Raw genomic sequence first — 252277 nt, 5'->3', positions numbered from 1 at the left:
CACTCTGAGGTAATACGTTTCCAGACACAGGTACAAGGGACATCGTGCGTTCTCTGTAACATGACTAGCTACTTTACCCCAAAAATTTAATGAAAAAAGAAAGACTGGTGGACAAATACCTGTTTCTAGCTGCCTAAATCTAAGCGATGACAAGAAAGCACTTGTTTTATGGATAAGATTTATTGTAACCATAAAAAGATAAAAAACGTACAGGGCGCTGTTCCAAAGAAAAAGGAACCTCTGGAAAGCTGCTGTGGGAACGGAACAATTCAGAGCTGTTGAAAATAATCAACATGTTGTATGATATATCAGCATTTCCCTTACATGCTTTATTCCTTAATTATTACATGGCATTATATTCATCTAAAAGCATGCATTCGTGTGCAAATAGTAAACCCTAATACACGATTTAGACACAAATCTATACACAATTCTAAAGCAAACAAGTCAATATATTCTACTTCTAAATATTTTGATGATCCCTAGTAACCAGTAACCTATAATCTGCTGTCTGATGGGAAGAGAACGGGGGAAATGGACAAAGCCTGGAAGTTGAGGGCAACACTAACTTATGTGTCAGAGCGCTGACTGGAATATACTCAAAAAGTACCCCCCCCCTTCCCCCCTTATATTTAAAAGGCTGATTCGATAAATATTTCGTCCTCCTACTTCCTTCCTTCTAAAAGTACATCTAAGACGAAATGAATATTGATTTAGGATTCTCACAGTAATGCATTCAAGACTGAAGATCGCAGGCTGAGGAATGAAAACTTAATGTATACTTTCTCTGGACATCTCCATTATCGATCGATCTAAAAGATGAAATCGATAAAATATGCATAATTGTTCGAAGTCCATACGAGAGAAAAGAAAACTTTATTATTTTTTTTTTTTATGTAATTTTAATCTCTGTATTAAATTAAGCAAATTATTCCGCATTCAAACAATGATAGATATATATTTACTTATATTTAATGGTGGAAAAAGAAGCTAGGTCCTCTTCTCACTCCAGTTATTAGCCTAGGATCAGATAGAGTGCATCTTTTTAAGTTAATAAGAGAAAAAGCAGCTTGATAAACCATAAGAAGAAAAAATAAAAATCGATTGAACTGTGCCAGGAGACATCTGACCATGTCAAGTGTTACACAATATTTATAATCTGCTTATGTGGAGCTTCTGCCATGTATGTCACTGAATAAGTCACTATAGAAATGAAAATGTATTAGAATGATTCCAATCACAGAATTATGTCTTAGATGGTAGACTTGTCGGAGTCACGGTTTTATAAAATCTAAATCAACAGAAGTGTGGAACAATGATAAGTAGCAGATCATGGTCCGCACGCAGTAAAGCACTCAGACTCGTTTTATTATTATTAGTAGTAGTAGTAGTAGGAGTAGAAGAAGAAGTAGAAGTAGTAGTAGAAGAAGAAGTAGTAGAAAAAGTAGTAGTAGTAGTTGTAGTAGTAGCAGTAGTAGTAGTAGAAGAAGAAGTAGTAGTAGAAAAAGTAGCAGTAGTAGTAGTAGAAGAGGAGTAGAAAAGCTGCAGTGCTTGGGCTGGTAGTTGTAGGTGGTTTGGCAAGAAAAAGCTGAGCTAGTAGTAGTGAAGAGTAGCCTAGTGAACTAGTTCGTAGTAGTAGTAGTAATAGTAGAGAATGTAGTAGGTGTAATTAGTAGTAGTAGTAGCCGAAAGTAGCAGTAGTAGGTAGTAGTTGTAGTAGTTAGAAAAAGCAGTAGTAGTAGTAAAGTAGTAGTAAGTAGTAGCGCTGCCAGCTGAAGTTCACCGCTTAGTAGCAGTTCGTAGTGGCCAATAAAACAAAATTGCCGCTGGGTAGAAACGTTGTTGCTGGTTGTTCAAACGTTTCAGCTGTTAGTAACCAGTAGTAAGCTTAATGGTTACCCGTTGTCAACCCAAGGTTGGTTAAGCAAACAGTTGCTGCTGGTTAGTTGTTTCGTTGTTGCTGTATTGTTGCTGGTTGGTTACTGTTCGCTAGTAGTGGTAGTGTTAGTTGTTGTTAAAAATTGTTGTTAGTTAAAAACGTCTGTTAATGAACCAAGTTATGTTAAGAACCAAATTACTGCTGTTGCTGGCAAATCGCTTCTGCGGTTATGTAAAATTAAGCTGCTGTTGTTGTTCGTTGTTGTTGGGTTAGTTATTGCTGTTGCTGTAGTTGTTGTTGCTACAAACTGTTGCTACTGTTGCTAAGAACCACGCTGTTGGTTGTTGTTGCTGGCTGTCCGAACGGTTGGGAGCTGGTTGGTTACAAACTGTTGTTGCTGCTGTTAGCTGTCTAGTTGCGTCTGCTACAAACGTTCAGTTAGCTTGCTGAGTTCTGCTGGTTGCAGTGGTGCTGTTGCTGAGTTCAGCTGGTGCTGTTACAAAATTGTCTGGTTATGTTAAGAAATCCAGTTCGTTGCTTAGCAGTCTGGTTAGTTGCTGGTGTTCGAAGAGCTGGTGCTGCTGTTCTGCTTGCCGCTTGTCGTTACAAACACCAAACCAGCTGCTGCTGTTGCTGCTGCTGCTGTCTGCTGCTGCGGTTCGTTGCTGCTACAAACGTTCATGGTTGCGTTCTGCTGCTGTTCCGTTGCAGGTTGCTGTTGCTGCTATGACAAACAAACAGCCTGCAGTTGCTGTTCCAGCACAGCTCAAACAGTTTCTGCCTGCTGTTACAGCCAGGTTCCTGGTACCCAGCTGCTTTGCTGCTGCTGGCTGTAGCTAGTAGTAGTAACATAGTAGAAATAGTAGCTGCTGTTTAAGCAAGAAACGAGCAGTAGAAGCTGAAGCATTAGCCTGTACTGTGTTGTCGTAGTAGTAGAACCAGTGAGCAGAAGCAGCAGCAACAATTAGTAGCAGCTGGTAAATCGTAGTGAAGAAGGCTTCTGCCGCAGTGCTAGTATATGCGTAGTAGTAGTTGTAGTAGTTTAAGAAAAAGTAGTAGTAGTAGTAGAAGAAGTAGCAGTAGAAGTAGTAGTAGTAGTAGTTTAAGAAAAAGTAGTAATAGTAGTAGAAGTAGAAGCAGTAGTACTGTAGTAGTAGAAGAAGTAGTAGAATAAGTAGTAGTAGTAGTAGTAGTAGTTTAAGAAAAAGTAGTAGTAGTAGTAGTAGTAGTAGAAGTAGTAGTAGTAGTAGTAGTAGTAGTAGTAGTAGAAGAAGAAGTACTTGTAGTACTACTTGTATGTGCTTTATTCCAAACCATAAAGAATGTGCCACAATATGGAATAGTACACGATTCATTTCTACACCACCAACAGTTGATTCATCTTACTTCTTATGTGATTCATTTGATTCAGCACTCGTGTATGTGCAGGCCTTACTGCTTTCTGAAAGCGCACACTCCGTCTCACTCTGCAGATGTTTTTCACTAAACGTAGACGAAGTGTGTGGACACAAAGCTGGTTTGTCCTTCGGAGAGTGTGTTACTGTCCCCGTGCTACTGTCCTACTGTTTACTCAAGACCAAGGCAGAACACCTGTCCAAACACACACTGCCCCTGGGACTCCAGCAGCCTGTGGACCTGTTTATCTGGGTGTATTTACCATCAACCAAACACCATTAATACGCTCGCGTGTCCAAAAAACCCAGAGTTACAAATAATGACGGAAAAACTGACTTTTTCTCTCTCTCTTTTTTTTTTTTTGGAGGAAATCAGCCTGAAAGAAATAATGTCACGTTGTAAGGATTTGCTTAAATAAAACTGTACTTTTCCTTGTCTTTTGGATGAAGTGTATCTTTAATATCTATGTATCATCTTTCAGAGTAAAGCTTCATACATGTCAATGGTCCTTAAGGTCAAACATAGCTTTAATTCCTTTTAAGTAACGGATACACACTGGAGCTACAAAAGATGTTTTTCTTAAAGGAAATGTATTTACGTGTAAAAGCTACGAAACACATCCATGTTCTATTATTTCTAACTCAATGATAAGTGACCCATTTATCTTCCACTTGTATCGTGATACAACTTTTAGCAGTATGAATATGGGGACATGGTTGCTTAGTGATTAAGGTGCTGGATCGGAAGGTTGTGAGTTCAATCCCAGGTCCACCACTGCTGGGCCCCTGAGTAAGGCCCTTAACCCCCAATTGCTCAGTTATATAGAAAGGGGCGTCTGCTAAACACGAGAACTGTAAATATATTGATATTCACGATATATCGACTCACCTTTACACAAACTCTCATATGCATATTTAGCGTAACCTATATATCTTACACGCATATTTACTACACTAAACGAGCTTCACACATGCATTATTTCTGGGAATAAATAAACAAAATAACATCCGCCATTGCTCGCGCTACCGATACAATATTCATATACACGGTTAACAACTTAACACCGATAGAGTCCCGGCTTCTGATCGCATAACAGCACCCAACAGCGCTAATACGAAACCCGCACTCAGGAAAGGAAACAGCCAGCCCGTAAACAGCAGAAGCCGAGCGCCGGCTCTATCCCCGCGCACTGTGCGTTAGCTTACCTCCGGGAAGTCATGGCGGCCGCTTGGCTGCTGAAGGCCGGTGTGAAGGAAAGGGAGCGCGAGCTGCTGCAGCGAGTCTTCCCGCGCGCGTCTCTCTCTCTGTGTGTGTGTGTGTGTGTGTGTGTGCGCTGAGCCGAGAGCGAGCGCAAGCGCGTGACAACCGGCACTCTCCGCCTCTGGCGCGCGATGCGCTGTGACACAGAGGCTGCGTCCCAATCCACACACTACCTAACTACATAGACTAGTAAGTCACATTCGTGCACTACTTCAGGTCACGAACATGTAATGCACCTAATGTAGATATCTGAAGTGCATACTACCGTACTAAATATTAGGGTTAGAGTTAGATAAGGGTCATGATTAGGGTTATACAGTAGGGTTAAGGTCAAGACATGGTTGGGGTTAGGGTTAGTTTCGGATTAAGGTAGGCTAAATTCATGGTCGTAGTTGGGGTTAGGGTTTGCTTAGAGGTTAATTAGGGTTTGGGATATATGAGGGGTAGGTTAGGTCAGGGGTGAGGTTATTTTAGGGTGTTGGTTTAATGTTAATTGAGGGTGAAATTATGATCAAGTTAGGGTAATTAGCATTAGGGGTTAGATTAGGGTAAAGTCATTTCAGGGTTAGTTTGGGGGTAGTTTATGGTTAGGTCAGGGTCAGTGTCAGGGTTACTTTAGTGGGCAATTAGTTTAAAGCTTTTTTAGATTGGGGTCAGATTTAGGGTTAGGTTTGGGTGGGCAGGTCTGTCATATATATTTTTTTAAAGTAAGGGGTTTAAACACAGAATATCAATGAAAATGTGTGAGAATAGATAGATAGATAGATAGATAGATAGATAGATAGATAGATAGATAGATAGATAGATAGATAGATAGATAGATGGATAGATGGATGGATGGATGGATGGATAGATAGATAGATAGATAGATAGATAGATAGATAGATAGATAGATAGATAGATAGATAGATAGACTTTATTGATCCTATTAGGGAACTTTTTGTGGTGCAGCAGCTTAGAGAGTTACCAGACCCAACACACACAAAAATATAAAATGTAAAATTGAGTCATTTACTCACAGAACATTAAAGAGGATACAAATTTTGCGACTTATATGTATGCATATGTATGCCAATTTTGTAACCTATATGGTCTATCGTATTTTTGATATGATCAGAGAGAGATTTTTACCTTTTGGGTTTTACTTATTTTACTTACTTGACAGGGAAACGTAAAATGTCCTGTTCTAGCAGCACATATTCGATCACCGCTATGAGTCATGCACAAATTGGTGTCAAAGGCACAGTGCTGAAATTATATACTTCTTTTGAAATGGCTCTCCGCTTACACAAGGCACGACACACTCATTCGACCATATTCCATATAATTACTGCCATCCATATAGACCTGTAATGCTAATAGTCCTGCTGGATGTTAATAAAAGCCTACAGCTATGCTGCTCAGCACAGTATGTCAGTTAGTGAAAAAGAATAGGATATGCAGCTCAGATCCATCATCAGCGCAATTTGGAGGTGGCAGCTGTGGGCACAGACTGCATTCTGTGAGCTTTGCACTGATGCCACGGCTGTGCTGACGTCACCAAACATTAATCTGCCCAGGGGACGGCATTATGCAATTGTCTTGGACACCAGGCGCTCATCTACAGATTGTTCTCTCTCCGTCTGTGTGTAACTGATAGGATCTGACCTGCTGCTCCCTGCACTGGGTGAGAGTGCCAATGCACATATATTATCAGTTACTATTCCACAGTTGTGTCTACATCACGTCTTATGCAACACACGACAAACCCACAGCCTTCGACGGAGTACGATTTAGAAATCACGTGTAGGCTAAAAATGTCAGCGAGATCCATGTCACAGGAAAATCTACGAGGAATTTTTATTTTTGCGTTTGGATGGTGCGGTAGACGATAAAAGATGAGTATGAACAAATGTGTCTTAGTGAATAAATCAGCGTCACTGTGTACAAATGCGGAATGTTTTAATCTCCATTACGTTAGCCTCGCATTCTTCAATTAGACCATGCGGCTGTTGAATTATTTGGAGATTAAATATAATCCTCCATTCAGTTCAACTGGAAGAGAGTTGAATTATTTGGTTTACCAGACACTGTTGCTTTCAGCCTCCTTCATGCTATAGCCCATTTCTCAACAGCTAAGGACTTTTTATGTAGTTTGCATTCAGATTTTGCGTTTCAGAAAAAAATGACACAGTGACTTGACTTCATAATAAAGGAGGCAAGATTATTCCTCCATTTTGTCAGCTTATTGAAACTTATGCTCCGTCCCAATTCTCCTATACTAGGCACTAAAAATATGTACTTAAATAAAGAGTACTGGGAAATACTAACATGTCATGTCACAGAGGAGACTTTAAAGTCGCTATACAGAAGTCGATATAAAATCTTTGTTGTGTTTTAGCTTTTCTTTACTCATGATTCCTCATAGAATTTATTTGATATCATTTCATTTATCAGTCTCTCCAGGATTTGTGATTCTTCTCTTAAACTCATACCAGTGAAGTCACATATGTAATTACTTTCTGTGATAGCTGTACCCATGTTTCACAAACGTGATTACAAGAGGCATTATCTGAATGCGTGTTGAAGTGTGATGATGTCACACAACACGTCTCGACCCAAATCTGTGGTCATTTTGAAAAATTGCATGTTGATTTCACGTTACATTTACACCTCTCTAAAAGGCATCAGAAATTCACAGCAAAGCAAACCATCATCACAATTCTTTCTCCCTCAAACAAGGATTTCTGAGCACCGACCAGGCATAACATTATGACCACCTGCCTAATATTGTGCTGGTCCCCCGACGCGTTATGCACTGTGTATTCTGACACCTTTCTATCAGAACCAGCATTAACGTCTTTAACAGTAGCTCGTCTGTCAGATCGGATCATCACGGGCCAGCCTTCACTTCCCTTGTGCATCATTGAGCCTTGACTGCCCATGACCCTGTCGCTGGTTCACCACTGTTCCTTCCTTGGATCATTTTTGATAGATACTGACCACTGCAGACCGGGAACACGCCACAAGAGCCGCAGTTTTGGAGATGTTCTGATAGCCATCACAATTTGGCCCTTGTCAAACTCGCTCAAATCCTTACGCTCGCCCATTTTTCCTGCTTCTAACACATCAACTTTGAGGACAAAGTGTTCACTTGCTGCCTAATATATCCCACCCACTAACAGGTGCCATGATGAGGAGATAATCAGTGTTATTCACGGCACCTCTCAGTAGTCATAATGTTATGCCTGATCGGTGTGTTATTATATAAGGATTTCTAGCTGAAACAGTGTGCACACACCCACTGAGACAGTAGACTGTCCAGGAATTTTTAAGGTTATCATTTCAATGATTTGGGACACATTTATTCTTATCTCGCATAATATGTAGTATGGATCGTAAGTGAATTGGAACACAACATTAGATTTTTACTGACCTCCTAACTGAAGTCATATCATTATTTTTTGTCAAGTATCTTCTAAAAAAAATGTCCCAGTGAACTGAATTCATTTTAAAGAACAGATAAATAGAGATCCTACCTTTAATATACTGTCTATTTTCTGACTGAAATCTACAGAAGAGAACCTTTTGCATATCATGTTGTACAAAAAGTACAGCAAATAATGAGAAAGTGTGTATTTAAACTATTCTATTGTCTATGTTTCAAGTGAAACTTTAAGGTTGCATCTTTTTCACCACAAGCACCAGGAGTTTAGAGTAAAATGTTTCAGAAGCAGACAGAAAAAACTCCACAAAGCTTCTGAAACTAGTAAAGTCCAGTCCTCAGTGTCCTCATAGCTAGTTACAACCATGTGTACAAAACTGCTTTGCAAGTTGCATTGTATTTAGGTAAAACACTGTAATAACTGTATCCTGAACACACTATGTTTAATGTCCAGAATCCCTTCATCAGTGAGCTTTATGGAGACAGTGAGGAATGCTTTGGCATGGCAGAAGAGAGGCCAGACCCCATCCAGGATGTGTCTGTGACTTCACCGCCTAAGGAGTCTAAACTAAAAAAAAACCCGCTCTTGGACAGAAACAATGGGAGCCACAGAGGCGTTGACATGCCCAGACAGCTGTAGCCTTGTTATGAGGGCTAAAAGGCCCCTTTATTACACCAGTGGGAGCCCAAAAAACACACAGAGGGTCTCTACTCATCCAGGGATGGATCATTTCATCCCTATTTCCCATCCAGCAGAATCAAATGGATTTTTCCATCAGCTGTCACATGACTCGGCTCTTTGATAGGATTTGGTGGTTGAGCGTGTTCAGGCAACCCCGAGCTAGCCATGTTGGATTACATTTTGTTTAGAGGGATGGAAGGATGGTGCATTATTCAGAAACGGATTTAGGATTTTACAGTAGGGAATGAAAAACTGAAGAACCAGAGCTTACAGAAAGCATGCAGAGGTCATTTGTTTTCAAAAATATACACTTTGTAAAATCTGTAGCTTGTTCAAAAAAAAGAGAAAGAAAAATAAGTTAGATAAATAAGATAATAATAAATAAGATACGGATTCTTTTAGCATTAGAAGCTATAGATCCTTAAAGGAAAAATCCAGCATGAATCATTTTTCAAGAGAATTAATCGTCTGTTATTTTCAACTGTGTAAAAAAGTATATATACTGTATATATTTTTTTTATTTATAGACAATTTTCACTAGGATACCTACACGTTTCCTACATTACCCATAACACCACTTGACTGCCCACTGATAGTGGCACCAATGGGAATTCATTTTTACATTAAAATCAATGCAGCAGCACTTTAGTCCTTCATCCTGTCCGGCTCTCTTATCTCCTCATCCGAACTCTCTGCTTCCACTTCCATGTTAATTACGCTAACATCACTGTCATGCTAGTCATCTCGTAGATTATTATCATAGAACTTAGACTGCGTCATGCAGTCCAGACTTTGCTTTCTCCATCCTTTCTACCGTACGCTGGACTTCTTGCTTCATTTTGACACGAACGTGGATGGAAATGTCGGAAATGTTTTGCTCTTCAGAGCTAACGGTAAACCCTGACTGTTTGATATAATTATGTTATCTCCATTAAACATCATTTCACTGCAACACAAATGCTATCTCCTAGCAGAATAAGGAAAATACACCACTAACCAGCAAATCTGCACCATCAACTCTACAGTTTATGTGTTTTGTTTAGTAAATGTTCAGTATTGGAAAAAAAGCAGTTCACTTAAGGCAGATGGGTTTGTTTTACACTTTATTTCATGGTGGTGGGAACACAAGACACAAGTAATAAAGTTAGTAATGGGAATGTCATGCCACTCTCATTCTGAGCACTGCCCTTCAGGAATATCTGAATCAAAACAGTAGTTTACAAAGGCCAGTAATGGAATCCACTCAAAGACATAAATAGATATTGAAAATAGCATTTAAACAGTAAATATTCTATCTGTAGAGTCCAGAACATCTATTAATTTTTTTTTTTTTGAGGCATTCTGGGATATTCTCATAAACAGTATTAATACAAATATTAATATCTATGAATTTCATTTACACCATGTGGCGATGTGGCTAATATAGTGGCTAAAACAGAGAGCATGGAGTAGATTATTAATGACGTCGACTCTGTCACCGGTGAGTGAAGATGGGTTTAAGGCAATTCTCAGACAGTTCCCATCCAGACAGTGGATGTTCATGCGTGCGCCCCATCTTCATGAGCCCAGCACTCTGTCCTTTCAGCGTCCTCCAAGCATGCAGGAGATCCCTTCTGTTACACAGCTTATTTTTATTTTTTATTTATTTTTTATTTTTTTACAAAAAAAAAGAAAGAACTGACGATGGAGGAAAAGATAAACGATAAACCAATGTGGACACTATGTAACAGAGGATAGATGTTCAGCTAATGCAGAAATACTGGGCTGTTGGGTTTTGGTTCATTTAACACTAGAAAACCCCTCACTGTAAATCAATATACATAACAATATATGATTGTTTTTCTCCCCCGAACACGCAGGAACAGAATATGTGAAATTGACAGACAAGTTAGAATTGCTTCCAGTGTATAATACTAAAAAAAAATAAAATAAAATAAAATAAAATAAATCCACAGATGCACATTATTCATTTACACAGAGATAGGGCTATATAAAACGATTTCAGCTGTCTCACTGCATTAAAAAAAAAAAAAAAAAAAAGGAAAGGAAAAAAAACAAAAGAGAGAAAGAAATATAGTTTTTTTTTCTCCACAAAATAACAACAGGATACTTTACTGTGAACAGGCATATATTTTTTTGTTTTGTAGTTTTGGACTTGTATTGAAACTAAAATATTTCTTACAATGTTCAGGTCAGCAGTACAAACAATTGCATCACATTTGTTTTCAAACATGTTACAAAAATCATTTTCATATAACAAACCCCATGCATTATTATAATTCTTCTTCTTATTAATAATAATAATATTATTATTATTACTATTATTATTTTATTTGTTATTGTTTTCGATACGTTTGCTTATTCTAACGGCTGATCCAGGACCACAGTCAGAAAATGCAAGCATCTAGACGTCAAACGCCAGGGTCTAGGGTCTAGACATCCCTTTTTTTTTTAATGCAAGTGCGGAAGGTAATCGTATAATAGTGGCTCTTGAAGGAAAATCCTGATGAGTTCAGGAACGACTGAAAATTCCATGGATATATCGGCGGTCTTGCAGCCGCCCTGCTGTCATCTGTTTTCTGCCGCTCCCCCTTTCGTCTCCTTGTGCTACGGTGCCTCCTCATGGCAGAGACTAGTGTAGCAACCGTTTCTTACTTTTAGAGTGTGACAGACTGACGCATGGAAAACAAGGTCCATCGTTTCATTCACCCAAACTCAAAAGAAAAAAGTCAAAAGAAACGAAGAAAGAAAGAAAGAAAGAAAGAAAGAAAAAGTCTGGAAAAAACAACCAACCAACCAACCAACCAACCAAGCAAACAGCTCAAACCAGAAGATACATAGACATTGCAATGCAACATGACCGCCCTGAAAGGAATAAGAAAGCCAAGATAAACCAAGACAAACTGAACTTGACGTGTAAAAAGTTGCATGCAGCAAGTGGTCATTCTTAAGGGTTAGATACGGCGCACGACACACGAGACGGATGCTTGTGACGGAAAAGACTTATTTTTTTTCTCACTGTTCACAGTCTCATGTATTATTGTTCTATCTATTACTAACATCTCGCGTGTCAGTCGCTGAGAGTTGATATTTCAGACATTTCTGAAGAGCTATGCAAATATTTTTGTTGACAAGCTCTGAAGCTCTGCGTTAACAAGGAGCTTAAAAACATGAATGGAAATGGGGGCTGGACCCCCGGTTACTGGTCTAATGGGACTGGTACACTCGTTCAGCTAAGTTAACAGTGACAGTCCGTTAGTAAAGCTAAAAGTCACACATGCTTTGTTTGGAAAACGCTGCTGGAAGCGATACCCACAGCAGCGGCTCAGTGGAATGTACATGGTGTACTACAACATAGGAAATTATGGCACCAGGAGAAGGCAGTCGAGAGTAGACCAACAGCACCTACCTTATTCACCATTTCAAGTAATGAGCAAGATAACAATTTTTGTTTTCTGGTGTTCTAAAAACAACACCACGAATATAATACATATTTTCTTGTCTTGTGACACCATGTAACTGCAATTGGGGGATAAATGAAAATATGGAGATGAATGGAGGCGCCGATCCGATTAAACTATATATATATATATATATATATATATATATATATATATATATATATATATATATATATATATATATATATATAATTGAAACAAACCAAAATTAAAACAATGCCATGTTTTTTCCAATATAAAAAGCAATGAAAAGTATACAAAAATAGAAAATAATTACAGCAGTAGACATGGTGTTGGGAGGGAGGTGGTGGCAGGCTATTTGGCTGAACAGTGTAATATTTTGGGGCTGTTTAAGGCGTCCTCCACTAGATGCAAATCCACGCCGTCTACGATCACGTCTTTCACGCAGCCCACAAAGCCTGTGCTGTAGGCCTTGGGAAGGCGACGGGCCACAGCCAAATCTTCAAGCCCACCTATTGGAGGAGAGCGACAGAGAGAGAGAGAGAGAGAGTGAGAGACATAGAGATTATGCATAGAGAAGAAAATCAAGGAAATTGACAGGAAATGCACACAATAAATATGTGATTTTAAAGGTTATAGGCTCAAGATATGATGTATTAATACATCAGTTATAGTTAAAGCCAGCTAGGCCCAATTTAGGAGTCATCAAGTAGTTATTTTAAAGCTGCTGGGATTTCTGGGAGAAAAATACAATTGCAAGCTACTTAAGGGAAAAGAAACAGATTGTGCTGTGCCTCAGCACAGAGGACATACTGTTCGACACGTTATATAGGCTAGCTAAACAGTACTGACAAAAGGCTCTGAGCTACTAAGCAAAAGGTTATGGGCATTTATACAAGACATATGGTATTTATAAAAATCCTGTACAATTCTGAAAACTTCTCATGTAGGAAGACTAAGGTTAACCTTGATCAACTTGATCGAGTTTAATTTCTATCATTTGCATGTGTTGCTGACATTTTAGATATGAAATATACTGCTGAGGTTAAGATGCTTATTTTCCTTGACAGCTGAGACAGCTTGAGAGAATATGCACACAGAGGGTGAGCAGATGCTGCAAACCATTTACTCTTGCGTGATAGAACTAAATCTGGTATTACAGAGATTCACACCAGTCACCATCAGTCACTAGCAGGTTAGCATGAGACCAGCTGGTTATTTACATCTGGGTAATGATACAAATGACACAACAAGGACTGTGTTTCACTGCCTAGCTAGCACTTAAGGTGACAAATAAATATTTGTTCGGCAAACCAAAAGCTATCCGCCCATCCCTCCTGACCCTATATTGGACACTTCCTGTTTTTTTTTTTTTTTTTTTTTACCCACCTTGAAAGGATCACTAACATGTGCATTACCAAAGCTACCAGGCAGTAAGGTTGGCCAAAACATTGTGTAATATATATAAAAGAAACAACAAATGCTGAGGGTGTGCTTTTGTGGGAAAGCTGGTATGAAGTGTCGGAAAGAGGGATGATAAAAATAGAGTGTAACTCTCAAACAGGTGAGCAGATCAAAAAGCGTCGGGCTCGGCTGTGGGGATGCACTCGAGAGTGAGAGCCCTATTCTTCTTGCCTCAATACATTGCACAAAACTCTTGACTCACATTCTAGCAGTGGCAGCATGCCTAAAGATGAGCTGCTTCACTCTGTGCATCCTGCAGTTCATCTCCTCTGCCTATTTTTCCTCACTGCCTTCCTCTTTAATCTGTTGTGAGCTGTGGGATAGGAGGATCTACCGGGCTAATTTCATGCGACGTACAACTGAATAATACAGTAAATAAATAATCAGGAATGAAAGAGGGGATTTAAAGAGGAGGCTCTTGATGTGCAGGTTGCTGGGGGATAATGTATTCTAGCTGCGGGGTGACTGTGGCACCTGCTCCATTGCTCTGGAACAGAGGGTTTTTTGGGGGGGGGCCTTTGCTACTCAATGCACAAACACCCGAACTTCTGAAAACAAGCGACTTCAATTTTTCAGTTCTATCAATCTTTTCAACTTTTCTGTGCTCGCTGCCAGTTCTGTCAGTTTTTTGACTCTCCGTTTAAATGGGTCACACAGCCCGCAGGGGAGACTTTAACCCATGCGGGTCAGTGTCTCTGAGTTTGAGTACCGACTATAGGATAAACCTGCATTATATTACAGTGCAGTTAAATTCTCACATGCAACTTCAAGAGAAAAAAGAGAGAGGATTGGATGTTTAGAATAGCTATAAGATTAGTGATAAGTTGTTTTCCAAAGGTTCTACAACATTAAATGGAACTACAGTATAAATGGATAAAAATGATAGTGGCATATTTTTATTTTTTTTGCTGTGATATATGAGGCACAAACCACTTGGGGATGTGCGGTTATTCTAAAATACTCAACTGCCTGGTAACAGACTGCATAACACCACCCTTTCATTGATTATCTTCTTTTATAATGGCACACCCGAATTTGTGTTTTATTCCTTACATCTGCAATAGTCATTTCTTCCGTGCACCCAGAGTCATTCATTTAATATTTCATAAATCCTCCCAATGATAGCGTTCTTCCCAGATTAAATGCAAACACAGAGGCAGTAGTGAAACTCTGAGATAACACACTCATAGTCCTCTTCTATAAATGACCAGTGAACGATATTTCAAAACAAACAGTACCTAGACTCACTGTATAAATATTAAAAATTTCTCTAAGGCTGATTTTTAGATGGGTTTCTCTCATAAACCTGTAGTCTTATGATACCAGAGTCTTATGGTATTTTTCTTGAACTTGGTTTCTGACCCGAGGCTCTTTTGCACTGAGAATTCTCTTTGGTTCATTCCAGAAAAAATAGCCCACAGACAGGGATTCACTTCAAGATTTCTTTCTCACCCATTAATCTGTTTGTTGAAGACAAATCAGAGCTAAATAGATAGATCTGGATTGTTTGACATATTTTATGAAACCGTAAGGGAAAAAAAAAAAAATAAAACATTTGTTTTGAGGTGTGTGGGAAGAGGCGAGAGTAAGGCAGCTGTGAACAGAGTAACACTCGAGGGCGATTCCTGCCTCGACGAATAGCATTAAGGAAAATGGCCTGCGTGAACTCGGTTGCGGTCTCCTTCATGCGTGAAGATCTGTTTATCTGTGTGTTTGGGTGTCACTTCCTGTATTGAGAAACAATTTTTTTTTAAGATGTACCGTATTTTTAAATATAGAAGGTACAGTATTTTTAAAGACTGAAAGCGTTAGTTCATCTGCAAAAAAACTAAACCAGTAATACTTAAATAAACATCAATAAAATCATGGTAAGATAAATCAGTTGTATTCTGTTTTGAAAACACACACACACACTAGTAATGTATTAAATTATGAATCATTTCTCAATTCATCCGTGATGAAATCTCTCTGTACAATACTCAGTGCTGAAAAGCTCTAAATGCTAAATGATTGTGGTGTATTCAGGGTGAGTGTGATTACTAACGATTGCATTACATAAGGTGCACACAAGACTAAGGATGTAGAGGCGTCTTACCCAGCCAAAGGGCACCATCTGTATCCAGCTGAGTGGCAGCCAGTGGTGAGGAGCCTGTCACTGCTGCCTCATTGCCGACTTGCAGAGATCCGTCCCTCAGAGCCCTAGTCAGAGAGCGAGAGAGAGAGTCACATACTGTACAATATCAGCTTAACTTATCCCTATTGCTTTAGTAACAACATACCTGCTGGCTTTAATGCGGATCCAGTGATTGGTATTGACCCGCACAGATGATCGCAAGACTACTGGTTTGGAACCGAGGTCGTAGGTCATCTGGACACGTCCATCCACGATGGCCAGCGCGATGTAGTCAGAACGCTCCACGCCTTTCCCGCTCCACAAGAGAAGGCCATGAGTGGCCTCAGTTTTGATGCTCAGCTCAAACTTGTTCACCAGCAAGGCCTTCTCACTACACCAGGGAGAAAAGAAAGGAGATGAGTGTGTGTATCTGATGTGCCATGTTCATAAGATCTTGCTTCGGTGCTGCAGTCATCCTTCTGAGGATGTCTGTAAGGCCCTTAACATGAAACAGTATATGATATTTTTTTTTTTTTAGCTTGTGTGCGCATGGTGATATAATGAAAATAATGAAAAGATGTTTAGAGATAGTTGATGAGTTTGATGGAGAATAACACAAAAACTCAAAATTGGGCTTTTACCTGACTGATACTGATGAATATGTACACAATTTGATCAGGAACAAGAATTAACAAGGTAAAGAAGGGTCGATTTTAGTTCAGGTTTATGTACAATTAAAAAATATTGTGTAAAGAGTAGCAGACTGGAATGCGTTCACTTGCTGTTTCTTTAGTGCTGCCTTGTCTATCCATGTCAATAAACCTTTAATGGTTTTTATAATCAGGTTTTAGATTTCGTTTGCAGTGATAGTGCCATCTATTGTTAAAGCTATTAGGAAAACATGGGGGGCGGTGGTAGCTCAAGTGGTTTAGGCTCTGGGTCGTTGACGGGAAGATCAGGGTTCAAGCCCTGCCACATCCGAGCTGCCACCGTTGAGCCCTTGAGCAAGGCCCCCAACTCACCCTGCATCATGGCTGACCCTATGCTCTGGCCCCAACCCCCAAGGATGGGATATGTGAAGAAAGAATTTCACTGTGCAGTAATGTACATGTGACGAATAAAGACGACTTAACATTAAAAACTTTTTATTGTTATTATTGCATCAGTCCATTTCAGAAATGAAGGCAGGTCACTGTTGGAGGTCTCTGCTCTAAGGCTGCGTTGTTAATTTAGCAACAAACTGCATCAATTGAACTAACCTAAGGAAAGTCAGGTAATAATTATGTGAATGATGATTTGTGGATACATCTCCTTATGAAACGTTTAAATTATGACTCATGGCCAATTGATAAGGTCCCCATAAGGTCTACAAGACAGCAAGGTAAAACCTGATAAGGTCTACCTGCTGTTTCCATGTGGGAAGGCAAGCTAATGAAGTAATGTAGTCAAATCCCGTGGGGTCTTCATGGTTCATCAGTAAACTAGGGCACAGTGCGGGAGGGGGACCTTGGAGCGTGAACACCGGAATGAGAGATAGAGCTGGTGACACACTTTAGGTTAGCGACAACTTAAGATGTTTTACTTCATCCTGTGCTGTTCCCCAGAGTGATTCCTTTCCTGCAGAGCGGGGAGGAAGGATGCTCATATTAGCTGCTCTCTGATCTGTGGTTTTGATCTGTTCAGTCGTTGCAGACTTCAGTAGGAAGGTGGAAGGGATGAGCCACCTCCTCCTGTCACCCACTGGGGCAAACGCTTGAACCTCATAGACGTAGGTGGGAGGTGCAGAGGACTGTTGCTCTGGTCAGCAGGGACATGTTCATCACAACGCCACATGAATACGCCTCACACTCCCACTTCACACTCGCTCTGTATCGCACACACACCTCTCACTCCCTCAGCTCACATACACTGATTTTTTATTTATTTTTAAATAACAGCTCTTTTGTTTAGTACTAAGATAATCGTTATTGTGGCATAAGTGTGCATCTTAGTGCAAGGATGTGTGGGTTTGATTAAATGGGCAACATCAAAAGAAGATATCAGAGGAGAAACACTGAAAAAGCAACATAATTAACAAGGCACGAGACAAAACGTGACACGACACGAGACAACACAAATGTAGCAAAACAAAACAGTGGACACAAAGACAAGTGAGGAAGACAAACAAAAGCAGATAGAGCAGGTGGCGAGAGGACATGAATCTTCACACCACACAGGGGGAGCAGAGCACACTGGCACGTTCTAGCAAACTGTGGGATCACTGCTTGTTTGCTGATGCGTCATGGCTACTGTTCCTCACAGATGGAGGTTTACGCTCAAGTTTTTAGATTAATGATCTGAGGTAACAATACAGCTTATAGTCTTAGCCGTCTTTAACCTGGCGCAGGTGAACAGAGTCCAGAGTCAACCAATGTATGTAGTCTCCAATGTAGGGAGCTACTGTATGTGTGTGTGTGTGTGTGTGTGTGTGTGTGCGCGCGTTACTGCTTACGGCAAGCTTAAATTAATCAAACTCATGAAGCAGAGGAGTGGGGAAAAAAAAAAAACCAGGCTGTGCTGCTATTTTTTTCTTCTCACCCCAACACATCTATAGTTCCTCATCTATTGCACCATTGCCTATGTGTATCACTATGTGAAAGTTCCCATCTTGAGGAGCGCTCCTACAATTGGAAATAATGACAAAGCTGCATTTCGTTAATTAAAAGACAAAATTTCATTATGCAAATCGTGTTCGACGAGGCCATGATGGAGGAAAGATGCATAATTATTTGGTGTAATTGAATTCCTCCCTAATGAGACACATATAATGTGCTGACTTGACTCTTTCCACCAAATTTACCCACCACAGGGCTGCCAGCCAAAGCTTTCCATCCCTTGGACCTCTCCAAACTGTTCCTTATATAGTCAAAGTATCATTAGGAATCAATCTCGAGCTTCTAGACAGTGCTCCGGTGATGAAATCAAAACCTGAACCCACCATGTACAAACACTGCACTAAATAGGCTCAGAGGATTTCGTAAACATTTTAGAGATGCTCTGTGCAATGGAGTGGTGCTTCACGTTCATTACACTATATATTGTAGGCTGAATCAGCTTAATGGTCAGAAGGTGGTTATGTTATTTGGGTTGTGTGTCTGTAGGGGGGGCAGGTCCTCAGTCAGGCCATTAAACCGTACTGATTAGAAATCTCCAGAAGAAAATCTGAGGCATGTCATTTCTCAATAAAAGGTTCAAGCTGTGGCAATTAGCCCATATGGAGGAAAGAGGGAAGAGGGCAGCATGCCAGGACATGCAGTTCGGTCAGGGGGACTCACCTCTGATCTGATGGGGTCTCCAGAGACTCGGGGCTTAGAGGAGCAGGGGAGAAAATAAAGGGCATGCAATAAGCTTAAGAGGGTGATGGGGACAACCTTTGATCGTGCCCTCACTGGGGTAAAGAAGCACAAAGAACGAAGGGGGCCTGTGTCATAGAGCTAGAAGTTCTTCAGTTTAATATAGTGGAGGTGTTATTAAGCCTTTATAAAAAAAAGAGTGTCAACACTGGGTTGTTACTGCAGGAAGACTGGAATAGCAACAAGGACACAAGTGTCCCTGTGCCACATCAATGATGTTTTCATACTCATCCACCCAATTCAAGTGGATGAGATGTCAGGGTGCCAGAAACTGAGTGACAGTTGGACACTTGACAAAGAAAGTGGAAGAGATGCAATCCGGAAAAGGATAAAAATACACACCTTGGAAATGAACTGGGAGTCCAAATAAACTGCAGAGAGTGAATGTGTAAGTGAGCGAGTGAGTAAGTGAGTGAGTGAGTGAGCAGGGGAGCTCATTGAAAGTGAGTGAATGATTTATATAACCAATATCAAGCTTTCTCAAGCAGAGCCAATCAAAAACAAGGCACTCCATCAAGAAAGCAATGGGGTCAAACATCTAATTATGAAAAGGCAGCGGTAGAAAACTGGTCACTGAAATCATAGGGAATTGGGAAATTGATCCAGGGTTGCAGAGAAAACAAGTGAGAATGAAGACAGATAGGGCTTCCAGTAAACAGTAAAAGCAATATTACGATATTCCAGCCAGCAACAGTCCCAGTGTATTAAAGTCCTCTGAAGAGATCATTAATGTTTTGGCATTTATACAGGAAGTGATGCGAATTAAACATTAGGCTAGTGGAAAAGCCACTTTAGAGGGCCTTGCCCTTAAATTGTATTGATGTTCGAGGCAGCCCACTCACATTATGGGACTTTTAGCACGTCTCTGTTAAGGGCATTGGATTGCTCTTAAAAAAAATACAAAATAAAAGACAAATCTTTGATTAATATGTTACTTCCTCTCTCGGCTGGGGACAAATTTGCCAGATATCACGGTTAATGACTTGACAAAGAAAACTGACATGGCTTAAATGTTAGAGGATTTCTCCACAAGAGCTATTTAGCATAATTTAAAATAAATTAAAAAGACGCCAAAGTTAAGACCAGAGATCAGTTTAGCCATTACCCAGTTAATTACATTCTGAACAAAAACCCCAAACAAATAATATAAAGTAAGTGCTACTAAAAGGGAGACCGTTACAGATCGGACATTTCACTAATGGAGCAGTTAAAAGGCCATTCGACACTAGCCCGAAAAAAATGCCAGTTCAAAAATGATATAAACTTGTTCGAAGGGTTCACACAGGGTGAAAAACACAAAGCAATCCTCAAAGTAGCAGTTAAATGGGGCCTCATTCAGATTCACATAACAGTTAATCACATTCACTGCAGGTATACGGATATATTTGCTCTAATTGAGTTCTGCATGCTTTCCACGGGGGTACACTGCAGTGTCGTTGCCGAACACAATGCTCATCATGCATGCCGAGCATGCGGTCCTATAACTAATGCACCTGATGAGAAAGTAAACACCTGATTAACAGAATTTTCCAGCGTATAAAAAAAGAACACAAAGCATGGCTTTCAAACAGATAAGCCCTGCTATTTCATGAATATTCATTTACGTGATGCTTGATGGAGAAAAAAAAAAAAGAGTAAATGTTTACGTTTATTCTGGGTAAAAATATCAGGTTAATTACTGAAATGTGTACACAACAGGGTTAGTTGGGCTTATATCTAACTCAGAATACACCGTGGTTACTTACTCAGGGATCTCATTGGTCAGTTGGCTTGGGTGCAGAGAGAAGACAACAAGGAACATTCATATAAGACACAGACGAGACAGACAGACAGACAGACAGACAAACAGACAAGAAGACAGGCAGGAGGGCAGACGAAAGAGCGTACAGACAGACAAACTCTGAATATGAATCATTTGAGGGGTTTCAGAAATCACTGATCCATATTGGCTGATGTTCATAAAATGTTGTAGTGCAATGTGTGTGTAAGTACAGGGTGTAGACATGTGACGAGTCTAGGCAAGCGTGTCTGGTGATCAATACTTTATACCTTTGTTGCCTCATGGATGTTAGTTTAGAAAGCAGCCATATATATATATATATATATATATATATGCAGCAGATGATGTGTGTTGTACCACCAAAAAATACTTGAAATGACTTTTTTTCCGTGTTTTTTTAATTAAAAAATATAAACAAATATTATATATATATAATATTAAATATTATAATATTTGTTTATATTTTTTAATTAAAAAAAACACGGAAAAAAGTCATTTCAAGTATTTTTTGGTGGTACAACACACATCATCTGCTGCATTTGAGACCATGGTATGTGAGACAGAAATGCTCAAAAAACGTAGTGATACTAAATCACTTGAAAAAGTCATCGCTCAGTGGTTAAGATGTTGAGCTGTGGATAGTGAGGTCAAATCCCAGGATTACCAAGGCGCCACTGCTGGGCTTTGAGCAAGGCCCTTAACCTTCAACTACTCAGTTGTACACAGGAGATAAGGCGTCTGCCAAATGCCATAAATGCCATAAAATACAGCACGGTTTGCTTGATTTGAATATCGCCATCCGTGTTTATTGATACTATGGAACGATACTGCAGATTAGCTTCCTAGGAAAAACAGCAGCAACATTATCAGGAGAGGATAAGAAATCAAGCAACACCAAAAGGGTGAAATTCACTTCCTTATAGATCCCTAGTCTGTATTATCTTGCTAACTAGGTTGGCACACGTTCAGCAAAATGACATTATACCACATGTTTCAAGTCAGCGAGTGTTGAATTTCCTATAGTAATGCTAGCTGCAAAGCAAATCACAAGTTTGCAGTCGTTGAAATGCCGATGCTATTTCTGCAAGGAGGAGGTTTAATATTGATGGAAGGAGACTCCAGGGTGAACACTTTATAAAAGTCTGTGGTAAAACTGTTCTCTTAAGTTAAGCAGGGAACGTCTTCAGAGGGGTGAACTTTGCACTTTGCGTTTTATCAGTAACAAGAAGAACAGCATTTAAAAGAGAATGGGGAAGAAAGGAAGAGGCTAGTGAGGGAAAGCCTTTGTGCTGGGCGGCATCACATCACCCTTTCACTAATTACTTTCCTATAACAGTATGACCACGTTTAGCCTAAAATAAATTTACAAACACAAATACACTGAAGCTTGTGCAGTGGGCTTGTGCATTTATTTGCTACACTGAACTTCTGTTTACTAGAGTAGAATATAACGACCACTGGCTGTTCAGATGCTAATAGGATGCTTCACTATACACTTAGCTTTAGCACTTATTATAAGGAAATTAATAACATTTTGACATGCCTATTGACCCAACCTCTGAAGGCATATAAGGCTAACCCAGGATTCCTGGAACACGGAATTGATGCTCATGATTGAGGCTCATGATTGAAGAAGAAGGCAATTAGACAGAGAGAGAGAGAGAGAGAGAGAGTGAGAGAGAGAGTGAGGTCCTTTTTCGATATGCACTCTAATAGAGATGTGAGGTTTTAGTAATGGCGAAGGGGTTTCAGTGCAATACATCAGCACTCCACAGGACAGTACTGAGAGGATGTCGCTCCAGGCAGTATGGTAATTGGAAGCAGCCAACTAATTAGCAAGACTCCCTGAAAACCAGAGACAGGGTGCTAAAGAACGGGCCATTAGCTCAAACCAGGAGGGGCCTAAACGATTTAACTTATAATCAGGCTCATACAGAGAGAGGGTGCCATAACTTATTCAGAGTGCACAGGAGAACATTTCAACGCTGACGAGAACACCTCCTTACCTCTTGGTGACTCCGTTGTGATATTCGATGAACGTTCGGCCGTCAAAAGCAATGGCCTCGGACTCCCCGGCTGCCTTCTCGTAGGTAGCTAGAAAAGATAAAAAAAGGATGGTAAGGAATTTATCGCTCCCTAAAAATGAAAAGCGGAAGTGTGATGTATTGTAATGTACGTGCCTGTGTGGTTTAATTAATGTTACAGAAACAGCAAGGAGGCAGCAAGGTTAATGAGGTTAGTTTTAAAGTTTTTTGAGGTTGTTTTAATGCAGCTTGTGTGCATGTGTTGAGAATACAAATGAAACTGGATGGTGTGAAGTCTCTCGAAAGTATAGCGCTGAAAAAATAAACACACACCCAGTGCCTTGGGTGATTATAATATGTGATAAACACTTAACAGTGCACATTGCCAGGAGAATACCACTTTAGCAACTTGGTGTGTGTGTGTGTGTGTGGTGTAGATATACTGTATATCTTCATCCAGATGTTTCCTAATGGTCATGGGTGTAGTTGTAGTTAAGGTAGTAATTTATGTGAACTAGGCTCACGTCATGATGTTCGTGAAACTGAAAACATACACATGCACAGTCACATAAAATAAGTCCGACATCAGCTTTAACAAGTTTGTCATGGGTCTTGATTAATTTCCTATAACAGCATAGCTTCCTGTGAGATGTTTATTTACCATGTAATGGAAGGAGTCTCCAGTGTCAGCGTTTTTAAGGTTTTCCTCAAGCAAAGCGTTGTGGTTTCTCAGTAACAAACTGCATTTTTATAACCACTACAGCTTAAGTAATAGCAGTAACTGGCTTCCACAACATAATAGTTATTATTAATGGGTAGGAAGCATGATGTGTCATTTTTAAATAAAAAAATATATCGATCTTTACCATACATCTGCGGGTTAAGAGATGGCAAGAAACGTCTGGTTAAAGGGAAGAGAATCAAATTTGGGGTGGTGTGATGTGTTACCACCCTGAAGTTAGGAAAACAGCATGCCCTGTCATGTTTTATTCTTTATGTAATCAAGCAAAAAAAAGATGAGAGGACTCGAGAAGAAAGAACCACAGATTTCAAAGGCCACCAGTGTGACTCATGTCTAGCTCAAGCCTCTCGAATCAGATAAAAATGTTCACAGTAATTCCAGTCTTAAGATTAGCATCATGATTTACAGATATAACCCAAAGTCCCTAATGGATTTTCCATGGTTAATTTACAATTCAGTTTAATTGAAAGTTGACATTGAGCTGTTGGGAGGCAGGTGAGCAATTTTCTGGCATCACTCAAAAAAAATAAATCTATTCAGTCATCAATTAGCTATCTGTGCATTTCACACTAGTAATAACAAATTGTACCACTTATAGGGATTCACACCTTTTATATTTATTATTATTGACTTTATCTCAGAGCTACGATATTTTAATTTGGGCTTCAACACTCCACGCTCTCCAGCTCTAACTGCTCAGAAAGCTAATTGACAGCCCTGCTTAAGCAAAGCTTATCTCTAGAAAAGCGGCGTGGATTCTGTATTAGAAAGCGGATTTGCAGAGTCGGAGGATTAGGAGCAAGGTTAAAGTAGAGAATTGTACTTACTGTGCTGGCACTGAGGTCCCGTGAAGCCGAACGGACAGACACACTCGTAGCTATCGAGCAGCGGGTTGCACTCGCCGCCATTCTCACACACATCCCGGGAACAAGGGTGGTGTGTGTACATGGACACGTCGCTGGAGTGAAGAGCGTTATCGGCCTTTAGGATTGACGTGCCCATCAAAGTAATCTGAAGCCAAACAACACAGGTCGATGAACCAGAGCACGGTTACAAAAAGCAGTCTTACAGCACCAAAGCTGGATACACTGAAATCAATAATAGTAATAGTGATAATATTCATATACAGGAAGTAAGACTTAACAGAATGGCCCATTACCTTCTGGATGGCTCCCTTAAATCCAGCTTTAATTGATGCTGCTCTGGCCAGTGTACTAAAATCTGGTGCTCCACCCACATAAAGTGATTCCTTCAGGTTGAGATCTGTGTGCTGGTTCTGTAGATGGAACGCAGCATGATGAAAACATACAGCACTGACGCTATTGCTAAAGCACCTCTCATCTAAGTGTATCTATTTCTACTACAGTATTTGACCAGATGTTATTTTACATTCACGCTAACTATCACACCGTCAACAGAACCTGATGGATTACTGTAAACAATTGATTTTATTCAGCTCATAGCTGATCCTTAGCCACATCTATGAGAAGCATAACTGATTTTAGTACAGCGAATTATTCAGACTCTACATACAAGAAGAAGGAGAGGGAAAAAAAAAGAGAAGAAGAAGAGACACAAAGAGAATCGTAGTGACTGAAATGGAAACGGCAGATATGGATGGTGTTTTAATGAGTAGAATGGATGCATGATTATTTCTTTGAAATTGAATACTGTCAACCTTAATGAGGGCCCCGTTCACGCCATGAATAACCATGAAATCATTCTTCAGCTAGCATGAACATTGCTCCAGTTACAGTGAGATTTTTTTTTTTTTTTGTTCCAAGAGACTACATATGTACAGTATTAAAGGTTTTTTAAATTTTATGTAGGGCAATTATTGCTTCAGGATAAAACCCAAGTTAATTGCTGTGAAAAAAAAATTGAAGGCAGGTCCAAATGAACTGCCAGTTTGCTGTGCCCGGTCCAGCATTTATCCGAGCATAAGAATGAAAAGGCTTGGCAGCGGACCCGAAGACCCGGCCAAACCGGAGAATGGACCAGTTAGCATAGCCAGTGCTGTTGGAGTGCAGCTGAGTTCGATGTGGACTAAGCTGCGTTTTACTGAGAAACCCTGGCACAAATTCTGCCATGCACTCGTGCCTAGAGCAAGAGTATTCAACTAAAACTGGTACCAATCCAGTTACATTAAATTCCTTGCAGGTTATCAAGAATGAAGAACACAGTTCCCATTAGTTATCATTAACAGCACAAGTAACTAATGAGTGATCAGTTCATGGCTATAAATAAGAAAATTCAAAGATTGTTGTTGATTTGTTCTGGAGTGCTATATGTGCTATGAATGTTAACGCTATCAGCTTTGAAGAGATGAGACATTTGATGCAAGGCATACTTCTTATTTCAATCATCTTGAAATATTCTTTTGTAGTGTCCTTTTCCTGTCATGTTGTCAGTTCACTAATCAGACCAGAGAAGGTATAAACAAATCAAATAAAATATTTGTGAAAACTCTCTCCAAATAATGTACCTAGCTTTTCTGAAATAATGTCCTCAGCCTGGTATTAATGTCCATTCTGGACTAATGAGATGCCTTCAGCTAATAAATGCATGCGATTGGTCCTGTTTATGAATCTAGATGAACTAAGGATGCTTTTTTCTTTATTTTATTTTATTTATTTATTTATTTATTTTATTATTTATTAGCCAAAAAAAGGTTGAATTGCTGAATTACAAGGTGTCCCAAAAGTCTCCAAACAGAGAAAATTAACACTATTTTTCTATTGAAATATCTCCCCAACATTTTTCATACTTAGTTTATATTATATTTATATTTTTCAAGATAGTTTTTAAGAATGCCTTTGGCAAAAGAAGAATGCGCTGAAATCATTCTCATGGCTGGATGGGGAAGCTGATGCAAGGTTGCAATAAGACTTTAAGAGGAAAAACAGCAAGCACATCACAGCACACATGACACAGCGAGTGAAAACTGGGCGAGACGACTCTGTGTGTGTGTTCAAAGAAATGGTAATCATGTGGAGGACATTTTATAAATAAAGTTACATTTTGCTTAAAAAACATTGTTAATTCTCCCTAGGCATGGAGACTTTCGGAACACCGTGTACTTCGCCCCTACAGGACCACATCAAGAGGATGGTCCAGCAGTTGACAACCCCTGATCTAGAGACTGGAGAAGATGCATTCACTTTCTCCATGAATCCCTCTCTCTTTCTGTCTCTCTGTGTGTCTCTCTTTGCTGGAATGTGTTGACTGCCTGACTGAGGCTGTTACAGGGAATTTTCTCTGAGGGGGGAAAAAAAAAACACAGAACAAAGAACAAACTTTGTCTTTCAACTACACAGCCTCTCTCTCTCTCTCTCAGTCTCTCTTCCTAGCTTCCCCTCTCATCCTTCTTCCCCCCTTCCTCCTCCTCCTCTGCTATTTAACTGTCTCCCTGCACTGTGCGACTGTTTAATGGCCCTCCCACGCAAAACTAATGAAGACGTTTCATTGTTGTAGGAAGGCTTGAAATAATGGTGGTCAAATGATAACTCTCTTTCTCACCGCCCCCATACCAGCTGGCTTGAGCCGAGAGCCAAATCAAGTTTTCAACTGCCCTCTCTCTCTCTCTTTCTCTCTCTCTCTCTTGTTCTCCTTCTCTCTAGCATATGGAATGGTGTGAAAGCAGAGCTCTCTCATCACTTAGCTCCTCAGTCTGCTATTGTCGAATGGAGAATGGACCTGAGATGAGCAACGAGCTACTTGATGGGGCTGCCGGAGAGCATGAGGATGTTCGAGTGGGTGACTAGGCTTTAGTCATTACCTTGCGTGATTTCTGATATCCAGACAGCGCACGAAAACAACAACACAAGGGGAGGGAAGGAAGAAAACATAATGTTACCAGAGAAGAAGAAACAGAATGTCAGTACTAATAGAACTCCATGCAAACATCAGACATCAGGCACGGGAAGCAAACGAAAGGGCTTCAAAAAGAGCATTAAGTTAAAAAAAAAAAAAAAATCTGGGAGAATATAAAAAATTCAGAGTGTTTTGCACCAGTGCACCCACACACTGTTTATATTTGCTTCGTGACACGATGGTGTAGTTAGAGCTCTTTCAGCCGAGCTGGCGAAGCAAAATATTTCTCCTGGGGTCTGCCTTTCATAACAAGCCCCTTCTGCTCTCTTTGCCCCATTTTTTTCCCCATCATCCTCTTCCTTTAATAAGATTTTCTGCCTCGGCTGCAGTAAGCGAGCACCATTACAGAAATGTAGGACACGCAATAAAAAAGACACATATCGCTCTAAACATGAGGATATGGATCTAATCACAAGTTGTCCAGTTCTCCAGATGTTATTTAATTGGAGAAATGGACACATTCTCAAAAAATGATGTTGTGTATATTTTTTTTACAAAGCTGTCTGATTTTTGAAACCCCTAAAACAGAAAGAACAGCAAACCCTACAAGAACTCAGGATGTGGTTTGTGTGGACGAACGTGAGTGGGTGCACAATTGCGTGCAGAAGGTGCAACAAAGCAGTCAAAATATCTGTACGATTTATACACGTACACGAAAACACAACGGCCGCATCAGGAACACTTGTAATGCTTCACACACATGCGCCGCAAACAACATGCACACAAATTTTCTGTTAGTAATAATAGAGCCAGGAGAGCAAACTGGCCCCAGATTTACCCACATCAATGTTAAAGTTTGGGAAGGTGTGCTGGATAAGTGCAGCCCGGTGGTAATTTGGGGCCAAGGCTGCCCTCGTTTGGCTCAGCTGCATCAAACCAGGCAAAGCCTAGCATAGGGTTAGCATGGTGTCATTTATATGGTCTTACCGGAGCCTCTCCTCTGACTGGGTCTTTGCCGTTGATAGTGATTTCTCCCTTACGGTTTGCTCGCTCCAGGTTCACTGTGTTCCACACGTTCAGCTTGAGCTTCTCTTTGCTCCTGTTGTCACACACATATTCATAAATACATCAGTTAGTGCACTAATTGCACTCACACCACAGCGCTGCTCAATTCTCAAATCAGGTCGGTCAGAAGATTGGTCATTTTCTATAAAAGCTGCACTGACAGGAATTCCGGCTTGTAATTCAGATCATGGGTTTATATCAACACATTCATTCTAATACATTATTGTTGCTATAGTAACGACTCATTCAGAGGACTGTATGATGGACATTCTACAAAATCGGAGGCTAATTATAAATGGATTAACAAATGTGTTGTTATTTAACAAATAAAAATCGCAGATATGGTGAAGCTTTCCGGAAGAAGATTTTGAGGTCTTTGTAAGACGAGGATTATTTAACATTTCATTGTCAGCGCTTTGCAGTTGTTACTTTTCCATAACAGGAAGCTCTGAAGGACAGAGGACATGACAAAAACCTATAGTTTGTCCTGTAGGATCGTATTTGTTTGTCTTGTGGGCTCTTATATGTTTAGAATGTTATTGAAAATAATGTTTTGCTCTTGGGCAGTTTTAGGAAATTGCAGAGAGTGCTTTGGGAGTTTTAAATAAAACAAACAAATAAATAAATAAACAAAATTAGATTTTTTTTTTTTTAAGTTGGTGTACTATATCCTATTACTAATATATTATTATATTATATCCTATCCTCATACTAATAATTATTGACCGTTCACTCAACAATACAGTCCAATACAGTCTTATATATACTGCACTGACAATTAAATATAAGCAAAAGATGTTTTTGTTTGTCCAGGTGATTACAATAAACTATTGCAAACCTATTTATACAACTTCACACTATTTCACACTATTTATACTACGTACTATTATACACTGATCAAGCATAACATTATGAGCAGTGAGAGGTGAAGTGAATAACACTGATGATCTCCTCATCATGGCTCCTGTTAGTGGGTGGGATATATTAGGCAGCAAGTCAACATTTTGTCCTCAAAGCTGATGTGTTAGAAACAGGAAAAATGGGCAAGCGTAAGGATTTGAGCAAGTTTGATGAAGGGCCAGATTGTGATGGCTAGACGACTGGATCAGAGCATCTCCAAAACTGCAGCTCTTGTGGGGTGTTCCCGGTCTGCAGTGGTCAGTATCTATCAAAAGTGGTCCATTAAGGAACAGTGATGAACCGGCGACAGGGTCATGGACGGGAGTGAAGGCTGGCCCGTGTGATCCGATCCAACAGACGAGCTACTGTTTCCCAAACTGCTGAAGAAGGTAATGCTGGTTCTGACAGAAAGGTGTCAGAATACACAGTGCAGGACGGGTCAGTGCTGTTTAGGCATCAAAGGGGGACCAACACAATATTAGGTAGGTGGTCATAATGATATGCCTGATCGGTGTATTTATACAACACACTGTTTATACTAAGTACTATTTGTTTAGTGGAAATGACTGTGGAAAACTGCACCTTTACGGTTCTTAAAAAAATCGGCATATAGACTTTGAGAGAAACCCAAATGGATGCCATAAAAAATATTTATGGCTATATTTATGGATACCTCATCAAATAAGACAATTCATACAGGAATTTTATAAGATTGGTAGACATTCCTACAGGGATCTTGCATACCTTTTTTTTTTTTGCTGAGAGGAAGCTGGGTTTTTTTTTGGTCTTATTAGAAACATATTATGAGAAAAAAAAAAGACTTCAGTAAAGTAATGATGGTTAATAGCTCCTAATGTATGTGATAAGAAGAATTTAATCAGTCTAATAGTCCATTCACAACATGAAAAGTAACTCTAAATGCATTAACAGCATAATGTGTCATTCATTAATACATTCAGAATTGTATTCTTTGGCAGATACTTATGGTATCATGGAATTCAGACGCTATAAGATAAATATCACCTTCTAGCTGGAGGAACGCAAGAATTTGCTGCTGGTAATGTTATGTCACAAATACAAGAAGAGGAATCACTCACTGCATATAAAACTCAGATGATACGCACTGAAAGCTCCTGAGTGAGAAAGCTGGCTCTGCTTACCTAATGACAGCTGGCCCTTTGCCCAGATCGTATCGAAACTCTAGGATGCCATCATTCAGTGCAAGAGAGATGAAATCACCCTTTCTATCTGTCTTCTGGCCATTGTAGAAGATCATGCCGTTTGAGTCATTAGCCAGCAGGACCACAGTCATGCTGACCTTTTGCCTGTCAATAAATCATACAATTATCCCATTAGAGATTCCATTAGGCTAATGTACATCATGACTAATCGTATTGCTGTAATCCTGAAGTGACAGACGGCTGTTAGTCGAAAGCGTGTGTAAATATGCAGTGACGGTACACAACAATTACCTTAGATCGTGACCGTATAAATGGAGACCCTTCAGCTCGAGGTAGGAGTCGCCGCTGAAGTAGGGAATGTAGGCCCCCTTTTTGTCTGATACTGTAAAGTAAGAAACATTTACAATACAGTGCTTTAGCGGCAGGTAGTACATCATGTTAACACACACACACACACACACACAGGCATGAGCTTAGTGTTCCAAATTAGAGCAGACTCGATGTGCATTCAGCACATTAAAGCCTTTCACTGCTAATTGTATTGGATTACAACAAGAATTGTTTTAGGTGGGAGGACAGAATGCAAAGATTAAAAACGCCAATTAGGTATTGTTTAAAACAGTTGCTGACTCTTGTACATGGAAGCACAAAAGCCCCACGGAACTTACAAGCAAGGGGAAAGTTAAAGCGTTTTATACAGGAATCAGCAACAGGAGTTCAGGGAAAGGTGAACGAGGATCGAGCCGATCGCACTGAGGTGCCCTCTGCTGGGCCGAGCCCCATACAGCTTACATGCTTATCTGTTGTCTGAGATCTAGGTTTAAAAGTCATTAACATTGGGCACGTTTGCTGTGGTCCGAATCTGAGAGTGAATGTACCCAAAGGCCTCGTGCATTTGCGTTCATCTTACCTAATCACATGGAAAACTCAACACAACTATAATGATCAAAAAGGTGTCTCGCGTCTTCGGTGCCCCAAAACATTCCCCAGCCACTCGTGCTACACATGTTTTCTATAAACTAACGATCGTCATCGTCTGAAACACACGTTATAAACAAGTGCAGACGAGATCAGGGGATTCAGGGGAATCATGTGACTGGGTTCGATACCGCTGAACACTTCCCAGTCCACATTACTGTATGCACACAGTATGTGTTCTTTTATATTGTTGTTTGCAACACACACACATTGAACACACACAAACCCATTGCTGAATGTCCAGACTTCTAGGAGTTTCTAGAAGAAAAAAACTCTGCAAGCGCTGGTTCATAAAACAAACAAACAAAACAGTGAAGCTATGAATGGATCTGCAAACTTGATTTTTTCCCCATTAAGCCATGTATCTTATGAAAGCTCATTTCTGCCACATTGGAGATGGAAATACTCCAGGGAGATTATAGTTCTTCCTTACACACTGCTTGGGCTTGTTGTAGTTGGAATTTCATGCCTCACAGGCACTATCACAGACTTTTAAGGGTTAAGGTAAACAACCCCAGGCACCATAGTTAACTAATGCATGTGTAAAAAGCTTCAAAAAGGCACGCCGGACTGGTGTTTACAGCAAACTACCGTAAACTCAGAATACTGGCTTAGGTTGCATCAAATCTCATCATCATCATCATCATTCTGCAGCATGCGTTCACACAGGAGATACATGCTTGCTTACTATAGACAGTCTACAGAGACTGTCACACACGCCCCAAACATTCGGTCTCTCCGTCTGTCCAACCTATAGTATTCACTCACTCCTGCACTCAACAGTCCCTTATGCTACTGTGCCTTTTTCTCCCCAGACACTTTGCCTGACTGAGTCGCCATTAATCACGATGCACGTCTGACTGATACAATTACTCATCTTATTGATTTAAGTGATAAAAATGAGTGCACTTTATGTGATGGGTGCGCTCAACTCATTGATTTTGGTTCACCTCAATTTATTTTAATCACTTGCTAATGAAGACTTGCCTGGTCAAAGGGATACTCTGTGTTAAATGACTAGTGTGTGTGTGTGTGTGTGTGTGTGTGTGTCTGTGTGTGTGGAGGGGGAGGGTGTATACATGCAGACACCCTCCATTTACCTCAGAAATTGCATTTGAGCACCCTGATCAGGACAAACTACTAAAACTATCGTCTCGGAAATGCATGGCATGAGTGTGTGTGTGTACGTGTGTGTGTTTATGTGTGTGTGTGTACGTGGCCCTACACAGCGACTACATAAAGCCTTGCTTTCACTCAGGCATCCATCAGAGAGGCAGCTTTAAACTGTAGCCGCATTTTCCCCCAAACAAACGGTGGTGTGCACCTGAAGTTTTGTCAATAATGAAATCAATGTGAAGGTTTCGTGAAGAAAAAAAGCTCCGTACGTTTTCTGCAGTGCTTGCCCTCACGGCCCATGGGGCACTCGCATTTGTAGCCTCCCTCTGGAAGCACGTGGCACTGAGCAGAAGGGTGGCATGGATTCGGCTCACACGGGTTGTGCGAATCAGCACAAGTTGGACCTGTAGAGAAAAATCCATAAAAGAAAAAAAAATAGAGAAAGAGAGAGAGAGAGGGAGAGAGAGAAAGATGGTTACTTTCTCATCTAGCCTTGTGCTCCTGACAAAATCCTATTGCTGGCTTTTTGGAGCGGGGACGAGGATTTACACTGTAATAGAGGTCATTTTCTAATAGGATTTAGAAATATTACAATTCCAGATTAAGCTCTGCATCACCAAAACCCACTCGTTCACTTTTCTTGGCTGGAGAAATGAAAATGGCTCATGGTTGGTGGATCTGGCCCGTGTCGGCGACTCATCAGCCTATTTCTACCAGCAAATTTTTTATTTTTTTTTGGAGGTGGGAGAAGAGCACGCTGTGGGCAGCAGTCATGCTGGAATGAAAACTCCTTCTGGCAGCAAGCTCCATCATGAGCAAAAATCCCTTCATCTCACGCCCCTGCTCTTTAAAACATGAAAGTTTAGCCCCCGTATTTATCCCCCTGGCCACTTTCTTTTCTATATCCCCTTACTTCAAAAGGGCTTTTATTTCTCTTCACCTCAGCCTTACCTCCGCATCGTACGCCACAGAAACCGAGTGTACGATATTGATCTGAATTACTGACGTTCGTTCAATAAATTTGGTGAGCAGAACAACAGAACAATTTACTGCAGCCAATATGTCTTGGGACTAGAGAAGCTGTGAGGTGAAGGGGGGGGGGGTAAAAACCCCTCCCGATGTTAACAAAGAGAATAATGTAGCGCGTGCTTGGTGGCTGTTATCACGGTTAAGGCCTCTGTTTTATCTCTCAGGTCGTAGATCATGGAGGTGTATGTGTGTGTGTGTGCTTTGCTATCTGCTATTTTTCTCTGCTGCATTTTCTTCATGGCTCTTATTAGCGGTGAACTAGTGGACCGTAACCATTCTGAGAGAGCACACTAGGGCAAAGGCCAGGGAATAGCAGTAACAGTTCTGTAAGCTTTCAAACGCCAAAGAAGCAATGCTCACCAACAGCCCAATTACCTACTCTGGGTAACTGTAAAGAAAAGGCAAAGAGAAACCCAAAAAGCAAACACACATTAAACACTCTAATAATCACAATGGAATTGCTTCAGGGACATATAATTGAGATGTCATTTTACCCTCGGATTTAGCTTACTGATGCTAATGTTTGGACTATAAACTCATCGGAGACTATAAGGAATAAAGTACGCCTGCTTATGCAGACCATTGTGAGCAACCTGTCATCTTTTCCCTTAGGGTTCTTCTTCCTACGTGTGCCCTTTAAAGAAGAAAAGTAAACAAACATCAGTTTTAAAGCACCCTGGCTGATTCCACACATGCCTCCATGCTTCATCCTTCATCCGTGTGAATCGGCGCTTCTGGATTCACGATTCAAGATCGCAATCCAGACGTAAACCCAAAACGGACTATTCAATTCAATTTATTTTGTACAGCGCCTTTTACAATGACCATTGTCTCAAAGCAGTTATTCATCTCAGAGACCTTATCCTGAAGGGTGGCTGAGTCAGAGCTATGCGCTGATGGAAAACAGGATAACAATGAGAAATAGTAGGTCAGCGATGCGAAACTCACCTGAGAAGCCATTAACACACTTGCAGTGGAACATCTCAGCCCCTTTGACCTGACATGAGGCTCCGTTTTTGCAGGGGTTGGGCAGACACGGGTTGTTACCGCATTCGCCAACAGCGGTGCCGTACAGAACATTGCCCCCGTTCTCCTGAAGGTTGTACACCATGTTGTTGACATCTAGAAGGCGGACACAGCCGATCAAACCAGTAGAGACCGAGGTCCTCTCTTTCACGCTAAAAGAAAAAGAATAGGAATAAAAAAACCTTATACTTAGCACATTATTAACCTTTAGCTCATAAATTATTTGGCATGAACATACTTCTATACACACAGAAAAGACTACAGAGCACTACAGTGTAATTAAACACTGATGATAACTTGAAGGTGGGTGAACATTCTCGAAAAAACATTTTTTTTTATCTGTCGGTGACAGCTGCAAAGCCTGAGACTCATTTCTTTTTACTATTTTTCTTTTTTTAGTTAAAGGCAGGTGAGTCTTGACCAGTCAACACATTACTCTGCACTTCAGCTCCTTCATTTTTTTCCCATTCGTTCATTTCCCAGTCGATTCCGACGGCAGTGTTGCATTTTAATATGTGGAAAATAAATAAAACAAAACGTCTTACTCTAGGATTATCTCTTCAGGAACCCCGCCAATGAAAAGATGAGTGTCCAGGTTGAGTCCGTCAGTGCCTGCTGGGCTCTGGCCCTCGACCGGCGTCTCATTATCCACACTGAGTGAACCATTACGTCTGTTACGGATTACCACTAAGTGATGCCAGTGACCAGGTTTCACTGTGACACTGCTGACCACCGAGCAAGTTCCAGAGCCTGTGTTGAACCTGAGAGAGGAGATTTGTTTTTGAGAGAATCTCAATATTTACATGGCCTGTTACATACAGTCCAAAATGTCAGAGTAACGACTGTACAGATTCAGAGGACCTCATTAATAATATACTGTAACAACCAGAAGTCAGAATATAATGCATTACATTCGGATTTCTGTCCGATTTTTGCAATTGTCACCAAATCGAGCAAATTCGGCAATATTCAGAGGAACTTGGGTCAAGATGATATGCGTTATGTAATGTCAAAGCCTCTTCTATTCACATGCACAAGACAAGTGCAACTATCACAGATAGAAACTACTTTATGTGTCTTTACTGTATTGAGTTTAAAAGTTAAAGCATGAGCTTGCATGCAATTTCTTTCAGAAAAAATAAAGCTGCAGCTAAAGCAAGTCTTTGTATCGTCATTAGTATTCTCATTAGTTTGCCCAGGGATGAAAACAGGAGTACCTGGAGGAACTGACCCACCCCCCCTTCTCCCCCATTCCACATAAAGACATTATTGACTTGTCTCAATGTGAGATGACTAGCATTAGTGTTAGAGTTTTTTTTTTTTGTAGTGCAGCACTACGCTGTACTCAGATTAGTCAGAATTTCATTCATCCAATTCCAATGTCTGTCATCTGATCAAGCTAATTAATACAACTAGTAAAAGTAGTTCCTCCCAAGAGCCAGACAGCATCCATGGTGCGTGTGTGTAGTGCAGCATCAGCGTCAGGATTCGAAGAAGAATATTACGTGCGATGCAGCGCTGAGATGCTGTGCTCCACTGAGAAATATATGAAGCAATTGGAGTGTGTGGGTTTAAACAAACATATCAAACGAAACAGTTTCTTCTGCGAAAGTCAATACAGTGTAGACTTTATTTTTCTCACTTTGTTCGATGAACTGCCTACTGAACCTGCTTGTCCGCCAGGCTACTGGGAATGAGAAGGTAATACATAATATGCTTCTGGTAGGCGCCGTTTCTCCGCCCTGATAGCGATTATTTGCCCATTTAGAACCTTAAGCTTATGAATAGGACTGTTCATATTCCTTATACGCATTCAGACCTCAATTGCTCTGCTCTATTTTAATGCAGGTTTTTATATTTTCATTCAGACTGATCCTTTTTGTACCTGAGCGTCACCTTTCCTTCCACCAAAGCCAAAGAGAGGAAGTCCTTCTTGCCTTCCTGGCCGTTGTAGAGGAGTATACCTGTCGTGTCGGAGGCTCTGAACTCCATGGCAATACGCACAGTGTGGTAGGCTTTCATGGTCGGGAAGGCCAGGTACGATTTGCCACTGAAGGATGGGATGTAATATTTTATCACTGAGGAAGAGAGAGAGTAGAGGTTAGATAAACCAGGTTATCAGTGTCTCCAGCAGGACTCCTGGACTTCACTGGCCTGTTCGCTGCTGATAAAGTAAGAGAAAAAAAAATTTCTTGGTCACCTTTTGATATACAACTCCTAAGTGCTGCTTCTCTTTAGCTACCATGATTGGCAATATGCATATGTGAAGAAAGAGATGCTAAGACAGTAATTATTTCAATGACAGTTGCTCTGTAATCTCTTGGGAGGACTCAGAGTTTACCCTTGAGCATTCGAGACTGAGTTTCTCTGTGATCTGGCATTTATCATCAGCACCTTTGTCTTGAGAGAATGGCTTGCTGATGAAGTCTTCTTTCTTCATCACTCATTAATGGACTGACTGATCACTGGGAGATATCAGCACCGCATACAAACCGTCAATTTTTTTTTCCAGCGCACAGCAATTTTTTCACAAGCTAATGCTCATTACAGCAATTAGTGTCAATTATAATCTGTTGCAGCTGCGAGGGATAGATTCTTACTCTAAGAGAGAGAAAAATGAAATGAGTTCCGAATCCTTAAGTGCCACAGCAGGACTGTAATTTTTTTGTGCCATGATTGTACTATTTTCTTCATGCAGAGGATTCATTAAGCACTCCTGTGATGTACTGCATGTTGCAATTCTGAGATATTTTTTTATTTTTTATAGAAATGTACTGATGGTGCATCTTACCTTTCTCACACACAGCTCCACCTCTTCCAGCGGGACAGGTGCAGGTGAAATCGTCGCCGTCCTCCTCACAGGTACCTCCGTGGCCACAGGGTTGTGAGTCGCACGGCCTCGGGGTTTTGCTGGGAGAAGTGGTGGTGGGGGCTGTTGGGGGGATGCTGATGATCGGGGCAGCTGTGGTGGTTCTGCGGGTGGTGAAGGGCCGTCTAGTGGTGATTGGCTGGCGTGTTGTTATGGAGGTGGTAGTAGGGGGCATGGTGCTTCCGGTAGTAGTGGTGATAATGGTAGCGATAGTGGGTGTAGCGGTGGCAACAGTAGTAGCAGAAGTGGTGAAGAATGGGACAGAGAGACCTGAGCGAGAGAGAAAGAGATTGAGAGAGTATTATTATTATCATATTACCATTTCCAACCTGAATCTATAACTTGAAAAAATCAAACGCTTACCATAATTGGTGAAACGGATGTAGTCCTCTTCGGGCTGTTTCACTACAATGCCAGGTTCTTTAGCTGTCTTTAGCTGTTTTAGCAGTGCGTCCCCAACATCCTCTACTGTAAATCTAGTGTCTGCAGCACAAGGCCATGACCCGAGGGAAACAGGACAAAATAGATAGACTTTAAATATTATACATGACATGCAATAGTACTTGTATGTAATAGGCCCGAGGGAGAGGACGTCCTCCAAGAGGCGTACGTTTCAGGGACAGTTGGATGAAGGGCTGTCATAACACTTCCACAGATGGCCCTGTTACCCACGACTGTAGACTTTATGACAGGCTCTTGTGTGGGAATAAAACACACTGAATGAGGCCAATAAAAGGTGAATGCAGGAGGACTTTTTTTTTTTCTCTCACCCAGTATTGAAAGGGACACAAAGGACTTGACACAATGACACAAGGAGACATAAGTGAATTGATCATCCCCAGGAAAACGATCACAAAAATTCACCTTACAGACAGATTATTGCTGGACACTAAAGACTCCAGCTGAATTGAAACAATGTGTACATTAAAACACCATACTCTATATCCTTTAATGCATATGAGAGTTTTTATGTGCCAAAGGCACACTTTTCACTGAGCGCTGACTGATTTTTGATGTGTTCTGAGTAGAAGAGATGCCTACACCGCTGACGGTGATAAGAGGCACTTCACAAATAACACACAAGTAGCTTAAAAAAAAAAAAAAAAGCTAAGGGACGGAGAAAGAAAAACGAGTCACTATAGAAACAGATGGATTTAATTTTATTTTTTAATTAAAACCACAAAGTGCACACTGGGTAAACATTGTGGCGCTGCTCAGCTCCACCCTCTTCAAAGAACAGATACGTGCGCACCAAGTTAACTGGAGCTGCACACCCTATTTCAATATCAAAAGCTAAATGTTAATGTTTCATATAAACACGTAGCTGTGATTGAGCTGCATCGTCTCCTGCTTATCTAATTAGAGAAGATGCTGCAAATCATCGCTGGATGCTGAAAATGCTTGAGCATAATAATATATAATGTCTGTGTTGCAAATGAGTAACGCTAAAATGTCCTTCTACTACTTCTGCTGCAGCTCATCTCGTTCTGCGCTTCTGCATGATTTATCTCGATGCTCTAATTCTGCTTGGAGTTTCTCCACTCGTCCTGACTCACTTTCTGCTGCTGAAGATGGTCCCACATGGATACCCTAAAGATACTTTCTAAAAAAAAAAAAAGTTTATGGCCAAGTCTGGCCCTGTATTTTTCATGTAAATGATCTGCATTTGACAACTGCAAACAAACAAACAAGGATTTCTTTCATCAGTCCTTATTTTCTATCCCTGATTTTTGTTGTGCACAAGGTGCACAAGCACAAGGTGGTGTGGAGTCTGTCTTGAAAATTCCTACTCAAATAAATAAATAATTAAATGAATTAATTATTTGGCATCCTGAGAGACTGGAACAACACACATTTAATTAGCATATTCTAAATGGCAAGCCCAGAAAATCAACTCAAACAGCTGCGTAACTGGATTCTGAATACGACTAACCGCATAAATGTAAACACTAAAGTTGCCAATTCACGTTCCAGTATGTTCACGATAAACATCCTTCTAACTAATCATCCAAATTATAATCCCACTATCAGGTGTCATGCAGAAGATGTCAGGCTCCAGTGTTTTCTCTCAATGTTTCAGTGCAGGCTTCCGTAATGCTACTCTGCTCTGCTTATTCTTAAGCACTATACAAATAAAACTGAACTGAATTTAAAACGTATCACGGGATACTGTGATATTCAATCTCATAACATAAAAGGACTACGGATGTAATAATAGCTATAGTTTCGATAGTTTGAATTAGGCTATATTCTACATTACCTGGGTCAAAGTGAGCCTCTATTACAGCCATGATGGAGTTGCTGGGAGCCAGATTTTTCACCCGGACACTCTGGAAGTCCTTCTGTACTTCAGACTTGCGGAACAACTCATTAAGCTACGGAGAAGTAAAAATAACAACAAAAAGAAAATGAGACATGCCCACAATCAATAAAAGGTGTCTATTTCTTATCATGAGCACATTTCTCTTCCAGGATGAGAAAACGTGTCACTGGGTAATAGTAAAAGAAAAAAGAAAAAAAAAAACACACTGGGTACTACTAGGTGCACAAACTGACATTTAAAGGCAGCACAAAAGTAATTACATGAACACATTTCGGGAGCAGCAGTAAATGTCATGTTACTAACATCTCCCGTCCAGATTGGTTCAGCTTCTGTCGCATAACGTTGTAGGTGCATCTTGTTTCCATCTCCATGAATCACAAGCTTGAGTCAGTAAACATTTGACTCTCTGGTGTTTTGGGCGCTGAAACGCATAGTTCAAGCATTCTGACTACACGGACCTGATCATGACAGTGCTTACTACTACAAACCTGTAGACCTTTATCTAAGAGCTGCTGCTGGAATCCTAATGATTTTTCCTGAAACATTGTCATATTGAAAGTTCTTTTAACACTACTTATCTTTCTTTCATCTAAACTGAACGGGAATCGAGGTCGTCCTTACCAGCGGCAATTCATCACTGTGTCAGGACATCATTGTACACCAGATCACTAACTGTAACATTTGACATATGTTACATTTTTGTACTGGGTTGCATTCTGCTTATTGCAGTGATGCTAATCATCATATAATTGTACTGTTCGACTGTACGACTGTAGCTGCTCCGCTGATCGCAGATACTCTGCGGCACATCCGTGGTTCTGGTCCTGCTGTTTTGCATCATTTGCACTTTACATTAGAGTAATCATTCATCTTCCCTGGGGTTAATACTCTAGTATCACACTGACACACTCACATGACTGAGAGAACTTGCGCATATCTAGGATGTTTCGAAGGTTACACTCATTCTTTGTGTGATGATATATTCAATGATTCTGATCATCGATAATTTTGTGTTTAAAAATGTGTTTTTGTTTATTATTATTATTATTATTATTATTATTCTCGATTGTTTGGATTGTTATACTATGTTATAGTATACTAGAAAAGCACAGTATACTGTGGTAGCTAAACAGTTAAGGTGTTGGACTAGGTCCACCAAGCTGCCACTGCTGAGCCCTTGAGCAAGACCCTTAACCCTCAATAGGTCAGTTGAATAAAATGAGCTAAAAAATGTAAGTTGCTCTGGATAAGGGCATCTGCCAAAATGCCAGGAATGTAAATGTATAGTGCTAGAAGTAGTACAGTGTAGTCCCAGCAGAATAACGATTTATAATCTCACTATCCGTGGATGGATCTCGAGGATGAGTTTTCTTTTGAATCAGGTTCCTATCAAGATTTCTTCCTCATATCATCTTGGGGAATTTCTCCTCACAGCTGTCACCACCTCTGGCTTGCACATTCCAGATCTGAATCTAAATCTATTATCACATTTCTATAAAACTCCACTTGCGACAATGTAAATTCTTAAAGGTGCTACACAACAAAAAACTGAACAGACAGACATATTTATTTAAAAACACCATTCGAATAAACTAAATGTTGTTAGTACGTGTTTCGATAAATTTCTTCACACAAACACTGTGCAAATGAAGCCCTAAATTTGTATATTTTATCATTGCATTTCAAGAGATGGTAATACCTTTCTCAGAAACGAACAAAATTTGTAGTAGCATGTAACAATGTTGGCATTTTCACACACATAAACAAAGAAAAATAAAGAATAGCTTCGGTTTGAAATTCTTAAATATTTAACTCATGCTCCAATAGCAGAATGCATCTTATAATTGTATTTCTGAATTTGTCTTTTATGGTTACATTAGAAATATTTATTGACTGTGCAACAAACTGCCTCTAGGCTTCTATTATTGTTTAATGACTGCCCAACAACTGCCCCTAGGCTTCTGGTATAAGTAAACAGCTTGTCAGCTTTACTCACTACAAAGGGACATGTCAAAATTCTACTATGTGGTTCATTCTATAAATATGGATAGCCATTATTTTGAAAGGCACTGGAGGTAATCCTTGAATCAATGCAGTGGTACTCACAGCGTTCTCGATGCTGCGAGCTGTCTCACCAAACAGCTCTGACTTGGGATCATCCAACTCTGATGTGTAAAAGATCTCCTGACCATCTACCTGATCCAGGTGCAGGACGCCACTAAAGCGCATGGTGGCTGTGTAGGAAAGCAGACAGACATATATTTATAAGCTTGGGTTTAAACACAGCTTCACCCTAGTGCTGAATTAAACAATGGTGGTTGGTACAGTGCCAGTCTGGAGGTTAGTAATGAGGCTGCTGTAGTTAGTCAGGGGTGTGTGTTGGATCCGAGACTCTTGCTGCAGTGAGAGAGGTTTAAGGAGTGGACAGTATGGACAGGGAGGTGGACAAGATGGGCTGATTTCTTTCTTTTTTTTTTTTTTTTACCAAACCGAGTCTTGTCCCAGAACTTGGCAGAGGCATGGAGGACTGCATAGAAAACAATTAGTTAGACAGCAACGCTGACATACACATACAACATGCACAACACTGAGTTTAGATTTGAAATGAAAGAGATTTAATAACGCCCTAGCGCTTTTGTTGAAGGAGCCTTTTAATGGAGGTCATTGCTAAGGTTATTGAAACTATACTTCAGCGCAGAGCTGACAGCGGTAAGTGAAAAGGGCGGTCCAGTCATTGTACACTATTGAGGGAAATAAATAATAAATAAACTGAGCGTTGCTTTTGAAGGAGAAGGGGCGCATGGAGAGATTCAGTGTTCTGTATACTGCGTAATCAGCTGAACAAATTGGCCAAATCAATCATGCTTGCTGGGCTTCAGCTTGGCTCAGACTGGGAAGAGCACTACTATGATTATCGTGAAAGATAGCTGTAATTGTCTCTCAATCCCAGGGATGTGTGAGTGACAGAAGCTGGTTCAAACTGCATGATAAGAGCCTTTTCAACCTCTTTAAATCTGATGGGAATTTTGTGAGGGGTTGTGGGGATGCAGTGGGGGTGGGGGTATGGCAGTTTGGGGAGAACAAATTGGTTTTGCAAATGAATTGATCTGATTATGAATCTGTAACATTTGAGAACAGGGGTTTCTAACAGACTTGGCAGTGACTGAAATTGTGCTGTGGGCTTGAATTAAAAAGCTAAATTCCCTGCCACATCCCATTTCAGGTCATCATTTTTAATTTCCTGAGTACTGCATATTAACACTGACAGTCCTGTTTTATTACAAGTGCAGGGGTGTGGTAAATTTAATTCCATGCAGAGTTAAACTTCATTTACCCAGCCTCTGTACACTAATACCTAACTCAATATCTATTTTGACACTACCACAGGAGTGGGATCTCATTATTTAAACATCACTGCATCTATCATAACCAAGTTACATCGCTGATCAGCCTGGCAGGCCTCTCCGTTCATACAGGAGCACAGGCTGGACAGGACTGGCATTAATAACATAGCTATCAAACGGCAGGGGATAGCATGCACTCGTTTTGCTCTGATATGCCAAGGAGAGCCATTATCCAGTCCTGTTTCACTAATGCTTTCAGAGGCATGTAGTTGATACATGGTATGCAGTTAAAAGACCTCAATGTTGATAGATATGAGGGGAAATGCTAACCCTTGACCTGCTGCTTCCAAATACACAAACACACAGCCTCCTTCTACCTACTAAGTATTGATTCTGTGGGTAATTCCACGAGCATATCCATAAAACAGATGGGGCTGAAGTTGAAAGTGGAGTGCGCTGTGTTTGCGGTGTTTGAATGTGATCTATAGTCTGTTGTGTGGAAATAGTTTGTTTTCTTTCCTGTTCACACACCAGAGGAGACGGTGTTTATTTCTCGGCTTATGACCTCCAACTAGATTTTTTTTTTTTCATCCAATAAGCAGAGCACAGTATGGCTTTGGTAACAAATATGAACCCTTGACATTCTATATCCCGGGTGATAGCGTGTTGGTTTCCTAACCCTGTGAAAGTCTTCGTGCCTTCTAAGCCTGCCTGATTCATCCTAATGCTCTACTACTGCTTGGAACTAACCTCCACTGTATGCTGCAGATTTGTTGCTAAGATCTGCTCCTGTAATCATAAAAAAATGAGAATCAGATGCATTCTGGTTCCTCGCTGTCGCCTCTGAGGTTTTTCTCGCCTCTCGTCATTCTTGTTAGGAATCTAACACTGCATCCAGATTTGAGTGAAAGGAGTTTATCTGGTGGTCATCAGGTGGTGACAATGATGAGATATGCAGAGAAGGTGTGATTATCTGCATCAGATGTACTTACATGGGCAGTTGGTTCCCTCTGGGGTGTTAGCAGTGGTCTTGCCATCGGGGCAGCAACCAAAAGGTGTGTTATCGCAGGAGGAACGTTCTTCAACTGTAGGAACAGTGGTGGCTGCTACAGTGGTACCTGCAGGAAGACATGATGTGTCCATCCATAACAGCACTTTCGTAACAGTCTTCTCATGAGCAGTTTATGGCTAGGAACCTGTTTCCCTGTGTCCTTCATAAATACTGACTTCATGAGCAACTTGCTAAAACTGCTGCATAAAGGTCATTTTGAAAGAGTGAAGATGCATTACTGCAGAACTGTGCACGGTTATCTCTGCAGCGCCTTGGCTAGGCTGTCAGAGATCCGATTTGACGGCATGATTAGAATCTGACGGATAGGACGTGAAAAATCAGCTGAGGCGGATGCCGTAGTTTACTGTGCTAGATATTAAAATTCGGAAAGAGTAGTCAGCCCGATATCTGCGTTAAACCATCTGAGGAAGTATGAAGGCTAGTAGGAATTAGATAGAGGTCAAAGTATAAATTATTTATATATTTTCCCCCTCTTCAGCTTACGTAGCTCACTATGGTAGAAGGCTAATAATTACTTGTCTGTCTCAAGCCTGGTAGCTACAGCTGCCGGTTCTACAGTATGTGGCACAGATTACTCCTGATGGGTTGAGGAAAAACAACTCCCTCTCACCCGAACAAGCCATAAAGCTGTCAGCAGGGAGATGTTCAAGGACTCTGTGAGCATGAGTGAGGCAGTGAGAGACAGCGAGAAACAGCGCAAGAGCGAGTGGTGGAAAATGACATTTGGCGCGAAGCAGGAGAACGGCCCTGGGCTTATATTCACCACCGTTTCCTATAGATTTATGAGCCTCTGCTCCTGGAACATGGGGAAGAACATCAACCCTCACAATGGTTGGGCTATTGGACTTCTGGGAGGCAAGAAGGCGTCATTAAGTGACCCCGGCATATGTTCTCTAGTCAACAGGCTGCATGTTGAAGATCGCTCCAATCCAATGGGCCATCCAAAACTTTTTGTTTGAGATGTTGAAAATTTCCATTTACTATTTCCGTTTGCATGTTACATGTAGGGAGAACCTTTAATTTTCTGCATTAACATAAAAAGTAGCTTGTAAGCTCTGTCATTGTAGCTACCACTGAATTGAGGTGTCTTTACATTGGTAACTGAACTGATATTGAAGTATCTATTCCTGCTGAGATTATGATCAGATGATTAGACTAACAAATTGCCAAATTATTCGATAAACAAACATGGAGAAGAGGATGTCTGGAGCTTGTCACTCTCGATTTCATCAGTGCAGGTAGTCAGAAACACACAATTAGCTGACTTGGGTTCAAAAAGCTATTGATGGCTTTAAAAGAAAAAAAGCTGAAAATCTTCACAGGCACAGAGGACTGGAATAACAGCAAATGGATTACGGGCTTTGTTGGTGAGAGCCGACACGCAGTCCCCCAGATACAGGCTGTAATTTTCATGCATTCAAATGTTTAGCCATGGCTCCTGGATGCTGCTCTCTGTCAACATTTCTGAGTGCAGCACAAAAGTCCACAGTCATGTACAGACAGCTAATGACTGGGCTGCATCTTAAACACAGGTTCATTGATTTTTTTTATTTTTTAACAGGTAGGCTGAAGGTTTTAAATAATTCAAGCAGGGGCATCACAACTAACAATACGTCATATTTACATAAGACTAAATTACAACATATATTTACATATAGAATTCCATTCCATTAGTTGTTCACTGTAACCCTGACATAATAACCACCCCATTGATTCTGCTGCAGGATTATGGAAAATGTAGTGAGATGTCAATATTACCGACAGGCTCGTCTCCGCTCGCTTCCACTGTGCTACCCTCCGTGTCGTCATCCCCACTGGGCTCCCCACTGCCTGAATCCTCAAAGCCGGAGGAGGGTGATGGGGAGCGGGGTGGATGGTGAGGAGTGGTTGGGGGGCTGTGGGTGGGGTAAGGCTTGGATGACTCCAGGGTTGGAGGAGTACCTTCCACCAAATTGTTTGTGGCGTCCTCCTCGTCGTAGTCGGATGGGGTGGTGGTGAGGCCATGGTGTGTCGGGGTGACCTTGACGGGTGCAGTGGGAGTGGCGGGTGGAGTGATGGCCAAGGGAGTGGGCTTGTGCCCCTGCTCAGGGGGTAATTCTGGGAGAAAGCAGGAATGGATTGATGGGTAAGCAAAGATGGAAATGCTTCTATAGGTCCCTTATGATCTCCTACACTCATTTTGTGTCTAATCTTATTTTTCCCCTTGCTCAGAATGGCTCCCTGCAGAGTCATCCTAATCCTGAGCTTCATCATGAATGCCTCAAAGATTGCTATTCAAATCAGCTGGGCAGTAAATATGAAAAAAAAAAAAAAACATGAATAAATCCAGCACCACCTGCGAAAAGCATCCTGTTTCAATTAGGTTATTTAGGCTTTATTGAGTCCAAACACCTGAACTCTCTGCAGTATAGCTTTGAAACTCATCCAGGCAGCATGAGTGCCAGAAGCTAGCCGTATTCAGCCAATGACAGGACAATACCACACTGGCTGCTGTTTCCAGGTTATTAACTAAGAATTATGGAAATGTTTCCTACATCGCTAAATCAATTACTACATCTCGTCAAAATCGGTAGGTTCGCTGGCACAATCGAGACAGAAGGTGATTCTGGGGAAAATATGGTTGATTCTAAGCAAATGAGGATCAGATGTTGTTATGCAATGTGAGTATTGACAGCCAAATGTGGTTCAAATGTTAGCATTTAGCATCTTCATGTTATGTGGAAGCTGGGATATGTGGAAACCAGCCATTAAGCAGACACCCAACATCTCAATTTTGAGGCACAGCTGTAAATTCTGGCTGGAAAACTTTTTCATCTCTAAAAATGGCTTGGACTTTGGACAACTCCGGGTGCTTTTACATATACAGCATTTAGTCCATTTGAATCAAACCCTGCTGTGTCTTCCTCTTTGGCACAGCTCGCTTGGACAGGTGAGAACACAGTGGTCTTACGTGTTTGCAGTCAACCCACTCAACAGCACTCCTTCTGGCACTGTGGAATACTGCAGTTTAATTAAAGCATTCAGTCTATTATGCATACTCTGGAAAGAGTGGTTAGAAGCAGACACGGTGTTGCGAAAAACAAATAAAAGAAAATAACATATTGAAATGCTTTCACAAACAAAAAGATTCAGCAAGTGCAAATATCTTTATGATGAGTGCTCTTGAACAGAACATAATGAAGGGCTTGCTCACTATTGGCTTTTACTTGACTGCACAGTGTGCCTGACTTAGGATATGTGTGTGTGTGTGTGAGTGTGAGTGTGTGTGTGTATCTCAGTATATGAATTATATATAGTGAAGAGTTGCGCTCGCGTAGGTTTGCTTTAATCAGACACAGCTCGAGAGCCTAGCGATAAATGATTGATATAAATGGGGCAGAAATTTGAGGTTTAGTTCTGGCTTCAAAGCCAACACACACTCCGTTAGCAGAGGAGTCTGGCGTGCAGCCTGTCACTCAGAAAAAGGGAAAGAAAGAGCGCCGGGGCTGCTGAGATGATGCCATTAAATGACACGAGAGCCTTCTGTAAAGTACAAGTACTCTCCAATGGAAGCGATAAACAGAATAAGTGCAGCACAAGGGAATTATGGTAGACTAAGGAGAGCACGGGATCAGGGGAGCCATGCAGCCGTGACAACAGAGCATCCTGCATGCTGCCTTCTCCGGTCCCTCGTGAGCAATAAAACCGCACTTAATGTAGATTGTGATACCATGCATGTACTTAAACTGCATGCTAATCATCACTATTTTTAGTAATTAGCTGGCGAGGTGTGAAACGCCACAGCTTACAGGAATAGCATTTATCTGACAGCTGCTGTCAGCTTGTCTGGAGAGTGGAACAAGTCAGTGTGTGTGTGTGTGTGTGTGTATGTGTGTTGTGGCATACTACAGTTTTCTCCTCATTGACACATGCCATTCAGAAGGCCAGCCTACACTTCTTGTTCACTCACAGACAGAGGAGATGTGTGGATTTCATTACACACACACACACACACACACAATATTCACCAGCTGAAAAGGGGCCTGAAACTGGCAGTTCAGTGGAAGCGTAGCTTAATCATGTTTAACGCTCCATTTGATTTTCCGCCAGGAACGTAACAATATTAGAAGAGGGGAAAAAATCATCGACATCTTTAGCTGCCTCAGATGTGACGTTATCTTTGAAAGGCGGTTATTAAGATGGCATTTTGTCCCCCCCCCCCACACACACACACTGAAGGGTGTGCTGAGAGAGAGAGAGACAGAATTAGATGGAGATTAACAAAATAAGAGAGCAGTAGAAGCATGGAGAGCAAAAAAAATAAAATAAAGAAATAAATAAAATAAAGAAATAATAGAGATTGGGCCGGGAGTAGAAAATCAAAGCTACTATTGAGGTAGAGAGATGCCCATGCCATATGCTGGCGAATAGGCTGCCAGTTTGCCACAAAACATACAGGTGAAGACACCATATGCAAGCTGAAAAAACGCTGCCAAGACTTGGACGCTCACTGTGCCAAAAGTTTCTCAAGCATTCAAGCGAGCTGATAGGGCACCTAAGAGCACTCCTTCATTCTGTTAGCAGCATGACTTACTCACATACTCACATAGCAGGCCGTACACACACACGGTGCATCAGTGATGAGAAAACCGGTGTACGCCACAACACACACACACACAATGAGCTTGCAGGGAGGCTTATGAGCTCTGTTAATGACATCGATGTCATTTGTTCAGGGTGGCATAAGTTCAGTGGGATGTGAGAGACCTGGGCAAAGAGAGGAGGAAAAAAAAAAAAACAAGAATAGAAAGAAAGAAAGAGGGAAAGAGAGTCTGCGCTAATTCCCACTCAGTCACACGTGAAATGAGCTCGTGATTTAGCCCTCCACCTCAGGGCTGAGGAGCAGTCGGAGGTCTGTATGCTATGGCTGAAATTAATAACAGCCACTGCTGGTGCTCTGTCCTCCGGCTGAGAGAGGACAGCAGCCTTCTTTTTCGTCCAAGAGCTCGGAAAAAAAAGGGATGCTGGCTTTACAAGCCTGGCGGTAGATCTAGTAGATTAGCATTTCCTGATGGATATACAAAGAACTGATTAAAGGGACTGAAAAAGACAGGAAGCTATTAGAAAAGCTAATTTATAGAATGGGGGGAAAAAAATGAAGGATTAAAAGACAAAAAGAACAAAGGTAAGATAAAGGAGAGACGGATGGATAGAAGAAGGGTTCTGCAGTGTGCACCTGTACCTTTGTCGATACTTGGGGAAAATTAAAATATAGAGGGAATATATTTTAAAAATGAATTTGAACTTAAACTAAGGCTGTATGTTAAAAAAGTGGTAGGATAAATAAATAAAGACGAATGTGTATCTAATATAGCCGTGAACCATGAACAATATCACAGCTATGTGAGACCAGCTGGAGCCTAGCTGAAGAAGAGCGTGCAAAGCCGAAATGGCAGCAATGCGGAGCTCCTGCAGGTGGGCAATTCAGGTGATGAGTGTGTGCGACTGTGTGTGATTTTGGGCACAGGAGCCTGGGCATGCTATAGAAGCCAGCAGCTGGCACTACCCGTCACACATGCTGCCTGCTTCAGTGCCTGTCTCTGAGCAGGTCCCTGTAGAGGGGCTTCTGACGCAAGCTGCCATTCTGCTCTTCACAAGCTGCCAGCAGCACGAGACGCGCCGACCTCGGCCCGCTTCCAGAAATCTCTCTCTTCGTAGTCAGAGAAAGAGAGATAAGGAACAAGAGAGAGGAAGAGCCGTGAAGAGGAGCAGCAGCACAGTTGTTCCTCACACACGCTGTGCTTGGGACCTCCTCCCTGAATCCACACATGAGTGGCGTAAACCAAGCATCCAAAATGTCGCCCACTATCAGGGGATTCAAAGACTCTGGTTTGGAACCATGCAGCATCTCTCTATCTACAGGGAAGCATCTGGTGAGTAGTCTCCTGATCCTCCCATTACACACACACACACACACACACATATGAGGCTCTAGTTACCATTTGCTATGGGGTGCACCACAGTTGAAAGCCTGAGCAGGAACACTAGATAGGTTATTAGTGTTGGTGTGTTCAAAAATGTGTGTGAAATATAAAGAGAGAGCGAGAGAGAGAGAGAGATGTAAGGGTGAGAGCATAAAATAAACCTATAATAAAACCATGGCTCCCATTTATTCAATTAAAACTTTCCAAATCCAATACCTCTTTTCAGACTGCTGACACATATAATTAGTATATGCCACAAAAAAAAATAGATAAATAGATAACTAAGAGAAATGAATAGAATAAATTCATCCCTATTATCAATTTTATTTAGTGTGTTCACTCTCAAATCAGCACTTAAGTATGTGTTTGTGCTGCGCTATGAACCCTCTGATTTTGTCTGTGACTCTACATTTCTTTTATTTTTTTCACTTGACCTAATAAATGGTTAAATCACTGGTTAAACATATACAAAAGACAGGTATAAGCAGGCCGAGGATTGCAGCACACTACATTTTGTCCACTGCATTTCATTTTTAAACACATTTTACTTGTGAGATGTTCTGAATTCACCTCTGCTTTCTTACGCTCAGGAGTGTTTTATAAATCAGAAAACCTGTGCACTCTGGGCATTTTTCTTACATGAACGGTCAACACTTCACCAAGCAAACGTCATGTCAAGGTGAGAGAAGAAAAAAAAGAGAGAAATCTTGCGTAACATTGTGGATGGTACTGTTAACTGCTACCTAGCTAACAAGCAACGTTTTAATGTTTAAAACAAAAAGCGCTTCTTCTGTATGAATGTCTATTAAAATGTCTATTGATATCGTCTCTTCCACGACTGTGTGCTCTGAAACCTTATCCTGTATAAGTACTTTAATTCTAGATGACTACTGTTAATAGTACTTGGATAATAACACATATGGTGAGGGGTGAATGATGTGTGTTTGTGTGTGTGTGTGCTTGTAGATGTTTATGAAAATGAGCTGACTGTGTAACCTATAGAGCAGTCCCACCTTTGCACTGGCCTAAGTGCTTCACAGTAATTTCCTTGTCTTGTCGACAGGCAATAGTCCTTAACTGGCAATAGTCAGCGTAGGTCACACCGTCTGTGCCACAGACCTGTACACAAACACATACACATACACACACAGTTAATATGCTGAAGCAAACATGATCTGTAAGTAATCTGTATAGTTAACACTGGACACCTTGGTCTTGTTCATCTGGTCGCAGTCAGGATACGGACACGAGCAGTGAGCCTGTCCATTCGACTCCACGCATGAAGATCCATGTGGGCACTGCAGCTCGGCACAGGACAATAACAACTCGGAAGCTGCAACAAACCAAAGGCATCCGTTTCGAAAGGGAACAAATGATTAATGAATTCACTCTCAAGTCTGATCCATTAGTGCAGGTTTGTTTACACACAGATTATCTTCAAACCATAAATCAACTGCATTTTTTTATGTTACTTGTGTGACAAAAAAAGGATTTGCCCCAAATTGGTATTTTCTACCTATTACACACTTTATGAATCGTAAGAAACAAAGAGATTTCTCCAAAATGACCAACCATGGAAATTGTATTAAGATTTGAATCATATATAGATCATATTGGGCAAACAGTCAGTTTAGTAAAAATGTCTAAAACCTTGCTAGCTAAGTGTGATTTCCTGACACAGTGAACATCAGGCATTGATCAATGTGTCCACAATGTTCTCGTTGTAATGACATTTTAATTGCAGTTTTCTCATTTTTTAACATTTGGGAGTTAAAAAATGCTCAGAATTGAACATGCTATAATTTGTACACGAATATACTGAATTTGTTTATAAAGCTATATATGCATATACAGCGATTAGCCATAACTTTATGACCACTGCTCATTGATGCATGTGTGGTCCGATCTAACAGACGAGCTACTGTTTCTCAAAATGCTGAAGAGGTTAATGATGGTTCTGATAGAAATTTGTCAGAATACACAGTGCATGATGGGTCAGGGCTGTTTTTGGCAACAAAAGGGGGACCGACACAATATTAGGCAGGTGATCATAATGATATGCCTGGTCGGTGTATATAATTTTATATATATATTTATATATACAGTATGTGTGTGTATACATACATATATAAAATGAGTGTGTGTATAAAATGGGTGTGTATCAAGTTATTAGATCTCTCTCTCTCTCTGTCTGTCTCTCTACTCATATATATACCACACACACATTATTTAGCATCTAATCATTTCAATGTTTACTTCACTACATATACAGTACTGTACGTAGCACCAGCACTTTAGGTGAAAAGGTTTTTTTTTTTTATTTGAAAATATAAAAAAGTAAAAAATAAAAAACAAAATGCTCAACAACTAGACACTAACAGCCTCAGATCCTGAAAAAAAAAGCCTACAAATGTGCAGTCTGGTTTCTGATGAATCCATTATTCTAAATGGATCACTCCACCCCTGCTGTTAATGCCCTCGGTTTCTTGGCCTTTGCAGCTTATTATTCATAATGCTGTATGCACGACTGTAGTTTCATCTAATAAAGGAAGTTGTTCAAGCTAAACCACAAACCGCCAAACTAATAATTTCACCTTTCACTAGCAGGTTTGCCTGAGCACATTTTAGGGACAATTAAGGACGTGCACTTTGCTCCGGCGTCACAGCTTCAGACTGCAGCGAGAGGTTTCACGAAGGATCTCAATCTCTCTCTCTCCTCTCAGCTTTCATGTGAGTGCTTTCATCTGGCTGCATCCCAACTCACAGCACAGGCTTCATTAAGCACCTGACTTCTTCAGCCCTGTCAATATCTGACAGTGGGACTCTAATTACACACAGAAACGAGCTGATGCGGTGGGCGCACATCAGGGTGCAACGAATTTGCCTCACTCGTATCTGATTTCTAATTTGAAAGACACCTTGTTAAACGAGGGGTTGGATTTGGAGAAGGCAATGCGATACCTATGTAGTAGTGTTCGACAATCAAATGAGTGATTTTCTGCAATTAATAGCGGCAATGGTGCAAGCGTGTTTAGCGTTACAGCTAGACAAATGACATTTAGTCTCATTAAAAGCCCACAAGGAAATACAATCCCAGAACCTGTCAGGTACAGCTGAGAGATGAGAGATGGTGTGTGTATGCGTGTGTATGTATGTGTGTGTGTGTGTTTGTGTCTGGCTGTCCCTGCAGGATTGTGTCTGTTGACAGTGTGTGCAGCAGCAGCTGGTGTAGGGAGAGCTTTATTTTACCTTTGTCACAGCCATTGGTGGCCATCTTGCTGCCGTCGGGGCAAACGTCACACTTCATGCCCTTCACACCGGTCTTACAGGAGCAGAGGCCTGTCATCTGCTCACAGTCATCCCTCACGGAGCCCACTGAATGACAGTTACATGCTGGAGAAAGGGAGGGTGAGAGAGAGAGAGAGAGAGAGAGAGAGACAGACAGACAGACAGATAGACAGAGTGTGAGTAAAAGAGAGACAGGCAGGGAGAAAGATAGAAATGGAAAGTGAAAAAGAGAGAGGATTTGACAGAGAGAGAGAGAGAGAGAGAGAGATAGAGATAGACAGAGATGGAGACAGAGGAGGACATGGAGAGAGAGAGAGAGAGAGAGAGAGAGAGAGAGACAGAGAGAGAGAAGAACAAGTTGAAACAATAAAACAGGCTGAGCAGTTTTTATTAGATTTCTTGTGCCACTCAATTGAATTGCACTAAACACACACACACACCAAAAACGTCAGGTCTGGTCCATGACCTCTGGACTGCACCAAAAGCCACGGCTGAAGGCAATGCAAGTTCATTGGACGGTCATGTACCTCTAGGGTGAATGTGAGGAGCAACACACACACACACACACATGCACATGACTAACCCCCTGACCACCTGTGGGACAATACAAACCACCTCACGCTGCACAAAATCAATGCTTGTTTTCCACCTCTACTGAGCCGCACTGATGCACTAATATTCTCGCCGCTCTAAAGGCAGACTTCACAGGTCAACCGTGCATAAGCACAGACTTCCTTCAAGCTTCCACTCCTCAAACGCCTCAGTCAATAAAAATCACTGTCAAGGCTGGAGAGATACGCTTGGGCGTCTGGATTTGCACAGCGACAGAGCTAAAGTGATTTAAGCAGAACGTTTCTCAGTCAATACCAATCCACGCCGAGACCAACAAGTGTGAACAGGGGCGAGGATACTCCACTGACGAATAGAAATCTAAATCTCTACAAAGAAATTGAGAGTGACACTGAGCCAGAGCGCTGAAAGAAGAAAGGAGAGCTAGCTTACGTGTACAGCCACTCGCTTTCTCTGTCACGATGCCACGGAAGTTCCAGAAGCCAGGCTCACAGCGGTCACACTTCAGACCTCCGACTCCGGGCTTGCAGGAGCACTGGCCTGTGCTGGGGTCACACGTGCCTCCGTACGAGCCGTACTGGTTACAGTGACACTTACCTGCACACAAATACACACTGTCATTACTGAGGCACACAATGTTAGCTAACAAGAAACAAACAAACAAAAAAAAACAACGAACAAACATAATGATTAGAATTTGAATCGGAATAATCACTAATCACAATCAATCACAATACTCACATAAATACCTATCAGCCTGGCGCATGTGCCCTACTTATACGTTATTATAAATTATCACAACAAATCATAATGTTGCACATGACAGAACATTCAATTGAAATAAACAAGCAAACAAACAAACAAATAAATTATCAATCCGTAAGATATGAAGAAGATCAGAATTTATTGATTTTTAAATTTTTTTTAAAATAATTGTTGTGATTGTTTTTATATTTATACTATATTTATACTTTATAATTTATTTTATATTTTCCACATAAATAAATAACAATAAATTAATGGATTTTATCTCTGTATTTTTTCCTGCATGCTTCGAATCACTCTCTCTCTCTCTCTCTCTCTCTCTCTCTATATATATATATATATATATATAAAACAATAACAAAATGCTTTTTTTAATACATATATATATATATATATATATATATATATATATATATGTGTGTGTGTGAGTGTATTTAAAAAAGCATTTTATTATTATTATTATTATTTTGAATATCAATGATATTCAAGTTTTCAGCATCATACTGTTACTGGAAAAGAAAATATGGCATTGTGCCTTCTGCAATGATTAACAGTTGCAATGATTAAAATGTCTAGGCTTAATCTTACTGAGGTCTTGTCATGGGAAATATGAAATAAATTCACTTGTGGGACGTACTGGGACATCCTGCCATTTCAACACCCAGTGCAGCAGTCTTGTTGTCTTTACAACATCCGTACACAGTCTCGCTGCAGGGTGTTACCACGCTGATCATACCAGGCAGAGTCTCCGTAGCTGGGGGAAGGAAAAAAATAACAACCGAACAAAAAAAACAAAACAAAAAGAAGAGGAGTGGTGAAAATACAGGCGATGGAAACATGTCGAATGATTCACAGCATTCTTTTTAAAGACAAATTAGACTGAGCAATCAAGAGAGAAATGCAATTTAAAGCCACACAATAAGAATTGCTGGAGGAGCAGAAGCAGGAGAGTCTGCGTCTGGTCACAAGATAACAGTTCTATTTACAGCTGCAGACTGCAATTCAAAATCACTGAGAAAAAGAATTATGCTATTATCGAGTGCGGAAACATGCACCGGGCGTCTCCTTGAATGCGTGGTGCCTGACATTTGACACATCCACTGGGACCTGTTGTTTTCATTTATTCGTCACTAAGATAGTGGCATACACGCATATCCAACAATGCTGAGCTATCATTTACAGCGGAGCGACTTCACACGCAGTCTCCAACACTTTTTCAGCTCCAAAAGTGAACAGGGATAACCCAGTTCACAGTGAGAACAGTGCTGCCATGCTGATGTACTCAAAAGTAAAATGTCTTTTTATTGGAACTGTAATAACTATTACTATAGCAATTATCCCCACAGTGAGCATTATATTACACGGAATCGTAAATGTCACTGGTGGTTTGGTACCTAAATAGAAACTCCATGCAAAAGTGCAATCATGAATATATTGAGAATATATATATATATATATACACATTCATTTTTCTTCACTTTATCCTGATTAGGGATGCAGTGGCTCACCCAGCCCATCACAGGGCATCATATACAAACAGCTGAACACTCACACAGAGTTTTCATTGTGCAAACAGAGAGATATGTAGAAAAATAGACAGACAGATGAAAGCGTTTTCCTTTCCTTTCACACAACCCATTGCAACAACACTGTACATTCGTTCATCTTAAGTAACTCCTCTATCATGGTCAGGATCAGGATAGATCCAGAGCCTATTCTGGGAATACTGGACTTAAGTGGACTAAAGACATTCCTGTCCAACGTAGGATACCATATACAAATTCATAGCCATACGTATTTTAATATTTTAAAATTTCAAAGTTTTTTGTACTCTTTGCTGCCTTCAAGAGCAAATCAGGTAGCTGGGAGTTGAACGCATATGAGTTCAACATGCATCCTGTCTATTTAAAGCACGGTGTGTTGGAGATGCAGATTTTTAGGGTTCGATTCAATCACCTGACCTGAATCCAATTGAATACTTGCCGAAAGTGAAACTGAAGGCAAATTACCCCCAAGAACGAGCAGAAACAGAAAGCAGCTGCAGGAAAGGCCTAGCTAAGCATCACCAGGGAAGAAACCCAGTGTCTGCTGATAATTATGGGTTCCAGATATCAGGCAGTCATTGACAAGAAAAGGCTTGGCAATTTATTTATTTATTTATTTTTCACAAAATTTATATACAATTATTTTAATGTGTCCAATTACATTTGGTCCCTTAAAAGGGGGCGCTACATCTCCTACACCGTTCTTCACATCACGCCGTCTCACATCCAGTTTCAGCTCAGAATCATCATTTAATGATAAAAATCGTTTAATTTCCAGATATTCATTCACCTGACTGTATATCTGCACTGCATTTTCCTCGATGAAACTAAAGGCAACACTCTTACTAGCGAAAGTCAATTTGTCTGTGTGGACCGTTCCTTTTACTCAACAACCTGACACATAAATTTCGATAAAAAACTGGTGGCTGCTGCTTGGTGCACTGCACACACTGCTGCTTGATGCTGTATATAAATCAGGGTTCTGGCTACCATCTTTGCTGGTGAAAGACTTCGCTAAGTGAAAGTGATTTCGCTAAGTTGACTTCTGTTTAACAAATGATGCAGAGCTATATAAGGCTTAACGTGTCATAGAGAGAAATCCAGGACTTTGTGAAAAATCCAGCATGTGATGACTCCCTATAGCCCTTTAGACACCATGTATGTGTGAAGCAGACTAGCCTTAAAAGATCTAATACCCAGCTGAAAGGGGGAAAAAAAAAAACATCAAAGGGTAGTACTGAAGATCTGACTACAGTTTAGTGGAAACCAGATGGTCTTTTTTATTTTTTCGTTCCTCTACCTCTGTCTTTCCCTTTCTCTCTAGGCCATTGAGCTGAATAGGTTTGGGCAATGGAGAGAAGAAGCAGATCTTTAGTTTTCAGTGTGTTTGCGGCTTGCCGTTCGGTTGAACAACCACCGGGTTATAAATTACGCTGTTCTAATGGTGACGAGTCGCCATGCCTTTTCCCAGCACCAGAGATGGGCTTCGGACACACTTCATTAAACCTTTCCCTGCTGCACTGGCCCTATTATCACATGCAACCTTTTAATTTCATACTTTCTTCCTCCTGACGTTATTTTCTTGGAGGGAGTTTTGTCATTTTTATTTTTTCGCTATCTTCTACATTCACCAAGCCTGTTATAATAATGCAATTCTTGTTGCTATAACAAAATCTGCAAGGATTTCTCTCTCCATGTATGTGATGACAGGTTCGACCATCCCGGAGCTTAAAAAGTAAACATTTAATACTGTTGTAAGTTTTTTTTAATCAACACTGAAATGGACAATCACAGAATGGAGCAATGTTCTGATGAAATTACTTTTAGTGCCTTTTGAATTAGTGAAACATTAATAAGAGGCGATAATTATTGAATACGCATCAGAAACTCGGCGCGTCACTATCCCGGTTAGTATATGAATGGACTTTTTTTTTTATATCAGATACTCATTAGCCATTGTGCCAAGACACAAGATCAAATCTGAACAATCTGAACGATGGAGTAAATTCCTAAATCAGAATTAGCACCTTGTCCTAGCAGCTCAACAAGGGCGATTTGACTATTGCTGGCTTGGGGTCACCAAGAGCTAATTTCTAATTAGCCAAATTAGCCATGTTGCCTCAAGGGCTTCTCGTGCTCTCAGAGCTCTTGCGGTCGGCATGTGGGCAAAGTCAAGTGACTCGGTGCATATCAACTGCAGAAGCCCAATGAGATTTCCATTGATCTGTGCTTGGCCACCGAGAGGAAGAGGAGGAGGATGAGGAGTCTGAGGAGGAGGGGGAGGCAGCAGAAAGGTCTTTGCACTGGTGGAAAGTTCTCCAAAAAGGATTGATTTTTCACGGCCGCCACAGAAGCATGACTGAGCCTGGCTGGAAGGCCTGAGCGGCTTTAGAGCAAAAAAAGTTAAGGGGAGCAAAGATAAGAAGAGGAAGGGGGAACAGGAGTAAGGAGAGAGACAGCAGGGAGGAAGGGAATGAAAAAAGAGACCGAAATGCAGAGAAATATAGAGCGTATGCACAAGAATGTATGTGCAGTGCGGTGAGTTTAGAATGAATGTCTACTGAAGGCCTGGGGGAATCACTCTGCTCTGATCACGCTCTCTCTCTCTCTCTCTCTCTATCTCGCTCTCTCTCTCTGACTGTGTTCAGCTCTGGAGTACACAAGCCTCTTCAAGCTCAAAGAGGCACAATGCTTGCATTCAGCTTTAGTGGTAGAGTAACAGCCTGCCATTTCACCACCAGTTAGCGAGGAGCTGTCGTACTAATCTCCAGAGAAAGTAAACACCGGGAAAAGAAAAGAAAAAAATGCAGGTTACATACCAATACATGGGCCTTGGTTATGAAGCCTCAGATCAACCTGCTTCTCACACCTAGCTTTCTTTAGCTCACACTCATTGCTGTAGTTTTTCCCATCTGTCCCACAGACCTGTAAAGAATAAAGACAGAATGATGCAACCGGATAATTTGATTCAAGAACTGCTGGAATTTCTCTTTCCGCAAATTGAAAAACAGCACACCTCACTGCGAGGCACGTTCTGGCAAGTGAAGTCACACACACATCCGTCATCCTCCCTGTCTTCATCCCACGAGCCGCCGAATTTCCGACAACGTTCCTGTTCGCACGCCTCCACCCCGGAGCCTGAGCCTCCAGACCCGCAGTCTGCAGAAACAGGGTTACATGCTTCCATCATACTTCCATCATACAGCTTTAGTGTGTTTTAAAAACACACACAAAAAAAAAACCTCCACAACAATAGCCTGGATTAACTAGGAAGTGACAAAAACAAAGCAGGAAGACATAAAGACACACACAGACACAGGGGACCCAACAAACACAGACACGCATTTGCATATCTTAATGCAGCACATTGCCTACTAATAAAGAACAAAAAAAAAAAATCCTTGATGCTTTCAAACAACTTTTTTTTAATCATCTACAGTATTTGCTGCAAAGAATTAACAGGCGCTGGCTGATGAAGTATTTCTACATGCCGAGTAGCATCCATTGAAATGTTCTTCGTGTTAGTGGAGATCGAACTCAAGGCACTGCTGAAAACATGAGATAATGACCATCCATGAAATAAGAGACGAAATAAATTAACACTTTTAATACTTTTATTACATTACAATTAAAGATTTTTTTACCCTCTAGAAAAATGCACTGTTCTAGAGACACCGAGTCACACGGATACTGCAAGCTTAATGTGTTTAAAGCATGGAAATGCTACCTCACAGATAAAAACACGTATTTTGTGAATCACATGGGGACAGGGACCTAATAGTAGCCCTGGACTTCCTGAATTCTCGTGATAGTTTAGACCCATTTATAACACCACCACTTGCTATCATAAAATTATAACACGATACAGAAACATCAATGCTATTCAACACTTCAAATAAACAGATATCAAGTCAATCAGAAATAAAAGAACAGTGTGACAAAGAACATTTATTAATATAAAACAATCAAGACAGCATGTGAGTGAGTCAGTGGCAACATCTGGCAGCTCAGCTGTACAAATCCTGAATCAGGACTGAACCTTTATTTTCAAACCAAACATGGATCCACATCTGAAGGGCATTCTGTCATCACGTGACACTAAACTCAGTTACGATCACATCTGCAAAACATTTTTAGTGGAGCTTTTCATCTATTCTTCCATGGAAATTTGTCTCACTGTGTGAATTAGATGTGAAAAGGAGGGCGTATTCCAAGATATGCAATGGAGCAGAGCTAACTAATTTTTGAAAGGGGTGGGGCAATTAGATTAGAAAGATTTTTGAAGGAGATGAACAACAAAACCCTGCCTTTCCCCTGGCAACCCACCTACACTTAAGCATTATTATTATTACCATCATCTTTTTAAGTATTTATTTCCATAGCAGCAGGTCAGCCCATTTGCCCAGCTGCCCAGCGGGAAAACTCCCGGTGCTCCAGATGGCCAATCTGCCCATGGTGTGAATATACTTAAGATCTCATGCCTGGAACATCGTTTGTGCTCCACTATAGGTTATAAAAAATTTATATTGTAGTTAAGCATTCACTCAACCCTGTTACCTGATCATATTCTTCACAGTCAAAGGCACCGGAAGAATCATTATCTGAATTTCCTGAAGATCATGGGAAGAAGAAAAGTAAACGTTCTGTCATTGTCATTACATATATAGCTTTTTCTTTCTTTTCAATGAGGTCACTTTGAAAGGGAAGTTACCCCAAATCAACATCTGTATATAACTGTCAATGTGAGTCATGTTTGTACTCAAACCCCACCCACAAACCATGACTGGCTCTTGTGTTATTGCTATAGCCTGCAGCTAGATCCAGACTACACACAATAAGTCATTTATGGTTTAAATTTATTTATATTTTGCCTCTTTATCGAGAACAATAAAAAATTCCAAGAGGACGTCCACTATACTGAAAATGTCCCAGAGCTATACCAGTTCAAACTGGAATATAGAAATAAAGAGGTGCCACTGATGATGAAGAGAAAGGAAAGAACCATAAGGCAAGGAGAGACTAAAGCATCCGGTGCAGCACAACAGCCCAGGGCAGACGGAAATTACTCGGTACAGCAAATGCCCTCCTGTGTGATCTGAAATTGAATGTCTGTGTTGGCATGACTGAATTCACAATGACATGTATTCAAGGACTCGCTGTGTCTGGTAACGAAACAGTGACTGAGAGATAAATATGCCGTGTGACAGACTTGGATTTGCGTCACAGCCTGTATTGTTGAACATAATTTCTAGTCTAGGGTCTTTTTAAACAATCCACATCTTCGTGGAGGGTAAATAAAATGCATAACTACTGAAACCTGCCCCTTTCTGAGCTGATGTTTCTACCTTTATACTGCTAGGGACCATTAGCTATAAGTGGTCAGCTAAATCATTAACAAAAATGCATTTATGCTACAAGACTTCTCTGCACTTCTAGTGGCTAGCTCTCCTGTGCTCTCACCACCATGGATCCAATCCAGGCTCTGGTGGTTTTACAAGCCTGTGCACTCTCAGTGCAGGTCCCAAGCCCGGTTAAAATGGGAGGGTTGTATCAAGAAGGACACGTGAAGTAAAATCAAATCAACACCTAAAGGGAGCAGCCAAAAGAAGAAGAACACCATTCATATACGGCTAATTTATGCTCTGATATTGTACTTTGTTTTGTTTTTTTTGCATCTGCAACCACGTTACCTGAATTGAAATGAAACATATGTTATAAACAGAAATGTGAAGCTTTAGCTTTACTAATGGTGACATTGCTGTGACCGAATGTTCCTGTAAAAAGTTGGCAAAATCTACCCATAATGGACTGTTTTTCTTTTTTTTTCTTCAAGAAGCTACATGACTATTTCTGGAATTATAAATAGTGTAAAATACAAAGCATTATAAATTCCCATTCAAAGCAGGCTCCCCCTTCAAATACAGAGACTAATTGGGAAATATGAGCACTCTCTCTGACTCTACAGGAAATCATTGGCAAGGTCTGATTCAGTGGCTTAATATCCCGATGAAAGGATTGTATTAGCTGTAATTAGCATCAGCTTGAGCTCAGAGAGCCTGAAAGCTTGAAGGGCAAATCTACATACTGTACATGCTCTCCATCAAAATGGAAGATTACCATACGGAAAAGTAAGATGTCCCAAGAGCGCCCTCCGAACGAGGCTGATTTGAGGTGTCTCGTAAAAGCACATTTTCCAGCGGTATTTAATGGAAACGACTGCTCGTTAGCCAACTACGTAAGCTCAGAGGGGGTATTGCACCCTTGACTCTATCATCACGCATTAATGTTACGGCCAGTGGACAGCTGTTGGGGGAAATCCTGGAAAAGCGGTGTCTTTTTTTGAAATCCTAAACAGCTGCTATTTCAGGTTAAACACACGCTATATCCCTGCCATTCGATTAACACAGAACTTGAGTGAGGCGCTTAGATATGGAGTGTAAAAGGTTGTAGGAGGCTGTGGTTAGTTTATAACACTCATAACACTCATTCGTGTGTTAGAAGAGGCGAGCTCGCTCAGAGTGAAGGGAATCAATACAGTGCTGGTGGAACTGCCACTTAACATAAAGCATTTGAAATAGATTACAGAGCAGATCGCGGTGAGGCTGCTTTAGGGAAAAAAAAAAAAAAAGTCAGATGGAAGAGCATTGAGTTTATTATACCAGATGTAAAAACAACGAAAGCACTCAGCCCTAGCAATCTGCTCACCCAGATACACCAAGCAAATAAGTCTCTCGTCACATGCATCACGCTTCAGCTACAGAGCGTGATCGTTATTAGCATGTGCCTTATCTAATTAGGCAGATTTGTAGATTTAAGAAGTATTTTGTTAGATAAAGGCAAACAGGCGAAAAAAGGTGGAAAGGCACTGATAAATCAAAGCATTCTGAAAAAAAAATAAAAATAAAAATCAACAATGATTTGAATGGTCCCAGCACACTGACAGCAGTTCATGCTGTGAATACTTTGGCTCTGATTAAAGAGTGCATGTGTTGTACAGCAGGGCTGGACCACAGGAGCCGTCATGGCTTCTTATCACACACTGCTACAGGAAATTTGTTTAGGCTTTCTAGCTTAGAACACTGACCACTACACAAATACATCAACCTTTCTGGATGGGAGGCTGTTTAGAGGGCAATCTAAAAACCAAGCCGTTTAGTTTGGATTTCCCAATTTTATTGAAAGAGCTGATGGAGCACTTTTTATAGACATAGATAAAAACAAAAAGGGGCATAACCATAACAGTACTATTACCGCTATGACTAGCTGGCTAACAGGTATGAAAAGTATATCTAGTACACACAGTTTTTACTATGTAACACAAAATGTAAGGTATATGTATGGTGTAAAGTATGTAAGGTATGTTCTAGCTGAGATGTCATTAATCCAATTACATCTTTAAATATTTTGCTTGAGTTCACGTTGATGTCATTTAGCCACAAAGAATATAGAGTTTATCCTAAATATGCTGAGAGGAAGACCTTGCTTTCTCAGTTCAACAACACCTCTTTGTTGGTCGTAAATGTTCCTATATGTCTGGGAAAACCTGACCTAAAAAAACAAAACAAAAAACTGTGAAAAACTGTGAAAAAACTGTGATGGTTCCCTTTCGAAAGCAACTGAAAAGTGAAAGGTGAGAAAATCACATTGACACATTGCAGAATTACACATTGCTGCGTTTGTTAAACTGGCTCCTTGCCTGGCAGACAGCCAAGGTGAGGTTAGAAAGTAGACTAAATAAAAATATTTCCAAGTCGTTTGGGTAAAATATATTTATAGTGTCTATAAAGAAGAGATGTCAAAGGATGTTACAGGAAGAAAAAACTTTGTTTGGGAACCAGATTTCTGGCTGCTTTCCAGAACCAAGTTCAACATGCTTTTCCGGACCACCTCACATATTCGCTGGAGGAACTAATGTCCTCCAAGTTGTTGTTTGTTTGTTTTTTGTTTTTTTTTCTAGCCTGCACCCTAATCTGCAACCTGATTGGTCTTGCATGGAAAAAAAAAAGCTTGATGTCATTTGGCACTTTTCGGAAAAGTTGTGCTTTCGAGCATTCCACCCACATTACATGTTAACCATCCTCTGGCGGCCGAGTTAAAAAAAAAAAAACGATTAAAGCAGCCTCAGAGGAAGGGCGCTTGTGCAGGCGTATTCTGCTCATGCATTAGGATGGAAAAAAAAAAAAAAACACATATAAAATGCATAAATAAAAAGTGTGGCAGGCTAGTGGTAAGCAGGGCACTAATTAGTTTTTCTACTTTGATGAGACTGCAGACAAACCTTTCTATTAGCGAATCCAAAATCCAGAGTTGTCTGCCTCAGCTATTCTCAAAAGGCTCTCCTCTTCCCGTTCACTCCATCACGTCCTAACGAGGGTCCATTTAGCCGAGTTATTTCCATTAAGAGGAACAAGTAAACAAATAAAAAGCTGGCAAGAAAAAAAACGAAGCAGGTGGTGGTAGTGGTGTAGTGACCTTCATGTTTACGCGTCCACTTGGTGCTAGTAAGGAATCCTCCTTGATAGAACCTTGTGGTTCTCTCTGGTAGGAAGTCAAGATCCACATCCATCACACGTGTGGAGCTAACACACAGCCTGGCCTTCATGACGTATGCTCCAGGAGGTTGTTTACCTATTGTTTGCTGGTCATTTGTCACCCACAGCGCAATAAGGGGTTGGACAGGATGTTAGAGCAAATAAAACTCAACCGACATAAAGACTGATTGACATTCGTGCACCATCCAGCACAGCAACTGTGCAGTGTCTAAAGACAAGATACTTGCAGAGGATGAATGATCACATGCCAGCGCTTTCTTCTCCATCTCTCCTCCTCTCTTATGCAACCTTATCTTCAACTCTAGCCCTGTGAGTTTCTTACTGATGCTCTACCCTATTCAGGTGTATCCCCTTGATATTTGCAAACACATAATCCTATTTAGCAAATGTGTATTCTATTAAAAAGGGGAGGGAGCTCCGAGGTGATGCACTGCTCTCACCCGCCACTTTGTCAGTGTCTACAAAGAGGCTAAGCTTAAGCTTAGTGGAGTGTGAAATTAAACAGGTGATAAATTTCCCAGTGCGGCCAAATGGCGGGAACACCGTCATTTTTCATTACCACAAAGTAAAAGAGTGAAGGAGCCCTCCCAATTCTTTTCTGTAACTAATGAACATAAATAAATGGGGTGGGGGGGCGGGGGGATCACCTCCGCACTTCTGATGCCTTTTGCTCTAATATGAAAATATTTTCTACTGTTGACATCCAGGAAGAATCCATTACCTTCGATTCAGAGGTGCCTTCAAATAAAAGCCTGGTTCCACAATTGCAGTGTGATTTGTCCTTTTAAAAAAAAATATTTCTTAGCACACAAAATATTTTTAGTAGCTATTCAAATCGTATGAGGGCATTAAGAGTGCTAATGAATTACTTACAAAAATTATTATTATTATAATTATTATTTAAAAAAAGGTTAAATTACTTCAAACTAATTCTTTTCAGATAATTACTTTTATGATCACAATAAAAAGAGAAAAGAAATGAGAGAAAACTTAATTTTCTTTTTTATATGATCTTCAGGAAATTTTGTTGTTCATGTGACGTTCACAATATTTCATAGAATTGAATATGTTCAAGAAACTGGCTTGGGTCTGGATGAATCATGGAAAAATATGTATGTTTCAGGCATGAGATGCTGAATGGATTTACACATGCAAAATGCCAAATTTATATTAGACTGGATTTAAACCTGGTCATTCAGTATATTCAGGTAGTCAGCTGACCTCATTTATTGGGCCCATAACATTGCGAACCTACCCCTGACCAACTGAAGCATACCCAGATGATAACACTGCCCCCACAGGCTTGTACAGTAGGCACTAGGCATGATGGGTACATCACATCATCTCCCTCTCTTCTTACCCAGATGCACCCATCATTCAGGAACAGGGTAAATCTGGACTCATCAGACCACATGACCTTTTTCCATTGCTCCAGAGTCCATTCTTTATGCTCTCCAGCAAACTGAAGTCTTTTTTTTATGAGCCTCACTGATAAGTGGTTTTCTTAAGGCTACACAGCTGTTTAATCTCAATCCCTTCTCACTGTGCATGAGGAAATGTTCTTACTGCCACTATTATACATAACCAGAAGTTTTTTTTTATTATTTGTATTTATTTTATTTCACCAAAAGTCATTAAAAATCATTCAAGATTTTTTGTCCACATTTCTTACTCGAAGATGATGGTTCACCACTATCCTTCTAGGTTTTGATAATGCACTGGACAGTTCTTTAGTAGTTTCAACTACTCCTTACTTGTTTTTTTTGCTTGATGCAGGCCAATAATCTGAAACAAACTCTTCAGAGACAGAGTAACATCTTTTTCCACGACCCAGATATGCCTTCCGACCTGGCTGTTTAAGAAATTAGACGCTACTCACTGCATCAATTAGGGTTAAATACCTCGTTGCCAACTGAAACATATTAATCACTGCAGTAATCAGCCAATGGAAGGCTCTTAAATCCAGGTGGTGACTTTTTTTTATGGGCAGGCAGTTTATACTGTTGGGAAGAACTCCTTACCTATGTTTAAAATGTTTAAAAAACTTTACATACATATCTGTAAACATAATATCAGAGGAACACAATCGCCAAACACAGGAGAATTTGAGAAAGCTATAGGTCAACACTAAATATGGCCCTCCTAGATAAAGTAACTCCTTTCTTCCTCCTCTCATCCCAGTAGTCCATCACTTTTGTTCCTGCACAAAGGCGGACAGCCTGGAGCCAGAACAGTTTCTTAGCTGTAGCTCGGTCATATGACGAGAGCAAAAACAGAAAGCTGAAAGCATCTAAACCATGGCCTTTGGGAAAAGCCTATTATACAGGCCTGACTTCTCCAAATGCAACGTCTCCACAGCCTTCAGGGAGACAACACAATGGAGTGACGAGACAGCAGGAAAGCAAAGAGGAGGAAACATGTGATGGTTGCCCGTCTGTGGGTTGTTAAGGATGACAGCAAGAGAGACAGATAGAAAACATCTAGGCATCGCATATGAAAGGTCAATCTGTGCTGATGAAGTGATGCCTAAATGACTGCAACAAGCTTGGTGTTAAGGATGAGCTCATCCAGACATGCCTTAGGTAACACACCACCAGCTGTGAAAAGACTCAACAATAATAGGGATTTTCGCCTTAGTGTTTGTCTGCGCCTGTCTGCCCTCTTTCTACACATATTAGTTTCACTGGAGGCTACTGCCCCAATTCCAATTCCTGTTGGAGCACCGATGCACTCCAGCGAACACTGACACACAGGGACACAGTGATAGTATATAAATAAGCTGAGTACCTTCGTCACAGCTGCCAGGCCTTGCCACTTCTATGTTCTTCTTCTCCTGACAGGACGTCTGGCGCAGTTCACACTCGTTGGTGTAGGTTTTGCCGTCAGTTCCACAGACCTGCGCATCGGGCTGACCCTCACACTGAGGGCACTCGCACTTATTCTGGACACAGCGGGCACCCCAACTGCACACAGTGCTGCCACAGTTCTCTGTTAACATAGACACATACACACACAAGCATACAAACACAATATATAAACAACCACTCATTCCCATTCATGACTCATTCCACAGGAGACGTCCATGTGTTTACATCCATACGTAACCACACAGAACTGATATATGCATTCACAAATGAAAGTATATGATGGTATGGATAGCAGGGCTCTATTTTCTTGATTGTAATGCAAGTGTAAAAACAAATGTAGCTTCAAATCATGGTGTTGGAGTGTGTGGGTGTGGTAGATTCATTATTGCAGTTCATATATCACATAAATAAATAAATAAATAAATTCTGGCATAATAAAAAACCCTACAACAGAACAATACGGAAAACCAGAAATCACAATTTTCAAGAACGCACGATTCTAATCAAGAAGACTTTGTGGTCAGACAGAGAACCAGCAGCGTAGGAACCAAAAAGAATAATGAAAGGGTAACACAGAATTTCTGAGTAATTGACCAGTAATATGATAAAGGTGGATACAGGACCAAAGCCAAGTCACACATCAAAATAGAAACAATAGCACATTAAGAACTAAACAAGTGAGCTGTGTGCCATGCACTAAGAGGGAAAATGTGTGTGACAGTAATCAATTTACTTCTGTTCTTTCACATATCTGAATTCGGAGCCTGTATCTGAATTTGTTTCATTAAAACTTTTATTGATTCATTTTTTTTATGTTGTTCCATGCATAATGACACTACCAGCATCTGATTCACATTCAGTAGCCACAACTGAATTGTTCGTATTTACGATAATCCATTTGTATTTAATTAGGACGCATGAAATATTGTATTTCAAGACAAAACAGTGTCAGATTTTAAACGGCAGACTCCTTGCCTTGTTGCACCGGCATCAGTAGAGATGTGTTCACTCCTGATGTTGTCAGAACTAAGCAAGAGTCAATGTTAGAACTCTAATTTACACTTGCACCTGCATAAATATAGAGCCATTAGTGTTATATACTGATCTTCATGCATTCTGCATGGTTATGAAGGTCAGTTTTTTGGGGGGGTAAGTGAGTGTGTGATGACATGAAGAGCGGCGGAGCGGTTTTGTTGTAAGTACTCACTGCATTCTCCCTGCACCACCACACGGAGGTCTATCTGCTTAATACAGGCGTGTACGTGCAACTCGCACTCGTTCATGTAAGTGTTGCCGTCGCTGCCACACACAGGTTGCTTGGAAACCACACACTCCTTCGGGCACACGCACTGGTGGGTCTGCTCGTCACAGATAGCACCGAACGAGCAGTTTTTGCAGGCCTTATCTGTGGAAGAGAAGAGGGATGTAAGTTGGGAGAAGATCAGTGAGAAGATCCATCTTGGTTCAGACTCGGCAGTCGGACTGCTTTATTGACTCTGCTTAGGCTGAGCGCCGTCGATTTGCTTCTTCCCGCTTCACTGCCTCTTCCACACTGACAGGAAGCTATCAAACTGTTTCCAGCCTGGTCATATGGAAAGGCGTATTATAAGGGATCTGCCCGTTTCAATTAATCAGCTCAGCTGCTTGACTTTCTCAAACCACTGAGTGGCGACACATTGGATCTTGAGCTATGGTGTCCTAGAGCTCAATTAATCAGCAAAATAAAATGTGATTGCGACCGGGAGGCAATAAGCGTGGGCCAATGACAGTTACAACCTGGAGGATTCAATTAGCCCATTCAACAGCTGCTGATTTAGTGCTAATTGAGAGAGGCACTCATGCATAAATCTTGCCCAACGCTTACATCAACCTGTTTATGAGACATTAATACAGAGAGCCACATGGATCACCAGAGCTTTTCCACAGATAGCCTTTTTACTAGCCTGTGTAGGATGGCACGCTACAGTAATAAATCCATGACATATTGTCCATTTCCAAGTAACCCATGCTGTAACCTGTGGTAAATTTAATATTGTATATATTTACACCTGAAGCACAGTTCTCCACAACTTAGAAAGTACAGATCTGAGCCATTTAGGATTACTGTCTTGCTCAGGGACTTATTACAGAGATTTGAACTCATGTCCTTCCAATCAGTAACCACCACTGCCACTTTAGCTTAACACTAGGGACGTGTTCTCTATCTCATACGACTGTACTGACACAGACTGACACAGTATTTCTATAAAATCCCAACAAAAGGTCAGTTTAGTCAGTTTTATGTCTTTTCTCACAGCAAAAAGGCTGAGTAAAATGGCACCCTAATGGGAAATAATGTCAAGAGAAGCACTGTCATGTTGGTACTTGGATTTGGATTTTTAGTCACACCATCTGGTGGGAAGACAAGACAATCCCAGGACATGTGATCTAGCAACATTATTAGACTCTATGTGCTCATTCATTAATTGGATCATGGTCCTTGAGCTGCAAATAAACCACAGCATACTCCTGTATCAGCCCCATGTCCTGGTCAAGGCTACACCTGCTACTTAGCCATAAAGAGCAACAGCATCAGGAATCCAGTTTCAAGCCTGCCATATGGAGGGAAGGGAACCTCCAACCTCTGCTGCCCTGCTCTTAAGAGACCAGCTGCTAAGTAGCCTTAGCGGTCAGGGAAGACACAGTAAGGACATTTTTTAACAACAGCACTTGGTTGTGACTGGCTAGAAAAATCCCATGACGCTCAGCCCTTGCTCTATTAGTGTGCTCCATCACTCTCTTCCTTTTTTATTTACCTCTAGTCTCCATCTCACTCGCTCCTTCTCTCCATCACTCGGTGATTATTCTCCCTGCCTTATTTTTTTTTTGTTGTGTACTCCATTTCTCTATGTACACATATTCAAACTAAAATGGAGCCACATGAAAAAAAAATTATTTTATAATACAGCAGACCCGACAAGCCCTGCAGAAGAGTAATGCCCAGTCTCGCATTACTTTTATTATTACCGTTGCGGTAATTGTTTGGACATGTCTGTGAGCTGACCAGCTCAAAACCTTTTTTAAACCATTTTTGGCTGAAGTTTTCATTGAATTTTCCATGTACCTTGACAGAAAGCGAGGGTGCCACATAAGTGTATTATTCATTCACCGCAAGCACAGGATAAAACACTGAGAAGGTGAGCTAGGAGAAAGGGGCGGGGCTTCCAAAGAGTGTCACAGCACCTATGCAAATTTCAACTGGCTTATCTTCCATTTTATTATAATATTTCATTTTATTTTTGCTTACTCCAGTGTTAAAATGAGAAGCTACTATCAAATCTGATAGCCTTTTTTGTTTTGTTTTAAATCCCAACCCTCATATGCATCACCTCCACCCCTCTTTACAGTTCTACCTCTGCTGGTCTAATTTGCATAATCTGCTGAATCACTGTCATATATCTATACATATCCTCTCTCATCAAGCTTTTTTATAAATAAATATGACACAGCTTTCTGCTTCTCTCTGTGTACTTCTTCAAGCTTGCTACGCAAGGTCAGCTTCTGCTCACAAGACATTACGCGGCATATAAAAATGTTCCTCGTATCGCTATTAGACGGCTCCTGAGCTGTAAAGATAAGAACATTTATAGCGCCGGTTTATCCAGGTAAACAAAATAACATGGAATTACGATGATATGCATATACACACACACTCAAACAGGCAATAACAAATCCATAAAAATGGTCAAGGGAACACAGCTAAGAATATGCACAGCTGGGGCCTGGTGTGTTTGTGTGTGCGTGTGTGTGTGTGTGTGTGTGCGTGAGGCTGAAGCTGTGGTCTGAATGTGGAGGGATAATTAATGGAGATAATAACAGAGTGCACTTGCTCTGAAGAGCTCGGCTCTGTAAACAGGCCAGAAAAAGCATGCGAGCCAGGGCTGGATTAGTTGTTTGGGGCCAGTCTTTATTGCCCTGTTTCGCTGACGCCTGCTTTAGTGGCGAGTCAATGCCATCTATAGTGCTGCTTACTGACGTTACCAATATATGTGTTTGTGTGTGTGTGTTTTTTTCTTCCTTAATAAAGACTATTTATTACTCCCTCGAATGCTACATGGGAACCTGCCTCCCACAGGTTTGTATTCCAAATTGTATTTGCAGAGCTCAAATATTTCTCTTTTCTCCTACTCTATTTTTCAGCCTGTGGTTTCTTCTATGCATGCAGCCTTTTCTTGTTTCACATCAAAGCAAATGAACATACAAGCCACACTAATCTGTGCATCATCCAGTCAATCAGTTTGGAATTGGAATATTTAGTGGCATTGTACCATTCTCTTTCTTAATTTAGCCATTTACTGCACTGAATTTCAATTTACAAAGACAGCATTTTTTTTTCATAGTATATGATTTTTTTTTACACTACTGGAATATACACAGATCAGGCATAACATCTGCCTAATATAGTATGGTTCTCCTTTTGCTGCCAAAACAGCAATGAGCCGTCATGCACTGTGTATTCTGACTCCTTTCTATCAGAACCAGCATTAACATCTTCAGCAATTTGGTCAACAGTAGCTCGTCTGTTGGATCGGATCACACGGGCCAGCCTTCGCTCCCCACGTGCATCGACGAGCCTTGGCCGCCCATGACCCTGTCGCCAGTTCACCACTGTTCTTTCCTTGGACCACTTTTTGATAGATACTGACCACTGCAGACCGGGAACACCCCACAAGAGCTGCAGTTTTGGAGATGCTCTGATCCAGTGGTCTAGGCATCACAATTTGGTCCTTGTCAAACTCGCTCAAATCCTTACGCTTGTCCATTTTTCCTGCTTCTAACATCAACTTTGAGGACAAAATGTTCACTTGCTGCCTAATATATCCCACCCACTAACAGGTGCCATGATGAGGAGATCATCAGTGTTACATATTTGAATTTCATGTTTGAAACTGTTTCATATATTGATTTTCATTTGAGATACTAGCCTTGGATTTATATTACAGTAGACTGATATTGGACTGTTGTAGATTACTAGCTTGTTGAAGTCCATATCAGTTTACAAATATTATTTGTTCACAAATGTTCCTCTAACTACAATTGATTGGTGTACGGTTGTTGCCTCGATCGAAAACATCTAATTGTTCACTATCTTAGTTCTTCGGTACAAGTTTATATTTTGACAGTTCGTCTGTTTCGACCCCCCAATTGAAAGAACAAGAGGATGACACCCTGATAGAAATGGCAACGTGTGTAAATGATGTAAACAGAGCACCACTGGCAGACATATCACTGTGTGTCATTCCAGCTTTGAATAATTCGATGATGACATCCGTAAACAGCTTCAACGACGCCGTCTTTCCGAATGTCTTGTAGCTATTTTCCCCACATCTTCCCTGCGGCTTCCCTTATGACTACGATTGTCAGGTGGCGTCGGTCAAAACTGCTCCTCTCAACACTGCTCAGTACGTCATACATTCAAGATTCAATATTATTCGCATGTGTACAGGAAATTCTTACTCTGTGACACCTCCAGCAATGTCTGACATCATTTAGTCAGGACATATGGAAGACATATATTACAAGTAGTAACTATTCTTTCGCAAATTGTGATAAAGTAAACAATAGACAGGCTTTTGAAACCATAATATGACTTATTTTTTCATTTCTTTTACCGACATGAAAAATAAAATGTCTGAAATATAAATAGCCCGACATGGACCGTAGCTTCTTTTTGTCATTCTTTTTCAAGTCAGTAAAAGAATTTTTAAAAACAAATGAATTTATACAGAACCACAAAATGGTTTTTTGTGCTTTACTGTTTAGAATAGAAAATAAGCTGAGAATTCAGGATGTGACTGCTTGTTTTACAGGAAATAATCCATATTTGTTTTGTGGAAATAAACTGGGAAAATTCTGAATTCAGAATGGATATGGATTGAAGGGGTGATACAAAGATTCACAATGAGAGGGAATCAGAAAAGCCTCCCTTGTTTTCTCTTTCTGTGTGTCTTTGTCTCAGACACAGCCTCCTCATCCAAACCTATTTGTGTGCGTTAATCCCAACTGCAGGCCCTGAAGCTGAGCTTGTCTCCGGCACTAAGGAGAGAAATCTCTCGATCTATGTGTCATTTATGTGCTGATGGCATATGTATAGCAGTGGAGCGGTGCTTCGATAAAGAGCAGCAGTGCCCTGTAGGTAGAACACACTCAGATAAACTCCGCTGCTGCCAAATGACCCCGGGCACACACACACACACACACACACAGACACACACACACACACACACACACACACACAACTGCCATTTACTAGAGGGGCAAATTAATATACGCAATGTGTGACAACATCACTCACTGACACACACACACACACTCACTCTCTCTCTCTCACTCTCTATCTCACACACACACACACAAACACACACACACTCTCTGTAGGCCAAAACCACTCAAATGTGAAAGAAAAAAAAAAAAAAACAATGAAAAAACACGCCATGAGATGTTTAAAGAGCAGTGATCGTTCTCTAAGGTTTAACATGACTAGCCTGGCTTAGTGGCCTGAAAAAGACGACAGGAAAGAAGAGATCACACATTCTGGCACGTGTTTATCGTTCAAAAAATGTGCTGCTGATTTACAAAAAGCCTTCTACACAAAAGGAACTTGCAGAACAAATGCTTTGAAAGGACGTGCAGCCCATTCTGCTTTGTGCTACAAAGGGGGAAAAAAATGACATGACTCATGCGAACACTAGCTCAGAAGGATGTTGCATCATAATTTTCACTTAAGTGCATCTTTTCAATAAAGGTCATAAGTAAGAAAAATTATAGCCCTCTCTCAGATTATGTGTGCAGCCCGGAAAAAAAGATTGAAAAGGGGGAACAGGCCTGACAGATGGAGTGTAAGGTCCTGTCCCAACTGGCACATGTGTGGCCCTTGTTTGAATACTGCTTGGTCCACAAGGCTTCCTGTTTTCACTTTAAGCTCCACTTAAGCTGCTCTCTATGTGCTTTCTGTACACATTTGCAGCATTTGGCAGGCAGACTTATACAGAGTGACTTACATGCATATTATTTTTATACAACAGAGCACTTGAGAGTTATAGACCTTGCTCAGGGGTCCAGGGATTTTGACTCAGTGATGGTGGGATTTGAGCGTGTGACTTTACAATCTGTAGTACAATGTCCTACCTACTGAGCTACCACTTCCTCCCCTCCATACCACCTTCTCTATGTACTCTCAATGTGCTCTCTCTGTACTCTCTATGTGCTCTCTCTGTACTCTCTATGTGCTCTCTCTATACTCTCTATACTCTCTATGTGCTCTCTCTATACTCTCTATATACTCTCTATGTGCTCTCTCTATACTCTCTATATACTCTCTATGTGCTCTCTCTATACTCTCTATATACTCTCTATGTGCTCTCTCTATACTCTCTATATACTCTATGTACTCTCTCTATACTCTCTATATACTCTCTATGTGCTCTCTCTATACTCTCTATATACTCTCTATGTGCTCTCTCTATATTCTCTATGTGCTCTCTCTATACTCTCTATATACTCTCTATGTGCTCTCTCTATATTCTCTATGTGCTCTCTCTATACTCTCTATATACTCTCTATGTGCTCTCTCTATTCTCTCTATGTGCTCTCTATGTGCTCTCTCTATACTCTCTATATACTCTCTATGTGCTCTCTCTATACTCTCTATGTGCTCTCTATGTGCTCTCTCTATACTCTCTATATACTCTCTATGTGCTCTCTCTATACTCTCTCTGTGCTCTCTCTATACTCTCTCTGTGCTCTCTCTATACTCTCTATGTGCTCTCTCTATACTCTCTATGTGCTCTCTCTATACTCTCTATATACTCTCTATGTGCTCTCTCTATACTCTCTATATACTCTCTATGTGCTCTCTCTATACTCTCTATGTGCTCTCTCTATACTCTCTATGTGCTCTCTCTATACTCTCTATGTGCTCTCTCTATACTCTCTATGTGCTCTCTCTATACTCTCTATGTGCTCTCTATATACTCTCTATGTGCTCTCTCTATACTCTCTATGTGCTCTCTCTATACTCTCTATGTGCTCTCTCTATACTCTCTATATACTCTCTATGTGCTCTCTCTATACTCTCTATGTGCTCTCTCTATACTCTCTATATACTCTCTATGTGCTCTCTCTATACTCTCTATATACTCTCTATGTGCTCTCTCTATACTCTCTATATACTCTCTATGTGCTCTCTCTATACTCTCTATGTGCTCTCTCTATACTCTCTATGTGCTCTCTCTATACTCTCTATGTGCTCTCTCTATACTCTCTATGTGCTCTCTCTATACTCTCTATATACTCTCTATGTGCTCTCTCTATACTCTCTATGTGCTCTCTATATACTCTCTATGTGCTCTCTCTATACTCTCTATGTGCTCTCTCTATACTCTCTATGTGCTCTCTCTATACTCTCTATATACTCTCTATGTGCTCTCTCTATACTCTCTATATACTCTCTATGTGCTCTCTCTATACTCTCTCTATACTCTCTCTGTGCTCTCTCTATACTCTCTCTGTGCTCTCTCTATACTCTCTATGTGCTCTCTCTATACTCTCTATGTGCTCTCTCTATACTCTCTATATACTCTCTATGTGCTCTCTCTATACTCTCTATATACTCTCTATGTGCTCTCTCTATACTCTCTATGTGCTCTCTCTATACTCTCTATGTGCTCTCTCTATACTCTCTATGTGCTCTCTCTATACTCTCTATGTGCTCTCTCTATACTCTCTATGTGCTCTCTATATACTCTCTATGTGCTCTCTCTATACTCTCTATGTGCTCTCTCTATACTCTCTATGTGCTCTCTCTATACTCTCTATATACTCTCTATGTGCTCTCTCTATACTCTCTATGTGCTCTCTCTATACTCTCTATATACTCTCTATGTGCTCTCTCTATACTCTCTATATACTCTCTATGTGCTCTCTCTATACTCTCTATATACTCTCTATGTGCTCTCTCTATACTCTCTATGTGCTCTCTCTATACTCTCTATATACTCTCTATGTGCTCTCTCTATACTCTCTATGTGCTCTCTCTATACTCTCTATATACTCTCTATGTGCTCTCTCTATACTCTCTATGTGCTCTCTATATACTCTCTATGTGCTCTCTCTATACTCTCTATATACTCTCTATGTGCTCTCTCTATACTCTCTATATACTCTCTATGTGCTCTCTCTATACTCTCTATATACTCTCTATGTGCTCTCTCTATACTCTCTATATACTCTCTATGTGCTCTCTCTATACTCTCTATGTGCTCTCTCTATACTCTCTATGTGCTCTCTCTATACTCTCTATGTGCTCTCTCTATACTCTCTATATACTCTCTATGTGCGCTCTCTATACTCTCTATGTGCTCTCTCTATATACTCTCTCTATGTGCTCTCTCTATACTCTCTATATACTCTCTATGTGCTCTCTCTATACTCTCTATGTGCTCTCTCTATACTCTCTCTCTCTCTATACTCTCTATACTCTCTATGTGCTCTCTCTATGTGCTCTCTCTATACTCTCTATATACTCTCTATGTGCTCTCTCGTGCTCTCTATTTACTCTCTATGTGCTCTCTCTATACTCTCTATGTGCTCTCTCTATACTCTCTATGTGCTCTCTCTATACTCTCTATGTGCTCTCTCTATACTCTCTATGTGCTCTCTCTATACTCTCTATGTGCTCTCTCTATACTCTCTATGTGCTCTCTCTATACTCTCTATGTGCTCTCTCTATACTCTCTATATACTCTCTATGTGCTCTCCCTATACTCTCTATATACTCTCTATGTGCTCTCTATATACTCTCTATGTGCTCTCTCTATACTCTCTATGTGCTCTCTCTATACTCTCTATATACTCTCTATGTGCTCTCTCTATACTCTCTATATACTCTCTATGTGCTCTCTCTATACTCTCTATGTGCTCTCTCTATACTCTCTATGTGCTCTCTCTATACTCTCTATGTGCTCTCTCTATACTCTCTATGTGCTCTCTCTATACTCTCTATGTGCTCTCTCTATACTCTCTTTCTGGCTTTTCTGTACTCTCTCTGTGCTCTCTCTATACTCTCTCTGTGCTCTCTCTATACTCTCTCTGTGCTCTCTCTATACTCTCTCTGTGCTCTCTCTATACTCTCTTTCTGGCTTTTCTGTACTCTCTCTGTGCTCTCTCTATACTCTCTCTGTGCTCTCTCTATACTCTCTCTGTGCTCTCTCTATACTCTCTCTGTGCTCTCTCTATACTCTCTATGTGCTCTCTCTATACTCTCTCTGTGCTCTCTCTATACTCTCTTTCTGGCTTTTCTGTACTCTCTCTGTGCTCTCTCTATACTCTCTCTGTGCTCTCTCTATACTCTCTCTGTGCTCTCTCTCTCTATACTCTCTCTGTGCTCTCTCTATACTCTCTTTCTGGCTTTTCTGTACTCTCTCTGTGCTCTCTCTATACTCTCTCTGTGCTCTCTCTATACTCTCTCTGTGCTCTCTCTATACTCTCTATGTGCTCTCTCTATACTCTCTCTGTGCTCTCTCTATACTCTCTATGTGCTCTCTCTATACTCTCTCTGTGCTCTCTCTCTCTATACTCTCTCTGTGCTCTCTCTATACTCTCTATGTGCTCTCTCTATACTCTCTTTCTGGCTTTTCTGTACTCTCTCTGTGCTCTCTCTATACTCTATGTGCTCTCTCTATACTCTCTCTGTGCTCTCTCTATACTCTCTATGTGCTCTCTCTATACTCTCTATGTGCTCTCTCTATACTCTCTATATACTCTCTATGTGCTCTCTCTATACTCTCTATGTGCTCTCTCTATACTCTCTATGTGCTCTCTCTATACTCTCTATATACTCTCTATGTGCTCTCTCTATACTCTCTATATACTCTCTATGTGCTCTCTCTATACTCTCTATATACTCTCTATGTGCTCTCTCTATACTCTCTATGTGCTCTCTCTATATTCTCTATGTGCTCTCTCTATACTCTCTATGTGCTCTCTCTATACTCTCTATGTGCTCTCTCTATACTCTCTCTATACTCTCTATGTGCTCTCTCTATACTCTCTCTGTGCTCTCTCTATACTCTCTACGTGCTCTCTCTATACTCTCTACGTGCTCTCTCTATACTCTCTACGTGCTCTCTCTATACTCTCTACGTGCTCTCTCTATACTCTCTATGTGCTCTCTCTATACTCTCTATGTGCTCTCTCTATACTCTCTTTCTGGCTTTTCTGTACTCTCTCTGTGCTCTCTCTATACTCTCTCTGTGCTCTCTCTATACTCTCTCTGTGCTCTCTCTATACTCTCTCTGTGCTCTCTCTATACTCTCTATGTGCTCTCTCTATACTCTCTATGTGCTCTCTCTATACTCTCTATGTGCTCTCTCTATACTCTCTATGTGCTCTCTCTATACTCTCTTTCTGGCTTTTCTGTACTCTCTCTGTGCTCTCTCTATACTCTCTCTGTGCTCTCTCTATACTCTCTATGTGCTCTCTCTATACTCTCTATGTGCTCTCTCTATACTCTCTCTGTGCTCTCTCTATACTCTCTATGTGCTCTCTCTATACTCTCTATGTGCTCTCTCTATACTCTCTTTCTGGCTTTTCTATACTCTCTCTGTGCTCTCTCTATACTCTCTCTGTGCTCTCTCTATACTCTCTATGTGCTCTCTCTATACTCTCTTTCTGGCTTTTCTATACTCTCTCTGTGCTCTCTCTATACTCTCTCTGTGCTCTCTATATACTCTCTCTGTGCTCTCTCTATACTCTCTATGTGCTCTCTCTATACTCTCTCTGTGCTCTCTCTATACTCTCTATGTGCTCTCTCTATACTCTCTATGTGCTCTCTCTATACTCTCTATGTGCTCTCTCTATACTCTCTTTCTGGCTTTTCTGTACTCTCTCTGTGCTCTCTCTATACTCTCTCTGTGCTCTCTCTATACTCTCTATGTGCTCTCTCTATACTCTCTATGTGCTCTCTCTATACTCTCTTTCTGGCTTTTCTATACTCTCTCTGTGCTCTCTCTATACTCTCTATGTGCTCTCTCTATACTCTCTTTCTGGCTTTTCTATACTCTCTATGTGCTCTCTCTATACTCTCTATGTGCTCTCTCTATACTCTCTTTCTGGCTTTTCTATACTCTCTATGTGCTCTCTCTATACTCTCTATGTGCTCTCTCTATACTCTCTTTCTGGCTTTTCTATACTCTCTATGTGCTCTCTCTATACTCTCTTTCTGGCTTTTCTATACTCTCTATGTGCTCTCTCTATACTCTCTTTCTGGCTTTTCTATACTCTATGTGCTCTCTCTATATTCTCTTTCTGGCTTTTCTATACTCTCTATGTGCTCTCTCTATACTCTCTCTGTGCTCTCTCTATACTCTCTCTGTGCTCTCTCTATACTCTCTTTCTGGCTTTTCTATACTCTCTCTGTGCTCTCTCTATACTCTCTATGTGCTCTCTCTATACTCTCTTTCTGGCTTTTCTATACTCTCTATGTGCTCTCTCTATACTCTCTCTGTGCTCTCTCTATACTCTCTTTCTGGCTTTTCTATACTCTCTATGTGCTCTCTCTATACTCTCTATGTGCTCTCTCTATACTCTCTTTCTGGCTTTTCTATACTCTCTATGTGCTCTCTCTATACTCTCTTTCTGGCTTTTCTATACTCTCTATGTGCTCTCTCTATACTCTCTTTCTGGCTTTTCTATACTCTCTATGTGCTCTCTCTATACTCTCTCTATACTCTCTCTGTGCTCTCTCTATACTCTCTATGTGCTCTCTCTATACTCTCTTTCTGGCTTTTCTATACTCTCTCTGTGCTCTCTCTATACTCTCTATGTGCTCTCTCTATACTCTCTCTGTGCTCTCTCTATACTCTCTATGTGCTCTCTCTATACTCTCTATGTGCTCTCTCTATACTCTCTATGTGCTCTCTCTATACTCTCTCTGTGCTCTCTCTATACTCTCTCTGTGCTCTCTCTATACTCTCTATGTGCTCTCTCTATACTCTCTTTCTGGCTTTTCTATACTCTCTCTGTGCTCTCTCTATACTCTCTCTGTGCTCTCTCTATACTCTCTATGTGCTCTCTCTATACTCTCTCTGTGCTCTCTCTATACTCTCTCTGTGCTCTCTCTATACTCTCTCTGTGCTCTCTCTATACTCTCTATGTGCTCTCTCTATACTCTCTCTGTGCTCTCTCTATACTCTCTCTGTGCTCTCTCTATACTCTCTCTGTGCTCTCTCTATACTCTCTATGTGCTCTCTCTATACTCTCTTTCTGGCTTTTCTATACTCTCTCTGTGCTCTCTCTATACTCTCTCTGTGCTCTCTCTATACTCTCTATGTGCTCTCTCTATACTCTCTCTGTGCTCTCTCTATACTCTCTATGTGCTCTCTCTATACTCTCTTTCTGGCTTTTCTATACTCTCTCTGTGCTCTCTCTATACTCTCTCTGTGCTCTCTCTATACTCTCTATGTGCTCTCTCTATACTCTCTCTGTGCTCTCTCTATACTCTCTATGTGCTCTCTCTATACTCTCTATGTGCTCTCTTTATACTCTCTATGTGCTCTCTCTATACTCTCTATGTGCTCTCTCTGTACTCTCTTTCTGGCTTTTCTATACTCTCTCTGTGCTCTCTCTATACTCTCTCTGTGCTCTCTCTATACTGTCTATGTGCTCTCTCTATACTCTCTATGTGCTCTCTCTATACTCTCTCTGTGCTCTCTCTATACTGTCTATGTGCTCTCTCTATACTCTCTCTGTGCTCTCTCTATACTCTCTATGTGCTCTCTCTATACTCTCTTTCTGGCTTTTCTATACTCTCTCTGTGCTCTCTCTATACTCTCTATGTGCTCTCTCTATACTCTCTATGTGCTCTCTCTATACTCTCTATGTGCTCTCTCTATACTCTCTATGTGCTCTCTCTATACTCTCTATGTGCTCTCTCTATACTCTCTTTCTGGCTTTTCTATACTCTCTCTGTGCTCTCTCTATACTCTCTATGTGCTCTCTCTATACTCTCTATGTGCTCTCTCTATACTCTCTCTGTGCTCTCTCTATACTCTCTATGTGCTCTCTCTATACTCTCTATGTGCTCTCTCTATACTCTCTCTGTGCTCTCTCTATACTCTCTATGTGCTCTCTCTATACTCTCTTTCTGGCTTTTCTATACTCTCTCTGTGCTCTCTCTATACTCTCTATGTGCTCTCTCTATACTCTCTTTCTGGCTTTTCTATACTCTCTCTGTGCTCTCTCTATACTCTCTCTGTGCTCTCTCTATACTGTCTATGTTCTCTCTCTATACTCTCTATGTGCTCTCTCTATACTCTCTCTGTGCTCTCTCTATACTGTCTATGTGCTCTCTCTGTACTCACTATATACTCTCTATGTGCTCTCTCTGTACTCACTATGTACTCTCTAAGTGCTCTCTCTCTCTATACTCTCTTTCTGGCTTTTCTATACTCTCTATGTGCTCTCTCTATACTTTCTATCTGGCTTCTCTATACTGTCTATGTGCTCTCTCTGTACTCACTATGTACTCTCTAAGTGCTCTCTCTTTCTCTCTCTCTCTCTCTCTCTCTCTCTCTCTCTGTCTCTCCCTCTATACTCTCTATCTGGCTTCTCTATACTCTCTATATGCTCTCTCTATCCTCTCTCTGTGGCTTCTCTGTAATCTCTATGTGCTTATTATTAATATGAACTTTTTGGAAGCTGATCTGTTTGAGTGGTCTGGTGACTAGAGATGAGGTGACCGAGCTGGGCAGACTAAAGTGCTGCTGCACTGCTCTGATTAGGTAGAGATAAATCCCCACTATCACCAACGATCGGGAATGTAGGAAACAGTGTGAAAAATATGCTAACATTTCCACTCACACATCGATTATAATGTTAATATTCAAGTGATGATTTTCTTCTCAATGATGGAGAATCCTAAAGTGTCTTTTATTAATAAAGAATCTTTCATAGCCTGTACATGTTCGTATAGAGAGCTGATAAGTGTAAACTGCTGAGTGGTATCTTTGGAATCTTTGGCAATGATTATAATCTTCATTTGTCTTCAAATTTGACTTTATCTGAAAATGATCTTTTTTCACTGGTCATCACGCTGCAACCAATTAATTCTAATTCCCGCCCGCTCCGAGCTTGTTTGAGTGATTAATGAGCTTGAAATCAACCGAATAGTGAGTTCACTAGATTAAAGAACTACGAGATATCTTTAAGATTGTCCCAAATGCTTATTTTTTAACCCCCAATACCTTGATCACTTGATGATGTCACTAAAGAGCAGATTTGGGAAGAGAGCTGAATGATTAGAGGGCCATTTAGGCCCATTTGTGTGAGTATGTATGCGTGTGTGTGTGTGTGTGTGTACGTCACTCACCACAAGGTCCTTTGTGCTTTATCTGGATGTGTTTTTGCAGGGTGCAACTGATTGCATTCATCTGGCACTGGCTGGTGTAGGTTTGCCCATCGCTGCCACACACGGGGTCAGAGGCTTGGAGGCAAGTATCCAAGCATTCACACACTCCCTCACCGTTCTTCACCACACACGAGCTCCCGAACTCGCACGTCTTCTTCAGACATGGGCTCGGTGCATTCAGATCTGGGTGCAGAAAGACAGGAGTTAGCATGATGGATGCAGAAATGAAGAGGAAGGGGGTTGGGGAGGAGGGGGTGGGGTATGAAAAAGTAAGAAAGAAAGGGGGATGAGGGTGCAAGAGGTCATAAGCCACTTCCTGGTTTTAGAGTCTCACTTTTGTTCTATTTCTATTACTCGCTTAATTTACTTAACTAACTTAACACCACAACTACTGTGGACAAACACACAGCCCAAAAATTCAAGCCAACATCCGCATCCTTGCCAGGAGGCCTTCCTCATCGATGGAGGGATAAAACAGGACAGAGGGAGGGAGCACTGGGTAAGCGAGACAGAACATCCCAGAACAGGAAGTGCTCGGTTAATAATTCAGAGGCAGATATGAAATAAGAACATCAGAGCTTGTAGTTCTGCAACACTGTAAGTTCATTAGGAGCTGCAGTTAGCAGGACATGGACCTACCAGCAGAGAACAAGGGAGAGAGGAGGACAGAGAGAGAGAGAGATAGAGAGAGAGAGAGAGAGAGAGAGAGAGAACAATTGAACCATAAGCCAGCAGCACGACACGCTGCCTTCCTGAGCGGAGCTGAAAAACCCTTTCATCACTGGCTCGTTATTTCCCAATCAATTCTTCTTTTTTTTTAGTGGGGATTGAAAAAGCAAAGGAACAGCAGTCCATGTGGATGTGTGAAGTTCTCCAGGGGAGACAAGACCATATTAGAGCAACAAAGTGGCTCATTTGTATGTTAGGGGCACGAGCTCGAAAAAACAATGCTCCTTACTTACACAGGATGATGAAAGAGCTAGCTAGAAGAAACGCATTGATACAGGGTTAAAACCTTGCTCGTTGACAGAGGTTATGGGATTCTGTGAATGCGTTTGTGCCTTTGTTTCGTGCTTTATAGTTCCGTTTGCATTCAAGTAGGTGCCTTGTCTGCTTGTACACGTTTGGTTCGTTTCCATAATTGCCTGTGCTGCATCATCCTGTAGGACGTGTATGTGCATTTATTGGCCTATATGTGTGTGCAAGCTGTGTCCCACATTCACTGTGTGTGTGTGTGTGTGTGCGTGTATGTGTGTGCTTTTCCCCCCAGACTGCCTGCGGTGCTGACATTACTGTAATTATTCCAGGATTAGATTCCGTCTCCCTATCTGCTCCCTGCAAGAGTCCCGATTCATTACGGATGCATCAACACATTCAATATTATACATACAAGAAGCCCGTCCTGATAAATCAGCCACAAAGCAGCCTTCTATCCTTCTGTCTTCGCAAGAAAATAAAAGCCAAAACAGTCCATAAAGATGCCAGTTTAAAGAGCCCTGGCTCTCATGCCATCTTTACAATTCTTTGTCTCGTATATGAACTACAGCAGCTTATTATTCTCTTCTCAGGTTAGTGAGTGCCCGCCAGTCTGTGACCCCCACGTACCCCTGCGTCTTCAGCATTTCAAAAAGCCGTAGCACACAAAATGGGGCTAACCACTTTTAAAGCCTCTGGTACAGTGCTGCAGTCAGATTAGAGCTGAGGGGAAAAGAAGTGCATGAGGCTGCAAAAGACTCTTTAATACCAAACCACGCAGAGCAAGGGCTCTCTGTATGAGGAATAAAACACGAGCCGTGCTGTTATTTCCCCCTAACAGCATGTCCTGGAGCGTTTAATGACCCTGACACCGGAGACTCTTTCGGCAAAACTTCATCACATCAACGGGTACACCTCTTTAAAAATCTTTAAATCCACCGTACGATGTCTCGGTGTAAGCTGTTACTCAGAATGATTACCGACTAAGTGTACTAATGATTACTGAGTAATTAAATATATTAATTATTTAGTGATCTCGTAGAAAAGCTGCAAATTATGGAGCTCCTTGGACCAATTATTAAATTCAAATTTTATTGGTTAAATACACAACCGTATTTAGTACGACATGTAGTGACTGTTCAGGACATAAAATAGAATAAAAAAAGACTTACTATAAAAATAAAATTGCACTATACAGGTATAAAAGGGGAAAATAGATAGGAAATATAAAAATATAGTACAGAGACTGTAGGCAGAACTGAATGACTGTTGTGAATCAAGTGCAGCCGTGTGTGATTGTAGTGCAATTTGTGCAGCACAGTATATACTGTGCAAAAATCCAGTTCCTGTAACTACCTGTCACCATGGTTGTGTTGTTTTGGCTTTCCAAAGGTGTCCTATTAGTATTATTAATATTAGTAGTAGGTGTTTCTGCACACGATTTCCGACTCGGACTCCCGACAGCACGACGTGACATTTTAGAAAACAAATTCGGGCTTGTGCCGAAAAATCATTATAGTCTCCTGCTATGTTCCCGCAACCAGGAGGTGTGACTGACGTCACAGTGATGTGTCTCACTCGGGGGTCTATCGCTCTTGGGAATAAATACCGAGAATAAACCTGTTTACTGTGAGGCTGTGAGCAGCATAAGAGCAACCTGTGTTAAAAACAGGTCACGCTTCCAGTCCTTACATTACTGTGAAGATATGCAAACGCTACTCGGAGAGAAGAAAGGTGCCTATTTTCAGTACGGTCACATTTAGCTATCAGTCAGATGCTTTTATATGAAGGTGACTTACAAATACGCTGCAATCACGTGTCGAAGCTGGCTCAGAACCTAAGCCACGGCTTCCACTTCCATACAGGGGAATGTTCCATGGTGCCAGAACACAAATAATAATCCACTCTTTGAAGAGAACGTGAAATTCTTTTAACTGGCACATAAAATATGTAAACAGTAGAACAGAAGCTCTTCAAAGCACCAGTACTGGAACAATGACAATGTGCCTGAGCTTTGAAGCCCAGAAATAAGCAAATTTAAAAGCAAACTAAATTTCATTCTGCTGCTTAAAATAAATAAATAAATAAAAACATTATTTATTTTTATTAAAACAAAGTAAGCATTACAATAAAGACTGGCTGCTCTCTGAACCATTAAAACTCGTATTTAATACTTTTAAAACATCTTTATTATTATCAATCCGGCCATTTTCAATAGCACGTAATCCTGCACAGGGTTCCTGGGAGTATCCCAGGGGACTTGGGGCTTCAAGTAGGGGGACACCCTGAGTGCAAACTCATCACAGCCTAATCACACACTATGTACAACTTAAAGAACACATGGGATATTGAACCCCTAACCCTGGTGGTGCAAGGCGAAGGTACTAACTACTAAATCACCCACTTTTCTTCTCCTTCTCCTTCTTCTTCTTCTTCTTAGTAGCAGCAGTATAGCATCATTTACTTGTCCATGTACTCATTAAAGTTGACCTGATTCCGATAAATGCTACCAATTCACACCAGACAAATCTCATTCTTAGGCATTGTTCGCTATTGTATAGCAAAAAAAAAAAAAAAAACCATAGTGTTCATACGGAAAATTCCAAGATGCAAAAAATGAAGTGAAGAGAAAAAATATTCAAGATGACACACTGGTGGACAAGACAACGATATATATTTATAAATGACTATAAATATATATATATTAGGAATTATTCTCTATGCCAAAGGAGAAACTATTTATATCTTTCTTGTGGAGATGTCCAAAATTAAAAGTAAAAATAAATCAATAAATAAAAACGTTGTAGCCTTAATGTCACAGTGCTTGTGCATCAAAGCAAGCTTCTGTTCCTGATCTACAGACTTTAAAGACAAGCACAACATCAGTAAACAGTCATGACCTTCTGAAACATTCAAATAATGTTTTATCCCAAGGCACGGCTTCTGAAACACAACAGCGGCTCATGTCTGTTTGTTATATTTTAAAAAACAACACGTTCTTTCTTCCTTTCTGTCTATTTTCTATTTTGCACTCCTGTGGAGTGGAGAAATTCTTTCAGATTTATTAAGCCGAGGACAGAAAAGGGAAAGTGAGCGAGGCGGAAAAAGAAGAAAGAAAAAAAAAGAGAAATACTTTCTCTGGAAAATAATCTTACACACAGTTGCGATTACAGAGTGTAGAAAGTTCCAGTAGTTGAAGCAGACTTTGGTAATTGAGATGGGTTGCATATTCTCTCAGTAAAAAAAAAGACCTTTTCAGAAGCAACAGAAGCCTCTTTGAAATATTGGGCCGTCGTCTCCGAGGCCTGTGCCGCAGAGCTACTGCTCAAGGACTCCAGCTGTAACAGTTTGACAGCCATATGCTACTGTGGGACAGCCACTGGGAATGCACACACATGCAAACACACACACACACACACAAACACACACAAACACACACATATATAGTGCAGCCACATCTAAAGTTTCTGGGTTTTGCTTATGGGAATGTGGCACTGTGAAAACGGACAGGAGGAAAGATTTAAAACAGTAATAAATGCACATAAACAGGACGTCTACACTTGTTTTGAGTGCAAACGCGTGCGCACAAGTATAGAAGCAACCCCGATAATGAGAAGGTGTGAGAGAGCAGCAGGGACTTCGGGAACTCGGTAATTGCTATGATCAGCTGTCGTGGGCTGAGGGTATTAGAGAGATGTGTCTCAGAAAGCATAAGTATAGCTTCTGTCATTCCTGCATTCACACACACAAACACACACACACACCCCTACAGATCCGTACACACCCAACACACAACCTTCATGCCACTGGCATAGCACTGATGCCTCAAAACATCATCCACTTTCTCTGTCTCGGTGGAAGCTTAATTAGTCCCAAACATCATTACAGACCCAAAACGTGAGACAATTAGCAATGCCAGGCATGGTGTTTATAGAAAACAACAACAACAACAACTGTCAGGTCTTCCTCCATCCCCCAACATGTACCACAGCCTGTAAATATGGCCGCACCAGACATCACTTCCCAGAACACACACACACACACCCCAACCTGCTCATTACACACACCTGTTCACAATCACAGGCACACTTTAAAAGGATGTGCTGCACAGTCACCAGCTGCAAGTATCTGTTTACATGCCATTTATCCAGAGCAACTTACATTTATCTCATTTAATACAACTGAGCAATTGGCCTTGTTCAAAGGTCCAGAGGTGGCGGTGCCGGGATCTGAACCTTCCAGTAGGCCATCGTCTTAACCACTGAGCTGCCACTGACACCTACACTGAGCTCCACTCTGACCAAGCCTGATCCACTGTGTTTATCTCCTGGTTTTTGACTTTTCCTGGTGTTTACTGATTTATCTTTTGCCCTCTTGATAAACTTTACTGATCGCCTGATCTGTGCCTGTTTTCGACTTTGATATTGCCTGACATTTTGGATCTGTTTGCCTTATCTTCATTAATCTGCCTTTGCATCCTGTCAGACTCTCATTACCGGACAACACGAGCTGTTGTGATGTCAGTACAACTAGGATGTTGTGTTACATCATCAAGACTCCCAAATTATCCTTTTTTTTAGTGGGAGTAAGTAAGTAACCCAAGCCTGAGATGCTGGAAGAGAAAATAATCAGGCGTGACATCATTAACATCCCTAATTTGATTATTGTGCCAAAGTGCCATAGTCACCATATAGAACAGAATTTTTAACCATATTAACCTGCATACACCGAAAACGCAGCATTTACACCACTATGAGGCCTGGCATAGCGTCAAAGCTGTGCACCTGACGTCATTCGCTTCCTCCATGGATGTTTAATTAGTCCCAGCTTTCACCACAGAGCCAAAGCTTGAAGATATTAGCACCGCTGACAGCTCCTATGGCTGCTCCTCATCACCAGCACTCTCAAGCTGAAGGACCTGTGAACTGTCAAACCCCATCGCGGCTTCTCGGAGGACTCGATCTCTCTCTCTCCACCAGGCTATTTAAGGGTTTTAGTATTGCGTCTGTTACAGTAGGGAGTCTCTAAGCCTCCTGTCATGGAGTGCCATCCACATCATCGTGCATGGACACATTCTAGTGTGTTCTCATGCATGAAAAGACATCTCTTGAGCCATTGCTTCACGTTAGGTCACATCACTGCATGACACCGAAGAGGGGTGTGTCTTTGCGGGATAGAGATGACTCTAGTGTCGATATTTTCCTTTACCTCTATTTCTTTCTCCATCCCACTCAGAGGAAGTTGTTTATTAGCATGTAGGCAAGACGGCGGGAAGTGAGGGAGGGAAATATTAATACGGCAAAGGCAGAATTCCCCCTAGAGGTGCTGTTTGCTTTTTGGCGGAGCACTTATCACCAAGCAATGGCTGCAAGGGCATACAAACTTTTCTCTCCACGCTTCATGAATTTAAACAAGGAACTCGTTTGGGATCCATCCTCTAACCGCAAGCGAGGCATCTGAGGGAGGTGAAAGCCTGAGGAAGCAGACTGAGGTGGCTGACGAGTGATTGGGCGAGCGATCACAAAGTAAAGAGGAGTGAGGAGGGGAAAAGAGAGGTATGGTGACAACTTGTGATGGACATACATTAAGAGCTAAGCGCAGAAAGAGGACGGGCTCCAGCTGACAAGCTTCAGCCAGACTGACGTTAAGTAGTGGAGGAGAAAGGAAGAAGGAGACGTAGAGGGAGCGGAAAAAAGTAGAAAAAGGTCGGATTGGAAAATTGTGCACTCTATAAAGCATTTTCTAGCATGGTGCAGCTGGATTCTCAAATCTGAGGTGTTTTAACTCTGACAGTAGTTTCTTCTGTAAAGGCTACGCACAGGTCTATATTAAAGCACGTGTTCTGATATGTTACTGTTTCCATAGTAACAATTCACATAAACACATTACATAGTTATGCGAAGCTTGATATTGTACGGCTTTCTGCAAGGAGTCTTCTAAGCTTATTTTGAAAGGAGTCTCCAGTGTCGCTGTTTTTGTATCAGTAAAGCTTTTTCTTTATGTATTTTGACATCGTTCAACATGGCTGGCTTTAAAAAATTACAAACGCTGTACTTTCTTTTCTGATTAACGTCAAGAAAGAGAGAGAGAGAGAGAGAGAGAGAGAGAGAGAGAGGAAAAAAAAAACAAGGCTGGTTGGTGAACAACTGTTTACGGACATTACTACATAAGCGATAACTTTAAGCAACGCTAAACCTAGCTATAAATTCCTGAGAGCATTCGGTAATAAATGACAAAACTCTTTGCATTGAATAAAACACTTTGTGACAGGCGGTGAGTGGAAAGCAATCAGGAGTAAGAACAGAAGCAGCACTTCATCCTGGCCCACATCCCACCACCCCGTCGCTGATTCCTTTCCTATAGCCATGTTTTATTACTTACTTACTTGCATAACACACAATAACGAAGACTTCCTCAGTTACCACGGTGACCCAGATTCCCATCTCTCTGTCTTTCTCTCTCTCTCTCTCTCTCTCTCTCTCTCACACACATTGAAGGTCGAGGCTATATATAATCTGACTACCCCTACGCTCCGATCCGCACCTCTAATTGGATTCATTACCCACAGCTCACCAAATCCTCCACCACTCAATGACCGCTTAACTTATTAACTTCTTGATTATTGATTCATCTCCCTCATACATGTATATATAGAGTGAGTGATTCATACAAACAAAGCAGAGTTATTTTTAGTTGGTAGACGCTGTGTAATAAACATGCAAATGTTCATATTAATCAGAGTGTCTTGTCACCTAGGGCTCGGTATTCGTCGAGATGGACGTTACAGTGCAGGAGATTGTTAGTCTTTATAAGCCACTACTCTGATGCTAGAGAGAGAGAGAGAGATAGTAGCAGGAATACAGGGTCGTTGCTGTCACCAGGCCTGAGACGTGCATCCTGCTATCGTGTTGTGTGTATTTGGGTCAGCAGTGTGCACACTATCGGTGTCACACTCCCAATGCCACATCTGAACACAGAGATAGCGAGTGCCTGGGCTTCATACTGTATAATTAGCTTCACATTACCAGCTGCACTCTCTCAGAGCTCCAGTCCACAAAAGCGCCCATGTGTGGGACCAGCGCTGGCACACTCTCACACTCCGATGAGCTCATCTTGTAGGCAGAAATGTGTTGCTTAGGCATTTGTGTTAACCGTGCCCAGACTTGTGTGTGTGTGTGTGTCAGAAAAAGTTACACTGTCAAGATAAATAATGCAATAAAGAGATCGGTGAGTGTGTGTGTGTGTGTGAGAGAGAGAGAAGATTGTCTTAGGGGCCTGAAAACTCGACACAAAATCAATTCTGACGTTCGGAGTTGATGTGTTTTTGTCGTTTATTTAAACCACACGGCCGGTCAATTTGCAATTCTGATTGGTCAAAAGGTATTGACTGATTTTCTATAGCAGCAGCTCTGGCAGTCGTTACAGCTGTAACTCAAATCGCAGGTTATTATTAACGAGCATGTTCTAATACCTTCCCGTTTCTATAGTAACAGCTCATTCACAGGGACTATGACAGATGCTCTGTATAATCTAATGCTAATAATAATCTGATTAAAAAGAAAACACGTGTGCAATCATTGCTGTGGGGTTTTCTGAGATGTTTATGCTGAAGGATTCTTCAGTGTCAAAGCTGTATAAAGATGTAACCTTCAATTTCTGGAATGGGAAAGTCATCGGGATTTGAGGACGTTTTGGATTTGAGGTAGGAAGCTGCATTTTATTAGGTATTGACTCAAAAAATGAGAAAAATGAGGGAAAAACCATTCATAACTGCTAAAACGTAAATGATAAAAAATTAAATTATTTTAATAAACCTTCTACATCAATAAACATGAATAAAAAGTAAATAATGGAAAGAAACTCATTTAATTGTTTTTATAAATAGAAAATAAGTAATAAGAGGAATAAAACATGATATTTTAGGCGTTATTGTAAAAAAAAAAAAAATTAACAAGTGGGTCGTGTAATATTTTTTTTATCTATTTAATTATTTATTTAGATATTATTTAATATACTAATTATTTAGATAATTATTTATTCAATTATCTAAATTATTTTATTTATTTTATTTTAAACATTCCATACATGACTTCATGTCTAAATCACTTAAATTACTATTAAAGTTTATTTTTATTTTATGTTAATTTTATTTATATTTTTTTATGTTGATTTAATAGATGATTTATTTATTTATTTAAACAAAGAAAATCAATATTTTTTATCATTTCTGCTGTGCAATTATTTTTGTGTAAAATACTACACAGATATGCGATCTGTACATCATATGCTTGCACAATATTAATACTTCTTTGATAAAGGGAAAATTCCTTTTGTTTGTGTGTCTTCATTGCATTTTTTATTTAAAATGGACTCCAGACCACAATTTTCCCCAGAGATCAACTCCCTAAAGCTCAACTATGTTTGAAAACAGCTTTCACGCTCCAGCAAACGTACTGAACTTTCAGTCCAAATGGCCTCATGTGTGAAGAAAGGAAGAAAGAAAGAAAGAAAGAAAGAAAGAAAGTTAAAGTATAAAAACAGTATAAGTGTGGTTGTGTGCAGACAAAAGGAGCACAAGCTATGTATCACTGTGAGAATATTGTCAGAGTTTAAAAGCACTGGGAGCACAAAAGGCTCGGCGTGTTCTTTCTCCATACAGTATCTCTCTTTTCTTTTTCTTTCTCACTCTGATGGAGACAGAGGCCTGACCTGCCCTGGTATTACGCTGGAACAGAATGAGACTGTGTTCTGGTCCGCTGACAGTTCTGACACCACATCATCTTGCATTTTCTCTCTTTCCTTTGTGCCCGTGTCTTTTAGCAAACACTCTTGACATGACACGTTCCTAAGTTCATCTAGAAATAACTTTTAGGTGTCCTGAGTGGAAAAAGCTTTCTAATATTACCTTTCTGCCAAACCACGCATCGGTTAGCCAGCGTAGGATTTAATACACCTGGCTGTTGTACAGCCAGGGTTTTGCCTCTCTTTCCTGACCTTGCCTGCTTTTATGGATCACCACTCCTCAAAATTCCCCAAGCCCACTTTCTCTTTCACAGGTCACGCTGATTTTGTTGTAAATCAGAGCCGTGTTTTCCCTTGCTGCTCTCAGATACTCAGATACAGCGTCTACAACGGGTCTCTCAGGACTACAGCAAGCAGCGAGACAATGCCAGGAACTTAGATCAACGCTGACATGCTTTTAAACTGAGTGGCTACCACTACACCTACACACACACACACACACACACGCACACCATTTAGCTGTGTCTGTGTTATTGATCAGAGTGTGATGAGGGGTCCACTGAGATGCTCCCCAATGTGAGAGAAAGAGTTTTGTCATTCTTGTTAAAGGAACTCTTAGATGTGGGCAGCACACACACACACACACACACACACTTATCCATTGACATGATGCCAGGACTGGTACAGGGTGCTGTTTTCAAAATTGGCCTGTTTTTTTTCGACTGGTTTAAGACCTGAACTGTTACATAAATTAGATGTAGGAGTTTATTTGTGAGCAGCTTAAAAAAAATAAATAAAACTGAAAAGGATTTTATTAGTTGTACTTTGATAAACCTATCTCAGCCTTCAAAGTTGTATCCTCCAGCATCTACACAAAGCACAAACCCACTGCATTTATTAAATATATTTATTTACCACGTAGCAGTGGAACTCGTATATATGAAAAGATGTAATAGAGATCAATTGGCGATTGGAGAAGCTGCAGCAAACCCACGTAATCTATGATTACTTGATCCGGGGATCAAACCTGGATGAAATGCTTTATCAAATCTCAAATGTTTGCAAGAATATTAGAAAAAATTCGCATTAATTATTTAATATTTTAAGAAAACTGGCCCCCTGACCGGTCCTTAGTTCCTGACCATCTGCGTTTCACTGAACCACTCTTGGTAGCTGAGGCAGTTATAGTGGGTTAAAAACTGCAGAATTGTCACTGGCACCTTGTCAGTGGAACAGAGCTACCATTCTCATATACTCTCGCTCGGAAACAGACCTAACGAGACAGAGAGGAAAAAGGCGGGCCAGGAAATCCACACAACGAGGTGCTCTCTAATTAAACATCAAACTGGCTGGAGGTGTCCAGATCGCAAGCCATCCCTCCTCTCAGTGCCTACCATCTTCCCCAGCACTAACACTGAACACTGAACAGCCTGCCTCAGCTGCACAGCTCCACTTTTGATGTTTAATTAAATCCAAGAGGTGTTTGTCGAGCCGTATGCAAAGTACCAACATTTAAATAATTTTTTTTTTTTTGTTAGGAAGGAAGGAAAAAAATAAAAAAGACATACTGTAACTGGCTGCTGGCAAAACCGTGAGAAGACTGAACCACTTACTTCGTCAGAAAGAATAAACTAAGGGAAAATAACATAAGTGCTCGAACAGTTGACGCAATAATTTATGCAGCTTTCCAAGAAGACGAGAAAACAATGCTAATGAGTCATACTGGGTTTATATCAGGGAGAGAGGGAAAGAAAAAAAGAGAAAGAAAAAGAAAGACAAACAGAAAGGAGGTTTCAAAGTAGCTGTCACCACAGCTCATAGAGCTCAGGGTGTGTTTGTGTGTTAGGAGAGGATAAAGCTGTATGCGTAGTTAGCGTATGCACAATAGGAATAGCATATACCAAGCTCAGGAGAATGAAAGAAGGGCCACAATGATGAGGGGGCAGTAACGCCTGCATGCTTTTTTGTTTTTTTTTTGCCATGCAGGAGTCATAGAATCAAGACTTCAGGAAAAAGGAAGGGATAAAGGGATTGAAAGAATGAGGGATGGCTAGCATTGAGTTACATCACCCAACCAGCCCTTTAAAGGCCACAGGACGGAGACCTACAGGTCAGAGTCCACATAAGAGAGGTCAAAGGTTGAGCTTGCAATGAGCGGCGAGTCCTGCAGCAGCCCTGACATCACGCGGACAAAGACAGAGAGAGAAAGAGAGAGAGAGAGAGAGCGAAAGAGAGAGAGACACTGGAACAGAAAGAAGACACTTTAAACAAGGACAGGCAACAAGGACATCTGAAGCACGAACGGACAGAGAGGAATGTAAGGGTGGAGTGGGGTGATCGACTGGCACTGGCGGCGTGATGTGCGGCCGTGATGTACACATGAAGTCTGGGTTTCATGTCTCAGATGATGTAAAATGAGTACCTTTATGTCTGCACAGTGACATTTAATATGAAGACAGAAAATCTACACTCACCGATCAGGAAAAAACACACACACACACACAAACCTACGCAAGAGTTTTCATAAAACAAACTTCCATTAACATCAGAGGCCGTATTTATTCCCACTTACCACAGGGCCCTTGCTGTTTGACGCGGATGCTGGTTTGACTCAGGCACTCGGCACGTCTCCTCTCGCAGTCGTTAGGGTATGTGTGGCCATCGTTTCCGCACACGGGCGTGTAGGTGCCGTCACATCTGATTGGCTCACAGGAGCAGTGTGCCCTTCCATGCTCCAACAAGCACACAGCACTGAACTTACACTCTTCCTGGCATTCCTCTGAGAAACACACACAGATAACCATTACCAAAAGTCCAAGTTAGGCTAAAATGTCCCATGCCAATCAACACTCACTGATAGTCTCTAACTCTCTCCCAATCAGACAGCAGATACTGACTTACTCAGGGGTTTCGAATTAATTACCACGCCTGATTATTTTAATCAATTATCTAATTTCATTCAGATTGATTTGAATCTTTCTATTTTCTATTCAGAGTTGCGGTAAGCAGTCACAGTCATGCTGTACAGCGTGATAATTGCAGCAGCCTTTGATCGGCTGAGGGAAGAAAAAAAAAGAAAAAAAAAGAGGGGACTTATTATGTTATTGTACAAGCCAGAGCTTGATTTACGTTTGATTGCATTAGCCAACCTGATTTTAAGGCTGCGACGATCTGTACATACTAATGAGGTCTCTTCAGCGAGTTCTTCTAAACTTGCTCAGATAAGCTTTCAGACAGAATGCTGGCGAGTTAATGGGATCCAAAGATTTAGTACATGGGATGCACAAATACTCACGCAAATAAATATTCATATAAACCCACGCAAGCGCATACTCCTTTACACTTGCCAGTTGGACGGCAGAAGCTCAGTCACAACGCCTCCATCACACAAGCCTGGGACTAACTTTTGCACACAAATAATAATCTACTGTACACAGAATCCGGCACGCTCGTTTTATGTGCACGGCTGCGGGGTGTCGTGGCGAGGCTCCGAGGATCTTTTCATCAAAGTCTCAGATCCAGTGCTGCCACAATACACCTGCCAGCACCCGACAGGCAAATTGGATTTGTGGAGATTGGTATCGTGCTGGCATGACAGTGCTGCTAACCCAACTTAATTTGTCCAAAGCCTGCCCCTCGTCTCAGCTGTGAGAAAGTAAATCCGATGCTGCCGCGGGGTGTGCGCTCAAAAACGTCACGGACATAGAAGCCAGTGCTTTGCGACTCACCTTGCTTCTTGCAGAGCCCTGAGTGAACCTTCCTTAGCAGCCGTTCCTTCTGCAGAGCTGTGCGCTGCATCTGACAATCGCTGTTGTAGCTCCTTCCATCGCTGGCACACAGCAGCTCGGGATCTGGTAGACACACCGAGGGCGGGGTCAGCGTCTCGACCTTTTGGGCCTGGGCGTCATACACGCATATTACGTTGAGGCTGTTCTGGTGTACGCGGCATGGATCTGCATGAGACAGACAGATTTGTTTGAACTAACCTGGCAAAAAGTGAGAGCTTCATCCAAAACACATTGCTGCTTGTGAAACTTTATAGCGCAGCTGAACATGCTCCTGATGAAGAACGCAGAGTCTGTAATAGTCTCTTCAGCATTTTTTTCAGATTTTGTACTTTGGAACATGTACAGTCATGTCTAAAATACGTACCCTTGCTCACCGCATCTTGCTGTGAATGAATGATGGAAATGCTGCCACTGTTTTTTTTTGAATGCTGCTGTCTCTTTTTTGAACACAGAGTACTGAGTATCTATAATTACCTAAAGGTTATTGTGCGTTATACTGCTGAGAAATGAACACTGTGTTCTCATGTCCTGTTCTGATCACAGAAAAACAACAACAAAAAAAACACTGACCGTAACCTGATGACATGAACCTTTTTTAAATTGCCATATACATGTACTAGTGTTGAGAAAAATCTTGACTCTTAGATTTTGTGAATTAAAAAGAATAAAAAGGGGGAAAAAAAAAGAAGTAGAAGACGCATGCTGCGTGCAAGCTCTGGCATACCAACATAAAGTATTTAGGAATATAACAAAAACGTGAAATCACACCCATCATTTCCGTCCAGAATTAGGAATAAACAGTGTTTCTGCTGTTCCTGTTCAAATCTTCAGCATAATTCAGGCAGGACCAAGCAGTTTAACCAGCTCAATTACACGGTTCAGTGCTAAAGATCTGGCACTCCACCTGAGATTTTGCTCAATGTCGTACAAGCTAGAGCCAAAAGCAGCATTTTACCTAATGCAAAACAAACAGGAACACCTCTATCATCGAGATGCATGAAGTGGAATCAAGTATCATTTTCTAATCACACCACTGTATCCAAATCTCACCCATCATCACAGGCCTAAAATTTCCCACTGCTGTTTTTGAATGGAATCACAGTGAATGCCTCTTGAAATGTGTTCTCCGCCTAGGTTATAGCAGAGAAGGAGGGCAGAACAAAAGAAGGATCAAATTATAATGCACTGATGCACAATATCTTCTATTCACTATCTCTAATCACAAAACTGGGTTATGTGTGTCTTGTGTTTGTAGTCTCACATGTTCTCAGTGGGTTTTCTCCGTTTTCCCATTGCAAGTGGACTGGCTGAACGAAATTGCCCGTGAGTGTGTGTGTGTGCCTCATGGACCAGTGACTCAGGATGCACTGCAACTCTGACCAGAATAAAGCTTTTACTGATGATGAATAAAAGAACTATCTGATGCCGTGACTAGTTCAAACCCTAAAATGATCCTTCTTCCAACACGATAAGCTGATCATATAGGCACAACTCTCGTGTGCATGTGTGGGTGTGAAATCGCTGCAATTAAAATCCCAAGCTGAAAGTCTTAATTGTTGTCTGTGAAGTGTCATTTTGTTCAGAAGAATGTGCGAGTGACAGGTGACGAGCCATCGCTGATGGGTGAGAGGGAGTTAATGGCGGCGCACTGGCCGTGGGCCCGAACCGCGCCCTGGCAGCATCACATTTAATAGTAATGGAAATGCCATGTTGCTTATTGTAATAAGCATGACAGTCTCGCCTGCCTCCACACTTTTCGACACAGAGAAGAGACAAAGGACATCACAGTGGCTGTCGCACATTAGAACAATGCCAAGCTGTGAGCAAGTCATACACATCAGGAGAAAGAAAGAGCGGCGAAGGAAAGCAACACAGAGAGACGGGGAGATCGAGAAAATGGGCTGAGAACTGGAGGAATAAAGATTAAACCAAACAAGAACAAAGAGATAGAGAAAAGAAGAGACAATGAGCATAGACAAGAAGGAAAAGCATAAGTATAAAAAAAGAGAGCAAATCAAAGACAAAGAAGTAGGCAGATTCCAAAGCTGTGGATTAAAGATGACAATCTTGCATACAGGAGCGCACAGCTTGGCTTGGGAATGAGACGGAGAAAAAAAGAGCATAAAGGGACATGCAAAGCCAGTGTCAGGTCAGAGATCCGTAAATGAACACATTGGAGTGGACCATGTGGGAGGAAAACATTTACTCTGACCAATGAGCTTCTCATAATGTAAACTCCAGGCACACCAAGCTATGTGTGCAAGCCATAATTGCTGCAAAAACCATTACCTCTTATTAACAGAACATGTGCAAGCCAATGGCCCTGCATCCAAGCTCCAAGCTGCTCCAGCTGCTCGATTAGCACAACCCCACTGTAATGAACCGGGCGTAGCTGAGACCTAGTGGTGTCCTGGATAAACAATAGCTATAACTACTGTTTATCTAGCCGGCTAGCAATCTAAATCTAAAATCTCTACTGTAAGAGTAACTTTCAGGGAGGTTTTAAATTAACTTTACTAGTAGTTTTTAAACCTAAATTCCATTTCCATTTACTTGTTTGGCTGATACTTTTATACAAAGCCAATTAGAGCTGAGGCAGGATACAACCGAGCAGCTGATGGTTATCATTACTCAAAGACCAGGGGTGATAAGTAACAGTGCAGTTAATCATCTTAAGGAATAAAGAGGGCAGTGGTGGCTCAATTTTTAAAGCTCTGGATTACTGATCAGAAGGTTGGAGGTTCAAGCCGCCACTGTTGGACCCTTAAGGAAGGCCCTGACCTCTCTCTGCTCCAGAGGTGCTGTATCATGACCGACCCTGTGCTCTGACCCCAGCTTCCTGGGAAAAAAAGTATTTAACAGTGCTGTAATATATACGTGACAAATAAAGGCTTCTTCTTCAAAGACTCTGGGAAATCTCAAAGTGCAGCTTTAAATTCATGACTCTACTTAAATTCAAGTAGAAAGAGTTACTTAAATTATGAAGGCAAAATTTGTCTGCCTCAGGTCTCGCACTGATTTAAGTTAATGATGCTACCTTAGTGCTCCTTTAACTGTACAGGTTTCACCAACTCTGCAGATGAATATCACACAGAAAGAATTCCCTGTGCGTGATGTAGAGATTGGTGTAATTAGAAGGCTTAATATCTGATTTATTGCCACTGCGGCCGAAGTCAGCTGAAATTTTGGCAGGGTCAATCATTTTAAATTAAAATCTCGCCACTGCTACGACACTCGACTAACAGCAGGACCACATAGGGTCACGTAAAACTCACAAGAGCAGCTACAAGCAGAACAGTAGCGATGATGCTATTTAATATGCTTTTGTCTTTACGACCACTTTGTTTCTGTTTCTGCACAATCCTGATCTGTAGTCATTTTTGTTAATTGCAGCTTTATTGTTCATCCCACTATATCCTATGACATGGACAATACCTGGTATTACACAATCTGTTTTAGATAGAATTTAACCACAACTTTTCTGGGATCACGTCATAAAGTGTGACAAGTAGTAATCTTAAATGACTGCCGAAATCACACCATCTACACCCAGATTCAGGGGAATGATAAAATTAAATACAGATACTTAACACGCAAGACTTACAGGTACTTTTTTTAGAATGCACCTCTGTCAAGGACCAAACACTGGCAGCCATGACTGGCCATTAATATGTATTGGCTAAAGCCAGATTATAGGAATCTCTTCTCACTTACACAAAATGCTCCTAACCAAACCAGAAGCCTTGGATTAACACAGATATCTGAGACTGGTACAAAGCACTGGCTCACTTACATGACAAAAATCGCTACAAAGAGACTTGGTATGATTTGCGAAAAGCCATCAGGATGGCCAAAAGGCTGTTCTGCGATAATCAAATAATAATTCCTGTGACTGCTAACATATGTAGCAAGAACTGCAAATCATAGCGGATTATAAAGAAAATCCTGGCAGTTTTAATAACACCACTGTCTCGCATCTAGATGATCTTAACAGGTTCTACGTGTGTGCTGAGTGTGACTCACAGCGTCGCCACTGAACCCTGTGAAAAATGTGCTCAAGCACTCCCTTCAGGTAAGACAGCTGATGTGAGGGGGTTTTTAAAGCTGTTAATGCATGCTAAGAGAGTAGATCATGCTGTGTTCTTATAACGTGGCTCTTAGTTATTTTTAAATTGTCACAGTCATTACATAAGGTTCTGTTGGTAATAAGAAAATCCTCAATTATACCGTATATCTCTGATTATAGACCTGTTGCTCATCTATACGTCGTAATTATTTGTATCCGTAATACTCCCAGGTTCGAACTCACAGCCCTAACCACAGAACCACTAACTGTATTTTACCATCGTGCTGAAGCAAAGGAACCTTAAATCTTTTAGCTAGTTTTTTAAATAGCTGTTAGACTTTCCTGAGAGTGTGTGACAAATAAAAGTGCAATAGATCTCCTTTAATATAGGAGCATCACAAGAGTGCCTCAAATCAAATCTCATAACACCACATCAGGAAAAATGGTTCTAACATATGTGACTAGAAGTTTGTTATAATGGAGATGTGTGAAGGATATAGGTGAGGGATCTGTTCGTTTGGGCAGTCAGAATAACGAATAGATACAAACGTGGACACATACACACACGAGCTCTAACATACATACATGCACCATGCGGCAGTTTACGTGATGTGGTGTTTAGCACTGACTCATGCATGTATATAATCTTTATGGACATGTCCGTTGTGTGAATGTGAGTGCTTGCATATGTGAAACCGGGGCTTAGAAATGTCCGTGATACAAGGCAGATTAATGACTGTTAGTTTGAGGGACATTGTCCATCTCAGGGGCCATGATGTGGAGCGTTCTCCATGGACTCACTAAGACATCGATTATATTCGCCCTTGAGGGGCTTGAGCAATCATTGGGACCTGTCTGCCAGGGGGCCATTATTTAAGGCGATGACTGCTCTCTGCTTACTCTGATGCCACAGAGACCTCTCTCTGTCTCCAATGTCAGTCTCAAAGTCAACCATCTCAGTGTCAGCCACCTCTGAGTTAGGAGCTTCTAGAAAAATGATACAAATGCATGACTAGGATTTCTATTTAAACTACAAAGAAATTACACTTATTTACTCGTTTATTTCTGGGGTTTATGACTGTGACAAATATAAATGACTTGATAAAGGTAAAGACAAATCTGTTCTAGTTCTTTCTAGTGAATCAAATAGCAGACAAAGAAACGACTAATGCAGGCTTCAATAAATTCATCAGATCCTTCATAAATGCTAGGGGGCATTTTAACAAGTGTATTCATACGACATGACTGTCACTGGGCTAGACAAAAATCAGCTCCAGCCTCCATCATCTGCTTTGGTTTTAGTTACATCCATCTGTTGTTTTATGGTTCTACTATAAGGCATTAGCTGACAGTAAATAAAGCTATACAGACACCAAAACCTTTTTTCGATGTATTTTGTTGCTTGAAAGAGAGACAGAGAGAGACAGATCTAAGCCCTGAAAGCCCATGTGTACCAAAATAATTGGAAGTATAACGATCAGCACACAAGAGCTAAGAGCGAATAAATCAATTAAGAAATGTGCACTGATGTGCTTGATCTACTCTCCTCTATGAGATCTGTACCTCTAAAACCAAAGAAATGACTGCTGTTTCTTTTTTACCAGACGATGGGCTGTTCAATAAGAGAACAGGTCTTGACCTACAGAAACTGCTGCTGCTTTGACCCGCTGCCACAGCAGTCTGCTCAGCTGAATTATCTCAAATGAAGACATGCTGAACCATAAAAGTTGGCAAGGAAAGATGCATTAAATATAATAAATCCAATACGTCTGGGAGGAGAAGGAAAAGCGAGTACACTGACAATTTTGAGAGCTCAGGGAAATGTCTGGGAGATGTCATTAGATGGTCCAAAGTGGCTGAGGGCTCTTTCACGTACAGAAAGAGAAAGTCATTCTATACTCATGACTCAAAAGCTTCAACTCAACATGAAGCACTTTAACGAAAGAAGGAATAATGTAGAAATTCAGACAGCCATTGAGGTGAGGTAGGAGGGAGCTGTCACTCAGGACAGAATGATTTATTTGAAATCTTCGGTGTAGTTTTTGTTAAAGCACTCCTACGCTCCAATTTCAACAATCATATGTGCGGAATCTCAGGTCACACACAACCAACGTCTTTTGATACTTCGGTTTGTCTTAAAATAATGGCACACATTTAGCTTAAAAAGCTTTTTGTTTAAGATATAGTATGTAAAACTTCTCAGTGAAGCTGAAATTCATTCATCTTTAGTAACCACTTTATTCTGGTGAAAGCTTCAGGAGATCCTTAGGCTATATCGCTGGGAGCACTGGTTGTGAGGACGGAATACACTTCGGGTGAGATGCCAGTCTATCCTAGGCACCATGAACATACTTATTCAAATTGTGGGGAAATGTAGAGTATCCAGTCCACCTAGCGGAATGTTTCTAGGAGGTTGGTGGAAACCAGAAAACCCAGAGGATCCCCAAATGGATATTCTGCACAAGCTCAGAATCAGAATCAGGAAACATGGAACTTGATGTGTAGAAACAAATATTCTCCATTAAGATACAACAAACCTACCGATGAACTGATTTTCGTTTTTTATTTCCTCTTGAACAGCTTCTACAATTCCCACTACAAGTGCCTCATACGCACAATAAGAAAATAGTCAGATGCCAAGAGTGATCAGAGATAATTCGTGAAGATGATGACTCACCACAGGAGCCGATGTGCTGGAGGCGGATGTTCTTGTTGGTGGAGCAGGCCTTCATGTTGAGCGCACACTCGCTTGGGTAGTCCAAGCCATCGCTGCCACACACTGTAACCTTAGGCACATGATCACAGCTCAGAGGACACATGCACTTAGCGCTTAGGCCATCAGAAGACTGGATGCAGGTGCTGCCGTAGCTACACGTCACCTCACTGCATGGGTCCTTCAGAGCTGAGAACACAGACAAAGACAAAAGCATGATTTATTCTTAAAGTGCACTGTAAAATCTTATATTATTAAGTTGCCCAAAATGTTCCCCAATCGGAGAGTTTGGTTGCTTTGAAACCTAAACAGCTAAAGTAATTTGACATATGATGAAGCTAGTTAATTAGTGAAGAGCATAATCTTGACTGAAGGAAGCGAACAAATATATGATCATGTAGCACACTGTCTTTGAGGCAAAATTAGCAACATTTCCTCTTCGGATCACATTTCTGAGTCAAGCTATCATTTGTATATTCTCTAGACATATTTCACCACAGCATGATTCTGTAAACTATGTAGGAGAGTAATATAACTGCTTTTATGCTGGACTTTTTCCACACATCTGCATGTTCCAGAGCCTGAAAAAAAGGATTCTGTTAACCAGATTATGCCTCGAACGATGTGTGTAGCACAGGAAGCAGTGGGATTTGTAAAGCGTAGCACTCTCTATTGTCTTAGCATCAAGGTCTGTCAAAGCGCTGAGTTTAAACATGAATTTCTTTTTCTGCAAAAGTCAAGAAAGGAATAAATGAACTTACTTGTCTTTCATGCATCTATGGAAAAAAGAAATCCCCCGAATACTAAATCTGTTTGCCTCAGATGCTAGTGATTTGTCTACACTTTGCTTAGTGTCTTATTAAACAATCCAGTAGCACTTGCATTAAATGAAAAAGATACAGAAACTGAAATATGATCAATCACTGTTCAAAAAGCAGCTGAATTTGCTGATCTGAGAACTACCTATTCATCAATTGGAATATTGTGTACTAGACCTCCCAGAACACCTGCAAGATTCTGGATATGAAGAACTTTCCCCGAGTAAATCTGCCTATCTGTATATCTTTAAAAGTTAAGCCGCCAACTTAAGTTGCCAATTCTGAATATCCCCCTGAGAGAATATGCTTGTGTTTGTGAGAAATGAGCCAGACTGCTGCTCATCTAATGCCTGTTTTGTGTGGAAATAAAGCTGGGAGGTCTGGCCAAGCCTCGTCCATCAACACGGGCTTTAAAAAGCGGGTTAAAGCGAGGCATGGTGCTGAAGCACTTCCTCCAGCTCTTCTGCATGTATGAGGTATACCAGATGGCACAGAGCTCCACTTTCCCGATTCAGTCACAGCTGGATGACTGTAGAAACAAGTCCCTCTAATTTACCCGATTCAAGCAGGCTTTGCATCCACAATGCATTCTCAATTGCTATGCTTCAGCATTTCTTCGCTGCAGCAGAGAGGACCTAATCAGTCTATTTTTTTTAGCTCTGAAAATGAGAACGCCATGTTTTCCTCTAGACGACTTTGTCTCTATCTTATTAAACACCTCGCCACTCAGGAATGACTTTAATTCTACGTGGATGAAAAAGAAACATTTTTTTCCCCCCCGAGCCGGGCTAAAAGGTGATCAGACTGAAATAAATATTTATTTGGATTTGATGCGCTACCTTCAGAAGAGGCAATGCGATCATTATCGTTATTATATTTTGCGATAAATATTCATGCGAGGCATTGAGGAAAGCACAGACAGGAAGCGGGCAGGGAGTGGCACTTCAGAGCGGCTCTGTTTCATTTCCTACAGTCCAGTGGCCCTTGCGTCCCCAGGCGCACTCTGCTATATTGCCTATTATCACTCCCTTTGTCCATGCCTGGCGTTTTTCATCAGAGCTGCATATCAGCTCACAATCCCATGATGCATCATTTGCTGCCTTTATTCTGTGCGAATCCGAATCAACTCCAGTCCACTCATCTGGATGAAGATGAATTTTTTCTCTTCTCACATCTCCCTATAGACCACGGCATGCTTTTTTTCCCTCTATCATTCCACATGCAGTATATACGGAACGTATTAATGAAAGGATGCGCTTGGTGGAAGCTTCGTCTGGCGAAAGATTAAAGCGAGTTCTCTGTAGAAATCTTCTGTCTTAGAAAAAGATGCCTTCTTCCCTTTTTCCTCTCTCACAACACTCGCAACACGCAACACTTCCGGCTCATTCCGGCAAGCTCACTAAATCAAGCACTGTCAGGTGTTAAAAAAAAAGCAAGAAAAGAAACAACTTTTTGCTCGCCAAGAAGTGGGAGCTATCTGAAAAATGACAACGAGTGAGCTCATTCAGCATGGGCTCAGGGGACCGCCATGGATCAGAGGTGTTGGTCTTTACACCTTTTCGGAGCTACTGCTATTGATAAAAATGCCTCTGACTCATGTTTTCTCATCTCGTCATCTCGGTTTAATAGCGAGCGGGAGGAGAAATGAGCTATTTCAAGTCACCTGTCTAATATTTCGCAGCATCTTAGCTATAAATTAATATAAAAATGGTTATCCTTTTTAGGACAACAGACGCCACTAAATCAGACTGATCAGACTGTCTGAGTGTCGGTCCCAAGGTCAACTGTAAGTCATCACACTCTCACTTCCAACTAAAGTCCCTCAGCTGCTAGTCTTTAATGAGTTGCTTGGAGGGATGCTGCCAGTACAAATTGCATCATTTATCACTGGGACAAAAAGTATTTATTGTCATTGTTAAAGAAAATGATTCCCATTGAGTCACATCAGAGCATGAAAGATTTGGTATATTTTTCTGATTTCAATTTAAACTCCTCTCAAGATATGGGTAAGCAGAAGAGGAAATGAACTGTACTCTTTTTACAGTACTTGAGATCATGCTGTTTGGGTTTTTTTTTTTTGTATAATTAAATCATAATATTTTTACTTTCACTTGAGTTTCCCAGCAATATTCAACTTTGCTACAATTATTTTTGATTACAAAGTTCTGGAGCCAAGTATTATCCATTTTGAAATCATTCAATTTAAGGCGCAATCAAAATAAATCAGTTTCCTCATGAAAGCACACTTCAGAAACATGTGCAGTAAGCTCGCTAATTCTCCCTTTCTCTGTGGCTAGCCTGACAATCAACGTCAACTTATAAGCTGTTACGATTGTTACGGTTTTACCTTTCTGAGAAGCTGATAGCGCTGTCTTTATTTCAGCAAATCTCATTCTCTCCTTTTTCTTTCTAATGTTTCATGGGCTTCCAACGTGGTTTCGGGGCACAATTAGCACCAGTATATGAAAATTAAGGTTAGCTGGCTAGCTAAATTTGCCAAATCCTAATCTAAGTACTGCTACAACCTTCGTCTGACTCCCAAAGGCTACGTAGCTAGAAATATGTCCAAATGAACATAATGAATCTAGTTTTGTAACAGTTTATGAAACACTGAGAGGATTTGGCTAACCTTACTTTTCCTCATGTATATACGGTTAATAATTTTGCTCTGCAGTCTCGACTGACTCCTTAAGTATGCACTTAAATAAAGAATGCTGATAGAATAAAAAATGCCACTGGTTGAAAGTATGTACAGTACCAGCTTCTTAGATTTGGACAAGTCAACAAATTGGCTGTAAAAATGTAAGAAACATAAGAGGCAGTATGATGCTGATTTGCCAGGCTAGCCACAGAGAAAGAGAGAGGGAAAGCCTAAGAGAGAAGGCGCCACAGTGAGAGTGGGAAGAAATGCATCCGGAGCTGGAGCTCTGTTTATTCTCAAGCTTCTCTGAACTCGGGCTGAGCTCCTCTCAGCTAATTAACTCCGCAGTGAAATTCCAAAGTTCTGGCAGGTTAAAGTTTTGATAATGAGCGAAGAGGAGGAGGAATAATGCAATGTAGGCACATTCGCTCCTGCTATGGCCCTTCAGCCCTGCACTGCAAAAACTAATAAGTAGATGTGAAGGCACAAACAGGAGGAAGGAAACAGTGAGGCAGAAAGAGGGCGGGTGAGAGAGGAGAGAGAGAGAGAGAGAGAGAGAGAGAGAGAGAGAGAGATGCAAATATTCCTCCACCCTTCCGCCTCTCTGTCAGTGTTAGATTGTGTTTGTGTTGGTCTGTATTAAAGTATAATTTAAGCTGGGATCTGTCACTGAGTGCTCTCTCTCTTCATATGTGTGTGTGTGTGTGTGATTGCTTTGCTTAGTGATGCCAGGTGAGAAAGTCTGTGTGTACCTTATTAACTATATACACATTAAGTACATACCTGCATATGAATACATTATTCAGAACACATAGATAACATTTTCTAATTACAGACAGGAATAGGAAGTGTGATATTTGTAATTATTTTTCGAGAGCTTGCCAGAAAGGTTCACAGGTCATCTGATTACCTGAGTGCTCAGGATCGCTTGTGTTTTAAATTAGGTTATACTGTACGATGGGAAATCATACAGTACCGACTAAATGTATTAAAACCCAGTGGAACCTCAGCATACAAATGCGCTCCCTTACGAATTTCCGCCTTAAGAATTGCAAGGAATTTGCATCGTCATACGAAGCATTTCCGGCATACGAATGAACCGAACTGAAAGCAGTTTGGAAAGAGTCAACCCACGATACCAACATTGCCTTCAGCATGCGTGATTTTTCATGCGTTTTTTTTTGTTGACAAAATGGATGGTCTGTTCTATTTGTAACCCAAACTTGGTGGCACGACTTCCTGTGAGGACCCTTGACATGCAATGCTTAGCTTGGGTCAGTTCTTTGTAAGCAGCCATACAGTTCACATACACTTCATATTGCTAATATTTTTTGTGTGGCTGGAACACGATTATCCGCAGTATTTCTTATGGGAAATTCATTTCGTAATACAAATTTTCACCTTTTCACCTCCAGAATGAATTAAATTCATATACCGAGGTTCCACTGTATATCATGGATGAACACAAACAAAAATAACATTTTTCAGGCTTAGTATACACCCACTTCAAGTTTAAATCAGAATACTAATACGTATTTGGAACACTAAACAGGTACACATGCACTGTGATTGTAGCATGGTGTTAGATGTCTAATTCATACAGTGCACTATTTTTAGGGTCTGTCATTGTGTAGACCTGTTCAAAGTGCACTCTGTTAATCCTACAGTGCATGCTAATAGATATTGCACAAACAATGTGTTCTATTGTCCACTGAATACTCATAATGCACTGCGTCGTGTTCACTCATAATGCACTGTGTTGTGTTCACTCATAATGCACTGTGTTGTTAGATAGGTATATCTTCAGCAGGTCCCATTTCCCTTCAATCTAAATCAGTTCAATCCAGTCGTTAATACAGTATGTACCCTAAGCACTGCAATCAGATTCATATACATCCCACGTGCATTACATATATTCTTCAGCAATGACCAGTTCTTTCCATAAGTTTAAGATATAAATGAACCAGATCATTCCACCTCTTTATTGAGGTGTTTACATGAGGGCTTTTCAATCTCTTTGCTAACAGATTATTTGGCTGCATGTGACTGAGAAAGACCGTGAGCCAATAGCAGACTTCTCACGTATGTGAGATTATCTGACAATCCAGCTTCCCTTGCACACGCATGTTATTATGTGCCCTAATGCTCTTTTATGTGCCTTTATGTGCTTGTGTATGTAATTCTGAATATAATGACTACATTATGTCTGCTTGTAACAGCTCTGTGTGATATCTTCCCCTCTCCACTTGTATACTGTCCACACTTAACCGTGCAATATTTATTTTCCATGTTCATAATGTGCTCAAACGCATCTCCTCCCTCTCTGTACGGCCTCATAGACAGAGGGGGGTAAAAAAAAATTTCTAATGAATAAAGGCATCCTGAACGTTAACTCTAATGAGGAGAAAGGCATGGGTGCATCCAGCTTTTTCTCCTTCCAGAACTTTCCTACTACTAACTCTTTCTGTCACACTTCCACACAAACCCGCTCCCAACCCACGCCTTCTCCACATACACTGTTTTGCACTCGCGCTGAGGCATAAAGCCAGAAATAGAGGCGACGCTGAGACAAAGAAGGAAGACCCTTTCCACACCTTCATTCGCACGTACTCACACAGACACACATGCTCCAATCCCCAAATTCTGCTCTGTTCTCCCACCCGTGACTTGTGTCATACTCGGCTCTGCTCGGTGATTCATTCTTTTGATGTATTTCTTCAAAGGGCTTATTTGACTGCAGCTGTCTTTCTCTCATATGCATTACCGTTAGCTGTGAATGCAAAAAAAATAAAAAAATCAGGCACAGAAACTGATAAAACATGGCACTGCTGCTGAAGCTCAAAGGCCAAGAGGATATTCTGGCAATACTTGCGTACGCATTTGCGCTCGCTTAAACTTATGGCACGTGGAGCTGAACAGTAAGAGCACACTTCTGCTCTCATTCTACCTTCCCAAGCACAATCTACTAAAACATACTGTGTGCTTTATCTTTGTTTAAACAGGATGCTAAGCGTGATCAATTTCTCTGCAGCTGTCTGACAGTTGTCTCAGGCCGGATTTGATATGTATTTGTGTGTGTGTGTGTGTGTGTGTAGTTAATAGGCTCAGAGAAGCTGCACTTATTCAAGAACAATTAACAGCAAGGCTCACAAAAGCACTGCCCTGTGCTACACGCTAATCAACCGAAGCATCGCATGCCTGTTTGAAGGTCATGGGTCAATGATGTCTGCCAGGAAGCAAACAGAAACGCTGGACCTCATGAAGGCCACCGACGGCTTTCACGGTAATCATTCTGACAAGAAAAGAGAAAGAATGCGGACTGCACAAATTTTTCTTTCATATTCACAGTGATGCAAATGAAACAGGGAACCGCGGCTGAAAGCATCAGCCGTTGGAAATGGTTGCTTTCCTAACGAAATACGTTTTGAGACAAATCAGCAGCCTTCCAACAGCTCACGCTCTGCCAAAACACACAACAGCAGACAAACAAGCATGTGCCTGTATGCTCACCCATATCTATATTTGTATAAATATTTATATCATCTTTACTGTGGACTGATTTCACTGCTTATAGAAATAGTCATTTTGGCCAGTAAAGCCCTTTAAATTAAATTAAATATTTCAATTAATTTTCCCAGGTAAAATTCAGTGATTAATAATAACGAACTATGAGCTTTAGCATTAATGAAGTATAAGCCAAGTAACACTCTCATAAGCGCCTTCGTTGGGAGACCAAACTAAATAATGAACATCTGCTTTAACTAATATCTTTTAATCCATGGTGAAAACTACACCAACGATAACTAATATGTATTCACTCCAAAGCTTGCTCTCTGTTAATTTGCAAAATCAGGTAGATTCCAACAATTTACCTCATCACGTTCAAATAATGATCATCTTTCAGTAACGTAATGTATACTACAGCACTGTTAAATTCTCCAGTCTGATTAGTCAGAAGGTGTCGATTCACTTTCCGTAACCACATGGCTTTATCACAGGTTTATATTAACACTCTCACTCTAATACGTTATTGTTTCTATAGCAACAGCTAATTCACAGGCACTTGTATAGCGGATATGCCACATGATCCAAGATTGGTGATAAATGGATTCAAAATGATTGTTATCTAACAAAGTCGCTTGTTTTGTAAGCATTCCTCAGAGGTAACTTAATGTTGTGTTGTTCTTTAATTGTCAAAAAATATCTTGTTGGCAAATTGTTGTATAAATGCAAATAAAAAACACTCGAGGATATTCTGTTAATGAAAATGATCAACGTTAGGGTGGTTACAAAGATGTTAGCAGCAGATCCTTTAAGTTGCGAGGTGAGGGCCTCCATGGATCGGACTTGTTTGTCCAGCACATCCCACAGATGCTCGACTGGATTGAGATCTGGGGAATTTTAAAGCCCCATATGAAACAAACTGCAATGCACTGTGTATTCTGACACCTTTCTATCAGAACCAGTATTAACTTCTTCAGCAATTTGAGCAACAGTAGCTCATCTGTTGGGGACGGATCACACGGGCCAGCCTTCACTCCCTATGTGCATCAGTGAGCCTTGGCCACCAATGACCCTGTCGTCAGTTCACCACTTCCTTGCACCACTTTTGATAGATACTGACCACTGCAGACCGGGAACACCCCACAAAAGCTACAGTTCTGGAGATGCTCTGATCCTGTCATCTAGCCATCACAATTTGGCCCTTGTCAAACTCGCTCAAATCCTTACGCTTGCCCATTTTTCCTGCTTCTAACACATCAACATTTAGGACAAAATGTTCACTTGCTGCCTAATATATCCCACCCACTAACAGGTGCCATGATGAGGAGATAATTAGTGTTATTCACTTCACCTGTCACTGCTCATAATGTTATGCCTGATCGATATATATAGTGAGGGAAAAAATAATTTGATCCCCTGCTGATTTTGTACGTTTGCCCACTGACAAAGAAATGATCAATCTGTAATTTTAATGGTAGGTGTACTTGAACAATGAGAGGCAGAATAACAACAAAAAAAATCCAGAAAAACGCATTTCAGAAAAGTTATACATTGATTTGCATTTTAATGAGTGAAATAAGTATTTGATTGATCCCCTATCAATCAGAAAGATTTCTGGCTCCCAGGTGTCTTTTATACAGGTAAGGAGCTGAGATTACAGTAGGAGCACTCTCAGGGAGTGATCTTAATCTCAGCTTGTTAACTGTATGAAAGACACCTGTCCACAGAAGGAAGCAATCAATCAGATTCCAAACTCTCCATCATGGCCAAGACCAAAGAGCTGTCCATGGATGTCAGGGACAAGATTGTAGACCTACACAAGGCTGGAATGAGCTACAAGACCATCGCCAAGCAGCTTGGTGAGAAGGTGACAACAGTTGGTGCGATTATTCCCAAATGGAAGAAACACAAAAGGACTGTCAATCTTCCTCGGTCTGGGGCTCCATGCAAGATCTCACCTCATGGAGTTTCAATGATCATAAGAACGGCAAGGAATCAGCCCAGAATTACACTGGAGGATTTTGTCAATGATCTCAAGGCAGCTGGGACCATAGTCACCAAGAAAACAATTGGTAACACACTACGCCATGAAAGACTGAAATCCAGTAGCGCCCGCAAGGTCCCCCTGCTAAAGAAAGCACATGTACAGTCTCATCTGAAGTTTGCTAGTTGAACATCTGAATGATTCAGAGGAGAATTGGGTGAAAGTGTTGTGGTCAAATGAGACCAAAATCCAGCTCTTTGGCATCAACTCAACTCGCCGTGTTTGGAGGAGGAGGAATGCTGCCTATGACTCCAAGAAGACCATCGCCACCGTCAAACATGGAGGTGGAAACATTATGCTTTGGGGGTGTTTTTCTGCTAAGGGGACAGGACAACTGCACCGCATCAAAGGGACGATGGACGGAGCCATGTACTGTCAAATTTGGAGTGAGAACCTCCTTCCCTCAGCCAGGGCATTGAAAATGGGTCGTGGATGGATATTCCAGCCTGAAAATGACCCAAAACACACGGCCAAGGCAACAAAGGAGTGGTTCAAAAAGAAGCACATTAAGGTCCTGTAGTGGCCTAGCCAGTCTCCAGACCTTAATCCCATAGAAAATCTGTGGAGGGAGCTGAAGGGTCAGCCACAAAACCTTAATGACTTGGAGAGGATCTGCAAAGAGGAGTGGGCCCAAATTCCTTGAGATGTGAGATGTGTGCAAACCTGGTGGCCAACTACAAGAAATGTCTGACGTCTGTGATTGCCAACAAGGGTTTGCCACCAAGTACTAAGTCATGTTTTGAAAAGGGGTCAAATACTTTTTTGACTCAATAAAATGCAAATCAATGTAGAACTTTTATGAAATGTGTTTTTCTGGATTTTTTTGTTGTTATTCTGTCTCTCACTGTTCAGATAAACCTACCATTAAAATTACAGACTGATCATTTCTTTGTCAGTGGGCAAACGTACAAAATCAGCAGGGGATCAAATAATTTTTTTCCCTCACTGTATATATATATATATATATATATATATATATATATATATATATATATATACACTATATTGCCGAAAGTATTCGCTCACCTGCCTTGACTCGCATATGAACTTAAGTGACATCCCATTCCTAATCCATAGGGTTCAATATGATGTCGGTCCACCCTTTGCAGCTATAACAGCTTCAACTCTTCTGGGAAGGCTGTCCACAAGGTTTAGGAGTGTGTTTATGGGAATTTTTGACCATTCTTCCAGAAACGCATTTGTGAGGTCACTGACTAGTCTCCGCTCTTATTCATCCCAAAGGTGTTCTATCGGGTTGAGGTCAGGACTCTGTGCAGGCCAGTCAAGTTCCTCCACACCAGACTCTGTCATCCATGTCTTTATGGACCTTGCTTTGTGCACTGGTGCACAGTCATGTTGGAAGAGGAAGGGGCCAGCTCCAAACTGTTCCCACAAAGTTGGGAGCATGGAATTGTCCAAAATGTCTTGGTATGCTGAAGCATTCAGAGTTCCTTTCACTGGAACTAAGGGGCCAAGCCCAGCTCCTGAAAAACAACCCCACACCATAATCCCCCCTCCACCAAACTTTACACTTGGCACAATGCAGTCAGACAAGTACCGTTCTCCTGGCAACCGCCAAACCCAGACTCGTCCATCAGATTGCCAGATGGAGAAGCGCGATTCGTCACTCCAGAGAACGCGTCTCCACTGCTCTAGAGTCCAGTGGCGGCGTGCTTTACACCACTGCATCCGAAGCTTTGCATTGCACTTGGTGATGTATGGCTTGGATGCAGCTGCTCGGCCATGGAAGCCCATTCCATGAAGCTCTCTGCGCACTGTTCTTGAGCTAATCTGAAGGCCACATGAAGTTTGGAGGTCTGTAGCGATTGACTCTGCAGAAAGTTGGCGACCTCTTCGCACTATGCGCCTCAGCATCCGCTGACCCCGCTCTGTCAGTTTACGTGGCCTACCACTTCGTGGCTGAGTTGCTGTCGTTCCCAAACACTTCCACGTTCTTATAATACAGCTGACAGTTGACTGTGGAATATTTAGGAGCGAGGAAATTTCACGACTGGATTTGTTGCACAGGTGGCATCCTATCACAGTTCCACGCTGGAATTCACTGAGCTCCTGAGAGCGACCCATTCTTTCACAAATGTTTGTAAAAACAGTCTGCATGCCTAGGTGCTTGATTTTATACACCTGTGGCCATGGAAGTGATTGGAACACCTGATTCTGATTATTTGGATGGGTGAGCGAATACTTTTGGCAATATAGTGTATATATATATATATATATATATATATATATATATATCTGTAATTGACATTGACATACACAGTGTACATGATACTGCTGATACCATGCTGTCTTGTCTATTGTGAGCACGTAAATGCAGCGCAGCAGAAACAATTCTATCAGAGTCCTGGTTTTGTCCTTGACCTGCCTCTCTCAGAGTGGCCGAGTGCCTCAGAGAGAGCTTGCGCCCCACTGCCTGATGGGAAAACCATTTCTCTCCTTGCATTAACCTGAGAGAGAAAGGGCAGGAGCCCAGCGGCCATGCTGCTCTGTGATTATGACTTCTTCATCCAAAGGGGTTGGTGTGTGTGTGTCTGTGCTTGCGCGATAGATGAGAGTAAGAGAGACTGAAGGAGTGTGATAGCTATTAGCTTTTCACACAGTGTTTGACTGAATTAAAAATTGTGCATGTACAGTAAGCACAGGTAACGTTTGAAAAATCTTACAGTACTGTATCTGAGCGAAACACCAGACTGGGAAAAGACAAAGAGCCAGTAGTGTTAATATTCATAAGGAAACAGGAGAGAAGATGGCATACAAGGATCGGTTATATAACTGTGGGCCAGGGAAGATATGAAAATGAATGTACCACTCAATATCTATTATGTCCCACAGCTAGGAGAAGGCTCAAAGAGCATTATTTTTTGTTAAAGAGAGCTTCATAACATGAAAATCTTTTCATCAATTCCATTTAAAAGCCCTGAAAATTTATTTTAAAATGCACCCTGGCACACACAGTACACAGAGACTTAAGTAAAGTAAGTGAAGTAAGAAGTACGGTAACGTGTAATAAATCTTCGTATTCCACCTACGAAATATCAGAGAGAGATATCTTAATTGCGTTACTGTTCTAATTATAGATTATTCTATTGCACTAGTCTTTTCTTCTTATTTCGAGCTCTCGCTATCATTGAACTGTCAGCCTTGCATCTGAGAGGAATAAGGGAAAAATAATAATGCATTATTCAGGCGAACCCAATGCATAAATACATGAGTAAAAGTTGTGTAAAAAAAAAAAAAAAAAAAGGCTGCTCTTGTGTGCTATTCAAGAAGAGTGTGTGGGAAATGTGGCTTTTTAATGCGTCTAGCCTGCTGTAATCTTCCTTATCGCTCTCCAACACCGCGCCTGGGCCTTGTGAGGTGATTAGAAGAGGGAGGGGATAGAGAGAAAGACAGCAAGGGCAAGAAAGATAGAGAGAACCAAGAAGAGAAAGACAGGATTTGTTTAACAAGTATCACTGCTTGCCAGAGGATGAGCTGCACAGTGAGTCTGGCAGATAGTGTTCAGAAACTGCATTATCATTGGAGCGGATTCGGCAGTCTGCGTGCGTACGTGGATCTAGGACACGGCCCTATAGGGGGCTTATGGGGCATGGAGGCTGTGCAAGCAGGAAACAGCCCGTTATTTATTGATGAATGCCCCCTCCAGCTGACCTTCCAGCAATGCCCAGGACTTCCATCTCACACATTCAGAAAACAGTAGCTCAACTATAGACAAGCTGGTTAACAATGCGGAGAAGCTGCAGGAGATGTCGAACAGGAACACTGAAAAACTGTGATCCCTCAGAAACACAGTATGCCATGATACACTACACGGTCAAAGGTTTGTGAGCACCTGACCATCATATCCTCCTCAAACTGTTACCACAAAGATGGAAGCACATTTTGCATAGGATGTGTCTAGTATTACAATTCCCTTCAGTGGAACTAAGGGGCAAGAGCCATAAAGACATGAGGGATCGTTTCACATGTGGGGTAAGCGCCGCTTTTTACCTGGGGTTATGGAACCCTACTGTAAGTTTTTGTAATGTTGCCCTGCACTGCAGTGCCAAACGTGTACAGTATGAAACGACGAGGTGCTCGAATGATGCTTAGCAACAAGACAAAGGACAAGTCGTTATTTAAATCAGTCGCATGCTGTATTTATCCAGTCATGGTTTTTCACACCAGAAATATGTAACTAATAACAATAACCCAGAGTAAAGGTATAAACAGTGTGAAATGTAATACGCAGGATTAATTGTTAACCCCGAGCAGTGTGAAACATGAAACAAGATTTTAGAAAGGGTTTAGAAAGACTTTCAAGTGTTAAAATCCCTATGGTTTGCCAAAGTTTGGTGTGAATTGCTGAATCTGCACTATGCCTCCAAGCCTGACATCAGTGCCTTACCTCGCTAATGCTCTTGTGGCTGAATGAGCAAATCTCCATAGCCACACTCCAAAATCTTTCCCAGAAGAGTGGAGGATACTATAACCTCAAAGAGGGATTGAATCTGGAATGGGAGTTTCAAAAAAAAACATGAGTGTAATGGTCAGGTGTCCATAGAGTGCATAAAGGTCATGGATGTAGTGACACCTGCATCAGTTTCTAGCGTAGGGAGGCATGGCGGAGGTAGGAGAGTATGACACCTAGAGTGCAGGGATTGATCCTGATCTTGGTTTAATGTCTTTATGGTCTTTCAGTAGGTGGATTAATGTCTCTAAAATACAGACTAGTATCCCCTCCAGGGTGTATCCCGACTCACAGCCAGTGTTCCTAGGATAGTTTCCAGATCCACAACAAGCCTGACTAGGCTAAAGCATTTCCTGAAGACTGCGAAAAAGAAAACAACTCATGTATTTGTCCTCAAGCATTACCTTTGTTTTGCATGCTTTTTGCAGAGAATAGGCATACTGACCAATTTAAAGGCAGGTTTATTAAAGTGTATTATTAAATGTTGTGCAATCATCAAATGAATGGCAGCGCTAGGTCACTCTGTCCATTATTATGCTCCTGAACTGCACAGCAAGCGTGCAGTTAAACAGAGCGGCTATGTGCCTCACAAATGTAAGTGGCTAAGAAAATGAAGATAAAGAGCTGTCCTCGGTCGTGTGGAATTGGTTAGGAGTGATTTATATAGACATTTTAATAGGATATTAAGAACATTAGCTATTTTTGCACTGCTGGCAGACTTGTGTGAGGCTCAGCACCACATGATTTGTCAGGGTTTTTTGTGGTATATTTCTTGTTCACTTTGTTTAACTGAGGAAAGAACAAATTCTTCATTTGTGAGGCGTTATGTTTGTAAGATTTCTGCAAAAATGTGCCTACTCAATTACCGAAAAAACATTGAATATGTACTCATTATGTACTCGTGTGTTTTTATATGATTAGATGACTGGCTGAAACATAACATGTCTATAACATGTGACATAAGAGTCTAAAACATGTGTGAAGCTCACGTGACCTTTTTGTGCTATATACTGGCTGGAAATTTAATAATATAAATGTGCTTCTTTATAAGATATAGCTATGCCTTATAGACATTTACAGATTCAGGATAAATCATACACCTGATCACCTGGTCAGTGATAAATGCCTACTTTACTTAATTTGGTTTGTCAGATAGCTCGGTATAAATGATATCATCTTAAGACTCAGGATATGACATCACCACACCACATTTAACAGGCTGACGTCAGCCGGACTAAATATACTCGGTGATGTGTGAGGCTGAGGAGCCGTGTGGAGATCCTCCAGCAGATGGAGTGGGGAAGCCGAGGAGGAGCAGACGAGAGGTGTGAATAAAATCCCATGTCACATAGACAGGTGAAAATGTATGTGTGCGTGCCTGTGTGTGTGTGAGAGAGAGAGAAAGAGAGAAAGAGAGAGAGAGAAGAAGCACACTCTCTCATACACCCACACACATGCCCACACTTACACCCCCCACTCCACACAAACATACTCACACATTTATATGACATCACACTTTAACACACACACACACACTTCCCCACAACACACATTTCTCCTTCTCTCATTCACACTCACAGAAGACGGGGGCGAGAGAGCAAAAGCTCATTTACACGAGACGGAGACAACGGTGCTGATGTCACCCGGAGACTGGCTGTGTCAGAACCTAGGGCTGTATAGAACAACTATGATCATGAATGCCCTAAAAAATGTTTTACTTTTTAAAAAAGGGCTACAAGACTTAAAAGTGATACTGTAATGTATTCTTAATGCTTAGGCCATTAGTAGTGAATAAAAGGGAATGTTTAATAGAGATGCAGAGTGAATGAAGTCAAATCCTGACAAGTATTCTCCATTAATAGCTCTTAACTGTGGGGGCTGCTGCCATTTTTTAGGTCATGTTTGTTTTATAATGCAGAGTTTTGAGTTTGCAGGAAATCATTATTACCATAATTCTAGCATGTTCAAATTGAAAATGTTGACTGATCACGTGATACTGTTGTGATTTTGGTTCATCAACCATATATCAGCGAGTGTTGATTGCAGGTGTGATAGTCAAGCAACAGCAGCAAGGTAAAAGTTAGGTGCGACTGCTAATTAGCAGCTTTGACATTTCTTCCCCCTCTAAACACAGAATCCATAATCCTGCTTTCTTGCTCACAAGTATAATGTGTGCAAATTCACAGGTCAAAGTGAACAGACAGATGATCTTAGACATTAAAACAAAAGTAACCGCTAGTACTTCTGTGTCCTGTGTCCTTTCCACTTCAGTAAAGTGGCTTTCCAGCTGGGTGGATTTTATCTAAATTCTAAAGACTCTCATATTATCATACTGCTGTAGGAAATGGTCAGAACCTGCATGTGCTACGGCTAAACAACGGATGCTGGCACCTCTACTAATCATTCCCTGTAACCAGCTCCGTCTCCATCGTACTCCTGTTCATTTTGCAACCGTCTTAATGCGTGGGCTTTATCCACATCTAGAAGAAGAGATTCATGCTTAGTGCATCCAAAACAACTGAAGGGAATTTTACAGCATCTCCACAGCAGGGATCATTTTAAGTATTTAGCCTGAGGCCAAACATGACTGAACTGAGAAATCAGATGCTTCTATCGGCAGGGATATCTCACCTCCCATAGCTTCACTACAGGGAAGAGTTGCACCAGTACTATTACTACGGCAGACATCAGCAGCTGTTGCTCCTCACCTCACAATGCGACAAGTGTGTAATGACGGGAAGCGAGGGAGACGTGGGCAAGAGAGTGGTTTGTGTTGAGTGTGTGTGACTAGGTCTTCAAATCCAGTTTGCAGGTAAAGGATTATGGAAATAAATTGCGCCTCCTCAGTTAAGAAACTGCCAAGAGAAGGACAGAACATTGATTTCTCCATTAGAGGCTTACTACACCATGCAGTCCAATATCCTCGTTTGGATGAGAAGAAGTCAACAGTTTCGCAATGAGGCAGAACTGATGCCATTTCTCTGTGAGACGTCTGAGAGTTTAAGACGCTGAAAAGGAAACCCAAATGAGCTTTAAAAAAAAATAAATAAATACACAAGCCTCACATATTTTCTTTTGTTTCCTCGCATGGTAATTAAAACCAACAGAGATCTCCTTTTTCCCAAATGTAACTACTAAAACCAAAACTGTCATATAAACTAAACACGGTGCTCAAAATCAGGTGATGCCAACAGGACCTTGGAAAATGTAACACAATAGTTTACTGAAGAGCAGCATTGATACAGCAAAAGGACCTTGGACATGAGAGAGTCACAACATGCGATTCGACAGACTCACTAAGTCGGTCAAAGAGTGGGCTAAAATTTACAGGAATTACCTGAAGGCTGGGCTGGCATCCTTACCTGACAGCATTATCACCGTTATTAACATGAGAGGAGGCGTAAGCTAGTATTAGCAAACTAATTTTCTTGTACAAGGAGCTTATTTGCTTTTCATTACTATTGCTGTAGCATTAGGGTTGTGTTTTGTCGTACTGTTACCTTGTTGTTTAATTAACTTGGTTAATCCTGTGAGAAGAAAATTCTTTCAAGACTTTTACAGGAGTTGTACCTCATGTTTAGTCATTTGACATTCTAAAAAAAAATGAAAGTCAATTAGACAAACCTGTAATAAGCATTTAATAACTGAATAACATAACTAAATATTACAGGCTTTCTCAGTCTTAGAGACAGCAAGAGTCTTAGAGACAGCGTCAAATCCTCAGTCTCCACCAGAGAATATAGCAGTAAACCAGGCATGGTTTGAAAGAACCAAAACCCAGATCTTTGCTAGCCTCAGGGCCAGGTATCCTACTATGGGATTTTACTGATATAAGTAAATGTAATTAGACTGAATTGCCTTGTTACTCTGCAGGGGAAAGGATCTACATAACCTGATATACTCAGAAATATCTCAACTCTGATAGACTAGCTTGGCTATCTTGGCCTTGCATGTAACTATTTAGAGTTCTTCTTCTTCGCCTTCTTCTTCTTCTTCTTTCGGCTTTTCCCTTCAGGGGTGGCCACTGAATCATCTCTCTCCACCTATCCCTATCTTCTGCATCCTCAACACTTGCACCCACTAGCTTCATATCCTCATTTATTACATCCATATACCTTCTCTTTGGCCTTCCTCTTTGCCTCCTGCCTGGCAGCTCCATGTCCAACATTCTCCTACCAATATACTCACTCTCCCTCCTCTGAACATGTCCAAACCATCTTAATCTGTCCTCCCTAACTTTGTCCCCCAAACGTCCAACACGAGCTGTCCCTGTGATGTACTCGTTCCTAATCCTGTCCAACCTTGTCACTCCCAAAGAGAACCTCAGCTCTGCTACCTCCAGCTCTGACTCAGTGCCTCAGTGACACTCTCTTGTACACCTTCCCCTTGATTTTAATATTTAGAGTTATATTATTTAACTATTATTAAAACGTTCCATTCCATTTTATTCATTGTCCATGTGTCTTCCATGTCACATAAACCGAAACAGAACCATTTATTACTATGAAGTGTCACGAAAGATTATTGTATAAAAGTATGATTTGAGTTTTTTTTTTTTTTTAAATGGGACACAGATGAAGTATATCTGAGGTTTTCTGGTAAACTGTCCCAGAGCTTTGGTGCAGCGACCAGAAAAGATGATTTACAGAAAGCGAGAGAAAATAAGGGAGAGGAAATTGATATGTTTAGAGAAACGAGTGTGTGAGGGTATGGTGCAGAAGGCAGTGACAGTGAGAGTTTTGGATGTACTGTGGATGCACAACAGAGCAGACATGGCATGAACTAACCATTGATCTGCCCCTGCCCTGCTGCCCTGCTGCTCTTTTGACCATCCAACACTGGCTTGCAACATACTGCGATGAACCCCACTGATACACACACACACACACAATAAGCCTCATTTATCAAACTAAATACGAACAAATTTATTACACAAGAAACGTGTTATTAATGAAGATCTATACAGAAGAAAAATGTCTCACTAAGCAAAGCTCAACTGACTTCAAATTGTATAACTGCGATTTGTTACCGTAATTTTGTATATGAATTACGCTGTCAAGGTTAAATTGCTTATTTTCTTCAATTATTGTTCTTCTTTTGGCTGCTCTCATTAGGGGTCACCACAACGCATCATCTGAGACACATATTTGATTTGGCACAGGTTTTATGCCCTTCCTGATGCAACCCTCCCATTTTTACCCAGAGTGTACTGGCTTGTGCAGCCCCCAGTGGCTGGATTGGTTCCCTGCCCGGGAAAGAAACCTGGGCCATGGCAGAGAGAGCACGATATTCAGTTGCTTTATATTAATGACTATGAAAATCCAAAAGAAATCCATAAATGAAGACAAATAAGACTGGATGTTTAATTAAGACCACAGAAATGGCAGCATATAGCAGGAGGAAGAGTTATTGTGTGTCTATGATAGCTGATGTGCAGCAGTGGCTAAGCTACTTTATTGGAAGGTTTAGCACAAGACCTTTTGTTGTAGTGTTGAGTCACTAAACGCAAATGAACGGTTCTGTGAATAGTGAACGTATTTTTTAAATAATAATAAAAAAAACCATTTACACACTACATTAATAAAAGGTTGATAAAGGAGCCGCACCGGGACAAAACTCACACCTACAGTGCACCTTGTCATTCTCTCAGACAGCCAAAGTGTATTTGCTCACCTACAAGGTTAATATTTTTTTAGATCGCTCTAACTGATTTAAACTGTGCACACCCTCTCTTCATCTCCTCCCTCACTCTTTGCCATGCCAGCCCCCTGTCTGAGCTGGTTCATTGCTTCATAAGAAGCAGCTTCTCTTCATGTGTGCTAGTTACGTGAAGGTGGAGACAAACTGCTGTGACGAACACGCTGCCCGTTTCATTAAGAAAATGACCTGGAGGCTGCTGACCATTAGCAACCTTCTGGTCGTCCAGAGTGAATGCACATCAAGAGCTGTGATAATCAAGTGCTAGCTCAGTGAGAACAGTCTTTTATGCGTATGTAAGTGTCAAGGGGAGATAACAGGTAAAGACCCTTCACTTGCGTCATGCTCTTTTTCTGCTTGGCATAAGAGGCAGTTAATTAGAGCTGCAGGAAGGATATGGACGTTATGTTCCACCAGACTTGGTAATTGCTACTTGTGCTGGTCAGGCACATGGACACAGAGCGTTCTTTAATAACAGGGTCAGACTTGAACAAGCATCATGTATGATGACTTTTTTTTCCTGAGGAACTCCCAGTGGAGCTAACACATATTGTGATTAAGATCACACAGTCTTGCTAGGGTATTTTATAACGTGGCAATGCTATCATGCTGATATCAAAATGAAAAGAAGATAGGCAGTGAAGTTGTTGGATAGTACAATCATGGTATTAGGTCACTAAGGAATGTATGTTACTGTTACTTTTACAAGCCTTACATGTCAGGAATTTACCAACATTTTTTTTGTCATACTCAACCATTTATATTTATATTTGATTCACTGTAATGCTGTTAAAGTTTTAGGTTTTTACATATTTACACATCTCCCTTTTGAAAATACTCAGTTTTCAATTAGATTTAAATATATCAAAATCTAAAGTGAAGTTAAAAGAGAAGTTCACTTCCAGAACAAAAATCTAAAAATAATTTACTCTCCTCCTTGTCATCCAAGATGTCTTACTTTCTTTCTTTCTTCATTCGTATTTCTTTCTTTCTTCAGTCGTTTTCATTGTTCCCCCTGAGTCAGTGACGCTACGTACTACGTAATCACGTCGAAAGGTCACGAGTGATGTAGGTGGAGCTACAGACCCAATGTTTACAAAGTGAACATGCAAAGACCAAGGAAGTGCAGATAAATCAAACGCTCTTTACTAACAAAAAGCTGCAAAGCGTCATTCTACACGCAACAGCATTGGAGCCTCCTTCTCCACAATAGTAAACACTGGGTCTTTAGCTCCACCTACATCAAACGTGACCTTCTGACGTGATTATGTATTATGTAGTTTCGTGGACACGCATCCCAGAGCTAGTGCTAGACGAGCTTTTGTAGTTAAAAAGTATACAATCTTTTATTTTTCTAAGAAAATGGCCGATCGTTTCGCTAGATAAGACCCTTCTTCCTCGCCTGGGATCGTTAGAGCCCTTTGAAGCTGCATTTAAACTCGTGGGCACCATTGAAGTCCACTATATGCAGAAAAATCCTGAAAAGCTTTCCTCAAAAAACATCATTTCTTTATGACTGAAGAAAGAAAGACATGAACATCTTGGATGACAAGGGAGTGAGTAAATTATTTGTAAGTTTTTGTACCGGAAGTGAACTTCTCCTTTAATGTAACTGAACTGCCTTTGTTTACAACTGAAACACCTCTATACATGTTTTCCATCTCTGCTTTTCAGTGCCATTTCCTCCTAACTTCCTTTTTTTCCTCATACATGTCCAGCATCTTTTTCTCCGGGATACACGTCAAGCTTACAGAAGAAGTCGCCGGTTTCAATGGCAGGTTTATTCCTGGTTTTTTTTTTTTGAGCTGTTCTCACAATGTGCTTGTTGTGGAAACTCACACTGTCACAATGCTAAAAATAAGATTAATAGACCTCTGCTGTGGCTTGTGTAAGTTTTCGTGTGTGTATGCATGAGGATAGACAGAAGGAACTTACCACAAGGACCCTTGCGCATCACCTTGATGCGTCTCTGAGTGTTGCACTGAGCCTTCTCCAGTTCACACTCGTTGGAGTAGGTGGAGGAGTCCGAGCCACACACCGGCGCCACGACAGATGGACACTGAGTCTTCTTGCACACACACTCTCCTTTCGAGGGGTCGGTAGGGTCTCTTTCACACGTTGCACCGAAGCCACAGAGCTTTCCCCGGCAGCCTGGAGATGAACACACACAAGGGCAGAATGTGAACATTTACAAAGTCAGGGAAGTACATCAACTTCAGACGAAAAAGTTTGTAATCCAAATGAAATTTACAAGACAGTAGCACTGCTAGTGAAAAGTGCTAATCTCCATAAGCAGTCCACTTCATTATGGTATAAAAACACAGAGACAGAATGCTAATGAAGTGCTTTGTGACTAGGGTTGTCCCGGTGTTAGAGTTTCACAGTTTGTCATAGTGTATGTTTAATTCACCGCTGACCTTTTCAAAATATCGATTTAACATGCATTTCTGTCTTTTTCTTAAACATAACCAAGTTCCACTTGGTTCATTGCTTCAAATCTTTTGCTTCAAATTCCCTGTCTGGACTACATCAACCTCCATTTTTGATGCAACTGCACTGAAAACTGTTATAAACATGTTACATTGCTACCTCATTTCATAGCAGGTTTGTAGCTTTGTCACGCACAGGTTTAAGAACACGGCATTGCTGACAAGAACTAGACAAAACAATAACTATTTTTGTTTTGGTTCAGTATGGTTCCAGTCCTTACAGACGGCCAGCTTCCCTTGAAAAATGAACAATACTGACAGTTTCAGAGATCTCACTGGAAAGTCAGTATTTTCCGACTACTGATATTTTCCGACTACTGAGAACAAATTGTAGCAAACCTACTTCTGATTCTTGTGAGAAGTCTTGTGAGGTATGACTGGAGAATCAATCAATACAACAGAAGTAACTTCCGCCATTCAAGTAGATTCACCTTTTCATACATCCCTCACATACACCTCATCTTTAACCGATAATGAGAGCATCATGAATCGTGATCGGTGTATTCCGGGTGTTGTGTGTGTGTGTGCCTCAAAAATGACTCATCTCTTTAAAGCTGTGCAAAGTTTTCAATATTGTCACATTGTGTAGCCTCAAACAGGCAAAAATCTGCGTAAGGCTCAAACAAATAACCATACCAGATTTCTCTCTCTCTCTCTCTCTCTCTCATAAAATTCAGCAGACTTGCTTTTAAGCTAATTTAAAATAAATACATTAAAATAATGTTTTAAAATGACAAAAAGTGTTTGATGCTTTCTCTCTCTCTCTCTCTCTCTCTCTCTCTCTCTCTCTCTCTCACTTATCAACAGCTCTCAGGACAGGTAGTAGCTAGAAGGGCATGAGCACAGGCTGTTCCTGATCACTGACTTCCAAACATTTCAACCACACACACACACACACACACACACACATACACACAGCTCAGTGTCCACTCCTCTTCTACCGCTTCTGTCACGTCCAGTACTGACAGGTGAGTGTTCACGTCTGTGTTATCTCTTCACCTTTTTTTTTTACAGGGAGAAGTCACACGGATGCTTGACTGACACCTATCCCATACACCCAGAATGCAATGTTATAGAGAGAACAGCATGGTACCCTACACAACGTCAAGATGAGTGGACACATTTGGTTGTGTGTGTGTGTGTTTAAGGCAGCTTGTGCTGTCAGAACTTGGTGCTGTCAATCTGACATGCATAGGTGCCCACTGTTGTTTTGAACACAGCGCCTGTCACCCAGAATGGCTGCTTGAAATTCACCGGTGTAACACAGGCTGAAATCAACACATAGGAGACACACTGATACACACTCAAGTACTTGAGTACACACTGCACATCTCTTCTGATTTAGGCTAAAAGAGCCCTGTGCTTGCAAAGGTGCTTCCCAATTAAAAATATCTATTAATTAATTAATTATTTAAAAAAAAAATTCTCTCAGAGGAATGAACACACTTCTTTTATCCCCGAAATGTCCTGACTCCAAACCATTAGTACTTCTTTATAGACAGAACAGGAACATCCACTCATTCCACAAAGTTCCTGCTTGTTCTTCTCTCTCTCTCGCTCTCGCTCTCTCTCTCTCTCTCTCTCTCTCGCTCACTCGCTCTCTCTCTCTCTCTCTCTCATCAGTCTGAGGTATGCACGTGAGGAGACAGAGCGAGCAATTGGAACGGGTCACAATTGAAAGCAACTTGAATATAAGATGCCAGTTCTGCTGCAGGCACATCCTGTGAAAGGTTTCAAGACTACTTCTAGAGCTATGCTTGCATGATCAGAAGAGAGAGAGAGAGAGAGAGAGAGAGAGGAGATGAGAACAAGATGGAGGGCAGACAGAGGACGAGAATAACTACTCCGCATTTGTGCATATTCAAGATCAAGCAATGCAGAACGCATAATGCCACTGGATGGCACCGCTGCATGTTAAGTGGGGTGATGGCAGATGATGGAGGGTTCACACACACACACACACACACAATACACAATCTTTCAAAAAGATGAATAAATGAAAATCTAGTGCCTGCATATGTGAGGAAAGCTTAGAATATTTGAATGTGGAGTGTGAAAGATGATGCATTTCTTAGTGCAATCCATCATTTAAGTGCCATATACTAAATCTGTTGTATCATTCAAACACAAGGCTGTTCTGATGTCTTTTATATAAATAAGCTCTGCTATTGGTTGTCTGTCACAGGCTTGTAAAGGACTTCATCGTAATTGTTTATCTATTCTGCCGGGAATGTGTGGGGCCAGGTTTCACAATGCACAATGTGTTCCTGTGGGATAAATTCATAGATATATTTCCTCGGAAAAAATAAATAAAAAAATAAAATAAAAATCTGGAGGAGAATATGCCTGTTGCTGATCCATCTCAGCAATGATCTCACCCCTATATGTTTCTGTGTTCATTTCCCAAGCATGTGGTGCCACAGGATTGGTTATGGGGAAGGTGTTGCTATGACAACAGCCTAAGAGTCGACGAGGGGGTTGGCCGAAATGGTTGCAGGTTTGACAACCGGCACCATCCGCACTTGTTATTGGGAAAGTGGACTGTTGTGTTAAAACAAGCGTATAAAAGACTGGGTTTGAAAAGGTTTTTCAAACTTCAGCTATATAAATAAGGGATAAAACACGACAGGGTGTGCTGTTTCAGAAAAATAATCCATGATGGGTTAGTGTGATGAAGCCCAGCAGGAAGCAGTGTTGCTATTACCACCCTTTTTCATTAATTGATGAATTTGCTGAAGTGGAATTATCAAAGAAACCAGTGAATTCTTGTTATCACTTATGATAGCATCAATATACTTTTTCTATCTCTCTTTAAGTTAATAAGGTAAAAAAAGAAGAAGCACAGCTTGTTATGTTAGTGAGAAACTTGAAAAGTGCTGGAAACTTACTGAAAAACATACTTATTACAAAGCTCTTAAAATGGAGACCCAATGGAGCTCTAGAGAAACCAAAAGTTCACCATACTGACAGGTCTATGTTTTTATATATATATGTTATATACTCCATTTATAATCAGCCTTAAATTAGGCTCATGTAGATAATCCAGTAATCTTTACAAGTCCCTGTGAATGAGCTGTAACTATAGAATTGATAACATATTAGAACAAGTGTACCAATATAAAGATATAACTTTAATGACAGTCAGAACTACAGCCAGAGCTGCCTTTCTAGACAATTAATCAACAGCAATCTGATACAGACGCTCATCCTCGCTATGGTATACTGCCTGCTGATTGAGAGCTAGCTTGAGTCTCCCGAGATCAGAAGACTGGAAATCTAATTTAGGAGTTATGGCTAACGTCTCTGCTTCATACAGACGTAGTGAAAGACCCTGGAGGGCACAGCCACGCACTCCCAGCAAGCGAGAAACTCAAACACAAACAGCTGAAAAAGATGTGGCAGCTGATACACGGAACAGAGATTTCTTACATGTCTCTCCTTCCCTGCTCCGTTCAGCCATTACTGACTAGGCCACAGCTATACACTAAGACTCCGGCTCAATCATATCCACCTGAGCACTGAGGCACATCTGCATGCACGCTGGAGTTCACTGCAATCCAATCTAGAGGACTCAGCTTTATCACTCATCTTTCCTGCACTTCACGCTCACTTCTTTGTTTTTTATCCCCCTTTTCATTTCTGTTCTATTTCATTGCTTGTTATGAAAAAGTAAAATGAATAGACAAAAAAAAAGGGGGGGGCGGTTATTTAATTCGGCTGGAGTTATAGATAGTGCACCGGCGTCTGTGGGAACCTTCTATTTTCTGATTTCCACATATATAATGGTTCAGATGATTCTCTCTCTCTCTCTCTCTTTACCGCTCCTCCATGTCTGCTTCAGGCCTTGACCCGGCTTAGATACACCCCGACTTATTTAGAGCTGAACTTCAGCAACCAAAAAAAAAACAGAAATAAAAAGAAAAAGAAAAGAGAAAAACCCAACTCCTACACAGGACAGGCCAGGCCAGTTTCTAATGAAAAGAAGCTCCAGAAAGGAGAGGTGGGTGAATTGGAGGAGAATCAGCCATGCCTTATCCTCGGATGTACACTGAGAAGATGTACGTGACCCAGCAGTGTAGGAAGACATAGTGATTGCTTGGTTTAAAGACACAACTGTTAGTCTAATAAAGGCTAAGGGCAAATGTGAGAGTGTTCAGCGTGAACGCTGTAAAGCCCATGGTTGCACAGAGGTGATGTTTTTCTAACGGACAGCTAAAGAGCATGGGAGGCTGCACTAACAGAATATTTTCCGAAAATCTACTATCAGGCCGTATTCTGTCACCTTGTATCTGAGGCACAAAGCAAGCAGCTGAGAAATGAAAAGATACTACTGGAATATGCACGAATGAAGCACCGTGGAACTGTCGCCATGCAAGATTCAATTATTCAAGCCTTCCAAACAGAGAGAAAAAGAGAGAGGGAGAGAGAGGAAGGACAGCTTGAGCTTGCTCACTCACTGCATCTCTTCCACTCTGAACATTCTTTCATGTTCTCCCTCGATTCCTCCGCATCACATTCGCCACCCCCCACCCCGCGCTGAGCTCACTTCCCCCTCCTCTGTGCCCTGTGGTCCATCCTCTTCATCACAGAGTGTAGTTCATCTTTTTATTCCATTTTTTTCACACTCACTTTCTCCTTCTCCTTCCTACCACCGTCTCACTCTCTTTCATCAGTCCTCAGCATCTCGTTTCCTTCTCTCTTTTTTTTCTGAATGGCTTAAAGAAGAACAGGAATGAATACAGTGAACCAATAAGGAGAAAAATCAAAAAAGAACAACAAAAACGATTTTATTTGCTTATTTGCTTCCAATGCTGATGCTCCTAATAATAGCAGCTTATGGTGAAAGGGGGAAGGGAGCAAGCCTACACAGTATTGGAACTCGCCCGGTCTAGGATGTCTCTTGGAGAGGAACCAAGCAATGGCCAGATGGTGCTCTGTTATATGCTTAGGAATACTGTAAGAGCTCCCAATCCACAAATATGCTAAATATTCTAGATATGTCTCATTAGAGCAAATGTTCATCCTTTTTTTTACCAGCATTAATATCATTATCTCTATACCATCATTCATTTATCATCATTCTGTCCTCATTAAGCTCAAATGGAGGTGTGATCTTTTTTAAAGACTTCATTTGTGTCCTTCTGCTTTTATAGCCCTGATACCTGAACTCTAAAGCGTTTACATACATGGACTAAATCCTTGGATCTCCATCCAGGATAGATTCAGGGATTGTTTGGGTTTGATTTCACATAAAAGTGGTTGATGTGTAAATCCATACATCTCTTTTGTGTAAGTGGATTTGGAAACCAAATAGAGTACTACTGTAGTATCACAACACTAAACTGGTGAACAAGAAGACTTTCTCAGAAGACTTTAGACTTTCAGGCCATGTATTTACTGTGATCCGTACAAATGTGGGCCACTTACAGCACTCCAAAGCTATGAAAATATGGTTTTATACATCAGGAAGGCATCTTGTCTTATCTGTTGACTATTAGAACTATTTCATTGCCATCATGAAACTTGAAACTGGAACCAACACTATTATTCGAGACCCCGGATTCCAGTTTGGTGGACTAGTTTTGAAGTCCCTGACTTCAAGTTTTCAAGAGGATCAAATTGTATCCATTTTCTGGCCCACTCCCAGGCTCAAAAAACAGCTTTCACACTCCATAAACACACTCGCAGGGCAAAAAGCACTGTGTCCAGAAAAATATGCAGGTAAGAAAAAAAGATACTAAACAATTATTATTAACTGTTTTGCATCAGCATTAATGGCTGGAGTTTTAGCCAAGTCTACAACCCCCTTATTTCTTCACTGCAAAAAATAAAATAAAAAATCCTATATGATGAATGGACATCTGGCAGTAACATCAATGCTGACACCATAGCAGGATGATAGGGTGACACACCCCCTGCAGCCAGGCTGAGTGGTGTCCATCCCTTCCAGACAAAAAGCTAAGCCAACCCTAGTCCATCCCTCTCAGCACCCTGATCGATACCTCCGCTGCCAATCAATGCCTCCACAAATCACTTCATTTTCTCCTTTTCTTCCTCTCACAGAGCTGGCATGCCCACAGAAGGAGAACAAGCCGAGGAGCGCGAAAAGAGCCGGCTGTCACTATAAAATGCGACCTGCTCTCTGTGCTCCCCAACCAAAGAGCAAGTAAGCACAAAATAAAGCCCAATAAACGCTGGCCAGTATTTCAGAATGAGAGAGCTCATTTTAGCTGCTGTCAAACACTGCCTTCTCTCTCTCTCTCGCTCTCTCTCTCTCTCTGCTTTTTTTCTTCTTAATGACCCTAAAAAGTGAGTGCAGCTTATGATTGGGTTATTTTGAAGAATCAAAGCAATCACTGTTATCCATCAGTCAAATCCATACAGAGAGATATACATGGTGTGTACGGGCAGGAGTTGAACAATGTGTACATTTTAATACATGAAACATGTTCATGCCTCATCGAGCAAGCACATTCTTATAGCTCACTCTAAATTAATCAGCAGAAAAATGGAGCTCTTTCTGCTGGGTGGATTTTTCTTTTTTGTCTCGTGACTCATTATCGTCGTTTCTGTTGGCGGTGTAAAAAATGACACTGACGCTGGCGAAAGAACTACATAAATACTCGCGAGGTGGAAACTGACTTGAAATACTCAATTTCTACTCTTAACTGTCTTTTGTCACTTTAGTTCATTTACATCCCAATGTAAATTGTATTTCATTCCAGTGTGGAAGCGTTTAGTTGCTAAATTAAAACTTATCGCTAGTGGTGGGCGGCAAAGCTGCAGAAATGAGACAGCCGTAGGAATCTGTCAACCTACAGCAATTAACAAGTTTTTACTCGAAAACGCTACTTGTCAAGAAACTTCAGGCTTCTGAGGGAACATATAATAATTTCTTGATCATGTGAGCTCAACTGCTGCATGCGATTGGCTTGAATGTATGCCGCTTACTTTTCCTGAAAAGGAAGCTTTCAGACAAAAGGTGAAGCCGCTTTAACACTGAGTGATTATAGCCGTCTTTTACTATTACTTGTCATGCTGTATCGCAATAAAATCACACGTTAGATTATACAATGAAGATTCTCTAATACCGATGATCTGCGATGAAAGACAACGACTCTCCGCCAATGTAATCAATCAAAACAATCCAGAATTGTGCGCTCTGAGACCAATGATCTCAACTTGTATTCAAAGAATTTGTTTGCTAAGTGCGTTTTTTTGTTGTTGTTGTTGTTGATGTTGTTAACTCGGCTTTTTAAGCTAGCTCACACTTGTCAAAGCTGCTAGGTTACCTGTTTGAAAGTGCTCAAACATCACACTTCACATGACGCCAACCATAGAATCGTGGATGCTCTGAATGTCTTTTGAGTTGCTACCTAAGCTGCATCTTCACTAGGAGTCTCTTAGTAAGAAAAAAACAAACCAAACAGTGTGACCTTCCAGGTTGGAAGAATTAACAATGGCAGCCTCAAAATGACCCAATATGAACTGCAGCTTTCTCTAGATATACCCATAATCCATCGTACTGTTATTCTATTTCCTTGATTGAAAAGAAACCTATTAGAAAGTCACTACAGCTGTTCAGATGTGAGAGTGTTATCATAGAGAAGATGTTTAATTATAGACATTACCCTGAGAGCTAACACACTGAATATCTTAAACCTTTATTTATTTATTTTTTTTTATTTTATTTTTTTTAAAGAAAAAAATGCATCTCACTTTCTATTGCAAGAATGTTTAATGGACTACACTTCCGAAAAGCTGAGAAGACAAACTCAGGCATAGCAAAATGGTGGTTGGAACAACTCCCCAGCGTCCTTAACATATGTTATGCCTATGGCACTACCTTTTGATGTGGCAGCGCAAAGAGATCTGGATCTGCTTCTTATTAGTCATTGGCACATGGAAAAACACAGAGAAAAAGAAGGAAGTGGAGCAGTGGATGTGGGCTCTCTCTCTCTCAAAAAAAAAAAATTAGGATCCAATGTTATTTCTTTTGTAAAAGTGGCCTTCTGCTACCAGGGATGTTCTCAGATGGGCAGTTTAAGTTTTGTGGATAATTTCACATAGATGTTGTAGAAATTCTTCTGTAATCCTAAATTCGGTCCTGTGCTCATCCCAGGAGTCATATTCTAATATGACATCCTTTCAGCTGCTTACTTACTTATTCTGTCTTTACACATTTACAACTGTATACAGTAATGATTTGTAACCTCTCTATCTGGTGTCATACAGAAGAGGAGCTTCAGGTTCACTTTGAGGCTGGTTCCTCAATATTTCTTTCTCTTTTCATCGCAGCGAGTCCTTCGTTGCCACTAGGAACGTAGATGTACATCCAGATTTCAGCGAAGCTTTGTGACAGCATTATTAAATGCACCAAAGTGGCAAAACTGAACTGAACTGAATGGAAAAAGGCCAACAAGGAAACAAGTCATGTTTTGTAATGTAAGCACAGCACCTCTTGGTCACTGTGAAGAGGTCAGTGTTTCATCAGTTTTGTTTGTGTTCATAATTCAAAATTGAAACTTCTTTGCCCGACACCTTAAAATCTGTAAAAAGATCACCAAATGCTGTAAATGTAAAATTTAAAAGACTCTAGTAACATAGCAGGCTTGTTAGCAGGGTTTTTATCACAATTTTCATAAAAGTTTGCTTCTGATGATATATGATATATGACTATTGCTGTCCAAAAAGTTAAAAATTTATAAATATATATAAGATCTAAATATTTGACTATATCACACACCCCTATCACATGCTGTTTTCCATTAGACCTATTCCCAGCTGCCTTTGTGTACACACATTTCTGAAACACAATACACTAGTCACAGCTACACACTAAGCATTGAATAGGCAAGCAACAGCCTATGGGCACCTGTGCACTTCTTCTCCATAAAGCATTTCTGGCACTTTGTGACTGGGTATATTGAATTACATTCTTTTCAGATGCACCGGATTCTTCTATTCAAACAGGGACCACATGACCAGGCACAAATACGCAGGAATTTATGCCCTGAGGAACAGGCGTGTGCGATTAAATTTATACTTCTGTCAATAAAGCTGTCTCTTTGTATGGTTTGAGGTAAGGCCAGTTACAGCCTGAGTGAAAGCTCTGTAAGAGCCAAGCAAAGAGGGGGCTGGAGATCTAATCTACTGTCCGGCCTCACAAGTAAAGGACCTGATGACACCAGTCTCACTTCTCAAGTAGCATCCGACAAGAAACAGACTTTCTGCTAATGACATCATTATAGACACTGACTCTATGCAACGTGCAGAGGTGAAATCGGAAAAATCAAGATTCTGCGTAAGTGAGGTGAGGAATATGAGTTCCAGTGAAGAGTAGGGGGATCAGGCGCAAGCCAGGCCATGTGTAATCGCACCATGATCAGAGTTTGGCATCAGACAAATGCCTGTCCATGTCAGGACCCCAGCAGGACACGTTAAACCCAATTACTGTGGCTAGGAAACGTTCCTTATCCTCCGGCCACGTCGAACTCCTGTACTCATCACTCTTACCTTGGCACACCATCATTGCAACTGGCCATGGCTCAGTAGCAGCTGTGCACAGAAGTGCCTGAATTCCCAGACAGGTTTCCACTGTGTATAGAACAGATGGAGCGCAACACCCCCACCTAACAAGTTACACTATCCATTTAGAGGCCTCTGATTGAGAGAGGGATGAAAGAGAAAGGTTGAAAAGTAGAGGAATACCAACACAAACAGGTCTGTCCTCATTTTAAAAACACCTTCCAGGTTTAATGCTTGTCGTCAGAGGGGGAAATATGTGCAATTTCCTTGCCAACAGAGACATCAATTCCTGCTTAATTGACACCCCAAATAAAACGTGTACAGCATAATTAGCAGATGCCCTCATTAACCACTCATCATGCTAGGGAACATGAGTAACAGGGACCTTTCATTCCGCCTTTTCTGCACCACGGAGCTTTGAAAATAAACCAAAGGCCAGCGGTGAAATGAAGTGGAACGAAAAGGTGCATGGCTAGGGACCTGGAACATTACATTACCATGTAACTATTTCCTCTAAACCCTCAGGGAGAATAGCTCAAAGGACAGGTAAAGCATAGGATATAGAGGAGATTGATTTATGAATGGGTATGGAATGGATGGACAGAGATTGACAGGCACCCAAGGGACCCCGACAGGATCAATAGAGGCTTTTCTAACAGGCTGTGGCAGTCTGTTCCGAAGGCAGTTGTAAGAAGTGGCAAGCAGTCCCTGATCCCCAATTACTCAAATAGTCCTGAGCACATCATTGTTAAATGTCTGGTACAACCACTGGACTGATGATGCTGAAAAGAGTCCAGCCTTTTAAGGAGTTCTCACGAACATCGCTCAGCATGAATCTGTATCTGTATACATTTGCACTCAAAGCGAGGTGGCCTTAACTGAAAAGGGACAGTTTCTGACAGTTCCTCATCCTCAGAGATTTTTTAACCCTGTTATTTTTTTGTACCTCCATGCAGTATTTTTTAACTAATTTAACTGGTCCTATTTCTCATAATATAAACAAACTCCAGAACAGGCTAAGGAGCACTGCACTTTCTCGCAACTTTGTGGCTCTAGAATGACCCAAAGCCTTTGCAAACTAGCTAAAAAACCTGTAGTGTGCATCCTATTGATATCTGTATTTGCCCAGAACGTTATCTGTTCCATGCAAATAATGTATTTGTTTTGAGTTTCGTCAGAATAAAGTTAGAAGCAAAAGTACTGTTATGGCCCTGAGGTGTTGTACTGACTCTTTCAGTCCAGCACATTCACTGAGAACAATGTACACTGTTACATTTTTGTAAAAGTGTGTCATCCCATTACGCGGTTGGAAAGATACCTGCCTGCAAGAGCAACTGATGCCTGCAGGTGTTTGTGCACTAGCATAACTTTACTAAGTGACTGAGGCCTCGGGATTTTGTGCAATGGTATCCGCAGCAAGTGGAACAGGTAACACACACTCTGCATGCTGCAGATGCTCCACAGTACAAGGAGAACAGAATTGCTTCCCCAAAGCTGTCCTTACACTTTAAGCACATCTATGAAGCTATCAACCCCCACAAAGAAGACATTATACTGCTGGAAAGAGCCACCAGCAGACAGAAGTGATAACTGAATCCAACTTTTATACTCGATACAGCTCAGAGATGGGATAACTTCCACATTTCCAAAGTGAACGAGAAGACTTTTTCCCCCTCTCTGCTTCTGCGTCGATCCTGCCTCTTCCAGCCTTCACGTCCAGGGGAGTCTCGAGTTTTGTAGCAATCAGACAGAAGTCCCAGAGGCCAGGGTTTTGCTGTAGACACAATAGGAATGTAATGACAGAAAAAGAGCCAATTTTGTAAATGGACCCTGCTCTTTCTCTGCTTCGGCCTGTATAAAAATGCATCTCTCTCTATACGCAGCGTGTGCAGTGGTGGGTAAAAGATAGGATTGTGATCTGAGTCACAAACGTGCCCTCTGCATCTCTCATCTCGGCACTGCCACCCTCTCTCCCACGGCGCACTGAAATAATTATGAAGAATTAAACACACCCCAGTCTGATTAAGCCAGCACATTAAAGGAAATACCAATAGGGATAATGTCAAGGAAAAATCAGAAACAAATTGCATTCCAGTCATAACAGTGCAAAGACTCACAACAGATTGCGAGTGAGTTAATGGCTTTCCAAGTGCCAAATGTCATATGCAGAAATGTGACGTGTTTTACATTAAGTACACTTGAACGTGATATTTTATCCCTTTCCATTGAATAATGGAAGTGAGAATATGGTAAAGTGAATGGTGACTCAAACCTCACTTTGAATAAATGTTAATGCGTGAGAAGATCTAAATGGGCTGCAACTGAGACTATCCAAACCGGGGTTGTTATGAATTACAATGAGACAATATGCAAGCATGAGCAGCCATATGAATAAGAGCAGGATTATCAGGAGTGCATAATGTGTTTTACTGAATACAAAGAATTTCGAACAGTTTTACTGTATATACTATACGCAGACAGAACAGTGTGATCAAAATGTGTTCGAGAGAGAAACATTTCCAGTTTGGTTGTAAATTCAGAGATGGGAACAGCTGTTAAATGGCTGCTGTTTCCAAACTCATTTTCAACTGACATTCCTCTCACAGAGTCAATGTGCAGAATGACAGAAAGGTGCCATAATATATGCCTCTTATCCTTCTCGGTTACTCGCCCTCACTTTTTGTTAAATGAGGTCATCTTCAATATCCAGCCATCCATCCATCCATCCATCCATCCATCCATCTCTCTCAGGCAGATCCTGCTTTCCACCTTCCACCCTCCCTCTCTCCTACTTGCCAGTCACTGGGACTGTTACCAATGAGGCATTCTGGCACTCATTAAAGGTGCTTGAGGGAGTTTATGGATGGTTCTGGATGAGAGGATCCACCTGTAAGCGGTCCCCGAACCTCGCATTGGTCTGAAGGGCCATGCAATAGCTGCATAGAGGCCACAAGAGGGCCGATGCTGAAGAGCAAAAGGTCGGCATGAATTGTACATGAATGTTTGAGCGATGAGTGTTGCCATAGCAACGCGTTCCTGCTCCTTTCCTGGCTCCAGCTGGGCCTCATCTGTGCTCTGTGACCAGCTGGAATGGAAGAGAGCGACCGATGCAGACATGCATAATCATCAGTCGCAAATCTGCCATGCTGCTTAACATTAACTCTCAAAGAGAGCTCTTGAAACTGGAACAATGAGAAATACCTCTCAGCATTACAGGTGTGGGAACTCAATCTGAGCATGTGAGCATACGAGTGGCGGTAAATTATAGAAATAATGAAATTAAGCCAACTGGGAACTGGGACTGAGGCGTGCTGAGTGAGCAGACGTGCCTGTGTACGTGTGCATATGCGCACATTCATCATATTTGACCCAAATACGTATTTTTTTTCATTGTTGTCATACAGACAAACGCATACAAACGCTACACTTTCTGGAGTCTGTCTTGCAGTTCCTAAAACCTAAGCTTGTATTATGAACCCACATTTTCAGCTTCCTCCTTCACAGTATAGAGCTCTCTATCGATAAATCGATGTGTTGTGGGCACTTATTTGAGTAAAGTCACAATGATTTCGTATGAGAGGCAGCTAGAGTGTGTCAAGGCATCCAAAGAATATGGAAATTGCACAGCTGATCAAAATTCCACACAGAGAAAGCCATGCAGCAGTACAGAAGATGACACCCATTTCGGTTTGCACTTGCAGTATGCCAACAGCACGCTAATGCACAGGCACGATTCTACTGCGGGAGCATTTGCTCTTCTTAGCCTAGCCAGCATGTCTCACTTTGCTTTACTGAGGTGGCAGCTCGGGCCTTCTGTCAGCAACAGGCAACATTCAGCCCAATATGGCCACAAGTGGAATGTGAAGCATTATCACTGACGTTACCCTGCATAGTTATCCTTCTGTGCCTTGTCTGAAAGCATAGTAAAAAGAAGTAGGCTAGGCTGAGCGATCATCACACTACAGACCAAAACCACAGCTATTGTGTCTTGTGGTGGTCCAAGTAGTTATCACCTAATTGAGATCAACAGAAAGTGACAGTTCTCGGCGCGACAAGCACTGCTTTTCAGAGCACTGTGTTTTGTTTTGAGTTCTCAGTGTCCTTTTTTATTACACTACATGCCTGTGTTTTTGTTTTAGTCCAGTCTTGTCCACTGCCTTCTCAATGGTTTGTTACACAACTGTGTTCACCTGTTCTTTGGTATGAATTCTCTGTAGTTTCTTTGTTGTTGCAAAGACTTAGTATATATTATCTCACATGCTTTCTTGAATATTAAATTGTTTCCCAGATCTGTGATTTCCTGATGTTGACTCTGTATATGAATATGGATTATCACTATTGAGATCTGTGTTTTTTAAACTCAAATTAGGATGTATGGATTCATCCGGATAAATGTCTCTCACTGCATGCTACAGCAGCAGATCATGCCTACATCTATTATGTTTGATAAGCATCATGCAATGGAATGGCATTCCATGCAGGGTTCATTCCTGCCTCCTGCCTAGTGATCCTGGGATAAGCTACCCTGACTAGGATAAAGCCATTAATGAAGATGAACGAATAAATAAACAACTAAACGAATAATGTGGATTGGCAGTTCTCGTGTATTGATCAAGTGCTTATTATTTACATCTTTTAAAGGTGCTTTTTAAAGCAAAACTACACCCAAGAAATCTGTTTAACAAAAAAGTTTTGCAGTTGAAAAGCCATTCACTAATTATAAGAGTTAAAAAAAACTGCATGCAGTGGGGATAGCAAATACAAACAGCTTGCTGCGTTAAAGATCAGACAACCCAGGACAAGCAAACAGAAGAAAACGTTCAAACCTGAAGAGATCTGAGCAATCTAAAAATATGTTTCAGGAAGCCTTGCTGTCTAACAAACGTTTGAACTACATACGCTGTGATTGTCAGTAAACAGCCTTTCGCTTACTGTTACTCGGCCCAAAACTGTTGACCTCGCAGGTTAAATAATCTGCCATTCATACCACTTTCTCGCTTCTCACTTCAACCCTTAATTATTCCTTCTCACACATGGATGATCACCAGCGTAGAATGCCTTTGTCAAGACTCCTGTAATTATTATCTTCAACAATTCCAGCTAAAATAGCCTAATGAGCAAGACTGCTTCTTTGGAGTGCATAAAATGAACAAAACAACCTTCAGGCACTTCATTTAAAACCCGAGATGCTGCATTTCAAGTAGATACTGAGTATATGAAGCAGGGAGAGGTTTCATATGTGCATATACCCTTGCTTTTAGCAGTCGTTGGTTAAATAGAGGAACACACCTGATGGTTGGATCCTGGTGACAAGAACCCTGGCAGGCAGCACGCTTCTTATTAAAAAGGCGTCACTTCCTGCTCTACCACATGGAGTGCTTGAGCATATGGCCATTCGAGTACATAATCCCCTTGTCCAGGAAGGTTTCACACACACACACACACACACACACACACTGCACACACCAGCACATCGGCATTACCCCTCAACAGCACCACAATGTCAAAGAACTGGGATGGATATAGAAGCACACACCCTGTTACTGCCATCTTTGGAGTTGTCTACAACCCACCCACCCACCTACACACAAAAAAATACACGCATTCATATGCATGAGCAGAGCTGCACTGGTATATGATTCTGTGAAAAAACTTGCCCAGAACTTCCTCCTGACTTTACTTTCAACATTGTGCAAATCAGTAGCTGTAGTCTGGGCATAGATTACACTGTATAGTGCTTCAACATTATACTTCCATATGTTCATACATGAACAAGACACAGATATGATCAAATGTATGAACAAAATGTTTGTTTGGATGTTTGCTCTTTAGACAAAATAGCAAGTTTAGTTTCATGTTCATCCTTAGTAACTGCCTGGTCAGTCTCGCTTTTGGTCACTGAGTGATTTAAATGAGGCTATATGTGCAGTTATTTGTTGGGAAACAGAACCGATTAAAGTTGTTAGAAAATAAAAAAGGTTAGGTCCAAGCAAAAAAATTTCCTTTCTGCTTCAGGCCATGCCCTTTTTTTTTTTTTGCCTTAATTACAGGGATATCTGAAACACTTTCTTATTTTTATTACTGCTGGTGAACTAAAGCTGGAAAAACATCACTATAGATTACAACTGAAATCAACTAATGCTTCAAAAATACATTTGGGTGCTTCCTCTTTAATAATATAAAAGTAATAAGCAACAGTACATCATGGCTGCCAAAAAAGAAGAAGAAGAAGAAGAAGAAGAAGAAGAAGAAAATAAGCAGGATGACCCAGATAAGGAGATGGGATGAAAGTAAATAAAAATGTTTAAATGGAGAGCCAGTATAGAGGAAATTACTAGAGCAAATTGCTTTGATTATTTGATTTTGTAGACTTAGAGAAGCATTAGAATGACACAGAGGGGGCAGAGTACAGGTAATAAAAAGGTAGCTTCTGTGGCCTGTAAATGAAGCAAAAGAAAAGAAAAGAAAAGAAAAAAACATGACCAGCAAAGGAAATTGTGTTTCAAAAATAGAAATTTGCTTTTGCTCATTTATTACAGCATGGCAGCATGAAACACTGCTTAATGCTGCAAAAATAAAACGACACTGGAACCGAAGGCAGGTTATGATTTAAAACAGACAATATGCCGAAGAGATGAGAACAGAATTGAATACATTAGAATATTTAATTATGAATACATAAGTGTCCAATTACCTGGATGTGCCTGAAATGGAGTATCCAACAGTGTTAATAGGGAGTATTTCAATATCTCCTGAAATTCTAATATGCTAATAATTGTTCCCTTCAGCAAACTGCCTGCAAAGCATCTTAATGAATATAGAAAAAACACACACACACACAACCTGCCAGCATGCTGGGATGTTTCTCTCTCTGTCATCAGTAAGATACTGTGCTTCAAAGAGCAGTGCTTCAAAACTTGGTGCTTGAATACAGCAGAATGATGCCTGCCATATGGAACATTTGTGCAGAGGGACAAGGCGTTACGCTAAATTTGCTGAACACACCAGGATTGCTTTTGCTGTCCACTGGAACATGCTGATTATGCTAATGCTGCTCGATACAAAGTTGGAAAGAGCTTGGATCGCATTTTGTAGCATTAGTCAGTATGCTACATCTAACACGCATTAGCGATATCTGTCATAACATCTAGCGCTATATGATTATAACAATATACTATTCCACATTTAAACATCAAACCGCAAAGTATGCTGCATGCCAGAGATGAAAAAGAAAATGGAATGGTGCTACTGCTATTTTAGCTGCTTTTAACACCGTCATGCAACCTCTGAAATGTCGCATGAGCATTTCAGACACTCAACAAACTTTACATTGTAGGTTGCTTCAGGCGGGAAGCATGCATACTGATAAAGTTCACCGTGTGCTTGTTCTCCAGACTAGCTGCCTAAAAAAAAAAAAGGAGCAAATACGTCTTGACTGGACAAATATGCAAATGAACAAGTGTGTGAATGTATGAATGAATGAATCTTTTGACGAATTATCACTTAAAAAATGGCACTCGCAGACATGCTTGCCTCAGGCAAACACACGAGCGCACACTGGTGTTACATACTCCAGACCGTATTCTACTTCATCTCCAAGACGGACCTGTCCAGAGCGCATATGCTCTCGTCCAACAGAAGAATAAGTGCTAAAAAAAATAGTAATAAAAATGGAGAAAGGGTGCAAGCAGCGTATGATGATGAGGATGATGAAAGAAGCTGTAGGATGAGGCAGATAGAGAGCAAGAAATAGAGAGCGAGAAAAGGAGGAGGGGGTAAGAAAAGATTAAGCCAACGCTCTAAAGGAAAAATCTAAGCATGGAATGAAGGAAAGCGCTGGAACACTGGCAAATTGTCTTCCTACATGGCTCTTCTTAGGTACGGTGTGTGAGTGAAATACTGATATGGATCTTTCTAATGACTAGGCTTCTCTCAGCAGGGTGCTGACTGACCCACTGCTCTGTCATCTACAGGCTTCCTGACAGAAAACGGTCAGGAAAAGACAAGAGAACACTTCATGAATGATATCACACACTGATACACACCACCTCTGCCCTGCATCCCTCATGTAGGAGGATGGGCCTGCAGCGCCATGTGCATGGACGTGCTGTAGGGAAAAGGCTTAGCGGTGAGGCTTAGGGAACGTATGGGGTGGGCGAAGGGTGGGCGTACAGTTCAGCCTGAAATGAGTGCAGCCATTTAGAGTGCAGAGATGGCTGCCACATGCAGAATTCAGCTTTAAAAAGATCGACTCGTTCACTAACCCGTGGAAACTTGGGGGGCCAACGTGCCTTAGACAACAGCTGGAAGCCATCGCTGCCACCTCCTACTGAGGGCCTGCTTATTTTACACATCGCATATGGAGTCAAGCTGGAGAACGACAGCAGCATGCATCTGTAACTCTGTGTATAGGTTCGTAAACATTCTTTTTTTGTGTGTGTTTATTACACTGACTCTCACATCTGGTAAAATCCATGTGAGCAGGTTATAGGACTGCAGTTAACAATTTAACTAACCACTTTACCGCTTCCTTGTTATTTCCTGTTCCAGACAAATTTAGTGTTAAGTTTAAAATAACAGCACATGGAACCTGAATTTTATAAAGCTTGACACCTTTCTCCTATAAAAGCAATGGTGGCTGGTTGTGATATTAAATGTGAAGGCTAAAATCGAGCATCCATCAGAAGCTTGACAACAAAGCTATTAAGGTCAAGCAATGCATCAATGGTATCTGTTTCTCTTGTCTGATGTTTGCTAATTGCTGCAGACTTGCTAGCATCTTCTGACCGAACTTGCCATTGCTGTCTCTCTCTCTCTCTCTCTCTCTTTTTCTCTCACACACTCTTTCTACCTTCCAGAGAGGAAGTGAGAGAGGGTGAGTTCAAATTCCTTTCCAAATTTCCACCTTTCCATCTGTATGTCTCCTCTTCCTCTGACTCATGCAATCTCTTTCATTATGCAAATAGCCGAGATATGGGGTTCTCTTGAGTCGCATGTTACCGTCTGCATGCAAAACAACCTGTATTCTCCTTCAATTAGAGAACCCAAGGTGTATGATTAAATGAAAAAAAAAAGGCACAGGAAGTACGCACACTTTTCCAGTTCCTCCCAACCCCTCATTGTGCAAAATGTTTACATACTCCACACTCCGCTTTAGGCTTTAAAGCAGAGAGCTTTACAATGCCCATCAAACCTGACTGAAGCCAGACAGCCAATCAGCATGCAGGAAGCTCTTGGATGGTTTGTTTGCATGCATGCACAGACACACCCATCTCATATGCATGCTCGTGCACTGTAGCGATGTTTACTGTGAGCCCTTTACACAACATTTGGCCTGGACTCTTAGCCGTCTCTACATGACAGCCGTCTCGTCGTGGGAGTGGAAAAGTTGGCTTTCAGCCTCATCAAGCTGCCTAAGCACCTTGTCATAATTGTGTGCAGCAGCGTGGTGCACACATGTCAAACAAGGCATTAACGGGAAGTCAAGGAAACAATACAAATTAGATGAGGAGAGAAGGGCTTGTGTAGGGTGTCCAAAAAAACAGATAAACACATGCAAGTATGCACACACACACACACACACACACACATGCTGAGATCTCTGCCAGGCCCTGCTAACTCTTTATTACTCTTCTGCATTGCTCCCAGCAGGCAGCAGAGTAATAGAGAGGAGGCAGCGTACAACTCGGCTATGCACCTTGTCTGTTTGTGTTAGAATGCAGAATAGAGGGAGTGAGCAAAAGAGATGCAGGGTTTGAACGATTTAAGGTGAAGATTTATCGTCTCCTTCTCTCTCCTTCCCGGCCCACTTTATCATTCCGCCGCTAGCCGAGCCATAGCCACTGAGTCTGCTTCTGCCGCTGCCACTACTGGAGCATTTCGAATAGAATTTCAACGCAGTTTCAGTTTACTGTAACATTACTCGATTACCGATAAAACCAGATTCGAGTGCTGTGGAGACATCACCCTCCTGAGATTCATAGTAATACGATTCCCTTTTAGCAGAAAACAGTAGACACAGACACCACTGTTTGAGAAGTATGTATGTTTAAAGGAGTACTTTGTCATGGTAGAGCCCTTTGCTACATGAGGCATAGAAAAGGAAACATTAAGAATCCCCAGCCTGTCCCCTTAGTTCATCCAATCTCTGTTGAAAGAAAAACAAATATTTTCTTTTGAGACATAAGTGGCACATCTGAACACCAAGGGGCAGAGTTCATTGGCAAGGCAGTAAAATACAAACAGAAGGATGGCGCACTCTCGCCCCTGTCAATCACAGTGACACTAAACAAACAGGGGGTTCTATGAGCTCATGTATGTGGAAGAGTGTATGTTAAGCTGCCCCTATATATAAATATGGCAAACATGTGTAATCAGTTCAGTGTATGATGACATTTACATCATGGCTCAAGACATTGTGCTGCAAATCACAAATCATCTCTTATAATAAGTACTGAAAAGGAAGCTGTAGAATATAGGAAGAAATAATGTCTGTGAAATAATTAACATTGTCTTAGCAGAACCAAAGATCCATAAGTCATTGCATAAATCAAAGCGTGTAAAAATGAGATCCTGCGCTAATCAATATCTCAGTAATCAGTCGTGAAGAACATAAAACTTCAATTGACTTTGTCTGGAAACTAGATAAACTCGAATATTACACTTAAATGATCCCTAGAGAAGTTAGACTCAGAGCGACCTACAGGCTTCCATGTCACCCTCATTAGCCTAGAGCATGTCGATTGACCCTTAGACCCCATGAATGTGTGCTCACTGGAGCATTCCAGCAGCTTACAGAACTAGTGCTCAACATTTCATCATCTTGTGGAACGAATAACTGTCATGCATTGTAATTACAGTAATTAAATTCTACACAACATCCCAGAAGCCTCCTCCCTTGCCTCATCGTTTCCTCGCTGCTTCAGTGTACCTTCGAGTGCTTTGATGCATCAGTCAGCCAGCGGTTGGAGCTGTGACACAAAACAGCTGAAACACTGAAAAAACCTGATTAGAGTTTCCAAAGGCGATGTGAAACGGGACCCCAAGAGATCTCTGAGGAGAGTTTCTGAAGCCGAGGACAAACGCCTGTCTGGCAACAAAGCAGAAGTGGATGAAGGAATTTTCCTTTTGAATGGCCTACACTGGCCAGAAAGAGTCCCTTGATGCCTAGGCAAGAGTCAGGCCATGTCAAAAATGCACAGACGGTGAATGTCAACTGGATTCATTTCTATGCTCTGGCTCAGTGGCAGATCTGTGTCTGGGCTTCTTATGTAGGTTTTGACCCATCATTTAAAAAAAGAAGCGTTCTTTTTCAAATGTCAGTAAGCAATAACTTATTTTTTCATGGAATGGACTGCAAGCATTGGTCAAAGCAAGCGATATACTCCTATATCTCTCTACCCTTTTCACAGTCCTACATGATGCTCTTACAGTTTGTTTGTTTTTTTAGTACACTGAATCTACACAAGTGAGCTAAAACAGACTTTCAGGTGTATTTTTGTGTGGATAAAACTTCATAACTTCATAACTCAAAGCCCCAACCTGCAGCTTTCTGTCAACCTGCTACACCCACGACATCCTGACATGCACCAGGTTGTACATTCAAAAAAAAAAGACAAGCAAGACTTTTTTGGGGGCTCTTTTGTCTAAAATCAATGATAGAAAGATTTAATTAAGATAAGAAAGCAGTAATAATTAATTCTGCATGTCTCATGTCATCAAGGAGTCATCAATCGCTGAATAAATTAGGCCGTATATGCTCTGTTTTTTTTTTTTTGTGTTGTTTTTTCATTTTTATTTTTAACATTTTTTCCCACCTTCTGAGGAAGAATATATATATTTTTTTTAAGTTTTTTGAAGTGAGGAAAGTTTGGCAGGTTTTCTGAACAGTTCTCTGTTAAAGGGTACAGCTCCAGCTTGCACAAACACTTCCTAGACCAAGATCAAGTCACTTTTCAATTCAAACATCCATTATGGTGTCAGGTACAATGTAGTCTCTGGGGAGGGGGACACTCACTGTGACAAATGCCAAATCGGAGGCTGATTTCTGAGAGAACGCACTCATTACAGCGAGCAGAGATGTGTTGCAGACAGCGGGAAGCTGGAGGAGGATTTGAGTTACCAAATCCCTGTCATTGCTTCACAATGTGGCCTAATTTAAAGGCAGTTGTGACAATGTCGGGTGGCCTATTGCCACAGGCTACATAATGACTCCAAAATCCAGATTTCCTTAACTTCGGAAAGGGTGCGCATTTGCGCCCAGTGGAAACGTACTTAAATGCAAATAAACTGGATAGTTACAAAATGGAAACTGGCTCTGTGCCCAGTCTGTAAATGATGACACCACTGTGGTTTGCTAATGAGTATTCAGTATAACATACGCGACAATCTTTTAAGGCTAAATTATGAACTACAACAACATTTGGAAAATTTACCCTTGAATCTTTGCTCCAACAAAGCCTGGTAAGCTTAAAGTGTCCAGGTGGACAGATTGTGGAAATCGCCCAAGCGCAGTGCGCATTCGACCTGACAGGTGGCGGCTCTGGGCTCACAGACAAGCCAACTTTTATAATGGGCTAGTATTACAGAGAAACAAAAGCTACCCGACAACAACAGTCCAACTGATCGCTCTTCATGGCTCTTTCGCAATCTGCGATACTAGAGAGTGTTCAGCCGAAGCCAATGACACCTCAGCTTGGATTATTCCAAGATTTGGGCCAAGTCTTCATTTTGGCAAGAACTTCATTAGTCTGAGGTGCTAATTGCGAACAAGCATTTGTTTTTATCTTTAATAAGATTTTTTTCTAAACGGCAGCTTAGTTACACAAAACAAAGATAATTAACAAGCTTCATGCTGCCAAGTTTTTTTTCATGGATGACCTTTATTGAGACGCAAACTCCCAGAATCTGGCAACTCTCTGTCTGTGAATCTCACTGTAGCTAGTGCCGCTTATCTCAGAGAGACATAATGACAGCGGACAGAGGCGTCTCACTCTCCCAGTCACGCGGCGGCACTAATCAGAGGATGCTTTGTTACTTTGTTAGGTTTTAGCTGGTGATTAAATGCCTTTTATCGGACAAGAGTAGGCTTTTAATTGCAACTCAGCATACCATAAACACCCTGCGTTATCAGGAGCAGGAGAAAACAAGCAGCGTTATTGCGGCACCAATAGGACTGAATCCTGTTAAAATAATATTCAAGAGTACACTGTTTTACATCAGTGCTCTGGTTTTGAGGAATTAAAAATCTGTAGATAATCAGGTGTCCTTGGAATGAAGGGCATGTTCATTGGATCACTGGACTGCTCAGCTCTCATTTTCCTGTCAGCTAATCTGGGCAGCCTTGCAACAAATGAATGTAATATTTAATGATAGGGGGATAGAATCAGGGATACATCTAATTGGCTAACTGATCTCCTTCAGTGCGTAATGTCCTCTGGATGTAGCCTGAGGGTTGAAAGAGAGACGGCGAGAGAAAAGGGAGAGACTTTATGTGTCACATAAAGAACATAAGCCTTTCACAACTATTGGAAATGTAATTTAGTGCTAGCTGCAGCTTTTAAATGGTCGACTAAAGCAGAAACAAACTGTGCCTTCTGGAGAGCAACAAAGAAATCTCCATACATTCTGAATGAGCAGTGTGATCAATAGTCCACTGGTAGAAAAGCATCAGGGGAGGAATACACTGATCTGCTTCACTCATTGCTCCAATTTTCCTTCTCAGGCACTTTCCTGGGTTTATGGCCATTATCACCGCCAAAAAAAGAGTGAATACTTTAGTAGAATATGACTGACACAAATGAGAGCTGGGACAGCCATTAAAAAACATGTTCATCATGTAGTTTGCCTCAGATAAAATTTCAGATGTTTCCTCTCACTCTAGCAGTGGAAGCTTTAAGATGAGGTCAGACGAGCCGTCAATCAAAAATAATTATGCCTGGACAGCATTTTAGGCAGATGATGGCTGCTGTGGAACAGCTGTGGAAGACTACACTTGCTGCTCCAAACAGATATATTTATTTATTTGTTTGGATTTTTTTTTTTTCTTCTCTTCTTTTTTTTTTTGCACAAAGAATACAACATCCTACCAAGCATATGATTGCCCAATTTCAGGGCAATTCCTATTCACTATTCACTCTCCAGCAGAAAATGTCAGCGCCCTGGTCTGAACTCAGATCATTAATATGGTTTTTTTTGTTGTTGTTGTTGTTGGTTAAGGCTCGAGCTTCCCATCTCTGACTTTGCCCGACAGCTATGATGAAGTCACAAATGTCTGATCTTAACGTGATCCATCTCAACAGCCAGCGGCAAGGGATTCCAATCCAATCCTTATTTCATCTAGTGCCACGCATAAATATTCATCAACAGAAACCAGCTGTTTCCTCCATTTAGAGGGTTTGGAGAGAGGCGCCATTTGCTGGTAATTTGTTGCTGTTTAATTAATGACTTTCTGTGCATGGCAGTAGCAAGAAACAATACTTCACTAAGGATGGAGATTTATATCGCCGGAAATAGGTGAGAAAGCGAGAGCACAATTAGAAGTGAAACCATGTCTCTGGCCTATATAACAAGAGTCACAGATGCTGCTGGCCAAGGCAAGCCTGTGTCTGACACCCGGGACTAATCTAACCAAGACAAATCAAATTGGCAATAAATCCAACATCAAAGCAGTGTTGCTTTCTATTTTTTGTTTGTTTGTTTGTTTGTTTTATTAAATCCCTTCAATTCCTAAGTGCATATGACATGCTAAATTTCTCTAACTTGTGTGGAAAGCATTGGGGCTAACGCCAAGAACATTATCATCCCGGGGTAAAACGTTAGAGCAAATCAGACAGGATCTCTCCGAGGACTTACCATCAGGAGGTGGGACAGGCGGAGGGGTGCCAGGTTTGTCTGGAAAAGATAAAGAGAGATAAGTGCATTAGTTAAGTGAAACGTATCAACACAATCCCAAATGGGTCGGCGAAGTCATTGTGGCGGAGGCGGACACTGCCTGCACTCAGCTCCGGCTCAGAGGAAGATAATGAGAAGCAAAAAAGACAAAACTGCCTGAGAATACAGGAGCAAAGCTCATGAGCTGTCATTTACTTCTCCAGAAGTCTCAGGTGGTTATATAAGCGGGCGGCAGTGTTTGGAGCTGGAAATGTATGAATGTAGGACTATATTCCCAAAAGTGGTTTCTGGTATCTGGTATTCTGATTCCACAAAGAATTTATTATACACTAAAATAAACAGAGTGCTGAACTATAATGTACAGTATGGCACAATGTAACATGAAGATAAGTTGAAGAGAAAGCGTTATGTAGCTCCTGTGACTTCTGCTGAATTTGATTATACTTATTGCCCAGATATCATACAGGCAGACCTGGACATCAATTGGAGGGTAGTTACCTTTTTGGGTAAAAGCTACCACCCCAGAGGCGAGGAAATGTACAATTTAACACCCTTCACAGACACTTTACATGGTTTATCTGGACTGCAATTTCTTTCCTATCACACGCCTATTTAAAACAAGGCTCCTTCTTTTTCTCACACATACGTTGCACACACATACAAAACAATGCAGCAATACATCAGTATTTATGGTTCATTCGAAACACTGATGCCAGGTCCATTACTCATATCTCCCATGCTGTTTATTTATTTATTTATTTGTTTGTTTCGCTTTGTTTATTTATTTAATATTCAGAATTTCCCGAAGAAAGAGAGAACGCTCCATGCATAGTGTAGAACATCATTTCAGCTTCAGCTCACAGAAAATCTATGGCTTTTTGTGTTTTTTTGTTGTCTGATATTGACCCAATACGGTTTCCCTTCAATAACCTCTGGATTTGTGGTTGAGATTAAAGTTTTGGCACCCCAGGCTCTATTTGCTGTGCAGCGATAATTATGTCAGGGAGCTGCTACCAACCCGTACCGTAGTAAGACAAAAAAGTCTGAATCCCACAGGCGGTTCGAGAATGAGCGTTAAAACAGATGATATGCAGGTGCACTGAGAGATGAAATACATAAGAGAAAAACAGAACTGTCAAATAAGGGGGTAAAAGCAGTGAGAGAGAAAAATAAAGATGAATTTAAGCTATGATTTGAAGGAGAAAATTTCACAGAAGCTCTGCGGGAAGTGAATTCCAAAGCTTGGCTACTCTATAAAACTGAAAGACCTGCCACCCATGGAGGAAAGTTTTATCACGTAGAGCACGTGTTCACACAGCACACATCTCCTCACAGGAATATCGACAAAAAAGTCTGGAAACTCTGGAACTCAGTTTATAACAATGCAAGTACATGGATCTTTCTAGTAGAAGAGCATCCCCGGTGCCCTGCTCCTTACAGGCAGTGGTAACTCATGCATAAAAACTCTCATCAGTTATGCAGGCAGCCACACATACACACACACACACACACACACACACACGCACACACACACAGAGGGCCGCACAAGGATCCTGCATTCCTTAGAACTGGAGTGGCAGAATCGAGTTTCATATTATGCTCACTTCAAATTGCTTGTCAGCCTCTAAGCGTGAGCAAGGAAGGAGGCCAGGATTGGAGAGGAGAGATAGAGAGAGGAGGAGCAAGAGGTACCGAGTGATAGAGAGAAAAATAGGGAAGGGGGATTGGGTATCATGCTATGAATAATGAAGTGCCATTTACAAATTTTCATTTGAAAACAAGGGCACAACTAAAAAGAGCACCGTTTCTTTCAAAGTGACACTTCGAAAACACACACGCACACACACACACACACATGCACACACACACACACACACACACACATGCACACACACACACACACACACAGACAGACAAAATGTCCAGGGGCAGAGAGAATATAAATATTCCCAACATGATTCATATGTAAATCTCTCATGCCAAGAGATGAGATTTCTCGCTCTTCATCTTCTACAGAGTTCCATTTTCTTTTCCTTCATCCAAAGCTATGGCATTTAAATTCACATTTATATGTCTTATATATGTGTGTGTGTGTGTGTGTGTGTGTTCTCACTGGGAGCCCCAGCTCTATGATTGTAGACAGATGCATTTGGCAGTGCCAATGAACTGTTTCTGCCTGCTAAATGAAATGGAAATGACTAACTTCAGGTCTGTGTCCCTCTCCAACAAGCTTTCACGTGCTACGCTGCTCCTCTCCATTTTAATAGCCCTCCCATGCCTCCATCATTCTTTTGCTCTGAACTCCAAAAACCCAGCGAACGGGAATGGAATATTCTAACCAAGTTTGTATTTAAATCTAATGCAGTCTGTCTGGGCAGAAACGGTTCGCTCAGACGACCGGAGTTATAAATGAACTTCATATTTCGAGCACCTTTACAGAGAGAAAGGAAAAGAACGAGTGAGCTCTCGCTCTATTTTTTTCCCGAATCGCAAGAAAGGCCCTTTAAGGTCTTTTAATCAAGATCTAATGTAGCAGCATCCTGCTTCCACGGAGGAGTGCGAGTCGAGACGATTGAATAGCCGGAGGTTGTTAATGGGCCACAGAGCGAGAGCACAGCGCCTTTCTACCTTTTTCACTTCACCAAGCACATATTAAGTATATCTTTCTTTGGAAAAGAAATATATAACCTCATATCTGTGGTACACTGAGCAAAAATAACCGACACTTCATGTATATATATATATATATATATATATATATATATATATATATATATGATCCTAATGATCTTGTGTGTTTAAGCATGCACAATAGAAGTGAATGTAATTAAGAGTCAACAGCATTCAAGGCATTTTGTCCCGTGTAAGCATGGCATCAGACGGTGCACCTTGCTGGGGAATGTGCCGTACACAAGGGAATGCCAGAAAGCAAAGTCTCTAGCTATTCATTCAAGCAGATACAGTGAGCGCTGACACTAATGCCAGGCTTTCCTCCACCAAAGGCATTTAATCTGCCCACTTTATCCTGCTGTGTAGAGTAAATGCCACCGGCTTGCGGCGAGACAGAATGCCACCGGAGCGCTTGTTTAGACAGAAGAACTGAGGCACTTTAGAAGATGAGGCCAGTTTATCTGTGTCATCCTCAATCATCTGAGATGTCAGTTTGCTAGATCGAATTTTAGGCATTAGGGATTACTTTTCGACTGCCATCGATCCTTATTGAGCTATCCATCCATCAAGATAGCTCTTCCTTTGAACAGCACTCTGATAAAAGGTCCATTACACATACCACACAAACACACACACACACACCGACATAAAATGACAGATTTCATTCAGCTACTAACCTACAGGGAGTTATGCAATACAAAATCTACACTGATCTACAATCTCACACACACACACACACACAGATATTATGAGTGACCTACAGTTGTTGAGAAAGAGAAGCACAGCAAAGCCCAGCGTGGATGTAGCCAGCAGTATGAGGCAGATGTTACAGGGGATCATAAAGTAGCGCACCACCAGTGAGACTTTGTGCTGGTACATGCGGTCCCGCTCTGGCCGCGGCGTCGGGTAGTGACAGCTGGTCATACTCCAGTCCACGCTTCCCCCCAAGTACGCCACGCTGAGAATGTAAAGGACACCTCAGGGGCAGAAAATCAAATCCTCAAACACTGCTCCCGGAGGAACACTGATCCAGCATGGAGGGACAAAACCTGATTGTACTGACTTTCATAAAAACAAAGCGAAAAATTTAAAGTGGGTTCAGTGCAAAACATTTTGTTCCTGATAATATCCAGAAAGGGACAGGGTCTGGGTCGTGTTCCTACGGCCAATGAACTCTCCGCAAATTTTCCATGTTGGGAATGTTACAGATTTGCATGTGTCAACATCTGTGCACTTTGTGCTTTACATCCACAAACTCACAGCGAATCAGTAATCAGGAAAGAAGTCTTTCCCTGCTTGAACCTTGTCGTCCGAGGGAGGAAACCGAGAAACGCGTATTCCTGGCTTTGCCCTTGTCCCCTCGTCCCCTCGTCCTGTTGCGCTGTCACCTGACTGACTTGGTGCCAGGTTGATTTCTTGCAGCACGTGTTAGATACCGGCTGCTCAAGCTGGACACTGGCAGCTGCAGCCTTCAGCCATCGCTCCTCACACACACACACACACTCTCACACACAAACCCTCACACAAGCACACATACAGTACACTCCAGCACACCCACCCACCAACACTCACAAACACACAGAGCGGGAGCACAGCTGGTCCTGAAAGCAGAGCCCCGGCTCCGAGCAGCTGATGCTGAACAGAAAACAAGTCTGGCAGCAAGAGAGAAGAAAAAGCATTAAAAAAAATAAAAACACTTTTAGTGTTCCATCTTGGCTTGCTTTCTGCTTTATTACATTTAAAAAATCCCCTTAGTAGTAGAAGCAGCTCCTTGTTTTTCCTCACTCCGTTACACTCCGGCTCCTGCTTTCTGAAGCGTCTGTTACGAGCCTCTGCTCTTGATTCCGCGCTTCTTCTCGTGTCTCGAGCTCCGATCCTCACATGGAACGTTCACCATCAGTCAAAGCAACTGCTCCGACAGGCACTATTCATGTCAGAGATCCCCCCCGGTGTCAGCGCGCACACCGATCAGCCGGCACAGCTTAAGCACAGTGGCTGAAGACAAGAGAGCTACGACCAGCCAGAGACGCAGGAGCCATCCGTCTGAGAGAGGAGTTGAGCCAAAAAAAAAAAAGAGAGAGGACACACTAGCCGAGGAGACTTTAGTGGTCCGTCTGAGCATCGGATATTCCAAGTTTTTTTTTTTTTTTGTGCGCACAACGCTCTCCCCGCCTCGACTGGAGGAGAAGAGTGGGGGAGCGTACAGACCTCTAACAAAGAGGAGGGAGGGGGAAAGAGGGAGGGGAAAAAAGAGCGAGGATAAAAGCTGTTGGGAATACTTAGTGGAGTAGGGTTTTTACCAGGGGGGAGGTCAACAGGCAAAAGACAAAGAAGCAACTGGGCCAAACAAATGTCAAGCCTTTTCAGGGTTCAGCTGATTTAAAGAACAGAATGACCACAAAGTGTCAAAGACAGAAAGAAAAATCAGTGTGTGTGTGTGTGTGTGTGTGTGCGCGTGCTTTCAGGTGGTTTAATTGAATTCAAATTAGGAGATACAAAAAGAGAGAGAAAATGCAACATGCAAACAAAAATCAACACAGAAAAACGTCTTTAATTAGATTAAACGATTGCAGTGATGTTCTCGTGACACTTGGCCACATGGTTGTTCGTGTGTCATGCTGGAAAAAAAAAGAAAAAAAAGAGGAAGAGGAAAAATGAATATTTATCAGTGCTGGCAGGAGATCAGGAGAAAATGTGGATCCAATCCATAAAATAATTTCATGAGATGCTATGTGAATGTATATTTTATGAACTAAATAATGAGGTCATCATAAAAAAAAAAAAAAATAATAATAATAATTTTAAAAAAAATACACACACCCCCATCAGTGCATACTGACACCACTGTGACTGTTCATCTGCACCAATATGCCAGTATATTCCATCAATTATTTATGCTCACTTTTCCTCCCCCTCTCCACCCCAGCCACATAGCTTTTCAAGCACACACACACACACACACACACACACACACGCAATCTCTCAGTGTCCTGCTCTGTTTCGCATCTGAGGTCATTTATCTCCTCGGACACGGCCTTTTCATCGACTCAAGAATCCCTCAAGCTTCCTAAAGCTTCCGCTGTACCTACCACAGAACGTGGGCTCAACCAGGCCTCTAGCAACAGGGCTGTGAGTTCACACACCAGCTGGAGCCCAAAAAAAACACCGCCTGCATCATCCATCTCTGTTCAAGCTGACATGCCAACGAAGGAACGTGCACAGTGAAGACAAATGGCCATATTGTGACATTTAGAGAAATGAAAAAAAGAATTTAAAAAAATCCAAAATGCTCAACCGCGAGAGGGCGCCTTCCTATCCGGGCTCCTTCAGGACACAAATCAGCCCTCTCATTTAAGTTCAAAGCTCTCTGTAATGCATCTTTAATGTGCGCGCTATCTCGGAAGGTTAACATCTCTCTCAGCACGCTCTCAGCTGGCAACTTCCATTACGGTGTTAGTGAAGAGCCTGCCTGCTTCCTGCTCTAGCATGACAGACAGCCTCGAGATCGCTCCTCTCCGTTTTTCGCACTCATCTCGCCGCATCCCTGGCATGATGCATGTCCCTGTTTCCAGGGGCGACAGGAGAGGGACGACACATATCAGTCCACATCCTCCAGATCAAAAATGGAGGGGGTAGGGTGTAGGGGGTAGAAAAGGCCAGATTCTCTGATGAAATAAGAAGAGAGAATACACTCTAAAACAAAATACACACAGCTCTTTCAACACCCAAATGCAACTCTATATTGATCACACAAAGCTGTGATATTAACACCACCCAGAAAATGCCCCATAAGCATGAGTCCAGTTATCGGTCAGAGAATATATTTTGTTATTCAGGAAAAAAGCAAGATGGATCTTTGTGAATCTGTCTGAGAAATCCTTTAATGGTAGTGTAAAATAAGTATTCTGTTTGCACACCAATTAGTTCATATATCTTAACTGCTGGAAATCTCAACAGCACACATACTCATAGCAGTATTAAAGGTGCGGTGTGTAATGTGGAGAAGTTTTACTAGGCCTGAAATAAGGATATCATTTCGAAGACACTGTATTAAAAAAAGAATGAGGATATCGGCATGAAATATTTTGCCGTTTCGTAATTTCCTGCTTCTGTTTACATTTTTCAGGGCCAGAAATCAGCTGCTTTGCTCAACCCCTCTTTCTTAAAAGGTGTATGTCTCATGATAACCATGTAAGGAACATCTGATGATCTGATGGTCTAATAATATCATCAGCGTTCATTATTTTTATGTAATAATTAATATTTAGGTTTAAGGTTCTTGGTTTTTAAAAGACAATAAGAAATAACATGGCTTGTCATGTTACTAAGAAACCACAAAGTCCTCTGTCCTGAAGACTTTCCAGTGGTGAGGAAATGCTGATACTGGAGACTCCTTCCACAAATCCTGAAATAAAAGCCACCTTACAGAAAGCTTTATCATATCCTGAATTAAACAAGTCACACATTTTCAAATAAACATCTTCAAATCCAAGTTCCTATGGACGAGCTGTTGCTAGGGATATGATATCATACGAGAACAACAGAGAAAATGAATCTGACCAATCAGATTCGAGAATTCCACAATGCTTTTTTTAATATTTTAATAACTGGGTTTGCCCTTAACAGTGACTTGTGTAGCACCCCAGCAAATAACATCGCAACGAGAAATCTTCCTGCAAATTTTTTTTGAATGGAAGTTTTACTAAACTTGATGATATACATGAATGATGTTTTCAGCAGCAGACACATACTACACATCATACAATCCCAGTGGACATGAGCAATGATGTATCTTGAATTCTCCCAGCCGACTCCCAGAGTCATGAATTCCCTGAGGTCTCTTCTCAAATTCACAGCTTGAAATAAAAATAAAAAACATGTCAGAAGTTTCACTTCTGTGCAGCTCTACAGCACAGCAGTTGGCCTGATCGTCTTCTCCACATACAGCCCATCATCAAGCAAATTAGGCCACTTTGATTACAAGCAGATTTCCTAACTACTCAACTCATTACGCCAACCCTGCTCGGGCTGACAAATCTGACAGACAAAGCCAGGGAAGGAGGAGATGATAGAGAGCGGAAGGGAGGGGAGCGGCATAATCTCCGCAAGAATTAGCTCAGCGTACCTCCAGCCAGACGTTGCTCCAGCTGGAAACTCCTTACTTCACTGCTTTGTCACGCAGCTCACAAGAGGAGTGAGAAAAGCCACAAAGTGAGAAGAAGCTAGAGAAAAAGTGGGGATTTTCCTTCCTTCTTTCCTCTCTCTCTCTCTCTCTCTCTCTCTCTCTTTGTATCTCTCTGGAGCGGTGATTATTTTAAATCAAGAATGACATCAGTGTAACTAAACGTGAGAACACAGATGCTGTCTGGACCGCAGTCACTAAGCATCACCTATTTCTTCTTAAATTTTATTTTTAAATAAAACAGAATTACTGCTAACATTTCAACCCTAAGATTTATGTGGGGGTGTTTTTTTTTTTTTATACCTCCACATTCACACCAAATTTTGTTAACTTAGTTGGCCAGTTTTATCAACAACTTATCAACAGCACTTTTAGAAAACTGGCAAGCAAGGATGTGTTATTGGCTATCCAAAAAACTTCTTTTCTGGCACGTGAGAGGAGAGAGAGAGAGAGAGAGAGAGAGAGAGAGAGAGAGAGAGAGAAAGCGATGGAGTTGTTGCAAGATAGAAGCTGAAAACACAGTTTTTTAATGATGAATCCTGGAAAGTGATCACTGATCAGTTGGTTTCCTGTATTAATGATTTGAATCACGTGGATTATTTCCAAAAACTGCATGCTCTGTTGTATATTATTCCTCACTTATTATCCCATTACTTTGACATATTATCGTCATCGTGGAATATTAGGTTATGATTCTTATTCCTAGACGCTGTTCCTGATCGTAATAGACAGGAAGACTGATACAGTTGACACTAATATGTTGAATAAATCTTAATTCATTTAAATGTGTTTGGTCGGGGTTTTGATGTATTACATTTCTCCAAACACTTAAATAGACAGAACTGTATAATGTACATAAGGGTCGCTTTCGACGTAAAGGCATAATAAGTCAAACTAATAACAAGCTGAAATAAAAACATAGCTTTTTAACATCTTTCATTTAATGTGTATAATGCAAACTGATATCCACTACTATAAATACTCAGGTAAGCTGCATTGCTGGCTTAAAGTAAAGATTCATCCAAATCTTATGCTGGTTCTACTGGATTCGGTCCCTGCTTATCAGAGTCACCAAGCGAGATGCAACTTTCTGGGATCATGCTAATATATTCAAAAACGTCTGTGGGTAAAAAATTTGAACCTGTTCCTTATCCACTTTCACGCCTGTCGGAGCAGATTACCCTTGAAACCTCTGTCCTGGCTCGAATACCTGTCTGATCAAAGGCTGCCTCACCTTCTGTGCGCTATCTTGGAAATTTGCCCTGATGTGTCACCACTGAGCCACTATTCAGTCCGTACCCATAACCCAGTTCGCATTTAGGACAAACTCCATATCGATTGTGATAGAGGATAGTCGCTGGCACTCAGGATAGTATAGGCACTTTGAGACAGATGGACCTCCCTGAGGATCTAAATTGAGTGCAATCGAAACTGCATCATGCGTCCTCTACTTTTCCCAGAATGCCCTGAAGGTATGCACCTGCCCCCAAACAGAGACGGGGTGGAGAGGAGAAGGATCCACAGCTGGATCCCCTGTCTTAGATGGAGTGGTTCATTATCCCTGTGCCCAGGAGCCACCTGTTCAGGGTACAGAGCGGCATGGCTGCCACTGGCCATGGGGCTGGAGTGAGGCTGAGAGAGCGTTTGCCAAGTGCTGGATGTTAATAAAGAAGGATCCTGCAACCCTAACTTCTCAGTCATTACAATGCTACTTTCCCTCCCTCCATCCCTGTCTCCATAACCACTGTAATGATTGCTGCGTTTAACACTCTTCACACACCAGCGCTCCTGCTGTTTGTTCATTCTTTATTTTGATTCTATTAAGCACTGCATTCTTTAATAGCCTTTGGAGAGAGGGCGGAGGGGTTTGGGCTGCAATTTTAGCTCACCACTGCAGGCTGTATGGCCACGCTTAGAGACTGGTGCTTGACAGTTGGCTTCATTATACTTGGCATCCATGTCAGACAGGAGTGATGTGAGTTCAGGTGGCATGTTTGTGTCTAAAGAACCAGACAAGCATCAGAATCCAGCTGAGGTGATCACGATCATATTAGACAGACTAGAAAGCGTAAGTGAATAGCCGGAGCAGGGGAGTTGTACTGTGCTGTGGGGAATTTGTTTGCAGGAACGGGTCAAGCGTAATACAGTATAGAATGACTAGCATAGTCAAAATTTCTTCTCAACATTTCTTCAAAACATCTCACTGTGCTTCATCTAGGCTTGTGCAAAAGAATGACGCATACAATCTTCCACTACGATGTACTCACGTTTACTCTGATTTTATTATATTACCAATCTTTGCACATTATCCTTAGAGGCACTGTAATGTAACACAAGAATGCTTATCAGTGAAACGAGACACTAAAAGAATAGTCTATTTCTCAACAAAAAAAAGCATCAGTAAGAGATAAACAACATATGAATCTGAGCTCTCTGATATGGCATAATAACACGAAGCCACGCCCCCTTCTCCTATTCTTGCACGGTCTCAACTTGCACTTGTCCTTGCTTTCTATAAAGGTGAATAGAGAAAGTTATGCAATCGTTAACGTGAATGAAAAAAAAAACGATCCATGTATGTTCGATTTGGCTTGCATTATATATAGTTAAGATCATATAGATCATATAAATCAAATAGAGTATTTACTATAATTAAATATACATCGTTAAGGTCAATTAAGTATATTTATTAGGAACGCCACTGAAATATATCCTCTCAAAACGGTCAGAAATGATCAACAGCTTCCCCCATATTTTAGGTGGTAGCTAATGGAATGTAACGCTGGTGTTAGCTAGTTAAGTGAATTAATAAAGACTTAGGGAAAGAAACCAATATATCATCATCATCATCATCATCATCATAATGCAAGGGTGTTCAATCTTATACACAAAGGGTTGTGTGGGTGCAGGTTTTCATTCTTTCAAAGCAAGAGCCACACCTGATTCCACCAGTTTAATCGGCTGAGCATGGCTTTAAATAGACTCAGGTCTTGGCATTGCATGGAAAAGATCTCCGAGTCTTCATTTTCTTTTAAGATGTTTAACTGCAAGCGAACATACTGTACATATGGTGCTAGCAGGAGAGTTATATGACAGCTTTCTGCTGAAAGTGATTTTGCTCAGTGTCAGTGTTGTCACATTATCCTAAGATGTGCATCTGTTCGTGCTAATTAATTTGACTAGTCAAAAAATATATAGTGGCAAGATATGGAAGTATACACTATAACTCACTGACTGTAAACTGATTCTAGGTTACCATAGATACATACAACATGATAATTGTTGTTTTCTCGAAGTCAAGACGGAGTAGACTTCTAGTTGTTGAATGTATTTCCAGTGGCCAATATAAAACTACACAAAATCTGTTTGCCCCATGTGTCCGGGTTTGTCCACCCATCCCTCTCTCTCTGTGCTTCACTCACACAACACTGCCGCTCCATTTATCCTCAGATCCAAGCTAGAGGAATAAATGTTTTATTTTATGCCTCTAGTATCAATAGCATTACACAAATTCACTTGAAGCAATTAACCTTAACAAAAATGAAAGTGAGGTTCAGAGGTTACATGGATCAGAAAACAGAAACCCATTTTATAGCAGCAAACATTCTAAAAGGCCAAATGGAAACTATTCCACCTACAGCTTAAGCGGGGGAAAAATCAAGACATGAAACAGCATAGCGATTATTGGGAGTGGTACTTCAATCCAGAAAGATTTTATTTTTATTTTATTTTTTTGCTGTTCATAGTGCCCTCTCTCTCTCTCTCTCTCTCACACACACACACACACACACACAGCAAAATGTGAGAACCCACACTCACAACTAAGTCTCTTCTTTTATCAAAGCTGACAGTGACAAGCTATTATACGCAGGGAACATTTCATTTGCATTTACAGTAATGAACTCTTTCTCTCCGCTCTCTCAAGCTTTCATTTTCTTTCTCTCTCTCTCTCTCTGCCGTTCGCTTGCATAACTCATTCTCTGTCCTGGCAGATCCTCTCGGATAGAGGGCAAAAGGCAGTCCTAATTGGCACACATCGTCATTTTTTCACCAGGCTTTTCATAGAATAAAACTTCAAACTTTTTAGATTTCAAATGAAGAGCCTTCGCGCACCGCCTCGCATAAAGAAGTCTTTTCAAGTCTTTTGCATCAATCAGACGTGTTTCAGAGATGCTCATCAAATTTGGGCAAAGCTGTATAGCTGTAATCAGGCAAAGGGTCTTGGGTAAATTGAGAATGAAGACTGGGAAATGGTAAAGGCCATTGGTTTTGCAACAATTACTGGGGGAAAAAAAAACATGGCTGTTCATGCATGAACAGTCGGAGTGTGATGGTTTGTGTTGTCACAGGTGTTCCACAGATGCATGGAAACGGCCTCGTTCCATCAGCTCAAACAAGATGCTAGCGTCTGGAGAAGAACCAGAGCCAGCAGCGCAGAACGAAAGCAACAGTTTCTTCTAATTTTGAGACAGAATGCCTGCTTTCTCTCCGTTCCCAGATCCAAAAAACATCCTGCTCAAGTGCTTAAATATGGCTGGGAAAAGGAATAGAACCTCAGAAGAAAAGCTTATTGTTAATACCGTGAGGTTTCTGCAAGTTTTTGGAGGATCCCCTTCTGCACACAGTGAAAGCACTCACAGGACGAGGTGATGCCAGAAGACTTTTCGAGGGCTGCTTGAAATGAACCTGTGATATTTCTGGTCTTGCCACATGCTTATTTTTTTTTTTTACAGAGAAAGACCTTATCAGCCTGAGCAGTCTGGCTCCCCCATTCAGTCATCTGTTACCGCTAACCGGGTCTTCAAATCCCACAAGACCCAGACGCAATATAAAAGAGCTTTTTCTTTTTCGCTAGCAGAGTTGGCTACCCCATTGCTTCAGATAGAGAGTGATGAATCCAATTCAGCGACCTAAGGCCAAGCGATGTTGCTTTTCAGCCCAGCAGCAAATGACGAACAGCAATCTATGTCTGTAATTTTACTGCATTGGAAGGGAAAACAGCACAGGCCTTCAGTTATACCATTACACTCCCCAGAGTGTGACAACTAAGAGAAAACAGCACCTTTTTCCGACTGACTATTTGGGGTCACTAATGGGGAAAAAATCTGCATGCTAAGTGAAGCTGCCTGGTGAGATGGCAGGCAAGAGTTATTATTCACTGGCAAACTATTCTTCATCTTTTCTTCTTGGCATTCAAGAGAGCAGCTCTTCAATCATTTGGGAGAAAAATCCAAAAATACACTAAGACCAAGATGCCTGTCAATGGGGATAAGAAAAAAAAAGGAAGAAAAAAGCAACAGCTTCAGAATGATGCTCAGTAGTGTTAAGTGCCCTGGATAAACGTGGCGGCTGGCTCATCTATAATTCACGCTGACACTGATAAATGAAGCAAATGAAGAGACAGAACAAAAATAACGACATGCTCAGTTTGGGCAAGGACACTCAGATAGCTGTGGTGAGACAGACACAAACCGGATTAAGTGCATCAAGGTCATGCACATTATTTATGTGATACATTATTCCCAGTAGTTCCTCAAGTTTATCTCTCACAGAAATACAACAATGTGAAATCAACTCCAGAATTATTGGCACTTTTGATCATAGAGGTGTATGTAAACTCCCATTTGTGATCCATCACCATGAGCGTGTGACATACAACAGCTTAAAACACAGAAGTGAGTAAAAATACAGGACAAAAAAAGTTTAAAATAACATTAAGCAAAACCAGGGTGATAATAACAGTGAGTGGGAATGCTGGTGAGAAAAGAAAAATGAAACCATCTCCATAAAAATAAGCTGTATGGGTTGATGGATTGCACGGAAACACCCCTTCCAGAGAGTAACCCATGAAATGAAGTGCCTGAACTTTGTCAAAAAAAACAGAACTGTTTGTCAAAGTCAAATGAAACTCAGCAGTAGATTTAGCCAAAAAAAAAACAAAAAAACACCTCAATATGTTTAGCAAAATATTTTTCCTGGTTTGGTCACCTGTCGATTCCCACCAGCTAGCTCTCCTCCATCTTACACCAGCTACCAACGTTTCCTCCGAAGACACATGAGGCCAAACAACTACACCTTTCCAATAAAAGGCATAAAAGCAATATCTGCCATCTTCCTCATTCATGAGCATCCATGATTAGCTAGTGTTGCTGTGATTGACAGGGGAATGATTGTATATCATCGGCTTCCACCGAGACAAACTTGCTCTCTTGGTGCTTGTTGATTGTGACATCCTGACAATAGAGCAAATGTTTTACTGTTGCATCACTCACGAGCATCTCGTTATTCTTTGCTGATTTTGGGGCTTTGTGTAGAGATAGGTGGCATCATTAATCCTTATAACAAAATGTTTTAACCGAAAACTATGTTGCATCTTCTGTGGCAGGAAGCTTTAAACAACCCATAATGTATGCATGAATACACATTCGGTTGTGGGTCAAAAATCAGTGTTTAGCACTGATTATGTAGCTTTCCAAGGGACACTGTTCCAAAATCCCACTACTGGTCCATGGCTATGTACCTTAGAAAGAGGCTCTGTGGAATTAATTTTGGAGTTATTTGTGGGTTTCTGCTGCTGTAAAACATGAGTACATTTCCTGATTCCTGAAAACTATTGGCACTTAAGAAACAAAATTTGACTTTATTCATGCTTGCCTATTTCTGCCAATGATACGACCCCACTGTGGATTCTGGCCATATTGGTTGTAAAAGCCCAAATAAACTGTCTTAATATATCCTACTGACACTGGCTCCCATGTGTAACTGTTACACTGAGTGCAGCCTTTGGTGGACTGATGTTAAATTGTTAACCTCGACAACCTCTAGCACCAGTTCCGCATCATGCAGCAGCAGCAGCAGCAGCAGACGTGCGTGAACTCCACAACCCCAGGCCTGCTCAAAGCTGACACTTCCCAGCTGCCTCCATCTCACCCTGCAGATATCATGCTGGCAGTGTGGACAGTGCTGCCTCCTTCTCCAAACAACACGACTGACTTCGTGCCTTCAATTTGTTGCTCCCCCCCATATGTCTGTGTTCCTTTCACAGCTCTGATCAGAAATCAGATTGGGTCGGTACAGACGCTATGGCAGCAGCTCAATCTGGGCTGCTTTCACATTTGCAGTTCTTTCACAGCTCTGTGCACACATGGACGGTATACAGAGAGATAAAGAGGCTATTTAACTGCAATGGAATTGGAGTTTTGCTTCTTTAGAGAAACCTATGAGTTTTAGGTCAGTACAAAGACTCCTATATGGTCCTCTTCAATACCTGAAGACTTCTTGCCCCCTAAAATACACTGTGTCAAATTTACAACACTGTCTTCTTGCATTTACATTTACTCATTCAGCAGAGACAAATACATTGCAATCACCGAGAGTTAAATGCTTTGCTCAAGGGCCCAAGTGCAGCTCCATGGATCAAAACATCAACCCCAGAGCAATAATTTTATCATCTTGCTTTTATTTTTATTTATTCATGTTATTTCTCCAGGCCAAACTCTTGAGACATTCGCAATTTATAGACATATTCTCTCGCTATGCCAATTTGCTCCTCTCCTCCTTCTTCCTGTCACAGTTTTCCTCTGACATTTCAATTTTCCTCATCACGTTTGATCATCTGACCCAGGCTTCATCTCTCCTCGTACTCTGCTCTCATGGGACCTGGCGTGGTCATGTGACTCGGCTTGCCAAGCAACAATTGACTCCTATATGATATGGTTTGCTAGAGGACTTCAGTAACATGAGCCTCGCATTTAAAGCACCCAAGATGATTTTATTACTGTAGAAGGAATGCAGAGAAGTAATTCATTGACTAAGAAAAGGTAAGAGAAAGGATTGGCATTGATCGTCTAGCGCTGAAAGAGATCATTACGCTTATTACATAGCCAAGCGATGGATGAGATCATTACGTTCATCTATAAATTATAGTGAGTGCCTCAGCTTTTTCATTTAGAGCTGTGTTCACCTTTTTAACCCCAGTGTATTATTCCAAGATACCAAGTCTTGCCATCTACTGCATCCAGACAAGCAGGGAAATATTAGATTCAAAATGTCAGTAGTTATTAGATCTTTTCCTTCAAGTGAAACTTAAAACCTAGCGGTACATTAATATTGATACTGGTATCAGGTATTGGTCCAAAACTATGCTTGTTCACTCATAACAAATATGTTCTGATACTAACATCTGATAGCATGTGATACTATCCCTCCTTCCTTTTTCTGTACCGCTCATCCTCCACAGGGTCAAAGAGAGCCTCGCGACAATCCTAGGGGATTCGGGGGACAACATGGGGGATAGACAGGATGGGGATGTCAGCCAATTGCAGTTTGCAATCACAAAAGGAATATTTAAAGAAGCTAATCAATAAGTCCTTGAACTGTGGGAGGAAAGCCCAAAGCACAGGGAGAACATGCAAGGTGGAGGCAGGAAATAAACCCACCATCCCAGGAGGGCAATTCAAACCAGTAACCCACAGAACGTAGTATATACAAACAGATGACAAAAAATTACAGTGATTTGGGCTTGCTTGATGATTAATGATCACAGCAAAACAAGTTACAAACTGCTCTGCAAAAATATCACGAGGATCTACAAAAATACCTCATCTTCCTACAGCACAAGCCAGCTGATAAATCATTTTATGAAGGCTAAACAGTATCTTTAACATAAGAGCACTCCAGTACTGCAAGCTCCGATCTTTCTCTGCACCATAACATCTTACTTCTTACATCACACCCGTAAGTCGTGAATACAAAACTCAGCACGAGTTTGTTGCTAAAAGCAAACAGCAGCAATCAACATAAACAGAACAGCATGTTCCCTGATGGCCTTAATTCTTTAATATTAAGTAAGTTAATCATTTCAGTATTAGGTATCTGTATTGGTATCAAGGAGTACCCAAACAAAATCTCTAATAAAATGAATCCATCTTTTTAAAAAGGGGGCTTTTCAACTCCATTCTGAATTACGTTTTGTACTAACCAAGCCATTTGAGCAAATGATGAGGTGATTAACGATGATTAATGCTGGGGAGAAGAAAACAAATGACTATGATTGAGGGATTACGTTCTTGAATCCCAAATCAGATGGATAGAGGGAAAAAAGCAAAGAGAGAAAGCGAGAGGAGGCAGCTGAAGAAAACAAGTTTCAGACAGCTGGGCGAAATCCTCACATCAGATTGGATTTTAGATTTCGCTTGCTAAATTTCATGGGTTTAGACATGCAACTGAACTGCCATCATGTGCTTCAGTGACTGTGTCGGCACAAGGATGTGACTTGTTTTCTGTTTGAGATATGGATTGAGTGACAGAAAGACAGAGAGATAGATAGAGAGAGAGAGAGAGAGAGAGAGAGAGAGAGAGAAGAGCAAGTTGTCAGTATGTAGATCAGATGATCTGGAGGTCCACAAGGGGACAGCTGGAGAAACAGGAATATCATATGGATGACTATTTAGGAGTCCAGAAAAGAAAAATAGAGAAAAAGCTACCAACACAGGGGATGAAATCTGATTAGCCATAGAAGAGATGGGAGATGGGAGAGGGAGTAATAGTATTGTGTAAAATTATCTAGAAAGAAGGCGAGAGAATGGAATGGTAAAAGCATAGGTAGGGGATGCAAAGGGTAAAAAAAAGGAGAGAATGATGCTGAATGAGGGAATAGGCCCAAAGTAGAGAGGATCATGGTGGAAATTTTGTGTAAAATAGAGTATCAGTGTGTACCAGAGGAAAAATTGAGTTGTGTAGTCATCAGCCACGGCTACTTTGTTCACTGTTGGAGTCTCATTGTGTGTCTGTGTATATCATGAGAAAGCCCGTAGGGAACAGTCCTTCTGCAATTGTACAGGCTGACCACAGACTGTGGAGCTCATTGAGGATACATCTCGAGGCGGGTCTGGACGAGCCAAAATCAATCATCTACCATGCTCACCACACGAGAGGATGAGAGAGAGACAGAGCCAGAGCCAGGGTGTGATCCAGACAGAGCAAGGACATGGTGTGAGCAGGCTCCACTGGGACAGCGCTTGTCCATTGGTAGGAGGTGTTGAACTGCCAGGTGTTGGCGTCGAGCTGATGCAGCTGCTGCGGGGGCTGACAGCGACCACGACGTGAATTCTATCCTGAACGTTGAAACGAGCCAAATGGAGAGGCAGCTCTGACCTTTCTCTCCTTCTTTCTCTTTTTCCTCTACTCTGCTTCTGCAAGTAAAGCTTTGCTTGAGTAAAGCCTGCCCAACACAACTCGCCTCCACTCCACTCGTAAACACATTTCTTCCCTCCACCCTTCCTCTGACACTAAAAGACCTGCTCCATCCATCATAGTTCATCCTTCTACCCCTCCCGCATCCCTCACATATCGTTTTCACTTCTATTGATCAGACCTCTAATTGTTAGCTCGGGCGAGTGACAGCAGTGGACACTGGAAAGCGAGAAAAATAGAGCAGACTGAAAGAAAATATCAAAATGGACAAATGAACTCATCCCGCTGAGGAACTTGGCACTTTGGCAGGGGTTATTGTCTTGTAAGAAGCTGTGGGCTTGGAATAATTCAGTAGGAAATCAATTTTCATCAGGCCATTCATACATAATGGAGGTGATGGACTGTGGAAGCGAGGTTCGACCCCACTTGCTTATGGCCTGCCTGCTGAGGCCTTTTGTTTCACTTATCCACTATCTTTCATTTGCCATTTCCCACTTTTTTCATGGTCATATGGGCATTTTTGGTCCAGTGGTCAAAGAGTCTTTTCAATTGGAGTTTAACTGCACTTTCACTGACAATGCCATAAGATGACAATAGAAATGGCTAAACAATGAACTATGGCAACAAGGAGCTTGAGTAGTGTGAGGTAGAATCCTGCAGGATAGAGATATATTTCAGAAGGAAGAGGGTATGGAGAAGCCAAGAGATGATGAGTTGATCACAGCTTAATATCTGACCAGAGGCTATAGACAAGGCAGGGCACACTGTCAGATCAAGCCTTCAAGTATGATCAATATGGCAGTAAGAATACTTGGATTTTCTCAAATTGAAGCCATTTGACAGAGTGATTGCAGGCTTTATGGAGGAAAAAAGTTGGAAATGAATAATGCTGCTCAGTTTTTGAAGAAATAAATACGCAACTCCACACAGACCTAGAGATTCCAATAACCAAAAAAAAAAAAAAAATACTTTTGTCATCTAAGTAAGGAATGAAACAGAATGAATATAAGATGTTATAGAAAATAATAAGATCTACAATAGGCTGCTGTGATTCACATCTGGACATTTTAACCCTTGAAGTTGTTTAGTTCCTCTTGTACCAGATAGAATTTGATATTATTGTATTTCTGTTAATCAAAGAACATTTCACACATTTTATCCATTTCTAATTATATTCAATATTACTGGAAAAGTTACTTCCTGTTGTTTGTTACATTTGTTATAACAGCTATAGCCGTTCCCTCATCAGTCTCTCGTTTTCACATACTCTTTAAATCAATTTTTTAAAGCAAACAAACTCTCTATCTGCAAAGCACTGACACTGGAGACTCCTTCCAAAAAATGCTATCTTTATAGAAAGCTCATCGATTACACACATTTTCCATTTATGTATCTGATTGTTAAAAACACAAGGTCCTGTATAAGTTGATTTTATATAATCCACAACGTTCATAGAAATTCATATAAATCTCACAGGTGGAAGCCCTGAACAATGCTATTATAGAAAATTAACACCTCCCAACTGATCAGGTCTGAGCATTCATAAGCACTGTGGCATAAGATATTTTATAAAGCACTGCTTGTTAATTCAATGTTTCCCATCATTTAGCTAGTCTCATAAGATCCATAGCCATACTCACACAACTAACATTAATAAGGCTTCGTAGCATGGGTCATATTCAAATCTCACATTCACCACCATTCGTTTAACTTTATTCACTCTTAAAAACATGTGTCAAAGTGTCAATTAAAACCTACAGCTCCCTTCAGAGGAATTAGTGTGACAAATACAATATTATGGGCCCAGTTAACTCTTTTTATGGTTCACATTCAATCCAGCTGGTGGTTATTGTGCACAATTACAGTTATTGCTCTGCGACTAAGTGTAAATATTCATATTATGTCCTGCATGACATGTTTGTACTAATCAAAGACGTAATGTGGTTGTGCAATTAGCTCTACTCTGCTAACAAAGTGTCATATCAGCTTCGAATCAGGTGGTTCTTTAACAGGCTGAAGAGTAATACTGACACTTAATGACCAGTTGTAGCTATCTAGAGCGAAGCACATTTGTGAATTTAATTTTCAGGCATTTGTTAGAAAGTCTTTTGCTAACAGGTTGAATTTATACACTATATTGGCAAAAGAATTCAGGTGTTGTTCTTCAGGGGTTGGGCTTGGCCCCTTAGTTCCAGTGAAAGGCTTAATGCTTAATGGATGACCCCTTCCTGTTCCAACATGACTGCGCACCAGTGCACAAAGCAAGGTCCATAAAGACATGGATGAGTGAGTTTGGTGTGGAGGAACTTGACTGGCCTGCACAGAGTCCTGTCATGTTGGAACAGGAAGGGGTCATCCGCAAACTATTCCAACAAAGTTGGAAGCATGAAATTGTCCAAAATGTCTTGGTATGCTGAAGCATTAAGAGTTCCTTTCACTGGAACTAAGGGGTCAAGCCCAACACCTGAATTCAATTATTTGGGCGGGTGTCCCAATATAATGTACATAAAGACTCGACATAATGTGTGAATATTGAGCCATAAAGGTCATTCCCTCACCGGATTCTCTTTTGAAGTTTTTAGGACTGATAAACAACAATGTGGAAGATTTTCCTGTGCTGGAAAACATAAAGTTTCAGCTTTTACCTCCGACTGTTATCAAGCGCTATCACTGGAGACAAAAAAACTTCACCCACAATTTGAGCAGTTACTATAGAAACAATAACACAGAAAAAGCTTGTTAATTTAAAAGTTAATTTGTCTTTCAGCCAGCTCTACTGTCTGTGATTCAGTAATAGAAAATTAAACAACACTTTCTGACCAATCAGAATCGAGCATCCGACAGCACTGTGATTCAACAGTGCTTAAGTATGATCAATGTGACCTTGGTGTTAGGGCTACGCATTCCAATCAGCACTGAATAAGAAAAATGGGCTATAAGGATATGTAAATGTAAGCCTGAGTCTTTTCTTTTTTTTACAGTTTCATGAATTTTTATATTAGTGTGCCGAAACTAACACGAAAGTAAATGCAGTGTAGAATGTCTATATGAACACTGTTACATGCAAACAAATTTTGACTAAGACAATATTTATAAGCCTGTCCAACACAGTGACAGATGATCAATCATTCGAGCACAACTCCTGCTTTGTTAGGCAGCTGAGATTCTGCAGTTTCTGCACTAACAACCACGCTCTCCACAGGGTTTGGATAAATAGAAGCCTTACAAGCTTCTTTCACATAACAGAGTTATGAAAATGGAAACAGACAGACAGAGAGAGAAAGTTGACGTGAGGTCTTGCAGTGAGCACAAATCTCTGTCATTACAGCAATCTGATCCTCCTTTCTGAGAAAATGAGCAAACGAGACAGGCGATGGCAGCAATAATGAGGGCAGACACTCTTTATAGGTTAGGCTAAATGTTTAATGTCATGTGTTGATGAGCAGCAATCTCTCCCTCTCCTTCTTATTCTTTCACTTTGGTCCTTGGACAGTCCATCCAGTGTGAGTCCCACCTCAAACTTCTGTACACCAATTATACAGCTCCGTGACAGCACAGTCAATAGCACCAATTACCTCCATCAGTCCTTGACACACACCTCCACCAACACACACACCAAGCGGTGCACTCCGTCTCTGCCAAAACACCCTGCTTCTAAATGGACAAACCCCTTTTGCTCTTGCTTTCCTGTCTCTTCTCCTGCCTTTTACAAGACATGTGAAACATAAAGTAATGGCACTTTAATAGGCTTTCCTCGAATTTCCTCAAAATGAGCACTGCATGCTGAGCATACAATCATTTAGCTTAGAGTGTGCACAATTGTCAAGAGCATCTGATAATCTCTTCTAGGTATATTTTATTCGATTAAGGACTTGGCAATTGGAATTAACAGTGGAAATCTTTTGTTCAGGTTCAGCAGGAATGTGTTTATCTCAATTAGCGAGCAATAATCAGTTTTGAAATGAACACCGATTTGCCTCAAGGAGCAATTCATACAGTACACAAAAATAGAAAAGAAATCCCTAACCAACTGATAGGATTTGCTCCAGCATGGATTGTGTCTTCATTTAAAATGTAACAAGAGTTCGCTGGTGAGGAAATATGGTGTGAAACCTGAGCTGCAGCAAAACTAATGCTATGTTCATACGTACTGCGACTCACAGCGCAAAGCGACTGAAGGCCATCTATTTTCACTGCTAGCTGGCGACTTCTGGCGACATGACCGACAACCGACCGATGATAATGATATATACTGAGCAACTCCGTATATGCAGCGACTACTAATGTGAGTGAAGCCAGTAAAGTGCACGTGATCTGTAGCAAAAAGCACACGCTTCTTCTCCTTCAGCTTGCATAAGATGCATATATACACTAATGAATTTTATATATACAAACTCTCACTCCAGAATGTTTCATTTTAGCTGCAAGAAAACTGATTTGCTGTCAAATAGAATGCTAATTAAACGCTATTACCATGGCAACAAGTAGTAAAAACACATACTGGCGATTTCATAGTACAGCAACTGGTGGATTGCAGATATAAAATCACTGTAAATGTGGACTTGTCATGTTTGTGTGTCCATTAGAAGTGTAAGAGTGCTCCTAAACAGTGGGTGTGGCCTAAACTGGAAAGTTTTTTTGTGTGTGTTTTTTTTTCTTGTTGTTGTTGCTGTTTATGGTAAATATGAACCGTAGCACTAACTCTGCCTACCTGCAAACACTAAAAACACTGTGGGAAAGCTGCTAAAAATGTCTACACTGTCATGGTGTATAAGTTTCTGGTTCTGACAATTTCTTAACCTCAGCTACATCACTTGAGTTCATAATTGCTCTCAACTTGGGATGAGAGTTTGCAACCCCACACAATATGGTCTCATAGATTTAGATTCCCAGGGTACAAATACATATATTTATATATTCTGGCACATCCCTAAGTCCCCATTGTCCTTCATTTCCACATGAGCATAGACCTGAAACCCACTGGCTTGAACCATGGATAGTTTGAATCAATTACCAAAAATTGATCATTCCTGTACATGGTGTGTTTTGGATCTAGTGCTTGTTTAATGTTACCAATATCATGCTGATTCATCTGCTGTCAGATTTATGAGAATGATTCCATTAGTGCAAAGCCATTCCATGCTCATGAACAATCATATCTACCATATGTTCCCCATCTATTCTCTACACTGACAAAAAGGGTGTTCTCGCCATCGTTGGGTAGCGCAGCATGACAGCCCAAAACATGTCAACATCCGAATTAATCAGCATCAGAGCCGTGATTGGGATTGTAAAGTAGATGATGGGAAGAGATTCTGATGGGTGCAGCAGCTCAGCGTGATTTTGTGTCAATTTTTCACTGCAGATTTGAAATGCTCTAGAAGGCAGTAAGTGCTGTCTTTCATGCAGGAACACCATTATGACAAAGGCTGCCGGTAAAATGGTACCGTGTTTCTATTCATTTGTGCCGGAGTGAGTAGGTATTGAGTAGTGCTTTAAATGGCTCATATGCCAATACGTAAGGGCTAATGAAGTTCTGACCTAATCTGCCCTGTTCTGCTGTTACCAAGGATTTTGTTACAGGACCAAGGAGGGGCAGTGGGTTTGTGGTTTGAGAAGTGTGTTCACTGATAGAAGGGGGAAGGGTGGATGAAGTCAGGATGAGCGTCTGTATGAGTCTGAGGCTGTTAGCACAATTCCCCTTACGCCTGCCTGCAGCCTGAAGCCTATCATCTTTGGCTAATGGAGACCTCCACCCTGCTGACCCGAATCTCCTCAGAGTGTACCACACACAACCCAACAAAGGAGCCAAGAATGAGGGGGGTGGGGGGTCAGACATTAAGCTGAGTAGCACAGAGGTAGGACTGTAGACGGGGTGAAAATGTCGATGATATGTGGCGCATTATAATCCATTAATCATGAGCGTCTGCCCACCAGCCACCAGATGGGAACCCCACTTAGCACTGGCCTCGTCCTGTCCTGGTTGAATAAAAAATAGATCATATTTGTGTGACCCAGCTTACCCCCTGTGAAGAATCCAGACTTCTGGGTATCACTCATCTGGCACAAAGAGCCTTATCTCTTAATACCACTGTACACAGTGGGCTTTCATATGAACAATAAATGAGATACACAATCAATAACCCACTCACTGGATTAAGCCGGTGGAGTTTTTTTTTCCCTTCTCTTCACTGGCAATGCGTGTCTCTTTTTTACGTGGGAGGTTTTACAGTATGTAGGTGTGTGCGTATCTATTTGTGTGTATGTGGGCAAGGTTTACGGATCATGCTCTAAAAAAGTTTACTTGACCTCCAAAGGACTTTGTTTGTGTTGTTAAGTACTCAGAGCAGTAATAAAAAAATCTGTATCAGTCCTGCTGTGGAGTATCTCTCGTTGATACATGCACCCCACCTGCTGGATTGGCTTTCCAATGACACTCAGGAAGCTTCTGGAGCAGTGCTGGGTAAATACGGAGAGCTGGCCTCATTACAAGGATCATTAACTTGATGAATATCATGAGGAAAAAAATGGCTCTTAACTAGCCCAATTCATTTCAGGCTAGTATTGACTGTTCTGCCTTGCTACACTCCATAACAGTTGTGAAAAGCTCAGCATATTTTCCCTTAAACTAATAATAATATACAAAGTGTAGTCCCGGCAGTCACGTCTCATAAAGTATACTTCCTGAAAACGTCTACATTTATAGCCCTTTTTCGGAGACACGAAACACTTCCATGTCTCCTCCCACCACGGTGGTGTATGTGTATGTATGAATTTATACGCATGGTTCTGTGCAACAGATTGACGAGCCATCCAGGATGTATTTCTTCTTCACGTCTGTCGTTTCTGGGATAGGCTCCGGATGTGACCAATGTGCTTACAGAAGATGAATGACACAATGATGAATGTACAGACAGACACTCAAAATGATTAGGTTGCATTCACATCATATGGAGCTAACTATAATTACCACCTGCTGACTAGGAGAAACATTCGCATCAACCGCTGAGTGATAATTTCAGGATTCTTTCTGTCAGACTCAATATATCTCCAATCAAACCTGCGAGTGAGGCAGACTAGCACGGCTTTTATTATAGCCACCAAACACAAATGCCATGCTTTCAATGTAGGAAAATCATAAAGTGTTTGTTTTAGCATACATTTCCATGTATAATTAATGACATCCAATAAACTGCGCTCTCTACTTCTGTTGTGTTAAAGATTCGGAAGAGATGTGCTAATGTTTAGCACAGCTACTGTATATGCTATTACTAGCTAATGTCAGATAGTAACTCTCACTTTTATCTTATAAACAAATGTCAGCGCATGGAGACACTCAAGTAGAAAAGAAAAAGGCACTTCTGTGCTTCCCAAATTCTCTTATATTCTCTTGAATAATGGTGTTAGCACACGCTAATTATACCTTTTCCTGAGGTAAAATATTCCCAGGAAGCGTATAGCCTCTGGTTTTGGGTTGTTGATCAAAACATTAGGAAGCTCATCATTGTTTTCTTTTGGTAATGTGCCTGACTTTAGGAACATCTGGCACTGAATTCTCCCAGACACACTTCAGCCTGTAGTCATAGACAAGTGTCAGAAAAACATAAGGAGACAGACAAGACTGGGCAGATGAGTGGAGCTGAAAGCTCAAGCAGGTGGGAGCTAAAGTCCAGATTAGATTCGGAGACAAATACACACCTTGTCAGACAGCAACTAGTATATTTACCTGCATGCACATGTTCACACACACACACACACAGATTTTTGCCTTGTAGCAGCCAAAGTATTGTTACAGCTATGCCTTGATTTATTTCACATCAATTGCAAAAGAAACTCACTGATGTTTTAGAAAGGAGAGAGTCCCCATTCATCCTCTGATCTTATCACACAATACGTGTTTACTGTATACTGACAACTTAATAATATTTCATTCACTGGAGTTTTGGCAGTGACAAGTTCACACAAGAGAAACCTCTTCTTTTTTAATAACGTCTAACGTTGAGCCCAAAGTATGCGGAGCACTGACCTGAACTGAACCCATTTCAAGTGTGTGAGACTGAGAGAAAATTCACTGCTCATGAACAGGCCAACCACATGTGGTGCACAAACAGACACAAGCAGCCATGACCACTAGATGGCAGTGTGTCATCTCAGGAGAACAGATCTCTACCGCACAGCCCTTTGACAGTAGATGTAGCCTACAAACTTCTTCTTCAGGCTTCTTCCTTACCTGGCAGGCAAACAAACAAGTTAATGTGAGTTCGGGCACCAAGCCTGCGTTTCCCGTAGCTCTATAATTTACTATAAATGAGCTCCTCAGTTGAGTAACTCGCCTTGTGGAACTTTGTAAACAGGTGTTCTAGATGAAATATAAAGAACTGTGGTGCTTATACACAGTGTAAGAGCTTATCTGTATGTGTGTGTGACGAAGGAGACAGGCCGCAACAGGCCCTGTATTGAATCCTCACTCCCACTGGGGTTCTAACTATGCCACTGAGGATTTCTGACCTCCAGGAATGTGCTACTCATCACATTCAAGAGACTATGGGGTAGGCATGTAGGTCATTTTCTATTGACAATGCTCAGAAATTTGGTTGTCATCATCCTACCCTCTCTAACAGAATTAAACAGTTATGGCTTTGTGTCTTGCTTAAAGGAGTACCCAGCTGCTGTATCAGGAGCATATGAGCCATGCCAACAGAAGATTTTCTCTGTACTGAAATTGAGTTTGCTCTAAACACATTTATAATTAAAGTCTAAGGGCATTTGCTGAATTTTGTCAATTAATATTAAAATATGCAAGTAACTGTTGCAGGAGGGTATGGTGTTTAGTGGTTACCACGTATGCCTCGCACCCTCGGGGTTGGGGGTTTGATTCCTTCAGAGAACATACCCTGGCATGTTCTCCCATGCTTCAGAGGATTCCTGCGCCAATCTAAAGCCATGTGTTGTAGGCTGAATGAGTGTGATTGAACCCCATCCAAGGTGTCCCCTGCCTTGTGCCATAAGATCCAGGCTGCTTGTGACCCTGTATGGATGGGTCATGTTGCTTTAGATAAAATTCCATTTACGTACATGTGCTCATTGCAATTTCAGATTCCTTGCATGTCTGACTGGAAATAAATCTGATGTGTAGTCCATCTTTGACATGTAGTGCATTCTGAGATTCTTTTCTCTACATCTTGGTTGTAAGAAGTGGTTATTTGGGCATTTCCACTCACAGAACTGATGCTTACTGAATGTTTCCTTTTTTGTTTTTCATAACATTCTGTATAAGCTCAAGTTTTGTGTGAAAATCCCCGGAGATCAGCTGTTTCAGAAATGCTAAACCATCCCGTCTGGCGCTAAAAGCCGCACATGGCCAAGGCCACCAAGATCACATTTTTTGCCACTCTGAAGTGTGATTTAACCGTTAACTGAAGATCTCGACCTGTATCAGCATGATCTTATGTCTTGCTTATTGAGTAGGGAGTGCTGACACTACCACCACTTCTCCCTTCCACTGCATGTAGAGCTATGGAAACACAGGGCAAGGTTTGGGGCTAGTAAGGAGCTCTGAGATGAGCCGTGGCTCTGCTCCAGTTAAGCAAACCCAGCTAAAGCAAACAGAAGTCGAAAATGCCAAACATGGTGGAGAAAGACAGACACAAGGTTGTTAAATTGCTTTGGACTTGAACAAGAGCTTAAACAGTTATTTCATTGCTTAACCAAATAAGGAATAGGACACTGGATAGAATATGCAGCGTTAAGGAAGAGGCAGAAAGGCAGTGTCAGAGCCAGCTGAGTCCAGATTGGGATAAGGATTATATCTGTCAGAGTAAGGTGAATAGCAGACTGAATGGCAGCTTTGATTATGTCTCCAGCGAGGAATTCTCACTCTTATATTCTTTTATATGGGTTTATTTAAATTGTAGTGAAAGACTGGCTCTTTCCAGGTGTCTGGGTGTAGACAAACAGCGACAGAATACACATCAGGAAGGAAAGAACTAATTATTCAGCATTAACACACAACACCAACTTTTAACAGCTCACAATTAATGTTCTTTTATGAATGAAACACACACACACACACACACACAGAGCCAGTTAAAAATATACATACCATAACCTTATATTTTAACATTATAATTTTTTCCTCTAAATACTCCATAAAATTTCTAAATCTAACACAGCAATATGCTACATAAGTGAAACAATCTAGATCTAATTAGACATTTGTAGCACATCATATATTTGTGTTCTACAGTTAATGTGAGTACTGGCCAGTCAAAGGCATGAGGTACAGTGATTTTATCACGGTAATGATGGCACAGTATAATAACAACCAGTGTTTAATAAATAATTTATTAGACCTAATATTCTTAATAACCAATTCTTCTGAAGCCTTTTATATTACAGAGGTTTATCTGTAGGTGTAAGCGTCTCACCTCTAATTTGTTCTCATTACAAACAACACAAGACTAACTAAAGATTTATCTTTCCTTGTCTAATGGCTCTTCTGTGAAAAAAAGTGATGAAACTGCAATAAACTATGAACTCCAGGTGTTCATAAACTTTTTTTTACAGGCAGTATTTACAGATGCACACGCTCACTCTTACATTTACACACACAAGCAGTTGCTCAACACCATACAGGTTTGTATCTCTTGGGTCTTTCTCTCACACTGCCTCCGAGAGCAAACAGCCAATTAGAGAAGCAAGCTCGCACTGCAACATTCCCTTCTCGTCCCAAGCGCCGGGGCCTTTGGGAGGTTGGCTGCTCGGTGTGCTGGGCTACTGGTTTATGGTGCGCATCCCACTGCACAAACTAATCCCCACCAAGGGGAATGCTAACACACAGGTCATCAGTATGCAGACACCAGCATTGATTTCGCTCCAGACTACCGTGACCTAGCTTTTCCCCCACACACACATATGTTTACTTATGGACTCAGGGCTGTCAAAAAAGCTCCCACTGTAAATATTCAGATAACTTTGAAATCTACCTTAACAATTTACGTTACAATTTTTAGGTTCCATATGTAACCATGGTGCTATCACTGAGAGCAAGACCTAGCCCTGGGTCAGATGGGTTGATGGGAATGGCCAGTGGATAAGCCTGATGTTGTGAGGGGGCTTTTATAGGTTGCAGGTCATGATCATGAACTTTGCTGTTAGTACTGGCCAAATAAAGGAGCAAACAGGAAATGTTCAATTTTATTTGTATAAAGCTTTGAAAACTGTCACAAATCAGCTTTAAAGAAATCTAAAAATTCATCCATTCATCCATCCTCATCTGGATAGTGAGATTATAAAATAATTTCCCTTCTATACCTGCACTGTATGGTACTATATAAGTGTAACCAGGAAATTTACATTTAACACGACGACCATCTTCAGTGTGGCTCAAAGCGGTTAAAACTCTGGGTGGTTAACCAGAAGGTCAAGCACCAGCACTGCCAAAGTTGAGCCATTTAGCAAGGCTCTTAACCCTCTCTGTATCAGAGTACTATATCATAGCTGCCCCTACTCTCTGACCTCAAATTGTCAAAAAGTAGAGATAGGCAATGAAAAGACTTTCACTGTGCTGTAAGGTATATGTGGAAAAATAAAGGCTTTCTCTTCTTCATCTTGTTGAAGTTATCAAATGTTCATGGCAAATGCAGTCTGAAAAAAGTCCCCTACTTCGTAAGGAAAGTGGCCGACGCAAGGTTTTATGAATGTCATTGTGTGATTGTGTCACTGGTTCAACCCCCATCACCACCAAGCTGCCACTGTTGGGCCCTTGAGCAAGGCCCCAAACCCACTCTGCTCCATCATGGCTGACCCTGTGCTCTGACCCAACCCTCAAGGATGCGAAGGAAGAATTTCACTGTGCAGTAATGTATATGTGACAAATAAAGACAACATGCAGATTATTGGAAACCTTTACTCAAGGAACCTGAGTCAAATCCCATGTCAAGTCATTCCTGTGATAAATTCAATATAGTTTACTAGCTGGCTAGCAAAAGGCTTTTCAATTTGGATCTTTGCACGTATTCCAAGATCCTTGCATTTTAATAAGGGCAGTGACTTAAATAAAGTATTTTCCTACAAATCTTTTAGTTTTAGTTGCGCATGAAACAATTTACTATTTTACATATTTCACTTTCAATATAAAATGACACACTCTCTTGTACTTTCAGGAATTCAGTATGACCTGCTGAGCCAGTGGAGGCACGTTTTGATGTGGTATAATACTGTAGTTAGTCATGTACCACAAATACCTGAGAAATCTTCGGCGGCTTTGAAACCATGGCTGCCTTTTAGACATAACATGCCTGAATAAAAGTATTCATTAACCATGTCTTTCACAACACTGTAATGTAAGATTGTCTGCTTGAACATGCTCGGGGACGTAGCAAAACACGTACAAAAAAGCGATATGTAAAGGATAAAAAGAGAGAGTAACTTTATAGTTAAAAAAAGGACCTGAACACACTTAAGCCTTGAAAAAACAACAATCCAGACTGTACTTCTCTCAGTGCAGGCAAGCTGAAAACACAAATCAGATGAAATAACATGCCTGGAATAAACATCCTATTTTGCAATGTTGATTGCAAAATTAAAAAGTTGGTATTACACCCAAATGAGCATGATAATTACTTCTAACAGTCTTCTCTATTTGTTATGTTTGATTTACTGCCAGAACAAATTAGAACAAGAAAAGCATCAGGCATAGTGACAGACAGCATTGGAGCTGATAATGAAGCTCAGTGTTATTATTTATCCCCAAGAAGCAGCCAGGACTCCAGCAGTCACCTCAAATCTCCTGGGCTCTGAGGTAGCACTAACACCATCTACCCCATTTCTTAGCACTAAATAAAAAAGTATAGTATAGTGGAGCAAGCAGGTTTAGAACTTTGCACATTTTATCTTTCTGTCAGAAGGCAATTTTACTATGCAAACTTTTAAATATAAAAATAACATTCTTTACTAGAACCTTGTGTAGTATATGCAGAAACTAGCTAGTGATTATTAGCGTTTGCATGACCAAACTGTGAAAGTAGTCAGTTTTTTCTTTGCTCTTGCATGGGTCAGTCAAAAACATGGGAGTTTATCTTGTAACCACTTTTTGTGTGCATGCATAAAGCAAATGACTAAACAGGTAGACTTGAAAAATTGTGCTTTGAGCATGAGCAGCTGGTTCATTTATAATTTTACACTGAAGCAAAAATTAGAAATAACATCTCGATCTCTTTCATATTCGTTGTGGTGCATGGAAACGCTGTACCTATGTGCCCCACACTTTGTGGAGAAAACACTGTTGAATGATAAGCAATATTATACCCATATATATATATATATCAGGCATAACATTATGAGCAGTGGCAGGTGATGGCACCTGTTAGTGGGTGGGATATATCAGGCAGCAAGTGAACATTTTGTCCTCAAAGTTGATGTGTTAGAAGCAGGAAAAATGGGCAAGTCTAAGGAATTGGGTGTTCCCGGTCTGCAGTGGTCAGTACCTATCAAAAGTGTTGCAAGGAATGAACAATGGTGTATATAGTATATATATAAAATTGTTTTTTTCTCTAAGAGAGAAGTCTTCAGTGGTCTATGTGAATGTAGTAACCACAGACACAGTAACATTAGATACAGAGCAGGGAGAAAACACTAAGTGGAGAATATCACCTGGATACTGTAGATTGGTTGCTAAGAACTGTTGCTATAGTCATATCGACTGTCCGGTGCAAATCCCAGACCTCTTATTCACAACATTCTCACAATGAACACACTTATTATCATTTGTCATAAAAGCGGCAATGATATATAATCTAGGTTCCCTTTTGAGTCTGGTTCCTGTATAGGTTTCTTCCTTATGTCATCTCAAGGAGTTAACAGAGTCAGGGGTGTCCAATCATATCAAGTCTCATAGTGTTTTGAAAGCTGATTAAACAGCAAGAATCAGGTGTTGCTTCTGCTTGATTTGAATGAATACCACTGTGAAAGACTGGAAAGCTACTCATTTACTAAATCTACAACCAGAGATCTGTAAAGATGATTTCTAACAATGTCTACTTTCAAAAGAATATTATGAATTCAACCGCATTAAACAGAGAGTGGCATTAAAGAAAGCAACACACTAATAAAGCAGAAAACTCCACCATCTCTAGCCCACACACCAAAGCATACCCAGCTTCCCTTTCAGATGATTTGTGTAGTATGATAGCACTGAAAAGCTGAAGAGATTTTTCATCACCTTTACTGGCCTGTTTGCTGCTTCCTCACTAATACGGTGTGATTAAATCACCAGCATCCATCATCATTAGTGTGAGAGATTTGCCGCGAAATCTCTCATGTGGGCAAACCCTCTCATGTGATCCCTGACCCCAGCATGTTCAGAAGCTGGAGACACGGCTGTGCTCTACAGGTGGTTAGTGGTGTGTTTGTGCGATTATCACGGAGAGAAGAGAGATGGTAAAATATGATGTCGAAGTTAATAAGCCCTGCAGGGAATTGCGCTTGCTAAAAGCATCACCTCTCAACCTCGCACATGTGACTCTCAAGCAACGTGCAAAGAGCTCAGCTTGCAGAAGCAAGGACAAAGTCAGATTCATTTGTCCATCATCAAACGTTCCCTAATGAAAACATTAAAATGAGCACTGCTGGCAAGGCTCATACTTGTAAATCCTGCACAACTTTTCTAGCATGAAGTGAGCTAGGGACTATTGTGCTCGATTGTCTTTGAGTTAAAGAGGTCCTTTTCTTTTTCATTCTTTTACACTCTTTCTCAGCACTGTGACTTTCAGATGCAGTGCACACTCATTGATTCATCTCATTCAATCCCCCTGGGAGACAGAAAAAAAGAAGAAGAAGGGGGAAAAAAAACCCTTCCTGTTTGCTAAAAGCTGAGAGCGTTAGCACGGGACGAGTGAGTAAGGGCCCTCAGTCTTTCTCCAGCACTCCAGGGGTTTGGCCACAGATTGTGTGTGTGGAGCAAGCATTGATCTTTCACACACTCATTACGGCCAGTTTCAATTAGACGCCGGCACAGTTATTAAGGCACTTAAAAGAGAGGCACTTCTCATTCTTCACGCCCTTTCAGATTCTCTCTCCGCTCCGGGCCACCTCAAAAAGAGCCCCTCCCCTACAGCCCTTTCCCTGAGGGGACTGGAATACTGTATGCTTACTGAAATAGGACAGCGGAGCTAAAAAGCAATTTGCAATTCACTAAGAATGAAAGCAGGGAGGAAGATGTTTAAAAATCTTTGTGTAAATTTACGAAATGGTTGAACATTTTATTGAAGGGGAAAAAATGTGGCCCTCAGGTTCTCTGTAATAATACAAAGCCTACTTGATTACCACTAACCCTTTTAATGCAAGTGTCTCTTCATTATAGCAACTGATTTCTGACTAATTAAACCACACTTCTCTCTGACCTTGATGGAAAATATATCCACTTTGGAAAATATATTCACTTTGACATTGGCTTTTGACGTTACTGTGGTGCTTGGTGACATCAGTGCATCTGCGTAAAATTAACATCAGTACCATTTTGTTTGGAGGACAAAAGGATGATCCCACTAGTGTTCAATCTAGGAAACCTTTTATACTATATCTAAAATATAATACATCGCAGTAGCATGTTCACCCCCGAGTTTAGGAAGAGAAAATCTACAAGAAGCAAAAGTGACCGATAGAAAAGCAAAACAAAAGCAACACGGTACAAGAACGTTAGTAAAAGCGACTCTTACCTGCAGCGATCATTCTATGATCTTCAGTAGGCAAAGGGGAGAAAAAGAGAAAAGACAAGCAACACATCGGTTAGTAGAGGTTATTTTAGGTCAAGCATCATACGTTAGTATGAAGAGGGGATATGGATGAATGGGAGTAATGAGAATAATGAGCCTCATTTATACAGCCGGTACAAGCAAACATGTTTGTAGAAGAATTTACACAGGAAACTTTTAACATATGCCATATTCTGGAGGTGCTCCTTCACCGTTCAGCCATCATTTTCAGCTCTCTGTGAGCTCAGATATTCATGGATTTTGCCAATAAATGAAAATCCGCTGTGTTTTGAACACATTTGCTAGTGATTGGCATTTGCTAACAACCTGCTTCACTGAAAATCAACATCTAGTCTAATTTGGCCTTTGAAAACATTTACTAAAAGATGGCTAAATAAAGCTGGTTGAGGGGAAACAGAATGAAAGGAGAGACATTCAAGAGAACCCATGAGAAAGTTAAACCATTAAGGCTTAAAGCTTTTATTAACAGACACCTGTGGTAGCTTTTTCATGAGATGCTCTCAATAGACTTTGTGAAAGTCAATACAGGAAAAAGAACTCGGCAGTAAAGCCTAGGGTTCATAAAAGCAGGAAAACTAACCACAAATTCAGAAAGTGGTTTGTGAAAACTGGTTTGGAGACTTTGGAAACAAAAAGAGGTTTTTATAGCCTCGTCTGAATTCATACAATATAGATTGTGTGCTATCTTTACATGAAAGGCACACCTGGTTCACAAACACACCACACACGCGTTCACATGATCATCAAATCGTCCACACTGATGCGCACGGCGAGAGACTGGTAGTGAATGTCTCATCTATAAAACACGAACAATCCGAGCGGGTGTATTCACCTAGGCATAATAAAGCAGGGAGTCTATATATTATTGAGAGCTCTGACTCAGAGCCCGGTGCTGACCGGTCCCACTCTCCCACTCTCGCTGACTCGATGCCACCACCGGACGTGACACACAGCACTGCAGCTGAATTCATCCGTTCATCATTTCAGACTTGTATTATCCCTGCACAATGAATCACATCCCTTTCCTCCTATACTTTCAATTTCTCTCACCCACATTTCTCTCCAGGGCCTTTCACTCTTCATTAACTCACACAGAAATAATTACCTAAAATATTTTTCACAGGCACTATCTCATTTTAATCTCATAACCTTCCTGAACTACCAAGTCATACCAGTAAACTGGTACAGTATTCACTATGGTTCTTCTCGTAGCCCCTTGCACTGATTAAGGTCACTTCAGTACATTCCTGGTCCCTGGGGGAATGTTTTTAATGCATTGTGGGTGTTTTTCCACCTGCATCATTTGATTTGGTTCTTTTGAACCTTAGTTTTTTGTTTTTTTTACCAGCATAATATGGTTCATTTGAGCAAGTGTAAAAGTGTTGTGCAAACTGGATCACATAATCCAGACTGATTCAGGTCTAACCAAACAAACCAGGTTGTGGTTCAGCACAAATCAGGAAGCAAGAAAGCAAATACATCATGGAAACAAATACATCATCAAAGAAATAACATCATGGCTGTTAAAGCTGGGTTTTCCTTTGGCACTGGAGTCCATTGCCACTTCATCATCTAGAGTTAAAACATCCACAAACTTGGGGGCATGAGGGCATTTAAATCAAGCCCATACTTTATCACTGGACAATTGGAGGGCTGCCCTATTCTGTTTATGTGAATAGACAAAATTCCTTGCTTGACCTCCTACTAAACAAAAGACAGAGGACCATCTTTTGAAGTTGAGAGATGAAGTCGATCTTTTCTAACCTGATCTCTTAGAGTCCTATGCCTGGATAGAAGCGAAATCACCAGGATTCAAACTTCTTATCGTCTGACCACAGCACAAATCCTTAGACAACTGCACTGCTTGCGAGCTCTATTCATCTGAATGATCTGTATTATTCAGATATCTTGAATTGTCTTCAAGAAGAATCCTCTTTTGCAGTTCTCTATGACATGAACCCCAAAGACATCAATGAAAATGATGTGTTGCAAATGTCAATGTGTGTTTCTGTCTTCTTCATTTGGTTTATTTGAACAAGTGCAAACATATCATTTGAGCTCTGGCATCGGCTTTATCCAAACATAATTATGTGGCTTGGTTCCAATGAGAAAGCAAGAAAATAATTAAAAGAAGAGCTGAACATCACAGCTGTTATAGGTGTGGTATCGGTCGTCCTGTAAAGTTGCTGGAAGGTAGAGTATCTTTTTTCCTCCAGCTTTGCTAATTGTCATTGTCAAGGTCTTCACCTGTCGTATCACAACCACCACCTTGCTGACACAGACTCCCTCTAACACATGCAAAGTATTTTTAAACTCTCACCCACCCTTTACCATTGAGCAGTTGTGAGATGGTTTTATTTGGCCTTATTTTCTGTTTATGTGAATAGAGAAACTTCTGCACACCAAAGGACAGAGGAACAAAGTCATGATTATCCACTCCGCAAATGGTTATTTGGAATTCCAGACCCTGATGTCTATGGCATAACTTAGAGTCAATGCTATTGGTGAATACCAAACCAACTGCACCTCTCAGGAGCTCTATTCATCTCAATGATAATTGTACTAATGGTCTTGCTAAGTCTCACTTAAAAATGAACCCTAAAAATGTATTTCCAGTGGTCTTTGACAAGAACCCCATGGAGGTATAATTGATGAAAATGTGAAGTGTAGCTCTTAAACAATACTTTGGCCCAGAATTGCCATTTATGTTTTGGCTTGTTTCTATTTAACAGTTTTTGACAAATTTGTGACAACCTCCGGCTTGATTTGAACCCGAACTAGGTCTGAAACTCGACTAGTTTGTCTAGTACTGCTCATACGGTTCAGCAAAATTCTTGAATTCAGTATTTCACCCAACAAACTCATAACAGAATCTGCATAACAGATTCATTCTTTGCTGTGCATGAAGAGTTCTGTGGTGTGGGAGGGAAGCCGGTGTGTACGATATCCTGGGAGATATCCTGTAGGAGGAGTAGCGGCATTTAATAAGCACAGCTGCTGAATGAAGTCTGTCTGAGGATCACCCTGACCTCTGGGTTACCAGATGGACTGACTGGCCTCTGCCTGCTGCACTGGGGTGACCTTAAATTTGTGTAATGAACTGTGTGCAAATTGCAACATTTAGAAAAAAAAATCTTCCATTTGCATAAACTTTTGTCTTGATCAACAACAAAAATATGCCATCCATCAAAATTTGTCTGTGTGGCTGGAGGGTTCAGGCAGTGAAAGCATTAGGGTCTAAAAGTAGCTCAAGCCTTGGGAAGAGGGGCAGTTGAACCCCACTGGTGCATTAATAAAGAGAACAAAAGTACTTATTGGCATGGCAGGAGGCCCTCTGTAGCTCTGCCATGCTTTATGACTCCAATTGCTGTCCCCAAAACGAGCCTCTGACGCTGAAGGACAGCAAATCCGGAATTCTAGCTGTATGAAGATAGGAGGGGAGAACTCAAATCCACTGCATATTTAAACCCTTTAGAAAAAGGCCCTTTTTATTCTGAACAGTAAAATCACTACCACAAGTGTGGTATATGTGGAGAATTAGGGAGTCTGGAGATATTTTTTATGCACAGATATACATTGCTTTAGTACTTATCCATGTGCTTTTGCTATTGTTTTGGATTTCTCCTCTTCTGATCATCGTGTATTTGCTCTACTATCAAAAAAAATTGCATTGACACTTCAACATTAAGAAACCAGTTATACTATATTTTAAGAAAATGAAGTGCACATGTCTTTATTCACTTCATAATCATTCCTAGGATATCCTACTGCAAAGATCATGTTGGAAAAGCGTTTCAATCCACATAAAGATATTATAAAATCATGCTAGTTAAGTGTGATTTGTCTCGCAATGTAAATGGCAAAATGTCCCAAAACTAATCCACCATATGACTCTGACCAAAATAAAATCCTCTAAGCCTATAGAAATAAGAGTTTGATAGGTCCAGCCAGTGAACACAGCATGCAAAGCATGAAAATTCAGTGACCACAGTATTTTCATAACCATTCGGCACACACACTCACATGGGAATGGAAGGTTTTAAAAACTCCATCAATCTCCAACTGTGAGCAATCTCTTTTCCACAACATCCTTTTATTCTCCATCTGAATCAGCACCAGAGGACTTTCTAGGGTTTTTTCCTCACTTGTTTACCCTTTGTCCCTCAGCACATCTCCTTTTTTCACTTTCAGTTGGCCTTCATGAACTTCCCAAGACAACAAGACTTCCCGAGGCTTCAGAAAAAGCCAGAGGAGAAAGAGGCAGAGTAACTCATCATTGCACAAGCCTTATCACTCAGGCTCTCAGCAAACCACTGAGGTGTGTATCCAGAATCATTTGCATTCATGCTGTCAGTGCCAATAATTATACACAAGATATAGAAAGGAATTTTCCTTCCTCAGATGACCTAGCCTGCACTGGGGCCAATTTCATGCTGTGCAGCTCTCTCTGTCTGCTCCATTCTGGAGTGCATGCTGGAAAAACAGGGCAGGGAACTGAACGATGGAAATAAACTCAAACTATTCTGTCTAGAGGATATTGTGTTTTTTTTTTTAATCTGTTTATGATTTTTTTGCACTGTTAATAATCACAATCACAACACTCAAATCCCAAGCTGGGACAATAAAATGTCATTTTAATTTCAATCACTTATTTCATCCTATACAGGGCATCCAGGGAGAAAATTAGATGTGAGCAAAACTCCAGATACAGGCTTCATATCTGGCCAGCAATATCGCCTTCTCAAGTAGCGGCACTGCAAAATAATTAGCCTTTTCCCGTAGAGAATAGTAGTCCATTTTAATTAAAATTAATAATTCATTTTCAATGCCACCTTCCTTTAGATAGCAATAACTCCATGTTAATTCTGCTGGGCCAAACACAGATGTTATGCTAAAACAAAATCCAGATGGGATCCTCAAGACAGCTTTTATATCACACGTCAACACAGGGTTTAGAGGTCTGGCCCCAGGGAGTCAGACAGGCCAGTTATCCACGGGCTTTCATAGGCTAGATACTCTTCAGTGTCACGTGGCCTCTCAGTGTCTGTTTGACTGATAGACTTGTTTACCACCCACCATGAGCGGCTGGATGAAGTGGAACAACGATATGGGTCCACCGAACCGCCTATATCAGCTATAATCTTGTACAGCTTTGATAAGAAGAGTTCACTAGAGCAAGAAAGGGTTAGATCTGGACTCAGGTTATCAGCAGGTTGTGAAGAGATGAGGAAAAGGTCAGGAAGATAGTACTATCCCATGGGGTCTTCTAGCGACATGGCATTCATCATCTCTCACTTGCTTTCCCTCTCTCTCATATTCCAGATCTATAACATGTATTACATTAAAGTGTAATAATAAAAAGAGTTTTTGACCAAGGCATTTTTTTCCACACTAAGATCTCAGTTTCTAGTTGACCGGCGTTCATGAAATTTTACAGATATTTCAGTCATTTTTTCAATCTTAAACAATAAAGATTAAAAATATTTCAACATAGTGATCTATATTTTTCTTTTCCTTAAGATATTTTAATTCAAACATAATCCTCTGATTAGATTTTTTAAAATATTTTTTCTTTGCAAAATAATTTTTAATTTTTTTTCTAATTATTAATTAGACAAAGCCTCACTTGCAAAAATAAATGCAAAGTTCTAACACAACAATTTGTAAAATGACATTTATTATTATTATTATTATTATTATTTAAAAAAAACAATGTAATGTCTTGCCTTGTAAAAATGTCAGAGATTTAACAACACGTTTAATAATCTGGACCAAAAGAAAGTCAAATGAAGGTGCCTGCAATCACATTACAACTTCCCTTTTCCCTGTTCTCCTTCCAAGGATTTTATTAAGCGCTGATCATATTTCCACATCAAAATGAATGATGGTGGAGCAAATTAGGAGCGAGTGCCTCCTACCCAGAAAATTGACTCATCTAATAGCAGTGAAACATTCCTGTTTAAAAGAAATGGCTTTTAATCTTCCCAATCAAAAGGCATAGACATTCTGCTCTGTAGCCGAAGGGGGTCAGGACTCACAGGACTAGCAGCCTGAATCAGCATAACCTGGACCATATCATCACTAATGACGGCTGACGGCATACAAGGACGAGAGTACCTGACCTGCCTTACAGATTTCTGCACTTCTCATTTCACATGCATTGATATGTTTGCTAGACGTCCAATGTATAACCAACTTGTGTACGTTTCATTTCACAATGCATCAAAGACAATTTAGTCAAACAGGCAGCCAAGTTGCCAAAAAAAAAACTGTAGCAAGAAAGAGAAACTGAGTCTTGACCTTAAATGGGATAAGTGGAGAGACAAGGGCGGTCACCAGAGGGCAGGACAAAATCGATTACAAGATTTGATTCAAGCATCTAGGAAGCAAAATTCCTCAGGGAACGTCTAAAGCTTTATCGCTCACTTCATGAAGAGTCACCCTATACGGTTCAGGAAAACTGATTAAAGTGAATTGTTTTTGAAAGTGAAGTTTCAGGCTCTTTCAGAAATTCCATAGAATCAATAAATGTAATATTAAGAATTGCTCAACATTAGATAAACTGTTCATTCATTCATCATCATTAACCAGCATATTTCAGGATCTGGCACAACTTGGTGGAGAACCATGAAGACACACAGAGGCAGTAATCCTATCTTAAGGCTGTGAGGAGAACCTGCTAATGGTGTAGTATTACACACAGCTTTTTCTGTTCCTGAGCTAAGAATGTGTCTTTTCAATTTCAGCAGGAGATCTCCTCCTCCAGTTTGGACTGTTTAAACATCTTGGCTATTCATCAGAGCTGATTAGGGCTGTTAGCTCCTCCTTCAACTCACTTATTTCCCTCCGAATAAAAGACCTGTTACACAGTTACAATCAATTTTTATTATTTCATCATGACCTCTAGTTTGTTCCAAATGAACACTTGCTTATTCTCCTCCAGGAACATGGTGTAAAGAGGCTTTTAGGTTAATGAGGTGACACCGCCTTCTCCCAACATGCTGTGTGGCGTAATTGAGTAAGTCAGGTCTCCTCGTCTCCAAACGAGACAGCCGGCATTTTGTCCCTGCTCCAGAAGGTGTCCACTATCGAATGACATCATTACCTACCATCGCCGTAAATATGCTAGGGTCAAAAAGCAAGGTGGTGCTAAGATTCAAATCCCTGGAGGTATGCCATGGAGTGGTACTTTGACAGAGGTCACCACGGAGGCAATAGCTTTAAGTGCGTCTCCTTGACGAACATGAAGGAGGAAATTAAATCAGCGCTCCAGTCTCAGTCCCTGGATGGAAGTCAGAATACTAATCAGGCAAATCTGTGCATCTCTTACTTTATGAGAGAGGATGCAGCATGATGCTTCTGTTTTTTTTGCTGTTTCACCCTGCAATGCATCCTCCTCTATCAGTACACACTGCTGCTGCTGCTTGTGTGGTTGCCAGTGGATTCACGTCATATGGTGAAATATTCACATTTTTTTGCTACATATAGTTAGGAAAACTTAAATTACTGAATACAGCAGTTGGATGAACAGCATGTGTACATTAGAACTAAGAACCCCACTGCGTTTGTGTTCATCTTACATCATCACTTCACATTGAGCACAAAAGGCAACTGTTTTTTTTTATTATTTTGGTGTTATTATGCAGTGTCCCACATTTTTCCCCCAGCCACTCATGGTACATGTGTTGTGTTGTACCATGATGCGTTTCCCAGTCCACATGACAGCTTCCACATTACCAATTGTTCATTCAAAGCATGGTCTGTTTCAGAATAAACTGCCAGTGTAAAAAAAAAACCCAAAGAAAAATGCAATAAAAAATATTTTCGTTAGGAAAGCATTGCGAAATGTAACCTCAAGCTCAGACACTGTAACATTAAATCTCACGAAGAGGTGTACAATATGAAGAGGAATATGCTCCCACTGAGGCCAAACACTTTCTGAGCTACAAACCTTAAGATGTAATGGAAGAAATCTTGAAGCGTGTCAAGTGAAGAAATGACATGCATGCAAAGCAGCGTAAAAGAGTGAGTAATGGCCTAACACAGGCTGTGCTTCAGCAGTCCTGGCACAAACATCCAACATGACCTTATAGCTCAGGGGAGGTTCTGGTGCAATAACGTCAACCTCGAAGGACATTTCTATGGGTCTGGTTATGTAATTACATGGACTTAAAATCCACTAGGGCGCACAAAACACATGCTTATGTTAGAAATGTAACATTCCGCTTCTCTGGGCAGTGATATGACAGGGGCCATCTTTTTCCAGTTTGCTGCATGCATTAATCACCCAGTAAAAGAGATATACTCATAGTAGGGCTTGTACACCATTAGGAGTTCAAACCAAACTCGAGTCACAATTACTTAATTTTCTTTCCATTTGCTCAAATGTGCCATACACATGAAATTAAAATGCTGCAAAACAAAAGCGTCTTTATAATGTTAAAAACGCTATGTTCCTCCATCCCGCTTATCCTTATGCTGTTCACCAAATGAATAAATCTGTGCAGCTTTTAATTAAAAATGAAGTGAAAAGGCAATTTGCTAATAAAACAAAAATCATTACTGGATATTATATGGCTGGCAAAGCCTGTGCAAATAACAATTACTGATGAGCCCATTTGGTGGATATGAATAAACTCAAACTCTAATTAGAAATGTATTAGCCTGCCATGATGTCGGTTCAAATGGGCTTTGAACAAGAAAATGTAATTAACATTGTTACTGGGACAGGCAGCAAAATGATGATAGTCACATGAGATTTGCTCCATTATTTATTTCTGGTGACTCTGCAACATGATAACATGCATGAAGCAGGTAACACAACAAACTATAGCTGGACTGGAGACAGAATGTGATGGAGGATTTTCACAAAGGCCCAGAATATTGTTGGAGTTTAGCTTCTTGTTAAAAACAAAATAAATAAATCAGTGCCATAATTGTGCACAGTAATACATTTGTGTACAATATTACACTATTTAAGGAGGTACCAATTACTTAATGCATTCATGCGGATGACTTGGCGGCTCGGCTGAAACAGTGATTCTGGAACTGAAAGAGCGCAGCATGGAAGCTCGTGTCTGTCATCTTATAGCTCAATTTATCATCTGCCTCACAGTTTTTTTTACCACTTACTCCACTAGCTGAGTACCCCACAGTGGCAAATATATTAGTCGACTAATCTATGGAACCCCTACCACATACACAGCCACTGTACCAGTCAAAAGTCTGGACTTTGGAATTATTTAAATATGTGTTTTTCAAGAGGATAAAGATGTAAAGATATTAAATTAGTGTAGCTAGTTGTATTGAAAAACAAGCAAAAAGCTTGTTTTAACTTGCAAAACTTTCTCAATTGACAAAGCAGCATGAGTGACATGATGTCCTGATGTTACATCGTTGGGTTTTTGTCTTGGGTCGACACAGATATATATATATATATATATATATATATATATATATATATATATATATATATATATATATATATATATATATATATATATATATATATATATATGCTCATATGCAGAAAAAATGGGCAAGCGTAAGGATTTGAGCGAGTTCGACATGGGCCAAATTGTGATGGCTAGACAACGGGATCAGAGCATCTCCAAAACTGCAGCTCTTGTGGGGTGTTCCCGGTCTGCAGTGTTCCATGGTCATGGACCTGATGCACAGTGCATGATGGGTCAGGGCTGTTTTGGCAGTGAAAGGGGGAACAACATAATATTAGGCAGGTGGTTATAATGTTATGCCTGATCATTGTGTGTGTCTATACACTACATATATATATATATATATATATATATATATATATATATATATATAGATAGATAGATAGATAGATAGATAGATAGATAGATAGATGGATAGATATATACAGCTCTGCAAAAAAGTAAGAGACCACTGCCCAATCTCCAGATTTGAACCCTATTGAAAGCTTTTTTGCAAAAAGAGTAAAGTTACCCAACAGTAATGTGAAAAACTGGTGGAGAGCATGGAGCCAAAACACATGCAAATCGGGGTTATTCCACCAAATACTGATTTCTCACTGTTATTTAGCCAAAGCATTAACACAATTTGTTTACAAATGATTTGCATTTTGTTTTATTTGAGTTATTAAAGCTCTGCAAATACTGCATGATCTTGGGTTATTTTCATGTGTTGTCATTTCCTTTAAATATACACTCTAAATAACAATAGTTATATTTTGAATTTAGGAGAAATATTGTCAGCAGTTCACAAAAAATGAACCAAAATCTCACCAATATATGCACCTGTAAGAAAAAAACATAAGAAACTGATTAATTTGCAGTAGTCTCTTATTTTTTTTTCCAGAGCTGTATATTAAGACAAATGTGAATAGTTTCTGAAAATGTCTGGGCCTTCATAGCCACCGACCTAAACTCAGTAAAAGTGTTTTGTGATGACTTGCAACAGAAAGTGAAGGAAAAGCTGCCAAGAACTGCTCTGCGTTTATGGGAACAACTTCAAGACTGCTGGAAAGGAATCCAAGTGGTTACCTCATGAAGATGTGGAGAGAATGCTAAGAGCGTACAAAACAGTCATCAAGCCTAACTGTGGTTACTGTAGAGAATATAAAGTATAATATTATTTTCTTGTTTAGATTCGTTTTAAAGTATTCTAAAATGACAAAAGATAATAAATTAGGTTTAGATGGCATGTGCACTCAACTAAACAACTTCTGATGAACAACTTAATCAAGGAGAAAGAGATGCACAGGCAGTTTCTCAGTGAAGGCAAGATCAAACACTACCTCTGCATGTAAAACCGACCAGCATGGTGGGAGAGCCACACAGTGATGGTAATGACAAGGAATTCATTAGCTGTAAACAGCCTGAGACAAAGTGTCTAAATGAAGACTTTCATCTACAAGAGAACAGCACTGGCTGAAAACCACAATAAAGCTTTCTCATGAGCACCCAGGCATGGGGTAGTCAGAATTCGAACATCTATTCACACAAACGCCTGATGCATTAGAGCTTAGAATAATAACCCTTTCCTCAAACATATAAGATAATTCTGTTAAATGAATCCAAACTGTCAGTGAATTAAAACTCAGGAAACGCTTAATGGTGATAAGAGTCTTAACAAAGCTAAATATTCACTGTAAATTATTGGTGGCAAGCTTATTAAACAAATTCTAGAGGCACTCAATGCTGTAAAATGGTAGCTATGCTGTTTTATACGGCTACGTCCTATTAAAATCTATGTCAAAGTAGCACTCCAGTGCAGACACTGGTATAGATACTGGTCATAGACCTAGTCTCGGTGGGTGCTAATTCTAGCTTTAATGTGTCTTTCACCATTTACAGCAGGAAAGTATTTTTCCCCCCATCAATCACTTTCTTTCTTATTTTCCAAACCTCTTTCACTCACTCTCATCTTGGACCACTCTGACACCATCACTTGCTAAGTGGCAGCTCTAGTGGCTTGTGAGAAATGGAGGTGGAAATCTTTTTAGCTGAACAGGGTCGGTGATTTCTGTGGAATCAGATATGATCAGAGAAAGTTACTGAGGTGAAGCAGGGCTCTGGAAATCCTGTAGTAACCTAAACTAACCTTAAAGGCCAAACAGTTTCTCTTTATTTAGGTTGTTAGTTATGCACTTTAATTATCTCCACCATAAATTATCATTTGAATTCATTTTTGTTGCCTAAATGTATAGTGGAGTCCATCGTACAGTCACTTACCAGTATGTTTCTGAAAGATTTGTTTGAAAATATTTTATGCTTATGTTTAATGGTATGTTGCACAATATACACTGTAGTTGTGCTCAGTACACAGGCTTTAGCCCCAAGGTGAGAAATAAATCCAAGAAATTCTCCCAAATGCAAGCTTCTCTCTCCTTCTCTGTCTCTCTCTCTCTCTCTCTCTCATTTGCCAACTCTGAAACTACTGATACATCTTAGCGGAAACATCTCATCCTCCCTGCTGGATTGCTGCTCCCGGGAATTGCTGCTTTCCTATTAAAACAAATTAACTCTATTATGATTTCTTCACACACCCACCTTTTTTAAAGCATCGCTAATTTAATTAATAGTAGTGTTACTTGAATAAGTCAGGGTAGTAATACTAAAAAAGAGGAGAGAGAGAGAGAGAGAGAGAGAGAGAGGAAAGCGCCAGATAGATACACAGAACGAAATGGGAAGAGGGTGGACTCCTGCTGTGCACAGTCAGCTCGCTCCAGAATTCCGGGATGTTCTCCAGCTCGAGTTTGTGAGGCGAACAATGGCCACCTATGTTTCCATAGGGACTGGGGCTTCTGGGAAAACTTTATGGTCGCTACTTAGAGTGGCACACAATCAGCCACACAGATCATGCCACTGAAGTGGCCACAGGAGTGGAACTCGATGTGGTCGACCACTCGATGTGGTCACTGTGTGCCTGTCCACCACACAGTGAAAACTGATGGGCATTCTGACATGCTTTTCTGCTCACCTTGGTTGCAAAGAGTGGTTATTTGACCTACCTTAGCCATTCTCCTCTGACCTCTCTCATCGACAAAGTGTTTCCACCCGCAGAACTGTTTGTTTTTGCTCAACCTCGCATTATTTTATACATTGTACACGATTGGCTGACTGGATAACTCCATGAATATGCAATGTGCAAGTAATAACATGATCAGTGTATCATGTATATTCTTTCAGTTTATAAAAATAGATTTAAAAGTGCATATATATTATATGTAAAAGGATCTATCCCTCTGTTCACTTAAAGGTGGGTTCCTACAGTAAGTTTTATATGCACAATAGCCATAAAAATGATTATGTCATGAGTCATTGAGTCCAGGTGTGGTCAATCCACAAAGAAGTCAGAAAGTACAGCTGCTGGATATTAATAAACCATCAGTGTTAACATGAAACAGTGTTGTGATTTGAACCAGAAGTGACAAAATGGATGGAAAGCCAAGAATAAGCTTACAAAAGAGCGGTGGGAAAGTTGATGTGCGAAGATAGGAAGGATATTCACCACAATTTACGCTATGCAGTTATGGAATGTTGAATGAAATCAGATGTGCCATCTTTTAGAATTCAGGGGAGCTCTGACCCAAAGCCAGAAATGAAGCCATGAAATTAGAGACTCCACAATGGCAGCGAGAATCAGGAGAAGAGAGAAAGTGTCTTACATCTGGTTTATCCATTATGGGAAAAGGGAAAAAAAAGAGGACGTGCAGAGAGGTGCAAGACAAATGTCATGCCCCTCATGCAAACCTGCAGTATGTGTGTATGTGTGTGTGTGTAAGAGAGAGAGAGAGAGAGAGAGAGAGAGAGAGAGGAGAAAGAAACCAGGAAAAGGTGAAAGAGTACAAACTAACAGGTTTTTGTTCTTTTCCAAGGGTTAATGAGGACTTCTTTTTGGGCACTAACAATAAAGTGAAAGTGCCAACTCTCATGTCACAAGCCTATTAAATGTGAGAGGTGGAAAGACATTGCTCTAAGCTACAGATTATTTCCCTCCACAGTAAGAGGAGTGTTCAGCTCCTTGAGAAGGAATGCAAAGCAGGTTAACACAGGACGGCATGGGACATGTGAGTACAGGTCTCTGCCCGCTTGCACAGCCGTCCCACACAAACACTGCCTTTTTTCTCCAATGGCAGGTATTTTGTCTTTGAGCATGTCCTTCACGTGGCTTTAAACTAATTGCAGACCACCTTGTGCTGAGAAGTTGAGAATAAAAGAACGCTTTGGGAATGAAAGACTGTTTGTGCGTATACTACAAAGCATGTAATGTTCCTTCTCAACATAATGTCGAAGAGTAACAGATGCTATAAATTTTATAAAGAAGGCATTATGGGTGAAAATCCTCCAGAAATTTATTCATGTACCATGTATGATGCACAGCCAAACACAAACCAATGCAAACAATCTTAGGAAAAACAAATAGATGACAAAATGATATACAAATAATGCATGTGCTCACCTGCAGAGTGGCTGTAGACTCCTATACAAACCACAACCGTGATTTAGAGAGCAGTTGGAAGGGCACAGATTGAATTTGTATTCTAGTTGTGTACAAAAAAAGACGGAGATGGAGAATTGAACCAGTGAAGAAGACTAATGTATGTTTTTATAGGGACATAAGGAAAACATACTGTACATACCCCAGTGAAAATTGTGTCTGGGGGGGAAAATGCATACACGTATCAGCTATATCATTAAATCAGCCATAACATTGACGTCAGACTGCATTTGTAGCCAAGCTGTGTACCATAAGGCTTATTAGGACTCACTGTTCTAGCAAATGACGTACAGCGCAAAGGACCGTCTGCACTGTTAAATCAGATGACAGCAAGTACACAGTGCACTATGCCAATGTCAAAAAAAGCAAATGACATTTATTGTTCATATTTCTCTAACCTTCTTCAGTCAGCAGAAGTTAGTTAGGATAAAGCCAGGGCTGGATGGAGTGCATAGCCTAGGAGTAGAAACAGGATAACTGGAATTCCTTCCACGGATGGCGTGTCCTTAATCTCGTCATACGTTATCTCTTATTACCCTCTTCTCAATGTCGCTCTGCAGCATGCACCTACAATCAACTTGTCCTGTCAATCACACACTTTGCCTACAAACACATATATAACCTCAGTAGTTGCAAATGGATAAGATAAAGCTTCTTTTTCAGGCATGACAGGAAGACAAAGCAAACTTTCATTATCTCAGGATGTGTTGTGTCAAAAATAACAGGTGCGTCAGAGGAAAGGTGGCCTGACACCAAGATAGTACTGTACTTTATAATACAATTACACTACAAATGAATTCATTTATCTAAGGGTCTTGATGGAACCCGGAGTCGGAATCCTAGGAGCACTGGGTATGAAGCAAGAATACACCGTGGATGAGACGCCAGGCTATATCACAGGCTACCATGCACATGTACATTTAGACACACATTCACACCTAGAGGCAATTCAACATAGTCGATCTAGGTGTGAGGCGGCAAGGAAACCGGAGAACCCAAAAGAAACCCATGCAGACACGTGGGGGAGAGAACATGTATAACTCCACACACACTGACAGTATCCTAAAGCATAGGATCAAACCAGAGACCTGGGAGCTGTGAGGCAGCAAAGATACCCTAAATTAAGAAATAAATAAGAGAAACTAAATAGATAGTATATAATAAAGTAGTTTTTTTGTGTGTTCGTTTGCTTTTGTATTGTTTCCAATTTTAAACCCGAAATGCCAAAAAGTCACATTTTAGAGCCATTCTTAGTTTCAATGACTTTGAATAGTGAACACTTTAAAGTTGTATGCTGGATAAACTCTTCATTTTGAACCATATACCCAGTCACCAGGTGCATTTTCCCAGGCTCCACTCTTTAATAGGTCTAAGAATAGCAATAGTTAAAACTTCACTAAAGCACTGTGAGCAGCGGAGGCATAAAAATCCCATTAGCCGATACAAAGCTGGCAACGTTTGGTCCTGACACTATAGCACTCTGCTTTAATGAAGTGGCCCGCTAGCACTGAGCTAGCTCTAAAGCCATGAATAAAAGCTGACTAGCAGAAAAGAAAAAAAATGCACGTAAAACCATCGAGAACGTGCAAAGACAAATATGCATGGTCAGTTGATATTCCTGCGGTGAACGAGCACAAGTAAATCAGGATAACAGATAGAACACTGATAGCAGAAGTTGTGATCATTCTGCTAAGCTGAAGGCTGTGGCTCTTCATTATGCTAAATTATGAGTGTCTGGCACTGTGCCGCGCTGCTTGGTGAACACACTCAGCACCGGGCCAGGACAAGTACACACTCCCAGAGGACAGCGTCTAATAAAAGACCCATTTAGCCCAGGCTGAGAGAATGCCATCAAGGCTGAGAGGGAGGGTCGCAGAAAAGGAAGATGAAAGAGCGACTCCGTCACGTCCGCTTTATGAGGGACGACAAACTTGTTGTGACTGGGTGGCTTTTAATATAAATGACAAAAGGCATTCCTGAAAAGGACAGCCTCTGACAGTCTGTCTGTCTTATTCCTGTTGTTTGCAGCACAGACTTAGACAAAGTACTATAAACACTGATATTACATTGAACCTCCAGAGGTAGAAGGGAGAAGTCCAGCTAATTTGACTAAATGGAACAAAATGAATGAGTTCAGCAAATGCACAACGTATGGCACAATATTCCCAAGTTATTATGTCAAATTCGTAACAGGCGTGAAAAGAAAAACCCAGACCGCCCTTGGGTGTGGATTTTTTTCAAAGATTTTTTTAACCTGCTAAGAATATATGAAAGAGTTTCATTATACCAAATGTACAGGCACTTTCACTGCTTTCATTCAAACGTCTCACAATATCTATTCAGACGATGACGAACACACAGACACACACAAATACAGAAGCTTAAAATGGTGCCAGGATGCAGGAAGGGAGTTCACAGAGAATGGGAAGGAAACACTGGACTCAATACACTTCAAAGCAGATTACTGAGTGTGTACCATACTTTAGGGGTATAATTTAGCACACACGGGCATGAAGGGAAACCTAATAATAGGGACGTGTTGTTTATGTTTTACATATGTTTCTGTGTGGGCTAGTGCAAAACTCTGAGCCTGAGCCTAAGACACGGTGAGTCTTGGAAGGAAGAGTGAGGAAGAACGTGAGAAAGGTGTGCAGTGGAGGTGGAGATGTGAAGGGCGAAGGTGTGTGTGTTTGGGTGGAGGTGGCGGCGGCAAGATCAAGATGAACAAGTGCTCTTTATTAAACATTGATGAAAGTAAGTCTTACCTGAGAGTGCAGTTCACCCGACCAGAGATGGAACATGAAAAAGAGAAAAAGAAAGATCATGTCAGAAGACTGAAACAGTCAAATTAAGCAGGATTGTTTAGGATTAGCTACAAAATATGATGTACGGCAGAGGTGGGTGATATGACAAAATTATTATGGCACAAAAAAGGTATCAAAGTGTATCATGATGCATCAAAAGTAGCAAAGTGTATCATGATGTTATTGTATCACGATATCAATATTATATCATCATACTTCCCAACCCTATTGCGCAACCTTTTGAATGCCAACTAGTCTGTAATGTATATTTATCTGCATTTGCAGACTTTCCATCAGTGATTGCGCCACGTCTTCGTTTCAGCAGAACATCACATTATAAAGATGATGAATCACGGATATACTTTACACTCCAGCAGCCATTTTGTCTCAGTTCAGCAATGCGGCACAAAGTCTTAGCCAAGACTACCTCTATTCAGCTGCCATCTATCAGCCATTTGAAACATACTGAAATATTTAAAGCAAGACCAGACAAATATGAGAGTGACTGAATCCAGCAGACAGTGCAGAAGAGTGCTATATCCTGAAGACTGCTCAATCTGGAATATTTACATTCATTCATTTGGCTGAAACTTTTATGCAAAGCGCTGTACAATTGAGGCGGGCTACAACTGAGGAGTTGAGGGTTAAAAATCTTGCTCATGGACCTGACCGAGGCAGCTTGGCAGCACAGGGATTCGACCTCACGACCTTTCTAGTCAGTAGTCCTTAACCACTGAGCCCTACAAAACATCAAGTGAGACTTTTTTATACTGACTAGAATACTTAGTGTATTATTTTCCGATTATAGAAGTCTCAAAAATCGAGTTTATACACTACAGTACTGTTAAATTCTCAGATCTGATTAGCCAAAAGGTGTTGATATTAATGCATGATCGTATCTATAGTAACTTCTATAGCGATGCTCCGCATGAACAGATGTGAAGAAAAATGTGTGGAATCACTTACATAGTGAAGCTTTCTGTGAGGAAATGATTACGAAGCTTTCTTGGATGTATTTATAAGTGTTAGAGGTAACGCTGAAACATTAAATCTTCAGGATGGAGCTGAATTTTATTTCTTAATTAACTTGAAGTCATAAGAAGAGCTAAACTGTTTCACAACATAATTAAAATGGATTTTTTTTAAAGTACATGTAATTCTTTCAATAATTTAAAGTTGTTAGAAATGGATAATTATTGTGGTGTAAGAGAAAAACCAAAATATTTCAGGACCTCAGGACATGCTTTTACTTAAAAATTAGCACACCACCTCACAGTTGATTATTTCTCCTATAACAGCACTCCACAGTATGCTTAGTTCGTTTATCCATCATGTTCTTGAATGTGTTTAAACTATAAGAGTGAGTTTTACATGATGTTTAAAAATAAATGGGAAAAAAATCGTTAAATACCATAAAACAAGATAAATGCGGAATGCGGTTGAATTTGAAAAAAGTCACGGTTTTGAAGCTGAAAAGAAAATCGATCCAGCATGTCAGTTCTGGATTTGAGTTTCTAAAGCATCAAAGCTGACCCTGTGTAAGGCACGATATGACCCGAGGCCCAGAGCTCAAAGGAGTTCATAATACACTCAGGTGCCTAGGCCTCCATCCTAAGTGTGTGGGTTGAAGGCTTACCCAAGTCGCCTTTTCACCTCTCTTTCCCTCAGTTTGAAGGAGCCGCATTATAAAGGTTCCCATTCTCAAGCATGTATTAAAGGGATGAGAGAGAAAAGCAAGAAGGTAAAGGGTCTTCTGTTATCAGGCAGCCGGAGCCATGATGACAAGATAACTGACACTGGGGCTAGACAAGATACTAGACAAAATACGTCTCTTCCACACCTGATCTCACCATGATATCACATGTGGCATGCACGAGAGCCACTTGCTCCACAGGTCCTTCAACCTGAGACACACACACACCTAAAAGAACTGTAATCATAGACTGTGAAGAGGGGTGTGTGCAGCATGGAATTGTAAAGTATGAATGAAATGTGAAGAAAAAAAAGAATATGGAAAAAAATATGGACATCTTTTAGATCTTTCTTGCATTCTGTTTGCTACTTAGACATCTTGATAATGCAAAGTTGCAAAGGTTGTCAGAATTATAATATAACATCACAGATCTGACAAAATCCTACTTGTTCTAACCCGCTTTACCTTGGTCAGGGTCATGCTAAATGCAGAGGGTCATGCACACACATATCACACAAAGGGGCAAGTTAGCACAGCTGTGGGGAGGTGAGAGGAAACTGGAGAACCCAGAGGAAATCCACAGGGGCACAGGGAGAACTTTGCACGGACAGTATGCACCAAACTGCTCAAACCCTGGAGCTGTAAAGAGGCAGCATTACCCAATGCACTGCTGGGCTGGCCGCCTTATTCTTGTTTAATCAACATACACCAATCAGGCATAACATTATGACCTAATACTTTGCTGCCAAAACAGCCCTGACCCATCAAGGCATGGACTCCACTAGATCCCTGAAGGTGTTCTGTGGTATGTGGCACCGAGATGTTAGGAGCAGATCCATTAGGTCCTGTAAGTTGCAAGGTGGGGCATCAAGGGCCACACTTAAAGGATACTTACAGGACTTAAAGGACTTACAGGATACTTTTGATAGATACTGACCACTGCAGACCGGGAACGCCCCACAAGAGCTGCAGTTTTGGAGATGCTAATTGATTTACTGTTCTTTGAAGATCATGAGCAGCAAATCCTGACAATGCGACATCTGTGGCCAAGTCAAAAAAGCAAAAATTGGTTTGGGTGTAAGGGATGCCATAATCATTCTCACCTGTCAATCAAAGCAACGCTAGCCAATCACAGGCATCGGAGAGCTTAATGTATGCACGTCCTCCTATTATACTGCATGCGCAGCAGTGCAAAAAGGGTGTCATTTTTTAGCTGTCATGGTTGATAGGGGAATTGGCTACGGCTAAAGCAGGGAGAAATCACACTTAAAAAATCCCCCTTCAAAAAAAAAGGACATGACTATGATGTAGCACTAACAGCATGAATTAATTACCAGCTGGTCTTTCAGCTCGGCCACCTCAGCAGGTGATTTGGTCAGAGCAGGCTGAGAATTTTAACAGGGAAAATGTTCTGAAGAGGTTCACTCTACATTACTAAAGCTACTTTCAGGGGGAAAAAAACACAGTGAGAAAAGATATAAGATACAGGCGGGTGTATAAGATCTAAAAAGTAGGGAGTAAGCCCTGCAACTCCTCGGAGAACTGCAATGCAGCAGTCCATGCGTACAATGCACTAAAATAATCAGCAATCTTCATTAGGAAGAAAAGCACTCAAGCTTATTGAGATTCAGAGGCTGGGTATGCCAACACACAAAAAGGGAATTTATTGATTGCACTTAATGCAATAAGCATGCAGGGTCCAATTGCATCTCTCTCTCTCGCTCTCTCTCTTGTCAGTAAAAGACAGAAAGGGCCATATACACTGGCCAAAGTCTCAAACTGAGACTTATGCTCCAGGAGCAGGTCTCCTCTTAATGAATACTGACTGCAAAGGACATAAAAAAATAACCAGAATACATCCTAGCTCATGCAGCCATATGCTTCACTCAGTCAGACTGAGAAATCTATGCACTGTCATTGAGAGAGGAATTCATCTTTATATTATAACACAATTGATTATGGCCAGAAAGATTTTAGGGTAAATCCGATTCATCTCTTAAACCCTATACCTATACCTTCACATCAGAAATATGTAAATCTGAATTAGTTGCTTAGACTTTAGACATGTTTGTTTACATATCCACATTGGTTTGTTAGATACAACACAGATCTTTATATGTGTCGTAATATGATGTGAAAGGCGAATGTTAGCTAGCTATCTAGCTTTAGAATGCAAGTCAATGACTAAAACAATGATAAATAAAGGAAATTTCCGACATCAAGAAGTGTTGTGCACTGAATGATAAAATACAATATATTGCCAGTTTTTGGGACACCCCTCCGAATCATTGAATTCAGGTATTGTTTTTCGGGGTTGGGCTTGGCCCCTTAGTTCCAGTGAAACTCTTAATGATTCAGCATACCAAGACATTTTGGACAATTTCAAGCTCCCAACTTTGTGGAAATAAAGTTTGGAGATGGCCACTTCCCCATGACTGCATGACTGCAGACCAGTGCACAAAGCAAGGTCCATAAAGACATGGATAAGTGAGTTTGGTGTGGAGGAAATTCACAGAGTCCTGACCTCAACCTGATAGAACACCTTTGGGATGAATTAGAGCGGAGACTGCGAGGCAGGCCTTCTCGTCTAACATCAGTGCCGGACCTCAAAAATTCCTTCTAGAGGAATGGTCAAAAATTCCCATAAACACACTCCTAAACCTTGTGGAAAGCCCTCCCAGAAGAGTCGAAGCTGTTATAGTTGCAAAGTGCAGGCCAACTCCATATTGCATTCATGTGCATGTAAAGGCAATATAGTGTATTAACACTTATACCACAGCTCCCCTGAATGTTCCAGTCCTATTGGTCAGAAGGTGTTGATGAGTTTTCTGTAACAGTGTGGCTTTAACAAGATTATATTAAAGCACTCTGTCTAATATGTTTTAAGATTTATGTAGCTCTTAAAGTAAAGTTTATTCACAGAGACTTGAATGGAAAATATTTAAAAATGTGTCACTGAAGTTTTTTTCTGAAGAGACAGAGGGCTTTGTGCTTTCTCACTAACAAAACAAGCTGCTATAGTTTAAGTGATTAACTGTTTCATGGACATTCTGTACACAGACTCCAAGGGAGACTGTAGCTTCGGGGCACAAAGTGGGGGAAACCCTGGACAGGGTACCAACCCATCGCAGGGCACAATCGCATACACGTACACATTATGGACAATTTAGCCTACAACGCATGTCATCGGACAGGGGGAAGAATCCAGCACCCTCAGGGGAAACCCCTAAAGCATGGAGAGAACATACAAACTCAACACATAAGGCAAAGGTGGGAATCAAATTCAATCCCATAGGTGTGATATAAGCATGCTAAACACTAATCACTCTCCTTTTCATAGCATCAAACATAAATAGAAATGCATGACAGACGGCTACAACTGCAGTATCTTTCCTGTTCAAATCAAATATACAAAAAAAATCAGATTTCTGCTTCCTTTAATTAGCTGGAGAGATTAAATCAACAGCACTATCGAGGTTCAGCCCCAAGCAACACAAACACACAAACTATGATTAATTACTTGTCTTTTTAAAACTAGCAGTCGAATGATTCCCTTGTTAGGCCTGTTATAAAACAGCAGTGAATATAAACAGGAGACAAAACTGAAATACTGCAAATGTAAGGGTGTATCATTACACATCAGCTTGCTTGTAGTTTCAAAGTGGATAAAAGAATTATGAGGTCTGAAACCCACACAACCATAATGAACACCCTAATCCTGATGTTGAGGTTTTGTGTTCATGCCTTGTGGTCTTTCCAGCCAGATGCAGCTGCTGCCTCGCTCTCGGCTGCAGAGCCATGAAAATAGAAAAGGAAAATAAATAAATGAGAGACATGTGGTGTGATCTGCTGCTGAGATCCATCAGGTTGTCTGAGGGCCATGTGTTCCTCTTTACTTCCAGCTGTTCCTTCTCAAAGTCCAACACCTCTGATTTCCCCTCTGTCCTCTACTGTCTCATCACACACAACCACACACACACACACACACACAATAAACACTACAGGGTCTCCAGCCATGCTCATTTGCTCTCTTTCACCTCTGTGTTTCAGTAAAGTGTTTAACTGGCTGATGTAAAGTGTTAAAAGGAATGCAACATTTTTCCAGGCTTGAAATGAGGAAACGGTGGCACTAAGCCTGCACTTTTAGACCTTCTATAACATTTACAACCAGCTGGGCTGCACATGTATAGCTTAAGAGTCTTCTCTGAAACAGCCTGTGTGTAAATGATTCAAAAATGTCAAATGAAGCAATGCAAAGTGACAGGTTACAGAAAATATCAGCGTCCTTGTAGAAGAGGCACAGCCGGAAACCACTTTCCTTTCCTTCTAGCTGGGACGATTGGACAGGCGAAAACACAAGAAAGCACAATGATTAATGCTGAGTACGATTCAGCCTCTAGACACAGGAAGCCCTAAATCACAACAATGTTTTGCTTTTAACAGCCATGCTAATGAAAATGATTAGAGCGGCGACGGCCCTCACGCAGCCTCCCTGCTTTGATCAGAGGCAATGACACGCTTAATGGCCTTCCAGTTTCACTTCTGGAGGTCAAACTTTCAGAAGTTATTAAAGGTTTGGAGAAAACTCTTAAAGCACAAGTTGCTCATTCTTAAAAGACACTGAAACACATTAAACATTTAAAATAGTATGTTATAAATAGGCGAGAAGTTATAATGACGTTCAATAGAAGAAAAGTAAACAAGAATGGTCAGATTTTGCTTTTAGCTAGACAAAACACCCACCATTTAACAGAAATGTTCAACGTCATAATAGTGAGGAATCTAACCCAGACATAGTGGAGACAGCAAAAAATCTTGGACGTAAAGATCCAGAATGCAATGCAGCTATACGACACTTACAGAAGATGCTCGGCTCAACTAGTTAGCGAACAACGCTATTATTATAAAAGTTGAAGCCTGGGAACCTGAACAGTTTGAGGAGAGTGGACAAATGAGTAGGTGACCGAGCTAGACAGCTAGACAGATTAAAGCACTAAAGCCGCATCACTCTCTTTAGATAGAGATGAAGCCAGGATAAATGTTCACAGGCACCACAATTATCAGGTAGCACATTGTGAGTAATGCAGGGCATTAACAAACTTGTTGAAAGAAGTCAAAATTTAATTCCAAAACAAATCTTGGACACCACTGAAAATCCTGTTAATTACAAAGATTAATAGGAAAGTTACTGAAAGTGAATTTCTGCTTTAAAATATCAGGGATACCGAAGTAAACAGCTCTCATTAGCACGCTTATTAGCTGCAAGCTGATTAACTGAGGTCATTTCATAAAGTGTTTATCCTTCTTATCCATGGTTAGCTTTACATTTCCGTTAGCCACCTGTGCAACACATCTGCACTGGGTTTTATGTGTTTGTTGGCATTCAGAAAGTTTGCTGATAGACAGCAGCTTTCATTCATCACATCACCAGAGTTCCTATCAGAGAGCAGAACTGACAAAAGTCAGTCACTGTGCAAACACCCATGTAATACTCTGAGTGAGCTTTATTTTATTTCACTCATACTATAGAGAAGAACCTCAGGCGATGCCATCCTATGAAACACTACAAATGTGGCAAACATTCAGAACTTTTGTGTGTGATTTAGCATAAGCCAGTGTTGTTATACGATGGCATGTATGTGCAAGTAGAGGTTTTCTTTATTTTAGATCAGACAAGGTCAAATCAAAAACAGATGCGAACGCTAAAAACGTGAGCACGGCCACAATACGTTCAGGTGTTATACCTGAACGAGAGTCCACCTTATCACGCTATGGAAACACACCTTGATGTTTCTGGACTCTCTTCAAAAGAAAAGTGCTATACAAACATTCATTTTTGTTATCCAGAACGATAGTATGTATAGTGTGACTTCTGTAAAACCACATTAGAGCTCACTTGGGCTTTAAAAGAAAACCATTTAGAAGCATTAGTAAATAGATTAGAATTAGAAAAGCTTACTAATGCTGAACACAGACTACTGGAGTGCCAACTTTTTATATTTTGTTTGATTTACAGACTACTATCCTTGAATTTTTGCAGTATGCAAACACTGTAAAAAGCCACAAAATAGCAACAGTTTGACCAATAATTTACAATGACTAGTGATTGTACCTACAACAATATTCATGTGATCAAATAATATAATCATCTGTCACATCGAGAATTTTATATTGCAGGGTTTAACACAAACACAGTATGCTGCCAGAAATGCTGCCTTTATCACAAAATCCTCGGTTATTCCCTCAGTTTTTTGCCCTCAGATGACTGTGACCTAGATCAATCCTTATTTTAAGCTGCTTATTCTTTGAAGGGTTGCAGGGAGCCTGAAGCCAATCCTAGGGTAAGTGGTAAGTGGGGAACTAGTACTACTACTGATCAGAAGGTTGAGAGATTGAATCCCTTGACCACCATGCTGCCACTACTGGGCCCCTGAGCAAGGCCCTTAACCCTCAGTTGCTCAGTTGTATAGCAGCTCTGGATAAGGGCGTCTGCTAAGTGACAGAAATGTAAATGTACAGTCTTGGGGTACAAGGCAGGAGACACTATTGACTTGGGTGTCAGTCCATCAGCCTACAGCACATGTCTTTGAACTGGCGAGGAAACCAGAGTATCTGGAGGAAACCCCTGAAGCATAGGAAGAACATGCAAACTCATTGCACATAGGGCAGGCATCAAAACCCCAACCCTGATGGTGCAGGGCTTTAGATTTGGTCTGTAAATGTTTTAGCTTTAAAAGGATTAAAAATGCCATAATTATGAGTTTAACTAATAAGCCTTGCATAGAAATAGCCTTTATTTGTCACATATACATTACAGCACAGTGAAATTCTTTCTTCGCATATCCCAGCCATGGAGGTTGGGGTCAGAGCACAGGGTCAGCCATGATACAGCACCCCTGGAGCAGAGAGGGTTAAGGGCCTTGCTCAAGGGCCCAACAGTGGCAACTTGGCGGTGCTGGGGCTTAAACCCCAATCTTCCGGTCAACGACCCAGAGCCTTAACGAGAGTTAACAGACAATCGATATTGAAGTAAGAAAGCTTTGTAACTATTTCAGACCATCAAAAAACTCATCAAAGTCATACAGACTAGTCAGCATAGATAAGTTTTGATGTTAAGGCCACTGATGTGAATCAACTGGTCAGTCAATAGAAGGCTGGAAAATATCATAAAATTCATTCCTTCATCTTCAGTAAAATCCTTAACAGGGTTTATTGAATCAAATAGGGAAGGCAATTTATTCTGTTAGTGGATTCCATGTATACACACAATCACACCCACACACACACACATACACAATAACACCTAGAGACAATCCACCTATCAGCAGGATTTTGGAAGATGAAAAACCTGGAAGAAATCCAGTCAAAAACAGACAAGGAACCCAGGAGCTGTGACACAACAACACTGTTCACTTTACTGTGTCTGGGAAGTAACATTCGTTACGAACGTCTGTTCATAATGTGAACATACCAATGTCCCGTTCTCAAACAAGTGATGGTTGTAATACAAGAATAACAATATTAGCAATGTTGGAGGCACCAGATATGATATGGCACCTCAGAACAAAAACAAGACTGATTTGCCAAAAGAACAACAGACGGTAATTCAAGTGAAGTTGAACTGATTCACAGAAGAAAAACAAGTCACCCACATTGTCCCTGTGTGTGTGTGTGTTTGTGTGTGTGTGTGTGTCCTGCAGTTTCATCAGCCAAAACAAAGCCAGTCATACTTCATATCTCATATCTCAAAAGACACCTGGTCCATTTATTGAGGTCACACTCACTCACCCCAACTGAGACAAGCTGAGTGGAAATAAGAAAAGAGAGGAAATAGAGATGAAATCTTACATATACACAGAGACACACTGACACTGACAAGATCAAAAGCTAATTTTAACATTACCACACACTGCCTTTCTCTCCCTCCCTCAGACTCTCATGGAAAAGAACTGCGTCAGAGCTGCTGGAACCAGGAAGTCAAGAGCATGATGCAGGAACAGCTGAGGAGCCGAGAGAGGAACAGGAAGACAGAGGAGACACTAAAGCAAGCTACACCCCAGACTAAATAAAACACCCTGAAATGTGCTAAAACAACCTGTGAGAGGTAATTAATCCTGGAAATCATGTGTCAACTAATATAAAAAAGCATTACAGCCATCAAAAGAACATTTCCATATTCCATAAACCAATGAACTAGACAGCAGACTTGCACCCAGAAATGCTCATACATACACATAGACCTCACCCGTGCACTTAGAGACACACAGAACAGTCTCTGTCTTGCAAAGCTGTTAAAGCTAAGGGTCACGTGGCCATTGAAAATGGGTCAGTCTGGGACAGCTCTCCTCCAGAGATCTAAGTTTTCAATTATTCAGAGCTCATGCAACACCAGCGTGGTGGAGAGAAAGGGCAGACAGTGCTCTCACTCAGCTGTCAGGCGAGATTTAAAGGTGAACCTAAACAAAGATCCAGGTTCAATGCTAGTCTTCATACTGACTCATCATATCTTAGTGCTACCATTTATTCATCGCAAGCAATGGCAGACTTCATTTTAATACTAACATGTATTTAATTGATTGGTAATACCGCGCTTTTCCACTTCACCTGATCATCTCTCATGTGCATATCCTAAGGGCCTGAATTCCTAAGACCTGATGCTGTGATCATAACATTGAATATTTGCTTATCCCAGGACTCCTATTCACAATGCCTTAACAAACATTCGACATCATTTCAACACATGTTGGACTAAATACCTGTTTCTTTCCTCAGATATAGTATAACGATCAAAATCCTACTGTTCTTCCCTGCTTTTCTGCAACAACATCCTCATTAACTGAACCTGAAGTCTCATCTAAAATGCCCTAAATACCACGTTAAGCTCATCTTAAGGCTCTATTTCACAATATCATTTTAAGGCTCTGTATCCTTTCAACACATGCAGGACTGTGTACCTTTTCCTCTTTATTAATGTACAGTGTAATGAGCAAAATCCTACTATTCAGAGTAAGAGGATCAGATCTCTTTTGAAGTTATTCTTTGAAAATTTCTTGTGTCTGGCTTGCTTAATCTAAATCCAAATGAAATCCTGACTTCCATGAAGTTGCTTTGTGACTTTACAATGATAAATGTAAAATATTCGCTATTCGTCTGTTCGGGGTGCTTTGAAGGCTGTGGAAATGGCCAAAGGTTTATATAAAAACACCAGAGACAAGGCAGGAAAGCATGAAAGGACATAATTAACCGCAAAGTGCGATGCTTAACCTGGCGAAATCACAAGCAGATGGAGGGCACAGATCTCTACTACCTGCCAAACGCCTACCCCAAGGTTATGACCTTGGCCTAATTGATTTCCTGCAGAACCTATAGGTGCAGTAACTCGTCATCAATCACACTCAACTGTCTTAAGGCAAATCAGTCTGGATTTCAAATTAGCAAGATTTACTATATCTTCAGCTGACACAGCTACCATACACGAAAAGCGGCTCGCCATGAAATATAGACAAAACAGATGTCTTAACGCCAGCTTTCTTCTCCAGTTAAAAGTGACCAGATGAAATGATTAACTAGGGGCTGTCTGCTCAAAGCATTCAGGTTAATAATATTGAGGGTATGAGCTCCTCACACTGCAAGTACACAGCACTGTGTGGGAGTTGCCTGCAGGGTTGTTGAGTCTCAGCTACTGTTACCATGAGCACCAGATGCCCCATAAATACCCAACCACCTCACATTCCACCTCCAAATTCAAAAACACAGCCCCAAGAAACAAGACCCCTATTGTTAGGTGTGGATTTTAAATTACAATATGATCCAACCTGGATGGCAGGAGACAAAATTTCCTTGCACTCCATTCTATACAGTGTTCCAGTCCAAAGGCCATCAACACTGATTAAAAATTACATACTGACCTAACTGCAGAACGTGGCAACATTTTAACGAACACAAGTGTGACCATTATGCTGCATTTTCACATTTTTTTTTTCACAAAAAAAAAAATAGAGGGCAGGAATTACTGGCGGGCATAGAAGCGTAGGGAGGTAGAGGAATGAGAAAAGAGCCCATTGTTCCTACAGAACCAGTCTGACACAGGTATTCCATAAATAAGGCAGGCATTGTGTTAAACAGTGCATGAAAACAGAGAATCAGGCAGACACCTGTTACTGCTGACCAAGAGCCTCAAAATGAACAACACCTTCAGATTTCTTGTTTAGAAAAGTTTTACTTGCACCAAGATTAGGTCTTTGGCAAGCACAGTAATTGGTTTTAAGGAGAGTGTTCTTGAGTTGCTCTGACATTTTGCAGACTGAAACCAGAGAAAAGGATCATCTGATAATGTTCTTTTTATCCAGTGATACACTCTACCCAGTTCCCATCCTTGAGCTAAAGTCTCAATACCGCATTCACACAACTCATATGTGTCCAAACTGATTCTTTCTCAGGAAAGCTGCAATTTCCTGCACTCCAGCCAACTCTATAGTAAGGAAAGTACAGACACTCTCTGCTACAGGCAACGGATAGATGAATGAAGAGTGTTAGTGGTAAAGCTTCACAATGGAACACTTTGCAAGGCCGCCCCACTGAGCTCGCCCAAGGTCTTTAGGCTCCTCTGGTGCCGGGGCTAACCAGCAAAGATACATAGGTATTCACTATTATCCAGCACTGCAGTGTTTGTAAGAATCTTTCTTTCTCTTCACAGCAAGTGGCCGCTATGATCTAATTAAGGCCAGAAGAATGAAGTCATCTCCTCTTTCTAGCCTGACATCTGAATTTGCCGTTCAGAAAGCGATGAGTGGCGGTCTAAAAGGGGTCTAAGCCACAAACAATCCCCAATTAGGAACAATTCGACGATGAAGCAGGATTTCATCCCGTTTCACTGCCTAAAAGCGTTGCTTTAATAAAGGACAAATGTAATGACCACCAATTACAAGGCTATTAAAGGGGACGTTAACTTTATAGAGGAAACCTATAGCCTGCAGGAGGGAGGGGGGATTATTTATGAGACGGTGTTATAGGTATGAAACCATGATCAAGAAACAAACCAGAGTCTTTGTTACATTTTTAATGAAATGGATATAATAAATCCTGCAAATCAAGTTGCATATAATTTGACAGATGACTCATGAATGTTCATGAATCTAGGAGTAGTTACGGTAATTATGATAATGCCTCTCTGAGTGCTGCCACTTCCATGAGTTATTCTCAAAACAATTTGCATTACATTAATGTAGTGTAAAATATTAAAAATGTTTGTGATTGCAGACCTGAATGTTTTATATTGAGCATCCACCAAACTGTCGAACAATTAAAGCACATATCTAGTTTTGGTTTTAGTGTTCTGCGTGTGGGATGGAGTGATTTAGAGGAGGACTTCCTCCTCTCGACATTTAACTTTGAACAGGAAGACATTCTGCCAAGTATGTGAAGCCATTAAAAAGTCATCACTTATTCATACTTACATGCATAACATATGCTCAAGCTCAAAACCAACACTGACCTAAATAGGGGGAAAATCACAGATTTCTCCGGGCTTTAGAACAGTCCTCTATTTCTCAACTTTATATTGTTAAGATTAATCATACACAGAAATTACGTGAATTATAGTGTGAAGCAGGAAGGTCATTTCTCTTAGAGCTAGTATTGACTAGTACACTCACTGTTTCTAAACCACAGAGGCCACCAGGCTAGTCCTAGTGCCTAAAACATAAATTCAGCTGGGATAAAGAGGCTAGCATGTTTCATTATTGGCATCCGTACCATATTGTTTGTTGTTAACAAACATGATTGCTTTGTATTTTTTACAGAAAATAAATATGTGGTCAGTTAGATTTAAGTACAGTTCATACAGTTCATCAGTGAGTTACGTCACGTGGTTATGCAGCGTGAAAAGCACCCTGGATTTGAGCTGATATTTTTATCTCATGTTGCTGTAACACATCTGTAACACATCATCAGCAGTGATTGAGAAAGTGCATGCAAAACGCATTCTTGATGATGAAGGCGAACAAGGGGGGTTATTTACTTTATTATTTTCTCCATAAAATGGCTTGAGAAGAGAAACTACAGGTAGACAGACCAAGCACTTTGTCTTCTCAAAGTACAAATTACATAATTTTTTTTTTGTTGTTGTTCAAGCAAAATGATTACAACTTTTCTGTTTAAAACAGACAAAAAATGAGAAATCAGGAAAACATTTGCTTGCAAATATGTGACATATTTTGCCCCATATCATTCTTATTATGGCAATAATGAGACTTGCATTGCTCAAGACAAAAAGTTTAATTGCCAAGCTATCGAGAGATTTCAGCTCTCCTGTATAATACCGTGAACTCACTGTAACCAAACAAAGAAAGAAAATATCATGTGAAATGCCAGCCTGAGCTCATCTCCTTCACAGTCTCAGGCTCCATAACCCCTTCCCTAAAGCTTCAATTGCTCCTAATATCAAATATCATTAACATAATGTTGCCTTGTCTTATGGTAATGAGGCCTTACGATGACAATGATGCTGCCTAAATGAGTGTCTGAGGGAAATGTTCTGTTCCCATAATTACACAGCAATAAGGGAAGAAAAACACACACTGATTGCACAGATTGAAAGCACACTGTTTATTTCCACAGTCTGGAGAATGCACTGTATATTTATATAGTTCGAAAGTTTTTATTAATTATTTATTTCAAGAAAGTGTAATTGTGCTTTTCCCCCTTTTGAAATTAGTCTAGAGTTTAAACAAGGCAAAACAAAAAGTAGAAATTGCAAGGCACCAGACAGACCCAGAAGACATGGAGACGTTGTTTCTAAGCGATCCCCGGCCGAAGTCTTCACCGTCATTTCCTTTTTAATGCATTACTCCGCTCCCGTGAGATAAAATAAATGAATTGCAGACGTTTATTTACAAGTGCTTCTTCAGGGCTCCTGTAAGCTTTTCATTACTTTCTACCCCCTTTAATGGCAATTTTAACGTTCTGTGGTGCATAACCACACTTGCCCTAAGGCAGTGAGGATATTTTATTGATTTTATCACCATATGATTTGCGTCCAGAAATAAAAGTGCCTAACGTTCCTTAAGGCATAATAATACGAGGATGTACAGTCGACAGTGGTGGTCAGCTAGAAAATGAAAAACGGCTGTCGTATTCCCAGCCGCTGCGATCCCACATAAAGTTCTAATTGAATCCGTGAGGAGAAACTAATAACGTGACAGGTGCTCCAGACGGAGCCTCGTGTGTTACGAAGGCAAAACCCACTGTGTTAGAGAAGACCTGCTTTATCAATTCAGACCATATGTGGAAGGAGTCTGCTGCATATTAGCGCAGCTCTCCACCAGACTGGTAAATGCTGGCTCAAATCTCAGAGTTGGAGAAGAGAATCTGTGATTTACAGATGGAAACCTACAGTGCTGTATGCCTCTGGTGATGACCACATGAAGAGTGGGAAAATTGGCAGGCCAGAAATCACAGAAAAGTGGCACCCTGTATAAGTGGCAGGATGCACAGATAAGGACCAATAAGAAAGATAGGAAACTTGCTCTCTATAGCCCATATAGTGTACTTGGTTTTGGCCTGATATGACCTTTGGATTTGAACTGACCCATGACCATTGAGGAGTTCTCACATATAAACATCTTCAATCATGGAAAACATGCCAAAGTAGAGATTTTGCAAATGTAAATTATTTACTCTGGGTGAGAGTTTGAGATCAAAAAGTGATCAGAAAATGATTCAACTACCGTAACAGCCAATAATCAGTCCATAATTGTAATCCTTGGCAAACGGCTGTGGTGTAAAAGAAATAAAACTAATCTAATAATAATCTAGTAATCTAGTAATCTAATTCTGGCTGGTGTCTATAACCCTGCTCTTATGTAAGCCTATTGTTGATTATTTTCCTATATCACACCCTGCCTGTAAGTGAGTCATGTTTTTTTCCCCACTACATTATTTAAAGCTGTTACAGAGACGGAAATCTTTATCTAATCACACTAATCACATAGCCATTTAGTGGCTGCTTCAAAAGGTCTAAACAGGAAAAATCACATCAGATATAGTCATATCTTCAACCCATCTCAGCAGTGTTCCTTTAGAAGTTTTCTAAAAACAGTAGCCTCACTGGTCTAACACTGGTCTACACGATCTAAACGATTGAGCCTCACTCTTAGACGATTCCCTGAATCCGAGTTGATATTGTGCGCACTCCAGTGAAGTGACTAAGCCAGTCACTGAGTCACTCCGGTATCTGTTTGCAACCTTTATTCACAGCCTCATATCTGAGCAGCCACACTGGGCAAACAACGCACACCTGAGGGGTCTAAATGAAAAAAACCTGTTCTATTAGTCAATACTAACAAGGTCAGTGGGTGGGGATAGTCATGTCATGTGGGAGTGTGTGTAGGTCAACAAATAAACAAATTTCCTGAGCTCTTTTACTATCACACTATATAAACACTCAGTTACCTGTTTCTGTTATTGCACTCAGGCCAATGCACATATGTTTAAAAAAAGACACAGCCAGATAAACCCCACAACTGTGATTTCCTGAAGCCTGCTGTGAACATATATATACTCTGAACACTTCGATGACACACACCACACAGCAGAGAGCATAACCAGGAAATACATGCAAATACGACAGATGTCCTTACTCAGCCCTGTGTCTTTTAGCCTACTGATTCTGGATACATACTCGCTCGTCCATGTCTTTATGGACCTTGCTTTGTGCACTGGTGTGCAGTCATGTTGGAACAGGAAGGGGTCATCCCCAAACGGTTCCCACAAAGTTGGGAGCAAGAAAATGTCTTGGTATGCTGAAGCATTAAGAGTTCCTTTCACGGGAACTAAGGGGCCGAGGGGTTGGAGGGGTGTCCCAAAACGTTTGGCAATATAGTGTATAAGCTACACTGTAAGACATTTCAACATGGTTAAATTTAAACATAAACATAACTTGGGGCTATCGTGTTTTACAGTGTACTCTTGCCACTGAGGTGCTGTTAATGGGGGTAGTGCCTTCCGGTACAGTGCAAACAAAGGAGAGAATCACAAACAAGCAAGCAAGTAGGCTTACACTAATATTTATATTACTGCTTGTATGGATTTCTCACTCACTTTAACTGGAATTGGAGATAACGTTTCCCAGTAATAATCCAGAAGAATTAGAGAATATTACACTTGTGGGTAATATGTGACTGATTAGACAAGACTAACACTGCTGATGAATCCTTAAAGAATGTTTAAGGTTCCTCATTCCCCTTCATCTGTAATAATGTCATATAATAGGTTCATATGTAAGGAATAAAACACACTAGGCAAACTGTTAAAGCAAAAATAATCAACGCTGTCCCAGAGTTTTATTTTCAGCAATTTGCCAGTGTTAACAATTTTTACCTTTATTCAAAAACCACACAAACTCTTTATCTAGTAACACTGCATGCTGTGGAATGTGCATGAAACATGTTAGCTCCTGTCATCACTTACATTCCTAACAGGTGTTCCTTCACCAGAATCTATCATCTTTAAGACAGTTAATAAGATATTAAGACAAAAAAAAATTCAGTTTGACATGTTAATGGGAAATGATAAAGTCTTCTGTCTTCGGATAATTAGAGAGCCCTTCCAAAAACCACTAAAAAAAATCTCCTCAGAAAACATCATGTCAACGATTACATATTTTTATTCAGTTCATGTGGGGTATCGGCCTTGTGAATAAATTGCTATAGAAACTTAGAAAATATATTAGTACAAGAGCATTAGTATAAAAGTACCTCTTGTAATTAGCCTTTTGTAGCATCACATTATAACCAGAAAGAAATGGTGATTTGCTTCTTATCTTTGCTTCGTTTCTGTTTCCTTACTTTATATCACAAAGTTTGGAGAATCAAACAATTACTTCATTACTTTAACATGGTGTGACTGAAGCAGGTGGAGTTTGACGTATCTTGTAGCCTGTTTGTTTTTGTTTTTTTGTGTTGTGGCCAAAAATGCTTAACGCTTCCCTAAAGTAAAATATGTGATGAGATTTTTGTGCTTATTTTCTGTATTGAATGAATGAAATTGTCAGCACAAGGCTCTTCTTTTACACTCCTACCTGTGAAGACACATAGTAATTACTTCCTATGATAGCTCTACTCTTGTTCGGAGCACATGAATAGAATAGACTTTGGCTGAATGTGTGTTGTGATGACCTCACATGACACGTCTTGGCTCAAATCTTTGGAACACTTGTAGTAATTTTGGAAACTTTAAAATGTGCCAGTAAGTGTTTAAATGATAATTACTTCCTGGCTACGTACCTGTTAATAACCTCCTCCCCAATATTTAAACAAATGTACAGCATGGCCTTGAACTGGTTTTGTAGATGAACTCTGGCAGCGCTCTCGGAGTGTTACAGAAGTTGCACTTTGTATCAGCTATGAAGAGGGAATATAATTTAACCAAATGATTCCCAAAGTTTGTATACATGTGTTCTTCCTTTATGTCAAGTTCTTGATGTTTTGCCTCCTCTAACCTCATTCACGTAACTACACGAATCTACTTTTCTTTAAGTCCTGTCAGTTTGAAAAGTTATGAAGGATAGAGATAGAGCAAAGAGACCAGGGACACAGGGCAGGGGTGGAGAATCTCACATAAACACCCTTAACCACATTTAGGCATTTCACCGCCAGCACTCTTTCAGAGCCCAGACATTCTCCTTTAAATCAGCCTCTTTTGTCTTCCTCCTTTTTTTCTAGGCCTTGCCTTTAGACACCTGTGTCCACACCATAACATTTAGCAAAGCCTTTTGTGATGCAGGTAGCAATTAATGCACGCACACACGTGCGCGTACGCACACACCCACGCACACTGCGGCACAGCATCACAACTACCTCATTTATATCTTTTACTTAGGTAGGACAAATCACAGGGAGGTAGGACAAATCATAAACCAGGACGAGCAGATTTCATGTACAAGCTATTAGCTTTTTTTTTTTTTTAATTCACTGACGAACTAGGTTCAACAAAGTTTTTATTTAAATGAACATCAAGTCTGTAAGTATAGTGCAAGCTATTCGTTCCAAATCCCACCACATTCTGCATGACATATCACTGGAGGATGATCTTAGCTAGGTAAATGAATTGGCATAGCATGGTCTGGTAATGAGCAAAATAAAGTGCAGTTCGAAACTGTCCTGCTAACACAGCATGAGGTCAGATTATGATTAAACATGTAATACAAAATAAAGATGCTAACCAGAGAAAGAAAACATCACAGCTGATAGATATAATAATAGACAACTATTTGCTGCCTTTTTATCAAGGATTTTTTTTATCATCATTCCCATTTCCTGTATTAATGCACTTTATCTAACAAACTCACCAAATGTTATTACTTTTGCACCTACTCACATAGGTTTCCAGGCAACAAAAGCATGAGATTTGGCAAAAAAGAAACATTCAAGCTTTTATTGGTCCTGTTGGCTGCCTAATAAATGTACAGTTTGGGCACATAAACAAAAGTCAGAATTGTATCTACTGTATCTTGCTAGCAGAGTGAAGCGGAGAACACTCACAAAAGATGCCAGAAATAGCCAAAAAGTCTAAAAGTCTTAACACTGACCTTAAGTGGATTGTTTCTGTTTCCTCCCTAAGTGCCGCTCTTACACATGGGGCTATTTTGAATAACAGTGGCCCAATGACCATCTGTCGTGCAGTAAAAAAAAATGTGATCTACACACAAACACTGGGCAAGAGTGAAGGGTGAGAGGAGACCCTATTATAGCCAGGTTCTGACAAGACATTACAGGGTGTTTATTTCAAAGGAACATCCCCCATGCGGTGGGGCAAAAACAATAGCCGGTGGAGTTTGGGGGGTCAAAAGGTGAACTCAGAGGTCAGCCTGCATGGTAATAGAGCAGGGGAAAAAGTCGCCACAAACACTACCCCATCTAGAGAGAGCTGTGATTTGTTCAAGGTGGGGGGCACAGTCAGGAAATGACACAAACGCAGCAGTGGATTACTGCTGAGAGAGTGACATAAAGGGGGAACAATGTGGCAAAGTGCTAACAACAAACCCATCTATTCATTATTACATCCATCCATTATTATATCCATCCATTATTACATCTATCCATTATTACATCCATTCATTATTACATCCATTCATTTGGACCTCAGTGTAAGCTCAGCTCTTGGCTGTCTGGTGGCTTAACCCTAGCTTAATCTCAAACTTTCTTTTTGATTTCTTTGAACAATGGCTGCTGCTGGCGATTCATTACATATCTGCCAGTTTTACAGACAGCGTGACCTCCTATGTGTGTGTGTGTGTGTGTGTGTGTGTGTGTGTGTGTGTGTGTGTGGGTGTGTATTCATATCTATGTAAATACTCATGTAAGTCCTTTTTCTTATACATTTCTAAGAAAAGAAAACAAAGGTATTCAACATATTTTAATCAGGCCAGTTTCATTAATTCAGCATCATTTAAAAAATTCATGTCAATATACAATACAATATAGTATTAATTGCATTGTCCTCTTATTTTGAGGATTTGCCAAGCTTCTGGAAGTACAATTTTGCAGGAAAAGTTCCTTTTGCCCCACAGATGTCAGAGTAATCAGATTACTGCAAACTGATAAGGGCACTTTAGAGTCAGTGTCATAGTAGTCTCTGACAAGCCACTCTCTAGAAAAAAGGTTCAAACAGTAAAAGGCAGAGGAGTTTTATTTGGTCCATCTGTCAAGGTTTGCACAGCCTACATGAGACTCTCCTAAATAGTCTCCTCTAAAAGCTGGCTTGTCATGATGCCTTCTCTTTTGTGCAGTTATCTGTAGCTTAGAGGAGGTGAGACATAATACATGATAGGCTTTGAAGATGGACAGATAAATATGTGAAGAGATTTCAAAGGCATTTCCTGACTCTTTTCACCCTCTTTCTGTCCCTACACCATTTCATCTTCACTTCTTTGTGTCTTGATCTATTCCTCTAGTGTCAGAATGGTGCAACGAATCAATCATTTGAATGTTCGCATTAAAAGTCACGAACATCTCCAAATGCATCGCTTCATCTTTTTTTAAACACTTAAATTCCCCAGCCAAGCAAATCCCAGCTCTGTTTCACAATCTCTGCTGGTTTTCTTAGGGCTGGTTACATGTAAGGTGAAGCATTGAGCACCTTAAACTAGCTTTAAAGAGGGCGTTCAAGAGGAAGTCAGTAAGCATCAGAAGCAACAGACCTCCAGCTAGAGGTATAAAAGACTTGTTTGCTCATATGTTGCACAAGTCCTTTCTGAAGCAGTTAAAAGGGGGAAGGGGAACATCATTTGGGGGCTTTTGTGTCCAGTTACCCTACAGAACTCATGGAAACAGGCAGCTGGAGGTGAAAGAACTGGAGAGACAAAGAAATCGAATATTTACATAACTGTGGTTTTAATAGCGTAACTTCTTTAAATTAATAAAAAGAGACTATCGAAGAGTCAATAGCAGGTGGATTACGCTTTCCAAAATACAAAACACTGCATTTGAGCAGCCTCCAAGTTAAAGCCTATTGTATTAGACTGCACAAAGCAAATTTTACAGGTTTTGTACTGCTTGTCACTGCTGACTGATTCAACTCTTTCGTTCATACCATTATATTCCACTGCTAACAGCTTATCAGGATTATAGGCCTCACAGTGGCACTAAAAGCCACTGAGAAAATGAGCCTTGTTTGGCACACACAAGGTCTCTGAAGCTTAGGAAACTGAAATTCTCAAAAATCTGTGTATGCTTTTTTTCCCCTCCCTGAGATCGCTCTGATGACTGCACAGACAGGCTCGACTTCACAGAATCTCTCGAATGAGGGTTAATCAAACACAAACAGAGAGCCGCTTGTAAGGCATGTTAATTGCATTCCCACATGAAGCTAGGGACAAAGTCAGCTGAAGGCCTGGTTGAAGGGAGACAGGCATAGGCTAAGTGCTCGGCTTTTGTGTACTCCTTTGCGCACGTCCATACAACAAACATGGAGAAACCGTACGGCCTTACATCAAAAGCCTGGCTGTTTGCGCATACCAACATTTACAGCTCCACTCTCTTCATAGGGTTAAGCCAGGCTTTATTAGTCTAAAGAGGTTTCTCAGTGGAGGAAATAAAGCAGACAGGGATGACTAAAAACAGTGTGAGGCACATATTATCAAACCTTGTTGCAAATCGGTGTCAAAAGATAAAGGAAATGCATTAGGGATTAAGACCTTTTGGTGGTGTTGGCAGTGCTTATAGTCTTGGTAAGCCAAACAGATTTAGATTATATACGATTTGCTAATTCATGGCTTAGGAAAATATTCATGGCATGCAGTACAACAAAGCAAACGAATTTGGGCAATTACAGTATTTAGCACAATATCTTGACAGCAGTTCCCACTAAAACAGTGTCACCCCAATAAAGTGCAAATCTATGTGAATAAATCAGTGAAATGACCCAGAGAGTTATTGATGTGAGCCATGTTCCTGCATTGGTCAAGGTAAGACAGAGCGGACACTGTCACAGCTTGTGTGTGCTCACAGCTGTCAAATGTCTATATGTGTTGTTGAAAGCGAGCACTGTTTGACCTGCTTGCTCTCTGCTCCAGAAGAACAGCACAGGGTAATGGAGCAGTGGCACTGAGAGCAGGAAATGATTGTGCTGCTGAGCTTCATCCCCCTCAGCCTTCCAAGGCTGTTTTTATGCTTTGATGCACACACTGTAACAATGCACCGATTCTTAGGCACCACACTCCCTGAATCTCATAACACCTACTTCTTATAGTGCAATTGAAGCTCCAGTGGAACAAGACTGGTGCTAATCTGTGCCTTCCTTCATACTTTGAGTACTTGCTGACCCTTTCCTCTTTCAGACAGAATCAAGTGAAGCCAGCCAGGCCTTCATGCATATAACTGCTAGACCTGCTACAGACCTTCAGTTTAAATGAAAGCAATTCATGGAAAAGTGGGCATTAAAATGTCCTTATAATGGCATTCCGGTGACCAACTGGGGCGAAAGAAAAGCGGCAGAAGATTCAAATCCTGACCATCCATTCATGGACAGTAGCAAAGGAAATAAAATTGCTTGAGCTCTCTGGGTGGAATGGATGGCATACACTCTCTCCTTCTGCTTTCCTATAAGTGTTCCAGCTCTGTTTCTTTGTAAGGATGTAGTTGGCTGGCTACAAATGTCTCAGGAGAAGCATGTGTTAGCGGTCATTTTCTCAGTTAGTAGCTGTTGTTTGATTGGGGAGAGCTGGCTGGTGGGTGGGATTTAGCAGGTGACCACATAGGGAAGAAAATGGGGTGGGGGGGAGAAGGTACTAGGAAAGGCGTTCTATCCCACCACAAAAAATAATGTAAAAAAAAATCTTCTTTTTATTCTTCTTTTTAAGTCTATCTAGCAGGATTTTCTTCTTCAAAAAGTATTTCACACAACAACTCTTGCTAGCTTAAAAGAACGAAGTGAGCTGCCTGACAACCATGGTTACTGCAATATAAAAATTCCTCTATAACTCCTGATTTTCTCCCTAGAGCACAGCTGCTCATATCACCTCATCACCTCTCCAAACTCAACCTTATTAAACAAACAAGGAAATTAAACCCTCAAGGCTGGAACACAATTAAATTCACACTTAAATAAAAAGCCTGGTTGTAATGGCACTATATTCTCAAATGGATCAACATACTCAAGTGACCAGTGCAGAAAAGAAATCTGATTTTCCAGTGAAGATACTATTTCCTTTCTCTCATGGGGCTAACAGGGGGGCTAAACTAAGCGAATCTAAACCACAACACCTGTGACTGACTGTTTATAATCTACCGAGTATAAACTAGACTCCCACCGTAGCAAGAGAAGCTGTGAGCTACGGGGTGGCGTTCAGTCTGGGGCATGCAGGACAGCCCATTAGGCAAGATCATTTTTCATGTGAATAGATGGGGACAGATGGAGTGGGCCACGGTAGGCCTGATCTGAAAGGATGCATGAGCAGACGAGGGGAGAGCGTGAGGAGGAGTTGATTATGTGTGGGCATTGAGAGCTGGCTGGTCCTTCAGAGCAGATATGAAGTCCGGGCCCCATTCCCGAGCACTCTACTGTAGAGAACGGGTTGTCGTTCCAGACAGGGTCAATTGTTCATTTCTCCAATAGGACACCAATGCTCTTGGCAGAGATCATAGCTCAAAAGCATGAAGACATGGGGAGGGAGAGAGGGAAAGGATGAGGGTGCGAAAGGAAAAATCACTTGAACATGCTCTATTGTCTCCATGTAAATAGGTCCTGATCAAGATTCCAGCAGCATTCCTGCGTCTAATCCAATCTGTGCACACATGGCCAAGTGATGAAGGAATACAGGAGGGAGAAAGGGACAGAGTGTAGTGGGTGAACTGGGCTTGGGAGGGAAACACATGTATATGCCTAAACAAATAGAGAGTGCCACATTCATCTAATGTGATTCGTTAAAGGAAAAACACTCCTTCAACCACTTGCACATCAACATTTATAATCAAACAAAATGTTTTTGTATATCTTTTTCTCTTGGTAACAGTTTGCTACATTACCTACAATTCCATTTGATTTCCCACTGGTAGTAGCATCAGACACTTCGACCTAAAGCAACTGATGCAGCAGTGCTTTAGCACTCCCAGCTCTGTCCAGATCTCTAAGGGCATCTATACACTTAAGTTTCAAAGCTAATACAGCTACAAACACTAATGTGCTTGCCATCTTGTGCAACTACCGCATATAGCTGTCTGAATCCAATGTTGGCTGTCTCCAGTACTTTTAATATGGCACTGAATTTGTTCGCTGTTAGGAGCTACACTGGTAGTGAAAGTTAATCATTATACCTTATGTTCGAAATTCTTCTAATAAATGCCACTGTAACTGCACCAGCATGACATTAGCAAGCAGACAACCTCTAATTTCTCCAGGAGATTCAATAAAGTTATTTCGAATAAAAATAGTAATTGGAAAATGTTTATATGTTTTATTCTAGGTATGCATTTACTTCTGTGTAGTATTATCTTTAGCATTTAGACTTATTAGATGGGAATTTGGATCATGCTAGTATTAGTTTAGACAGTAGTAGAGGAACTTGGTTGACAACTACACAGTGAAAACAACTGCAAATGCCCTTCTTAGCTTGCCATCCAGCCCCTCAGACACCTCCCTCAACCATGAGGTCAGCTCTCTGCCTCCCTCAGCTAGCCTGAATATCTCACATTGTGACAAAGCACATTTCTCCAGCCCCTTGAAAAAGTGTAGTGAAATGGAAAGATGTGCAGTCAGAGAACGGACCTAGAGACAGACATAATAGCATTGGGAGGCAGCAGGTTTAAAGGGTGTTACCGAACACCATTTTTAAGAAGTGACAACATGCATTGCCGGATGGGTAGCCTATATCTGAAATATCTTCCCTGTTCTCTTGAAAAGTGGCTGAGACACAGGCAATACTGTTTTTTTTTTCTTCTCTCTTAGGAGAGCTGCCATTTTAGGAAATGGAATTTATAAAGTGGAAGCATGCGCTCACCTGCCCTGGACCTAAACCCATACAGCCATATCTACTGCCTCAGGTACACACACAGACACCCTCATACATACGTGCTCACACACAGGTGCAGGACTACAAACACACTCACTGTTGATAAAATCAGTCTGGACCAAACTATCTACATGACCCTAAGCTCACAGAAGTGCTGGGGAATTCCACAGGAATCATGAACAGATTTCCACTCACCCTACTTCTAATCACAAATCCTATTTAATAGTTTAATTGCACAGCTTTGCCTCAGCAATGCAGACAGGCCTTCCAAATAAGGGAACAGCAAAGCAGAGAAGCCTCCAGACACATCTGGAAGAGATGGTACTGCTGTTGAATTAAAAAAAATAAATAAAAAACTAGATATGCTGTGTCTGGGATCCTAAAGCAAATGAGCACTAGAACTCAATCACAGCAGTTGACTTTTCACAGGTTCTAATTACACATTAACATATAACAGATGTCGGTAGCTTCCACAGATACCAATATATATTATACACACACTTTAACAGGAACACCTGTATACATATTTATGCAGTTATTCAATCAGCCAATCATGTGGCAGCATCACAGTGCACAAAATACATTACAGTCTTTAGAGGTTAAACAGAATGGTGAAAAAAACTTGAGTAAGTGACCGTTCTGTTTGTAGAGATAAGAATATAGTAATTCAAATAAACACATTTACAAGCATGGTGGGCAGAAAAGCAACTCAACATGCACAAAACATCAGACATGTATAAATGTGTATACTGATCATGTATACAAAGTTTATATATGAACTGTTTACAGCTGTGGTGAGCAGAAAACCATCATAGACAAAACATCAGGAATACCTTAGCTGCTCAAATAAGTAATAAACTCATTAGAAGATATACAAATCAGGAAAGGTGATAATGTGGGGACGTGTGTTTGTAGGTGTGGGTATCTCTGTTTCCAAGTCTACGTGGTCTGTGTGTCTATAAAAACACTGCAGAATTCCGTCCTGTCTGTGGGGAGAGGAGATAAGTAGACAAAAGAATTTCTACCCTTTAAACCCCTCTTCCTTTCAGCTTTCCCGACACCACATAAGAGAAAAGACAGGGAACTTTGATACCCAGCAAACCGGGGGAAGGGACAAGCAGGAGGCTTCACTTGCAGTGACTTCATCTCTGTGCAAGCATGCACAAACTCAAACCACAGCATGTTCCCTTCCTCTCCTTTTCTATTTTTTTTTGCCCCATTGCCCCTCTCTGCTCCTCTGTTCTAAGCTGTCGTCAGTGTGCTCCTCATCAGGCTCACTCTGGCCTCAGCACATCAGTGGAAGTGACACAGCTTTAATGAACATATTTCACCTTGACTTGTTAGTTATCTTTCATATTAAAGACATCAAGTGTTAAGTAACACTTTTGGATAAATGTGTGGAAATCAAAAGAAGAAACTTAGATATTAAGTGTGCTACAAATTGCAAATGACAGCCAAGACCATGTGAACTAACGTGAACTTCTGGTCAGCTTTTACAAAGTCTAAAGTTTTAAGTGCCACATGTTTAGCTTCATAATAACAGGGTAGCAGTAAGAGCTTTCCTCTCCAAAGACCTGTTTACCCCAAACTGATTGTTTGAGACAGTGGGCAAGAATGACTTTTAAAAAATGTGCTTTATTGCAGTGTGTGTGTGTGTGTGTGTGTGTGTGACTGACATGCCAGATATCTATGTTTGCCTCTGCAATCCAGCACTTCCTTGCTATTGTTAGGGAAAACAGCAAGATTTCTGAAAGCCAAACAAATATGTTACCACAGGGGAGCTGCTGCCCTTCAGACTGATCTTCAATGCACATCCACTGTACTTCTGAGAGTTTTAGGCCTGCGAAAGGTTGATCTGAGAAAAAAATACCTCTAATTCATCGTATAAGGTCAAGATGTAACTATTCTGAGCCTGAGACATCTTATGCATGGGCCATGTAGTGTGATATATTTTGTACAGTTTTCTGGCCATAGCACTCATCATGGGTAAGGATGCAATCTGCAGTCATGTCCACAATTCCATGTATAGAAACATCTGCACACTGGTTTTCATCAGAACAAAAACACTGTCATCACAGCAAGCTTTTAGACTAAGAAAATCCCATTTTCAAAAGTTATTCAAGAGATTCGAGTAAAGCATTTAGTGGATATACATCTGCATGTATGCCAACAGTCTATGGTAACTGCCATGTCAGTCAAATTGCCTCTTTTTTTGAAAGTAGTCATTTTTGTTCACAGTAATGGAACGTTTTGGGACTCTAGTGAAGCTGTACATCTGGATTATACAATTAAATTGCATTTTGCACTGCAAAGCAAACAATTTCTCCTCAGTAGGACTGATGGGTTTGGGGAAGTAAAACAGGTCTGCTATACAGACCTCAGTGTTGCACCTGGTGCTTATAACACGGATGGCTTTAAAACTCAGATTCCAGTGTAATTACAGGTATGCTTAGCCAAGGCTGGTGACAAGGACTGTGGGAATAATGGAGACACATTCTGCAGCTAGGGCCCTATGATTTGTTTCACAGACAGAATCATGGAGTTGAGACATAAGAAGTGGATATTAGATATCAACTCTGGCCTGCACACAAGTTTGGACATTTGGAGAGGATTAGGGGCAAGCCGTAACCCATCAACTAGGCCAAATCAGATGACTATTCTGGAAGGCTGGAAAACTAGCTGATGAGCGAAGCCCCAAAGATATAAATGCAATGAGCACCTACAGACTCAGGCTTCTCTTCAAAACACAACATGATTAACAATTAAAATTATCATTTTCAAATAGCATTTATTAATTTAATTTATCTTCAGTAACTGCTTTATCCTGGTAAGGGTCACAATGTTCACCAGGAAGTCTACCCCAGGAATACCTGCCATTGGGCAAGAATATTCCCTGAATGGCATGCCAGTGCATTGCAGGGCACCACACACACATATTTGCACACTCGTTCACACGTAGAGGGAATTTTGTATACAAGCATCTGGGAGGAAACTAAGGAACAGGGAAACCCACATAGACATGGGGAGAACATGTACGTTAATAGCTGAATTTAGGGATGTTTCTGACTAGTAATTGCAATTATTCAAGTGAATATAAAATCCAGTGAGGTTTCTGAGTCTTGAGTAAAAGCAGTACACTTCAATTGAATGTTCCCTTGACAGCATTGGCTGGTGTCCTGACTGGAGACACTATGAGGGACCAAAAGGAAAACATCCAGACAAGAAAGCAGGAGTGAAGGAGCATGGGAAGGAGCTAGCATCCTTCCACACTCGTCTCCGGCCCCCTACCAACAAACATCATCAACATCCTGCAGATGGGACAATCTGGAAATGCTCATGTCCAGCAGATAAGACACGCTGACATGCAGTTAACAAGAATACATATGCTCTACTCCAAGCGGCACATTTGAGAACAAGCTGAGAATAGCTCTGCTGCCATTAAGCCTTTCAAATCTTCTCTGTCTGATGTTTCTTGTTCTTCTTTCAAAGAATCCATTTTGCTATCACTCTGCTATGCTGTAACATGCTGACCAGGAATGAGGTTGTTTTAAATGAAGCACTTTAAGGTGTGGAGTTAAAAAGGGACAGTTCAAAGGATACGGTCAGGTGCTTGGGTGCTTTAACAGTGTTTAAAAAAAGGATAAATTGCTAATTATTGTCAGACAATATAGAGAAAAAAAAGGACTTTACTAGCCAGGTTTTCGCACACATTATAACGGAAATATCCTGGTGTGTTCTACTGAATAAAAATGAGCAGATTAAATAGCAGCAGACGCCTCATTAGGCTGAGCAATCAAGTTTAGTTCATTTCTAGGAATAGACTCATGTTAATCTTTAACAGAAGCTGTGCTTCTTTGTTAGTCAGCTTGACCAGTCATAACTGTTCCTTCCCAAAGTTTTACTCTGACTGGCTGAGAGCTATAAAGGACAAAGGGTGATGGCAAATGAATGTGAGCGATGAAACTATTGACATCAGCTTCCTACACAACAGCATTCCTGTTTATATAATCTCAATCCTACTTTTGCATGTACTCGGCACCTGCAGCCATTATTTCAGAGTAAACAAGCTCTTACCCAACCCCACTCCAATCACCAGGACCAGCTAATTAAACAAACAAATTGCAAATGTAGATTGTATTTTCCCCAATGACCTTTTGCCCTCTTTCTACCTACATTGGATTTCAAAATTTATGGCCCCAATACTGAAAGTGATCTTCATTACCAGCTACAGGAGGCTACAGTACGACAGTACTTGATGCTGTTAAAACATTTATTTGGTTCACTGCCTGTTGCACTACAATCTGAATTTAAATGAACTCTGAAGTCTGAATTTGTATGTTTAGTAAGTAAAATTCTGTAGTTGAATACGATGTAGTTGATGTAGATGTACTGTAGATGTAATCGCATTTTCTTTGTCCCCAAATGTACTCATCAAAAGTGAATTTGAGGTTTCAATTCCACGTTATAAAACCCGAAATCTGAAACCGACTACACACGAACGTCAATATACAACACGATAACAATTACAACAATGAATATGAGTTTATGTATTTATTTTATTTTAATCCAGATTATATGGACATAGCTTCCATAAGCTTTTCCTCACCAATGTCACCCAAAACATTTAACAGCTCTTTCGTGATATATAACACTAATTTAACTCGAAAACCATTATACAAATTACCCCAGAAAAAACAAGTGGGGTACTCAAATTTCACCTCATTCAATCTTGCAAAAGGATCTTCCATCAGAAGCAAGCATCTACAGATTAAGTCATTAGAGCAAAGTAAACTGATGAAATGAAACAAATAACTGCTGAGCATCCGTAAATTCTTGGCGCACATCCGCGAATGGTCTGTGATTAGCCACACTGGATACAGCAGCTGTGACTCTTTAGCACTAAGTCCAAGTTGGAATGCAGTCACAGATCTCAGGGAAGCCGTATCCCACAAAGCCCCGTGCTTTAGTCTCTGTTCAGCCTTTTGTGTATGGAATCTGAGGGCTTTTCCGGTTCACTTCGCATTTAAGCCATGAAAACAGAGCAACCAAATAAGTACTTCCTCCTCATGGGCGGAACTTGACCGCATCTCAAAATGTCAGGGTGAGGTCTCAAAGACAGCAGAGCACTCTCAGATGACTGTACTAAAAGTTTTTAAAAAGACACCTTGTTCAATTGGCATGTAGTCATTCAAACATGAAAAAGCTTTCGGGCTTAAATGGTTTAACGGCATCATTGAGTCCTTCGTGGTCTGATGGACGATGGCGACATGACACTGATAATAAAGCTGAGATGGTAGCAATGGGATAAAAATTCACAACCTCAAAGACAGACTCACTGAAGCACTGAAACTTTGAATGCATTAAAGAAAAAGAAACACATTCACATATTAATGCCTGACCAGGAGATGGCACGTTAAAAAATTCCATAAATGACTGTGAACTAAAATAAAATAATTGGCTACGAATGCAAAAACAGATGGGAAAATATCTTCTAACATTTTATTACTTTATCCTTTACAACCTTTTTGTTCTAAATGCATCATCATGATTCCGAGCAGGTATGCCACGTTCAGGATTTTAATTATAATCTTAAATAAAATGTAATAAGGCAAGAGATTACAGGAAGCTGACAAACAGGTGCATTCCAGTCCTGTGTCACTCCATTGCTTTTCTCCTCTACACTTTTAATTACCTTTTTGCCAGCTTTACTTCTGTCCTAGTTAGGCATTCACACTACTTTGCATCAATCTAGCACCCCCTAATCAATCCAAAGTGAACCCCCCCCCACCCCCAACAACACACACACACATTTCCAAACAATCCATGAGGATCATTCCAGCGATGAACCATGCTAAGAGTCAGGCCAAGGTGACTAGTCCGCGGTCTCATTCTGTAGTGCTCTATAATCTTATTAGCATTTTCCTTCTAGTCGCCCTTATGTATTATTAAAACATCAGCAGTTTTCCAGATATACATTATGTCTGTCAAGTATTGTTAAAGGAGGCCATTTTTAAGGATGCACAATTTGCAAGTGATAAGCAATCTTTGTATGCATCCTCACGATGCGAGCGCCTTAATTATGTACACATGGTCATCACACAATAAATTCCAATGATGCAGCAGAAAATGATCAGAAATTGCAAGTCCGCAGCCATGCTCTCTTATTGAGACTCTCTCTCCTCTCCATCACAAGGACACAACACTGAAAAGAGGTTCTTAGAGAAATGACATCGATGTAGAACGTACACTGGTTCCACGTGACTGAACTGAGCTCATGGACTGTATGTTGAAGAGGGTAGATAGCATTTTCCTCTGAGGGGGTTACCCAGTCCTGTGATGCTGCACAAGCAGAAGCTTCATAAAAGATGCATGTGGCTGACCTCACATGTCACAAAGAAAGCATGTATTAGCCTTGATCCTTCCTAATTGAAACTAAATTGGGATGAAAAATGGGTGAAAATTTTAGCATACAAAAAAAATTCGAAAACACACTACATAACTTAGAATCAAACACAAAAATGTTTACAGGTGTAACTGCATTCAGCCAAGCCAGACATATATAGCAGGAGCGATTGCCTTTCACTGATGTGGCTTCACCTGCTGCATATTATCTTTGGAGTAGTATAACATGTGCTCGTCTGTATTACCATAAAGAGTAGTACAACCCTGATCATGTTACACAACAGGACAGCGCTTTGTCAAACAACATCCTAGAATAATTCATTCTTAACCAAAGCAAATCTCATACATGTCATAAAATACTAAAAACATAACAAAGTTTTCTATACAAGGACCATCAGCAAGAAAAGTCTTTCACTTCAATGATTTCTTACGTATTAATCATTACCCGCTTGTGACTAATGGTAGGCCAGTTAAGGGGTCGACCTTTGTGCAGTAAGGAATAAGAGACATTCCTAAACTCCTCCTTACACAAACAGCGTGAACAAAGGGAAGTGCTTCCACAGACCAGGAGTATAGGAGGCTCACACAGAGGCAAGCCTACTACAGACACACAAAACCTGGAACATTCCTCAGCATGGCATACATGTTCATCCATACAACAGGCCACCTGGTAACAAAAAGCAGTCAATGATTTAAAGAAAATATCCATTCTTTATTTCGTAATGAAAATCTGAGGTTTATACTTCTGTCATCGACACGTCAGTCTATTTTCACTTCCTCTGTTACCTACAATACCATTGTATGTTGTCTGTTAGTTGTGCCACTGGAATTTAGTCCTTTCTTCAACATAAAGAGAGTGATGAAGCAGTGCTTAAGTCAGTTCATCTCTCTCATCTCCTCATCTGTACACTCTGCTCAAACAGATCACGTTCCAAAGACTCAACTTTCATGCTAAAACTCCCATCAACACCATTGTGTCTGTCACCTTGTAGATTGCTAACTAACTCTCTTGTAATTCAAAGTCAAATTTTTGCTGGCTCCACTATTTTTGTGTTGGATCTCATTAATATGACTGGGAAATGATGAGGAAGCAAATACATTCTTGCTCTTTCTCTCTCTAGCAGCAAACTCTGACCATTATCCCTTCTGTTTGAAAATGTTTCTCCTATTAAACGCCCTAGCAATGTCCCACGCTGCCATCAACACAGCACCCCAACCACCAGCTTCTCATGGGAATAAAAAACAGCACTAGTAAATAAATTAGCATGTGCCAGGATAGCTATTTCAATAACAACATATTCAGTGTGTTTCAGGATGCCGTTTTCCCCTAAAGCAAACCAACAACCAGGCCCAGTGTACATTATTTAGGAGCGAGTGAGAAAGTTTTTAAAGGTCATCTAGTAAGGCTTTTAGTGGCATGCATTTCGCACTAATAAAAGCATTAGCCAAGAGCCTTGTGAGTAGCCTGTGGCCATGGGGAGGCTGCAGGAGTGAGAGTGAGAACACAATGCCTCTAGGCCTCTCCTGTGGTCTTCGGTCACACTCCCACGGTAAGAAGTGCCAAGTAAAATATCGTCAGCATTCCAGTCAACACCTGTACCCAGCATTCCTCCACCGTCTTTCTTTGCCTTTGTCCTTTATGCTTTTTCCACCTTTTCTCCATTAACAGAGGCCTTTGTTGTTTGATTTTGACAACGCTGTACCCGAGTCCCACCAGGAATCCTTTCATTACTTAGTGCTATCTGAACTGTCAGAAGTGAGGAGTGAGGAGCGGATACATGACACAGGCTTGCAAGTGTAGTCTTGTTCTCAAGGCTTATTCTCTATACACACTACCTCACTTTTTATTCATGCTGTGTGTACACTTGCTGCATATAACCTAGTCACAAAGGGGCAAAAAGGCACTTCACCTTTCTTAAGAGCTTGGCTTTTTATTAAACAAATGATGGATGAGAACATTCTTTATTCCAGTCATCCCACAAAAACCAAAAAAACAGATAAAACCAACAACAAATATTTGTATTGTGTAACACAAAAAGGAATAGTTGAACAGAGCCACAATTACTTGGCAGCTGTAATACTTAAAACTAATCTATACCACCTACACAAGCAAAGCCACATCATGGGCCATAAGTGAAGGACAAAGCATATAGAAGAATTTTTATATATGTGAAATACTGAGAAATATACTCCTTTACTGGTATACAACACCTAATCTCTGCATTTTCTAGTATTTACAAAACAGGCTACAAATTCATTTACTTAAAGAGAAGGACAGAGTAATGGCTACTGCAGATTTTACAGAAGATAGTATCTGCAGTAATGTCCTTCAAGTCAAGTCAAGTCAAGTCAACCTTCTGCACTATATCTAAGCTATCATACACAGGCCATTTAATTTTTTTTCCATTAGGGAATCATTTTGGAAAATGATTTAAAGCCCAGTCGCTTGCCATCTCTCATTTATTTTGTCACTTCTGAGTTCCATTTCCGCTTTACTTAAGATCTTATGACTGAGGTCTTGTTCAGATAAAGCTGGTGGCCAGGCTCTTTCACAACCTTAATGTTTAGACTTTTATGAGCCAAACACTGCGAGAAAAAAGAGAGAAAGGCAGACAGAGAGAGAGATCTTAGTGCCGGTGCTAGCTTCAAAGCTTGAGGTTTGGATTTAAGATTTGTAGTAGTTCCTTTCTGATTGTGTAAAAGGTTGTCCTGGAGGAAACAGAGGATTGACTTTCACTCAGGGTCATCCGAAGCCCTGAAGCTGCTTTGTCAGTAAGCATACACCCTCCTCAAAGAGACCTGAACGGTCAATGACATGACAACATGCATATAATATCCTGGATGTTTCACAAATGAATTGCTATAATAATAAAAATTTAAATAAAAATTATCCCCTGAAGATTTCATACACTTGGGCAATGTTTCAGACACTATGATTGTTCAAACAAGAAACAACAAAAACTGTAGCAGACAGAAAACACTAGCATATGTCAGTGGATTAGATGATTTTTTTTTGCAAGTGTGTGATAATTTTTTGTGCAAGTGTGTGATAAGCAACAGCGGGAAAAATAAAGGAAATATTTGACATGTACATTACTTAATAATAAGCTACTCCACTATTGTTACACACAGTGACACACAAACACACAGAGCCTTGTTTTTTTATTGGCTTTCAAGACCATTGCTTGTGAATTCACATATCAAAGTTCACTTAGGTTAAGTCAGTCAACTGACTTTTCCACCAGACAAATTTTGTTTGCGATTTGTCTGACTACTAATTTTAGCTGAAAAAGCTTTCAGGTGTCTTCACTATTACTGTAAAGAAGAGTGACAAAAAATTGCAGAAGTTTTATCTGTACTGCAGATACTACATCTGGTTCCATGTGAATTAATAGATGAATCATTTCATAAGATGAATCCATATATTTGGACATGCTGCTTAACTATCCTCACAGCAGCACTCTCATTCAGCATCACTAGCTATGAAAGTATTCATAGATACGATAAGATACATAAGATTTAGGACTCACCTTCTACACAAAGTTCAACCTCCTCCAAGTTGCGCAGTGTAATCCTCATCAGGCTGGAGTTAAGCATTAGCTCATTTTTGTGCCCAGGCCACATGTACTCTGGGGCCAGATTGACGAAGAAGATGCGTGTGTCTCCGGTAGCCACCTGGTTGTCGCAGATATCCGGGTCCCCGAAACCACCGATCATCACCTTGTTCCCACCGTCTAGGAGTATGTCACCATTGACCATGGTCTTGCCTTTGAGGTAGCGCCATACCCTCACCTTCAGACACAGAGCACACTGAACTTGAAGAAACTTAAGAGCTTAAGCGGTAATCTCCCATCAAATCACAACTCTGCATTCCATACCATAATTATTCTATCACATAGTAATTATCTTGAGAATGTATGTATTCCTGCAATGGGGGAAAAATGCTGACTACTAATTTTTATCTGTTTTATGGCAGAAAAGTAATTTTATAAGCCTTGTAGAGAAATGCCTTGAGTCATTGCCTGTCATTGTGCATCTGTCTCAAGGGAACGTCCTGAATGCTTCAAACTATGGCATCAAGCTAAGACTTCTTTTTTTTCCATTTCAGTGAATTTTAGTGCTGGACAAAATAACAAGGGTTCTTCTATCAATTGAATGAATTTCTTCTCCAGATAATGACAAGCTGCCAAACACAAAGAATGCCAACGAGCATTTGTCCTTAACATACTGTATAGCAAAAAAACGGTACATAATAAATACTAACTGCTTTATGTACAGATAGCGTGTTTTATTGCAGTTGCTTCTAAATGTATCAAAGTTCACGGTTTAAAAATGCTCCCATTAGACTTTGTAAAGCCCAGTTGTCTCCTCAGCTAATCTAACAGGCCCTAGAGCAGAAAACTTTAGCTCATTCCAGTGTATAAGTTTCTCCATGAGAATGATGAAACAAGTGTTGAACGTAACTGTATATCCTGACTGGCAATAATCAACCTGAGCTGGAAGACCATATACGTATATATATGTACAGCACGTTAACCTGACCAACAGTTAATCATTGGACTGGATAAACTTTATTTCCATATTCAAATAATAAAAGTTTAGTTTCTTGTCGAAAACAAATAACTAAACAGTAGAAATACTAAAAAAAAAAACCTCAGTCAAAATTGTACAGCACCTCAAGTTACCACAGTCAGCATACACTCCAGATTTTATAACCTTAATAAATGTGACAGGTGTTTGTGCATTTCTAGTTTTTCACATTTTAAAAAAAGGGGGTATTCAGTGCACTATAAACTTAACCAAACACAATTTTCACGCAGCTTTATTACAAAATAACAGGTGCTCTGACAAATTGTTTCCATGCGCGTGCGCACTTTTGAAAGGCACGCATATAATTCACGCTTCTTGTACAGAAATATATATATACATATATATGTATTTGTTTTGTGATTAGGTCGCAATAATAAACTAGACCAGCGGTATTGTTTCAATGAGAGCTACAGCAGGATAGTTTGATGAGCGAGTATAATTAATTTTTTTTTTTTGGACCACCTGCATTATTCGGTGTGATGTGGATCAATCTGGCAACACAACCAGGTGATTCAGGTCTACTGTACTGAACAGTGGCTATACCGATGCTCTGAGTCCAGAACTTTAAACTTCATGTAGGATTTTAAGGTGATTGCATTGGTAATTCATTAAACTGGAGTCTTGCACTAAACAGATGTCCCCGTGGCTCACCTTGCAGGAGTACGTGTTGTGCACCGGGTCCATGTTGAGGATTTCCTCCACGGTACCGGTGAGCACAATGTTCGCTTCCTCTTCCCGTTCCTCCAGCTTTTTCTCGGGGCAGCTCGCCTGACAGTCGCGCGGACACAAAGCGAAGCCGGCTACGAGCGCCCAGCCGAGCACGCGCAGCGCTCCTCTCATCATCCCGAAAAAACTGAAAAGTCAACAAACTCTACAGACTTTTTTTTTCCCCCGTGCTGATAGAATCCGGACCGGCCGCTTCACTTTGCTCCGAGTTCAGTGTGATCTGCGCTCCTGTCACTCTACACTGGCTCGGACGCACGCCGCCTACTTTTTTTCGGGCTGCTCTCTGCTGAAGCAACCGGAGGAGAAGAAAGGAGCGAAATTCTTTCCCAAGGAATGTGTTTCACCACCAGCAGACTCCTCTCCCCCCCGCACACACACGCACACACACACACTCAGCTCTTTGAGACCTCCCCATTTGCATGCAATCTGAATTGCTGATAAGACAGAGAGAGAGAGAGAGAGAGAGAGAGGAAAGTGCGGTGCAAAACGCCACCCTTCGGAAAGACTGCAGGACAATCACAAAAAGGAGAAGACTTTTCACTCAGTGGTGTATTACAGCAAGCATCTTAAACTTTGTTGCAGCAGGGATCCTTAAAGTGCCAAATAAATACCACAGAGACACATTTATTTCATAAACTTGTATAAATGTTTAATCATCATCATCATCACTCTTCACTTTTCCTTGTTGCCCTCAAAGGTACACATTTTGTACCTGTCACTTGCCCTCAAGGGTACACATTTTGTACCTGTCACTTGCCCTCAAGGGTACACATTTTGTACCTGTCACTTGCCCTCAAGGGTACACATTTTGTACCTGTCACTTGCCCTCAAGGGTACACATTTTGTACCTGTAGCATGCACCTTTATCGAGAAAAATTCATGAAGTGTACTTTTAAATGATAATTATTCTTCATATACCATAAATAATTTTTTCCTAAGTTTGGAGCACTATGTAAACACGATATATTGCATTTATCCAGAGAAAGTGGAAGTGCAGACTGTTTTATACACTGAATGTGTTCCTGTTCCTGTCTTCCTGTAGATTATATCAAACTTGAAACACAGTGAATGTATACACTGTATGGATAAAGGTTTGTGGACACCTGACCATGATACGCATATGATCATGTTGGACAGCTCATTCCAGATTATTTATTATAGACATTTATTTGACATTATTAATTATTTGACATTATTTATAGGCCAAAATGTTTTAGAGTTATTGATATTGGGATTGAAATACATATTAAATCAATTATTCATTAATCTTCAGGAAGCACTTAATTCAGAGTTGAGGTGGATCTAGAGGGTATACCAGGAACACTGGGGAGTGAGGTGAGAATAAACGCTGGATAGAATGCTATTCCATTGCAGGGCATCACACACATATTCACACATTCCTTAATCCCTAGACTCCACCTACTAGCACATTTTTGGGTGATGGAAGCAAACCAGAATGCCCAAGTAGGAAACTAACATCAAGTTTTGGAGCCTGGAAATGTGAGGAACATTTTGCTGTAAGTCATTGTCTTTAAACATGTAGGAAATGTATCATTTTATCACAAACTATAGCAATCATAATATAAAGCCCCAAATTGTGCATAAGGGGGCAATCATGATGATTTATGTCACTTAGGCCAGTCCTGTTTTACTGTCAGTTTTCTTTATCCTGGAGAGCATGTGCATCTGGAGAGGAGAGAGACAGCAGGAAAAGGATGATGTTGATAGAACGATGCACAAACTCCATAAATGCTGCCATGTGTGTGCTCACAGTCGGCAGCACGTCAATTTCCACCCTTCCAAAGCTGTAATTTCACCAGCCGTCCATCTATTCTTGGAAAATAACAGGGTGTGGAAGCAAGGCTGATATATTTGTGGAGAACATGATTTGTCCTGTGATTTCTATTTGTGTTGCTTGTCATCATTAATCTGAAGATGTCTGAAGCATGCAGTGTAAATTGCGATGATAGTTGTGTAAACATCTCATCGGAGCTTTCAGGACAGCTGTGTATTTATGTTCTTGCAGTGTCTTTTGGAGGCAAACAATTCCATCAAATAAATGGCAGTGAAATTTAGCTGATCAGCCAAGACAAATTTAGTATAAAAATTATATAGTCCTTTAGACCAATCAGCATAGCTAACAAGTAATGAAACCTTACTGACCATTTAGCTTTGGGGAAACTGCATGGTCAAATTATAACACTGAAAAAAATGACATGGTTGGCATATCAATTTCATGCCATAGCCATTCAAGTCATATGAGTCCTGATTACTGGGTTTTTTAATCTTTCAGTTTCTATCTATCTATCTATCTATCTATCTATCTATCTATCTATCTATCTATCTATCTATCTATCTATCTATCTATCTATCTATCTATCTATCTGTCTGTCTGTCTATCTATCTATCTATCTATCTATCTATCTATCTATCTATCTATCTATCTATCTATCTATGAAAAAGGTGAAGTGAATAACACTGATGATCTCCTCATCATGGCATCTGTTAGTGGGTGGGATATATTAGGCAGCAAGTGAACATTTTGTCCTCAAAGTTGATGTGTTAGAAACAGGAAAAATGGGCAAGCATAAGGATAAGGGCCAAATTGTGATGGCTAGATGACTGGAAACTCCAAAACTGCAGCTCTTGTGGGATGTTCCCGGTCTGCAGTGATCAGTATCTATCAAAAGTGGTCCAAGGAAGGAACAGTGGTGAACCGGCGACAGAGTCATGGGCGGCCAAGGCTCATTGATGCACGTGGGGAGCGAAGGCTGGCCCGTGTGGTCCGATCTAACAGATGAGCTACTGTTGCTCAAATTGCTGAAGAAGTTAATGCTGGTTCTGATAGAAAGGTGTCAGAATACACAGTGCATTGCATTTTGTTGCGTTTTGGCAGCAAAAGGGGGACCAACACAATATTAAGCAGGTGGTCATAATGTTATGCCTGATCGGTGTATGTTCATGTGTAACTTGGTCAGCTGATAATGAAGCGTATTGCTTTTTTTGTAAAGAATAAAGCACAATAGGGGTTGTCATGAAAATAAATCAATAATGGGGATGTGTAAAGCCAAAGGAAAATTTTTACCTACGACATTTACAAAGTGCTGACACTCCTTCAAAAATATTAAATAAATGATTCCTCACAACCCCCGGAAAAAAAAATACGAAGCAGCAATTTTCTGCAATATCTTTAAACACTTTGTGCAAATTGGCCTCCATACATTGCCTGTGTAAGCTATAGAAATTATATACTGTATTAGATGAAGTGCATTAGCGTCAATTTGAGATTTTGGCTTGCAGCCTCTCAGAGCTGCTGTCATAAAAAGTTAATCATTATCTCCTGATCCATTAGAATGGAGATCTAGCATTCTATAAATGCAATTTATTTACTTTTGATACTCTGACTAAAATATATATTATCCTACATTTTCTATAAATACTGTACTATGTACCTAGAATGTGATGAGTAATTCCCAAGTCAAAATAATCTAAGCTACTGCTGATATAAAAAAAAATCTCTGTAATTTAGTTAGATATTAGGAAGCCCTAGAGTTTATCACTTGAATCCTTGTGAGAGTGATATGAACTGGTAGAGAGCCAATTACACAAATCTAATCCCAGTGCTTTTAAACCAGAGCCTTGCTCGCCCACTCACCCTCATTCTCTGCTCTCTATCTCTCCAAGGTAGCATATGCATACAACCCACATAAAGCCCACTGACCTTATTTGAAAAATCTTGCCTCTCATAAATTTCACATTCCTCCATGGAAGCTAACTTGGACTTTAGTAGTCTACAAAGCGTACTATTTGAAACTGAATACATTTCTGGGTATAAAAAAACACAATACAAAACAGCCACACAGGTGTAGTTTATAATAGAGGTATAAGACAATGGTAATATCAGTATCTGTATATATTTCGGGTTAGAAGCTAAAGTGAGTGTGGCCTCAATCTTTTGTTTTGGGGGTTTTCGGGGTGGAAATGCCAACACTGTAAGCATGCGGTGTGTATTCTGGCTCTGACTGTTCCTCATCCTCAGATATATCACCCGAGTATGAGTCCAAAATTGGAAACAAATTAGTAACCTAATTTAAATTACTGTGATCCTGACCAGCCGGTTACCAAATATGGATGACGTAATGCTGAGAATGTTTTACATTTATGTTAATAAATGTGGTCTTTATTTGTCCCACAAGCTGAGCACTATCTTGCCCCTGCCTGAAATTATAAACCTCCCAACACTTTTATAACATCACATGGAATAAAAATTGCTAACTATTTGTGTCTGTATTATTATCTATTTAGAATACACTGTCAAATAATGTATTCATATCTGGTTACAATCCTAATACATACATATACACTGATCAGGCATAACATTATGAGCAGTGAGAGGTGAAGTGAAGAACACTGATTATCTCCTCATCATGGCACCTGTTAGTGGGTGGGATATATTAGGCAGCAAGTGAACATTTTGTCCTCAAAGTTGATGTGTTAGAAGCAGGAAAAATGGGCAAGTGTAAGGATTTGAGCGAGTTTGACAAGGGCCAAATTGTGATGGTTAGACAACTGTATCAGAGGATCTCCAAAACTGCAGCTTTTGTGTGGTGTTCCCGGTCTGCAGTGGTCAGTATCTATCAAAAGTATCCTTTATGTCTTGTAAGTCACGAGGTGGGGCCAACTTACAAGACTTAAAGGATCTGCTGCTAACATCTTGGTGCCAGATACCACAGCCCACTTTAAGGGATCTAGTGGAGTCCATGCCTTGATGGGTCAGGGCTGTTTTGGCAGCAAAAGGGGGACCAACACAATATTAGGCAGGTGGTCATAATGTTATGCCTGATCAGTTTATATACATAAAAGCTTATAATTTCTCTCTACCACCTGACAGCTTTTTTTTTTTTGGCCAAACTATAAACTTCAGCACAAATATTTGTGTAAAGTAAAGAAGCTGCTGATCTGGAGGCACATTCGGAGACAAAGTACAATTTATAGAAGTTTTAATTTATTCTCAGTAAGACTTCAAACTTAAACGTGTGTTTAAGCCTTCAGTGTTCATTAATAATGCATTGTGTTGAGCATTCTTACATGAAACACACACACACACACACACACACATACACAACAAAAATTATAGCTTCATACCTAGAAGCTTTTTTTTTACTTCTTTGTTAGCTTTTCTTTCTTTATCATATCTAACTCTTGAATGAAAGCCAACCCCATAGCCCTCCCCTGCCTTTCTTTCATTTCCTTTCAGAGCAATAAGAATTCTTGCACCTTGTAGTCCTGACCTTCTGAGAACAAGTAACACACCATCTCTCATTTTCCCCAACTCTTTCATTCTTTTATTATTTTTAACCTTTGAGTGAGAAAATCATGTCTTCGTATTACATTACCATCCATCACCTGCTCCGTGTCTATTCATATTTCACTGAGCATGACACAATATCTCAGGGACTAAGTGCTACATTATGGCTGGAGCTCAGAGAGGAAATTTTCACCATCTTGACATCTGCTTTTGTGCATCTCAGTGACCCTGTATATCTTTAGTAATGCTGTGAAAAACAGATAAAAAGCAGCTGAAAGTGATGCAAAAATACTAGCATAGATCTAACAACTGGCAGTTATCATGTGCAAATCACTGAGCTACTGAATTCAAGCAACAACTAAAATTAGATTAGATTAATTTAGATTTGATTCAACTTATATATATATATATATATATATATATATATATATATATATATATGGCAGTTTTGGGCAGATGTTGCACTGAGGTTATGTCTTATACCTTGTGCACTGACCTAAAGTGCTGCAGTTCTCTTTCCATTCTCCCTACTTTTCTTCTGAGGCAAGAAAATACATAGTAAATTGCTGCATTCCAGCACAGGGTGAGAGAAAGAGAGATAGCTTTATCTTATGTTTGTCTAGAGGTGAAAGGTTTCCTGTAGCCTATCAGCACTGTAAACAATCAAGCAAACACAGCCCATCTGGGCACACTTTGGGCTCCATCATGTCACTGAATGTGGTCTCCAGATTTCCTACATTGCGAGTTAATGTGTGCTTAGTTTCTGTTAAAGCCTACAAAGCCACACACTCTTACACTTTACCACCCACTTAAACACACCCTGCACACCTGCATTACATTACTGGTAAACTTTTACTATAGCTTCTGCCGCAGAGATACTGTGACATCTGTCACAGAGTTTCTTTTCACATTTTCACAAAAGAAAAGTATGTATTTGCATAAGCATAGAATATTATGGATGCATACTTAAAAAAAAAAATTATACATACTAGAATTTTAAGTATGCATACTAAAACTATAAGTATGCATACACAAAAATAGGTTTCTAGGAAAGTATGCAAACTAAATGTATTCAGAAAATCCAGAACGATTTTATTGCACTGGATTTCAACTACATGTGTAAATTTTATATAATCACTGAGTTTTTAATTCATGTGTTGATTTTGAATATACAGAAGTTCTAAATCTCTCAAGGCCACCAACAACATGGGCCACAGAACTGTTCACTGCATGTTTTATGAATTGCATATTTCATCCCTGATATCAGGGATGCGTAATTAAAAGAATATTTCATTGCAATATGCACATTATGTTGCCAAAAGTTTTGGAACACCCCTCCAAATGATTTCATTCAGTCCTGACCTCAACTTGACAGAACACATTTGGGATGAATCAGAGAGGAGACTACGAGGGGTGTCCCAAAACTTTTGGCAATATAGTGTATCTGTTCTAAGGGATTAATTAAAAGACTATCCACTATGCCAACTCACCACTGCTGTAGGGATGTAACTAAACTTAAATAGCCATGTTTATCGGTTCAAGTAATACATCAACTATCTTTAGGAATAGAAAAATAATAGTAGAAACTACAAAAAAACAAATGCTAATCCATTTGCATGCTAAATGATGCTTCATTAGGCACATCTTAACCCTGACATCAGGGAAATTTGATTAATTTCACGTCTCACATGTATCTCTATCTCTAATGGATTAATCCATAATACGAATCCAGTACTTGCTAATTCTAGAAAAGATTCATTTTTAAGAGTGTTAAAAGTCATTCCAATCATTTAGTCATGCAAATGATGTGTTGTCTGTCTCGATCTGTGCAATCCAATTTGAATGCATTTCTTATCTTACACACAATGAAACATCCTACCCACATCCATTTATTATGCTGTGCAGAATTTCACCATATAGCTCACTTTCCTCTAACTAAGTGCTTTTCTGCTGTATATGTTTAAGACCTTTCTCCAGTAACGATGCTTCAGTCTGACCTGCAGTCTGATCCCCACTTTACCATCGCTGTAGTATAATCTAACACAACACTTGTTCCACCTACATCGTATGGTTAACTCTTACAAATGTTGCTTATGGAGTGAGGGTTCTTTGTGAGATGGAAACAAAGCGCTAATGGCAGATTTCTCAGACACACTAGGAATCATAATAATAATGGGAAGAATAGTTTGTGTTAAGAAATAAGAAATTAATAATAAAATAATTATGCATAGTGGTACATGTCTAAATAAGCAAGGTCTTAAAAATTTGATGTTGCAGCAATCTGTCCATCAAACCCTTATTTTGCTTGGCAGGACTCTAACTGACTATGCATGTGTTAGATCCTAGAACACATGCTGCAAGACACTCTTTTAATAACTTGTGTATTGACCTCTGACATGTAGAGGAAACTAATCATGGGATTATCTGCCTCCTGATAAGAGTCTGCCTTCCATTGCCTCCAATACTTTCACTCTCCTAACTTGATGCACTACAAATTAAGAGCACACACAGAAGGCAGGAGTAAAATGACAAACCCTAGCAGCAGGAGGCAACATTATCACTTTCTCCTGCTTATCACTCTGCTACAGACCAATAATAGAAGAAAGGAATCACAGATAATGTCTCCACCCTGTACACTCCCTGTGGTTGCACTCTCCTCGCTGCAGTGTATCGATGAGTCGTATGCTGTAATGCAAATCACTTGATGGCATTTCCATGTTTGCTGAGCAATATTTTCCGAAGCCTGAGTCAGAGTCTGCAAGGAGTATACGCTCGTTTCTCAAGGTGTCAGAGGAAAGTCAGTGTGTGCAGGATGGCCATGATTTAGAGATCAGCCAGGTTTTATGGAAGGTGATTCATTCTCTGTACACTCGGGCAGACAGCACACGCACGCACTCAATTAGGAAATGAGTCCACTGGGGCTGCTCCCACAGAATCATAAATTAGCACCAATCAAATTGTCTTTGCAGGCTAATCTGCTTATTAGAGGCTAACGATTTTAATAGAAATAATAATACAAGTGCCATCTTAGCAAAATTGAACCGTAAGCACAAAGACACCAGAACAATGAATGCAATGAGCAGTCCTGATTTTATGCTTTGACATCTATACAGTGTGTGTGTGTGTGTGTGTGTGTTAGTATACGTGTGTGTGTGAACCCATTCACAGTTGCGTAACATATTCCTGTCTGACTAAATGAACCCTCATAACAGACATATGATTGACAATGTGTACTGAAGTTAACAATCAGTCCAGGACTGAATGAAATGAATGGACTGATGACTAAGCCCTGAGTCACACACATGAGAAGTGGTTCTGGGGGAACTGATGAAGAAACGAGGGGGAGTGTGCTGGACTTTCTGCTAAAGTAGCCAGCAGCTCCATTAGGTAATAACGCAGCTGGATGAGTTATAGTCTACAGCCAGTAGTGATTTCTCTGATTGATCGGTGCTGCTTACTGCTGCTGTATCTTTCATTCCCCAGAGTCATTGCTGTGGTATGCACAGCCAGCAAGGAACCTATAGATGAACTAAGTCACCTTCCAATGAAAAAGGATAGGAATCTTTAAAAAAAAAAATTGAGATGGTGGTGGGTTATTGAAGAGTCTTCTCAACCATGCAATTTATTAAGCTCCACGCCCCTGTCAGGCAGAAACAGATGTTATAACCTGCAGTTAGAAAAGGAAATCTGAATCATGTCATGTTATATGTGAACTGGGATGCTGATATTACCCTACATCTCCACTTATCCCATTTGGTAGGAAAAATATATCTTCACCAGTGACATTTGTGGTACGTAAAACTAACAATAGAGCTGAGGTAAAATTGAGCGAGTGCAGCAAAACCCTCTTTTATGCCAGCAGCCAGTCAGGACTTGTCAGAAACTCTCCACCTCCAGTATCCACTGCAGCTTTTTCTCACATCACAAATCGCAGACCTCAATGCCTCAATGCCTGCAGCCTTGCATGTATCATCACCTGATGAAGAATGCCAGGGTCGTATCCGGAGCTCGTGACACAAAGCTGTTGTTACTGTTCTTGCTACTGCCTTCTAATTTCCTCATCTAGTGGCAGAGAGCCGGCGGCTGTTCCTCTCACCACTATTACACAGGGTGAGATGTTGCTGGAGGATACGGAAACCTAGAGTACTCACACTTCGTTCAAGCTTCATGCTACTGCCATAGCATAGATCAGGTCCAGCATAAGTTAGATGACTTCATGGCAGTGCTGAGAAAATGCCTCTTATTGCCTCTACAGTCGTTGTACTTGTCTGCTGTCAGGGATTCTGGAAAGGAGACGGATGCAGGCTTTTACTGTGCATGGTGTAAAAGTAACAACAAGTGGTAGGTACAAGAAAGGATAACAAATCATACAGACATTATGGGACATGAACAATAGCATGATAAAAGAGGTACACAGGAACCAGAATTCAAATATTAGTGCAAATCAAGGAGAAACAAGAAACAGGAATGAGTGCTTAGTAAAACATGTGACAAGATTTGAAATGGCTGATGGGTAAAATTGACTGATTTGGCATGACATCTACATTGTCTATACTTGGTTGTTATTCAATATTCCAATATTCTTGTTTCATAAAGTGCGTGGTGTCCACTCACAGAGACAATTCATTCTGAGACATAAACTCACCCGAAAGCTTCAGTATGAGAAGATGACTCATACAAATGATCAATGCTCAGAGAGTCAAAGATTCAGCATGGAGAATCAACTCTGTAAGGCCATTGCTTCTCTTTTCTTTAAAAAAGTACTGTTCATTTCCTTTCCTTGCTCCCCTTTCTCAGCTCTTATCAGCATTCGGACCATGAAATACACAAGGAAAAGAAAGAAGGACATGGAAGGAGGTATCAATGGCAAAATAAACATCCCTGATGACTGTAATATTACTTTAAGGTGACTTCACTCAATGATGCTTATGTAGTTTAAATCAATGTATTGTATATCCCAACAAATAAATAAATAAATAAATAAATAAATAAAGAAAGAAAGAAAGAAAGCCCACATAGTTAGCATACATGACACAAATGTGGCTGCATCCCAAACTGGAAAATGCCATCTTACCAAGTGACAATATCTATTTTTCTATATTTAACAAAATATAATATTATAAAGCCTATTATAAATGAAATTTTCTTATTCTTCTGGCAGAAAATTTTGCTTCTGTTTTCCAAATAATGCCACCTAATAACTGCACATAATTGCACCTTTTTGATTTTGAATTACACTGTTATCTGTTTTAGCTCATCATATCTGGATTAGCTCATCACTCTCATCATATCTGGATGAGCTCATCACTCTCACCACATCATGATTAGCTCATCACATTCCCAAATTCTCTAAACTGAGGTCAATCTAATCATATAACATGATGTGGTTTGTCTTGCCTTGTCTCTGTAGTTCAGTAGGTTATGCTGTAGGTGGTGCTTAAAATCTAGGTCTCTCCATGTACTTGGCACCACTTTTGATTTCTTACCACCATCTGCCTAATTAGCCTGCATACATAATCTCAAGCACTGGATGAGAATGAATGTCCGTAATTTAAAAGAGATAAAACAGATGCTCTTCGTATCGGTTCTCAAATTTTAATAACTGTGCTTTTACACAGTTCTTTTTTAGCAGACCATCTGAAGCTGTTAAGGAACCTTAACATCATCTTAAAAGACTTGTCACTTCACTTGTCACCCCCTCTTTCAGTTCACTTCACAAGAGACGGCTCCAACCAATAATCAATTTTAAGAATGCTCAAATAGTAATTAGTCACACGTCAATTATTGTAGATATCGTCCTCCTACATACACTCACAAGACTCTAATATGTTAAAATAATAATAAAATTCAGCTGCGAGTGTTCTCACATACACCAATTCTGAAAAAGACTGGGAAGAAAAATCTTAAATATTCCACACATACCATAGTTAAAGGAATCTACCAAACAGCACCTGAATATCAAAATAATATATTCTCCACATCAGTGTTAAATACTTTCCTTTCCATCAAAGATTCCATCTGAACTGATCCCTTATTACTTGTTCCTGGCCTTTCGGAAACATCGGGCTTAGTGTCTATACTGGGCAACGGCTGTACTGTAGCTGTGGGATGCTGCATCTTTTATTACTGTCAAGGGTGCATGAATGTTCCAAGACGGAGCATGATTTAGGTCGGCTACCCTCCCTCAGGGGAATTAAAATGAGTGGAGGCTCAAGTTCAAGGATTTCTCTAAATTGTATCATGTGATATATGTTCAAAAATAGTGCAATGAATTCATTAACTGGAATTAATTTCTTAATCGTTTTAAAAGTCTGTGAAAGTTACGAAGGCAATGCAGTATATAAATAAGACAAATAAACCTCCAAAACAATGATGGGCTTCGCACAAATGCACTGAATTAAGACATAGAAATTTCTAAGTGTGAAGAGTCATCTCACCTAAAGGATTATAGTGTGACTCTTCCATTCATTCATTCTTAAGGTGGTTAATCAGCAGGATCACTATTGACTTCCTGGAGACACTTCAGAGTTGGTTAGAATGCATGACTAAGTCCATATAGTAGTTTGCTAACTACCTGGCTACATAAAAAGCTATTTACTACTAAAAACCACCAACCAAATCATATCCAAAGTTACTTGACTATAAATTGAACTACATTAACTCTTTGTTTTTTCAATAACTCACAGCAAAGACTTGGAATAAGCTAGCATGAGACAGCATTTCTAATGAAAGTTGAGAAGGTATACAGCATGTGATGCTAATATGGCTGCTCACACCGTTAGCAGTAAATAAATGATCACTACATAGTAGTATCTATTTTAGATGAAATGACAGACATATTAGTTGGTTAAATCTATAACATAGACCACGGAGTTTGCTGTTTTGAGAAAGTAAATTGCGCATAAACCCATGATCATTGATGTTAGCTGGGGAACACAGCATGCTTTCATGAAGATCTCCATGTTTGGAGTTTGCATGTGCTGAGCTTGGAAATGATGTAATTCCAGTATGTTTATTAACAGACTAATAATTGTGACTCGTCTAGAGTAACTGATGAAGTGAACACAAATATTGAGTCATTAAGGCTATAACACTGGTAGCATTGCATGAAGCATATGAAACCGATGCCATTGACTGATGCAGCTACATGCTAATAGCACAAACCTGTTGGCTAAATAAAATAATTTTTTAAAAGAATCAACTGAGATGAAAAGTGCAACATGAAGGAAGGGTTAACCAGGGCAACAAAAAAAAAAACCATCAAATAATAATCCTCTACTTCCCTCTGCCGGTTGAACAAGCTAATGCAAAGGCTTTGCCCTACCAGAGGATCTGTTTGCACACAATATCGCCATCTAGTGGACTGTAGTTAAAATAGTGCATATGTCTACACAAGAAATTCATTTACAGGGTGTCTTAAAAGTCCATACATAGAGAAAATAATTTTTATTAAAATGTCATATATAAATATATATTAGCTAAAGCATAGCTACTTCATGACTTCATTATTTTCCCCATCCACTGTCCATTCCTTTCAGTGAGACCAACGACCTAGTAATCTTTCATTTTTTATTTTGAACAATTTACACATCCATCCATGAATTTTCTGAACCACTTATCCTAGACAGTCTCCAGGGGCTTCTGTCACAAGGTGAGTCCACAACCCTTAAGACACAATCACACACACACACACACACACACTCAAGCACCTATTCAAACAGCCATGCACACACTACAGACAACTTAGAGATGCCAATCAGCTGGGGGAGGAAACTGGAAACTTAATACCCCAAGAACACCTCAGAAGTACGGAGAGAACATGCAAACTCTACACACGGGTTGGAGGTGGCCTCCAATTTACCTAGAATAAAATTCTATTTAAAAAAAAAATGAATTGTTCTATAACTGACAAAACAATATTTGGCTACTTCCTGATGAATATCTGGTAATGTCTGGTTGTTATAGACATTATATGGCGGGCTAAATTTTAATATCTACTAGCATCTAGTATAAAATCTAATATCTATTAGCTATCATGGCTGAAGCTATTAAAAGACTGATAGATGGCATAATGTCACAGATAAGATGCATCAAACTACAATCTTGGCTAGAAAGAAATCAGCCTTGCTCCTTCATACCATTTCATGTATAATAACTGCTCAAAAGTGCAAAATAATTGACCTTGACCTATTTATTAACAGTACATATTTTGTTGTGAATGCCAAAAAATGAGCCCCTTACATTGGTGCCTTTTTATCGATAAAAAATAAGGGTTCTTACTCCTGCCCATTTATATATTTTTATATAATTACCCATTTATATAACTAGGCATGAAAATATAATTGTATGGATAGATGTTCTTTAATTTGCAGTAGAATCTGTGTTCAATATAAGAGACATACAATATCAGAATATATTGTATTTTATAATTTTATTATTAAAAAATGATTTTACTTTTAATCATGTTGATTAGTTTGCCTTTTAAATAGCAGGTCACTAAAAATACCCGTGTGGTTTATAATTATTAAAGCTGATTCTTTCCACTGCGCTAAAGAGGAGAGCAACACATCTATCATCCTTGTTTACAACATCATAACACTTCAGGTGTTTTCACTCACTGCAGTCCGACTTGGTAATGCTGTGTTCTTGACAGATGGATTAAATTTCTCCTGAACTTGGCAGCATCCAGCAGATGAACGTCAGTTTTATATCATATTTGACACTGAGAGAGAAAAAGGCACAGAAGCGAGGTGAGATGTCAGCTGATGGCAAAATGCCAAACATTGCCCTGAAAAGCAGAGAGTGAAGAAAAATGACACCCCTGTCAAGAACACTTTCCTGCAGTAGGTTTTGACTTGTCTGCATGCTTGCCTGCTCTGTGTAAACTAAACTGTTCCTCTAAGTCTCTGTAGGCACGTTGTGCTCTTTGACTTGATTGAAAGCTCGGTATCTCAAAGTTTAGAGATACAGATCCTGAGTTGAGGTGTTGTATTTTTTTTAGTTTTCTTTTCAGTCCCTAAGGCTATGAAACTCTGAAATATAGATCATAAGATCTGCATTTTTAAAAAAGCTAGAATGAGTCACTTACTCAAACAGGCATTTAGGGAGAAATAAGTTCCAGAGAAGAATTAATAATAATAATAATAATAATAATAATAATAATAATAATAATAATAATAATAATAATAATAATAATAATTATTATTATTATTATTATTATTATTATTATTATTATTATTATTATTATTATTATTATAGCTTAGTGGTTAATGTGTTGGACTAGTTAATGTAAGGTTGCAAGTTTGAATCCCAGGTCCACCAAGCTGCCACTGCAGAGCCCCTGAGCAAGGCCCTTAACCCTCAGTTGCTCAGTTGTATAAAAATGTGATAAAAATGTAAGTTGATTTGGATAAGGGCGTCTGCCAAATGCTAGAATGTAAATGTAATGACTCTAATAGTAAAAATAATAATAATAATAAGAAGAAGAAGAAGTAGAAAGAATTCACGTTGTTGATGTGTGGAGTTTTGCATTTTCTCCCTGTGTCTATGTTGCTTTCCTCCGGTTTCTCTGTTTTTGTTTCAGACTCAAAAATCTGTAGGTTGACTTGTTACAATAAATTGACTGTAGGTGTTAACAAGTGTGTGGATGATACTGGTGCCCTATACAGAGCTTGTTCTTGTCTAGCACTCAGGGCTCCAGATCACCCTTGAACCCTGACCTCCACCAGAATGATGATGACAAGATTGTGATGTGTATATATAAAAGAAGGAAGGAAGGAAGGAAGGAAGGA

At 40.6% G+C, this 252277-nt stretch overlaps 2 protein-coding genes across 8 annotated transcripts in view; both read right to left on the bottom strand.

The window, feature by feature from the left end:
• Positions 1-4636, bottom strand: part of ptpn11b (protein tyrosine phosphatase non-receptor type 11b) — a 36145-nt gene extending 31509 nt beyond the window's left edge. For 2 of the 3 annotated variants that reach the window (XM_058409712.1, XM_058409713.1), the window contains exon 1: positions 4480-4636. In XM_058409712.1, coding sequence (XP_058265695.1) covers positions 4480-4493 — 14 coding nt within the window. In that variant the 5' untranslated portion in view covers positions 4494-4636. The remainder of the gene's footprint in view (positions 1-4479) is intronic. The other variant, XM_058409715.1, reaches the window with a different exon arrangement.
• A 5094-nt stretch (positions 4637-9730) lies between these two features.
• agrn (agrin) lies at positions 9731-237565 on the bottom strand. Of its 5 annotated transcripts, XM_058409023.1 has the most exons (37): positions 237104-237565; positions 235393-235654; positions 183418-183438; positions 149617-149655; positions 124682-124897; positions 103536-103760; positions 96733-96957; positions 95577-95783; positions 83249-83470; positions 69050-69247; positions 67763-67963; positions 59440-59582; positions 59243-59348; positions 55517-55633; positions 54547-54711; positions 53506-53649; positions 51465-51589; positions 51270-51375; positions 46052-46390; positions 44214-44339; positions 41984-42111; positions 39815-39929; positions 37918-38037; positions 37477-37824; positions 36571-36763; positions 35231-35446; positions 34608-34837; positions 32900-33034; positions 30828-30918; positions 30516-30680; positions 28378-28489; positions 24737-24853; positions 24405-24588; positions 22818-22905; positions 15806-16030; positions 15622-15725; positions 9731-12574 (listed from the first exon to the last, which is right to left on the bottom strand). In XM_058409023.1, exons 1-37 carry the CDS (start codon positions 237293-237295, stop codon positions 12417-12419), a joined length of 6108 nt encoding a protein of 2035 aa, XP_058265006.1. In that variant the 5' UTR covers positions 237296-237565; the 3' UTR covers positions 9731-12416. The 5 variants fall into 5 exon arrangements, with proteins under 5 accessions (XP_058265006.1, XP_058265009.1, XP_058265007.1 ...); XM_058409026.1 differs by lacking the exon at positions 46052-46390; XM_058409024.1 differs by lacking the exon at positions 183418-183438 and having other exon boundaries at positions 237104-237564.
• Positions 237566-252277: the final 14712 nt, after the last annotated feature.

The sequence above is a fragment of the Hemibagrus wyckioides genome, linkage group LG15 (genome assembly GCF_019097595.1).
Source record: "Hemibagrus wyckioides isolate EC202008001 linkage group LG15, SWU_Hwy_1.0, whole genome shotgun sequence".
Classification (NCBI taxonomy): domain Eukaryota; kingdom Metazoa; phylum Chordata; class Actinopteri; order Siluriformes; family Bagridae; genus Hemibagrus; species Hemibagrus wyckioides.
This window is presented reverse-complemented; position numbering and strand designations above follow the sequence as displayed.

Bases quoted from the DNA above. Each gene is read 5' to 3' on its own strand.
- agrn (XM_058409023.1), bottom strand. From the start codon at position 237,295: ATGATGAGAGGAGCGCTGCGCGTGCTCGGCTGGGCGCTCGTAGCCGGC. The intron at 96,958-103,535 runs GTGAGTCATCAT...TGTCTCATGCAG, and splicing joins CCAGCACATCGGCTCCTGTG to ATCCATGCCGCGTACACCAG. The intron at 37,825-37,917 runs GTAAGCGTTTGA...TCTCTCGCTCAG, and splicing joins CATCCGTTTCACCAATTATG to GTCTCTCTGTCCCATTCTTC.